Genomic DNA, 281,380 nt, shown 5'->3' on the forward strand with positions numbered 1-281,380 from the left:
GCAGGGCCTTAACCCCTCCTGCCTGCATTAAAGGGGTGCAGGATGAGGCTGGCCCCATTGGGCAGCTGCTGGTGCTGGAGTGAAGCTGGTTGTGGCGCTGGAAGAAGCCCCAGCAGTCAGCTATGGGGCAGAGGACAGGCACGGGCAAGGTTTCATTGTACTTCAGGATAGTGGGGTTGATGGGGACGGGTGCCCCCCCTCACTTCCCCCATGGCCAGATCTAGCACGAGCAGCTCCTCAGCCACAGGTCCCAGCCCATCCACTGCAAGGCAGTTACCAGCACCCCATGGACCAGCACACACCTACCCGCACTCCCCCAAAATGTGACCTCAGCAGTGGTGGCACCTGGCCCCTCACAGGGCTGATCCTGGGACTGAATCCTGCCTGGGGCCAGTAGGTTCCGGCACAACCCGCCTGAGCTGGCTGGGTGTTTGTATTGCCTGCTGCTGTGTTTGCACTGCACACAACCTGGCTGTTTGCTTGCATGGAGCCAAGCCTGGTGACGGCGGTGGCGGGCATGCTGCAGGCTCTGCTCTCCACTGGCAGCACCATGCTGGCTGTGCCATCTCCCTGTGCCCAGCAGGGTGGTGCGGCTGTGCCCACATCCTTCCTCCCCGCACATGCTGCAACATCCGCTCTCCTGCAACAGCCCATGTGGACACCCTCCACACACCAGGATGGCCACAGCCCTGACGTGCTCCTGGCCCTTGCCGTGAGACCTGCCACTGGCAGCCCCCTCTTGCCCCACTCTGGATTTCCGCAACAGTGACACATCCTTCCCCAGCACACACCCCTACATCCCCTTCCCTGGGAAGAGCTGCCATGGAGCTGTGCCACCCCTCTGCCACCCCTCCTGCCGTGGGCACAGGCACCCTGGCACAGGCACTAATGCTGCCACCATCTATCCAGGGTTGGCCTTGCCATCCCCTCACCAAAACCTTGTGTGGTGCGGGAGGGCTTGGGGACATGCTGATATTCCCCGAGACCACCAGTGCAGCTTTGTCCCCGTGGGTCACTAGAAGGCGGCAGGGGTGTCCCCTGGTCTCTGGCCCAGGTGGGCGGCTGGCGGTGACAGGAATCAGCCACACAACCCACGGGGCTAGTCCTGGTGTTTTGAGATCATTGTTTTGGGCTCAGCTCCCTTGTGTTGGTTTGTGACCAGTTTAAACTGGTTCACAGCTTTTATAAGGTGTGGGATGAGTGGCATCCTGTGAGTGCTGGCAGCTCCAGACGGGAGCCCACACCTGTAGCTGCCGGTGCTGGTGGCCAAGTGAGCCCACATGCCCTGGGCGCTCGGCGTTGTTCTCTGGGCAGCAGACACCCACTCACAGCCCAGACCAGAGGGGACCAACCCCGAAGCTCCCTACCAGGCTTTTGGCTGCAGTATCTTCCCCTGCAGCATGGCCCCAGCGGCCGAGCAAGCTGGTGCTGCCCTGCAGCAGGAGGAAAGAGGGGGTGCCACCTGCCCACTGCTCTTCATCCAGCTCAACCAGCTCCTCAGCACCCCGACAGGACTGGAGTGGAGAGAGACAGCCAGGTAGGCATGCCTGCAATCACCAAGCTGCCTGGTGATGCTTTGGGAAGCCCAGCCTTCAAAAGTCTGGCTCTGATGGAGCCCAACAGCATCTCCCAAGGCTGGTGGTTCCTCAACCTCAGCCCCAAAGCAGGGCTGCTTCCTGCCCTCTGCCACCGCCAGCACCTGCACTGTTTCTGCCTGGCTTAGGGTGTCTCGTTTCATGGCAGTGGGCGGGGTGTCAGGCAGGGCACAGGCGGTGACCCTGCATGGGCACAGCGCCCTTGCTTCTGCTCCTGCCTTTGCTGCCTCTCCAAGGCTCCAGTGGCTGCGCTGGGCCTAGGACGGTGCTTTGACATTCCCCAGATCTGGCTGCCTGGCACGTCTTAGGAGGTGACTGGAAGGGTAGGTCAGGGCAGGCTTGGCTGGGGTCGAAGGGGCCCAATAGAGGGGAGCTGGGGCCAGCTGGGTGCTGGTGTGCGGCAGAAGTATGGCTGGGATGTCCCCATGACCCACACTGCCCCTCCACAGCTCAGCAGGGGCACAGGGACGTGCCGGTCTGGGGGCAGCAATGGGTCTGCCCCGGGGGTTGGTCGGAGGGTCTAGGGGGGGGCAAAGCCACTGGGCTGTGGCTGTGATGGCTCTCCCCAGCACCCAGCCCTCTTCTCCCTTGCATGGCTGCCCATTGGCAGGAGCCTGTTCTTCCGGGGCACGCTCTCCCCGTGCAGCATGCTGAGCCACCCTGCAGCGGTGTGGCCACCCACGGGGACAAAGGGAAGCTCTGTCTGCACCTGGCATTAAAATATTTAGCATGGCCTGAGTGTAGAAAACAGCTCAAGACACTTCTGCTTTGACTCCAACAAGCGCTGCTTATAGCTGGGCAACCAGCAGTCCCAGCACAGCCTAGGGGCAGGTGGGTTGGTAGCAGCCCTGCGAAGGATTTGGGGGTACTGGTGGGTGACAAATGGGACATGAGCTGGCACTGTGCACTTGCAGCCCAGAAAGCCAAGCGTCACCTGGGCTACATCACTGGCAGCGTGGCCAGCAGGGCCAGGGAGGGGATTGTCCCCCTCTGCTCTGCTCTCCTGAGACACCCCTGGAGCACTGTGCCCAGCTCTGCGGTCCCCAGCACAAGACAGACATGGACCTGTGAGAGCAGGTCCAGAGAAGGCCACCAAAATGGTCCGAGTACTGGGACAGCTCTGCTATGAAGAGAGGCTGAGAGAGTCAGGGATGTTCAGCCTGGAGAAGAGAAGGCTCCAGGGAGACCGTACTGAGGCATTTCAGTATGTAAACGGGGCTTATAAGAAAGATGGAGAGAGACTTTTTACCAGGGCCTGTAGTGACAGGACAAGGGTTTTAGACTGCAGGAAGGTAGGGTTAGATTGGACATAAGGAAGAAATGTTTTACAATCAGGATGGTGAGACACTGGGACAGGTTGCCCAGGGAAGTTGTGGATGCCCCATCATCGGAAGTGTTCAAGGTTGGGTTGGACAGGGCTCTGAGCAACCTGATCTAGTGAAGATGTCCCTGCCCACGGTGGGGAGTTGGACTGGATGGTCTGTGAAGATCCTTCTGTTATCCCATGACTGATGAAATCCCCCTGATCAGGAGATCAGAGCAAGGTGTGGGTCAGCAGGAATGGGGATGTGACTGCTGAGGCTGTCCATCTGCCCCTGCTTTGTGAGCCCACTGCAGCCCTCTCTGAGTCCCCCAAACCCCTCCCTGCCTGTGCCAGCGCCATGCAAAGCTCAGAGATGGACCCAAGCTCCAGCTCCTGCTGCCTGGCACACGGCACAGGACTACCCTGCCGCTGACACCACACATCTCCCCGAGCAGGTGGATAAAGTTTGAGGAGAAGGTGGAGGATGGCGGGGAGCGCTGGAGTGCACCCCATGTCCCAGCCCTCCCCCTGCACAGCCTCTTCCAGCTGAGGATGTACCTGCAGAAGGGGACGATGCTCCTGGATCTGGATGCCCTCAGTTTCAAGGAAATAATCGGTACGTGGGGAATGCAAAGGTCACCTCCTGGGACAGGCTGATCACTAGAGGGACCAGGCCACACAGAGGTCCCTATATAAAAACACTGATGCATGATAGCTGGGTACCTGGGGTGGCTGACTGCTGCTCCAGCAAAGTGGGCTTTTCCCTGGGCAGGCCCCTACTGGGCAGCAAACCAGGGGGACTCAGGGCTGTCCCCACACTTGTTGCAGACAAGGCACTTTCCAGGCAGCCCGAGGAAGCAGAGCTGCAGCCTGAGCTGAGGGAGCGCCTGGCAGCCCTCCTGCTCTCCCAGCCACGGCACCAGCCCACCAAATCCCTGCTGCGGCCCCTCGCCAAGCTTGGCCTCTCTCCCTGCCGAGGTAGGCATGGCACCTGGCCATGGGTGGTGACATGGCTGTCCTACCGGGCATCCCTCTGCTGCCACCAGCCTGGGGCAATGCCCATGCTGGCTGTTTGCTTCCAGATGTATTTTGCGGCTTGCTCCCTTTCTTTGCAGGGAAGGCCAAAAGCTGGTCTGAGCCCAGAGCCCAGCTCTCTGAAACGCCTCTCAATGAGCAGGTAAGTCAGGACAGAGCTGGGCTGAGAGCAGCTGCTGCATCCCGAGTGCCCAGCTGCTGCATGCCTTTCCTTTCAGTTGAGAAACCCATTTAAGAAAAAGGTCCCACCGGGGGCTGAAGCAGCCCATGTTGCTGTTGGTGAAGTTGAATTCCTGGAGAAGCCCTTCACCACCTTCATCCGCCTCAGGCGAGGGGTAGCCCTCGGCTCACTGGCCGAAGTTGCTCTTCCCAGCAGGTAAACAGAGCACAGCTGATGGCCCTGCGCCCTGCTTTGTCCCTGTCTCCCTGCTCCCTCCCACACAGGACAAGGCTTTGCTTGGCAAAAGCAAAGGGTACAGCACCCAATGCCATGTGCAGTCCCAGAGCCCTGGCTCACTGCTTCCTCTCCTGCTTTTCCCAGCTCCTTAGGCGCATCCCGGGACGGGCTGAGAGTGGAGCATCTGTTGGGCAGCCTGGGAGGGACATCCCCTGGGTTATCCCCACCTGGGCTCTGCATTCACTCTCCTCCTTAGGAGGGTCTGGATGCTCTCCACTTACTGACCAGGAGCATGGGGGCTCATAGCTGGGAAGGGGCGCAGGTTTGCAGGAGCCTCTTGCCCTCCCACTGCCCACGATGGTCTCCTGAGTGGTTGGGTGCCTCTTGCAGCACTGTTGGTATACAGGGAAAGGAGCAGGGCAGGAGGTGTTTCTCCATGGCTGAGGAATGCATCATCTGAAGCAGTAAGGCAAAATGGTCAGTGTGCCCCTTGACTTCCTTAGGGAGCATGCGGAGGAAGCAGGCAGGGATCAGGAGGGACATTGCCACCTCCTGGTCACTCTGCCCAGAGCACCCGTCCTCCAGGAGCTGGGTGGAGCAGGATATCCATCCACCTCCTGCTCTTTCCTTGGTGGGAGATGGGGTGGCAGGTCCCTGGGGAGCCCCTGCAGGCCTTGAGGGGCTCACAACAACCCCTTACCCTGTATTTTCCTCCCCCAAACAGGAGGAGAAGAAGCAATTGTCCCTATCCATCCCTTTGCCCATAGTGCCATCCCCTCTGCCAGCCGCCCCAGGCTGTCCCACGGGTGCAGCCACTGTCTCAGGGCTATCTCCCACCCAGGTCCATCTCTAGGATCTTAAGGTTTTCCCATTGCCTTGATGAAGATGCCTGGGTGAAACCAATCCCAGGTGGCTACTGTCACCTCCCGAACCCTCGGAGCAGGCTCCGGGAGGCCTCCCACACTGATGCTCCATGTCAGGGCTGCAGCAGGTTCTGTCAAGCCACCTTCAGCCCCGCCTGTGCTCTTGGAGGAGTTTCCCTACCCCATCTCTAAAGGTTTGCTCAGGGTACGACCACTGGAACTGCTCTGCAGCCTCAGGGTACCAGGACTGTAACCATTTTTCCAGTTTTGGAAAGGAGTGGAGGGATTGGTTAAATATTTGGATGGGCTGTCCCTCTGGAGACTTTATTATTTTGCAGCACCCTCTGAGGTGTGGGATTTTAGCCATATTTCTTCAAGGACTCTAAGCCCTCTTTCCGGTCTCCTCCCGTGTCCCCATAGTCCTACCAAACCTGCTGCCTGTGTAGCTAGCAAGATCTCTTTCCTGAAGCTAACATTCCTGCATCCTGCTGGTGAGCAATATTCCCATGAGCATGACCCCACAGACAGTCCCAGTCAAGACCTTGACCCCACAGACAGCCCCATCCCAGAGCTCAACCCCACAAACATCCCAATCCCAGAGCCTGACCCCACAGACACCCCCAGCTGAGAACATGACCCCACAGACTTCCCCAGTTGAGAATGTCTCCTCTTCTGCCCCAAAGACCTCTGTCCGCCCAAGCCCGGGTTTCTGCAGACCCTGTGATCCAGCCGGGGTCCTGGTGCCCCACGGTCTCCTGTGGGGTTTCCATGCAGTGGGCAGCAGACACTCGTCTTGTTTTCTGCCCCCGACCCCCTTGCTTAGGGTGGTCACCCCTTAGGATAGCAGCAGCCACCCAAGCCTTCCCAGATGCCGTCCCCAGCAACCCCGCAGCACCATGGTCTCCTCCAGGAGAAGCATCCACTGGCAAGGAGAGGGCTGCTCAGGAGATGTGCTGTCTCACCCGCAGGTTCCTCTTCATTCTGCTGGGTCCCCGAGACAAAGTGAAAGCCTACCACGAGGTTGGCAGGGCCATGGCCACGCTGCTGACAGATGAGGTGAGCCTGGTGCAGCACCCATGGGTGGGATGGGCCTGGGATGACGCCTAGGCTGAGGACACCGGGGGTCCTCTCCTCTGCAGGTTGCAGCAGGGGAGGCAGAGGATGGGGCAAGCTAGTGGTCTCCCTTGCCCAGAAAAAGAAAATAAAGGTTTGGGGTGGATCTGTAGGATGTAGGGGCACCCGTTCCACTGAAGTGGATGCGTGCCTTTCTCAGTGATGGCTGCAGGCTGGGAGGAAGGCTCCAAGTGGCTGAACACAGGGATGTGGTGGCTAAACCACAGCATTTTCCTGCAGCTCTTCCAAAGGGTTGCCTGGCAGGCTGAGCACCGAGAGGACCTCATCACAGGGATGGAAGCATTCCTAGATGAGCTGACTGTGCTTCCTCCCAGGAAATGGGACCCCAGTGCCCGCATTCCTCCACCGAGCTGTCTGCCGTCTCCGCACAGGAGGTAGGCTGGAGTGAGGGTACCCGCAGCCTCTGCCAGCCCCTCTGCAGGGTCCCAGGTGGACACCTCTGCCTGTGACATTGAAATCTCCACCTCCATGGGGATGAAGCCACCCAGGAGCCAACCCTTGCCAGTGAGGTCCGCCCAGCCAAGCGCCTCCACAGCTTCAGCCAGTGACCACAGCTGTGGTCCCTGCTGCTGTTAGTCCTGGTATCCCACTTAGCAGGGGATGGCAAAACCACCCTGTGTGCCCTTCAGGCAGGAGCTGTTGGGAACGCCAGGTTTCAGCATTTGAATGTGAAATATCCTCCAAACAGGACACCTCCAGCTCTGCCCAGCTTCTCCACCAAAACCAGTCCTGATAGGGCTGGCTCCAGGGCTTGCTCAAGGAGATATGGTTGGGTTGGAAGGGACCTTCGAAGATCATCTAGTCCCACGCCCCCATCTTTCCTTATCCTCCTGATCTTTCTCTTCCTTCTCATTATCAGGGGATACCTGACGTCCCCCCAGCAACTGCTTGCACCCCGTCCCCTCTCCATCCTCTCTGTCCCCTCATAGCATCCCCTAGATGCAGCTGGGTCCTGAGGGCTCCAACCTGAAGCCTGTTGTCTCGGGCTCTGGTCTGCCACAGGACCACCATGCACCCACTGGATCAGCAGTCCCACAGCAATGGCGACATGGCAGCAGCTGGCAACAGAGCTGGCCTGGGGCACATGTGCTCCGGGGAGGAGCTGGAGAGGACAGGCAGGTGGGTTCCTGGAAGGACAAGGGTGGTAGGAGGTGCAGCAGGATGCTGAATTTGGGACAGGCTGCTGGCTCTCCCCAGCACATGGGGCCACCACATCCAAACCACTCTGGACTGGTGTCTCCCGGGGAAGGGACTGTCACCTGCCTTGCAGCTCTCTTAGGGGGTGATGGCTGGCTGGGGTGGTTGCTCTGAGGTCTCCCTCTGCTGCCCCAGGATTTTTGGGGGGCTGCTGCAAGACATCCGGAGGAAGGCACCATGGTATGGAAGTGACTTCTCCGATGCCCTGCACCCCCAGTGCCTCTCAGCAGTGCTCTACATCTACCTGGCAACAGTCACCAATGCCATCACCTTTGGGGGCATGCTGGGGGACGCGACCGCCAACATGCAGGTCGGTGCAGCTGCAGGGTGCCCCACACCAACACCACTTGGCCCAGCCCATGGGTCTCCCGGGTGCCCACCTCCCACTGGTGCCCGGGGAGCCAGTGGTGCCTCTGGGGCATCCTGAGCATCACCCAAATCCTGTGTCCTTCCCCAGCATCTGTGGTCCCCAAGCACTGATCCTGCACCTTGCAGTGTGCAGGGAGGTGCAGGCAGCTGCCTCAGCTGTGCCACTGGGGGGCACAGGCCCAGTACCCCCATCCCCACCAAATGCCTGGCACCTGGCACCACTCCCCTACATTTCAGGGGGTGCTGGAGAGCTTCCTGGGCACTGCCTTTGCCGGTTCCACCTTCTGCCTCTTTTCCGGCCAGCCCCTGACCATACTGAGCAGCACTGGCCCCATGCTGGTCTTCGAGCGCCTCCTCTTCTCCTTCAGCCAGTAAGTACCCTGCCAGGGATGGTTCCTTAGGCCAGTGTCCCCTGGGCAGGGCACAGGCCACCATCATGCCAGGTGGGTGGTGTTGTTGAGGCTTTGGGTCAACTTTCCCACCAGGGACCACAGCCTGGACTACCTGGAGTTTCGCCTCTGGATTGGGCTCTGGGTGGCCTTTTTTGGCATGGTCTTGGTGGCCACTGAGGCCAGTCACCTGGTGCAGTACTTCACCCGCTTCACCGAGGAAGGCTTCTGCGCCCTCATCAGCTTGATATTCATCTCTGACTCCCTGAAGAAGATGCTGAGCCTGGCGGATGCCTTCCCTATTAACTGGCAGTACCGTCTGGACAACATCACCTCCTACAGCTGTGTCTGCAACTTGTCCAGCCCCAGTGAGCCCAAGCAGCTGTGGGGCTGGTGGGGAGCAGGGGACTGCTACCCTGGAACCCCACTGGGACCCTGCTGCCTGGCTAGAAGGGGGAAGGTGCTGGAGGAGGAGGAGGCTGCTTAATCCCATCCTCACCTGCCTGACGACATTGGCACCTTCCTTCACTCCCCTCCAGGCTGTCTGTCCATCTGTCCCTGCCTCCTGGCACTGACCAGGCACTTAGGCAGGGCAACGCTGGGAGCAAGGAGAGCCTTGGTCCCGCTCCCATGGCTCTGCGATGAGGGATGCCAGGGGCTGGACATGGGTACCTGGGTGGGTTTGCACTACTGTTTCTAGCCTGGTCACCTCATCAGAGGGTGTTTCCTGGGGCCTGAAGATGTGTCCACACTGATCCTGCAAACAGGACCCGCACCGAGTACCAAAAGCATCATTGTTGGGCACAGCCTGGAGCTGATGGTGCCTCTGAGTGGCTGGTGCATCAGCCAAGACCTTTGCAGGGGCATCCCCCCTTGGTGCTCCCTGGGTACCAGCTGGTGCTGGGTCCTAAGGGGTCCCATGACACCCCATCCAGCACCCTGAGCCCTTGGGGAGAGCCTGGGGAGCGGCCCCGATGGCAGAGCAGCCCCAGTCATCCCTGATAGAGCATCCCCGTGGTGCTGGTACCCTGACCCCCCCATCCCCTTGCAGGTCACAGCTCCGCAAGGAATGACACAAAGCAGCCCTCACCCCTGGCCCCCCAGCAGGTACAGCCCCTCCTTCCGGGCAGGTGGGCGAGGGGCTGGGGTGGGCCCAAGGTGTCCATGTGTGACCCCTCCTTGCTGCCTGTCCTGTCCCCACAGCCTTCCGCCACCCTGGCCAGGCTGAGCAGGACCCAGTGCCTCGGTCAAGGCGGGCACCTGCTGGGGACCAGCTGCCAGTATGTGCCTGATGTCACCCTCATCTCCTTCCTGCTCTTCGGGGGCACCTTCCTCTCCTGCACTGCACTCAAACGCTTCAGGAGCAGCCGCTACTTCCCTGCAGGGGTGAGCATCCTTCGGCCACCCTGGTGGCATGGCCACCTGTCCCAGCGGTGTGGGGATGGCTCTGGCTGCTGCAACCCAGGGGTGGTCCTGGGGCAACCCCCAACCCCAGCCAGCCCAAGCCAAATCCTCTCCATCTGCAGGTGCGGAAGCTGGTGAGTGACTTTGCCATCATCCTGGCCACCCTAACCTCCTGCGCCATTGATGCCACTCTTGGCCTGGAGACCCCCAAGCTCCTCATCCCAAGCGAGCTGAAGGTGCCAGCGGGGTGGGCATGGCGATGTTCGGGAGTGGGTCTGTGCCCCCCACAGTGGCCATCCCACCATGCTGCTGCTGTCCTTCCCTTCTCCGGGTCCAGCCCTATAGCGATGCGGGCTGCACCCCAGCAAACAAGAAGGGGTTGAACTGCAGCCGATCCCACGCTCTGTAAATAACCTGGCTCAATCCTGGACTAACTACATGATGGTACAGCTCACACTGGAGTGAGAGCCACAAGCTCAAGTCCAAGCTTGGGCTCCCTGCCCTGGGTGTGGGGCAGTGCAGGCAGCAGCTCAGAGCAGCCCATGCTTCCTGCCACCCCCTTGGGCTTGCCATCATCAGTGCCCAATGCCACCTCTTCCACCTGCTCCCAGGAGCATGTGCCCGGCTCCTGGCTTGTGGTGCCCAGGAGCAACCCCCTGCTCTGCCACAGCTGGGGTGTCCTCAATAAGGGGCTGATGGGTCACACTGCCCAGGAGCATCACCAGGATGAGAGAGAATACTCTTCCTGTCCCCAGCTGGAGCATCCCTGGGTGCCAGCAGGGACACCTGGGGCTGGTCCCATCACCCAGCTGCACCACAGACCCCACAGGTGGGTGGCAGCTGCTGTGACTCTTCTGGTCTCCACAGCCCACGAACCCAGCGCGGGGCTGGGTTGTCTTCCCCTTCGGAGCCAACCCGTGGTGGGTCTGCCTGCTGTCTGCAGTGCCTGCTGTCTTCGTCACCATCCTCATTTTCATGGACCAGCAGATCACAGCTGTCATCCTAAACCGCAGGGAGTACAAGCTGCAGGTGAGCAGGGGACAGGGGGTGGGCAGGACCCAGCCAACGGGGAGGACCCAGGTCCTGGCTGGACCCCATGGGGAGAGTGGCACCCCAAACCAGCCGGCAAGGTGGGTAGACCCCACTGCTGTCCCTCTGATGCTGCTGCAGAGACAGCTCGCCCCCAGCCCTGCTGTCTTTCCCATTGCAGAAAGGAGCAGGATTTCACCTGGACCTCCTCTGTGTCTCCCTCCTGATGGTCATCACCTCTGCCACTGGCCTCCCCTGGTACGTCTCGGCCACCGTCATCTCCCTGGCGCACATGGAGAGCCTGAGGAAGGAGAGCGCAACCTCGGCCCCTGGCGAGCACCCCGAGTTCCTGGGCATCAGGTATGCAACAAGCCTGGACCCCACTCGCAGGGATCCCATGCCCATGGCTGTGGAGACAGGGACAGGGACGTGCCCACACTGGCCAGCAGACCTGGCTTTGGGGCTGCTTGTGTCTCTCCAAGGATGCTACCGGTCCCCATGGCCATCAAAACTGAAAAGAGCTGAGATCCTGGGGGCCAGGAGGGCAGGTGGGGGCTGCAGGCTCCTGAAGGACCCTGGAGCGCCCATGATACCTGTGCTGCTGCCCACAGGGAGCAGAGGCTGACCGGCCTGTCTGTCTTCATCCTGACGGGGGTCTCTGTCTTCATGGCACCCATTCTCAAGGTAGGGAGCCTGGCTGCTGGGTTTGTCCTCTTTAACAAGGCAGGGGCATGGCTGTATCCTGCAAGGCTGAGGGATTCCTAACCCTGCCATCCCTCGTCCCATCTATCTATCACAGGAAGCCTGGCTGGCAGGTAGGGAGCTGTGCGCTGCATGGGAAGGTGCTGGGCAAAGGGTTTGGCTTGAGTGCCACAGGTCAGCCAGCACACCAGCACACTGTTTCCCTGTGTCAGCTGGCCTCCCTGTGGGCATCAGGGTCCCCTGCAGTCCCCAAACACACCCTACCACTACCCTCTACACTGCCACATAAGGGGCTGAGCCTGGCTGGTGTTGGCTCTCACCTGCCACTGCTGCCACATTAGGCAGAGCCTCCCCCAGCATATCCTGACCACATCTGGATTATGTGGGGGCAGGGAGGAAGTGGAAACCAGTAACAAGTGGTGTCCCTTAAGGGTCCCTACTGGGATCCAGACGATTTAATATCTTCATCAACGACATAGACAGTGGGATCAAGTGAACCCTTTGCACATTTGCAGATGACACCAAGCTGAGTCATGCAGTTGACATGTCTGAGTGCTGGGATGCCATCCAGAGGGACCTTGGAAGACATGGGCCCATGTGAACCTCATGAGGTTCAACAAGGCCAGGTGCAAGGTCCTGCAGCTGAGTGGGTGCAACCCACAAGTATTTATACAGTATCAATACAGACTAGGGGATGAACAGATTGAGAGCAGCCCTGCGAAGGATTTGGGGGTACTGGTGGGTGACAAATGGAACATGAGCTGGCACTGTGCACTTGCAGCCCAGAAAGCCAAGCGTCACCTGGGCTACATCACTGGCAGCGTGGCCAGCAGGGCCAGGGAGGGGATTGTCCCCCTCTGCTCTGCTCTCCTGAGACACCCCTGGAGCACTGTGCCCAGCTCTGCGGTCCCCAGCACAAGACAGACATGGACCTGTGAGAGCAGGTCCAGAGAAGGCCACCAAAATGGTCCGAGTACTGGGACAGCTCTGCTATGAAGAGAGGCTGAGAGAGTCAGGGATGTTCAGCCTGGAGAAGAGAAGGCTCCAGGGAGACCGTACTGAGGCATTTCAGTATGTAAACGGGGCTTATAAGAAAGATGGAGAGAGACTTTTTACCAGGGCCTGTAGTGACAGGACAAGGGTTTTAGACTGCAGGAAGGTAGGGTTAGATTGGACATAAGGAAGAAATGTTTTACAATCAGGATGGTGAGACACTGGGACAGGTTGCCCAGGGAAGTTGTGGATGCCCCATCATCGGAAGTGTTCAAGGTTGGGTTGGACAGGGCTCTGAGCAACCTGATCTAGTGAAGATGTCCCTGCCCACGGTGGGGAGTTGGACTGGATGGTCTGTGAAGGTTGCTTCCAACCCAAACCCTTCTGTGACTTTGTGGTGGAGAAACCGGAGACCAAGCCTGCCTGGTCCTCCCTCTGCCTTTGCGGTGGGTGGCAAGATACAGGGCAGTAAGGGGTGTCTGTGGGCTTTGGAAGCCCCACACAGGGCAACTCTTCTTGCATCCCCAGCCCCAGGATGAGTCTGACTTGGTCCTTCAAGCAAGGACTCACCTCCCCCTATAATCCCCCCTGCCACACTTGCAGCAGCCCCAGGACTAGCGGTTACCTCCTGCCTCGGACATGTGGAGAATGCTTCCTTTCAAACAGCCCTTGTGTGATGCTGAGGAAGCCCACCCAGCCCCAGGCAGTCCCTGTGTTCCTGGGAGAATCCATGGGGAGCAGCAAGTGATGCCCATCTCCCTCCTTGCCTGCCCGGGCTTGGGAGAAAAACAAACCAAGCTGAGCAACACAGAGGGCAGGAGCCAGTTTACGGTTGCAGAGGAGGAGGTAAAAAGGAAAGTGGTGTGCTAGGGAGGCAGGACTCCCCCCAGCATTTATAGATCCTGAACCATAAGCCATAGCTCCAAGTAGCTTGGGTTGTATGCTCCATCTCCAGCCTGGATTGCTCCCACCATGTGCTGGAAAACAGGGCAAGGAACTCAGTGCATGTTTCCCCTCTCTGAAGACTGCAATGTCCCTGCACGAACAGGGTAGATGGGAGCACGTCTGGGCTTTAAAGCTCTCAAAGACATAAGATAAGCAAAAAGCCATGAAATTAAACTGAGCTGTTGGAAATGAAGGAAGCAAATGCTGCAGCCACGTGTGCACACTCAGTGAGCGCAGCCCCCTCAAGGAATCATACCTTGCTGACCCCTTGCCCCACTGTTTTGCAGCACATCCCGATGCCGGTGCTGTATGGGGTCTTTCTGCACATGGGGGTGGCAGCACTGAACAGCATCCAGGTGAGCGGGGACTGGGCCGGGGATGCTGGTAGGGGCTGTTTTGGGGATGACGGGGTTTGCTTGGTACCAGCCCTCACTACACAGCAGAGCCTGGATTTTAGCTCTGTGTGATGTGCAGCTTGGCATGGGTCTGTCCCCCGCCAGGCCCAGGACAAGGAGGGACAGAGGGACCTTTCTGGGGCAGAGGAAATGGAAAGGGAGGTGTCTGGGATGCTGAGGAGCATGAGCAGCTTCTACACTGATGGATCAGGTGGTTTGGGAGAAGTGGAGGGACCAGTGGATAACCCAGACTGGCTCTCAAAGCTGCAGGGACATCCCTACCTGGGAGCTGCAGGCAGAGCTGGGACCTGCTGATCCTTTGGTCCTGTCATTGCCACTGATGTGCCAGCTCTGTTTCTTTCCTGAGAAGCCCACAGAGGGGAAAAAAAATCCCCACTCTAGAAATATCTACCCATTTTTTCCTCTAAACAGTATATTTTCCTTGCAATTACCCTGCTCTGGATGACAGGCTGGGAAACCCCCTCCCTCCTTCCCTCTGCTTGGGGAATCAGGGGTTGTGGTCTGGAAAAGGCAGCAGCAGTCTCCTGCATGCAGGGAGGGGAATCAAGGGGTTGTTATCTCTCAACCATTTAAGAACAGCTTGAGTCCTTTCTAGATGTCTACCTGGAAAGCACTCCCCTGGCCTGGGGTGATAGCGGTACCAGGACCCCTGGTGGTACCAGGACTGCTGGTCTTGCAGACAAACTCACCTGCCCAGGCATCACCCTGGCGGCCAGTGCAGACAGCAGGAGGGCTAAACTGCAAAAACAATAGCGAAAACCCATCCTGCCAGCCCTTGTCCCAATAGGGAGGTGGGTAAGAGCTGCCTGAAAGCTGGTGTGTGACCCACAGGCTGTCCTCTCGCTACAGCTCACAGACCGCGTGCGGCTGCTCCTGATGCCAGCCAAGCACCAGCCAGACCTCGCCTACCTCCGCCACGTGCCCCTGCGCCGGGTGCACCTCTTCACCATCATCCAGCTGCTGTGCCTAGCCTTGCTCTGGGTCCTCAAGTCCACCATGGCCGCTATTATTTTCCCAGTGATGGTATGACATCCATTTTAATCGGGCAGCACTGCTTTGGTGCCGGACTGGGTGCTACACCATACATGCCCTGAGCATCGCTGGAGCCCTGGCGCTCACCTTGGGCTAGGGACACAGGTGCTGCCCTGGGTGGGGGTGCACCCCATGGCAGGTGGTGTATGTGAGTCCTCAGACCCCCAAGGGCCTACACGGTCCCTGCAGGGCCACAACATGGCTTTGCCACCAGCCTTTACCTCCTGGGTTGGGGATGGTGAGGCTGTCACTGCTTTGCGGATGTTGTGCAAGTATCATCCCTTGGGACCAAGCGAGGAGAGGTCATGTGCCACCTCCCTGGCATTTACGAGGGGGACAGAGGGGGCCTGACAGGGAGCCCCTAGCCCCTAGCCCCAAGCACTGTGTGATGCTGATCTGTGCTTCACCCTGGCCCCAGCTGCTGGCGCTGGTTGGAATCCGGAAGGGGCTGGAGCGTGTCTTCTCTCTGCATGACCTGAGCTGGCTGGATGGCCTCCTGCCAGAAATGGCCAGGAAGGAGGCAGAGGGGAAACAGCCCAGGAAGCAGAAGGAGGAAAGCAATGGCGAGGAGGTAGGTGACGTCATGGGCGCTATGCTCTTTTACAGCTGTCCCCAGGGATGCTTTGGTGCCGGGGCTGAGCCTGGCCTGAGCTAAGGCTAAGCTGGGCTGGGACTGAGCTGCTTGGTGAGGCTGTAGCTGGTGGCGTGGTAGGAGCAAGGGCTAGGAGCGCTGCCAGTCTCGTCCCCCTCTTACTTCTCCCTCCAGTCTGAACTGATGCATCGCCAAGGACCAGAGATCAACGTCTCCGTGAACTAGGATCACAGCCGGGATGCAGGGCAAAGCGAGAGGCAGAGGAGGCCAGGGCTGGGGCCAGCCTGTCCGCTCCTGTCCAGCTCCACATACGTGGGACTGGCGGAAGGCAGGCACCATGGAACCTCAGTGTGGTCTGGAAGGGACCTTCACAGAGCAGCCAGGCCAAGCCCCACCATGGGCAGAGAGATCTCCCACTAGGTCGGGTTGCTCAAGGCCCCGTCCAGCCTGGCCTTGAACAGCCCCAGGAATAGGGCACCCACAGCCCCTCGGGGCAGCCAGTCCCAGGGTCCCCCACCCTCACCCTACAATGCTTCTTCCCGTGTCCGACCCCACCCTGCCCTCTGGCAGGTTAAAGCCATCGCCCCTTGGCCTGTCACACCAGCCCGCGCCCCGTCGGTGCGTGTGGTAATAAACGGCGCCGTGCCCCCGCGGCGTGCCCCTCCCTCAGGTGCCCACGGACCCGGCCAGCAGCGCTGACAGAGGCCACGTGGCCGCGCCAGTGTCGTCACGGCGGGCGGAACGGCAAGGGGAGCAGAGTGATGGCACGCTCAGCCTATGGCGGCCCGCACTCGGGACGGGAGGGAGGGCAGGGAGGGGGCGGGCTGTTCGCCTCGATAGGCAGCGCCTGGCTCCAATCGCCGCTCGGGACAGGCGGGCGTGTGACGATCCCTCGCACTGACGGAGACCTTCAGAGCGGTACGAAGGGGAGGGGGGCCCAGGCCACGGCAGGAGCCAATCGAGCGGCGCCAGACGCCGTGTATTGCGAGTGATGTGCCTTCTGTCCAATCAGAATCTGCATATCCCGGATTCACTTTGACCGACGGCCCACTCGTCCCATCGGCGCCCGCAGCTCTGGCAAGGTACATGACTGATGTTCCAGACGACCAATCAGCTCTCGAGAAGTTCAGGAAGAGAGGCCGGGGGAACTAGGCGGGGCGACGGGTTCTAACCGCCTCGGCGTGCGCTCTCAGGGCAGCATGCTGGGAGAGCGTGACGCGACCCGGAGTGGCGGGCACCGCGCCCAATAGCACGCCGTCGTCGGCTGAGCGCGCCCAATGGGCGCGGGCGGAGCGGCGGGTGGGCGGTGCGGCGCCCGCGGCCGGGTAGGGTGTGAGAAGTTAGTGGCGCTGCTGTGGTGCCGTGAGGGGACGGAGACGGCTGGGCTCTGTGAGCGGCGGCGGCTCCGGATCAGCGCGATGCTCACGGACGGCACCGCCGCCCCCGTCGGCGACGAGGAGATCGACTCGGTTGCTCCCCGCGTGCCGCCCGCCGCCGAGCCGCCCGCTGCGGCCGGGCCCTCCCCACTGGGCTTGCGGGCCGTGCGCCTCTTCGGGGAGGCTGGGCCCGGCGGGCCGGGAGGCCCCGGCGCGCCCGCCGCCAGCGAGGCCGCCCTCGACTTCAAGCTGGCGGCCGCCGTGCTGCGGAGCGGAGGCGGCGGCGGCTCCGGCAGCGATGAGGACGAGGTGTCCGAGGTGAGCGATCCCGCCGGCGGGCCCGGCCCTCCCCTCCGCCGCTTCCTGACAGGCCCGGCCGCCGGCCGTGGCCCGTGCCCGCCCTCCCGCTCGCCGCGCTGGGCCCGCCGCCGCCAGCCGGGCGCTCGGCGCCGCCCCGACCGGGCATGGGGGTCGCGGGCCGTACCACGCCCCCTTCCACCCCGCGCCGGCCCGGGCCTCCCCGCCGCCATGGGCGTCAGCGACCGCACCGGAGCCGCGGGGGCGGGGTCCCGGCGGCCCCGCACAGGCAGGGTGGCCCAAGGGCTTTCTGCTGAGGCTCGCGGGGAGGGAGGGGGTAATGGCACCGTCGCGCCTGCCGGCGGGCTCCGGAAAAGGGGGCTGGGCGCCCCGCCTGCACCCTCCTGGGGCGGCCGGGCCCTCTGCTCGCCGCTGCCTCTGTGCGTGCGGAGGGTGGGGGAAAGATGTCTACCTTGCTGCAGCCTCCTGACCTCTAGGAGTGGTTTCCACTTTGAACTAGGTTTGGAGGGGGAGGCGAGATCCTCTATTCAGCGGAGAACAAAGTAAAGCCTCCGCCCCCCGGTATTGGTGCCCTGGACCCAGGAGAAAGAATATGAGATTCCCAGACTGCTAAATTCCTGAGAGAGAGAGATACACACTTTTATGCAATAGAAATATTTCTCACCCAAAAAAATGGAGGAGGGTAATGGAAGTGTCTTCCTTTGGTCTTCCAAACTTAAGGGAAGGGTGTGTGGAAGGGACTGGAGCCTCATCCCAACCCAAATGGAGAATTGTTGGGCCTGTAAACTTGCATCTAATACTGCTTTATGTAGCCTAGGGAGAGAAGATAAATGAAGGCTTTTATCTGTTGCTACTGCCCACTCAACCTACACCAAAGGGTGAATATTATTTCCTTAGTTACCTCTTTTAGAAAGAAGGCTTGAGATCACAGCCACCATCATAACCCTTATGTAGCCTTAGTGGAAAGCAGGAGAAAGTGGCTAGCACTTGCAAGCTTGTTGCGGTTCCAGTGTTTTGTACTTCTGTGTGCTTCTGCAGAAGGAAGAAGATGGTAGCCAAGGTGATACATACCATTTTTTATTTGTGGGTCAGGAGTGGGTACTTCAGTATGTGTCCAGATTTACTCTGGAGAAATGGAAGGAGGGGAGCCTGCATTCATCCTGCTGTGTCTAAATTTTTTGCCGTCCATTGATGATCCTCTTTTGTCCAGCCCCCTGAAACCTGAACTGACAGGTCTTTTCTGAATAAAAAAGTGTTTAAACTGATGCAGACACACATTTGCACTTTGCTTGTGACCACCTAACCTAAGTTAAAAATTGTGTTAACAGCAGGATGTTTAACTAAACTAAAAATCTAATGATCAGGCAGATGAGCACTTGCGAGTGAATGTTCCTTGTGTGATTGGTATCCTGAACATATGATGATATGGGATTACGTGTTCAGGAACATACCTGTTTTAGGGAGCTAGAAGGCCTACTGTAGATAGAATAGGACACAAGTAATTTATGAATTTCCACTCTCTGTTATGTGTTCTATGTCACATTTTAATGTATCTTTGAAGATACAAAGCAGTAGCTGCAGAACCTGGAAAATGATGGGAAATGGGCTGTATCAGAGTGTTTGTGGCTCTTCGCAAGATGAGCAGAGTTCTGCTTTGAAAGCTTATCCCTTTTGAACCCACCCCATTATTTAAAGTATGTAAGATTGAACAGCTAAGGTGTTTATTAAGCACTCCATTGGTCTTTTGACTAACAGTTAAGTATTAAGAAAGACAGCCTATTATAAATAATGTGTCTAGGAGGCTGGCATTAAGGTCAAAAAAATGAAGGTTCCCAAACAGCTGTTAAAGTAAAATTACTCTTTTGGAAAACCTGGGAAAAGCTTTCTTATTTAAAATATATAATAAAAAACAAAAGTTGGAATTAAAACACTTGGAGATTTCCAGAACACATGTAGAGGAGTTGGGCTAATCTTGAACCTGAAATTGCCTGGGGAATTCTTCTGCCTTGTGTTTCTGGTTGTGGAGAGTAACCTGGAGAAGAAGCATGGGTGGGAAGGATGTGCCTCACATCTGTGCCGCCTTGCTAGACTACAGGGTATGGCTGGGAGGACCAAGGGTAAATTCTTTGTTTTCAATTTTTTTCATCTGTGTGTATGAGAACTGAAGAAGCACCTGTTGGTGCTTTGTTTGTGTGGTGTGTGTGGGGGGTTTTTTTGTTTTGTTTTTTTTTTTTTTTTTGTTTTGTTTTTTTTTAACAAAGAAAAGTCAATTAAACTCCTGGGATGGAACATTGCAATTCTTGAACAGCACTGCTTTGAAAACCCAGTGACTGTTTGGACTGTGGTCTTGTGCCATGAGTCACTGATTTGGGTGTATGCCTTCAGCTACTACCAGTGAGTGGAATTAGTGAGAAGGGAGAAATAAAATAAATAGAGTGAGTGAGTGCCATGCTGCCTTGATCTGTACCCTTTTCTCTTATGAGAAGGTAATTTTGAAGTCATAAAAATAATGGTACAATATTCTGTAGGCTCTGCTGTGTGTCTGCAGTGGTATTTAGGTTTTGTATCCTTGTCCTGAGTTTAATATGCTAAAATAATTAAATTAGTCTTTTGACTAATTTGGCAAATTAGGTAGAAAAGAAAATCATCAGGGAAGTGCAGGATGAAGAGTGTAATCAAGTATTTATCTAGAGAATGAAAAGAGAAATATGTTTTAGCTTGACTTCTTTGAGAATATGTTGCATTTCTTACATCAGATCTTCAAGTACTTTACAGTGGGAGTACTGTACCCATTTTACAAGTGAAGACAGTGAAGAGAGTGTACTTCATTTATTCTGCCTTGCAGAACAAGGAGAAAAATCAAAGCTTTCTGGTTTCCTAGCTCAGTGCCTGCTTATGGTAGTCACCAGGCTGCTGGCTGGGAAACCAGGGACCGAAGTGGATCCCATACAAATGAGTTGTATCAAGTCTGCAAGGTGAAATTTAAATGCAGCTGTATAGAATATTTTCTAGAATTACCAGTTATCACATGCAAATAGAAACAATTGCAAGCTGAAGCACGCCTTTGGGCATGGAAGGATGAGGCCAGGAGGCTTTGTGCTATTTCTGTGTAAAACAGAGGGGAAGCCATGGTTCTTCTAGGTGTTTGAAGAAACTTTCACCGCTGGTTGCAGTCTGAGAGGTGAGGTGGTTTTGACCTTGGTGTAAATAGTTGCTTGGTTGCCTTCTAAGCTTGATCAGGGTTTGGATGCAGCCTGCAACTTGTTTAGAGTGAGATTTTGATGTAATTTTAAGTATATTACTACCACTCCTTGTGAATTTTGCTGGTACTTAAAGTGGTGCCAAAGGCATGAGTATTAAACAGCCTCCTCCATACTAGTTGTGAAGCCTGTAGATCAAGGTGAAGGCGTGCTGCCAGGGCAGTGATTAATAGTGCATGTATGTGAAGTCCATAGGGTCCTTGGTGGTTGAGGGCTTCTGGCCACAGAGCATGCAGGTTCTTATCAAAAACTGTCATGGCGGAAAACTGGGCTGTAGAAATACAGAGTAGAAGCAAGTGATAAAAATATGGCAGTGTTAGTGCTCACAGGATTGTGTGGTTTGCTGATCTGTTGTAAATGAAGTAGGAGAAGCCAGCTGTGCTGACAAAAGTACCAGAGGACCTTGGAGCTCAGTTCAGTAAGTGGCTTTTGGCGGTGAGCATATAAATGTAGAAAGTCTCTTGTATTCTGCAATTCAGGGGTTTGGAGGCCTTCAATGCCAACTGGAGCTCACCCACCCCTTGGCTATGGAGTCGGTTCAGCTCTCAGCTTCCCTCTCTAGAGCAGGCTGCCTGCCTCCACCAGCTTGCCTTACTTAAGCCTGTACCTATTGCATAAGCCTCTGGGGATATTTACATAAAGCGTAATTAAAAATCAGACATAACCTAACTCCTACAATGAGTAGAATTAATAGCCAAGTGGCATGCACTCCAGATCAGTTCAGTACATGGAGATTTGTCTGGGGCTTCCTAAATTTTTTTAATTTTTTTTTTTTTCCCCACAAATCTGAGGTCTCTTAATTATTGAACTGGGTTTTGAATTCAGAGTAAATACTTAGGCAGTTTGTTTTAAATTGGCAATGTAAGCTATTAAAGTCATTGCTATGTCAGTGAACCTTCTTAACATGGCACTGCTTCTTAAATGGTATACACGATATGTCTTTGACTTCTGACTTTAACACTTATACATTTTAGTTTCCTGTATTATCTTTGAAATAATGTAAATGGCAGCATTTTCTTGACCATAAGGAATAGAAATTCAAAAAGTTGATGCAAATTAAGGTATATAATATTAGGCAGAAAAGTCTTTTCTCTGAAAAAAAATTTCAGTTTAGCAGTTGATGTTTTTCTTATTTTGACTGGTGCTTTCAAAGTTGAGGAAGAAAGAGGTGGAACAAAATGGAACATTTTCTTCAAGAATTATTCACTGATTAGAAAACATTGAGGGATAAGGGGTTCAGGTTTCCAGAAGTATTGAGATGATGCTTAAGGATGCAAAGAGCTGTTTAGTACGGTGTTCATTCATGCCCAGCCTGATTAAGCATCTAATTCTTGGAAAAATCTTGGTAAGTATGTCAGTAACTTTGAAAGTCTGGCCTGTGGTAGCCAGAAACAATCTGTCTAGTTATGGTTAATACTCACTATTCAGTAACACTTTAAAATGAACTGATTTCTAAAGTTGCTCACAGAACTCTACTTTCCCTTCAGTGCAGCTTGACCCAGTTGAGTACATGACCTAAAATAAATGTCAGCAACTGTTTTCTAATGATAAGTATAGAAAGTAAAGATGTGAAATACTACTGTGTAATTATATAAATATGCAGTGCAACACCTTGGTGAGGAGAGATTTACCAAATTTAGCAGAACATCTATATTTAGTTACAAATTTGCATGTAGGCTTCACCAGTCAACTAGTTACATTGTGGAGGTGGGGAAGGGTTTGTTTGAGCATTAATGCAAGGCAAGACTACAGCTGGTAAATAATGAGTTCTTGTGTTCTGATTTAAATTGGGGCTACCCAGCTGCTTCCCTGTGGGCTTGGTATTGGGATGCTCTCCTCTGTCCTCATCTCAGAGGATCTTGAAATACAGCTGTAAGGGCAGCTGGATGATGCTCTTGCAGCATTGTTCTGTGCTTAGAGCTCAAACCATCCCTGTGACATTCACCTAAAAGAAGGGTGGGTGTGGAGGAAAGGGGAATATAAAGGCACTCCTTTTTCTGTGCACCTGTGTGGCCTGGCCTTTAAAACTGGGAGCAGCGACATTGTTGAATTGAGATCCTTGCTGAAGGAGTTCAAAACTGGGGTTTAGACCCTGCAGGTGAGGAGGCTGCATAGCTTTGATTGTGGGTCATTTTGAGTTCTTGTAACATATCTGAAGATACCTTGGAAGTATTAAGCTGTTGTTGGGGGTAAAAGTGACTCTCAGATTTAAAAGTGAGTCGAGTCTGATTTATATGAAAAAAGGAACCTTTCTTGGATTTGTTTCCCACTTAAAACTTAATGAAGCAAGAAAAATAACTTCTGTATCTTGTTTGAGGACTATTTGCAGAACTCGGTGTATAAGTTAAGCTCTGAAGCCTCAGTCTTCAGTAGGGTGCTTTCATTTTCCTTCTGTGGATGCTTTCTTTCCTAACAGCAGCTCATGTAGACCATGCAAATACCATCTGAAGTCCTCATGTAAAGCTTATCTCCCTGATGGGAATGTCCATGTGAGGAGTGGGGTACTGTAAGTAAAACTTCAGAAATCAGTAATTTGTTCAAGTACTTTTGTAAACTTAGGAAGTTTTTGAAAAGTGTCTGGCCTCAGGGGTTATCTTAAATAGAAACTTTCTCATTGATACCTGATAGGACCTTGGTCTTCTATGATAAACTGAAGATTAGTTTAACTTTCAAATTATATGTATCCTGTTTTTTGTAGCAACCTTGTTACTGCAGTCTATGTTATAAAACTATGCTGCCTCTGAATAAGGGGAAAAATGGGTACAGGTGAATTAATATTTGAATTTAAGGGTTCATTTAGTTAGGATGATATCCTTGTCTGAGCTCTAACCTTTTGGTATACCTCATCAATAGATAGTTTCTGTCCTGGTCCCCCAACCCTGTCCCGTGGCCCCCACCCCTCCCCACCCCTGACAACTAGCTCTCTGGTTTTTGTGAAGGTGCAGAGGTTTCATTTTGCATATTTTTGGAGGAATGCTGAGCAAGTGAAATTTATGGAAGTGCATCATATCAGAGGATAATGTCTTCCTTTTACTCTTTTGCAACTTATTTCCTTAGGTAACATTAATTATTTGAAAGTTTTCTAAAATACTAGGAAACGTTCTCAATTTTTGCAGTATTGTGCATCGTCTGTTCAAATGCATATAGAAAACACTACCATGAAACGTAAATACAAGAATTTGCCCTGTGCTGGATCCTGTTACTTAATTGCTTTTCATGGGATGAGACCACTTACTCATTTTTGTCTTTTTAAAGAGGGAGTCATGCAGATTTTTTTTTTTTTTCAAACTTCTTTTAATCTTTAGCTCTTCTAAAGCATCCCAGAATCTGAAGGAAAAGTGTCCTAGACTGAGAAGGGCTACTCATGGTTGAGTTACTCTGTTGTGTTTGTCAGAATACTGGTGGTGAGGAGGAAAGTGTGTGGCTGGCTCTTCTGACCAGGGGAGGTTTTGAAAGCTACCTAACAGTGTATCTGTCCTGCAGGAAAGATTATTCCCTGTCTGTCAAATAAAAAAAAAATGGATGTTTTACTGGCTGATGAACAGTGGGCCAACTGAAAAGCACCTCTGTGGTTGTTTTAACATTTCATGGGTGTTAAGTTTCAGCTAGGTCTGTAAGTTATTCTCATTTGCCTTCAGTAAAACATAAGAGATTACTCATTAACTAATTAAAATCCCTGACCCTGCTGAACTCTTCCCTTTCCAAAATCATGAATAAAACTAATGGTGTCATGTGGTGGGCAGGTAGTAAATCAGTCTTATTTCAAACCAAGGGAAAATAGGAGATCAGCTTTCAGGGCTGAATGGTCTACTTCCAAGCCATGTTCCTCAATCATGGTGGCTTCAGAGCATCACCTGTTCAGAGCATGTGTTCATCTGCAGTGTGACAAGGTAGCCAGGGAAAAAGAGAGTCTATGAAGTGGATGCTTAACATTTAGCATTTGTTAGGGTAAACTCAATACGTTAAATAAATGTACACCTTTTAATTGTTTTTCTAAAATAGTTATATTTTAAAGCCCTTTTACTGCTACATCTTGAGGTTTCAGTGGATCGTATTTTAGATAGGGATCTCTGCTGTCTTATTCATTCTCACAGTTTCTTTTAAATGGCTGACTGATGGATCAGAAGTTACATTATGTTTTTTGCTGGTTTTGCAGTATTAGAGCACACACAAACCTGTTTATACAGGCCTTGAAAAAATAGCTACCACTAGCCTCAGCTCTGAGAATAGTAGAAAACCCAGTATGATTTTCAGTTTGGTATAAGCCTCTAGATAACTTAATTAGTCACTTTAAATGTTGAGACTCCTCTCTGTCTGAAACATATAGGTTGTCCTGGGAACAGATTATTGAATTAGTAGACTGGGCTACATTCATTGGATCCACTTGTATGATTTTTTTGAGCACGGTGTCCCTTTGGATTGACAAGAAATCTTAAAAGGTCATTCCCAAGAAGGTGGCTTAGAATACTTGCCATCTTGGATGGATGTGTGCTTTTACATCAACAAACAAATGCATTTGTTCATCTTCTGTTTCAAAGTTTCCTTTACTTTTTTTTAATGCTTGGGATTTAACGCTTGAGCAAGGATCTCACCCTGAAAGCCCTGGCTAAAATGATGCAACAATACTGTTTTATATTCCAATAAATCAGAATATTGAGCTACACCTGCTGTTTCTTGGTTTGAGGTGAGAGAAGAAGAGAGGCTGTTTCTGCAGGATTATTAGATGGAAAAAACAGGGGGCAGGATGGAAATCTTAAAGCACGTGGACAAGATAGAGCACTGAAAACATGATTTAGAGTGGACTGAGGCAGAATACATGAAAATAAGGCGTGCTTAGTGTAAGTGATGCTTATTTTGGTAAGGTTTACTGGTCTCCATTCAATGGTTTTCTTCAGTATGAAGACTGTATGTCAAGAACAGGCACTTGATTTACTTCAGTTGTCAGTTCCAGTTCTGTAAATGGCAGCTCCTTGCTGCAAAAGATTCTCTTGTACATCAGGAAAACTTAGTCATAATTATTTTTGTTTATCAGACATTGAATATGTGGTGGCTGCTGGCTGTTTTTAACAGGCTTTTTTTTTTTTTCAGTAGTGACTGAATTGAGTAACGCTTTCTTTTCTGCTATACAGAGAAACTTTTTAATGTTGTCAGCCTCAGTTTTTTTGGAGGGTTATCTGGGGGTGCAGTTATATCTTGGGCTTATTGTTGTGGAACAGTGTTTTAATAAAAATAAATTGGAGATTTCTTGTTTGTGGAAGAACCATAAATCAGACAGCTCTGTCCAGAGGCATATGTTAAGGTGTAGTTTGTAGTATTCAAAACTACTTAAATTGGCGTAAGGATATCTAGTGTCGGTTGATTACTTAAGAGAGAAATTAGGTAAGTGGTTAAATTTACATGAACCATTTGACAGGCACTTGCTCATGAATACCCGCTTATGCGTTTAGTATTAGTGCAAGAAAATGGAAAACCCAGGATCAACAATCTCTGGCATGGAAGAATAGTACCATAAAACATTAATTCTGATATATTGTTTTATCTGCATGTTTCAAATACTAGCCATAATTTTGAGAATTGGCTAGTGACTTTGGGTGCCAGGCTTGAGATACTTTGATGGGGCCAGACTGAGCAGAGAGGAGCTGCCATACAAATTTCAGGCCTCTCTCCTAGCTAGTTGTCTCGCCCATCGTTTTAGTCAGCTTAAGTTAATGCTGAGATCAGTTTAAGTGTGTGCTAATGCATCAAGAACATACGGCACAATTTTATACATGAATGTCAGACTTCTGGACCACACTGTGTGTGTGAAAGACACTTTCCTTGTCTTCAGTGACAAAGCATATAATTGTGTCCATCTTGATTTACACTGTATCTATAGCAGCATTTGCAAAATGAACCCGTGTTCTGAAATGAACTTAGTATGACCGAGATCCTATACCTGCTTGTTTCACTATCTGATAATTGCTTAATATATATTGGAATAAAGGCTGTCCTTTAGATAATCCTGCCTCAAGTTAGTCAACTTCCTGTTGTAATTAGAGCTAAATAGATTTGCACCCCTTCTCTCCCCCACCCTCCCAGTCTAATTTACTGCCTACAAAACTGTTGTAGACTGTGAAGCTAAGGCAGTGTGCAAGTACTAACAGCTCTGCTTAAATGTGGGGGGCAGGCAGTCAGTTGGGTTTGTAGCCTCGCAGGGAGCTGAGCTGATCTAATGGCTTGCTATTCCCAGAAGAATAATGTTCCAGCTTAGCAGACCCCTTTGTAAGTCCATGAAATTCAGTAAAGTGGTAGAAAATTATTTTCTTCCCCCTGCTGCCAGGTTTTCTCCCTTTTTGATGTGTTAAATCAACACATGAGAGCCTCTGCTAGCTGCCTGACTTGCCACAAGATGAACAGTGACTGGAAATGATGCTTCAGATACTTTATGCTTTCTCTATTGAGGTGGGAGTGTCCCCAAGCACCCTGTAACTCCCCTGGGTTGTTCAGATGCTTTGTAATCAGAAGATCTGTAGGGCCAGCGCTGGAAGATAATCTCTTGGCAATTCACAGATCTTAGTGGTTTCTGTCTTCTTGGGCTGAAACTTTTTATTGAAGAAACTGTCTTCAGAAATTACAGTTCAAGCCTAACAGAGTGGGTATAGTCTTATGTCATAAATTATGCCTGAGTTATTATTTACATTGATTGTATATGGTTCCTATGTACTGACTCTGAAGTGCTTCTCTGAAATGTTTCTTTTCTTTCTCTAGCTTTGAAGTGCCAAGAAAAGCCAGTGTACCGAGATCTCACTGAAAGGTTTTGTGAAAATACCTGCATTTGTGTGTGGTTTTCCCTCTTCCTTTACCCCATCTCTTGAAACTGAAATAGTAATGCCAGGAGGATACCTTAAGTAGGTGCAAACATGTTTGACTGGCATGACTGGGTTGGGGGAGGGCAATGTTGAAAAGTACATCTTAAGGTAAACCGAAGCCAGGCCTTTTGCTGGTGTGAAGAGTCTACTCCAGGGGTGTAGTGGTGCACTTGCCACAGGAAGCTCCTAAGAGTGCCATATCAATGACAAAGTCCGTCACTTTATGTTCTCCTTGGAATGATTATTTTTAATAGTTTTGAAGCTGACATTCTTTATATGTGGAATTTAAAGGGGTTTGATGTAAAATTTGAAATACAAACTCATTTTCAGTCTTAACTTAGTGCTATGGTATCTGATGTCCTCTCAGTATTCCCCAAACTTTTAGAGCAGGATTACAAGTAATCAGATACTAGCATTCAGTGTGATAAAAAACATGACAACATAAACTGTTAGAAGTTGGGTTTATCAGACAAAACCACAGTATCTTTGTACTGTGATCCTAATACAGCATTGCACATCTTGTTAATTATGGAATTAAAACAGTTAAATGTAGATGATCTATTTCAACTTCGTAGGCATGAACTTTCAGCCTGATCTACAGGCCTGTATTATCCTTAAGGAAGCCAAAGTCCCTCTGCATATATTCAGATGTATTTAGACCTAAGTCCAAATTGAATTGCTATAGAAATAATTAGGAAGGGTTACCTAACACAAAAGAGAAAATCAGGTAGTCGTTTATTTGCATAATAAATAGGAGTTCAGCAGTCCCAGTCAAGGGCTCGGGTCCTCTTTTTTGTAGATGTTTCACAAACACAGAGCAAAGAGTATTGTTACCCCAGAAAAGTGTTCATAGCTGGGGGTGTATCTGGAAAATGCAAGTTCAAGGAAATGATTTAATAGCAGCTTTCACTTTCCTATCAACACTTTTTTGTGAAGATAGTCTTCCCAGAAGTACTAGTTTGGCACAAATGGAAGGAGAAGGTAGAATGAGCAGCGTCTGCTGCTGCCCTTGCCTGCAGTAGGAGGAGAGAATGGTGCTGGTACAGCTACAGTAGGAAGCTTTTTCCATCGTCTGTAGCCTGTCAGTAACGGGCTGTTTGTGAGCAGGCCCAGGCTATTCTGGGAAAAGTACTTTTTTTGCAGTAATGCAACATAGGAAGGATCAGTTTAGACTTAGTATTAGAAATGTGTTTCCACACCCTGTATGTCATTGCCCGTCTTGCAAGAATTGCTAGTGTTAGTTGTGATGTTAGTACTTGCAAAGTTGGCTTTACATACCCCTGACCTGAGGTAAACTCAATCGTGGTATTAACATATAAATACTGATGTAGTTGTGTCCAAATAGCTGTGAATGTAGCTGCTTTGGAGGGAGGAACCAGTGGTGTAACTGGATCTGCAGAGCTGTGAGGCTGCTACAGTCCTTGGCAGAACTTCAGGAAAGGTCCATCGTTGCTGTGGATGAGTGTAAAACACGATGGTGTAGTTAAGGAGGCTGATGTTCAGCACCCTGTCCTCAGGTCCCGTGCACCTAGCAGCTTTTTTGGTTTTTGATTGGGAATTACTCCTACTTGCAGTTGGTTTGGCAGTTAGAATAATGTCTTGAATCCATGTGTTCCTAATGAGCCTTACCAAGTAAGATGCTTATTAACTGCCCAAAGCAGCTCGCAAAATAATCCAAAAATAGCACAGTGACTGGTTACTCTATCGCTTTGCTACAGATCTGATTAGGATAGAGCAGAGTGCCTAAATTTTGCAACGTGAGCAGTGTATTAAGTCTTCCAGGAATGCTGACACGTAATCTGATGGCTTTTGTTTTGGTTTTTTGAAGTTTATTTTTTGTTTAAACAGAATTTGTTTGACATGTTTGGGGTAGTTTGTTTTTTGGGTTTTGGTGGGTTTTTTTTTTTTAATTATTGTGATCATTGCAGGTCACTTCAATTCACAAGAGACATCTGGTTGGTTAGGTAATTTCTTACTCTGCTATTAGTGATAAGGTATCCAACTGTTAATCCTCTCTAGCCTTATCTTAGTGTGTGAGAAACTGCATCAATTTACAGAAGGGTCAGATGTTCTGACTTGAAAATGCATTGAAACTTGTTCTGGGAGACTGGCAATGGTACAGCTATTTTAACATTTTGCATATGGATTTTCAGTATTTTCAAACTCAAATTATATTTGTATTGTGGGTATGTTATTAAGCTCTTACTAAAAATCAAAACAAAACCTAAAAATTCATACTCAACATGTGCAGAAATAATGAAAGCAGCTGCCTTTTCTTGCTGTGATACAAAAATAAGATGAAAATACTGTATATGAAGCAAGATTTTTGTGTGAGACTTTAAATGTGTGAGGTGTCTGGAAGTACAGTTGCAAACCTAAAGAAGAGCTGAAAGGCAAAAGGCAGTAGGAGTTAAAAAGAATGGTGAAAAGAACAGACTGCACCAGTACTACCTAGCTTGTACCCTAAGTAAAAGCTGTGTCTGTAATTTGCTTTAATAAGTAGTGTTAATAATCAGTGTTAAAAAGACAAACTTTTTTAGAGGTTCCTGTAAGCAAAATCTACTTTCTATTGCGGGGAGAGAGAATTCTTCACAAGTTGATAGAGTATTTGTGAATGGTGAATTAACACTGATTTATGTTCAAGACGTGTGTTGTTGTAGGTTATGTCCTATAAATATATACAAATGAACTTGGGGTGGCAGCAGTTGAGGAGAAAATGATCCATATCTTTTTATGAAGTGTCAAAAAATGAAGTTTTAAAACTTGCAGTGGGAAGCTTCTGGAAGGCTGATGCAAGGCTGATGTACTTACCTTTGGGTGTTGTCATGCTTTTCCTGAGGCTGAAAGTTAAGGCTTGCAAGAAGGCGCTTTGTTTCTTCATTATTTGTTGTTCATAAGTGCAGTTGCTTCAGTGGTGGGTAGCATTTTTACCCCTTTTGGTATGTCTTCAAAAGGGAGGACTGCTGTTAAATTTAGTGTTGTAATTGAAAAAGAAAAAAAAAAGGCTATTAGCATGTAATAAAATTTCTTGTATGTAGTTCTCAACTATACATAAGAATAGTCACTTATGCATACAGTGGGATTTTCTACTGGTCACCAGGTCACATAAACATTGTTGCAATAGGAATAATGTTTGTAATATATTGGTGAGGCAAAGTGCCTCGTGTAATCTTGAGGGAGGAAAAAAAACCCCTGAAGTACTCCTGTAGATAAGGGTGAATTTTTCCAGAAGTCAGTTTTGCATCAGAGCTTGAGTTCTGCAGAGGTGAATCTTACTGTAGGGATACATTTTGGTGTGAGTTTTAAATAAGTTTGTAGTAGTTGTGAGTTTTGTAGTAAAAATGTGTATCGCTGGTTTAGGTCACTAATTTTCTGCTTCTTTAATGCTTCGCTCTTTCTTGTAGTGACAGTTCTCTTATTTTAGGACCGTTGTCTGCACTAATCTAGAAATCTTGCTTCTTCAGCCCCTAAATCATAGTCTGCTGTCTTAGCGTTAATATTTGTGCCTTGGCACATAAGATACAGTACCTGAAAGCTAGCCAATATCATGCGTATCCACTGAGATGTGGAACTCATGTTCTGTGTTCCTAAAACCCATTCTTTCTCCCTGATGCCCATTGTATTCATATGTTAACACTGCATTTTACTGGCCACCCGCGGATTGGCTTGGACAAACTGGAATAGTATTAGAGAACACTTACGTGTATCAAAAAGGGGAAGAAATTAACACAAGTTGCTGTTGAATAGCAGTGCTTTATGTAGCTCTCCAGGCTCATGTTAACATTCTTCACACAATGGGGCACTTAATGGGTTTGCAGATGGCCTGATTTGATTTTTTTTGAAATATAAACTATCCCTTAAGGAGTTGTGGGGTGTTGTGTGATAGGGCTGAATATGATGATAGTTTACTGCTGGTGGGAGAAAGATGGGGGGAAGTATTAGGGGAAAACAGAGAAAGGAAGATGACACTGGGGCATGAAGTGGGAAAGGGCAGCAATGTTTGTATAATGAGCATGTCTTATTTATACGGCATATTTAAGGCACTGATAGTGTTGAACAGATAATGCCTAATTATGAAATAGTGGTTTTATCTTAAAATATTACTGAAAATAGAGGAAATTATGTCTGAACTTAGGACAGATTCTGAAATGTTCTGCTCTCATTAGAGTATGAGTCAGGTATCCTCCTTGTTTACTCTGGCAAGCTGTCATAAAACTACAGTGTGTTATGTTGAGTAATTCCATGAGCTTGTATTTGGAGATCATGTGGGCCACTAGTGGGACGGCATTATTGCTGCTCAGTTGGAATACCTGCTTGCTGAATTGTTCTACTCTATCTGTTCTTGTCTAGAAAACATTAATGAACCGGGGTAACACTAAGTGCCAGCTTGGAAACACATGTTTTGGCTTTGAATTTTAGTCAACTATTGTGTTTCTACTCAAAACAAACAAAATCTTTGTGCTACATTAGTTGAATTTAATTTTAAAATAGAACTGAAAGGCATCTTGGGAAACCAAACCTCAGATAGGTTCAGCTGTACCAAAGCCATTACTGATGGCTTTTTTTAATAACAAGATAGACAGACTTCTGGTGATAAAGGTGCTACAGCCTCTTGTGGCAGTCTGTTTTGGTGATTAACGGTCCAAACATGCATAACATTTTTTCAATATTTAATCTGAGTTGCCCTTGCTGTAGTTTAAGATCTTGTTAATTGTAATTTTTACAAAAAACAGTTTTTCATGTAGAGTTTTTTCTTTTGTGGTTTTAACTACATTTTCAGTGAGTTGACCAGATGATTTTTACGGTTGTGTCCTATAATCCATACAGTTAAAATATGATTGTGATAGTACAGTTAAATTATTTTGTGTTTTTTCTAATATTTTAGATCTAGTATAAAACTTCAAAAATGGTAAAATTATTTTTCTAACTTGACAAACAGGTTGAATCATTTATTTTGGACCAAGAAGATCTTGATAACCCAGTACTGAAAACCACATCGGAGTTATTCTTATCAAGTGCTGCAGAAGGTACAGACTTGAGAACTGTGGATCCAGAAACACAAGCAAGACTAGAAGCCTTACTGGAGGCAGCAGGTACTTTCTTTGTATAGTTTTTTTTCTGAACCTAACTTGCACACAGATCTGGCAACCTGTAAATTTTGACCCTGGTGAAATATTCACAAGTCTGGAAGTTTACCGTGATGATGGGGAGCAGAATGTGGAAAACAAGCTCATACAGGTGTTGAGGGTTACTTGGTCCACTCTTTCTGTACATATAAATTTAGAAAAGTTAATTTGAATTAGATGGTATTTCATTGACCAAATGATACTATGTGTTACCAGAGGGAGGATTAAAGGGGAGAGAATGGAAGGAAATAGACTTGCTAAAATGACATTTTTTTCTGCTGCTTTGGTTAATATATAATTATTAATTCATTACTCCAGAAATTTACAGGTGAAATACTTATTTCTCTGTTTTGACTTCCACAAAAATATTTTTCCATTCTGTAGTTCTGAGGTTGTTGGAAAATACATATTTAATATTCATGCTTCAGAACCAGACTAGATGAACATAGTGCTACTGCATTTGTTACTTTTATAGTGAAAGCTTGACTAATTAAAGTCTTTCTAAGGCTTGTGAGTCAGGTGTTTGCAATGGATTTGAAAATTATTTGTCAGTTTCAAAATTCTAAGGACAAAAAGATGTAAAAACTCTTTGAAACAAATCCTGTTTGATCATTATGGGTGCATACTCAGACTAGTAGTAGTGTGCTGAAATCAGAGTTTTCAGACTTTAGCTTTGAACACATGTAAGAGCTAGATAAAATAGCATTTATTTGCAGGTATTTAGATATAAAGCTATGTACAGTCTTAAAGGGGACCTTCATTCTGAGGAAGCAAAGGGGGCAAGGGATTCAGGCTTTGGGTTCTCTTTGCATTTTGAATTTGAAAAAAAATGCAACTTACAACATAGCGTAGCTTTTGTCAACAGAAAGTTGCAGCAGCCTAATTAAACGTGGTCCCCTAAAATTATTCTAACCTGATATAACTCTTGGGGACCAAACTTTGCTTTGCAGGGAAGATAGACTTTTTCTGGAATACTCTGGACACTAAGAGAAGTTGAATAATCTGATCCCTTTTAAAGCACTCTTTAAAATGAAAATCAGTTGCAGTTTTGCTTATGTACCTGATGACTGGTGTGTCCTAAAATGTATTGCTAGCTTTATAAATCAACAGTGGAGATGTCTGGTGGCTAGTGTTATGAGGGCAGTTAGTCTCCGAGGTGTGTGCTTACATCTAGGGTTGCAGTGTTCAAAATGATTTCTCGGTATTTAACAAATCTAGGAGATACCATTACTTCTTGTAATGCCTGTGAGAATGCTTTTGTTAGATTTCTTAGTAGTAGTTGGACACTTGTCCCCAGGATTAGATGATTTGTTTTTAATCGGAGGTTTACACGCTTTGATTCTCTCAGTGCTTGGAGTAGGGATGTAGAAAACAGGCAGAACAGAAGGAATCTGGAAAGAAGAGCAAATAAAAAAAAGAGTGCTTTTGTTTGGTGGCTCTATCTCCCTCTGTCAAACTATTGGACAAAATTAATGCCACTTGATGAATCTGTGAGGTCAAAAGACTGAAAACACTCTAGAGAAAGTCCTCTAGTTAAGCAGTACTTGTCTTTCCCACTGTGAATTTGAACACTAAAAATATCATTAGGCTAACCTAAAGGAGACACTGAGAATCTCTTAGTTTATTAATAAAAGCCATAATTTGAAAGTGATTGAAAGAGAAGCTAGTGTTTCTGGGAGATGTTCTAATATCTTCACTCGATTTCTCTGGCTGGTTTGGCTGAAAATACACTTTCTAACCTTAAGTGAGCTTCTAGGTTTTCATCATGGCAACAAAGTGGCCTAGTGTTGGGACTTCATATTGTTTTGCAGTTTGGCAAAAGCAAGTGATTTCTCCTTTTATTTTAGTCACATTTTAGTCCCCAGCATTAAGGTTAGCTTGCAAAAGTAGATGGCAGAACTGTTGCTCAAACAAGTAGTGTAGCTACGGCCTTGTCTGATGTGGTTTCCAGGGTAGCTTGGCCTTTGTTGTGATGATCGCCTCTCCTGTGGGAGGCTTGATTCTGACTTAGAACATAGAGGAAAATCGGTCTTGTGTTCAGTGTCTCAGATTTCTTAGGGTTTCTCACATGCAGGGTTCATGGCTGCGTTGTTAGGATCTTAATGAGTATGACTTGCAAAACTAGTTTTGCTCATTCTTCATGAATCCTTTAATGCTCAGATCTCGCATAGACATGGCATTTATTAATTCTGGAAGGTAACTACTAGCAGCTGCAGCCAGATGGGATGATGTTTTTCAAATTACTTATGCAGAAGTGGTTTTCAGCCATTGCATTCTTTAAGATTTGTGGGTGTTTTGGTTTTAAGTAGCTGTCTTGATTTGAGAGCCAATTAGGCCTGCATATCCAAGTGTAGAGGCCAGAGGTTAGTTGAACTGCTTAAAAATGTTTCTATACATTATATTTACCCATCATAAGAGTGCTGGATATTTTTTTGCAGTTCAGCTTGTTTATTGTGTTTCCAAGAGGACTTATAAAATATTTTATGGTTTTGAATGCTGAGGGTGACAGCCTTAAGTAGAATTTCTAGCAAGAGGGTTGTGCCTTACCCCCCCTAACATAACAGCAAGTATACACATACATACATGTACACGTGCACACAAACAGTGGTTATATTCCTTATGTTTACTTAGGTCCTCTGAAAACCTGGCTGATTAGCTTTAGTTTGGACAACCATACTTACTTCTGTGATCTGTTTAAGCAAAGCACAGGCACTTTGTTAGTGAACGACTCTCTTTAAACAACTGTCAGTGATTGTATTATTTCACAAAAAAAATAGTTTTACATTCTGAAGACTGAGACTTCACTGTTCTATGAATGTCATAAATATGAGTTGTTTTCATCTTCAGAAATTGAAGATAAATTAAAACAATTAAATCCTGTTCTTTGGGAAGGTATCCTAAACAAACCAAACCTTTTGTATACCTTCCTTCAGTTTAACTCCTAGTAGCAAAGAAGGGATTTATAGGTAAAATAACTTATGGAAAGAGAACCATACTGTTTGGAGATGTTTCCATTTTTCAGACTGTGATTAAACAGATTCTTAGTATTCTGACAGTGGATTCGTGTTCTGCACCAGAAACATTCGGCTCTACTGTTAATTAGGGTACTGTTGATTTCTTAAAATAATATTCCAGCTCTGAAGAATCATGGTTCTTTTTTGAATCTTCAGTAAGGTTGCCTGTTAAATTTCCTTTTTAGGGACTGTAGTTGACTGCTGGAGGATGAGAGCTCTTTGCTGCTGTGAATGAATGGTTATAGTGTTCAGAGCTCTTCTTGGCAGGTTACTCAGTGGGTTCCTCAACACATGTTCTTAAAAGGGCAAACTCGCCTCTAAAGAGTTGGGGAAAGTTTGACAGGTTAAAAAGCTGTTTCATTTTCTAGTACCATCTTTTGTAGGCATCAGGAAGGGAAAACGACTTGCTTATATAGTGCAGGCCTCTTTCTGCAGTACAGGTTGTTTCTTAAAGAGCATGGAGAAAGGTGTTGGTTGAAGTGTGTGGTCAAATAGAAATCCTGGGTGCCCGTTCAGGGTATTCTGCACCCAAAACACAGAATTCCACAGAAAGTTGCAAAATGTCAAAATGTTAGTCCCTGCAGTTAAAATACCCTGTTTGTAGTGTTTCAGCATGGTCTTCCTGAGTTTTCTAGGAAGTGATGTAGAACGTTACTGAACTGATTTTTAACTTGAGAAAGTAGCTTGGGTGCCTGTATCCTTAGCAGCAGATCTTTTGAGCATGTCCCTTCTCAATCTGAATGTTGACTCACTTTGACAACGAAGCATCAAAAAACAGATGCAGAAGAAAGTGGTAAAGAAGCTTTGTCTAGCATTGGAGCACTTGATACTCCCATTAAGTATCTACGCAGGGAGGAGTTTAGTTACCAGTGAGTGCTTCAGAAGTTCTACTGTTGTTTATAGGAGGCTTGTGAGGAAAATCAGAGTATTTTGGAGAGGAACCATGTTTAGCCAAGGGTTTACTTATTGAAACAGATGTGAGTAGTCCATCCTTTTGTTCAAACAGGGAGCAGAGTTATTTCAACAGAAAAGAAGAATGTATATAAAAGATTAAAGGTGACTAGAGACCCTCAAGTAGATGGTTTGGTGTATTTGAGACTCCAAAGTCTCAAATAATTAAATTTGATTTAATAAACACACTGGTTAAATGCAGTGTAAAAGGTGAAAGAGAAATCTAGTTTTAGTAACAAGTATCTGTTAATACCTGGTGAATTTCAGTAGTTGATTCAGGCATGAGAGCCTGGTACTGCTCTTTGGAAAGCTGGTAGGATGAAACTGGGGGGTAAACAGTTTGTGTGTTCTGGAACTGGGGAAGGCAAAAAGTGGAAGTAATCACCTACTTAGTGGAAATACAGAACACAGGTCAAAATATGAACAGGCCCAGATAAAATCTGCCTGCTTTAGGATAAACTGAAAGGATAGGGTGAGATTCAGCAATTGTAAAATTGAATGCTTCGCAGTATGTGTTTCTCTCTGTATTTACTCAGTTGCCAAGCTGTTGACCAGACCTGCTTTTTTTTTTTTTTTTTTTGGTGATGTGACCAAACCCATTCATTATTCACTAACAGCAAGGGGTTTTTTGATTAAAATAAAATAAATTATATTTGTTTCCCCAAACATTAGAGGGCTAGAATGTGACAAGATAGGCCTGTGATCTGGCACTACCGGGGAGTGAGCTGTGGTCTGAAACACCAGTTCAAAAGAGGCACAGCTTGCTTTCATCCTGCATCAGAGAGACCCCTTAGAAAGTGTCAGAGACTGGGCTAGATAAATTATTTGATCATGTTGTTTATGATCAATAAGATTTATGTGTGGACCTGGTGTTTCTTTTCTTAGGGTTGATGAGTAGCTTGTGATTTAAATGGAGGTGGGCATCTAATCCATTAGAAACTTAACCTCTGAAGGATTATCCAAGCTCCACTTCAAACTGTAGAAATTGAGGGCTGCAGAAAATGGACAATTCATGTTTGTCAATTTGGTGGCTGCGCCTCTGTGCTCATGGAATGTAACAAATACATTTCTGGATCTGTATTGGTATTTTTGAATAAAACAAGGAAAAACAGGGTCGTTATTGGGGGGAATCTGAGAGAGGATTGCTGGGATTTGAGCAAAGGTGGAACTTTATTGTAAAAATAAAGTGTCTAGCAGCCTTCAAAAGCCTTACCTTAGTCCAACTATTTTGACTGTTGTTTGTTTTTTTTTTTTTTCTTAAGAAAGAAAGGTGTTTCACCCTAGTTTGATCTAATGTGAAATACTTTGTTATATGGATGCAGTATATGGATCAAATAAGAGAAACAGTTTTCATTACGAAAGTTTGAACAGGCTTCATTCTAGGTGTTTGTTTAGAGACCAAAGTTGTGCTACTGCCAAAATCACCACTGTCTTGTTAACTGGGAAACTTTTGCATTTTGAGATACTGACACATTACAGTGACTTGCTCATTTCCTTTCTTTACTGTCTAAAGATTCAGAGTGGGAAGGAATATATGGTATGTGAAACACTGATGTGTTGTGCTTTTGAGTAAGTTGGATAAACTGTCTAAGTTTTGTGCATGTAATTGAATTATTAATATATTTCTCTGAGGTTTTGCATGATTAAAATATTTTTTTCTAATCTAGTAGGCCTTTAGATTAGAAAAAGTCTAGTCTAATCCTGCTCGTAGTCAAATTAACTTCCATACTTTGAAAGTGCATTGGATGTACCAGCATCATATTTTTTGGCTGTTTTTCCATTGGATTTTGCTGTGAAGAACAGTTTCATTGTAGTAACGCTTAAATTGATGCTTTTAGGTATCAGACAGCTAAGTTATCTTACCAGATCTGAACGCTATGCTTTTGGAATTCTTTGGCAAAGATGATTCTGAGATTGTAACTTTTCCTCAGCAGGGATGGGGAGTGGGAAGAGATGAGACCAAAAGTTACGAGTTTTAATTTGCGAAGTATTAAAATTGGCCAAGGTAGTCCTCAATCTCTTAAGTTGCCTGCATATTTATGTACATCTTTCTGTCTAATCTCAGAGGTCATTGTTAATCGGCCAGTGCTTTATGACCGTACCTTAAACAACTTGTGCAGTTCTCCTTTTAACATGATTTTTTCAAAGTCCTGGATATATTTTTTTATCAACTCTACTTCTCCTTTCTATTTTATTTCTGTCATATTTTATTTTTCATGCATGTTGGGTTCTTCTGCAAGATAAAAATCCCCTTTGTTCTCCTGTTCCATTATGGGGATATTCCTGGTTAAAAACTTTTTTCCATTCAGTATTGTTTTCAGGACTTCTTGTTATATTAGTGGTTGGAGTAGCCTCACCCAAAGAGGGAAAGTAGGGAGGGTTTGGGCAGGAGAAAAGCAGTGCTTTCTTGACAGTTCTGTGTAATGCCTGAATTGAGATGGAATTTAGCCTGTACCAAGAGGAGATCCTACTCTTTTTTTTTTTCACATGTATGCTTCCTTATCCATCAAAGTGAAAATAATCATGTTCAGGCTTTGCAGTGGGGTGCAGAAGCTTACACTGGGCTTTGTGCTACTGCTGGCAGTCAGCTTAGAGCTAGCTGTGTGGTACTGTGGTCTGTACCAGGGCGCTGGTACCCCTTATGGGATACAAGAGGTCTGTTGTGGGACAGCTACTAAGACTCTTGTTTGTTGACAGTACATTGAAGCAAGCTTTTGTTTTGGTTGTATGAGGTTTGTTCTAGAGTTGGTAAATAAAGATCTGGCATAGTGGTATTGCAGGTAAGCTAGTTATGTGGGTCTGCGATATTAATTGGGTACAGAAAAAAAATAGAACACTAGCTCAAACCACAGGTTGCTTAAAGCTAATATCTGCTAAATATTGCTGTTGACCCAAATGTCTCACCACAGAATATATTTTATTTGAGTGTGGTACAGTATTTTTGCTGTGTTCTTCTGTTTCATTCATGCATGTGCTTTCTTTCTCTAAACAGATGGCTACTGGTATGATTCTTTCTTTGTGATGCCTGTGTAAGAGGGGAGCATAGATGTTAACCTTGTGAAATGAAGCAGTTACTACACTTGCAAGTTTGAGTTCATCAAAATGTAACTCTTCTCCCTAAGTGCATCAGGAGAGTGAGGAATGAGTGAGGAGGGAGAAAAGCTTGTGTCTGTTGCTTGCATCTCCTGCAACAAGACTCTATTAATAGTTTATTTGAGAAACCTCAATTACATACACTTGGGTTTTAAGTTTGAATTCTTTATTGTTTTCTGCATTTGTCAGTCATGTAGTTTCCTTAGCAAATAATGATAAACCCAGAGTTTAGAAGTGTTCAGAACAGAGTTTAAGTGAATGCTTCATAGTGTGCAGAAAATCGGATCTGAATCTCCCCATTCAGATTCTAATTTTTTTGGTGTTCTGTAACTTAATGGTGAAGCATGGTGGCAGTAACTAGTGCTAGGCACTTGGCTCCATAGTAGACAGACTAGTAGATCAGGTTGGTAGTCTGAATGTGTAGCCACCCCTTCTGGGGCTGATTGGAAGTATACTGTGAGATGTGACGTAATTATATTGGAAGAAGGGCTGCTTTCTACCTGTTTATATAAGAGTAGCTTAAACTGTCTAGTTTGTGTGCTGTGATGGGTGTCTCAGGACATGTGAGAGGAATTAACTGAGCTCTTGTTGGCAGACCTATAATGCATTGTTCTATCAGTTTTATAATAGTATTAAATATTTGGGGTTTTTTTTTAAGTGTCAGAAGCAACAGATTATGCCGAGTCATTAACACTTTACAGTCTATGGTATAACAGGTGAATCTGCTTTTTTCAATTGGTAACTCACCTTTGACAAAATACTACTATTGTATATTTAGGAAGTAATTACAATAAACAAGTTTCTAGGAAAACAAATGGTAATATAGTATATGCATAGCATAAATGATGAAATTCTGCTTATTTCTAGAAAGTCAAGCTAGTTTTCATCAGATTAATGAAAAATAAAATTATGTAAAATATACTGCCACTCATCTTTGATTCTACTTATGGAAGCAAGTGGCTTTTGCAGTTGGGCATGAGCACCTTCATTGCCTGTTACAAATTATTTTATGCCTTTTTAAAGACCTTACTTTGAAAGCTAAGAAATGTGAAAGAACTTAAATGTCTTGATTTAAAACAAGCTGTAGTATATTAAGCTCCTTGCACAAAAATGGAGTTTATACTCTTTGTGAATATGAACTATTTAAATACTTGAGGATTTAACACATACTAGGAAACTGTAAAAAAAAAAAAAAAATCTTGCATTGCACAAATTTATCCTCATTGTATCCATCAAGAAAACACTTGCTGTGGGAACAAAAGGCACAGTGCAGTTCTGTAACAACTTTTTTCCCTGCGTAACAAGCATTATCTCTAAAATAGCAATTACTAACTTGTCACTTCGCCATCACCTTTTCCTCAAATTCTGTACAGCTTCTTAAAACTTTTTGAAAAATACCACTGAAAGAAATCTCATTAGATCTAGTTTTATCTCCTTCTCTTCCTTCTCCCCAGGCAAACTCAGCTGTGCTTGTGCCATTCTTGATGGGTGGCTTTAAGAACTGGTTAGACAAATTATGTCTAGTGCTGGAAGCTCCACAGCATGTCAAGCCAACTGGAGTCCTTAGGATGAGAAGGTTTTTCCGAGTATCAGTCCTCAGTGTTACATGATGAAATACATAACTTGTGGGCAAAGGGGGCACTAAGCTGCCTCCTGAAGAGCTTCACAAGGGAAGGAAGAAAGTTGTTGTAGTAAAGGAATTGGTGTTTTTTTTAGTGGGGTTGCTTTGGCTGCTTGTTTTGTGCATCATATCCAAGTTCAGTGTTCCCTTTTTCAATGTAGCCATCCTTAGAACCAACTTGCAGACTGTTATCTTCCTCAGTGTTCTCTTTTTTTTTTTTCTTTCTTTCTTTCTTTTAGGCTAAATAACATCAAATCTTTTTTTGCCCTTTACCCATGTTATTTAGACTTTCATCTGCTCTTGTTCTCTTCTGGAGTATGTGATCTCTGTTCTTCATAGCTTGTTGCCCCAAATTAGTCATATAACTCAACTTGAGCTCTATTGATGCATGGAGAGTAGAGTAGGAGTGTTATTTCATCTGTCCTGCAAGCTGTGCTTTTGTTTATACATCTCAGTTTGTTGTCTGCCTTTTGCAGGAGAAATGTTGGTTTACAAGTTGAATTTGACTTTAGATCTACCAATACTTTTCTGAAGAACTATTACCCGAACAAATTATTCCTCTGTGTGTGCAGTTGATTATTCTTGTGTGCATATATATATATATTTGCTGACACTTCTGTTTGGATATGTCCTTTTAAAAAGCTTCTTAAATCTGAATCACATGGCTTTTGAGTAATAGAGGAAGGCCACAGTGAGCAAGAATATTAGAACCAGCCTGGCCTGACTTCCAGTTGTCTTTGCCTTGTATTGCCAAAAACAAGCAAGCAGCATGTTTGGAAGTCTCTACAGGGAAAGGAGCATGTAGGAAGATTTAATAATGAAAAGAGGAGAAACTTGCAATGTGGCTGTGCTTTTGGCTATTAGCCTTCTCTTATAGTGAGCACACCTACTGCCTGATCTTCCTCGGCTGTAGAGACAAAATAAGAACAACTTTATGTTAGTCTTTACACAGATAAGAGCAAACACCTGGAGAGAAATAACAGAAGTTTGCTTTAGTAAAATCTTAATTGGCCATAGTTCTCCATACTTGCTATTTGAAGCAACTCCATCCAGAAGCTATCCATTGGATTAATGCTTGTTACAATTTCTCTCTGCATTGTGCTCCAAAGAAGCTCAGTAATACTTGTGCTCTGTGGTGCCATGTGTTGGATTCTGTGACCTCTGGTGGACAAAAACTCCATCTGAAGAAGCAGAGCTTCAGAGACACAGACCTGGTGAAAGTGCATCTCTTGATGCACCTGTGTCCTCTTCCATTTTTGTTTTTGAACTTTAGGAGGATGCCACAAGCAAAAAAAGATGTGATGATACTATCACAGTACCCTAGACTGTTCTTGTAGAGGGGTGGGTTTTTTTCTAATACATTAACAGTACATGGGTGTGTTCTTTCTTCAGGATGTATCATGGTAAAATAAACTCCTTATTTTCTTTCTTATTTTCTTTCTGAAGACTGTAGCATCCTGATTTTTGGTTGTTTCATACTCTGATACAGAGTACTGTGGCATTCCCAGAGATCTTATTTTCAGGATGTTTTGTTAGGCAGTGTGTATGTAATGACAGTACACTGAAAGGCTGTGGATCATCTTAGGTAGATGAGAGGTTTTATGAACAGTTTCTCAGACATTCAGTTTGAAACATGAATTTATACACAAGTCTGTGCTATACACCATTAGGGTGGTGATCTTTTCTTTTTTTTCTTTTTTTTCTTTTTTTCTTAAAGTGGCACATTTGGTCAGCCTCTGAAAACACTTGAGTATTTTGGCTTGCTTTGCCATCCTTAATTGGCATAAACTGGGGGCTAAAAGTCCATGGGCTTCTGGGTTAAGTCAATGATGTTACTGGCCCTCAGAGTTTACTCTTAGTTCTTTGCTTGAAAATGTAGAAGTATTTTCATTTTTTTTCCCCCCTCAGATAGTCACTGAGTACTGTACTGAGCCAGAGCCATTTTCTGATTCAGCAAAGCAATTACAGCCCATTTGGACTCAGTTTCCCACTGAATGCTAGAAATTTGGAGAAAAGAGTTCAAGTGGGATGTTTGCCTATAAATAGCATTGAAATGTTACTTGAGTTCTCTTCTTCCTGCATCTCTGTTATGTGTGGGGGTCATATCCTGCTGTTAGTCTCCCTAGGGGTGTGATACTTTTCCTCCATAAGCCTTAGATTACTCAAAAAGCAGAAAGTAATTTCACTCTTTTCTTCTACCACCAAATAGGTGAAAGTGTCTGTAATGTAACTTGTTTTCAAAGGTCAGAAGCCCTAAAGTAGATGAGTCTTAAAATATTTGGCTTAGTTAGAATGCTAGAAGTCAAGAATAGGAATTTTGTGCATCTTCTTCAGCGTGTATAAGTTTTTTTTATTTTTCTTTTGATGTTTCTCAGGGATATGTGGGGTTTTTCTTTGCTCCTTACCCTCTCACAGTGGAGGAGCACCATTTCCATGTTTCAGTAGCAGTCTTAGTTCTTTGAGGTGTATCTTTCAGATTCTTGGAGACAAGCAATTGTCAGACTTGAAATGAGGAAATACTAGTTTTTCTCTCTGATAAGGCATGAAAGGAAGAACCAGGAATTAAGGAATAATTGCCTATGTTATCCTTCATATTTTTCTGTAATGAAATAAACCTTGTAAATTTTTCTGTATTTGGGTGCATGAAGTAAAGAATTTATTTTTAAGCTCTCCTTGATTTCTGCTTCTGGATCCTTTACAAGTTGCTGTCTTTATAGTTGTATGGATAAATATTGTAAGCACTAAAATCTCAACTTAAATAAAATAAATACCCCAAGAGTGACTTGGGGTTTTAATACTACTTTGTGTAAGCAACCAGAAGCAATCTGCTTCCTTTTTCTTAGTCTCTAGCCTGGATCCTTCCTTGAAATACAGGAGTGTCAGAGCTGATGTCCAAAGCTCCGAATTTGGAGCCTAGCTCCTTTGGTTCTTGCTGGGGCACTCAGTAGATGACACCAATTTTTGCATGTTCATTTAGCACTGTGTACTGTCATGATCCAGTTGAGTGTGCTGGTATGTATGTGTGCCCTTGTGCTTCATTTGACAGGGTGCAAGCAGGTGACTGCCCATTTCTAGAGATGTGCTGAGTCTGCCATTTGAGCTTGTGTCCATTTGAAAGCTAAACAAAGCCAGACAAACAATTCAGCTTGTGGCTGAAGTTTTCCCTTAGCTGATCTGTAATAGTAATACTGGCAAGTGTGATACAACCAGAAGAGCATTTGTTTTAAGTGCATAAGGGTACTTGAATACTTGCTGGTGCTGTGACCCTGGAAAAGATGTTCCAGGAGGAGGTAAGCAAGGGAGTGAAAAGAAGGCTGACAATGGAAAAGGCAGCAGGCACCCGCGTAATTTACTGTGATATTGCTGCCATGACACATCTTTCTGCATGTGTATTGCTAGCTTTTATTTATGTTAAGGGTGAAAAAAAAACCCTAAAAAAAATCCCTGACTTGGTCATTCAAAAAAATTCAAAAATGAAGTGGTGATCTATTTAACTGCAATATACCTCCTATTTAGTCCTAGAGAAGCACCAAAACAAATTCACTTCCAGAGTAATGTAGGTGTTTATAAACTAGTGCTTAATCCCATCCTTGTCCTTTATAATTTGGATTGCAGTTAGCATTGTGTTTTGAGTATTCCTCTCAAATGCAAGACCATACATTCTTACAATCAAAAACGAGTTAGAAAAGGAGGACATAGTTGCCATGGGCAAGAGTGCTTTTTTTAATTTAAAAAAAAAACAAAACAAACAAAAAAAAACCCCAAATCAAACCAGAACAAACCCCAACAATTTACTGGAGCTGGTAGAATTAGCTGTTACTCTGTCACTTGTTTAATAACAATGCCTGAGTTACTGTCAGACCTTGTACAATACTGTACTAACAAGAACTAGCTCGTAGACTGAGGGAAGACAGGCAGGGTACTGTGACTTTTCAATATGATGCACAATTTCTTTTCTGAATATTCCAATACAGATGCCTAGTAGACATTAGATCTTTACAGACTGACAAAATCTGGAAAAAAAGTGGTTTGTGCTGTGGGGATCATCCCTGGCTTGACATGTGCCTTACAACGGTTGTAGTTACTGTTGCTACTGGGTTGCAAGTGTTGCTACTGTAGTTACTGGGTTGCAACTGTCCCAGGGTTAGAGCAATTTCTTGCTGAAAATTGTTTTGTCTGACTCTTTTCTATTGCAGCTGTTACCTAGTGATCCTTGTGGATGACAGTCAGGCTTTTGGTTTGGTTGGTTGGTTTTGGTGTGTGTTGGTTTGGTTGGTTGGGGTTTTTTTGGGTTGGTTTTTTTGGGTTTTTTTTTTTTTTTTTTTTTGGTTGGTTGGTTTGGGGATTTTGGTTTTGTGTGGGTGCCCGCCCCCCGGCTGGTCTGCTACCTTTGCTCTTAACTCATAATGAGTAAACAGAAGCTTTCTGCTCCTCCAAGGCCAAATTCGAATGTCTGTATTTGCATTTGATATGTCTTGTAAGCCAAAACACAGATAGTTTGAACAAACCTCTTTTGTAGGAATCTCTCTTGCCACTCATTGAAAAGATCTAGTTTAGCTTCATCTCTTTTGCCCTATACTTTTTCTTTTCTTTAAAAAAGCCAGGTTCCTTGAAGAAACTAAGCTGCTTTTTTCCGGTACAAAATCTCGGGGCTGAGGAAGATGCTCCTTTCTCCCCTCCCTTCTGTCTTACCTCTCCATCTTGTTGCCTCTTGAATATGCTAGCTGAGCAGATGCTCTAGCCAGCAGGGATGCCGTGGGATCAAAGATGAGATAAACTAGAAGTTACATGTTGATTGAAGCATAGCTGTTAGTGATAGATAGAGAGTAAGAACTTCAGCCCACGGGTTCATATGTGTAATAGCTTTCAGTGTGTACTAAGTAGTTTTTTGCCATGGTTGGTTGTAGTATTTCATAGGTGTGGGGAATGTACTCGCTAGGTTTTGGACCAAGGCTTAGTTCATCCAAAGATACTTCAAAATAAACAACCAAACAAACCCCAAAAAAGGAAAAGGAGAGAATGAGTGAACCAATCTAGAGAAGTTCAGCATTAATGTCTGTTCTGTTCATAACTGTGTTTAAATTTTTGCTTCTCTGCTAGAGGAATTATGAACGCTTTCTTGTACTTGAATATAATTCTTCAGGCTTTGTGTTGAACTACAAGCCCTCTCATATTCTCCCCTGAGCTTTAGTTTGCTTTGTTTAAAGCAATTCAGCCATTGAATTGCTGTTTAAATGACTGTGACAGAACTGGCATTTTGTTTTACTGTATTATTGCTTTTGTCCTACTTGTAGCTGCTTCTTTGAAGCATGAGGTAATCCAAGAGGCAGATATCTCTCCCAGATGCTTATCTGCAGTAAGATTGGTGAAAAAACTGTTTGCTGATGAAGTACATCTGTAACAATGATGCAGGATTAATTCATGATGCTTCCATGATGCTTCCATATTAACTACATGTAATATGTATGGGATCAAAGTGCATTTGGTTGAGTGATCAGCATGATTTTATGCACGTAAGTGATGAATGTGTCTGAAGGTCCTGGTTCCTGTAAGGAATTAGCAGTGTTGAGAACTGTACCTGGGAACTTGTCACCTTGTAGTGAGGCGAATGTTTCTTTGCTAGAGATTTAATAGAAACAAATCTTGAAAAATTGAAAGGTTGAGTTTCTTTATAAAGATATTTGACTAGGAAATGTAAAAATTTGGGCTTTCTGAGTAAGTGGCACAGGGGGAAGTTGTGTGAGGTGGCTGAGGTGGTTTGGTGGCTATTTGCTGTCACCATCAGGCAGGAGTCTTCTGTTTTGGGCTGCACAGTTTTCTCTCCTCTTGCCAGTCCTGGTGGTGGCTAGAAAGAACCTTTGTTCGTCAAATTAATCTTGCTGAGCTGATAGAAAGCTCCTCTTCTTTTCCCAACTGTGAGTGCAGTGGGGTTGGTGGGAGCACCTGGGGAAACCCAGGTAGAGGAGGAATACTGAGTCATCTTTCTGGCAGTGGCCAAATATTAGATCGGCACAGAAGAGCTCATGTTATTTCCTATTATTACCTTTAGAAAAGGTAACTCAATTTTCATATAGTGGGAGAAAATGGATGCCTAGTGAAAGCTTGGGGCGGAAAAAAAAATCAAACTAATAGAAAAATTTAGAGTTATGCTGTAGCAAAGTCTGTCATGGTCAGGAATTTAAATAAGATGCAGAGTATGAGCAGATAGTTATGGATAACTTTTCTGGTATTATTCTTTCCTGTTTGAACTCTTATATTTTATATGGTAATAAAAATCTGTCATAAGGTTTAAACCGATCTTTATTTTAGTATTTTAAGTTACAATATGTGGTATTTCTATTTCAACCTGGAGAAGAGGAGGCTGTGAGGAGACCTTATTGCAGCCTTCCAGTACTTAAAGGGGGCCTATAGGAAAGATGGGGGCAATCTTTTTAGCAAGGCCTGTTGTGACAGGCCAAGGAATAATGGATTTAAACTAAAGAAGAATAGATTTAGACTAAACATAAGGAAGAAATTTTTTACAATGAGGGTGGTGAAGCACTGGAACAGGTTGCCCAGAGAGGTAGTGGAGACCCCATCCCTAGAAACCTTCAAGGTGAGGTTGGATGGGGCTCTGAGCAACCTGATCTAGTTAAAGTTGTCCCTGGTGACTGCAGGGGGGTTGGGCTAGATAACCTGTAAAGGTCCCTTCCAACCCAAAGCATTCTATGATTCTGTTCCATATCTATCAAATATCTGTATTCTTTCTTGCATTCTGAAAACAAAGGAAATGGGTAGATTCGGTTGGTGGAGAGGAATTAGATGAAATTGCAGACTCTTTGGGGAGATTGGGATTTTGCTAGAAACATCTTTAAGTCTATGTAGAGATGGTTTTTCACTGCTGAATTTGCTTACGGGGCTTCCAAGCTTTACTAAAAGTGGAAGTTGCTGGCTAATATTGTGAATTACCTGACTAGGTAACCTGGTATTGAAGTAGTGTGAGACTAAATAGAAATCAATGGGGAAACTCTGAGATGAAATATAAATGTTAATGAGTATCAACTAGTTAAACAAGAATTCATGTTTGTGTTGAAGTATAGAAAATTAATTTTCAGATTTTGAAATATCTGAGCACACTGATATAAAATCAGATGATCCCAAAAAGGAACCCTTGTCATCAAAATGTAACCAAAACAATAGTAAGAACTAATTGTAGCTGGAGAAGTACTTCCTAGCTTTTGATTCTGAAAAAAGAAAGTCTTGCTGCTACAGGTTGCCATACTGGAAAGCAGAGGGAAATGTCATTGAGTTTTCTGGCTCCTGTTCTGACAACTACATTGAAATATACGTAAATGCAAATATAATATTAAGAGTTTGCAGTGTCAAGAAAGTGAAGAATTAGAATGTGGAATTAAGGGTAGTTTTCTTCAATGGCATGTGTATGTTGTGATGGCATTTCAGGTTTTTATTTCAGACATCCCCTTTCACTTGTGGATGTTGCTCAAGTGGGTGAGTTCCTATTATTTTTAGGAGTGGGGATTGCAAAGGAAGGGATCTTTTGAGGTTAAGACTATGAAATACAACACAAGAGAACAAAATTATATTTCTGCTTTTGCCATAAAATGCTTAGGAGATGATCTGAACATGATTTTCCAGATAGCATTGAAAATGTAATTTTGGGGCATGATGGTTTGCTGTCAGGAATCTGATTTGTAGAAGTTGAAAAGTTTTATGAAGGTGATATAAAATATTGTAAAATGCTAATTGCTCAACCTTCCCTTCTCCCCACCCCCAACCCCCAAGCTGTAGCTCTTAATTTCATGATAAAGGAGTTTTATTTAGCATGGGCAGATACTAATTGAGGAGAATAAAAATAAAGGCTAGTGAATTCTGTTTTTGCCATGTGCTTTGTGATACAGGGGAAAAAAAATACAGTTTTATAGAGAAAGTTTGATCAAATGTATATGAAAGGATAAATTCTTGTGTTCAGCATAGTTACAACAAGGATGTTAAGAGTACCGTAAGTTTTCAGTGCACTGGAGCTAAGATCAGACTATAGTTTTGATATTCAGTGGTAAAGATTACGAAGGTGCGTGCTTGACTTTGAAAAGACTGAAAGCTTCAATGTAGGGGTTTTTTTTAAGTGTTTTAGAAAACAAAGCTAAAATAAACCCTACCATATTGAATCTCTACTACTCCCTGCCTGGGATTAATAGTGTTGGAATGACCAGTTGAAAAATGGAGAAGCATTCTGGTTACTGCTTTTCTCAAAATCAGACTATAGGCTATACCTACACTAAAATGTCCTTGAAATGAGAAATTTCAAAGGACCAAACACAATTTTCAGGGAGATTTAGCTAAGCAAAAAATACCATTTTTGGGGGGAAGGAGAAGGTGAAACTTCTACAAGGTTTAGTTAGTTGTGGTCTAAATAGCTCGCCATTACATAATAAAAACATTTATTCTCTGTGGTTGCCATTGAGAGATGTTCTTGTCTTCCTTCCCCAGTCAAACCACATTTTTCCATTTTTCTATTTTTAGAAGCCTTTTGCTATCTTGAGGGCATGTTTCTGCTGTGCCAGGATTTTAAATAGTAGCACTGCCATTAATTGATTGTTTCATCCTTCTGGGTCTGAAGTTAGGCACAACATCAAGTTTCCTTTGCACAGTAATGAATGCTTTCTTTCTGCCACCAGTGTCAGCTCCTGGTGCCACATTAAGCCAGCAGAACTATTTGCAGGAGAATTCTTTTATTGTGATTTGGAAGATGGCAAAGGCTTACTCAAGGAGTTAAGCAGAGCCTTTCTGCTGTCAGATTGGCACCAAGTGCGTAAGCTACCCTGAGCTTATCATCCTCTGTTTGCTGGTACTGTCCATGGGGAAGACTATTCTTTCTCCTCTACAGGTGCTCTGCTTGGGTTAAGTTTGAAGTTTTTCTGTAGCTGTATGGGATTTCCAGGCATATGATAGGAGTTACTGGATTGAACAACTGTATGGTGTAGGCTGAGGAAGAACAGCTCTTCTAGCTAGACCTACTGCAGAGACCTTTTGCAGTAACTCTGCACTATGTGGCCACAGCCCTTCTCTGAGATATCTGATGGGCCAACTGGCCAGGCACAGTTGCTCAAATGCATCTCAAAAGTGCCAAATTTAGTTAACGCGCATGATCCAGTTCTGATGTACCTGAGTAATAGACATGACTTCCCTGAAGCAGAGGTTATACTGTGTGAAAATGCTTGAAGTTTTTGCCTGGATAGAGGTATGGCAGTGCTAATTACAGGGTTTGACTGCTGTGGAACAGCCTTTTGATATGGGTGAGTTTACTAAGAAATGCTGTTACTACTCTGCAAATACATTGGTATAAAGGGCTGAAGCATTAGGAAGGCTCATGGCTAACTTTAGCAGCACACATGAGGTGATCAGGTGATACCTCTGCATGATTTTTTTGCCTGTATATTTTGTTTGGAGGCACCTCGTGAGACAGTAACAGCTTTGTCTGTTCTAAATGGTTTCTGGAGTGAGATTTTTTTTTGAGTGTAACAGTGGTGGGCTGCTCATCCACCACGTCATGTCAGAAGGATGCTTAATTTACGTTACTGCATGATCTGTTCCCAGCAAAAGTGCTGAACTTTTTCCCAACACCTTCCTGAGATGAAAAACTTAAACCTTTAGATCTAGTTCTGTATGAAAGAATCTTTTCTAGGGGTTATGTTTTGTGGTGAGGAAATAAACATGACCTCTTGCTGAAGTCTCTTATATGAGTTCCCCTCAAAATCTGGCACTTGCAGGCAGGGAGGGAATAGCCAACAGAAGGCTTGGCACTTGTCAGAAGATTTTTGTCTTAACTGGAAGCTGGCATCTTACTGATGCATGATTTTGAGCTGTTAGGACTTTGGGGGAGGGGGAGAAGACGGATGACTATGTGTTTAAATATTTATTCATTTGATTTTTATCTTGGGGATTTTGGGGCAGAAGACAAGCTTTGTTTTTGACACATTACCTTGGTTTTACGTTTACCTGAACTTTCAGACTTTGATAGGTTTACCACTAAAACCAGCAGAAAATAGCCAAGGAAGAGAACCTCTGTGGCAATGAGTAGGCCAAGTAAACTTCAGGGTTACCATTTCAATCTGGGAATGTCATTGAGCTGAAATCTGGTAAATACAGCAGAATACAATTAGAAGGGACATTCTTGTACTCTGAGTTTTCTATTTGGTTTTATAAGGTGATAAATCATCTGCTGAGGGAGCTATCAAGCTGCAGCCTGCTCAGGCAAGCTGACCGTGCCATCCAAGGAGTTACTTGTGTTGTGAAAGTCATGGAGCAAGCCAGGGCAGTAGGTGTGGTCTGAAGCACTCTGGTGGCTGCACAGATCTCAAGCCCTGCTTCCCAGGGAATGGCACTGACTTTAGAGAGGCCCATTTTTAATCAGCATGGTAATGAACGATATTAGCCTTCCAGGAATGTTACTGGGTGACACTAGTCAGGGGTCAAAAACTTCAGAAGGTGCTGTTGTAGAGCCTTTAGAGATATGTACTTGTTGGAAAGGAAAAATCTTTCCGTTATGATATGGCTATTGGTAAGACAAATCACTTGGGTACCTTCTTTTGCCCTAGTAAAAAGGGGACTATAGGGACCACAGAAATTGGATCTGTAAACTCAGCATATATGCCATTTAGTCACCTTGAATAATCCAGCCCTGCTGTATTTGAGAGTGTGTTGTGAATTTTAGCGAGAAGTTTGGTAATGGTCAACTGAGTCATGCATATAGAAGCAATTGGTAAGAGGAGGTGTATAATTTTTTTTTTTTTTCTGCTACTATCTGGTGAAGACGGGCTGGGGAACTTGTTTAGTCTGAGGATTTCGAAGGCCTGCCTTTGAAAACCTGACTGATATGTGTCACCATAATTTTATCTCCTTTGATTTACATTCACATCTGTCCCTTGGGAATAACCCTTCCTGTTAAATAGGGATTAAGGTTTCCTATCTCTGAGTCTGAGTATCATACAGTGCAGAAAGACTGATTTAGGAAGAATGCAGAGCAGGAAGGGGGACCCAATCAAATTAGTTCATGACATTTTTCTTGTTGAAAATAATTATTGGTGTTTAAAGAGATTCATATTATCTATGAAATTGCATGCTTATTTAAGCACTAATGGGTAATCTCATACATAATGGCACAGTAATGTATGATAATCTGTTATGTAGTGATTAGAAAGGGTATTGCCAAGTGGCTTAGGTATCTTTTTGAGGATGTGCCAGACCATAATTAAAGTGTTCTTGGATTGGGATGATAGGGTAAGATTATAAGCAAGTTGTTGCAGCATGGAAGGATATGGCATTTTAAAGGTCAGGAGTGAGAATTCAAAAACTTCGAAAGAACATTTCTGTTCAAAGTTCATCTTTCTTCTGAATGATGTGAAAGTTGTAAAAAAAAATTATGGTAAAAGGGCATTTGCTACCAGTGTATTTATTAAGGGCAGGTGTGTCAGGAGAGGATTTGTGTGGTATGAAATTGATGTGAAAAATGTGGGTTTTTTTGAAAGGCAGAGTAGAATCAGCTGTTCCTGAACAGGGTTTATGTCATTATACAGTAATGCTAGCAATGAAATGTAGGCAGGTAAGGCAAAGTATAGTGTCTGAAGTAACTAGTCAGGGTTTTTTTGTGTATGGTGGTTTTTTTGCTTGGGTTTGGCTGGGGGTTTTTTTGTTGGTGGTTGGTTTTGTTGTTGTTGTGGGGCTTTTTTGTTTTGTTTTGGGTTGGGTTTGTTTGGTTTTTTTTTTGAGATATGGATATTCCAGATGCAAAATCTCTGCAGATTTCAGTGCAACTCTTCTTTGTGCATCCTCAGATTGCAAGCTCCTGAAGGTCTCCCTTCACAAATAGTCCTGGGTGCTGCATTAGATGTGAGTAGAGTCTGTAAATACTGTGTGAATTCTTCAAAGACTCACCAGAATCATACGGAAATTTAAGTATGGCATGCTTAACTTAATAAAGAGGGTTTTTAAACTTCTAATTGCTTTAATGAAGAAATTTGTTTTAAAGGCCAAATGGCTTACCCAAAAATCCCAGTGGCGTAGGTCAGTCTATACTCTGACTTAAAAATTATTTTCCTTACACAGCAGGTAAACCTTCTCTTGTAACTCTAATGTTCTTTAGCTTAGTGTGAATTACATTTTTTTAACAACATTTTGTCTTAAAGTTTTTAAAAGCATGTGAATTTTAGAAAGATGACTACACTCTAGTGAATTATTAGTATTTTTCTAATTACTGTATACAAAGAGCACTACACAATGTGTGTTTTCTTCCTTGAGAACTTCAGTCTGAACAATCATCATACAATAAAATGTATTTAAAATATATTGAAAAAAAGGTAAATATATCATGTCCCTCATTCTGATGTTGTAAATTAGATATCTTGGTGCAGAAACAGTGGAACTAGAAAATGGCTATTCCTTTTTATTTGCTTGGGTTTGGATTATTTTTTACAAGAAAACATAGAGCTAGCACAATTCACTCTCACTTTAGGTGGGCTGAAATAATTTGTGTTGCGTCCTTGCTGAAATATCTTTTGCAAGACTGAAGTCTGTCTGTCTGTCCATTGCTATGTGGTCATGTAATCAGCGGGGCCCAGCTCTTTTTTTTTTTTTTTTTTTTTTTTTTTTTGTAGCTGGGGTCTATTAGAAAACTGATGAGACAAAACTGTGTTCAGTGCTTCTGTGCCCATGTCTTTCTAACTGGCAGTGGGTGTGCTGGGAGCATCGTGCAGTTGTTGAAGCCTGACCTGGAGTGGAGTGGGCACAGGTCTGGCAATGAGTGTGCTCTTGGTGTCTGTGCTGTGCTTGCCAATTCCAGTTGCTTCACCACCTGGCTGCTAACTTCAGTTACTTGTTCAAGGCAACTAGAATTTTGCAAACCTCGCTTAGGCATTAAACATGGGCAGCAGGTTAGAGCTGACTTGGTGTTTTCCTGGGTTTGCCAGAAGATCAATGTGGGTCTTGGTGAGTGTGCTTGACAGTGCTATGCTTTGGTTTACTGGCTCTGAAAATGATGCAATATGAACCTAGTGTTTGGGAAAATATTTTGACATCAGAGAGGAGTGAAGTGCATGCTTTTTTGTTAGTTACATGGGGAATTAGAAAATCACTTTCTGTTAATGTACTCAAAGGAGGAAGTTATGACATCGCAGAGAGCAGCAGGCTGCTGTTTGGTAGGTGACTGATACCATCTCTGCTTGCTTCCACCACTGCTAGAATTTACAGAAAATAGTAGGTGGTGATTTTCTGTGGATGCTGCACTTCTCCTAAGTATTACCAGAAATAAACTTGTAACATGTGGATTAAAAGATCCTGAGAAATCTCTTTTCTTTAGGAAATCTTCCCTTAGGTTCTGCTCTTAACATGCCTGAACCGAATTCTTCTGATGTGCTGTTAGGGGAGCCATACCTGTGTTGAGAATTTGAGTTAAGCCACCTGAGACCTTACAGAACAGGGTATGCTCAGTCCTGCTTGTTGCCACCTTGTCTTGTGGTAGCACCTGTGTGATTAATACTTTCCTGGCAGAGTTACTGCTTGTTGGCACAAGACTGTAGCAGTTGCTTTTGACAGTCTAGAATATCTTGGTTCCTCTGAATGGGAATTCCAATAAAGAAACTCAAATAATGTCCCCTCTCTCCTTCCCTGAACCCTCTTCATCTTATTTGAGGTGCTACCTGTATGCTATGCTGATTAAAGAAGGTTCTTGACACACTGGTAAAAAAAAAAAAAAAGGCACATTTCCTGGCCACAATTCTCATTTCATTCTTCTTTTGGGCTTTTAAAGCTGTCCACATTTCCATCAAAACCTGTCTTTGGGGGACAAGTGATGTAAGACCTTAAGGAAACAGAGGATCCCTTAAGCTTCTGGGACCAGCAGATGATTCCATGTGAGCTGAAGTTGAGTTAGACTTTGAACATGAGATAATAAATTGGACACATTAGCAGGTGAATGGCCTCAAGTGTGTGTTAGAACATACGGTGTGCTGGAACTGACTGGGAAGGAACATAATCACCACTGAACCTGCGGGTTTTTGTGAGGATTATTGGATGTTACCTCTTACGCTTAGATATGTAGATCTCTTTGGAACAGTCTCCTTTGATGTTCAAAGCATATGTTGACACCAGTTGTGTGTGGTATGAGGGACTTAACTTTGGGCTCCATACCACAGTAATTTCTTCTTAAAGTATTTTAAGTGGTGATAATTGTGAGTTACTAGCTAGAAACTGCACAAGTATTTTCTTTATCCTTGATATGAACTTCATGCAGTTACAGAGGGTAGAGCAACTGATGTTCCTGTGAGAATGTTCTGTTTCTTGAAATAGAAGGGAAGGGAATGGTTGCTTGAGTGTGTGTATCTGACTTGTTCCTTTACTGTAGTGAACTTGAAATAACTTTGGCCTAGCTTATTCATGTTGGTTCTTTAAGATTTATTCATGGCTTTCAACTTCTGTGTTCAAATTGTGGAAAATATACAGACACGGTTTTCAGAGAATGTAATCTGCAATTCCTCGTGGCAAAATCACACCAGCGGTATAAGCTCCTGCCCATTCGGGTTTTTCAAAGATACAAACTTGGTTGTGTTCCAGTGTTTCTGAGGTGATATCTGTATCTGTGACTGGTTAAACTGAGGAAGATCACACTAAGAGGCTACCAGCTCATTTCAGGTTACCCTAAAACTCTAACCTTGGTAGTTATATGGTAGGAGTATCCTGATGAGTCTGAAAGTCAACAAGGAAGTCCATGCTTCAAATCGGAGTGCTGGTTATAGGTGCATAGGTGTGTATCTGATGAGCAAGCTTTTCGCTTGAAAGGTGGGCTTCTTGTTCTAATACACCTCTATAGTCCATTTCAGGCTGATTTAAATAGTTCAATATTTAAGTAATGTGGCATTACCTTGTGGAACATCTGGCATTATCTGCCACTAAGTTCAGCCATGCTGTGTACCATAGTAGCTTTATAAAAAAAAAAAAGTCATCTGCTCCAGACTCAACCTAGTTATATAGTAGACAGTTGTACTGGACACTTAACCTCTGTTAAACTGTTGAATAGTTGACTTGTTTCAACTGGTGGAAATAGCCTTTTCAGATGCAGCCTGAATCTGTGTACCATAGAATTGGTGGTTTGTGGCCCAGTGGAAGACTAATCTGCTTGCAGATCCTGGAATTCAGAACTATTTTCTTGGCATACTTTTCTTTCCAATTTAGAGATCTACAGTCTTTGTGTTGATGTGTTGGATGGGGAGGAGCTAGGTTATTATTTCCAGTCAGGGTAGACTGTAGAATCATAGAATGGTTTTTGGGATGGAAGTGACCTTTAAAAATCATCCAGTCCAACTCCCCTGCCATGGGCAGGGACATCTTGCACTAGATCAGGTTGATCAAAGCCCCGTCCAACCTGACCTTGAACACGTGCAGGGATGGGGCATCCACAACTCCTCTGGGCAGCCTATTCCCAGGAATGGTTAAAACCTCTCCTTTCAGTTGTTGGATAATGCTGCTGGCTTTGTCCCTGCCAGGGTTTGTGAACACGCTGGCACATGGCTCCAGCAGAAGGTGCTCAGCTAAAGAACTGCCCTGCAAAGGCAGACGGAAGGTGTGTCTACCTCCCTGTGCCCTGCAGTTGGCTAGCTGTGGACACTTGAGCGAAAAGCAGCAAGATCACAGTACAGGTGATAATCTCTTGTATCTCTATCCTTCCAGTAGTCTCTTGTTCAGGAATGTCCTTAAATAGTGACTGTAAGGGCCACTGTTCTTAGTATTACTGTAAAGCCTGTGCCAAAGAGTGGTCAAGCATTGGAACAGGCTGCCCAGAGAGGTGGTGGAGTCGCCATCCCTGGAGGTGTTCAAAAAACATGTAGACATGGCACTTCAGGACATGGCTTCGTAGGCATGGTGGTGTTGGGCTGATGGTTGGACTGGTGATGTTAGAGGTCCTTTCCAACCTTAACGATTCCTAGTTTTACTTCCATTAAAAATTAATCCAGCCACCAAGCCAGGAAACATGAAATTAATTATTACTCTACCCTTAACTGGTTTAGTGGTGGACTTGTTAGTGTTAGGTTAATGGTTGGACTGGATGATCTTAAAGGTCTTTTCTAACCTAAGCGATTCTATGATTCTGTTAACCTATCTAATCTATTTTTAAATTCACTTTTTTGGCCTTTGTGTGGCAGTTCATGTTGCATGGAAGTGCTTCCTTTTGGTTTGCTTGTGAACATACTCTTAATGATTTAAGTGGTAAGCTGTAACTTTGCATTGGGAACATCATCATCTCCATGTGGTTAATGACTGTAGACTGTTCTCAATAAAAAACAGACTGCAGTGGCTCCCATATTCTCATCATCATGAAAAGATGATGTTATACAGCCTCTGTGGTGGCTTGTATTCCTGAAAATGTGCCATTGCCCCACAGGAAGCACAGAATGTCAAACACTGGATTTCAGTTCAGGTAGTGTCAGATCAGTAATGAGTAACATGCTAGTGAGACTGTAATAATGTGAGAAATTGTGATCACTTGTGCAAGAGGGAGGAATCTGAGCAAATGTGGACAATGGTCTTGAGGATGATTTCAGTATTCATTGGATGAGAGGACACAAGAACAGTTTTAGTCCAGCACCTGCCTGTAGATCAGATTGTTGCTGTCCCTGCATGTATGAGGTGTCTTAAATACCTGGGAGAGTGACACAAGAGCAAATGGTTATGAAGTGGACACAAAAACAATTAAATTAGAGATTAAAAGATAAGTGAGCATTCTAGCAATAAGATTCTGACAGTCATCCTAAATCATAGTGAAGTAAAAACTGAGCAATTATTTAGATGGTACCGTAAACCTGCAATAGGGAAATAAATGAATGGGTGTCTGTGGTGGTAATTCTTATAGTCTGTCTCCCATTTACTCTGTCCAGCCTAAAAAAAAGTCTGCTCTGTCTTCTGTGGCTGTTGATTAGTTTTGGCATGTGCAATATACAAAAAGTATGAAACTAACAGCTGGGGATGGCACCTGGTTTGACCCCTAGCTAGTGAGGTAGATAAAAGGCATCTTTAGCTTACCCTCTGAATGTCCTTGGTGTGGTTATAACACCTTTTTTTGGAACAAAGTAGGAACCTGTAGTGAGCTGTCAGCATGCTTTTACCAGCTGGAAGGAAGAGACAGTGACCTGTGGTTGGTAAGTCCTCCAGGAGACCACCAGCAGTAATCCATGAAAAAGATACTTTGGAGCAGGAGCTCTGCAGTGGTTGAAGTTCGTTTGTCTTTACAGGACACAGGACTTAGATCAGTGATGTGACTTCTCTTCCCTTCAGAAATCCCATGTATGAATGTTTCAACAAGCAAACTTTAAAAATGGACAGAATAGTCAAGTGTAGGTTCTGCTTGTCTAGGTAAGCTGTCTGATCTACTACCTTAGTGATTTGAAGTGATTGGGATATCCAGTTTAGTTTCAGATAGCGGGGGGGAGGGGGTGGGGGTGGTTGAGTTTGGGGGTTTTTTTGACTGGGCTTTTTATTTCCCACTTCTTTTGCCAGCAATAGAGCTGTTTACCAGCTCTTTCATGAGACCCTTTTAAATGGAGGGAAGCTGCTGTTGTGCTGCTCCTTGTAAGCTAAATCTACTCCTTTTAGCCTTTGCTCAGGGGTCATTTTTCTAAATCCTGTGGATTTCTCTCAGGTACTTTTCCACTTTGCTTCCCATGGTGTTCAGCTTTGGTTGCAGTGATCCTAGATGAGGCCTCAGAGCTGAGTTGTGAAGACTTAATTCCTTTTCTTTCCTTAGGCAGTACTTTTATGTATGCTGCAAGCTAGTGTAAGCCAGCACTGCTACCAGAAATAGCTAGTATAAACATCTGTGTAGTTACTCTGTGAGTTGTCCTGGAGAAGCAGATCTGTGTAAAAACTATCGCTTTCTCTGTGTGTTTGGTACTAAATCGAGGCCCTGGTGCAGTTTTGCAGTGACTATTCCCCACTGTCCCACCTGCCGCAACTGCAGAGCCGACATCCCCTTTTAAACCAACAACAAATTCAGCTTACATTAATATGTGAGGTGTGAGCTGTGGTGTTTGAGGCTTGTTATTTACAGCCTCACTATATTTAACAGCAGTGGCTAGAAAGGTTATGACCTCAAGAGTTTGGAGGTGGAAGAGGGCATGTGGCCAGTAGCCTCTTCAAGTATGTGGAGTCAAGGGTCCTTGGCCCTACATTTCTCTGCTCTGATTGCTCTGCAGTGCATTAGACAGTCTTTGAAAACTAGATGGGTGTGGTGTGGACAGATCTAGTTATAATTTCTCATTTTATCGCGGAGTGGGTAATTTATTATAAATTGCTTTTTGTAGCCTCTTGACAGTGCTGAAGTGATCCAGAGGTAGGATGTTGGAGCCAGGAAGGTAGTGTGCTTGGATCTGACCAAGTATCTTAAGCAGCTCATCTCAACCTTCATAGCCCATGCTCAGTTTCAGTTGGCCAAGTAAAATTCTGCACCCCATTGTAGGTGTCTGCCTTGATGACAGGATAGGGACTCTTCGTCATTTCCAGCAACACTGAGTTTGAATACTGTAAGCCAACACTTACCAGCACTGTAGCAGTGATGTAGGGTAATGTAACAGTGTGCCTGGCATATGTTGGCCTAAATTGTTTTCAGGGTGGAGAAATTTGGTAAGTATTGATTCTTAAATTAATGAGAAGCAAATTGGATGCTCTCAAATTGGGGAAAGATATTGTCTGAAGACAACGTTCAAAACTTTCGAAGTATGATTTCAGTATTTATTCTATAATAGTTAAAAGCTGGGTTGTGGAAGACATGGTGTAAATCGATCTTGCAGAGATATGCATGTACCAGACAGCAAGTCTTCTGAGGTATAAGATGTGTTATTTTCAGAGGTTTATATCTAATTTGACCCTGTTTAACAGGTAAGGAATTGAAAAGTTACTGATTCATCACTGGTGAAGGTAGCTAATCTATAAATCAGTACCCATTTGCTTTTTGTAGCATGCAAAATTGACTTTTTTATGTGTCTGTGTACTACTCATCAGTGTATTTCTTTATACTATTTGCACATCTGTATATGCAAATAGAAGCAGAGGCAACTGTTCAGTGATGTTTGCATATGTAAAATAGGCTGTGCTCAAGGCTGTGATGAACTATATAGAGTAAAACCTGTGTGGATTAATACTACACAGCTGTACCATAGTTTTATATCAGTCAGGTAAATGAGTGGGATAAATACCTGCTTATGGTGCTGTTCTGTATTGGCTTTCAGTTTTAGTCTTGCAGCAAAGAAACTCTTTTTGAAAATGAAGCTCTTACAAAAGTTCCTTGAGTAAGCATTTCTACTGTGTAATGTTAGTGTAGAAGGGGCATTGATTTTAAGTATACTTAAAATATTTGAAATTTTGTTTCATAATTTTTGTGCCTGTAGCTAGAGATGTGCCGTTTAGAACACGAAGTTATTGGGAATTTAAGCTAATAACTTTTAAAAATTTTTTCCTACTCTTAAAAAAAAAAAAGGTATGTTAGGGCTGAGTCCGCTTCATTTTGGGTGGAGTTAGGTGGGGAAAGTGATAATAAGTTTACATTTTAAACTGGAAGATTCTTCACATTCAGAAAATATTAAACTAAGCCTGTGGAATAATACCTGTTTCCCAAACTTCTGGTTTTGGGACTGACCCCTGGACTTACCCTTATTCCTCTGAGATTTTGATTTTTTTCTTCAAAGGTATGAGTTGGGAATTTGGGACAGGTAATGAAGCTGCTAGTTGAAAAATAGTTTTCTTACTGCCATATTATAGTGAATTAAATGGCCCGGTCTTAGGCAAATGTTAACAGTTACTTTTAAGTAGCTGATTTTCTGGCATGTTTGCAAATGATTTTTAACTAATAGTGCACGTGGCTGAAATCTAAAATAGTGTTTTTGCATTTCTTTTGTGTGACTTTCATACTAACCTGACTGATGAACGAACATACACTGAAGGAATTGGTAAATTGTCCACTGCTGATGGTAAAGCCTTCGCAGATCCTGAGGTTCTCCGAAGACTGACGTCCTCTGTCAGCTGTGCGCTGGATGAAGCTGCCGCTGCATTGACACGAATGAGAGCAGAGAACAATCACAATGCAGGACAAGTGGACAAGTATGTATTAATTGCTCCCCACCCCCAGTTTCCCAACTATAGAATGTAAGTTTGTATTTTTAATTTCAAATTCAGTTAATTTTATAGTTAGTATTTGGTAATGTATCTCTCTACTACTAGCAGAAGCAAAGTGTGAAGGTGTAACTACTGTCCCATCAGGTTATTGGCTTCAAAGTGTAAGAGAAAAGTACAAAAAAATGTTACTTTCTAACCTGCTACTCTTTCTGTTTACTAGACAGTCGATTTCTTTTTCAAAAACGGGTTAAATTCTTAGCTGTAGAAGAGTTAGTGATAGTTCTCTAATTACTGCCTCAGCATATTTTCGATACTAATGAATCTAGTTCATTGTGTGAAAAGTTGGAAGAGAATACTAATACTTACAGGGCAGCGATCTGCCCCAGGATCTTGCTCAGGAACTTAGCGGAAAATGAAACTATATTATCTGATAACTTTTTGTAACTGATAATGAAGATGGCATTTAATTCCCATGATGACAGAACTGAGGATTAGCCTTACGTTGTCAAAACTTTTCTTCTACATTGGTAATTCCAAAGCATCTTCAGGGGTCCTGCAATATTTTCTACTCTGACAAGTGGTGCAAATAGTTCCTAAACTGCTGGGATGGTATGACTGCATATACTGCTGAACTTCAGATCTAGGGTCAAAATTTGAAAGTCTTAAGTTTCCATTCACATGGATGTCCTCTTGAAATTCTGAATTGGGATTTGCAAAACAAAGCGCTTAAAGTAAAGGCAGTATTCTTGAGTCATTGCTCAAAATGTAAATACAAATACATAACAAATATAGCTTCATTTCCTAACTAAGCTAGAGAAATTACTTGTGGATCAAAACATCGGGAGATGAAAATATGCTGGGGAAGCATGCTTGAACGTAAAAAGGAAGCATACAAGAGGTGGAGGCAGGCCATGTGGCCCACAGGGAATATAGAGACAATGTCCAAGCATATAGGTACATGATTAGGAAAGCCAGAGCCCACCTGGAGTTGAATCTGGCAAAGAGCATGAAAGGTAACAAGATAGACTAGTGTGATATATCAGCTGCAAAAGGAAGATGAGGAAAGATGCGGACCTGCCTTGGAATATGGCAGGGGACCTAGTGACGGGGACACAAAAGAGGAAGAGGTAGTGAATGCTGCCTTTGGCTTGGGCTTTACTGGTGAGACTTCCTTTCAGGAATCCCAAGGCCCTGAGATGAGCAGGAAGGTCGTACTTGGTTGGTATCAGGTCAGAGAGCATTTAAACAGGTTGGACATAGTCCAGTGGACCAGTTCATGGGACCTGATAGGATATACCCATGAGTACTGAAGGAGCTGGCTGATGTTACTGTGAGGCCAGTCTCAATTTATTTGAAAGGTCACGGAGAACAAGGGAGGTTCCTGAGAACTGGAAGAAAGCAAATGTTGTCCCTGTCCTCGAGAAGGGCAAGAAAGAGGATCAAAGGGACTTATAGGCAGGCCAGCCTCACCTCAGTCCCTGAAAAGGTGATGGAGCAAATCTTCCTGGAAGCCATTTCCTAACATAGTAAGTACAAAATGGTGATGGGAAGTAGTCAGCATGGTTTTATAAAGGAGAGATCAAAACTTCTACAATGAGATGGCTACATTGGTACATGAGAGGAGAGCAGTCAATGCTGTTTATCTTGACTTTAGCAAGTCTTTTCACACTGTATCCCACAGCATCCTGTGGGACAAGCTGATGAAGTACAGACCAGGAAGGTGGACAGTGAGGTGGATTGAAAACTGTCTGAACTACTAGGCTCAGAGTTGTTAGTAGCACAAAGTCCAGGTGAAGGCAAGTTGCTAGTGGTTTACTCCAGGGGATGATAAAGGGGCTAGTACTGTTTAATGTCTTCATCAATGACCCACATGATGGTACAGAGTGCATCCTCAGGAAGTTTGCGGATGATACAAAACTGAAAGGAGTGGCTGATGGACCAGATGGTTGTGCTGCCACTCAGAGGGACCTTGACAAGCTGGACAAAGGGGCCAGCAGGAATCTCATGAAATTCAACAAAGGGAAATGCAGAGTCTTGCACCTGGGGAGGAATAACTCTGTGCATTGGTATGGATGGGGAGGGCTGAATGGCTGGAAATCAACTTTGGAGAAAGACCTGAGTTTCCTGGTAGACAAGAAGTGGAACATGAGCCAGCAATGCACCTTTGGAGCAAAGGTTAACAGCATCCTGTGTTTCATTTGGAAGAGCATAGCAGTGTCATTCTTGCCACTTTTGCAAAATGTCTTGGAAATATCTCGAAAGTAACCTGAGCAGGGAGCAAGCTGGGAGACCTCTTGAAGTGCCTGGGTCAACTAGAATCAACTAGGAGTCTTGTTTGTAATAGCTTTTTCCCAGAGCATATTTGGTTTCACAGCAGTTCTGCATTATATGAGGTGGCTTAAGGTCATTTTCTGAGAATGATGGATCTGTTTCAGGTTTTTTCTCGCAGGTTATGGTTTTGGGTGGCTTCCATTTCTAAAGGCTAGACTATGCATGTGCAAAAGTGCATGAATCCCCGCCCTCTCCTCCCAGCTGAACGCAGGAACCTGAGCTGTAAATGCCTGGTTACGTGTGGGTTGCAGCAGGGCTCTTTGACAGCTTGTGCTGTGAGTACACAGCTGTCCCTTACTACCTCCCAGGAGAAGGTGGCAGGTTTGATAGTGTCCTGCAACCTTTTAGTGGGATCCCATTGTTTCAGTATATGGACTTGACTATGTAGCCAAATAATAAACTTTACCAAAACATCAGTTATTTTTCTTAAAATAATTAGTGATTACAGTGCAAATGTAAGTGATCAGATACTGGATATTCTCTTCAGGTCAGATCTCAGCTTTTATCTAGCAACTGCTAGCACAGTTTATTTCATTTTGGGGTATATAGCAAATGAGTTTCTTTTAAAATAGAGACTTAACATTGTTTAACCATTACAGTCTTTGAACAATTGAAAATTGAAACTTGTATGCTCTCCTGAGGGAACTTTGTGCTCAAGTAGATATTTTCTTCATTGTGAGTGAATTTCTTGAGTCAACTATCTTTTACAGAAGAAAAGTAGAAGTTTGAGGTTTTTATTCAGTCTGAGTGTACTAGTTTTTGTTTTAAGAAACAAACTTCCATATCTTGCAAATAAAATATACTGATAGGAATGCATCACATACAGTCCTCTACTGTTTATAACAGAAGGCTCTTCCTCCCTTCCCCCTCCCACCAGGGTGTTAACTGTTGTTTGGTTCCCAGTGGCTGAGGGACCATGATTTCTTGCACATATTTTCTAAATAAAATTGTATCATCAGTTGGAGAAGTGTAACTGAATTGGTACTGAGCATTACTTGCTCTTGTTTACACTTGTGTTTAGCAATGGTTTAACAGTTGTCTTTGTTAGATTCTTTTTTTGGTACCGAAAAAGATTTAAAGGACAGATGACTTGGTCTGAAGTAAACTGAAGCTCAGCTCACCTATTTTAAGATTTGTTTAGTGAACTTTTGTAGGTCTCAGGAGAAATAGCTATTCTCTCTGCTTCGGAGATTAATGATGGTTAAAGTAGTGATTATAGAAATCTGAGCCTTTAGATGCCAAGAACTTGGGGTTTGTCTTGTTTTTTCTTTCTAACACTGAGCTTGTAATTACCTCTTATAACACTTTTTTTAAGGATGAGTTAGTAGTGTTCCATGTAGGATTTCTGGTGAAATTGCTGGTTAAAAAACCCTGCAGTTTCAGTTGGCTTATTTCATCCATCTGAAAACTTCCTTAATATGCTTTTAAAGGTGCATGAAAGAAAACATAGTAAAATTCTGTAAGGCTCCGCTCCTTTCTTCCTTTAATATGTCATTAGGTAAGGTAAGGATTTTTCTTTGGAATGGCTGCTTCAATTAAGAAACTGGTGTTTTCAATTAAAAGAAGAAAGCTGTGGGCTAGGTCAGAGATGGAAGTAGTCCCACTACAGGAGAGAGAACGGTCAGAAGTTTGTCTTGTTGCAGTATTCAGTATTAGTGGTCTTTGATACTAAGCTGTTCACTCTTTGGCTTTATCTCTACTAGAAATTTGCCTTGGTATCTATAGTCAGTAGTTTGTCATGGTGATAGCCTCTGAGCATTCCACCAAAGTGTGAATAGCATCAGTGAGGTTTACTTATGTATCTTGTAAACACCACAAATTACCTAGTTTTGAGCACTCTTCTCTGCATCTAGTCTATATGAGAGCTTATGTGAGTTAGCAACTGATGAGGATAAGACCTAATTTAGGCATAAGCAAGGTCTTTACCTCAGTTTCACCTATGGAAATAATGTGTATATATACTTTTTCTTAAAAAATATCTGTAAAAGGTATATTTTCTAGTAAGGCTTAGTTCTAATGTCATGAGTCTTTAAGTAAAGACTTCTGCCTTGCATAGGAAAGCTACCCATCTATTGCAGGTTTATTTTGAGCTTATTCTATGGTAACTGATTTTCCAGTCGCAGTTTGGCAGAAGCATGCTCAGATGGGGATGTAAATGCTGTCCGGAAGCTGTTGGATGAAGGAAGAAGTGTAAATGAACATACTGAAGAAGGGGAGAGTCTCCTTTGCTTGGCCTGTTCAGCAGGATATTATGAATTGGCACAAGTAAGTAACAAATATAATCACAACTAAGCATTGTGAAGCATTGCCTAAGGGGCTTCTTTGATAGGTAAACATTTTAGCTATTCTGATTATAATTTTTCATAATCTGAACAGAATATCAGTCACTAGAGCTTATTGTGGGCTTCCAGTTATCATTTGTCTTTTTAATAGAAAATGCTGTCATATATGCCTTTAGGTTTAAGGGACTTGTCTGAGGAATGTATCTTGTGTTTTATGTTGTATCTACTTTTCTGGCATTGTTCTAGATGCAGTCAAGCTGTTCTGCCAAGCAGACATTGCAAGAGGATCTAAAATAGCAGCAAAATCAAACACTACAAGTGGTTACCTTCTAAAAACTTGTGTCTCAATCACTCAGTCCTTTTTTTTTTTTAATCACATCTGTATCAACAGTGCATTAAGTTGTGTTAATTTTTGGCTTTTATACTTGTGTATGTAAGGGCAGAATTTGTACTTCTTGGAAGATGTTTAGGTGATAGTTCTCAGAAAGTGGCCAGCTTCATGTCTGGGTGCCAGGCAAGAGTACAGGGAGAAAACTGTTTACCTATAAGCTTGACCCAATGTGTGCTGTGGTCATTAATGCAAGTTAGAGTTTCTCTGCTATTATTCTGGTTGGTTAATTGCCCTGTGACTTTTGAAAATGTCAGTATTGCACTGTAACTTAATGTTGATTTTAGTAGATATGAACAAATGTAGAAAACCAGCATTTCCTGAGGCAGTGCACACTGCAGGTAGTAATTATAAATGGTCCTGGGGAGTGCCATTGTGCTTCACCATTGGGGGTATTACTGCAAGGGGATGTCACAGCTGGCTGAGGAATCATTCTCACAAGCCCCACTGAACTAAAAGCAAAATGTTGGTGTTACAATTTATTCATTACAGTGAACTTTCTTCTATAGGTGCTACTAGCAATGCATGCAAACGTTGAAGATCGAGGGAATAAAGGAGACATAACTCCCTTAATGGCAGCTGCCAGCGGAGGCTATGTAGATATTGTTAAACTTCTCCTTGTTCATTGTGCAGATGTCAACGCACAGTCTTCAACAGGTAACTGGGAAGCAGGAACATGAAGAATTAATAAGACTGGCACATAAGATGTGCAGCTGTTGTGAACATCTGTGTCTTTCTGATAGTTTCATTCACAAGAAAACATGACAGGAACTATTAAGAATAGGCCAGATACAGAGCGGATGTGTTTAGAGTCTTAACTGGCCATTATTAAAGATTGTTTTTAGTATAAACTGTAATGGAAAGCGTTGTTCCTATGAAAACCACTGTGGTGGTAGATGACCAGAAAAATACATGAAGTTTAGTTTTTCTCATCTGAATAATCCAAAATTACCCAGTAAGAAGACGATGGGACATGTTTGGTCAAGACCAGTTATTTCAGTCTATGGCTTTTTACCAAAAAGGAGGTACAATTCCTTGAGCATTGAATATTGTCTACATTGCTGATGCTTGACCACAGCTTAACTAACCTCACTGAGAGTATTAACCTGCAGTTGGATTCTGCTAATATTAAGATAGAATTTAAACTTTTTCAAATTTTGAAAAAGTCCTGTGTCTGAACTATGAAATGTTCTTTTTATCTTGATGTTCAGCCATATTAAGCAGAGCTTACCTTAAAATCGCCTGTAGCGTTTAAAACATGAGCCGTATGTGATTGTCTGTCACTTACAGTACCAGAGTTTTAAATTATAAATTTATTTTCATCCAGCCAGTGGAAGTTTTTCAAGGGATTACAGGATACAGTTCTAGGCAAAAAAAACCCCAAACATGGCCCCCCCACCCAAACTCTACAGTGAGCATGAAAATTACTCATTGAACTCTTTGTGTGTGTATTTGATCTCTGTGTGCTTAAATAGGAAACATAATAATCAAAGAAAAAGAAATTCTGATTTGTAATATTGGCTTAGCATTAAAACTCTTTTACATTATAGTTGTGCTGGGATTTTATACCCAGCCTGAAGTTATAGGCTGGAGTAACATTGTTGTGAGGTAAAAGGCTGCTGCTAGTATTGTACTTGGTTTTGTTCAGAGCTGTTAAAACTAATTTCCTTTCCTGTATTAGGAGTGGGTGATGGAAGAGGCTTTCATGTAAACTACTTCTTCTCTGCAGGGAACACAGCTCTCACTTACGCATGTGCTGGGGGCTTTGTTGACATAGTGAAGGTGCTATTGAAAGCTGGTGCTAATATAGAAGACCACAATGAGAACGGGCATACCCCCTTAATGGAAGCAGCCAGTGCAGGTCATGTTGAGGTTGCAAGAGTATTACTGGAATATGGTGCAGGAATCAACACTCACTCCAATGAGTTCAAAGAAAGTGCACTTACACTTGCATGCTATAAAGGTATTGTATCTTGCCTTGTTTTGTGTTTTTGTTTAAATTTATTTGCTAGGATTTATCTAGCTAAAGCTTCCAGCTATACTTTGAATTTTGGAATACTGGATTTTGGTTTTAAACTTGATGTCAGGAAATGCTCATCCATGGTGTAGTGGTGTTAAGCCTGTCTGCTTGTGTCCAAATGTGGTAAACATGTATTCAACATGTTGCAGATGAAAACTTGTGACTGGTTGTGTCCAAACTTGTGCTTTGACATACCACCACCATTCTCCTCTTCCCTGGCTACCACATTCTGTACTTCATTCAGATTCCCCTCACCAACTATCTGCAAGTTCTGAGAAGATCTCTGTTAGTTGCTAGGAAAATATGAAGTTAGAACGAATGTTCCTGGAATACCTGATGGGGTGAAAATGCTAGTATTATCACTGGATGTGTTTCCTTCAGTGTAATTTTGGAGGATGTCTGTGAATTGTTATGTATTATGAACTTTTATGGACTTTTGACTTAATTTCTTTTGCTATTTAAAGTTTCTGTGTAAAGTAACTTAGTGCAGTGGTAATCCAATGTGCTTCCAAGTTTTTTTTTATCCTCCCAAAAACCTCCATAAAATTTCCAACAATTGTTTTTCTCCTAATATAAGCTTTAAGGATGCGGATTATTGTCAGAGTAACCTATGGATAAGGAATTGGTTGGATGGTCGAATCCAGAGGGTAGTGGTCAGTGGCTCAATGTCCAAATGGAGACCAGTGACAAGTGGTGTTCCTCAGGGGTCCATACTGGGACCAGTGCTGTTAGTGAGAGGGAGTGCACCCTCAGCAAGTTTGCAGATGACACCAAGCTGAGTGGTGCAGTTGACACACCACAAGGATGAGATGTCATCCAAAGAGACCTGGACAAGCTGGAGAGGTGGGCCTGTGTGAACTCATGAGGTTCAACAAGGCCAAGTGCAAGGTCCTGCACCTGGGACAGGGCAACCCTCGATATCAGTACAGGCTGGGGGATGAAAGGATTGAGAGCAGCCCTGCAGAGAAGGACTTGAGGGTACTGGTAGATGAAAAGCTGGACATGAGCTGGCAATATGCGCTTGCAACCCAGAAGGCCAACCGTATCCTGGGCCACATTAAAAGAAGTGTGGCCAGCAGGTCAAGGGAGGTGATGCTGCTGCTCTACTCTGCTCTGGTGAGACCCCACCTGGAGTACTTTGTCCTGCTCTGGAACCCTCAGCACAAGAAGGACATGGACCTGTTGGAGCAGGTCCAGAGGAGAGCCACAAAAATGATCAGATGGCTGGAACAACTCTCCTACGAGGACAGGCTGAGAGAGTTGGGGTTGTTCAGCCTGGAGAAGAGAAGGCTGCGGGAAGACCTTATTGTGGCCTTCCAGTACTTAAAGGGGGCCTATAGGAAAGATGGGGACAATCTTTTTAGTAAGGCCTGTTGTGACAGGACAAGGAGTAATGCTTTTAAACTAAAGGAGGGTAGATTTTGACTGGATATAAGGAAGAAATTTTTTACAATGAGGGTGGTCAAGCACTGGAACCAGTTGCCCAAAGAGGTAGTGGAGGCCCCATCCCTAGAAACCTTCAAGGTGAGGTTGGATGGGGCTCTGAGCAACCTGATCTAGTTAAAGCTGTCCCTGGTGACTGCAGGGGGGTTGGGCTAGATAACCTGTAAAGGTCCCTCCCAACCCAAAGCATTCTATGATTCTATTGTCATAGAGGTTTTGCTTCTGTGATTGGAATTGGAGGATACATACTATGTATAACCCATCTGAAAACCTGCATCTGGATTTGTCATGGATTTCCTGCAGCATATTGTAGTTCCTTACAGAGACATTTCAGTAATAGTACTCCTGGATATGTGGGAGGGGCATTCTTGTTTCTTGTGACCTAAAACTTCATAGAGTGATGTAATATAAGATCTTCATTGGCTAGAGATGTCCTGTATTATCTTTGGCAAGATGGCTGAGCTGCCTTGTTTTTCTATCAGTTTATGGTAAACTAAATCTTGTAGTGGAGGAGGATGCTCATTAAGATGAAATATCTAACTTGTAAGGGACAAATTCTAAAATGACAGAAGCCATAATAGAGTTGAAAACAAGTGTTGGTAAAGTTCAGTAGAAGCTTTTAAAAATAGTATGAGGTAACATATAATGACATAATATGTGTATCTTAGTTCTCAGCCATATGTCTGTGAATGCTATGGTATTAAAAAGGTTAAAATTAAGTTCAGATCTACATGGACCTATCTCTAAAAGATAATCCCCCCCAGTTGTATGCTGCCTTGGAACATTTAAATCATATGTCATTATACAGTTGAGTAAGGAATAAGCACAGTCTTTTATAGCTTGAAGTCACAAGGAAAGGTTCCTGTTGTGTAAACTTGAATTCGACAGGTCTGTCTTCATCTCATAGTTGGGCAGTATATTTGGGAAAGACTGTATAAAGTCTGGCTGTCCGTTTTGCACTGGTATTTTTTAGAGTACTTTTAAAAAGAGCAGGTTTGCAAATTATAACTTGTAAAAATTGAAATAGGAAAATATGAAAATCTAAATTATTTCATTAAGTGTGTGTCTGTACTACTAAAAATTTCCAATATTAAATACTTATTTATTTTGATCTGTTTCATTTGAAGGCCATTTAGATATGGTTCGTTTTTTGCTTGAAGCTGGAGCTGATCAAGAACATAAAACAGATGAGATGCACACGGCGCTAATGGAGGCCTGCATGGTAAATAGCCTTAATTTTATTGCTCCCTTTTCAATGAGAGAGGAATAAAAGTTGATGATAAAATGAGCCTTTGTTAACAAGCTGTTTTGGGTCTGCAAGTGTGTGTGTGTTACTTTTTATTGTAAGAAAGCCTTTACTATAGTTACCACAGGTGGCCAAGCTTCTCAGTCTAATTCGTTGTAGGGAAAAATTCTCTAATTTTGGGGGGTGTGATGTGTTGTTTTAAATGCTCCCTACGTGAGTGTAGGGGTAACTAATCTGCAATGCAGGAAAGTAGTAGGTTGAGCCCAAGTCACTGTTTCTTTTGCAGTGTTAAGAGTTAGTTTTCCACGTTTGTCTTTGATCATCTGAGAGACCTTATTGATAATAGCATGAGCCTTCCGGAAGTGCACTGAGCTGGATGACTAATGCATGACACTTGTCCTTTCACCACTGCTGGAAGTGTTTTGCATGTGGAGGTGGTTTGCTCTCTTCTAGGTTTCTGTAAATGGTGCTGTGAGGTTTTTGTTTTGAAAATAAAACAGTAGGTCAAAAGTAGTTGTTAGTTCTTGAGTAACTCATATAATTTCAAAGCAGCCGTTGAGGAAGAACTTCCCTTTCCAAGAGCTTCATCTCAATCAAGATTGTGTTATTGTGTCAAAGCATATCTGCAACCATTTTTGTCCAGACCTCAGGTGACCTTTTATCTATTCCTCAAGCTGGTCAACTTCTTTGAAGAAAGAATAGGAGGGACCCTGTTTTCATAGGAAGTACAGTGAACAGAGGAAAACTTAATTTGCTCCCAGTAGCCTATAATCGTTAGAAGATAGGCTGCAATGTTCCTCCAGTCTTCCGAGAGCTGGAGGATCAAGTGGTTTTTTAGTGCAGTTATAAGGTGATGATGCAAGTGTCCAAGGTCAGATTATAATGTCTCAGGCTGTGTGGAAGTCTTCTGATAGTGAGATGGTAATAGTATCCTTGAATAGTCTTCCCTGTATGAGAGCCTAGTGCCAATAAGGAATTCAGAAAGACACAGTTGCAGTGGGTGTATGCTGTCACCTAAAGGAGTTTGCAGCATGACTGCAAACTAAATGTTTTAATCAGGCCACTGTTCTGTTTAGGTTTTAGTAAATTTTTTTTTTTTTGCTTTCGTGGTGATACAGTGAACACTGGGTTGACTTGCAGGCTATGAAGTGTCTTGCTTGGGGAAGATAAAGTTGTGTGCGTTACCTGCACATTTTTTAGCTCTTGGATGTTTCAGACTAGTTTGCATTACAGAGTGTGTCTTGACCGTTCAAAGCAACAGAGAAGAAATTGATCCTTTGAAGTCCCAGGTTGAATGATGGAGTTCATTCATTGTTATCTTTTGTCTGCACTCTTGCAGAAGGGAACCATTGCACCAAATTGTTGTGACTTTTCCCAGCTTTCACTGTTTTGCAGCTAATGAATGCTGCAGATACAGGAAGCTGAGATGTCTGGTCTCTGATCACCAATTATATTTTAAGTGCCTCTGAGTTTTAGTACATTTTGGTCAAGACAGAATGCCACACCTAGGATAATGCCTTTAGTTACATGAGGTGGTTGTTGGCTTTTAGCCAGCTTCTCTGAGAACAACGGCCTGTCTTAAATTTACAGACATGATTGCTGTCAGTCTTGGGTTACTACCTGCTTTGTGGTCAACTTCAGACAAGTGTTGACAGGAGTTGTGTGTTTGATATCCCTATTGCCCCCTTTTCTGTAGCTTTGTGTTTGAGTAACTGGCTGACAATTCTGGTGAGATCAGAATGGGGAACTGGTAGTTCGCTTGAGGTGGTTGTTCTTAATACATAAGAATTAGTGGAATTCTTAGCTTTATAACTTCATAAATCACCCCTAGGTATCAGTGCCCTAGCCTGGACAGCTCTGGCTTGAACATTGGGCAGAGAGGTCTTCTAATGCTTCTTCCCCCCCCCCCCCCCCCCCCCTTTAGTATTGCCTAACTTTATTTAGATTTCCTTCCAAGGACACAGTATAAAAACATCTGCTATTTGCCACTGAAATTGGCCCTTTTTATGTCTTCCTCAGGAATAAATATTCTTTAGTTCTCTAGCAAAATCTATCAGCATGTGTTGGGGCTAATTCAAAGAATTAATCCAGCTTAACTGTCAAATGCCAGGGGGAACCACTGTGTCAGGACACAGGGCTCTAAATCGTCAAAGCTGGCTGACAGTTTACTCCATCTAGAAGAAATCTATATTTCTTTGGATGGCAAATGGAGTGACCAGGGTGATGCACCTAATACCTATGAACCTGCAGTGTGCAAGGCAGCAAGTGGTTTTCTCTCCACTGAGAGATACAAAGAGCATGCTTTGATTCAAGTCTTTTACTTGGAGTTCCCTTTCCATCCTTAAGTTATCCTATTAATTGTTTATGCTGAAGAAAGGTCTAACATGAAACGTTCTCTGATTAGACCCTCAGACCTTCTATATCTCACTGAGCACTCTTTGCATGACTTGAACCTTCCCCCTTCATTAGGTGTAGTCTGTAGTCTGTTTCTGTTTTCCAAGATCTCGAAATTGTTCCACAAGTTTGGGTCCCAGTTTCTTAAGTATGTGGGAGGGAGAAACCATGTGAGTGTTTCTTCTTTCCTAATGCCAAAACTTCTTTACATTTTCCCCTTTTCAGAGGTATTGTGATTCTCTACAAACCACACCTTAGGTGAAACATGGATTTTTGTACCTGGTCAAAGTAACTTTGAGGAGTTTAGTAATAGTTTCTTGAGAAGCTGACAGCTGCATTTATATGCTTTGATTGGCAAGGGCTCAAACAGACTGCTCTGGCAATCCTAATTCTCCTCCCTCTATGGCAAAGATTGCTTTACCTCAAGGCACTTTTCAGTTTCCTTTAAGACTTATTTGAGTGTTACCTACCTCACGGTAACCCACTTCAGTTTCTCTGCAGGTATCTTTCTCAGGATCTAGAAACCGCCCGTTGGAGCTTTTTCTGTCTGTAGAAGCCATGAATCAACTACAAAGAAAAAGAAGGTCTTTTTTCCCATGCTTGTTTTAGGGTTTAGTCATGGAGTGGGTTTATTGCTTATGGTACTTGTTTGCTATCTCTGTTACTTTTGTGTCCTAGGTATTTTGCTGCATATTTAAGAAAGTATTATCCCATAACAATTTCCCTACTCCTCCAAGAAAGAAAAAAAAGCCAACATACATCTAGCAATTTTTTCCTCATGCATTTCAACCTAACTTAGATGTAGGTGGAAACCTAAATGTCAGTTTAATCCAAGTATTACCATAACAATGTCATAAATTGAACCCTCATAAGTAAAAAAGACCCTGTCTTTTTAGGATCATTTTCAGACCTACTATGATAGTGGTTGCAACTACAGCATCAAGGGACTTCAGCTGTTTCTGATTTTTGTGTTCACCTTTGTTTTGTAGGATGGACATGTGGAAGTGGCACGCTTGCTTTTAGACAGTGGTGCTCAAGTGAATATGCCTGCAGATTCGTTTGAATCTCCACTCACTCTGGCTGCTTGTGGTGGACATGTGGAGTTAGCAGCTCTTCTGATCGAAAGGGGAGCTAACCTGGAGGAAGTTAATGATGAAGGTTATACTCCTCTAATGGAAGCTGCCCGGGAAGGCCATGAAGAGATGGTAGCCTTGCTACTGGCACAAGGTGAGATCACTGTCATTTCTTGTGTTTATTATGAAGAATGCAGTGTTGACCATTTGCCATTAGATCTTCTGTGCAAATTCCTCTGATGTAACGTGTGGCTGTCACTGCTCATTGCTGTAACTACAAAGCAAAGCTAAAACACACGAACTGTGGAGGTGATAAGCATTCACCTTCCTATCCTGTGTCTGGTCAGTTAAAATAACAGCTGTTTTGTTTTCTAGGGGCAAATATAAATGCACAGACAGAAGAAACGCAGGAAACGGCTCTTACTCTGGCATGTTGTGGAGGGTTTTCTGAAGTAGCCGACTTCCTTATTAAGGCAGGAGCTGATATAGAACTTGGTTGCTCAACACCTTTGATGGAAGCTGCTCAAGAAGGTCATCTTGAATTGGTGAAATACTTGCTGGCAGCAGGTATGTGTACAGTGCAAATGATCTAGCCCCACGGATGTTAATAGACTCGATGTTCTATATGATTTAGAAGATACCTGGGCTTGATGGTGGCAGTGTTGTAACAAGAAACTATTCTCAGATACTTTAGCAAAAAGAAAAAAGCATATGTTACACCTTAATATTGTTTGATACTGTTAACAGCGGAAAGTGCCTCATGGAGCACTGGATTCTGTTGCGTATCTAAAAACCCTCAATGTTCATTAGGAACATTGTTTCCAGCCAGCTGCATTTAGGACAAAAATGTTAATACAGATAATGCTTGGTTTTTATATGCTACTCCTGCTTTGCCTCAGCCTGATTATCTGCAGTCAGTCTCCCTGAATAACTGGTACTTTAGGAATTGTGTCCTGGGAAATAGTGTGCAAGACAGATTCTGGAATGCACTGAACTTCTGTGGTGAATGAGTTTTACTACTATATTATACAGTACTAAAAATTAAATCTTGCTGGAGTTGGGGGGGAAATGACAATTCAATGTTCATCTGTCAGTTTAAAGTTGGTAGAGACTGAAGTGTAGTAATACTGCTTAAAATGATAAATAAATAAAAAGGAGCGGCATTTTTGAAATCTTCCTTGTTATGGGAGGTGATTTATTTGTATGCTTTTTTCTAAGATTAAGCATAAAATTGTCTTGATTTGTAATTCTAGAAAATAATGCTCCCTGTTCATCGAGGGACAGTAACAACTGTGTCTCTTTGGGCAGTGATACCAGCATGTGACACCCATCACCAGCTCACTTGGAATGCTGCTTGCACTTCACTTCTGATAACGTAGAAAGTTAATTGAGGAACCTTGTTTTGGCATCAGGGAGTCTCTAAATATATCTCACACCTTGAAAATAAGAAAATGGCTAATCACATTGGCATTTTCTTTTTTTTTTTTTTGAAGAATAATACATTACATAGCAAGAATCATGCATAGTTTTCGTGTAACTGGCATAAATGAAGCTAGTCACATTATTTCAACAAAATGGTTTTGAAGGAAATGATTTTAAAGACCAGGGAAGAAATTAAATTTGTAGAACTGTATGGTCTTGTAGTATTAATAATAATTCAGTAACATGCATTTTGCCTGGTTTTCCTTGGCATGCAGCTCCCTGTCAAATGGATAGTGTAGACAACTGTCTGGATTCACTTTTATTTGTTGTAACAACTGAAATCTTCATTGCTGTAGAGGGAACATAGGAATAAGTGAGCATATAGGTTTAAGTGCTTAGGTTGCCAGTCATGCTTTTTCTAAGCCTTGGCTTATCCTCTCTCCTCAGAGTCCTTTTACTGAGAGCAATTTTTACCATGAGGGCAATGCCCTAGGGCTGTGGAAGCTTTCAGTAGGATATAGCTGTTGTCACAGATAAAGTGCCTTGATTTTTGTGTTTATCTGATATGAAATACTTGATAAGGAGACATCCGACAAGAAAAAACAAATGTTGTTTTTCTAGGAGCTAATGTGCATGCCACCACAGCGACAGGAGATACAGCTTTGACCTATGCCTGTGAAAATGGACATACTGATGTTGCAGATGTGTTGCTTCAAGCTGGTGCTGATTTGGTAAGACTTCTGATGCTTCTTGTGGGGAAAGTACTTTGGTTTCAGACCATACGCTAAAGCTTACATGCTTATAGAGCAGGAAGACAATTTTAGTGATTGGGATTCATAAATGGGTGTGAAAAGAGGCATGAAAAAAACATTTTAAAAAGCCTGCATATTCTGTTTGTTCTAAAAAAATAAAAATTTTTATTGGGTAACCTTTCATCCACTAAATGAACAGTTTTAGCTATAGCTTATGCTTGTGACAGTTGATTATCTTCATTTCAGTATAATCCATAAGTTTAATTGTTTAGCAGGATATATTTCTGTGTTGCCTTTTTTCATTATGCTACTTTATTATTCACAAACTCTTGTGGATTAGAGATTACTTGCTCCACTGCTCTGAATTGAAAATGTTATAGTATTAGGAGCTACTACTTCTTTATTTGAATGTTACTTTCTGAACACTGTGAGTCTCTTAACTTCTTAAAACTAGAACGCAAAAAAACCCTAACTAAGCAATGCCTTTTAAGTGACCAGCATAATATGATCTCTTTTCTTTGTTCCAGAACTCTTTCCTTTCTTGTAACTCTTGGGTTTAGCATATTGCTTTCACAGTGTTTATTTTCTGTAATGCATTTAATCATAACTCAGTTGTTTACACAATTGTCTTGACTTTTTTCATATTATGTAGCAGGAGACCTAAAACTGCCTCTTCATCAGCTAGGGGATATAATGTTTGGCTTTTAAGCAGTAAAAAGCAATTGATAAGTTAGTCTTTCGAAGGAATTTAGGAGCCTTATGTCTAATAAGGCATAAGCCAGGAAGATAGTTCTTTTGGTTGTCTCCTTGTTTTTTCCCCACTATTCTCCTTTCTTTTTCCACACTCTCTGCTTCTGGGTGGGGTGGTTTTTGGTTTGGGGAGGGAGTTGGGGTTTTGGTTGGATATTTTAGGCGGTTTTTTGTTCCTTTTAAATAATAAGAGTGCCAGAAAAGTTTATAGTTGAACCTGATGAATCAAAATCCTAATAAAGTTACTTAAAATTTCAGTCTTAAATGAAGTATTTTATTTTTGTAAGATTATACTTACAAATATAAATAAATGAATGCTGTAATTGTGAGTTAATAATACTTCCACTCTTCTTTGTGAATATACTTTTTTCAGGCCTTACTAATTCTGCTTCATATGTTCCTGTGAGGGAGGAAGGTCATGTTTAATGGGGGGTGGGGGTGGTGTCTGTGGGGTTTTTGGCACAGCTGCTGCACTTTGCTCAATTCAGTGTTGGGTACTGAGCATCAGCCACTTCAGTAGAGGCAGGATAGGTTTGGGGGGTTTTATTGGGTATTTGAAAAAAAATATTTAAGTACTTGGTTATTAAAAGGTATAATCCATGAAGTATGTTATAGTGAAGAGCAAAGCCTGAAACAAAAAAATATAAAATGCTATGCATAAACTGCAAGAGTTGCTGCTTAAATATCACTTCAAATTGTTGTGTAATTTTTATTTTTTTTTCCTCTTATCACTAAGGTTAGCAGTGCTTGTGGCCTTTAGGATCTAGTTCTGATCAGTATTGCTGAGAAAAATCTTATGCCTTTCTAAAGTTTTACTTTACTGTATTTTCTTGTGCTGCCTATCAAAATGGGAGCTGTCAAGAAAAATATAGTAAGTCAGCAAAGGAAAATTGCACATAAAAGGGAGACCTGCCAAAGAAATCTGCCAGTTTTGAATTCTGATTGTAAGTAAATGGGGAAATGCCTGCAGAAATGCAGCAATGCTTACAGCAGGTGCCTCCGGTTTGGAGCAGTTTCCTTTCAAACCTCTGTGTTGCTTTGCTTTATTGGAAGTTGTAAGCTGTTTTGAATAAATTTGTTATCTTTGTAATTATTCTGAGGAAGGTTTCTGAAGTGTGTTGCCTTACTGCTGGAGCATGAAAAAGCTTCGTTGGCAGTACTGTGGGAGATTATTCTTCTGAACTTCAATTTTCATTAATAATTTAAATGAGGTTAAATGATATCACCAAGTTGTCCCAGGAAGTCTGTAGTGGAGTAAGGGATTGAATGCAGATCTGGACTTAGACCTGTGGTCAGTCTATCTTCATTTGTCTAGTTAATTTTGCTCTCTGTCTGGTGTTCAGACACAGCAAATGAAAGTACATCTCCAATTGCTTTTCTTTCTTTCCTTTTTCATCCTGCAACTTCAGTCTTCCCTGGGATTGTTTTCACTGATGTTTCATTGTTTTCCAGAAACCTTTATACCTGAGTTTTATATCACAGTCACTGAGGAGCTGGACATACAACACCTTACCCTGTTGTGGAGTGGCACTTTTTGAGGAAAATACTGGTTATGTCTTAAACAGTAAAATAAAACAGGGCTGAGGGGCTGTTCTCTGATTGCAAGGACAAGTGGCACCCACTGAACCCATCCATGCTGTGCAGAACTGGGCCTGGCAGGTCATTGAGCCTGGGGCTGTGCCCCTGTGTCTGTAAGAATGTCAGTGGCTACACTTCAGCCCACCAAAGTGGTGTTTTCATAACCGCAATACCAGGAGTATGCATCGGACACCCCTGGGTTGTGGGATGAGGTCTTGAAGGGGTTCTTGAGGGTGCGAGGCCTCCGAGGTAAGCGGAGACTGACTTGATGTCACATTTTCCATGCCACCCACTGGGAACAGTCCCTGGTGACCTCCTCCCGTGCAATTCTTGACAGGGCCAGCACTGTACCAGGGAGGCTGCAAGGGAATAAGCAGTGTGAATGACCAGTGATCTCATGCCTAAGCTTGTCTCCTGGCCCTGTTTTATTTACCTGTAGAGATGTAGCCGCTGCTGGATTTTGCTGCTGTTACTTTATTGGTTTGTGAGCCACCTGCATCTTCTATTTTCTTCCAGACCAGGAAGACAAGGAGCATAGTTTTTGAAGATTTTTCTTCTCCCTGATTCTAGATTGAGGAAAGGAAGTTGATCTTTCTTCCCCAAATGCTTTTAAGTTAAAGGAACAATAAACACTGGCTGTCAAGATCTGTTGCGATCAGTTCTCCCACTTCTTCTCAATTCAGAGCCTTATTCCATGATTTGGAAAGCATATAATCTACTTTAAGACCTCAAATCTTTCTTGGCTTCTTAGGTGTCTCTTTGATTGCCAGGAGGTCAGGACTGAGTGGGATTTGAGGTGCAGGCTTTGAGACTGCAGGTGTGAAGAGGAGCCTCTTTCATGCTGGGTTAGCTAAATCAGCAGAGGGCAGGAGATGTTTCTGTCAGGGGGTTTCCTGTATCGTGATCATTGAAAACTGAAGTCTTCCAACTTTGCTGAAGTTACACAGCTCACTCTACTGAACTGATTCCTGTGTTGTTTGTGTCCACATGAGGTTTTCTCAATCTCAAAATAGAAACTTGAGCTAAAGTTTGAGCATGCTTTATGATGAGGGTGGTGAGATGCTGCAACATGTTGCCCAGAGGAGTTGTGGATCCACCATCCTTGGAAAAGTTCAAGATCAGGTTGGACAGGGCTTTGAGCAACCTGACCTAGTGGAATATGTCCCTGCCTGTAGCACGGAGGTTGGACTAGATGGTCTTTGACGGTCCCGTCCAACCCGAACTGTTCTATGATCATTATATGGTAAGTGATTCTAGTCCCTTTAGAGTTTTGTCTGAAATGGGAGCAATTATTACCGCCACATCTCAGCACAAAAAGGCTGTTCTTCTTGCAAGTAGAAAATGGGAACTCTTGCTTTTCAGGGACTGATCCTCTGGTCTAGATACCAAAAATATTCAGTTCAAGGACCGGTGAAGATCTTGAGAGCTCTGTTAGATTCATTAGGGAATGTGGCTTTATAAGAACCAGGAGAACTAAAACAAAATGATGGCCAAGATGAACTTTCTTCAGTTTGTGGTTAGTTTTTCCTTAAAACTCTGCAGTGGCAAGTTAAACTATAAATTAACAGTATCAGAGTACACATTCATCTGTCTCTGCCTGCTGGAGAGCTGTTCAGTTGTGTATGGTATTTTGATGAATTTGTATTTCCTTGTGACTAATTGTTTATGAAGTCTGGCTTGTTACCAATTATTCTGGTGGTTTTCCGATGCCCTTCTTTAAGGGGTCTGTCTTTTCCATGTCATTACAAGGGACAAAGTTGGCCTGTCAAAATCTGTAGCAAAACTAGCTTGGCAGGCCTACACCTTTCCTTGTTAATGTATGCATCTTGAAATCGGCTTGCTTTTGCCAAGTATATGAATGACTTAATATGAGGCACGTCTGAAGACTTCAGCCTGTGATCCCGTCTGTGCCTTAGTTGCATTCTAGTTCCTTTATCACCTGCAGGACTAGAAACTTTCAGGGTCTTCGTCTGAGCTCCTGCCACTGGACCAAATGTAAATTTTACTTGTTTACAAACTTCTTTATGGGGACAAAACACCTACTTTAGATTTTGTGATGAATAGGAGTAAAATTCTGGAGATTAGAACTCTGAAATACAATTTGATAGAAGCATTTTTTCTAAGCGGTGGTATGGTTTAATAGCTTCAGGAAAAAAAATGACCAGTACTTCAGTAATACAGTTATTTACCTGTGTGGCGAGGATTTGTCTAATCTTGAAGGTGAGAGGAGACTTTCGTTTTTCCTATATGAGTTCTCTCCCCACCCCCCCCACCCCCCTTCTTCTTTGTGTCTTTACTAGCAGTTGCTTTCATCTCAAAGCCTGTATAAGGTAAGACATGCGTGGTGCATGTATGTTCCCACAGGAACCAGGTTAAGGACTGTAAAACTGACAAAGAGTATTGGTGATATTCAATGAGAGGTAATATCCTGCTTTTAAGCTGCATACCTTTCTATAAACTAAAAGTGCCTGTTTGGATGCCTATTCCCTTTTAATGTAGAATCAGACCTGGATGAAATGCTGCACACTGGAGAGTCCAGTTTCCTTTTTGAAAGCAAGACTGCTCTTGACAAGATGGTTGCATCTTTGTGTGTTTCAGTGTAGCTGAAAACAAGAGAGAGATTGTTCTTTTTTTGGACAGTGAGAAGATCCCAGTTTTTCTCAGCTGGGAAGTATAGAAAAGAATTTTAAATTGGGGTTTTCTAATCTGGGCTGCCTTGCAGCTGTACATGAGGCTCTGCTGCACAGGGGAGTTGATTTAGTGGTGGAGTTCACCTTTCTGCTACAAGATATATGGGTGCTTTTATGCTGAAATTGAGAGATGGAAGAGAACCCCTGAGGGCAGCTTCATCCTTGCATTCTTCTCATTTTACACTGTCAAGCTCTCCCTAAAGCTCTTTATAGTTGTTAAAACTCCACACGTGGCTTTCCTTAAAAGACTAAAACCGGCTACCTGGCATCCACGTAAGTCCAGCTGGGGGGGGTGGTGGTGGGGGAACAGGCATTCCAAACTACCTCTTGATTCTTCCCCTATAACAAAATATTTTTACAGACAGATGTTTTTGTCATTGCAGGGATCATTGCTTTGCCTTCAGCTGATAACATCCCTCACACTAATGTGGATCCTTAATTAGAAACTCACTTTCCTTTATGTGTGACACACTATATGTTTGCAGCGTGCATAAGGCAGGATTTAAACGTCTACAAAAGTAGCCCATACTTTATGGATTTGAATGAAACCATGCTGGAGATAGCTATGTTGTCATTACAGTGAGGGATCTGAGAATCTGTCGTGTTTTTCCATACTGTTTCTTGAGCCATCAGGGGAAGGTCAGGGTTTTCAGGTCTTTTCAGATTTGGCCCTCAGTCTTCTACAAATAAAGCAAAAAGTTGTAGGACATGTGAAGCTAATTTTTGTAGTTAACACCTTTTGGATGTTGTGTTATAGTCTCTGGATGGTGCAGAGTACAATGAAATGCTCTCTTTTGCCAGTAGTGAACAAAAAGTCATCTTGTATTTAACGAGGTGCTGTGTATGACCTTTGTGCTTTCTTCATGAATCTGAATGGCTTGTGGTAGGAGTCTTAACTGGCAAAAGTTGCATTGCTTGGTTTTACCTTTGTGCTTGCTTGCCTAATTCCAGCAAAACAGTTTTCAGCTGGTGTATCTGATCCATCTGAGTTCACATTCCAGGTCTTCATGACCAAGAACAACATTTATTTGTAGAACAAGAGCCGTGAGTTCTCCTTTTTCCTTCCGCAGGACAAGCAGGAGGACTTAAAGAAGACTATTTTGGAGGGCATAGAGCCGGGCAAGCATCAGGTGAGGTTGGCCTTTGATGCTTGTAAGCTGCAGCCTCAGGATACATGCTAACAACAAGCATGGCTTCAAGGCATCTAAATTTCTTCAAAAACACAAAGACTCACTGTGTAGACTAGACATGTCATCTTTGTCCTGCATTTTCCCTTCTGTTGGGTTTTCTAAAACCCGATTTTTAAAAAATAGTATCTCAACTTTCACAAAGGCAGCAAGTTATCTCATTGAGTCTATTAGCACAAGTAGCTATGTTAAACCTCTTAGTACATATCTAGCTTCCTGTAAGGTCTTCCCTTTTCAGATATTTACTTTAAACTAGAGGCCTAGTTGAGTTTTTAGGTGCCTCTGAAATACTGGTTTGCTACACATCTCAGGAAGGTTATCTAGGACAATTCGGTTGCTGACTGCTATAATTCTGTATCTCTTGATAGGAGTTCAATCTTGAAAATGAGCAAAGTGGCGTAGTGTTAAGAAGTGTATTGTTTGGCTATTGTCTTGCATCCAAAACTTTGTCTAAATAATTTTGCTTAGAATAGCATTTAGATTTCCATTCAATATTCAGTGTTGTCATGCATGAGAGATGCTTGTTAAAGAATTGAAGAGAGCAGCTGGACCTTTACTTTGAAAATGCACATTTTTTTTTCTAGAACTTTTAAATAACATACAACACTGGAAACAAACTTGAAAAAAATATTCTAGTGAATAATACTTGCCAACCATGAATACTTGTGAACCAAGGAGAATAATGGAGGGGAAAGCCCTTGTGTAGCTGATCTTGGAATTGCCTAAAACAGAGAACTTGAAATCAAGAATAAAAAACCCTGATTGTTATAAGATGCTTCTGATGAAACTGCTTTTGCTCTGCTCTCTGAAGTACTGATTTGTCTAGAAAGGAAATAATTATTACTGACTGGATTTTCATCTCCTTTTTGAGTCCCAGAGGAAAAGGTACAGATAATGTAAACTCTTACCTGATTTGGGTAATACTCTTGCTTTCCCAAACATGCAGAAAATTCTTCTTAGGCGTTCTTTCTATTCAAGCGGAATTAGCAGGAGAGCACATCACGCAAGTGTTTAGAGATGGCTTTTCTAGTCAAAGCTGATGTAGGTGTTCTCTTTCTGATCATACTAACTGCAATATTTCTCAGGATTGGTGCAGTGAAGAGAGACAGAGTACTGTGGTGAGTCCTACAGTGCAGATAGCCGGGGAAATTGTCTTTGGAGATGAGTACTCCGTGCTAGTTTTTGTTCTTACAAGATATGCATTTGCATGTACTTCATATTAATAGAAGGAAGAAGCGCATTGGAAAGCTGATGGGGGATGCTTTTGGACAGCTTTCATGTCCTCTGTCCTGATTTTGATTATCTACTGCAGCTTTAAAAACAAACAAACAAACAAACAAACCACCCTTTGAAATTTATGACCATGCCAGGTAAAAGAAAGGATGCGAGTACACAAAGGCGCTGCACTGGCTCAGCTTCTTATTTTGGCTTGTACTAGATATTTTCTGTTAAAGCTTGAGTTGATGCTATCTGCTAGCCTTTATTAGGATTAAATAGAGTGCTGAAGAATTAATTTCATCTTAAAATATTTTCCAATGTGAAAAATACCATCAAAATGCAGTAACTTTTGGAGATCTACAGCAGGTGGGCACACAAATGGTTTACTTTGGCTGGACTGATGTGTATGGTACTGCAAGTATTTGAAGTGTATAACAGATGAGGATCAAGTTCTGCCTGCTTGATGAAGTGACAGTTGATTAAACTGGGCAGAATAACTGCATTGTATTTAAATGAGGAGGCCTCCTGACTTCCATGTTTAAGAATTCAACAGTGAAGTCTGTTAGGAATAGAGAATGTTGCAAATAATGATATCTCGCTGCTAGCTGTCTGAAATGCTACATTTGAATGCAGTATAGGATGGCTTTTCACTGTCTTGAATATAGCTAAGATGACTTAAAATAAATTTTGCTTCTTGCCATCTTTGCTGTTGCATCAAACGTGCATTAAACTGTCTGGGCAGTAATGTTCTGGTCCTGCTCAGCGAGTGAAGTGGTGTTCAATCGTTCTTTGCATCCATAGCTGCTTTGCGAGTGATTTGCCAGCAGTACCAGGGGTTTACTGTACATAAGGCAAACAGCAGCGTCTGGCTTTTTATGATCTATTGGCAGTGACTGAGGAAGGAAAAACTATGCCAAATACCAGAGTAAGCATCAGAGCTCAAGGGCATGCTACTAATTCTTGCACATCATAGGACCACATACTAACATAATTAGCTTTACATGTCCTGCAAATATTTCTGACCTGCAGACAATCCAAAAGCATGCATATATTTATCAACAGCTAAGCAGTCATTTGCCCTGGGAGTGGAATCTACCTATTAAAAAAAAAAAAAAAAGTTACTTCAGTAGTAAGGCTTCCTACCTGCCTGTGTGCAACTATGTATTATACTACCAAGCAAGCAAAGAAATAGGAGCACTAATGTGGAGTTTAAATGTGTGTTAAAGCAGTGTACAGTAATACAAAGTTCTTAGGAAGGCACAGGAGCAGAGCGCTGCTGCTCTTTCTGAAGCACACAGGAGAGGGGTAGTGTAACCCCTGTTACAGCAAAGGATTGGTTTCTATTTTCTGCACAGGGTCAGTCTCCAGTAGAAGATCCAGTCAAGAGATTTCTTCCTCGAGTGTATGAACAGAAAGCTAACTTAAGGTGCAACTTGCAACCAAAGCAAGCCATATGTCAAAGGACATATGCAGAGTTTTCAGGAATACTGAAACTATGGGAAGGAGTTGATTTGCTCTGTCAAATCTATTCTTGTCCTTTTATATTTGTAAACAGCAGTATCATCCACTGTCATTACTAAATATTAACTTTCACTGTCAGATATACGTGCAAATCCAGAAGTAAATAGTGAATTTAGAGCGTGCCTTCCCAGCTACTTAATTGAAAAAAAACCACACGGTCCTAGTATATTATTGATCAGACTGAATATTCAGAGCGCAAATACAAACACTCCCAGGAAGATGATGTTCTCTCCCCTTGTTGTTGTGGGAGGGTTGATTAGTCAGCATTCTTTGTGGTATTGATCATGTCTACATAAGCAGGCAAATTTTCTAGTTCTGTAACTTCTCTAATACAGTTATATTCAATCACATCTTTCCAGTATTCAGAAAATTTTTGAATTAGAAAATTGTTCTTGTTGCTCATTCCATTTTTGTTGGTTTGTATCATCCTTTTGTTGTCTTTCTGCTTTATTCTCCAATCCTCTTATTCAGAGACTTTTTGTGACATGCAGTGATTGGTCTCATTTTTATTGCTGATCCTCTTCAGCATGTTTTAAAAATGTTGTCTGCACTTCAGACATTATTGCAATTTTAAGGTCTGGCATGCAGCATGTGACAGCTGTCAGAACTGTTGCACCTCAGTTCACAGTTATTTGTATAATTCCTGTTGCTGGATGATATTTGTGTTAAGTAGTTGTTCCTTTTTGAGGAGGAAACAAGGTGTTACTGTTCTCAAGTATGTTATGTGTTTGAACACTAAAATAAAAAGGGGTATGTAAGTAGGGAAACTTCCTTGTGTGATAACGGTATGGATGTGGTCTTAATGCTATTTGACAGTGTGATTCAGTATTTAAGATAACATGAAAATTGATTCCAATCAGTTTATATTGATTGCAGTCAGCTTATAAGACAGATCTTCTTCTGAGACAGGCAATTCTGGTCCCATCATGAGATGGTTCGAAAGCTGAAACAGTGGTATAATTTTTGCCCGTTTATGCATCTGTTGTTTCTTTTCTACAATAGGAGCATGAATCTGAAGGTGGGAGAACCCCACTAATGAAGGCTGCACGAGCTGGTCATTTATGCACTGTGCAATTCCTTATTAGCAAAGGTAAAATACTAGTTTAAATAACCAATTTAAAAATGTAAAATGCCACTTTACAGTTCTGCATGTTTGTGATCCTTCTTCAACATTAATCTGGTTATGTGTGTGTGAGCATTTGTCAAACCATTAAGGATTTTTTGAATTTCATTTAGTTCATGATACAATGAATCACAAAATATTTTGCTAGTTACTTTTCCTACTCTGTTGTATAGATTAATAAGTAGATTTGAAGTACAGCAAATATTTTCAGTTTCTTAAAGCACTCCCTCCTTCAGGAAAAAACACATCCTCAAGTACTGTCTGAAACATTAAAAACTGTAGCATGTAGTGATAGTGTTTAAGTGCTTAGAATGAAAATTTAGAAGTTGTGCTTTGTACACCATAAGCGTTCCCTCTCTCTTACCACTCACGGGGCCCACTGTTACTGTTGTTACTGTCTTGTCTTTACAAGATGAGGAGGATTATGTGTAGAAGCCATCAGTTATTCAAAATCCCTTGCTTTTATCCTGGAATTGTGTACAAATTAGGAAGGTTAGAAGAGAAAAGTTTATCTCTATGCCAGAAAATACTGTACTTGTTGATACTTTCTTTCAGAAAGAATTTCCTTGTGTTTAATTCTGAGATCTTCTCTTTATAGGTGCCAATGTTAACAGGGCTACAGCTAATAATGACCACACGGTGGTGTCACTGGCATGTGCGGGAGGCCACCTGGCAGTTGTTGAGCTCCTTCTGGCTCATGGTGCAGATCCTACTCATCGGCTCAAGGTATTCACTTAAAGCTATACATTTATCATAAGTACTGAAAGAACCAATGTAGTTGATTTAATGGATTAGTAAATGTGCAATTTTAAATGGTCTAATTCGTATCTTATGTGCTACATCAGGTAGCAAAATTCATCTCCTGGCTTTTTATTTCCAAAATATCACTTCAGGATGGCTCAACAATGCTCATTGAAGCTGCCAAAGGAGGACATACAAATGTTGTTTCTTACTTGCTGGATTACCCAAACAATGTTTTGTCGGTTCCTGCAGCAGACTTGTCTCAGCTCACACCTCCATCTCAGGATCAGTCTCAGGTAAGGCATAAGGACTTTTTTTTAAAATATCATCATGAATATTGCAAAGAAGCACTTCCTTAGTAGTTAACTTCTGAAGCTAATTTAGATGTGAACATATACAGTGGAACAAATTAAAAAACGTCTAGGCATTTGAAAATGGGAGAGAGTGAGAAAGTTGATTGGTGTTGTCTGCAGTGTCCTGAAGAGTACATGAACTTTGTTCCCTTTTCTGCTCCTTAGACAGGATAGTCCCAAACCTAGTATCTCAAAAGAATATTATTTTCTTGGTTGCATTTACTCAGTATGTTGTTTCAACAGTTCTAAACCCTTGTGACAGTACCCCTCAAATGTTTTTGCTGATTTTTGTTGTTATATGAAAGAAAATATATGGTGTAAATTTAGAATTCTGCAGGCTGGAGAGGTAGCTGTCCAGTGCAGTTAGCTGATTAAAAGCCTAAAGATGTTAACAGTTTTCCAGCCTACACAGCCTGGAATTTTGTGAAGAGTAACATAGTTAACTTTGACATATTATGCACAATAAAATAGCATGGGACGGGTCATACCAAGAGGCAAGCATTAGAATACACAGTTTGGGAAGAGTGGAGGTCTGCTGTAGAAACATATCTTTGTATTAACACTTCAAGATCTGGTCCATTCAAAAGGTTTTTTTTTTTTATCTGAGTGTATGTCTGTGGCTTTGTTTTAAGGTTCCACGTGTACCGGTGCATACACTTGCTATGGTTGTACCTCCCCAGGAACCTGACAGAACCCCTCAAGAGAACTCACCACCTCTCTTGGGAGTGGTGAAAGGTTAGTATGTAGCCACTCAGAGAATATATGCAATTTGGAAACTGATAGGCTGGGGATAATTTTATTAGAGCCTATGCATAGATAGTCCACTCCGTCAATTCTTGAACACCTCTAATGAAGTATCACTTAAAAGTATTTTATGTAGTACATAGGTTTTGCTTATTTTCTTGTATTCTACAGTATAGTAACACTGGTTATTCTAATTTCATTAGGCTTACTCTAATTTTTTTGGAAGAAAATTATTGTGGTAACTGCCATAGTGCAGACTGATAAAAAACCCAGTAAACTCTAGGTGTGGTATTTACTTTTGAATATTGCACATTGGTCATCTGGAATAGTTGCAACTATTATCAATGAACTTGACGTACCAACTTTTTTCTGTTCCTACAGTAGCAATGCAAATGTGTTGGCACTGTAAAATGCCAATGCAGATCTACTTACAGGAGAATTTTTCTTCTATTAGTAATAGTACTCTTGTAAGTAATCATAACATGAGGGTTTTTGCTTTGAACATGATTGAACTGATTAGTTAAAACTATTTGCAGTCATTAAATGGCAAATTTAGCAGTTTGTTTCTAGCTATGGATTCTGTAACAAATTCTTCGTGTCTGCTAAGTCAGCTCAGAAGGAGAAACATATTCTCAAATGGAAAGTTACAAGCTGCAGCTCCTAGTGATTTACAGTTTTGGATGGGAATATTAAATATTATAGTATCCAAAGCTCTGTTAGCTAGCTTTACTTAATTCCTTTACTCTGGAAGTGCTCAGTGCTTCCCAAAACAAACAATAAAAAAAAAACCCAGGGGCACAAACGAAGAGAGAAAAAAAATTGCGTACCTAACGGTGTTTTTGTGCAGCCATGACTCTCTCCATGCATATATGCCATGTGTGTGACTTCTTCAATGCAGTTATTGTACCTTTTTCCTAGGATGTGCAACACTTGATATTTTGGATTTCATAAAAATGAGTACCAAACAAATGAAAAGAATATGCAACTTCTGGTTCAAAAAGCTATATACCAGCACGTGTGCCCTTACAATTAAAGAACTATTAGTATTGCAAAGTGGGTTAGTGTTCTGGAATTACATTTTGTGATGCATGGGAATCAATGAGAGATTAGTTGATACTGAGTCAGAACACTGAAGTTATAAGCTTAAAGTGTTATGCTATTTAAACAAATCATGAAAAGGAAATAGTTGATTGTAGTTTAAAAAATAGCTCTCAAAAAAAAACTTACTGCAAATGTCAGCACATATTTTAGGCATGTTTTTAGCAGTACTGTGTTGTTGGAACTGGCACAGATCTAGTTGTTCTCAGTGTTTCGGAACATGTTTCATGCGTGTCAGCGCAACTAAGGTGTGATGCGTTGCAAGAGATGTAGCAATCTGAAATGTGTCATTGGGCTGATGGAAGCATTCCTGAAAACTTTGTGTGCAGAGCTCTTGTGTATCTCAGATCCTTAGGAGAAAAATGGTATTTTTGTGATAAACACGGTGTGATCGTTGTAGTGATACCACTCTGCTACTTTAACTGTGAAGAGTTAGTGTTCTTTGCTGAACTTCCATTCTTAACTTGTTATACACATGTGGCTTTAATATACCAGACTTTCATCGTTAGGCTTCTTGGGAGATGAGGGGCAAAAGAGGGTGCGAATAAAGGGGTGTTCATTATTTCCAGGGGGGGAGCAGTCTTAAGTTCTTATGCAACAAAATTTTTTATCCTGGGGAACACAAATTTATCACCTACACAGTTAGAAGTAGCCCCCTCAATTTTTGTATAAACTCTTTAACTCCTTGCAGGAAGGAGAGGAGCATCTAGCCTTCCTAACCTCAGCACAGTCTGGTGTTTAAGGACCTGTATTAGTTTTGAAAGAAATGCAATAGTAACAGCTTTTTCCTGAATAGTTCTTGGCAAGTCAGGTGCAAAACTAGAATATGCTTGTATGTTACTTTATGATTCAAATATGGTGTGAGGTTTTTCAAGAGGAATTTATGGTCTAATTTTGAATTATATTATTATTCTTCAGTAAAGTAAGAAAGCGTGCAGAATAGTTGCGATTTGAATAATTATTTTGGCAAACAATTTAATATCAATGCTTAGCAACTGAAAAGAGAAACATTTCAGAGCTGACAGTGGATCTAGAGAGACTCAGGTAAAGGTGATACACAAAGATGGTAATGTCCTAAAGAGCTGAGGAAAAAACAGGTGAAAGAAGCAGCAGAATTAGTTCAACAGGACTGAACAGACCTCAACTCTTACATGCTTAGGAAGGATTGTTTTTACTGCACTACGTTTAGCATGTGTCCATCGTGTCCATGTAAAAGTGAAATCCAGTGAAGTTCAGCTTTTTGTGCTTTCATGGGGAGAGGCAGGAGATCCCTTCTTGGTGTTTTGTACTTGCTGCTGCCCTCACTTGAACACGGTCAGGATTGCTCAGCAGCCAGCAGCAATTCTGATGCAGCAGCTCAACATGGAGAGTCTTTTTGGCTAGAAAAAAAACAAATGTGCTATTTCTGCAGGACCAGAGGTCTCTCCTGCTTTACATTGCGAGGGGGTGTAAAGCACAGTGAGTATGATGCAGCTCCAAGTACCCCTGCCCGGGCAAGGAGGTCTCGGTGCCCAGCACATGAAATGGTCAAAAGGAATGCTGTTGGATTTCTTCAGGAAATCAGCTGGTGTAATAGTGTTGCCATTGATAATCTTGTCTAGTTTGTAAATGCAAGCTAATGTTTAATAAGAGTGGGATCTGAAGCCTCCAGTGGTGTTTTTGATTCTGCCTTAGTCTTTGGCAGAGCGTGCCTGGTGACCACAGTTGCTTGAACCCATGGCACCTTTTTAGAACATTATTGAAAAACAACATGCTAGTGCAACAAGGTGCTCAGGAATTCTGTGGGAAACAGCAGGATTGTTTTCTTAAACGAAATATTTGAACTATTAAGGTGTTTTTAAATGTGCCAAAACTTAAAGTAGTCTATTTTTGGAGGCTGAGATATCAGTTATTTTGTAAGTTTTTCTCCAGATTTGCTTTACTTCATAGCTAATCTGAAATTGTGCTTACAAATTAACTAATTGGCCTTAATTGAGTGCTTAATACCTATCAACATGCTGTCATTAGACTTCTCCACTGTCGTTTTTAAGTGGGCCGTAACTTGCAGCATTTCTCATTTGGGGCGCATGTTTTTTTAGAATTCCACAAGACTTAATATGCTTAAGTTATTCACATGAAAGCTGCCCCCATCTGCCTTTGATCCCTGGGAAGGAGACCTGAGTTCCCTTAAAACTGAGTAGGATTTTTGGAATCTGTAAGCTTTTTAAGTTAGACCTTCATTATACGGTATCCCCTGTATCCCCATGCTAAATCTAACAGTCTAATGGCTTGGAGAAAGGAAAGAAAAACAAACTCCACATAGGTTCAATAACTACAAATTTAATAAATATTTTTTACTCCAATATCTGACGTCTATGCCTAATACTGAGTTATATACTGGCAGGGATCTCGTACATTGTGTGATTTAATTGAAACGGGCAAATTGAACAGTAAAACTAAGAAGATTATATTGTTCTCATTGAGGTGAAGGCATTAAAAAAGCAAGCTGATAATTCTGACTCCTTTCAGACTTCTCTACTCCACAGTCCAGCTGTCTGTTTTTGTTTCATGTGCTTCAACATCTTCTGATTAACTCTTGCCATTTCCTATGTATTTTCTGCCTGGGTCAGCAGTTGACCCAGTTACCTGGGATGAATTACCAAGTGAAATGTAACAGTCCATGCCTCATGGCTTGCTAACTTCACTAATACTTTCTTAGTAGACTTAAAGACTTGTTACTCTTTATGCAAATCTTTAGCAGTCCAGGTAGATGATTTAAAAACAAGGCACGTGTAAGTCCCCAAGAGCACAAGCATGTAAAAATCTTTTCACCGTGGTTTGTGAAATTCCGTTCCTTTGGAGCTTCAGTCACCTGCTTGCCACCACTAATTTAATTGCATCTTAGCAATTTTCCAGTTAGATACTGTCAAGCCACCAGAGGAAACTTGGGAAGAAGACTAAGATTGGAAAGTAACTCAAATTTTTGAATGTCAGAAAATTGAGTTAAGTTTGGCTTGGTTTCAGCCATGTAACCATTGCCTGTTGCATATCATTGCACCTATTCCCTGCAAGTTTTCCGTAGAAACAGCTGCAGGAGTGATAAAGATTGGCAAAAATACTGCATGGTTCGTGGGAGGAACGTAGAGAAAATACACACTCATCTCATCTGATCATTCAGCCCTCCACAAATTGTCCTGTTCTTTATAAAGAAGAATTAAGTATGTATTAAAACCAATGTAGCCAATGAATTTACTTGGGAAAAGTAGCCTACTTTTTTGTTGCCCAACTAGCCAGATAATATAATATTGTACTTTGTATTTGTGTATGAATTGACAGATTGTTTCCCCAGATTTAGAGCTGAATTTCTTACTGATACGAATTACAGTTAAACACAGAATTTTCATGAAAATTCAATATTGAGCTCATCTTACTCCTGTTGATGAGGCTGTTGAATTTTAATTGCAGACTGCAAATCTAACTTTCGACTTCTGAATGAAATCAGATTTTTAAAAAACCCTACAGTGCAAGAAAAGTGGACAAGCAATTCTGTTAACAAAGCACAAAGATCTTAGTATGGATTTATGCTTCCTGACATCTACCTTCTGTGACATGAGGAACAGACTGAATCTGTATTTTTGGTTGGTTGTTTTTGTGCTGGGGTTTGGGGGGTGGTGGTGGTGGTTTTTTTGGTTTTTTGACTTTTGGTTTGGGTTGTGTTTTTTTTTTTTTTTAAGTTCTAGGTAATATTACCTATCAGGATGACATGGTGATTCATACAGATTTGTATACTAGGTATTGGTTCCAGCAGAGAAGATGTATTTGAATGTACAAATGTGTATCACACAGTTGACTTTCGTTGCTGTCATTTTTTTTTCATGCTGGAAAAATCTTTTGGAATTTAACTGTTTGATTTTTGGGTCAACTTTCCCCCCCCCTATTTAGCAACTCTAGAAATTAAGGAGCTGTCAACAAGTCCCAGAATTTCATCTAATAAAAAGTAAAGTATAATATAACTGTTTCAGGTGGTGGCCAAGATGAAAGCCAGTAAGCTGAAATGCAAGCTGTGTTGACAGAAACTTCCTGAAGAGTATAATGGATTCTGAAAACAAAATTTTGGTCATCTTAATTTTCTGAAAAGACCTTAAAAATAAAGTAGTGATTTTTCTTAAACTTCATTGCTTGCTCTAAAATACAGCAAATATCAGTCCTCACCAATTCATCACTTAGTGCTTTTAGGGTAAGATCTGAACTAGGCTTCATTTATGTAAGAAAATTACTTATCTACTTCATGTTTCTCAGACACTTCCTTGGAGTAAATATCTTGGTCCTCAGACTTGCAGAGGACAGTACAAGTACCTGCCTGTGCTGTAAAATACAAGGCTGTCATTTGGGTGTTAGCAAATGTGGATGGTACATCTAATAACAATGTCACTGGGGTCAATAGGCTAGTTTTAGGCAGGTTTATTTTGGACAGGTAGCATCTCAGCTGTGCTTCTCTATTCATTGTGAAAGGGCATATAAATTACTTCTTTCTTGGGAGAAGACATCCTATGGATTAGAAGTCAGGGCTAGAAGAGCAAGTTCCTCGAGAATCATAAGCACTCGGGAGGAATTATGGTATCGGAGTTGTTCATAGGCAGCAACCTTATAAAGAGTGAATGTGTTTTAAGCAAATTTAAGTTAGAAGAGTTTAATTGGTTAGGAGAGCCACCTGAGGGCTATAAATGTGAAAGCTGTTTTTCCAACTTCTTGCTCACAGTGTCTAGACCTTTAAATGTTATGAGTTTTTAATGCCTTCTGGCTGCAAGTGTTGGTGTCCTCCCTGCATGTTATTGGGTGCTCAAGAGACCAGGGATGGTGCCTGGGGCAGGCTTATCTGGGTGAATGGACTATTGCAACTCAGGTACTTAGGAGATTATCTACAGTGTACAGGAGATTCCTGTAGGAAAAATTTACCTCATTTCCTGGAGAGAATAAGAAGTCAGAGAAATGGATGGGAAGCTGTGTTCCAGAGTAGGTCTTACCCTCAGTTGTGTGTGTTGGTCAAAAAAACGGCTGAAGTCATGTGCGTGGTCTGCAGGAATGGTGATGAAGGCTGAGCTGGTCAGGTTAGGGACCAGAACCTGTGGGAACATGGAAATAAAAATAGAAGAGCAATTGGTGCTACTGTTCACAAAATGAATTGGCAGATGGTCATTTCCTTACTCTGTGGCTTTCCTGGCATGCCCATAACCACTCTGGGTTTTCTGTCAACTGAACAATTCTGTGTGCTGTAATCATGATTACCTGATGACAGGTGGTATTTATGTAGCAACATCTGGATTTCATTGATCCTCAGTCTTCATGTCATACTAAACAAGTCTTCTAAAAGTGGCCAACATTTGCTTTAGAGGCTAGATTAACTACTTAATATTGCTAGATTTAATTTTGTAGTAGGTTGGTTGTGTACAAGATTGATGCTCCACTAAAAAGATAAATGAACAAAATAAGAAGAAAAAAAAAAGTTAAAGTATTTATGATTTGGCCTATGATTGGATTTTTAAGTCTTACTGCACTTGGGTATTTCAAAAGTGAAAGTATAAAGTAGTGTCTTGTACCCGTTTTAGTAAATAATTATGAACAGTATTTTTCAGGATATTGTAATATAGAAGAGATTTGGATAAAACAGGAAATTGCTACTTCTAAATACTTCCAATATTATAATAATATAATGTTGGATTACAATACTTACATATCTGAAACTACCAACAGCACCTTCTTCACCTCTGGTTTGAACTGGCTGTTCAGGTGTGCATGTCAAGTTTAGCAGATCTTTCTTCCTACCCCTCGTCCTCTTCCAGGATCCCCAAGATTACAGGTTGCAACTATTTTCTGGCATGGAAAGGGTGATCTGGAACCTGGAAAGTGGCCCTGCTAACTAATTAGAAGCTGATTAAAAGAAATCTCTGCACCTCTTCTGGAACTTGAGAGCCCAGCTCTTGACTTGCTGGTTTCCTAATGCCTGTCTTCAGAAACTTTCTGTGGTCATTCCTGGTCTGAGCCGCTGCCTGGGGAGTGCTGCCTGCTTGAGACCAGCCTTGGCTCCTCTGCCCAGTCCAGGCCTCGATATGAGGCTGTACTTCTGCTCTTTGCTTTCTCTTGTGCTTGTAGAAAAGTCTTCCTATGACAGGCTTTTTTTTTTGTCCCCAGGTGGGACTTAATTGAGAGGTACAATATTGGTACTTTGTTATTTGGGGGTTCTTTGAACTGCAGCTTTTCTTTCCTGCAGAGTGATGGAAGCTGTCCAGACCTGCCAGGCTGTGGGAGTGCTTTGTGCTAGGATGGAAATGATAGATACAGTAACCTTAGGAACGACATTAAACAGAGCAGTGCAAAGGGTTCCCATCTTAGTTGCATCTTAAAGGCACAGTTAATTTGCAGTTACGTTACAATAATGTTTCTGCTACTTCAGCAGTGGAGCAGCTTAGTTTCAAAAGATCAAAAGACACCAGCTGACTTTTATTAGTTTCTAACAAAGATATAAAAAAGCATTTCAGAGATTTTTGGTGAGCATAAATGTATTTTTCAAGAGCAGTCTGCAAAACTTACATTTGAAAGTCACACTTTTAAAAATTAAAGGATAACTATACGAACCATCTACAAAGCCAAATAGCCAGCCAGCAGCTTATAGCAGGCTTGAGCTAAATATCCACCAGCCAGCACGAAGCCAGTTATTGCTAAACTTTAGACAAATTTTTTATTGTCTTCCAAGAAATTGTCTTGGGACTCGCTTTTGGTTCAGAGACAAAATAATGGTAGTGGTTGGAATAGGTACTCGGCTGGAACTACTGACCTGTACAAGGCAGCTGTGTAAAGTACTGAGCTGGACAGAGAGCTTACTGAAGGGTGTCTACAGTGTTTGTAGGATGCTGGGGTATTTCCTGGGGTTATTAAAATTTCTGTTGTTTCCCTTAAATTTAGATATGGTTTGCTTTCACTCCGGAGACTCTAGTGAAGGTATTCAGCACTGAGTTGGTTCAATTCTATTTTAATATTTGTTCTTTCTCTTTATAAGAGAAAAGTCTCATACATGTTTGCTTTTTCAATTAGTTCCTCAAAAAAAGATTAATTTCAGAGTGATGTGTATGTGACTTCTGTTTTGACAGCAATGCAAAATGAAGTCACTTGTGAATTAGTGTGGTGGTGAAGGAAGGCTCAGAGAGAAATAAATCGGTGTTTCAGGAAACTTAATCCTTCCAGAGCTAGTGGCTGATTTGGGACTTAGTTCTTCCATCCATATTTTCACTTTTAATGACTAATTGTATGAGTCTGCTTTGTAAATATTCAAGTTTTTTTTCTTCCCTTTCTCCCCCCCTTTCTCCCCCCCTTTCTCCCCCCCTTTCTCCCCCCCTTTCTCCCCCCCTTTCTCCCCCCCTTTCTCCCCCCCTTTCTCCCCCCCTTTCTCCCCCCCTTTCTCCCCCCCTTTCTCCCCCCCTTTCTCCCCCCCTTTCTCCCCCCCTTTCTCCCCCCCTTTCTCCCCCCCTTTCTCCCCCCCTTTCTCCCCCCCTTTCTCCCCCCCTTTCTCCCCCCCTTTCTCCCCCCCTTTCTCCCCCCCTTTCTTTTTTTTTCTTTTAAAAGCTGCATATATCAGTATTTGGGTATAGCAAATAAGTGTTAGTGCAACAAATTATTTGATCAGGCTAAAACCTTCCACATTTCTAATTAAAGTTTCTTACACTGAAGTCATAATTAAAATTTCAGCACTTAATAGATTCCGATTAGCAAGATCTGACTGGAGGTTTCACAGACATGGCTTTCAGGAAAGCAGCCTTGTGTTGCTTGAAGGCAGTGAGCACTCAGAAGCGCTGCCCTGGCTTGGTGTTTCTTGCTAGATTCATGTTGAAGATTATTTTTTAAGTCTTAATAGTGAGCAGAATTGTTTTGTTACTGGAGAGAGGGAGGCAAGCAAGCTGTTAATTTTGTCTCAAAACTTTTAAAAAGGTGCTAAAGCTTCAAAATATATTTGTATACATTAAGTCTTCACTGTCAGGATTCTGTTTGTAATGTGAAGGTGGAATGCTATAGTGTTTGGAGATCTTACTGTAGAGTTAGTCTTCTCTCAAATATAGACTACTTCTGCTTGTAACCTTGCTGTTGGAAGCTAGCCTCTGGAAAATAGTCTTAGTTTAATTGCTCTGCACACCAGAACAACTTTGGGAACTCAGTAAATTGTTTTAATTGCCTTGCTCTTCTGGCTGATTTCACTTCCCAGATGCATTGTCATGTATGTCAGAAACCATAAAGGTTCCATATTCCTTAAGATTAAAATAGCCATGTTCAAAGGGATATTAGGATCAATATTGAAAATTCCAGCTATATGCTTTGTCCTTTCTTGTCTTAACATGGAGTGTAGGGTTTACCTTTCTGTGGTTTGACAGATGTGCAGTGTTAGTTGTAAAGATTTTTTTTTTTTTTTTTTTTTTTTTTTTTTTTGGGTGGGTGAGAGGGGAGGTTTGGGGTATCTTTAGCATGGCATTTTTTCAAACATTTTTCATGTGCTTAGGTGCATCCAAGCAGAAGTCAAGTTCCCTGCAGGTAGCAGATAAGGACCTACTGCCACCTTTTCACCCATACCAGCCTTTGGAATGCATAGTAGAAGAGACTGAAGGCAAGCTGAATGAACTTGGACAGAGAATTAGTGCTATTGAAAAAGCACAACTTAAATCATTGGAATTAATTCAAGGTGAACCTTTAAATAAAGATAAGATTGAAGAACTTAAAAAGAACAGAGAAGAACAAGTACAGAAGAAGAAGAAAATATTGAAGGAGCTGCAGAAGGTGGAAAGGCAGTTGCAGATGAAAACCCAACAGCAGTTTACCAAAGAATATTTGGAGACCAAAAGTCAGACAGACACACCACTTCCCCTGCAGCAGCAGTGCCCACTTACAGGGGTCTTCCCAGAAGTAGAAGCTGATAAGGGTCTGCCAGAGGATAACTTTTCAGGGTTACCTCAGGTTGACACAATTTTGTCTAAAGATGATGAGCAACAACAGTCTCCACCACCTGCTGAACAAATAGAGTTTATCCCTATCCAGCCTTTGCCAGCACCGCAATGTAATTTTTCTGGTAATTTAGGCTATAATGGGACAGAGTCTCTTGAACTTCAGAAAGCATTAGGGAATCAGCAGAATGTAGGACAGCAGCAGCAAATTGCTGGGCAGGGGCTCTTAGTTCAAGAACCAGACGGATTAATGGTTGCCACTCCAGCACAGACGCTTACCGACACTCTTGATGACCTAATAGCAGGTGGGTTAAGAAATATACCTATTTTTGCATTAATCTGTGTGCTCAGTTTCCCTCTCTCTCCTTCCCTCCGAAAACATCTTGGGGTTTTCCAGTTTGTGAATACTTGCTTAAGAATAAGTTCCTGATTAGTGCTATTAATCCTAACAGTGACTTCCAGTTCTAACATGAGGCTTTTGAATATCTTTTTTCCAAAGTGCAAAACTGCCTGTACTGGAGACCTGTTTTAGCCCCTTTGGCCTCATCTTTTTCTGTGCTTCTTTAAAAAGCCTTGTCATGAGTGATTAGTAGTGCCCATTAGAAACCTGAAAGCGTGACAGTTTTATATCTTCTGTGGAATTTTCTATACAGGCTTATACTTCAGTTACTTTCTTCAGTGTAGTAGCCATCTCTAGAAAAAGCCAAATTATTGTCACTTGTATGGACAAATGTGTCCCTCTCCTTGCTGTTCAAGGTGTTGCTATGGTTTAAATACAACTTGAAATCCATGCACAACTGCTCAGTTCTGTAATGGCTTGTGCTTTCAGATTACCCTCTAAACCCTGGTTGTTGTACAGGATATCTGCTTGTTAGATAAAACATATGGCAAAAATGTGTCCTGTTATTTGGATGAAAAGCAAAAATCTAAACATCCTTCCATTTGTTGATAATGGTGTGAAGAGGAATGAAAGTTCCCACACATTGGGTTATGTGAGTCCCCTTGTGGAAAAAGAGGTATCCTTTTGGTTGACTTCATTTCATGGATTTGACTAGGATTGATGTTTGCTGCTGGAGGTATGTAGGATATAGCCAGTGTTGTTTGGTCTGTAATTTTCTTAATTTGGTGTTTTTCAATGTTTCTTTGCACCTTGTGTCTGTCCCTCAGCCTTTATTTTCCTGTCTCTCCCCGCCCCCCCGCCCTGGTAGTCCCATACCTGTAGTCCCATAGTCACTGCCCTGCCCTCTTAAGTTCATTTCAAGGTTGTAGAAATGTGTGGTAAGACCTTTTGCCAGCTATTCCTGTGAACTTTTAGAATGGTAATTGCATCAAGCTCATGCAAGTCGAGACTAGCTGCAACTCTACAACCTCCCATGGAAACTATAGTTGGTGGAATAGTGTGGTGTGTTGTACCAGCTCCTTTCAGCTATACAGTGTAATTCAAAGAAATCCTCTTGTCTTTAGAGAATCGGTCTTAGTTTCCCCTTTTCTGGCATGTCATGCCTCCCTCCCCAACTCTACAGTGCTCTTCAGAGTATTCAGCTGACATTAGAACAAAAATGCAATTGGATTATTCTTGGTTTTTATTACACAAGATTTAGTACTGGAGTGTGTGAGGAGGAAAATTTGAATGGTTACTGCAAAACATAATCCATAAGGGCTTAATCTTTGGAGTAGTTCCTGTTGCTGGCAGTTTAACATAGCTAGCACAAGACCATGTAGTATATACCTTTTCATGGTTAGCAGCTATATATTACATCCAAAATACTCAGTGCACCCAAAATGAAAAACTGCTGCAGTCAGCTGAGTGTGAGAACTGTACTGTTTGAAAAAAAGATTGCGAACAACCAGAAAAACTTTGTCTTAAAAATAATTTTAAAACCCTTGACTAGACATTGGTTCATTTTCTGAAACTCTTTACTGTTTTTGCTAATAAAGACATTTTTTCCTAAGAAATTAGATTTACTCATTTCAAAAATCGATACAAATAGCACACTCTTCTATAACTACTAGAAACTGTATTTACAGAAATGCACTTCACAGAAACTTTAGCTGTCCAATTCCAGAGGCTCCTGCAAAAATGTACTGATGTCGCTTTATTGAAATATATTTTCTTCTAAAATTCATAAATTTTACTTCCCTCCCCCCCAAAAAATTGTTGGAAGAGAATTAGATATTTTGCTCACTTCTTAAATCTAGACTGTGTGATCCTTGTGTAAATTATAATCCTCATATATTTGAGATATAGTTACATTTAAAAACAAACTGTAAATCTACCTACTCATACTCCAAATTCTTTGATCTGTATTTAAAATGCACTGGATCTTTTTCCACAACCTTGCCTATCAGTCCTTAATTTTGTAAAGAAATTTTGAGCAATAGAAACTGTTATGAGAACCGATTTTTTACATGTGTGCTACAGATGCCAGATAAAATTATTAAGGGGCTTGTGCCTGGCGCATAGGATGTCTGTCTCTTAGAGAAGTTGTGTCTTGCACTCAGGCATGCTGATGAAGTGTCTCCCTTGATCGTGGTACCACTGGTGGAGGTGCAGTAATGGTAGTGAATGACTCTTGGTTTAGAAGAGGTGTGACCATTTTTATTCCTGCTGAGTATTCCAGTTTTTATTTGGTCTACTTCAGAAAAACAAGAAATGTTAAACTGGCTTTTTGCCCTCTGCTCTGAAATACCTTTTACTGTTGCTCTTACCAGTGGTGATGTAAGAGGTAAATGTTTCAAAGCCTCAGTTGAGACTTAGTTGTAAGGGAGAACTTGCATTTCTACAAAGCTTCAAATCTTTATTTTGCTGACTGACTAAATTGTGACACCATACATAAATGGAGTATTTATCTTGCCAGTCTGCTGGCATAATTTGTCAGCTGGTAGGTGTTGAGATGATTGATACCAAAGTGCAAAGTGCTGGAAGTCTTGCTGGCAGTCAGTCACTAGTAGACATGTATCCGAGTCCCCTCTTTCATAAAACTACACAGAGTAACCTTTGGAAAGTCAAATAAAACCTAAAAAAGAAGCAGCTCTTTCCACTCCAGAACGTTTTGGTTGTAATGGAGATTATGTAGACGTGCTGAAGCAAAAATCTTGCAACTAATCCTATCTCTGAAGGTGTGACTTAGTACAGTCAAAATTTTAATTGGGTTTACAAAAGAGATATAGACATTATGCAGTTTAGAGCGGGAAAGCAGTACATTATTTTGGATCACATCTTCCGATAGAAGAGGATGGTTGGGATCTAATTTTTATTACTCAGTACACATTTGGTTCCTTGAAGTGTCTTGTCTTGCATAGTTAGTTTCATTTCAGTTCACATTATGCATTTACTGTAATAGATTTCTTAGTTGGCAGTATCTGAATTGAGGGGGGTTTTTGCTGTTTTAGGGTATTCAAGATGAGGAACTTTCTTTGTTGCTAGGTTTTGTCTCTAGTTGGAATATTTTTATTCCTGTTCTACTTGGCTGGTAATTTTAGTCAGGAGGTGGCACTTCTGTGTGCTTCTGTCTGACTCTCCTCCTGCGAGCTGCCATTTCTATACTGAAATTCCAGGTGTGTTTTGAGAAACTTTATTAACTGTTACTTGGTTCTGAAATTCTGGTTGTGGTCAGTTATGCAGAATTGTGACATTTTAAGGTAATGATTTGGAAGGTTACATCTAAGTTACTGTTTTTAGGATTGCTGTTTGGACTAAAACAGGTTACTAGGATAATGTGGAGTGAGAAATGGTGACTTGTAAAATGAAATGCAGTTACCAATGTGCAAAAGCCTCTGTGGAGTAACATGTTACTGAGAAGCTGCGTGGACAGGCTGAAAGACTGCTCGGTCATGAAAAAGGATTGTTTACTTTGTCCTGAAAATCCCAGTTCCTTTGAGGAAAGGGGAACTGAAATCCAAACCCAGTATTCATGAATGTCCATGCTCATGGCATGATAATGGTTAGGTAGATGCAGTTTCAGACTACAGCTGCAATCTCATCCAGAGCTGCTTGCTCAAGGTTCTGCCAATCCCTCCAGAGTGGTACTTACCAAGTTCTTGCTTCCTTTTGGTTTACTCATCATTCCTGTGATATTTTTTCATAACTTTGGAAAATAGTCATCCATGTCTTTGGAGACCTGTCTTTGACTTCACACTGATTCAAAGAAAGTCCCTTTGGAAAGTTGCAAGCCATTTTTAAAATGCTGGGAGCCTGGATTTTGTCATGTGTAGAATATTATTTTTTTAATACAAATCTTGAATATTGAAGTCTACAGAAACATCCAAAACCTATGTCACAAAATAGGTGTTTTATAAAGATCTGGGGTACACATTGTGAAAGTTGATTTTTATTTGGTTTTTTAATCAATGCCTGGGTATCACCTGTTTTATCAGTACTCTTCCCAATGAAAAGAAATACCTGTTCAGTTGGAAGCAATCTGCATGTTGGAAAGTTTTCCTCCTGTCTTCTCAGAGGGTGAAAGCTACTTGTTTTCCTAGTCCATTAAAATCCTGCAGCATGGCATGGAGATGCTGAAGGTGATCATCCCCCACGATTGGTTTTATGCCCTCCCAGCTAGCCTTTCCCCTTGGAGTCACGGGCAGTGCTAGGGCTGCTCTCCACTGCGGAGCTGCAGTGCTGCAGTTGTTCCTGCATTAATGCCAGTTACTGAGATGAAAGTCTGTAGTGGGTGTGGTGGTATTGCTCCTCAGGGAGACTGCACATTAGCTTCTGGCACTGTGACTATGACCTGACTAGTGATCAGCAAGAGGTCCTCAACTTTCGTGGGGCCAATGTCAGCCCGATGAAGCCATCCCTGAGGGCACAGCTGAGCTCCTCCTGGTAGTGGGAGGCAGAAGCAGAGAGGTGGCTCTCCTGTTGTGTCCTGTTGGTAGCATGACCTTGTCTCCCTGGATGGGGTTCGCAGGAGCAGTAGCTGTCCTGCCTCCCATGATCAATAATCCAGAAGTGGACTTGAGGAAATACAAGTTAACTCCAATTTCATGTGTATGCAAAGGGATGTTGGAACCATTGTTGCAAGGTCATCTTTGAGTTAAAAATCTATATGTTGTTGTGTAACTTCAGCTGAGCTAAACCAGCCTCATGAAACTGGAGGTAGAAGTTCTCAGACACGTTTTGCTCCGCAGAGCACGAATTACTTTGATGTTCCATTGGGTCAGCTTGCCAGCCACACTAAGGAAATAGAAAATTACATTTTAAAACAATCCTGCAGTTCTGTAAACTCAGTAGTTATAGAGGGGATAATTAACCAGTGGGTGTTGTAGGACTATTTGTTGTTAGATTTTATTTTAAACGAGTTTGGGGTATCAGTACAGGGTTTATCTGCGTTTCTACTGCCTTTAGTGTTCTCTCTCACATTTGACATCGTTGTTATTGTGCACATGAAATGCTTTGTCCACGCTCATATATTTCAAACACGATGAAAGTCTAAAGTATGCAAGAAATAGTTGGACATTTTCAGTCCTGGTTGTGAAATGTAGAGAATTTGTGGAACGTGTAGCAGCAACACTGAATATTAGGACCCTTAAACTGGCTCAAGTGGAGTCCCTCTGCGCACCCCTGCTTTGTATGCACAGCATATGCACATGTTTTTAGATATATGTATAGCTGCAAGATCTGAAAGCATTGAGCCAGTGTCTTTCATGAGGAAGGACCAATTTGATTTAATGTAAGTCCTTAACAGGGTGATTTGCTGTCTTGTATTTTGGAAGGAACAATCTTTAGAAATCTAATTAGTATCTTGCATTCCAGTGCATTGAGCAAGAAAACAATTGTGTTGCATTAATTAATGCTTACCTGCTGCTAAGTGGTAATCCATAGTAAGCAGATGAAGTGTGGGAGGTTTTATATTTGAAACTTTCAATACAAACCTGGTTTGCTCTTGAAGGTTGTAACGTGAGCAAAAGTCAACTCTGAATTCAGATACAATATTTTGTTGCTTAAGTGTGGTAACCAAATGTTAATGCTTTTTTTTGCCTGTGCACCAAGGAGAATGCTTTACTTAAATACAGTTGAAAACTGTCACCTCCCAAAATTTCAGTGACAAATGCCCCCCGTGTTTACAGAACCCAACTGAAGTGACCCATCTAAACTTGCTCCAGTCTGCTTCCTTTGTCATGCATATGCAGTCCTATAGGCTGAATTAGTGGTGTTAGTGGTCATGTTGAGGATTTTTCTAAGACTTTTCCATCTGCACCATTTTCCTGTGAGTAATTCCTGGTGTATAATTTCTCAGTGGAATCAGGAAGGTTGAGCTGGGAAAGGTTTGCAAAAATTTCTCTTTAAGTCACATGTAGGTTTGAGTTCATCCTTCATCTTCCCTTATTGCTTGAAACACACGGACAAAAACAAAATGCTGCTGCTTATTTCTTACCTGCAGTTGTTAGTGTTTTCCATCAGTTACTTGTTCCAAGAATACTACAAGACACTGTGTTTTGGAATAACAAGCTAAAAATGAAGCTGCACAGTATTGGCAATCTATCAGTGACACTACTTGTCAAATCCAGCTGCTATATTAGCATGGCTTACTGTAGTTTAAGTGCACACATAGCTAGTGGATAGGTTTGTTAGACCTTCCTGCCAAGTAATCTCAGCTGAGCCTTAGATTCGTTTGGGCTCCCCTCGGACTCTCATTTGGTTACAAAGGCAGGCAGAGGTCTTGGCCCCACAATATATATGTGCAGTGATATTCTCTGCTTGTTCTGGTAAAGCTTCATTTAAAACTAGTTGAATAAAATCTGATTCTCAATTACCAATTTTTTTTTTTTTTAAAAGGAAGATAAAGTTGCATTCCTTGTGTCCCTGAGATGCTCTAGATCTTCAGGATGAAATCTTTTACGGGCTGTGGATTGCTTGGAATAAACTTTAGGGCGCACAGTTTTCAGCTTCCTTATTTTTATTGACTGCCTCCTCCTGTCTGCTTCTCTTCCACCCTTCCTGGGTTGTTTTAACTCTGAGACATGGTTAGTGGTGTAAGGTGCTGTCAGTCATCTTGCTTTGAAAACCTTCTCTGGAGACTAGGTGTGCACTAACCTTTATGTGAAAAACTTTTGAATTCCAGAATGAGACTGTATTTCTGAACGCTAGGTTTGTGTTTTAGTGATAAATCATTTGCCTGCTTAGACTGAGCATATGATGAACTCTAACAGTGAAGACTACAATTTGAAAAGGATAGCTAATAATCTTCATGATTTATACTTGTAATGCATACAGACTAATTAATAAAATTATTTTGTAACTTAACACAGTTTGGAGATGATACTTACACTGTTTAACTGCTGGAAAGCTTCTTTGCTCAAGACACCAACTCATTTGTTTTTAAGAACACTTAATTTGTTTTCCCCCATTACTGTTTTTATATTAGACTGCTGCAGTTTTACGGGACTAAATATTTTTCATATAAAATGCGGCATTCCTAAGAGTGGATTAATAACACAGTGTTACTTTTCAGCTGTGAATAGCAGAGTGCCCAGTGGCTCCACCAGCTCCCTGCACACTACTGAATCCCCTACACCTGAGCCTTGTTCACAGGCATCGAGCAATGTGCCCTCGCAGTCAGTGCTCCCTATGTATCCTTCAGTTGACATCGATGCACATGTGAGTAATTGCAATTGATTTTGAGTGGATTTGCTTTCTGATAAGTCCTGAAAGGAAAAAAAATAATCTAGTACTGTCTTAAAAATTTTGAAGTTCTCTTAAAGTATTTTTAATTTCTGAATATCTGCTTCTTTTTCTTCCAAACCATGAAGACTGAAAGTAATCATGACACTGCTCTGACCCTTGCATGTGCGGGAGGTCATGAAGAACTTGTATCTGTACTGATAGCACGTGGTGCCAATATTGAACACAGAGACAAGAAGGGTAAGCTAAAACAGTAAAACAGTTTGACCGTGAACTATAACTCAAAACGGCAAATTTCAAATTGGAATTTGGGATTCTTTGCTTCAGAAAATTACGAAAGCTTGCAAAAATGTAGAATTGCATTCTTGCACTTCATACAGAAATATTGGCCATATAAAGCCAGTGACATTGCATGCCTTTGTATCTGTATTTTTGAAAGGAAGTGCATCTGAGTGGTATCTTAAGCAGATTTGCGAAATGTGAAGCACTTTTGTACTTAGAATTCACCTTCTACAAAAGACCTTAGCATACTAGATAGTGGCTAATGTGGGTAAATGTCAAATCTTGGCTGACAAAGCTAATGGGGATTAGTTGACAGTTTGTGTATCATATTGTTCCCAGTAACAGAGTTCAGCAAAATCTCAAATCTTTGAGCTGTGAGAACAAAGCCACCATGTCTCCTTCCTTGGTACTCACATTGACCACTGGAAATAAGCAACACTTGCAGTGCAGATGTGTTCACTTGTCGGAGCTTTATTAAATAGGAATTAAGTGGAAAGCCATGACTTCTCTGAAGAGATTTAGTTGCCTGGAACTTACCAGTACTTGCACTGATCAGTTTGGATTTAGATTTCTTTTGAAGAGCCTTAATTATATTTGGCTGGAATCAGAGCCTAGATGTGTCAGGGTCAGAAGAGGTTAGGAAGGGTTCTGAGATTGTGGCCTATACCAGGATACCCCGGTCTGAGGAAGACATATCTGATCAATAGAAGTCATTGTGAATTAACCCTTTTGTGCAGTTCTGCTCCTTAATAGTACTGTTGAGATTCTCAAGGTTGCTTTTAACATGGTCTCTTGTTACTAGGCTTTACGCCTTTGATTCTGGCTGCAACTGCTGGACATGTTGGTGTAGTGGAAATTCTTCTAGACAAAGGTGGGGATATAGAAGCACAGTCTGAGCGCACAAAGGATACTCCGCTTTCGTTGGCATGCTCTGGTGGACGCCAAGAGGTACAGACATATTTGTCCTCAATGGGTTTGAATTGGTTTTTGTACAGTGTTTTTCTTGTTGATGGTATAATAAATTATTCTTTTTCTGGAAGGTTTTTAACCTGTATAAGTGTAATTAATTTAAATCTTCTTCTTCCAAGAGGAAAGGGAATTTATTCTTTTCTCCCTTGGCTATTCCAGTTTTGTTAGCTAATGGTTGTTATAACTTGTGGTCATTCTTCTGTCGATGTGTCCCTGCAAGATAAGTACTTTTGTGAGGGAGGTAAAGACGTTTAATGAATAACTATTCACTGGACACCTTCCCTTTTACATCCTTCCCGCTCTCAAAACTAAAACAGCCCGTGCAGGCACACAAGGACAGAAACTGGAATTTTGTGTTGGCAGTACGTGGTTTTAGTGGTAAGTGCAGATGCAATGCAGGGCACGTTATAATAGTCTTTATAGTCTTTTAAGGATGTTTCAGTTTTCTCTCAGTCCTTTTTTTTTTTTTTTTTTTGAGAATGCAAAGGGCTCTGTGCCAGATACAGGAGTGGTAAGTTTTGAAACTTGTGAAGATTAAAACAGTTGGCCAAAATTGAAAAGTATCCACTTTGACTTTTGAATTGCAGATCATTAAGAGTAAAAGTGCTGCTCACAAATAAAAGGAGAGATCAGTGTGGTATGGGGTAGTGTTACTTATTGAACTACTTAAGTCTTTTGTTCTCCCTCTTCCACCCCCCCCCCCACCCCCACCCCCCTTATTCCAGAATTTATCTCCTATGTTTCTGGCTTAGCAACTTGTGAAGCAGCCTTTTTTCTGGCTTATTTGAAAATCACCTAGCTATGATAGTAGTAAAATGAGGCCCGCTAAAGTGCAGTACATCACCAGAATTGTTTTAATTTTTCCGCCTTTTATTTCTCTTAAGCAGCTTCTGGTAGCGAAGTCCTTCTTCATGCTTGTTCCATTAACATCAGTTGGTCTGATTTTTACCATGTGTTTTGTTGGAAAGACCATATAATACAGGTGGTTAAACTTGGCTCAGGTGTCATTTGAATTGAAGTTATGGGAGTTTCTGAAAGAGATGCTCAGTGTGAGACATAATGGGAGTGGGATAGATCTCTTCTTTGCAAACTTAAGATCACAGGAAGAGCTTCATTTTAAAGCCTTGCATTTTTTATTAGGTAAAATAATCTTTCTGAAAGGCAAGTGCTGCACTGCTACAACCCATGCAGCTGGAGGAGGACTTTTTAGAAGGGCATGTGGTGACAGGACAAGGGGTGATGGCTTTAAACGGAAAGAGGGCAGATTTAGGAAGACATTCTTCCCTATGAGGGTGGTGAGGCACTGGAACAGGTTGCCCAGAGAAGTTGTGGACGCTCCCTGGCAGCATTCAAGGCCAGGCTGGATGGGTCTTTGAGCAACCTGGTCCAGTGGAAGGTGTCCCTGCCCGTGGCAGTGGAGCTGGAACTAGATGATCTTTAAGGTCCCTTCCAACCCAAATCATTCTATGATTCTATGATTAGCTGATTTATTCATCAATTGCTAAGACTGTACAGTGCATATGTGAAAGTAAAGCAAAAGAGGATAGAGGTTTTCCTGTAGAATCTTGTCTATTGACAGTGGAAACTGGTAGCATACTGGAAGGTTTGAACGTGTGGTAACATCCTTTCACTTCCTGGATAATAGCAAAGGCCACAATATGTCTTCTAATATGCGTGGTGTCTTTTCAGGTTGTTGATTTGCTGTTGGCCCGGGGAGCAAATAAAGAACATAGGAATGTGTCTGATTATACTCCATTAAGCCTTGCTGCATCTGGTGGCTATGTTAATATCATCAAGATTCTTCTCAATGCTGGGGCAGAAATTAATTCAAGGTAATGTACTATGTAGACCAGATGAACTGCAGTATAACACAGACACTCCATTGTTAGCTATGTACTGAGGCATAGGTTGGAATCTCTAGTGCTTTCAGACCTCCTTGCAGCCTTTCTACACTGATGTTATCCTTTATGTTCACATTATCTTAGTGCTTTTAATTGTCTTTAACTATCACAAACTTAATCTCCATTATAGCTAAATTTTAAGGGATTATGATAGTTTGCAAACCTATTCCTTCCTTTTCCCTTTTCCGTCATTCAGTGATCTAGAAGTCAAACTGTTTCCCATAGAACCAGATAAAGGAACCAACCAAAGCACTCAGGGCAGCTCTATGTGTTTGAAGATGTCTTTTTTAATAAGAGAAACAAATTTACACAGCTATGTCTCTTAAGCCACCTGTTCACTCATTTTAAGAAAACTTACATATATTCTAGCGCTAGAGAAAATTAAAACTGCAGCTATGCTGGAAGCATTATTTTCTGGATGAATCAGATGCAGCCTTGATTTTTAGTATATGTAGTTATGCTTCAGCCATCTGAACATCTAAAAGCTGAAATGTATTTTTCTTGTTTACAAATTGTAATTGTCTATTGCATGTCATTACACTGATGGTTTCTCCTAATCAATTAAAAAATGCTAGTATTTTAGGTCAGTGTCTATATTTATGTATGTTCCTTTCTGGCTTACAACAAAAAATTTTGTTTGTCTTAGATACATTTCCCAGAGCTACACTTACATTTCCCAGAGCATTCCTCCAGTTCTGGGAACTGCAGTTTGTTTCTTTACCTTTAGGACCGGGAGTAAGCTAGGTATTTCTCCTCTGATGCTGGCTGCTATGAATGGCCATGTACCTGCCGTGAAACTGTTGCTTGATATGGGTTCTGATATTAACGCCCAAATTGAGACCAACCGGAATACAGCCCTCACCCTGGCCTGTTTCCAAGGCCGAGCAGAGGTGGTCAGTCTGCTTTTGGACAGGAAGGCCAACGTCGAGCACAGGGCAAAGGTAAGTATGTGAATTGCCTTTCCTTAGGACTTCTTTCTAACAGGTGATTTCTCTGAGTTCTCCAGTTTCTTCAAATTTTCCTGTTACTTTAAGCCTCTCTGGGCTCAGAGGACTTATTAAATCAGAGGACTTACTAAATGTTCTGAAATAAGTTTGGTTTTTAAAAATAAAAGCATCAACGATGATGAATTTTTTTGCATTATGGAAAAGCTGACTGGTCCTTCTGAGTTTGTAATGAAACTTAGATTGACTCTTCTGTAGTACTGAGAAACTTTTTCAGGTTTAAGCTTGATGTGATACTCATTAACAGAACAGATAGATATACATATTTTTACATATGAGTGAAGTCTAGGCAGGAAGAGAATAGTGTTGCTTATAGTGATTCTCATACAGAACAGATTTCTTGTCTACAACAGAAGTAGTGCTGTCAAACTTTGTAAAGCTTTTACATTGCTGTAGAACCTGTGGCTTCAGTACTGTGACTTTCTGTGCCTCTGAAATGCTCCACAGGTCCCATCCTTTGGTACTCTGGGACAGCTTTGTGTCTCCTGCCATAAAGCAAGCTTAAAGCTTGTGTAGACAGCCAGACTGATTTCCCCAGCACAAAGGAATTTTTGGTAACTCCTAAGGCTGCTGAAATAATTGCTGTGTCTGTCTACCCCGCCTGCTTCTGGAATGACTGTGGCTGGAGAAAAGGGGATATGGATAAAAGCCAGCTCTCAAATGGTCAGTTGGGCATGTTAGCAGCTGGTATAAGTTTATTTAACAGTCTAGTCTGGCAACTAAGTGGGGCCCAGATCAGTCTCAGTGCTAAGGGAGGCTAGAGAAAAGCTGTAAATCCAGTTTCTGAGCATTTTCATAGAAACACTTGTGTCTTCATTTGGATCTGTTCTAACCTCTGTTTTAGAGATTCTGTTGTAAACTTTGTTTTTGCTATTGAGACAGGTATTTGGTCGTACTTAGTCAACAGTTTGCCTGGGTTTGTATAAATCCAAGCCCAAGAGTATTTGGGTTTTGGTGTTTTTTTTGTTTTGTTTGGGTTTTGGGGTTTGTTTTTTGGTTTTTTGAGAAAGAGACTGCTGCAAGTTAGGCTCCTAAACTAAATATAAGCAGCTAAAGAAAAATCTGATTTCCCTGTGTAGAAATCATCTATGTTTTGTCCAGAGTATATTGTACAAATTTCACACTGCATAACTCCATTCTCTTTGCACAGACTGGCCTCACACCTCTGATGGAAGCAGCTTCAGGAGGATATGCAGAGGTTGGAAGGGTTCTCCTTGATAAAGGAGCAGATGTTAATGCTCCACCTGTGCCTTCCTCAAGAGATACAGCTTTAACAATTGCAGCAGATAAGGGTCACTACAAGTTCTGTGAGCTCCTAATTAATCGGTAAATTATTTCTTCTCATTAGCGGCACATTTGTTCTGTAGCTGTACTCCTCTGTGGCAAGGGTGTCCTTGTTTACATTGCCTCATGCAGCTGAGAGCAAAGGGAATGGGAAGGTTTGGAAGTAGGATGTTGTATCTGTTCCCTATTCTCCAGTGTTATCCTGGAGTATCCTGCTACTCCAGTATTAATGAAGCTAAGCAGGCAGCTGGGACCAGAGGTAAGCAAACAGTGTCTGGCTCGGCAGCTCTGTTGGCTGTGTGTTAATCTAGCAATTCCCACATAAGCGTTCCCCCGCTGTCACTTGCAGGGCAAAGCCTGGAAGTAGCTCTTGAGCTCTTCAAGCATAACCCTATGCACTGCTAAAAGCTCAAGGGGCTGCTTTGTCCTGTGGGTAGTCACCACATTGATGATAATTTAAAGGACCCGTGGTTGCTAGTTGCATAGCTGTCGTGCAGTAGGCTACATTAAGTGAGTTTTGTTTCTGTAGGGGAGGCTTAAATAATCTCCGTGTCACTACATTGCAACTTAAACAGCAGATTTCAGGGACAGAATTTCTCTAACTAGCCACTAGATTTCAGTAATTAAAGTTATATATCTAATTGTACTCTGATCTTTCATGATCTTACTTCCTGACTTCCACCTTTACTCATACCTTGTTTCACTCAATTGCACTTGTATTTTTTTAGAGGAGCGCATATTGATGTTCGTAACAAGAAAGGAAACACACCTCTGTGGTTGGCAGCTAATGGTGGTCACTATGATGTGGTTCAGTTGCTTGTGCAAGCAGGAGCAGATGTGGATGCTGCAGATAATCGGAAAATTACGCCTCTTATGTCAGCATTTCGCAAGGTAGGAGACCAACTTAATTTTACGTTTCAATGCTAAATGTTTTTTCAAAACAGAGTTTCTCATTTGGTCTTAAACCTGCATGCTTGATTTTGGAAGAATCAAATGTAACACAGCAAAATTACTATTTTGATAAAATGCCTGCTTTAAAGCAATCATAATCTGTGTACTTCACACAGATCTAATTTTTGAGAGGTGAAAAACTTTGTTCCATAAACTATGTGAACTTCATTATTTCTAGGTATACACAGTAACTGTTTGAGATTTCGCTGTCTTGAGATTACCTTAGTCCCCTCGAAATTTCTGCAGATTATACTGCTTGTTTCAATCCTGCTTTTGAGATGAACAAAACACCAGTCTGTTCTGATTCCTTTGTGCTTCTCCTGTTCCGTTCCTAATTTGTTGTTGAGTGGAACACTTTGTGTAGTTGGCTCTTTTGTCACCGCCTCTTTCTTCCTGGCAGGAAATCATTGCTTTGTGATGGTTTCCTCAGTTATGTTGTTGGATGCGAGGAGCACAGCTGTAGCAGAGGAATATATTAACTGTACCTGCTTTGCCTTTAACACAATATCAAATAAGCGTACAGCTTTTTTGACAAACAGCAATACCGAGCATGCCACTGCTGTCCCTCCATTGCTTTCAAATAGCTTGAGACAACAGTTGGATACTTGCTGTGTGGTTGCACAGTGTACCCCATCAATGAGTGGATCCAGCAGGAGAGGAATATGTTTGTCAGGATAATATTCAGGTGGCTCAGTTCCCTGATCAGACTTACCTTGTAATTGAACAACCTAAGTTAGCTCTGTGGTGTGAGTGGCAAGAGAGTGGGTTGGGTTGACAGGTGGGGTCTAAAGAGGGTGGTCTTGGCTATTAATAAAACATGAACAGCTGCTTCTGCACTTTGGTCCTGGTATTTTAAAATAAAAAATTACTTGTGGGAGACCTTGTCTTTGCCAGCATGATGTAGAACAGCAGACATGCTGTCAACACTGAGCAAACAGTACCTTTCTTCCCAAACAGCAACTTACCAGAAATGTTCTTGCTTATTTTTAGTCTTTTGCATTGGACTAAGAGATACCAAAATTGTATTTTGATGATGAATGTTGACAATTGTATACAAGAGATTACAATTTTCTTTCCTGTTCTAGGGGCATGTGAAAGTAGTTCAGTTCCTGGTGAAAGAAGTTAACCAGTTTCCTTCGGACATTGAATGCATGCGATACATAGCAACAATAACTGACAAGGTGAGTTTAACTTTGCGAAAAGACCCTGTCCCTTATTTACAGTGAAAATACACATGAGAAATTCTTAAGTATTCAAAAACTGAATGTACGTGTTGGCTCGTGTGCTTTTGATTCAGAGGTTTGTGCATGTATCCTTCATACAGAACTTAAAAAAATCAGTGTTTAGAGTTCTGTTCTGTTGAAATAGTTTGTATGATTATGAATACAGGAAAGCTAATCTCATGTTTGTAGAGCAAGCCTCGTTCCTCAATTTGTTTATTACAGAGGTAGTAAGACAGGTTTTCATTCCAGGACCTGTTGAAAAAGTGTCACCAGTGTGTGGAGACGATTGTGAAAGCTAAAGACCAGCAGGCTGCAGAAGCAAATAAGAATGCAACTATATTGCTGAAGGAGCTAGACCTGGAAAAAGTAAGTAGAGAATTGCTGTTGTGTAGCATAACAGTTTGAACTGTGTATTAAACTGTAGGCTGTATTTCCTGTTCATGTTTCTTGGGGCAATAATTCTTCATGCTGTGACTGTATGTGCTTTCCTTCCTTTAATATACAAAAAGTGAAGCGTATACTCAGGGTGGCAAATTAGAACTGAATTCTGCTTCAGCCACTCCATTGTCCTTTTTAGGAAAGCTTGGACTTGGCAATAGTTACCTTAGGTAGTAGCTCTCTTGCATTACTTCAGCACAGATGATGTGTGAATAAGGGACATCTTCAGTCTCGGTGGTGTGATACATGGTATGTTATATATTGTGTAAGATGTAGTCCATAAACGTTTTGTGGACTTCTACTTAGTGTTACAAAGGAGAGCCTACAAGCTGCCCAATGAGCTGTATGGAGTTGAGCAGATAGTGGGGAAAATCAACTTCTCCCTCCCTGAGAATACTGTGAAGTGTCCCAGAGTAATGCAGACACTTCTTAAGCACTCTTTAGTAGGCTGTCTTAATGGAGGCTCTTACAATTTTTGATGAGCAAATTCTGTATTAGTTTATTGAATTTTCCAGGTTGCTGACTTGTTAAACACCTGTTAGTTGCTGTGCAAAGCTACAGTATAGCATAGTTGACTTGGCTGATTCCATATATTAAAAAAAAAGTGGTTAAAACAATTTTAAAAAATTTTGTAAAATACTTTGGGAGATCTTTTTGAGTCAAAGATGTGAACATTGCTGAAAAGATATTAATAAATATTATTAAATCCTTTTTGAGAAAGGACTGAGATGATGAGAGATTTTGCTGGTTTTCCGGTAAAATTATGTTTTATAATACCTCTGTTTTTGTTGTCATTCCTTAGAAGCTTTGAGACCAGCTGGTCTTGTTGTTGCATAAGGTCTGCCCAGTTTCTGCATAATGATTCAGTACGTGACAGTCATTCTAGTTCATCGTGCTCTCTCCTTTCTCCCTCCCCCCAGATTTCTAGGGAAGATCTGAATTATAAGTATAATTTAGTCTGTGTGAAAATATTTAAATATGGATCCTTTTCTCCTACATAGTCAAGAGAGGAGAGCAGAAAACAAGCTCTTGCAGCTAAAAGGGAGAAAAGAAAAGAAAAGAGAAAGAAGAAGAAAGAGGAACAAAAAAGGAAACAAGAAGAAGATGAAGAAAACAAGCCTAAAGAAACTCTGGAACTGCAAGAAGATGACGATGAAGAAGAAAATGATGATGAAGGTAAAGAACAAGTGTTTCTATGAACAGTGTGGTGGTTCGGGTGCCTTTTTTTAACCATGTAGGTAAGCGAATCTGAAAGCTGACTTCTCTGGTGCTGTGACATTGTTGCATAGCTTCTGCCCTGGTTCTTCCCTCTGCAGTCAGAGTTCCTGGCGAAACTGCTTTGTTCATTCCCCACCCCCCCGCTTTGTTCCCTAAAGTCATTCACTGTTGGAGGATTTACAGCTGAACGCAGTGCAAATAGTCTGACAGCTCAGCAAGGAGCATAAGTTCAGCAGTAGTGTATTCAGTCAGGCACTGATTTCTATTTTGTGCGTTTTGATTGTATATCAACTGTTTTTCTTTCAGTGGAGCAAGAAGTTCCTATAGAGCCTCCTAGTGCAACTACTACAACTACAATTGGAATTTCTGCGACTTCAACTACTTTCACAAATGCCTTTGGGAAGAAGAGAGCTAATGTGGTGACTACCCCCAGCACAAATAGAAAAAATAAGAAAAATAAAACAAAAGAGACTCCTCAGAATATGCAGATAATTTTGCCAGATCAGCATATATCTCTAGCACAGCAAAAAGCAGATAAAAATAAAATAAATGGAGAGCCAAGAGGTGGTGGTGCAAGTGGGAATAGTGATTCAGATAACCTGGATAGCACAGATTGCAACAGTGAAAGTAGCAGTGGAGGTAAAAGCCAAGAGTTGAACTTCACAATGGATACAAATTCATCTGAGCGGCGCTATGCCTCATTGCTTATCCCTTCTCAGGAAGAAAAAACGAGCACCTCGGCTTCAAAAACACCAACAAGGTGAGACTGCTGTATTGCTTCCCTGTTGTTTCACAGGGTTTTACCTATGCTGATGTAAATTTTCTGTAGCTTAAGCTTTACACCAGCTGGTAATTCCCAAAGTCTTGAGAGACTGAGTTTGCTTTATTTGCATAGCTATTAAATAATACTGTCAAGTTTGTTGAACACAACCTCTTTAAAATGGTAAGGATAAGACTTTTTGGCATTGTTGGCTAGTTTTTAATACTGCTTTAGCAAAACAGCCAGTTTTCTCTCTGCACTATTTAAGCATCCATGTTGCATTGTCAACTTTATTAAAATAGATTTTAAAGTGAATATGCTGGGTATTTAAAAAGGAAGTGCCAGTTTTATTTATGATCTATTTACAGAAGTGGTTTCATTACATTTTGATTGTTTTATGGTTTCATCACTAACTCATTTGAATTGCAATCTCTTTGTTTTAAGGAGGGAAGAAGTTGATGACTCTGAGCATTTCACCTGCCAGGTTGATGGCCAGTTTGATTTAAACTTGTCGAGCCAGAGGTGAGAGTCAAAAGAACTCGGTGAATGTACAGGAGCCATATGAATGGTTTGGAAGATCATTCAGTTGCCAGAGAATGAGCTAATAACTTTATAGCACCAGTTTCTGAATAGGTCATTGGTCTGAATCAAAAGCTTAGATCCCATCTGAATCTGTAGTCTTTGCTTATTTTTTACATATAAGTAGTATGAGTCTGATCCTCTATAGTTTTCTTTTTTCTTTTCTTTTCCTGCATTAAGGGAGGGGAGAGGGTAGAGGGGTTGATCTACAGGACACCTGGCTGACTGAGAACCCGACTTCAATAAGAATGCAAACATTATGGGATCGAAAAGGGCAGCGAGGGGGCTGTTGCCAGACTGATTGACGTACTTTTCTGGGAGTGGGAAAAGAGTCAGGATTTTCTTTTTTCTTCCTTTCCCCAGATTAAAGTTAGGTGCAGAATGAGTGGATTTGTCAGCCCTTGTGGTTGGGGGGTGTGTTTTGGATTACCCTTAGGAATATTAGAAATTGGATTTTGTCTGTGTTCTGTTTTATGAACCTAAATTGTTTCTGCCTTGGACCTTTCATCCAAGGTCCCCTACAACAGCCTTGGAATCTTGTACAGTTCACTACAGAAGGACTAACTAAATGCATACTTCTAACTCTTTCTTAGAAGCAGTGCTTCTGTTAGATAAAGTATGCCTAAGAAACAAAACAGTGTATAAATATCAAAACAGGGCTAGTGTATTTTATTAACTTCTGCAGGTGCTCTTTGGCTCTTGCACTAGGCAGACTTTGAAAATAATTTCTAAATTTTCTCTTCCTGAGTTCCTATTCTCTTTAGTCACAGACATGCTGATGACAAGGCTACTGTAATTGAAACTTAAACTCAGACTTCATAATGATGCTTTTTTGAAAACGTACCTAGACATTTTCAGACAAAGCAGAAAAAAGCTTTTAAAGTCTACTCTGGAATCGATATTCCACAGTGGGCTCCGTTCTCTTCTTTCATATGCATTTTCTTGTTCTCTTTGCCTCAATCTTACAGTTCTATGAGGACAAGTGAAGTTCTCCATAGAACTTTCAATTGCCTTGAGCAACTGTATTATCAGAAAGCTAGAACTTACTAAGGTAAAGAGAGAAAATGCTGCCATTTTAAAAGGCATATTGTCTAAATGCTGCTTCTCATATAATGCGTACTCTTGGGTTGTTTAAATGTGGCTAGATCTCCGAGGTTTGTATAAACAAATAGTTTGTCTGCAGACACAATGAACATAAAATGTCATAAAGAACAGGGAATAAAACGGATAAATAAAAATTTGCATACAGTGAAGAGGAGGAGTGGTGCTTAGCAGGATAGCTGAAGCATGAGGTCCTTTGTAAATTTTCCAGCTATGCCATAGATTTGCTGGGTCGAATCACGTAAGACTAATTTTTCAATGACTTGTGAGGATTGCCGCCTGTGTTTCAGTGCTGCAGGTGAACTTGTGAGCTCCCAGTGCTACTTTTTTTCACCTCCACATAGATCAGTTAGTCTAACAAGAGATTGCCTGTTCTCTCTCTTTGTTTCTCTCTCACCAAACTTCGTGTTGTTTGTATCACTACACTATTGCTACAGCTGTATTAGTACAGGTAATGATATTTGGGCACCTCCTTCCAAATTGATGTCACTGGGACTTAAATATACTCAAATATCTGCCTCGGTTACCCATTCATAAAATGGGGGGAGAGGGGTAGAAGCACTTTCCAGGGAATCTGTAACAATGAGAGCTGAAAGACATTTTCAAGTACTTTGGTAATAATGTCTCTTTCTTACTAAGTACTTTTTCTTAAAAAGCCATTCAGAAAGCAGAACACAGTATAGACACATAGTCGGGATGTGCCGAAGTGCCTGTGTACCACCTGTTATAAGTTATTTTAATCTTAGTGCTTCTGGTATTACTTCATTCACTGTTTAGCACTCCGCTTTTTGGAGGAAGGGTTTAGGCTGTGGACTAAAAAGTAGAAAAAATTCCTATGAAGTCACCCAACAGTTGTTCCAGGTAGAAAATAAGAATGAAAATAGTTCATGCTAGTAGTTTTAAGCTGCAGAAATGCATACTGTAGTGCTGTCATTTTATTCTGTAATTTGTAGTCAACATATTTCTGTTCCCAGACTTGACGGTGAAGGTCATTCAAATTCTTTGTCAACTACTTATAAGCCTGTTTCCCTGCCTCTGACCTCTCCAAATGTAAAGCTGAACCTGACTAGTCCAAAAAGAGGCCAGAAAAGAGAAGAAGGCTGGAAAGAAGTGGTTAGAAGGTAAAGACTTTAATTCTATTTTTAAAAAGTGTCTGTGAGCTTTTTAGCTTGTAAATTATTCTCAAACATAGAATGTGCAGCAAGCTTATTTAATTGTATAATTAATTTATGAAATATCCCCCCCCCCCTTACTCTTACAGTGTTGTGAAAACAAATTGCAGTCCTAATTTGTAGTAACTCCTCATTAACTTAATGTCAATATGATTTGCATATTTTATTTGGCATGAGGGTTTACTTTGCCTGTGGAGTAAAGGACGTGGGGATAAGATAAAAGAGGGAGGGAACGGATGGCAGTGAAAAGCCCCTACAACAGATGATTGCTTGCACATGAACTGAAGGCAGGATTGATGTTAGTAGAGTAGAAGAGACGTGGATGATCTCTTCAAGGCTAAAATTCATTGTGCTTTGGGTGGTGACCTTGATTGCGGATTCCATGGAAAATTTTGTTACCTTAAAGTGAGTGCTAGAGGTGCTATTAGATTTAAAGATTTTCTGTAAAGCAAACTTTCCCTTTGAAAATGTAATGGGTTTTATTATATGGCCATTAACACCCCAGTATCTTTCCTGTAACCTTTATGATGGCTGCTACTTGTACTAGAAATTATCATCTGGCTTTTCTTTTTTTTGTTCTCTTTATCAAAAAGGAATACAGCATGAACATACAAGTGTCAGATGCTTTGGGTGCATTTACAGTGCCCTCCTGCTTTTGTGTTCTGCAATGGTAGTGACCAAATATTCTCGTTTTAGAGAATTTTAGGCTATGTGCAAATAGCGTAATTGTACAGAGGATTTAATGCATTCAGATTAGTGGAAGCCACAGACTGTTCTTAATAAAGTTTAAAAAGGCAGTTTAAGCTGAAAATTTAAGCATTTGAATCCTTAGAGAGTTGGTTTGGTCTCTGCCTTTTGTTGTGTTCACAAGTGGGGTTCTCCTCTGTGACATGGCATTAAATGAGAAACAGTCTGTGATTGCAGACTGCCTGCCACTTGGTGAGTCATGCAGGCAAGAAACCATTAAACAGGCAGCTGACTTTTCCAGGGCTGCACAGAGACCCCGCCATTGACCCTGGAGCTGCTCCATCTCTCCTCCTGGGTTTCTTGAGTCTCATAGGCTCAACTCAACTGCTTGGTTGGGTATTGTCTGCTCTTCTGCTGGAGATGGTAGGGTTCTAGAGATGGCATCCAAAACCCGACCTTCCCTTTCCTGGTCTCAGCAAGAGTTCTTCTCCTCTGCCCATGAGTCACCTCCTGGCTAGAAGAGATATCTATCAAAGTAGTAACCGATGAAAACATCCCTTCTGCCCTTGACAGGCAAGTAGGCAGAGTTTTGAAAGACCCTCCCCCTAGCAACACTCTGCAGCCAACACCAATTGAGCAATTTCAGCTGCAGAGAGGAGGGCGCTGCTGTTCAGGAGCAAAAAGGTACTGTTTTGGGCACGTCTCAAGGTAAAAACCATTGAGCTCGGTGGGTAGGGAAGAAAACGGCAGTGGGTGGTGGGTGGGTGGGGGCCTGGGCACTGGGGTGAGCTCTCCTGAAAGAGGAATGTCTCCATGGGTGGTGGCATGGGGTTCCTAGTAGGCTGAACTAGTGGAAGCAGACCAAGACATGGTTGGGAGATCTATGAGTAATGAGGGTATATCTTGAAAGTTAGGTGACGATGGAAGCTCTGGTTTGGGGAGGGAGTGACTGGGATGTCTAGCTTGAGAGAGGAGCCTTGGGTGTGGAGGGGGGAATAAAGCCCAAAGTGTGAAACAGCCTTGGGAGGAGAGCTGGGTGCATGCTCCGAGGGCCTGGTTTCTGGGGATGGGGGAGGGTTGTAGCATGCTCTCCTGCCAGGAGAGGGGGAAAGAAAAAACATCTTGGCAAGATGAGGTGATGCTTCAGAACATTTCCATGTATTTAGATGTGTTTAAAATAAAATGGGTTTCCTTTAAGTCCTATTAAGTGAGAAACAATTTCCTGAGAATCAAGTTACTTAAAAAGTTTCCAAGACTGGAATAGCTGTAGGTGAAGCTGGAAGCCTTGTCAGGGGGTGATCTGTATGGTGTTAGGAGTCACCTGCACTGTGATCACAGTGGTTTCTGAAACCCCTTTGAATCCCCTCTAATTATTCAGTGTTAAACTATTGCGTATCACTGGCAAGCTTGAAAGCAATGTATGGGCTTGAAAGGTCCAGCCTTCAAAGTCTGGAGACAATGGTGGCCCAAAGGGACCTTGGCTAGGGTCTGGATGCAAGCATAGCTCATGTTCAAAGACGTCGCAGTACTGTATGCCTGCACTGACCCACCAATACCATATGAATTAGAAAAATCCTAAATTGACTTATTTCGCTGAACACATGGGTTACAATGTTGTGGCCCGACAGTGAGCCTGCTTCTGAAAACGTGTGCTGCCTTCACAGTGGCTTCACGCAGCTCCTTAAATCATAGAACCGCAGAATTTAACTATCTGCCATACACTGTTGTATAGTGTCACCAGTAAACTTTCAGACCTCCAGCTCAGAGAGAGGTGGATACTAAAAGGGTGGTGAATGCAAGTGGTGTTACAGAGCTGATCAATAGGGAAACACTGGAAAACCACCTTCCTGCTATAAACCCTTGCTATAAATGATCAAAGTAGTGAAGCCATGGGCTTTTACATTTGAAGCAGCACTATTTATGTAAATTTAGATTGATAAACTAAAGATTTGTCTCACTTTGAAGGTACACAAGATAAAATCCAAAAGTGTGTCTGAAGCAGTGTGAGGCGCATACATCTGTGTTACAGCAGTGGTGGAATTAATGCTTCTGGAGAACCCTTGTCAGTTATGTAGGATGATGAATAATTTGAGTGGGGGAGTTCTAGAGAGGTTCCAAAGGGTGAAGAAAATACCAGCAGAAAACCACTTGCTGCCCTGAAACTTAAGAATTGCTTCAGCCACCTGTCAGACAGCAAGGGATTTTTGCATGCCTTTAAAGTTTGAATACATTTCACAGATTTGTGATCTTTGTGATATAGGTCAAAGAAATTATCTGTCCCAGCTTCTGTCGTATCTAGAATAATGGGAAGAGGTGGGTGCAACATCACAGCAATTCAAGATGTCACTGGTGCCCATATTGACGTTGATAAGCAAAAAGATAAGAACGGAGAGAGAATGATCACTATAAGGTACAGTATCTAGAAATGAAAGTCTTGAGTTAGTCCACAACGTCATTTATTAAGAAGTTTGATTGCTTTTTAAGACAGGGCATATTTAGCTTCTTGGTACTAGAATAGAACATCTATTACTGCTGCCAAGATATGCTGATGGTCTGCTTCTTCAAAGATAATCCTTAAGATATGCAAAAGTCAAGAAATAACTTATTGGAGTAAACATGCAATAGACTTGCAGATCAGTATAAAATTGACTCTATGGAATGTTGCACAAAGTGGGGTTTCCTTTTACAAAAGATAAATAAGCTTGTATTTAATCTAGGGGTGGTACAGAGTCAACACGATACGCAGTGCAACTCATCAATGCCCTTATTCAAGATCCTGCCAAGGAACTGGAAGACTTGATTCCTAAAACTCACATAAGAACACCTGCTTCAAGTACCAAATCAATCCACACAAACTTTTCATCTGGAGTCAGCACTGCGACTGCTTCAAACAAGAACTCCTTTCCTCTTGGAGCACCGTCCCTAGTCACATCGCAGTCATCAACACTATCTACTTTCCAGACTACTAACAAATTAAACAAGAATGTCCCAGCGAATGTGCGCTCATCTTTTCCGGTATCTCTTCCTCTAGCTTATTCTCACCCTCATTTTGCCTTGTTGGCTGCCCAAACTATGCAACAGATCCGTCACCCTCGCTTACCTATGGCCCAGTTTGGAGGAACTTTTTCACCTTCACCGAACACTTGGGGACCATTCCCAGTGAGACCAGTTAACCCTGGCAGCACAAACAGCTCTCCAAAGCATAATAGTTCGAGTCGTGTAGGTAGTCAGAATGGAAATATTTTACAGACGGAGTCTCCTGGATTAGCTACTTCTAGCTGTCCCATTACTGTCTCTTCTGTAGCTGCTTCCACCCAGCCGCTGTGTGTAACCAGTAATCGGACTCCCTCTTCAGTCAGAAAGCAGTTGTTTGCCTGTGTTCCCAAGACGAGTGCTGCAGCAACAGCAATCTCAACTGTGACGAGCACCTGTAGCACTCTGCCTTCAGCTTCCTCTGCCCCCCCAAACAATGGGCAAGTGCCCACAGCATTTCTGCCATCTAATGCTCCACAAACACAGCATTCTGCACTTAAAGCGGACGCTTTCTCGGCTGTCTCAGTGCCCAAAGAGAAGGTGCCAACACCAGACCAGCCTGCCGCAAATGTGTGCGCACCATCTTCGGTTGGAAGTAGCTGCAGTATATCAGGTAGCAGCAACTCGGGAGTCACTGAAACTCGCCCGTCAAGCAGCCCTGCACCGCTAAGTAATGTCCAAGATGAAATACTGCCAACCAGCATGTCAGAGATCAATCCTTCCATGTCGATGCCTTTTTCATCCAGCTCAGAAACTGCTCCTTTAAGCTTAACATCACCCAGGTCAGTTGTTGCAGATAATCAGGACAACAGTAACTTACCTCAAGTAGCTGTACCAGCACCTCGAGTTACTCACAGGATGCAGTCCAGAGGTTCTTTCTATTCAGTGGTACCAAATGCAAACCTCCATCAAGATCCTCAGTCTATTTTTGTTACAAATCAAGTTCCTTTAACACCTTCTCAAGGTCCACCTGCTGCAGTGCAGCTTTCATCAGCAATGAACGTTATGAACGGTTCTCAGATGCACATTAACCCAGCAAATAAATCATTGCCTCCTACCTTTGGGCCAGCAACACTCTTCAATCACTTTAGTAGTCTTTTTGATAGCAACCAGGTGCCAGCTAACCAAGGATGGGGAGACTGTCCACTCTCTACCCGAGCAGCAGCTGACCCATCTTTCACTGTTCAGTCTACCTTTCTGAATAACTCTGTGCTAGGACACATGGAAAATGTGCATCCTGACAGCTCCAAGGCTCCTGGTTTCAGGCCACCTTCCCAACGGGTTTCAACTAGTCCTGTAGGTAAGTCATTAAGATCACGCACTGGACAGAATTCTTTCTCTAACCATTACACTTTGATCATCTCAAACTGATTGAGAAGTAGTTTACAAACAACAGTTAGAGAATACTAATGTAATGAGGATGGCCTATTTTTTCCAAGTGCTCTTTAAAATGTTGATAATGAATTTTGTCCTCTTTTCTTCAGCTCTTCTAGGATGTTGGGTGTTGGGAACATTGCAAACGTTGCATTGCTTGTCCTCTGTAAGACATAGGAATGCTCCCACCTGGTTGTAGAGTTCAAAGTAGCATTGATTTTAACTTTGGGGTTGGAATGAAACATAGGGTTGGGTGATATGAAACCTGAAAAAGCGTGGCCAGGGGTCTTGACAGGTTCCAGCTGCAGGAGTGACTGCATGCAGTTGTTCAGTATTTTACCTGAAACTTCAGTTTGACTCAGTGAGGGTAAACTCTGTGTACTTTTTGTCTCTTGATATGGCTCTAGGGTTTTAATAAGCTTGTGTTGTGCTTTGGGAAATTGGTGTGCTACTGCATGGTGTGTTTTATTAGGAAGTTACTGTCCTGCTCTTAAGTATAGCATCCTTCTGCTGTTAAGTATAGCAGTTCAAGTTTATCTGCATTTATTTGAAATGGGTTAGGAACACTTACAGTGGGCTCCCTGCCCTTGCTGTGCTCTGTCTAAAGGATTATTATCATCTTAGTGTTCAAACTACGTTGCAGGCAGCCGGCTGCACCCATTTGGCTGGAAGGGACCCTCAAGAGATCTAGTCTGTGCCCCTCTGTTCTCCCTTTCATTCTTGCCATAATGGCTTTATGGTGCCTTGAAGCTGGGTAGCTAGAGAGCCTTGCTTTGAAGTTGTCTTTACCCCCGCAGTGTATGTTAGATATTTTGGCTAATGCTTCGGGACTTGAATGCTGGACTGGGACAAGTCAAGTAGTTTGACTTTCAGACTAAAGAGGAAGGGGGCATTTGGAAGACGTGGTGGTGAGGAGAGATGATTTCCAGCATTCCTATTCCTCTCGGTTGATTTACAAATGTGCAGGACTTCTGAAAACCAGAAGACTTCTCTCTGACTAGCTCTAACCACAGAACTGAGATGTTTACTATTACTGTAGCTTTCTTAATAGTTTAATTTGGGCTGTATAGCTCTGCAGAGTGAGTGAATATCTAGAGCTCTTCTGCCATGTCCAGTCCCAGCGCAGGGAGCAGAACCATATGTAACTAAGGCTGTGGAAGATAAATTAACTGGACCTTGTTCATCAGGTAGGTTGCTAATAAGAGAATTGCCAGACCCTCCTCAGCAGACTCCAGAAACACTTTACATTGGCTCAGCTTTTTCTCTGCAGTGCTCTAAACTGGGAGATGGCAGTTGCTGGAATAACCCCTGGGGAAGGAAACTTATGGCAAATGGGATCTGCTGATTTTTCTGATGATGCATATACAAAGACGGCTGACTGGTACTTCCCATAGCAGCAAAATTTTGCTGTTCCCTTATGCTAAGGTCATCTGTTTGTTATTGGGAAAAATTTCTTTGTCCTTTATATATCCTTAAATGACTGTAAGTATTTAAAAGGTAGTCCAAATCTGTTTCTTCCCTGAGTTAGGAAGGTTGGGTAGATACCTAAGGAGAGCTCACGTGGTTGACTTTGGGGAGTGACGGTCTTCTCAAGTGTGACGTTCTTCTCAACTGAAGCACAAAAGTACTTGGACAGAACACATTTTTTCTGAGCTGGAATTTGATTAGGATATTGCAAAGTGAAGAAAAACTGCAAATAGGTAGATGTGCTGCTAAAAATTTTGCCTGGCAGGAGATGACTGGTTAGTCAGGTCCTTAGTTGTTTCCTTTAATATCATTCTACTTAATACTGCTTTTGATTGCCTTTGTTTTAGAATCTAAATTGTCTGTTGCACAGGAGGAGGCGGAGGGGTTAAGGGAGCCTGGGGAGAATGGGGTGTTTTGAGGGTGTGATAGTGAGGAAAGGAGTGGGGATGGTAGGCTGAGGGACCTCTCTGATGCTTTCCCTTGGAGCATAAGTGTTGTCTTGCGGTCTGTCCACCCATCTCATTCACTGGCTCTTCCCAGGGGAACAGACCTTTCCACTCAGCCTTCAAGGTGGGTTGAACTGGCGACTACCTTGACTGTTTCCATAGGGTTCAGTGGCAGGCTTCATGAGATTTTGAGAAGGGGGAAAAGGGCCAGTCACTGCTGGCTTATGCTTTGGCCAACAGCAGTGCAATGGACAAGGAGCAGTCTGGGCCTTGCCTGGCAATTCAGTACGCTTTTGTGTGATGAGAGGGAGTGGTAATGGCCCTCAAAGCAGGTGGACACCAATCTTCTAGTCTCAACTGTGACTCTACATGTGATGGAGCAGAGGTTTTCTTTTGTGCCTGTCTTGCACAGTTGGGCTGCGGCAACTTTTTACCACAAATCAACATCTCTTGGTGATCACCTCTAAGCTGATTTGGTGGAGATTTAATATAATTTGATTGTGCACTAAACCAGCTTTTTTTAACAAGTTGTCAACCTCAAGGTGGAGTTTGGGTACTCTGCTTTTCCTATTCATGGGTAGCTCAGTTGCAGCTTGAGTTTTTCTCTGATTCACCAATTCCTCTGAGGCACAGACACATGTGCCTCACCAGCTGTGGATCTGTTCTGGAAATGGCCTTTTGTTTCACTTATGTCTTTAGATCTCTTGTCCTAGCAGCTTACAGATTGAGGGCAGACTTAGCCCAACCATCTGGGGAGGCTGTGGAGAAGACCAAAAGAAGTCTATTTGTTACTTCTTTCCTCTGCATTTTAAGAAGGGGTTTGAGACCTTCCTCATGTGGCATTAAAAGGTATCATAAACTTGAAATATGCCAGCTTAGGAAGCAGCACATGAATATGAAGCTGCATGAAATGGCTGGGCTCCCTGTTTTACACGGAGTGACCAAGTGTTGCGGCTGTTTCTCTAAAGGTGGAGGTAGTCCTTGCAGTTACCAGTTTCTGCAGAAGTGCCTGGGGGCTTTGATAAACTGAATTTTGAGCAGAGTTTGTGTGAGATTGATACACCAGTCTTGAAAGCTCAGTTATGCTTTCAGAGCATGATGAAGAGTTTGAATTCATGGACCAATAACTGCAGAGTATGGTATTGCAAAAGGTTTTAGTATTACAAGACCTGATTTTGTTGGTAAGAACATAAATAGGAAACTCATTACTGAAATCAGGACTCTGTAAGTCACTGTTCACAGAAGCCATTTTTAATATTGACCAAAGGTTTTCTTAATCTACTTTTATGAAAGGCAAGATAATGATAAAAAGTGTTCTTTACAACCTGAAAACTGACTACTCTGTTGAATTTGTGCATCTCTGGCTGTCACACTTCCTTCAACCTGTAGAAAATAACAGCAGTGCTGAGATGGTCTTGGCTGTACATCATTGCACTTTGAATGCTATGTACCCATCTTACCAAGCCTTCAAAAGGCACAGCTGGGCATCTCTGTTCTGCAGAAGAGCTACTTTTTTTCATCATAATCTCTGCCTTGTTCTCTGTTTAGGAAACCAGCAGTCCCCATGGGTGGCAGCAGCTCTGTTACGCCTTCTGCAGGGGCAAGGACTCAGAATCTTTGGTGGTTTGTCAGCCAGCTGGAAACTTGTTTTTGATGTGTGGTGGAATTGGTCACCATAGGGGCCTTTTGACTACTTTTGAGTTGACTTTTGTGGATGGAGGGTTAACAAGAGTGTCTCATTGGTAGCTCCATGGCAGATGCACAAGGAGGGCCCTCAGCTGGAGGTGCTGCAATCTGCTTATGGCTAGGCTCCGTGCTGGAGGCCAGTCTGCAGCTCTAGACAAACACAGATCAATCAAACTGCATTTACAGGCAGCCTGCCACAGGCATTAGCATCCTCCTCATAGCCATGGAGCCTTGCACTTTGTGCTGTGACAAACCCTGAAAGATTGTCCTCCCACGCTCAGGTTCCCTCCTCTGAGCACCCCATGTTCTGTTGGTGGTGATGATTTATTTCTCTTCTCTTTTTGAACCTTTGGGGTAGAGCAAGTGAGAAAAATACCTCCTTCCAATCCAGTGACTCATTTCTGTCAATGTGAGCCAGTTGGATCTGGCACTTCTGGAAGCAGTAAATCAGGTTGACTTGTTTGATAATATTGGGCGAAAAAGACCTGGCTTTCAGGAAAATATCCAGGCCATGAAAGGTGCACCTCTAGTCTGTGACCTGTATTGCCTGTCACCTGTGCTGTTTGCAGACTGCTGTGGTGTAAGTAGGTACAACCTTCAACCTTGCTCTGCAGCAATATTGGCTGGTCCTGGTTGTGGTCATTTTCAAATGTTTAAATGGTTTTGAAACTAGTCTTGTTTAATAGGCCCTTGAAACTAAACCCAAAACTCAGGTGAACATATGGCCATGCCCATTTCTGCTTTCAGGTAATAATGTGTGATAAGAGCTTTTACAACATTGTGGAAAAGTACTTAAAAGCTTTGGTGTATTAAAAAAATGTAATTCCCCCTTGCTAATAATTTTCATAGGACTGTGAACTTTCTCTCCATCTCTCCCTTCCTCTCATACATCCCTGTAGAAAGCAGCCCCCTCACCTGTTGTGCTGTGCATCGCCAGCCCTGTTTCTCTTGAAATGCTCTGACCTCTATATGTCAATGTACCTATAGGATGGCAAAAACCGTACTGCAGTGAACTACCTTCCTGGTGCTGGATTCCCCTGGGACTTTCACAGAGCCCTGTATCCCTGTTTGACTTGCGTGGCTTTTTTTTAAGCAAAGATCCTTGCCACTCCCAGCTTTCTTCCTTTGCCCTCCCTGCTAAGATCATTTCCTTTCAGTGACCAAAGGGATGGCTGTTTTTGTTAAAACTTCAGGCCAGGACAGGGAGCACACAGAAATACTTTCTGTTGGTTTCTAAGGGAGAATCATGCACCTGTAAAACGAACTTACCATGTGTGGATACCCCCAAAAGTGATGAGATGCTTTAATTATATTTGGAGCACTAGCTCTCTCTGGTGCTTTGAAGCAGGTTCCCAAAGAGACATATTTAATCAAATTTATGTTTATTTCAGGCTTACCCTCTCTAGATCCATCCAACAGCTCTACAACTTCTTCTTCAGGTCCTTTGACAGGCTTTTCAGCAAACATACAAGGAGCACGGGTTTACCTTCAAGGGCCAGCGCCTGTTGGGACTCCCAGCTTTAACAGACAGCATTTTTCACCACATCCTTGGACAAGCGCAACAAATTCATGTAGGAACTTCATGGGTCTGTCTTAGTTAACTATAAATTCATAGCTATTGTCTTTAGTAGATTTGTAACTTGAGGGGAAATTACCCAGTGATGTACAAAATGCTTTCCAATTGCTTTTAGCAGCTGTGAGGATGGCGTGCAAATCCCAAGCTGTACTGTTTTGTGGTTTTTTCCCCATGTAAAATGCCACTAGTTCTGGTAGTGTTACTAAAGGCATATTTGGGCAAAAGAATCAGTCATTGTAGGCTTGGAGAGGAGACGGCATGAAGCTGTGGGGGAGTGAAGGTGATTATAGCAAGCTAAAGATTCCCCTCTAAATAGTATGAGTGTAATATTAGGTGAAAATGTCATGTTTGCCATGGTTTGAAGTTATAATTGCCTTTTTTTCTTTTTTTTTTTTTTTTTTAATTGGGATTCTGGAATTACTTCATGTTACTTAAAATGTTCCAAAATCTTTAAGCATCATCCAAGGTAACAGTGGGTTTTCCTCCTAATGGGAAGAACATGGAAGTAGCTTTATAGAAAATGTGGGTCTTTGATTCAGAATCTTAAGGGAAGAGGCTTTTCATGTCACTGCATGAACTTCATTGCCACTCTGAGCTTAAGAACCAAAATGTTTAAATGAGTGCTCAAAGGAAGTTGGATTTCTCAAGAAGAGTCAGTGACACTTCTGAAGTTGGTGGGACTTACACTCTTATGTTACACGTGTGGCTTTGGGAAGCTGTCTAATTTCTCTTCTGCTGGAAGTGGTAGATACCAAAACCAGGCTGTTTAGATATTTATAGTATTTCGGCTGATGTTTACACCTCTTCCTGAAACTCTTCCATGTTTCTTATTCTTTCTTGTAATTAATCTAGATGTACTGCTATGTCATGAGAATATCGCATGATTCTGATGGCTGAAAGCATTTGTGTTATAATGTTGATTTTAGAGTTAAAATAAACTCTAAACAGAATTTCAGTGAAAGACTTGAAGAATGCTTGCCAAAAAAGCCTTTAAAACCTTTTTATCATTTGCTTCAAGGTAACATTGTGGGGATAGAACAGGTAGCATTTATTCTCTCTAGCTTGTGTGCTTTGTGTGTAATTAAGCAAGAGAAATACTCTTTTCAGCAGGTGAATCTCCTATTCCATCAGTTTCCTCAGGATCATCTTCACCCCTTTCAGCTGCTTCTGCACCTTCAAACTTGGGCCAGCCAAAAATGGGTAATGCCAATCAAGATCGAAAGGTACCCCCTCCCATCGGGACAGAAAGGCTTGCTAGAATTCGACAGGGAGGATCTGTCACTCCTACACCCTTAGGAACCAACTTCACAGCTCCTGTCGGTCATAGCGGTATTTGGTCCTTTGGAGTTAACAGTGTATCTGGTAAGTCTGTTGTACAGCCTGGGGTAGCCTAAAGAAACTTCTAGGGCCTTTCAGAAGTACTACATTTGAAAAGAAAGTTGGGGTGGAGGAATAAGTTCCATAGTTTGTAATAATTTTTGTGTAGTATATCCTGAAGGGAAAACTGGTATCAGTGGTGGGAGAGTGCATATCCATGGAGGCGCTGTGTTTTTCTCTCCTAATGCAGGTGGTTCTCACCCAACCTAGATTTTTCTGTCAGTGTATACTTGTAAACCCTGAGAACAGTTCAGAAATTTCATATTAAGTCTATTGAATGATACAGAATTTAAAAAGTAAACAACTTTTATCTTGGAAATGGGGGTCCATTTCCAAGTCTGACCCTTGGCCTAAAAGGACAACTGTGTCTGTCCAAGTTTCTACCTTGCTTTTCATTAAAATTTTAAAATGTTAGTTGTGGTGCAGTTAATGCATCCAGAAACAAATAGTTGTGGATGCTGATTTTTGCATTGATCTCCTCATGACTCTTGAATAGTATGGGGTAACTTCTGTTCCAGGCAGCCCCAGTTTCAAAAGAATGACTTTGAAACAGCTGAAGTTTTACGTTCAGTTTCCTGATATCTTGAGGTCCTTGTGAAAAGGAAGAGCTGCAGCATTTGAGGTGTAAATTGTTTCCATTGGTAACTTTAAAGACAAATGTTTTAATAGTTCTGTATTTGTTACATTTTTTCAGTGAAGCCCTCCATGCTTTGATTAACTTAGTGTCTCAGCATTGCTGTGTGTTTTCAAGAAAAGCTTGTATGTGCTCACAGGCAATACTTGGAGGTTTACTGGATCTTAGCTGTTCTGCTGTGGATGCCTGAAACTTGCAGTTACTAGTAGTCCCCATTATCTCCACATTTGTCTGGAGGATCAAGATGAATGTACATGTAGATGGCACGTGCCTGGCCAATCTTCCCTGGCCTCACCATTCTCTCTTCTTTCCCTATTTTTGCCCCTGTCATAAGTGTAACTTTTTTCTGTGCTCCTGTGGTACATGAGAGGAGGTGGGAGGTGGAGGGTGTCCTGGTTTCGGCTGGGATAGAGTTAATTTTCTTCCTAGTAGTAGGCATAGTGCTGTGTTTTGGATTTAGTAGGAGAAGAATGTTGATAACACCCTGATGTTTTTAATGGTTGCTAAGTACTGCTTATGCTAGTCAAGGACTTTTCAGCTTCCCATGCTCTGCCAGGTACACAAGAAACTGAGAGGGGGCACAGCCAGAATAGTTGATCCAAACTGACCAAAGGGCTATTCCATACCATATGATGTCATGCTCAGTATATAAAGTGGGGGGGGGGGGGGGTGGCTGGCTGGCTGGCTGGGGAGCAGCGATTGCTGCTTGGGAACTGTCTGGGTATCGGTCGGCGGGTGGTGAGCAATTGCATTGTGCATCACTTGCTTTGTATATTATTGTTATTATCATTATTATATTGTTATTATTATCATTACTATTTTACTTTATTTCAATTATTAAACTGTTCTTATCTCAACCCAGGAGTGTTTCTCACTCTTACTCCTCCGATTCTCTCCCCCATCCCATCGGGGTAGGGGGAGTGAGCGAGCGGCTGCATTGTGCTTAGTTGCTGGCTGGGGCTAAACTACGACAGAGGGAAAGAAAGTGTGTGTGCTTGTAGCCAGCCTTATATAGTGTTGCCTGCTGCAGCTTCTCTGTGAGGGGCCTTGATGCTACAGATAAGACTTGTATGTTTGCTTTGCCTGTAATGGGTTATTAGCCTAAAAACTGCAGGTATCTTCCTGCTTTTGCGTAGGCTGTGGAAGGTCTGCCTTTGCTCAGAGCAGAGCCCTAAGATAGCTCTGTGTCTGTGTGTTTTCAGGGAGCCTTTAGATGTATGTAGGTGTGTGCAGCTGCTGAATTCTACTCCAGAGTATCTTCAATGAATTGTAATCAGCCATTTTCAATCTCCTCCTTTCCAGAAGGCTTGTCAGGTTGGTCTCAGCCTGTCATGGGAAATCATCCGATGCATCAGCAGCTGTCAGACCCAGGCACGTTTTCTCAGCATCAGCCAATGGAGAGAGATGATTCTGGAATAGTGGCTCCCTCAAATATTTTCCACCAACCTATGCCAAATAGTTTTGTGGATTTTTCTAAAGTAAGTTACAGAGGGTTGGATTTAGTCTATAAAATGACAAAGGACTTTGTTATATCTCCTGTACTGCCTGTCTACACTGTACGTGTGTGCCTCTTCTACCACTGCTTGCTGCACCTAGTCCTGAACTTCATTTCATTCCAGTACTGACTAGAAAAGGTGCCCAAGCCTGGTGGCACATTTAAACAAAACCAGAATTGGTAGATTGCAGATGTTCTTTTGTCAAGTAGCTGAATGGCTCCATTGCTTTCTAGTATTTCATTTCTCAGAGGCTTAGTCACTCAGAAATGTTACATAAGCCTTGCTCAGCTCTTGAGGCTGAGTAAAGATTTCCTTAATGCTTTCAGTACAAATCATGCCTGTGAATACTACATGCCTTTCTGAAGGAAACAGCAGGATGAGAGGACCACTTGTAAGTCTGTGCCTTGTATGTTAACACTGGAAAGTTAGCAGTTAGGCAGACGGATGTAGCCAAGCCATAGTCAGCTCAGCCACCACTGGAGGAATGTCCAGGATGATGTGCTCAACAGCAGCATGTTTCAGAAGTAGCTGTAGCATGTGCTCTTGGTATCTTCTAAATTGCAGAGCAGGAATCATTCAAGCATGGGAAAGAAATCTCATAATTGCAAAATGCTGCAATTTAGATGGCCCTTAGTAATTTATAGAAAATCTTCAACTCAGTCTTGTAGGCTCAAGCTGTATACGGGCTTTGCTGAAGTGCAGCCCATATGCACCAAGGTTATCACGTGCTGCAGAGGTGAGAGGAGGGAGCACTGGGATCACTTTGTACAGCTGCTGTGTCTGGCTTTATGGGGTCATCTGAAAGTGCTGTGCAGAGGCTGCTGCATGCCGGCGAGGTATAATTTCAGGAAAATGAGTAAACTGACTTGAATCCCAAGCTCTGAAGAGTCACCATGTTCTATACTCTGCCTAGGTGTGCAGCGATGCCCTGTTTCCTTGCATTGCTGAGATATTTGCCAGTAGGTGAATGTTATGTATGGGTGTGAACTGCTTCTGTCATCTTGGCAAATGTGGTACTACGGTCATGCTTCACAACCACTGCCTTCACCGACAGTGCTTTCTCTTGTTCCCTCAGGGCCTACCAATCTCCATGTACGGTGGCACTCTAATACCCTCGCACCCTCAGCTAGCAGATGGCCCGGGAGGCCCCCTCTTTAATGGACTCCATACTCCAGATCCCGCCTGGAATCCCATGATCAAAGTTGTTCAGAACTCAACAGAATGTACTGATGCTCAGCAGGTAGTGTGGCTGCCTTTTTCCACCTTTGCTTACCTAGGGCTTTTATGGTGTTGTGCTTTGTTTTGGTTTTCTTCATTTTTGGATAGGTGACATTTTTTTCAGTTCTTTGATACTAGAATTTAGATTGTTTGCATGACTTTTCCCCTACAGTGTATGTGTGTTTTATAAAAAAATATATGGCGCTGTCTGTACCAACCCTTTCAGGTAAAATAAGCAGTATCTCAAGACTGTTCAGCCAGGTAACTGACTTTGTTATAAATGAGAGGGTTTATATCCATACTCTGCATCTTGCAGGTTGTCAGTCAAACCTTGGCCAAAGCTGAAGGTGGCTCCCAGCCTTTGGACAGTGTGGTTGTATGTTAAGGAGAAGCCTTAAGCTTGCCCTCTAGTGGTTAAACGCTTTGTTAAAGGAACCTGTTTTTGTTTTCATAATAGACTTGTCTTTTTATTTCTTGCTGTAGATTTGGCCTGGCACCTGGGCACCTCACATTGGAAACATGCATCTCAAGTACGTCAACTGATATAAAGGGGGGGCGGCGGGGAGTGTCTATCCTTTTCTAGCCTTGTTTGGGAATCTTTATGATCTTGAAGAACCCTGAGGATTTTTTAATGTGCCTAACTAAGCAATTTTCTGTTGGCTGTAACAATTGAAACTTGATTGCCCATTGTATACGAACAAATTGATTTACCTATACAAACTGATTCTGTTGTCCAGTTAGTTTAGCCATTTTGAACTTAAAAATCAGGTGAAACTAGTGCTTTTGGCTAAACACTACTGAATGTTCCTTGTATGCAGCAGAGCGCTAGCTGATTACATTATTTCAGCCTTTTAGGGTGGTAAATACATGTATAATTGTTTACATATTTAAAAGGAAAAGCTGAGTAAATTTCATGTCATATAGTTGCTCTACTTTACGTAGCCTTTATTAATGTGAAATATTTACCTGAATATTCAATAAAAGGCAAACAGTATTTATAGGTTGTGTGTGAGAATTTTGGAAGAGGCTGTATGCTGTTGTCATCAATAGCTGCTGCCATGCCCAGTGATGGATCTTTTCAATGTCACGTAATTAGGACGTGGATGCAGTCAGGGTTTGGGGGAGGGTTTTGATCCATGGTTGTCTGCGATATGAGGTCTGCTGAGTCCTTCCCCCTGCCAGTTGTTAGCCTTTTTTTTTTTGTGTGTGTGTTAGCACAATTATGCTTTTTTTTTTTTGCTTCTGGAATTAGTTCTGCTGCTTCTACACTCTTTTTCCAAGTGGGTTGCCTGAGACATCAGGTTTTGTTCAGGGGCTGGAAATAAGTAAGGGCTGAGTTGACAACATGGCAACTGATGGCACCTTAGTTTGCAGAAGGTAAATAGGTAGCTTGTAGGTAAATGCAGGGTTTCTTCACCTGACTCGCTGTGACCAGCTGCCTAGAAGCAGATCTTAGGAAAGCATGGACCACTTCCCACTAGAGAAAAACATAATATATTCAATTCTAAGCTTCTTGTAACCCTTTACATCTGGTAAGAGCTTCTCAAGTCCTTTCCATGAAGAAAAGGATTTTTGCATCCTGCTTAAGATGAATGTTCATTCTTTTCCCAGGTGCAGAAGTTCTCCACTTTCTGCACTTGGACCATGCTTATTTCTGCTTTTGCTCAGTGGCAATGCAGTAACTACACTGAATATTCAGTCCATTCCTCCAGCAGGTAACTGCAGTGCACATAGTGTCCAATCTAATGGACCACTTTCAGTGGTCTCTCAGACCAGATGGAGACTTCTCCACCTTCTCCAGACAAATCCTTACATGCAGCAGCAGACTTTCCTCAGGAAAAGCATGAGGAAGGAGTACTGAAAACCTAAAGTGCACAAACAGTATTCAAGTACTGTAGGCAAATAAACCTCAGAAATGCTACTGGATGATATATTCGGGTATTTTTCTGAGTATTTGAGGAAGAAATGCAAAAAACAATGAACTGCTGCTGCACACCTGATAGTGCAAATGCCAAAGGAGAAACACTTGTGTTAACAGTAATTATATTGAAAACAAATAGTATTGTAGTGCAACAGGTGTTTGCTCTTGGGGTGAGTTGCAGGGAAGGGCTGGGGGGGGGGGGGGCTAAGGCCCCTCCCCACCCATGTGGCCTCCAGCCATCTCTGCCTGCCCCATCCCAGAGAGCTACAGTCTTCTCATCCCAGAGGGCTACAGCTCCACACCCGGTGGCACTGTCTACTCCACTGTGCTAGGGGGCGCGGGGTAAGACCCAGCACAGGGATGGGGTTGTCCCCTGAAAAGAACAGTGGCCTCAGCCACCTCATCCCTGCCTAATTTAGGCAGCTCCTCCCTGAGTAGCTCTTCTCCTGGGCTCTCCACCTTGCAGCTTGGCCCTTAGGGGCATGGGTACCTGCTCTGGGCACCAAATCCAGGCAGGCCCATGGGGTGGTGGCTTCCCCGGCAGCCCAGAGCTGGAGTGGAAAAGGGAACCCCAAAGCTTTGTAGGAAGGTACTGGTAGAAGTTAGGGCCATCACTGCCCCATGGTACCGGGGTGAGCAGGCAGAGGCAGTGCCTGGTGCTCGCACTGCTGAGGAGCAGGCTTCTGGCAGTGCCTCTGGGGTGGTGGATGCAATGCTGGTCCTCAGGGGTAGGTCATGCCCGGGCATGGCTGGCTGCAGCTGGGGCAGGCGCAGGGGGCTAGCGCAAGTCTGCTCCCACCCAAGTTCACCAGCCCTGGGGGAAGGCACTGGGTGGCATGGCTCCCTCCAGGGGTACCCTAGCCCAGTCCTCTTGCCCCACTTCTAACCCCCCACCAAAGCCCCTGGTTCAGCTGTCAAGCAGGTCCTTTTCTTTGCTGTCTGTCCTCAGAGTAGTGTGTGCCCTGTCCCTGAGCTGGGCATGTTTCTGTTGAGGTGCAGGTGCCCACGCTGTGGGTGCTAGCTCCATTGTGTGCCTCTGGTAAGTTTATCTGGGGCTGGGAAGCCCAGCCCAGTGCTGGCAGGGCCACAGCAGGTGCAGGTTGCGTAACCATGTTTGTGGTGCCAGGAAGGGCCTGGCCTGTGCAGGAGCTCTGCTCCCTGCCACCCTGGGCTGTGCTCGCTGCCAGAGCCTGGCAGGGAAATGGTGCTCGGCTGCAGGGACAGCTGGGCAGGGGAAGGCAGGCCTGGACCAGGTGCAGGGCAGTAGACATGGCATGCAGGCTGGCATGACCTTGGGGATTGCTGGCAGGTGCTCGGGACATGGGGGGAGGCAATGCATGCCCTGGGTGGGCACTGCTCTGGGGCTGTACACCCAGCAGGCTGGTACATTGGAGGAGGTGTCCCATCAAACTCAGCATGTTGTCCTTGTGCAGGGCACAGCAGGGTGGCTCGCTGGCTGAGCTGATGGGAATGGGTCCCCAGGACACGTCCTCATGGTGCCAACCTGGGGGCACCCAGCCTTCACTGTTTGATAGCTGCAGGGAGACACCCCTGAGCCAGCCACCTCTGGGCAGGGTGTGCTGGGGACCTGCCTGCTACCTGGCTTGAGCTGTGTGCTGAGTGCCCCAGGGCTGGTCCTGCCTTCAGGCAGCACAGGGGTGGCTGCGGTGTCAGCTGCCATGGGGCACCCGTGTCAAGGCTGGACCCTCCTGCACTGTTCCCTGGCAGAGCTCCAGGAGCCTCAAGGGAAGGAACAATGTGGGGAAGAGCTGCTGGGCAGGACGGGTGTCACAGTCTGCCATGTGGAAAATCCCACAGTGGCTGTAGAACCAGCTGTGTTCCCTGTGGCCAAGCGCTGGGTCCCACCCCCTGCTCTGGGCTCAGGCCATGGTGCTTGGAGTTGGGGGTGGCCAGGGGCCAGCAGTACCTGACAGCCCCCTGCTTTTGGCAGGTACCCGCATCATCTACGACCGCAAGTTCCTGCTGGAGTGCAAGAATTCACCCGTGGCCAGGACCCTTCCCTGCTGCCTGCCCCAGATCCCCGGTGTCACATCCCTGGCCCAGTCCAGTCTCGTCAAGCTGGAGGAGCTCAAGGAGCAGAATGAGAATGAAGAAGCCATGCCAGGTGAGCAGCCCAGGCATGCAGTCCCTGCCTACACACTGCCTGGAGCATGAGGCTCCTGCCTGGCCGCAAGAACACGGGGAGATCCTGGCTCAGCCCCGGTTCCAGCTCCTTTGCCCCTTTTGCCTGCACATTTCTCCCAAGCCAGCCCCATCCTAATCCTGGCCCTGTATTCCTCCGTACCCTTGCAGATCAAGACCAGTTTGAGATGGACATCTGAGTTTCCAGCTCCCTGTCTCCAGGCCATGGCTGGGCCTGTTCCTGGGCCTCGTGGAGGTGCTGGCACCGTGACCAGGCTGCAGCCCTCTCTGATGCTGGGGATGGATGTGTGACACCTCAGGCTCTAGCACAAGTGGCTGGTGCAATTGCCTAGGAGCTCATGCTTGATCAATAAACACCATGAAACCCCTGTGCTGGCCTGGTGCATCTCTGTGTTGGGGCTCAGCTGGGTCCTCAGAGCCCTGGGGAAGGGAGCTAAGAGGAGCTGAGCAGCACCAGGAGCCCTTTGAGAGTGCAGAGGATCTCTCCCTCCTGCACTGGAGACCCTACAGGCTGGGGGTGGTGAACGCAGGCCCTCAGGGTCTGCTCCCAGGCTTGGTGCCACATGCAGCCTGTCCTAGTTGTGGGTGGGGCAGCTGATGAGGCCTTCCTGTGTGGGAGGGAGCAGCACAGTGCAGTCTGCTTGGGCTTATCTGACCTAGTAGGTATCACTAGCACTGTGATGTTTCTCCCTGGATCTCCCCGTCCCTGAGGCTACCCATGTCTCTCGGGTCCCAAACTTGGGTCTAAGCTGTGCTAGAACAGGCAGGAGCCCAGATGGGAGCATGGGCTGTAGCTGCAGCACAAACCCTGTCTGTGCCAGGCTGCTCTGGACTGGCAGTAGGTCAGCCTCTCCAGCCAGCCTAGAACTCCTCAGGGGCTGTCTCCTCCTGCAGAAGAGCTGGGCCATGTGCCTGCTGCTCTGGGTCCTCCCCCTTACTGCTGAAGGCAAGGCCAGAGGGGGCCAGGCTTTGCCAACTGGTGCAAGCAGGGAAATGCATTGCTGCCCACGTGACCTGGGGCTGCTGCCAGGGGCATTCCTTCTCTTCATGTCTTCTGGGCTGGGACCCACCCTGCCAGGGCAAGATCCCCTTGCCCAAGCCTGAAGCTGCTGTGGCCTCACCCAGCAGTCCTCTCTCCCGCTGCTTCTGGGAGAGAACCAGGAGCTGTCCCATGCCAGAACCCCAGGGCAGCCGGTAGCCAGGAGCAGGTTAGTGCTGTTTATTAAACATCATATAGCGAATCACCACTAAAATGTCACAATGACTAAAATACCCTTTTCCTGGGTGACAACTGGGAGGCAGAGGAGGTGCCCACACCCCCTCAGGGAGCAGAGGCCCTTCTTCTGCTAGTGGCCCTGGGTGGGCTGCCCTGCTCAGTCTGCAGCCTAGTCCCTGGCATCAGGGATTCTCCTGGCCAGGCCTGGTGTCAGTGTTGCCATCCATCACTGCAGCCAGCTCTGCAGCAGGCAGGCTCCTTGTCTCAGCGATCAGGCGCTTGACACCCACCAGCCACTGGCTCACTTCGTTCACGTGGTCCACCATGAGTGAGCGGTGGATCTCATCAGCTGCATCCCAGTGCTGTTGCTGGAGCTCTGCCAGGAAAGGGGAACCCATCGGTGGTGTGGGATCAGCCTTCCCATGGGTGCCCCCTGCCTGATGGCCTGGCGTTGGCCACTCACCTTGCACCAGGAGGCTCATTCTCTTCCTCACTGGGGCCGACAGCTTTCCCTGAGCCCACATATCCCCTAGAACTGTCAGCCGCCGCCCGATGTCGTTGCACACTTGTTTCTGGAAGCAGAGCTGAGCTGGAGGGGGGACCTGACCCCCACCAGCTCTGGGGAGCCCCCAGGGCAGGGGTGGCTCTTCTCACCCCACAGACATCTTGGGAACAGGCACCCTGTGGCTGCTGCCCCTCCTGTGCCCCTGCAGAGCGTGGGGCAGAGGTGGAGGAAGGGGCCAGGCCTCACCTGCACCGTGGGGCGGCAGGCATCGAGGGCCTCCTTCAGCGGGGCAAGGACCGTGTCGGCGGGCACGCCGCACTCCTCCGGGCACACCACAGTGCTTGGCCTCCTGCTCTCTGCCTGTGGGGCAGGGCTGATAGGCCCAAGAGGGGGTGGCCCCAGTGCTCGGGGGGGCAGTGCTGTGGAGGTAGCAGGGGCACTGGCCAGGTCTGAAGGAGCACCTGCAGGGAAGAGGCACCAGCACAGAGCCCTGTCAGCCCAGCCCCAGCTGCAGGGATGATAGCTGGGTGCTGGGAGCTGCACACCTGTCACCACCAAACAGGCCCAGCAGGAATGGGGGTGTTGCAGGCCCCCTGCCCATGCTGACCCTCTACCTGCACAGTGCTAGCACTGCTGTGCCAGCATTGTCCAGCCTCTGCACCCCCAGGGCTGGCAGCAAGGGCAGGTACCATCAGCTCCATTCCCCCACAGCCACCACGATAGAGCAGGGGGAGCCAAACCCAACGCCCAGGCCAAGCTGCAATTCCCACCGGATCCAAACAGGAAGAGGGACCCGGACCCACAAGGGAGAGGCCCCTGTGGCACCACCAGCCCAGGCACTGCACTGGGCCCTGGCTCCCCTGGAGCGGCCCCCAGCTGGGCAGGGATGAAGGAGGGTGGGTCAGGGGTTTCATGGGTGCTGACCTGGGGGGGGCCCCGCAGGCGGAGGAGGGGCCCGGCGGGTGAACGGAGTTTGCCTGGGACCCCTGGCCTGCGCCTGCAGCCCGTAGGAGAACTGGGGGGGGTCGTTCCAGCCACGCTCCTGATTCCCTGCGGCAGCAAAGGGCATGGTGAGACTCTATGGGGGACCAAGGGGACACCCCCGGACACGGGATCCCACGCTCCTGAGACAAGATGGGGCTCCCCTTCCCCAGACACAGCCTTCTCGGGGTTCCCCGCATCAGACACGGCCTCCCGGCCCCCCTCACCCGGACATGGGACCCCCCTCCAAGGCTCCCCCCACTGGGACACGGCACCTGCGGCGCTCCCCCAACAGCGGGACGGGGCCCCCCTCCCGAGGCACGGCGCCCCCCGGGCTGCACATCGGGCAAAGACCCGCAGGGCTCCACCCCGCCCCGGATACGGCTTCCCCGGGGCTCCCCACACCGGGACCTGGCACCTCCCGGGCAACCCCCTCCCAGACACAGGACCTCCCCACACACCGGGACACGTCCTTCCGGGACTCCCCACACCCAAACACGGCCCCCCCGAGCCCCTACACCGCCACGGCCCCCCCCCGCCGCTGGACCGGAAGTTCACCCCCCCCACGACCCGCTCCTACTCACCCGGCTTCACGTACAGCTCCGCCATCCCTCCACGTCACGCCCTGCCCCGCCCCTTCCGTCCGATGGGGCGAGGCGGGGCGGGGAGGGGCGGGGCTTCCCGCGTCCCCACCCCGCTGGGGAGACGGGGGCCGGGGCGGGGGCCGGGGGCCAGGGCCTCCGGCCCCGCCCCCGGCCCCCGCCCCGGCCCCCTATGGGGTGTGGAGGAGGGCTCGCCTGAGGCGGAAGGCCTCCAGGAAGGAGAAGAGGCCTCGCTTGCGGTCACCGGCCCCAGCCGCCCCTCCGCTGCCCCCGCTTGCCTTTGGCTGCCCGCTGGCAGCGTCCCCTGAGGCTGCCGGCCCGGCCCGGCCCCGGCCTGTCGCACCCTTCACCTTAGCCCCCGGTGCAGCGGCCACCAGGCACTTCTGGTACTGCACCTGCGGGGACATGAGGGAGAGAGCGTGGCCATGGAGTGGGGGAAGAGCATGGCATCACCATGGGGGTCACTCACAACGTGGCATGGCCGTGGGGTGGGACACGACATGGCATCACCATGGGGTTGGACACAACATGGTGTAGCTGTGGGCTCAGACACAAGGTGACATCACTGTGGGGTTGGACGCATCATGGTGTGGCCATGGGGTGGGACACAACACAGTGTGGCTGCGGGGTCACATTCAACACGGTGTGGTGATGGGGTGGGATGCAAGATGGCATTACAGTGGACACAGCATGACAGCGTGGCATCGGACACAACATGGCGTGCCTATGGGGTCAGACACAACATGGTCTGGCCATGGGGTGGGGCAAAACACAGCATCACTGTGGGGTTGGACACAACCCACCACAGCATGGCTGTGGGTTAGACATGACACCGTGGGGTTAACTCCCTCCTGCCCCTGCTGCCCTCCCCAGGGTTGGGCATCCCACCCAGGCCCCCAGCTTTGCCTTCCCCCATCCCCAGCCTTTGCCTCCTTCTCCAGGTCTCCCCGGAGGGCTGGGAAGCTGAGAGGATTGGGGGATGCCCCACTCCCGCTCACCATGCAGGCTGCCTGCACCGCCTCTGAGATGGTGCCGGCATCGGGCTCACACCAGAAAGCCGCACACTGGAAGCGTTGCCCTGTGTCCACGATGAGTGCGAAGGTGTGGGCATCCCGGCCCACACCCAGGAAGGTCACATACCGCACCTGGCACTCCCAGATGTGTGCTGCCTCCTCGTCCTCCTGCAGGGACCCGTGGGCCCATCAACCCCTGGCCACACTTCGGGCAGCCCTGCCACTGCCACCAGGTCCCCTTTGCTGGGAGGCTAGGCCCCCCATGGGGGTTGCTTGTTCCACCCTGGTGGCAGCAGGGTGCCTGCTTCAGCCGGAGCCTCCCATCCTCCTCCCCACCTGCGCAGGGTGCACCCTCATGGCTGTGTCGGACACACGGATGAGGGAGGGCTTCCAGCACTCCCGCCCGGGGCCCCTCGTCAGCTTCTCGATGGCCTCATTCAGCACATCCATCCCTGGGGAGCAGGAGACCCCATCCCATCGGCCCCCTGCCCCAGCTGCGGGCACAGTGCAGGCAGGGTGCTGCCAGCCAGGCCCACAGGCAGGGACTGTCCGGCACCAGGGCATGGCTGCTCAGCCACCCCATCACAGGGGGTTCTCAGGCATCCCCCAGCTGCAGCAGGGCCAGCGGCACTTACCCATGGCCCTGGGCACGGGCAGGCTGCCGATGTACAATGCCTCGTAGGTCTGCATTGACTGCCTCACTGCTTCCAGGATATCCACTGCCAGGACAGGAGAGGTGGGGGGGACCCTCCTGTGTCCCTCCGGTCCCCAAGGACCCTGGGGACACAGCTGGACAGGCTGAAGGGCTCTGGCCATTAGGCATCCCACTGCCCAAGGGCGGACTGTGGGCAGAGAGCAGCTGGCAGTGCCAGGGGAATGGTACCTTGCAGTGGCAGGTCTTCAGTGGAAACAGGCTCCAGTGTGGTAGCATGCAGCAGCCCGCTGCTTGCTACAGCTCGCTCAGCCATGATCTGCAAGACATGGGGGTCCCGGTGCCTCCCCTCACCCCTGAGACCCCCAGGCCATGCTCACACCTGCCAGGGCCCCTGCATCCCACCTTGGAGCACATCTCATGCAGGGCCTTGGCGATGCCCTTGGCAGGCACGTTGCAGTGGAAGACGTGACACTTGAGGATGCAGGTGTCCTTGTCACTGGCCACAAAGGCAAAGTCTCTGCAAGGCCACAAGCAAGCCAGTGAGACCCTGGCAGAGGCAGCCCCCCCCCCCACCACCACCACCCCCAGCCCTGTGCCCCCTTACCTGTCCCTGTGGCCGCAGTGGCAGTCAGGGTGGGAGGAGAAGGGACAGGTTACTGCTGGGGTGCCTTCCCCCACCAGCGGGCAGAGCCGTCCCCCAGTCCCTGGCTCTGCCGCAGCCCCTGGCACCTGCCATTGTTGCAGCCAACACCCCAGACACGGATGTTAAGGATGGGCTGGTGGTGGATGAGGCTGTGGTCGAGGGGGTCCACCAGGCTCATGGTGTCCTTCTTCAGGATCATCAGAAGGTCCTGACCCTGCAGAGGGTCAGCGGCTCCCTCAGCCTGGCAGACAGCCTGGGCATCCCCAGCACTCAGCCCACATGAAGGGACACCTCCATCCCCCCAGCCTACTCAGCCCAAAGTGTGGCAACAGCCCTGTTCAACCCCACAGTCCTTCCCAGGTACCATTCCCATGTGTGGGGATAGCCTACCCAGGCACCCCTGGCACCTTCCCCAAGGGACGGCCCTGTCAGAACCACCTGCTCCACCACATGGATGCCCTATGGAGAGAGAGTTGACTCTGCCACTGGCGTTGGTCCCTGTCCCCACCCAGGCACAGTCCCGATGATGGGGACAGCCAGCCTCAGCAGCAGCGGCCCCAGGGTGGGACCCTGCCTGGCAGCACCATCCCAGGCTCTCACCTCACCCTGGTTCTCTGCAGAACCCTGGCCCTTGCTGTTGGAGAGCTGCTGGATGCAGTTGTTGACGGCGATGCTGCTCTTGCCAGGTGTCAGGTCCTCCTCAGGGATCTCCACCCAGCCCAGTGAGCGCACAGCAAAGCACTGAGCAGAGACACATGGGGCTTCAGTGACTCGCCAGCACAGCCACCCCCATCCAGCACCCCTCATTGTGCCATCGTGGTCACCCTTGCTCTTGCTCCCATCCCTGTCCCTGTCAGCTGCTGCCTACCCCCTCTTCTGCCTGCTCCAGCCCACAATGCCGCAGTGAAGCCCCTGGGTGTGGTACCTTGGAGCCGGGCTCTGTGCTGTGCTGGAAGTCATCACCGTGCCAGGGCAGTGAGGTCCTGTGGAGGGATGGGGTGGTGAGGGGATGGCTCCTGCTCAGCAGCACAGACCTGGGGCACCCAGGGAAGCTCCAGGATGCCCTGGCACTGGCAGACCCCATGCCACCAGCTGGAAAGCATCCCATGGAGGTGACCAGTGTGGTCCTGCTGGCTCCAATGTGTGTGACTTCTCTGATGGGGGGGCACCAGAACCCAGCACCCAGCAGTGGTCAAGGGTCAGTGGTGTCCCACAAGCCAGCAGAGAGCATGGGCAGCCCTACCTCCGGGACAGCGAGGCCATGGGGCTGGGAATGGGCCTGTCCTTTGCCGAGTGCTTCACCGTGGGGGCCTGACATTCCTGGGAGAGAAGAGGGAAGGGGTGAAGGCAGAAAGAGAGGCTGTCAGGAGGCACCAGATAGGAGCCCTCCCTTCCAGGACAGCGGCACCTCAGCTCGTGGGCATCCCATATAGCCAGAATAAGGCCAACATGGGGCCTGCTGTAGCCTTTCAAGGGGCTTAACCCTGGCCAGGAATGGGCTGAGCAGGACTTTGGGCTGACAGAGACAGGTCTGCTCCAAGGGGATGCTGGACCAGCGATGCCCAGAGGGTCTTTCAGCAGGCTCCTGCTGGGGGCAGGATCCAACACCAGCAACACACACACGCACACCCCACCCCCCCCCACCTACATCCCCTACCATTCCCTGGAGTGCCTCCTCTCCATCAGCCTCCAGGCGCCCTCCTGGGCCAGTGGTGCGTGCAGGGTGCTGCCACTGCGTTGTGCCAGTTGGCACATGCCAGTAGTAGGTGCCCAGAGAGTCATGGATTTTCCTCCAGCCTGGGGGGAGGTCAGGGTCTGTCTCCAGGCTCTGGTCACTCCAGAGGTTGTCTGTGCAGAGGGAAGGTGTGAGGCAAGGGAGGGGAATGTCCCCCAGCTGCAGGGTGCCCTGAGAAATGAACAGCTTCACCCAGCAGTGAAAGGGTAGTGCAGTGGCCTCTGGGTGCATGGCTGGGCACATGGCCCAGGAGAGAAGCATGGTGAGGGAAGGCTTGGCATGATGCCAGAGAGGCTGTGGTAGTGGTGGACCCCAGGCAAGTGAGCAATGCAGGCAGCTGCCTCATTGGCACCCGGAGGGATGGGGTGAACCTGGCAGGGGCACAGAGAGTACAGGCAGCCTGAGCCTGCCAGGAGAGGCATCCTGCAGGGGTGCCCAGGCAGGGCCAAGACCTCCAGCCCAGAGCTCCCCCTGCCAGCATGCAGTCGCCAGCCCTCTGCCAACACCCCAGGATCCCCGAGACCAGCTTCTTCCCAGCTTGGCTGGGGAAAGGGATTGAGAGCAGACCCCCCTGGGGTCAGGGAAGAGGAAAGCACCCTTGGAGAGTTCCAGCTAGGAGGGGTAGATTAACCCCCTCCTCCCTGCACCCCAAGCCCTGGAGAGGTCATGGAAACGAGCCCGTGGTGCAGCACAGCAGCAAGCTCTACTCCTGGGAATGCAGCCCAAAATCCGCAGGGCTCGGCACACCCCTCGTGGATGCTTATCTACCGGGACCACGCTGTGCGGTGGTCCACCACGCCGCCTCCCGCGCCCCGTGGGACCCCCGACCCGCGGGAGGGTGGGGACGGGAGGGTGGGGTTGCCCCCGCGACCTTGGGAGGGGCGGGGTGGTGGCGCGCGCCGGGCCGCCGCGGGCCCCGTTCAGCACCGCGGACAGCGCCGGGGTGCGGCCGCCGCTCCAGCGCGGGGGCACCGGCAGCGGCCCGGCCCGGCCCTGGCCCCCGACCCCGACCCCGACCCGCACCGGCCCCGGCCCCCAGCCCCGGCCCCGGCCCCCGGAGCGCGGCCCCGCCCGCCGGCGCGGCTGACCGTCGCAGTTGACGAGGACGATGGCCAGCATGTAGTCCTTGCCGAGCATGGCTCCAGCGCCCGCCCCGGCGAGGCCCCCCCGGTCCGCCACCTCCCCAGGCCCGGACCCAGCGGCGGCTGCGGCTGCAGAGGCGGGGCCGGGGCGGGCTGCCGAGCAGACGGGCGGGCGGCAGGCGGGGAGAGGAGGGGCTGCCCGGCCGCGGGAAGCACCGAGGCGGGGGGGGGTGAGAGCCGGAGCCTTAGGGCGCGGGAGGGGACGTTTTGGCAGTGTTCGGGAAGGAAAGGGGATGTTTGGCTGCCCGACGGGGTTGCCGGAGCCCGGAGGGGCGGTGAGGTCCTTCGGGTGTTTCAGTGCAGAAAACGGGACACTGGAGTGGGGAAGGGGTATTTGGGGGCAGGAAAGGAGGTTTCTGAGTGCAGTAGCGGGTCCAGGTCAGCCCCTTGTGCCCTTAGTTTTGTTCCCTTCCCCTCCACGCACCCTCAGGTTTCCTCCATTCCCCTCCCTTTCCCCACAGTTCACCCTTATTCCTCTCCATCCATACTTATTCCATGTTCATTCTCTTGCACGCATGCTCAGGTCCTCCCATTTTCCTCTGCCTGCGGTCCAACCTCCTTCAGTCAATGAAGTGGTTGAAACAATTATGCAGAAATGTTATTGGAAATCTCGTAGAGCGGGGGTTCCTGAGCTGCTGTATCCAGCCACTTAAAATTAGTGCACATCACCTGACCCGCTCCTCTTTTCTAGGCCAGGTTACTCGTAGGTCTGGTCCCCTCAGGGACACACAGGTTGTGCCTGTGCAACAGGAGGCACAGTTTGGGGCCAGGATGGAGGGGCTGGCAGCAGGCAGAGCTTCCACCAAAGCTGTGAGCAGACCCCCAGGGCCTCGGGGAGAGCAGGACCCTTATCAGACAGAGGGGTTTAGAAACTGCTAAGGCACTGGCACCCATGCTAACAGCAGTAAGTCAGACACAGCATAGCCCAGGGCATGTGGCTTTGCCCCTGCGCTCCTGCCCTGGTTTTGGCTGGGATAGAGTTAATTTTCTTCCTAGTAGTAGGCATAGTGCTGTGTTTTGGATTTAGTATGAGAATAATGCTGAGAACACACTGATGTTTTACTTGTTGCAAAGTACTGCTTATGCTAGTCAAGGACTTTTCAGCTTCCCATGCTCTGCCAGGTACACAAGAAACTGGGAGGGGGCACAGCCAGAATAGTTGATCCAAACTGACCAAAGGGCTATTCCATACCATATGACATCATGCTCAGTATATAATCTGCGGGGGGGTTGGCTGGAGAGTAGCGATAGCTGTTCGGGAACTGTCTGGGTATTGGTTGGCGGGTGGTGAGCAATTGCATTGTGCATCACTTGCTTTGTATATTATTATTATTATCATTATTGTATAGTTATTATTATCATTACTATTTTACTTTATTTCAATTATTAAACTGTTCTTATCTCAACCCAGGAGTGTTTCTCACTCTTACTCTTCCAATTCTCTCCCTCATCTCACCGGGGCAGGGGGAGTGAGCGAGCGGCTGCGTGGTGCTTAGTTGCTGGCTGGGGTTAAACCACAACAGCTTTGAAGAGTCACTTCCCTCTTCATTTCCCCAAGATGCTGCACCCAGTGCAGATGCTCTGCACAAACAAGGGAGCGCTGGCTGGGAGGAAGGAACACATTCAAGCACAGAAGGGAACCTGCTGTTCATGCACAGACAAGAAAGAGGCTGTGGGAGCCCTGAGCAGCTCCAGCCCTGGTGTTTCTGCATGTCCACACATCAGGATCCGGCGCCTGACCGAGAATTGGCCCCTGCCACCAGCACTGTGGCTCAGGGGTACTGCAGTGCTGGGAAGATGCTGGCAGCCATGCAGGAGGTTGCCATTTGCTTATGTTGTGTCTTTTCCTCCTTCAGGGCACCTTTTGCACCTCCCCGTATCCAGCCACTGATTCTGGGGATGCCTCAAGGAAGGTAAATCCTGCAGAGCTCACCCCCATTGGTGGAATCAGCCAAGAGCTAAAGTTGCCTCATTTCCTTAGAAAACCAGGCTGAAATATAAAGAACATAACCCAAACAGCCAGCAGTCCCCTGCAGCCAGCGAGGATGTCTCTGACTGGGCTGGTTTCACCAGCAGGGATTGGGCATGATGCCTTCCATTGATGCTGGTTTGGGTTATATTTTTTCAGTGCTAACAATAAGATTGCAAAACAAAAATAGGATCTGTTTTATCACTTCCTCCCCTCCCACTTTCCTAAGTAGGTGGAGGGGCATGGAAAGGTCCATACAGTTTTAAATACCTGACTCAGGCTGAAAAAACAGCTAAAAAAGACTTTTCTATGATGACTTTTGTGACAAAGCCCCCTGCAAGGAACCTCAGGCCCTCGAGACTCATCAGCAGAGTTCCTGATGCTCAGAGAGTACCCCTTTGCCTGTTCCAGTCCTTTGGAGCTCACCGTGCTCCCAAACAATCCCCGCTGAGCCCCCTGTTGTTATGACGTGGGGGTACAGGCAGGTAGCCAGCACAGATGAATGTTTCTGCCCTGGTCTTTTCTTGGCAGAAAGAAGAGCAAGCACCTCCCTCAAGGACCTCCTCTGCCTGCCTTGTGCCCCAGGGCATTCAAGCACCTCTAGAGCATGAGCACAGGGCACCACAGAGACTGCAGGCTGGTCTGGAGGGACACTGGTCTGGAAATCCCCACTGCAGCTACCCACAGCATATGTCAAGGGGCCTGAGGACAAGAAAGCAGGAGGGACCCCGCCCCGCTCTTGACTGTTGAAAAAGTAGGACAGGTCTCCCAGGCTCTCCTGTGCTCCTTCCATCACTCTCAGCATCTCTCCAGTTCACTCTTGCCTAACCCTGCCCTCTCTTACTCCACCAATGTAATCCTCAGACTCAATAATGTCTCTGATTTAACTGCACCCCCTTTGAGCTGGGCCTGTCTGGTGTCTCACAGGACACTAATACTGCAGGCATGGAGTCACAAAGAGCAAAAGAAGGGCAGGGAAGAGGAAGACATTGCCCAGCCTGCAAATCTACCCCCTCAGCCCAGCTAAAACTGCCACTGCAGGCAGCTCAGGAGCCTCTTGGTGCTTGATGAGGCACTTGCACTCTCAGGCATCCCTAAGACAGACGACACACATCACCAGGGGATCTGGTGCTGGAGTCTGTGCAGGGCTGATGTGGCGGAGCGATGGTGTTACAATTGCCCTGTCCTCCCTGTATCTCCTATGCCTTCCTTAGTTGCACCATCACAACCGTCTGTGGGGCCACACTGAAGTGGAGTGGGTCTTGTACAAGGGCCAACAGCTGAGCTTTCACTTGGGACCAGCCCTGCTTCAGCTTGATGGGCTTTGAACCCACAGGGCAGCCCCTGCATGGAGTAGGGGAGCAGGGAGGAAGCACAGGGTCCCCTCCCACCTGCATTTCAGCAGCCTGTGTGCTGGCTGTGCCTTGTATCCTTCCTCCCGGTACTGCCACCTCCCATCGCAGAGCACCCTGGTGACACCAGCACGCTTCCCCCTTCACCTTTCTCACCACTCACAAGAGGCTGACCAGCTCCTTGCACCACTTCACAATGCCCTTTGCATGCACCCCTTCATCCCACTCCATGTCCAGGTGATGCTGCTGTAATCAGGCCAAGAGATTTAATTTTGTGAGCAAAACGTAATGCGATCAGGTTCACTAAAAATGTCTCGCTTGCAAGCCAGGCCAACAATCTCCAGTGTTTTTCCTTTCTCTGCTCATCTACCCCTTTTCTTGAAAATGTGTATCTGGCATGCACAGCCCTCTCTAACCCCAGTGGCACTTCCCACACTTGGCTCCACTTGTGTTGCTTTCATGTCTCGTGCACAGCGCCATTGAATTTGCTGGGTGGGAGAGACCATGGTTTCTTGCCATGCAGCACTGAATCCACTTTCCTCCCACTCTTACCAAAGGCTGCAGCTCCCTGTGACATCTCTCCAATAGAGCCATCTCCATACTCAGGCTTGGGATGTCTTGATTTCCAAAAGGCTTTCCTTGCTGCCTGTTGGCCAGGTCATGGTGGTTTTGCCAGGGACCTCAGCTGGATGGATGGGATCTTGTTGTCCAAACCTCCCCTCCAAGTTGTCTAAGGACATTAGTTTTACCTCTTGCTGCAGAGAAGACCCATGCACCAGGACTGCTTTTTCTTTGTGGCCTCTAGATCCTGCAGCAAAAAGGCTCTTGTGATTAAAGCCTTGATTACCCTGGGCCAGGATGAGGCTGTAGGGCTGGGGCAAGGCTCTGGCCACAGGGATGGTAACAGGAAGAAGGTTCCCCCCATGGTTGTGACTCCCCCCATCATTCTCTAGAGACAGACAGACTGCCCTGATAGCCTGGTCCCTATCCTCTCCAGTTGTCACGTGGCTCTTTACACCTCACTCTCCACCCATCCCATCAATCTGTCCCTCTTGCACTTTCTCATTTCACAGCTCTCAAACCCGGACACATTCCACCATTTTCCAAAACAAGCCCCTGGGCAGCGGTGCCCAGAGCTGGGTGCAGGACCTGGGCCATCGCACCATCATCCCTACAAGAGGCCATGCCAGGCACACTGCTCACCTTCCTCCAAGACCCTGGCAAGGAGACACCTCCCCATCATCCATCACAAGCCCTGTCCTGAGTGCCTGGAGGTGGCCACCCCATTCCCCAGGGGCTGAGACAGCCTATCTCTGGGTCACCCCACATCATTGCTGGCCCTGGCAGAGGGCAGGGTCCAGTTCCAGCAGTGCAGGGCCAGCTCCTGTCCTGTGCCAGGCCACCAGTGATGCACAATGCAGGCGGTGGCCATGGACTTCTTTGCCTGTCTTGCCCTCTCACCCCCTTGCTTGCCAGACTCACATGCACATGGGCTGCAGTGCCTCTCAGGCGCCCTTGCACCATGCCAAGGGAGCTTTTCTTATCTTCACAGGAAAGAAAACCTTTCCCAAATTGAAGTGCTTGTGCGGCTTTGAAGAGTTTCTTCTGGAGATGAAATAAGGCTGTTTGCAAGCATGAGTAATCACTGCTGAAGTGAGTGTCTGTGGGTCACTCCTGGTGGGACAGTGACTGGGCTGTTGGTGAGTGTTGGACAAGGTCAGTGGTCCTGGGGCTACCCCAAGCTGGGCACTTTGGTGACATCAGCAGACTTGAGGCCAAAGGAGCCATCCTCCAGGCTGAAACTTCCCCCCTCAGACAAAGCCCACCAACACAGAGCTTTTCTAATTCTTTTCTAACTAGCAATTGTGTGGCATGAAAGACAACCAACACAGGAACATTTTAGAGGTTTATGTGGAGATGCTATAAATGTTCAAAGGGCACCCTGTGCAATAAGGTGCTGCACAAATCCTCAAGTCCCCAGGACCCACAGGGCCCATCTGGAGGCGAAAAATAAATGCAAGGGCAAATGAGTCTGAAGAAAGCCTCACCTCCTGGAGGAAACTACCCCATACTGGGGTGTTCTGCTTTGAGATGCTGGATGAATGGTGGATGTGGAGGGACTAGAGACAAGCTTTGGGCTTGGGGACAGGCAGACATGCTTATGTGATCTGGGACTCACCAGCACAGGCTGTACCTGCCAGCATGCCCTGGGGATCAGAGAATGCCTGGGAAGCCAGCATGCATGTAGATTATTTGTTGTTTGATATTTTCCCTTTAGTGATTTTGTCCTAAAATAAATATACAAAAGTTCAGGGCCCTGCAGGTTGTGTCTGCTAGCAAGAAAAATGGATGACTGAGTCAGTTATTGCTTTGAAGCAATCAATGCTATTTGTTTATGAGGATGGGAAAAGTCTAGTCTCCCTGGACACAACTTGCTCACAGCTCCTCATGAACCTGCCCAAAGCTGTCTCGCCACCCTGCCCACACAGCCCTGCCACCTCTCCTCTGCCTCCTTGGCCTTCCTCCTTGTGGGGAGAGCACACTCACCTGTGTGGCACCAAGCAAACCATCTGACATGCTGCTGCATGGGCCAGGGGGCGTCTCCTGAGCTTTGGGGACAGAAGTATTTTGTCAAGGAGCAAGAGGGACGAAGGCCCACACTGGATCTCAGCCTGGGGCGGTGATGCTCAGGGGCAAGTGGAAGCAGGATGTGCTGTGCACTCTGTGTCAGTGATGTGTCCCTCATCCTGGCACCTGGGCACAAGCAGGGAGCGTAAAAGGTGAGGCCCGGTACAGAGCACAGCAATGCTCACCACAGGCATCCCATGCTGACTATGCCACCCACTGCATCCCAGGTCCAGCTGATCCCCACATCAGCACAGGCACCCTGGCACAGCCAGCATCCCTGTGTGCCCCAGCCCCACATGAAGATCCCAACACAAGGATCCCACACTCCAGACCTGCAAACCTCCTAGTTCAGGCTTATTCTCTTCCTAGGAATATGCCATTTCTGCATGGGGCTCGATCAGGCCCACTGGCCAGCCCTGCTGTGCAGGGCTCCCACTGCTGGGAACTGCATCCCTTGTGAGAGGATCTTGGTTAGACTTTTTCAGCAGAGTCCAGCTTGTTTGTCATTTGTTTAGCACTGCATTCCCTTGGAGTCTCACTCAAGTGTCTCTGGATTTTGCCCTGGAAGAGTGTTGGCTCTGGGATATTGCAGAGCAAACAAAGAGCAGAGATAAAGGGACAGCATGATCCCATCAGAGCAAACACAACTCTCCAACCTCCATCCCAGCAACTACAAAGGCCACGCACTGCCATCACCTCCCACCCCAGCCCCTCGCCGGTCCCAAGCCTCCGCTCCTGCCTGGTGGTGCAGGGAGGCCACATGCCAGCCCCAGCAGGCAGCACACTGACCTCCCACCAGATACCGCCCTCATGGCCTCAGTGCTTCTCTATCCCCAGCCCATGCTGCCCTGGTCCCCCCCACCCATGAGGTCCCAGTGCCAAGACTGCCTGTTCCTGCCACCCATGCCCACAGTAAACTTGTTTCTACCCTGCTGATGCTCATGGCACCTTCGGGTCCCTGCCTCCACCTCCCTTCTCCTCTGCTGTCTCCATCCACTAATCTTGTCTTGGGCCCCCACCTCTCAGTCTGCCCCTGCCATCTCCTGCTAAGCCCATGCTGTCCCTGAGCTCTCTATCTTCTGGTGTCCATGAACATGGTCAGTCTGCCCCTGCCATGGTCCCTGCCCCACAGTCGGTACCCAGCACTCTCCCTGCCATGATGCCTGCCCCTGATGCAACCCTGAGCTCTACAGAAGCACGCTTGACAACACAGCTGGCCAGGGCTCCCTGAGACATGTCAGCCCTGCCAGCAGCAGGGGTGAGGAGAGCCCAGCTTCGCCCTTTCACCACATGCAGAGCAGCTCCTCTCCTGCCCAACCCAGTCTCTGTGGGCAAGTCAGAGCATGAGCCAAGTTTCCTGCTGTTGTGTCTCCTGTGCCCTATGTAAGTCATGCCTGGCAGGTCTGATCTGTTCTCTTCTCCCTAGGTTTCCTTCTGCCTCCCTTAGGCTGCAGCCAAAAGGCAGGATCTTCTGGGGAGAGGTCACCGCTACCCCGACAGCTTACAGCTCCTGTTCTGAGGATGTGGAAACCTCCTTTCACGGATGCCTGCTCATAGAGAGTGTCTCCAGGGCTGGACTATCTCCCAGCAGCAGCTGGAGGCTGACTGGAGGTGGGCTTAAAAGCAGGAGACCATTGGACCCTAACAAAAGCAGGAAATGGGTGTAATTCTCCTTGTGGAGAAGGTATGAATAGAAGATCCTCCAGAGGAGGTGAGGCCAGCTTAGAAAGCAGCAGGGACATAATAGGTTCAGCTGATTCCTTGCAAAGCTGTGCTTCCCTCTTCCTGCTCATCTCCAGCATCTCCTTCCTTTGGGCCAGCTCTGCCAGACCCTCAGCAGCTCCCGCACTAGCAGGACATGAACCCACCAGTGTCCTGGCCAGGGCATGGCTGAGGGTGCCTCCTCCTAGACCTGCACCCTGCCAGGCCCAGGGGTGTAGGGCTGGGGAGGCAGCGAAGGGGGCCAAAGGACCCCCCACATCTCATGCATAGCACAGGTCACTGCTTCTTACCCAGGAGCCCTTGTGCTAAGCCCCATGAGCAAGAATTTGAGTCTGTAGGGGAATAAAGAGAGTGCCAGAGGCAGGGGATGGGAGGGAGGCCACCACAGCCCAAGTCCCTGGCATGGGCATGGTGCTGGGAACAGCAGGAGTGGCTCCTTGGGGGTGGCTCACAGCCCAGGGCAGCTGAGCATCCCCACAGGTTTCTGATTGTCTCTGGAAAGCTCCTCTCAAGTCTGAATTCCAAAATCAGATTAAGCTTTGAGCACCAAAGCTCAATTTGCCAGCAGGGTTTCATTTTTGGTGCTCTGCTGTTTCTATTTGAAGAGATCTCTTGTGCCACAGAGGATGGGTGGAGATTGAAGAAACCTTCCTGTTCTCTGCAGAAGTCCACCTGAACCCTGAAGCAAGATATTGATTAATCGTTGATTGAATAATTGCAGGGCACTGCAGACAATCTGTTCCCAAGGGCCTGTGAAGGGAAGGGATGAGGTGGACTATTGGGCACCTGAGAGGCCAGGGGAGGTTACTCACCCTGGTCCATTCGCATGTCAGCCTCAGAGTTGCTCAAGGAAGCTAGATTAAATAGTTTCTTTTTTAAAAAGAGATCTAATCTCTTTACAAAAGCTTGAGCAATGCTGTGAGCTCATCATCTCCCTGAGAAAAGCTCTTCCAACCTTCAAATGCTTTCACCACTAGGCCACTGGCTTTCAATTCAAGGCTGAATCTGCCTCTTTTCAGCTCCAGCCCAGCTCTTGTTACACCTTTCTGTGGGATTTAATGGTTCCCCACTATCTTTTCCATGTGGGAGGACATAGGCCAGGTCCTCAGATCACTCAACAACATACTTTTTTAACAGGTATCACACCATTAGGCCTGGCTTTCCAGCCTGCAGTCAGGTCTGCCATGCTCCTTCAAGCTCTCCTGGTATTTCCCTGCCTTCCTCTGAGTGTGGGTGCTAGACGTAGCGCTCCAGCAGTGAGCTATTTACTAGCACTCCCCTTTCAGACACCCACAGCAGGGCACACCAAGTCCATTTTGGGGTACCTATTCATGCTGATCCCTAATTCCTCTTCCATGGACAAATCTGCATCACTGGATGACGCATATACTGCTGGGAGGGCTTCAAATGAGCTCCCGTGGTTGCTGGTTAAAAGCCAGTGCTCTTATCTCCACCCTGCATAGGCATGCCTGGAGTCATTGCTTTCCAAGATCTAGCCTGCAGGCTTGACATGCAAGCTTCATTTCCAGGTATATTCCTGTGTTTACCTGTATTCAAATGCACCCTGACCATTTAACCAGGTGATTCAGCATGAAACTGTCCTCATGTTTGACTAAAGATGTTCCTTTCTATCAACATCACTGTTGGTGTCATTTTCAAGCTTTACCAGCAAAGATTTCATATCTTCACCTACATCATTTATAAAAATGTTTAATAGCAGTGGATGAAGAACAGGTCCCCAGGAGGAGGTAGGTAGAAATAGTGCTACTTACTGATATCTACCCATTAGCAACTACCTCCAAGATCTGCCAGGGAAGCATTTTTAATTCATCTAATATGTGCCCTGTTAATTCCTTATAATGCAAGTTTTAATCAAAATGTCAGGTGGAAGTAAGTCAAATGCCTTGGAGAGATCTGAGTGTACTATATCAACACAATTGCCTTTCTCAACCAGACTGGTAATCCTGTAAGAAAAAGACAACAGGTTTTTGTGACAAGCCCTGCCACCCGTGCCACCACACTGTCTGCAGATCCTGATTCTGGGGACCTCACATCATCATTTGTTCCTTGACCCAGGGATCTACATGTGGGCCAAAAACCCACCAGAGACCAGCAAAACACCCTGAGCAATACCCTCACTCCCTTCTCCCAGCTTATACCCATGTTTCCTCCTCATTTGCAGCAATATTTTGGGGACAGTGGTCTCTGAGGAAGGGGATGAGCATTCAAGGATAGGTAAGGAGGTCTGTTATGCTCATCCCCAAGAGTCCATCCCAGGAGGAGCTTCCAGGGTGGCAATGGTGTAGCCCGTGCGGCCCTGAGATGCAAAGTGGACTGAGCGCTGTGGGAGGACCAGAGTTCAGGGGCTTCCCTGGCTTGCAGGATCTTTCATCCTCCGTCACCATGAAGCTGGGCCAGATCTGCATTTGCAGCAGCCCACAGAAGCTGCCTCTGTTGTCTTATTTTTGTTGTTTTTGAGAGGATATTTTAGCGTTGAGCACATTCCCTCCTGTTGCCATGGCAGCAGTGACGGGGATATACTGTGAGAAAAATACCAGAATTAATGAGTGAGTGAAAGTGCAGCTGAGAGAAAAACAAGGTTAAAAAAAGAGTTAAACCAGTAGTAAAACCAATCTCCCAATAATTTGGCAGCAAGCGTCCCGCAGGCAAGACAGGCAGTGACCATCTGAGCCGTCCAGCCCCTTTGTCGATCCCGGTGCAGGGGTCAGCTGCCCACATCCCATGGCCAGTGCATCTCCAGGCTGTGCTTGCCAGTGCAGTGTGGTCCGAGGGATGTGCCTCTCCCACAGCATCCTGCTTATGCTCCAGATCAAGCTGAAACAGCCCAGCCCCTTCCCCCGCAAACCTGCAGCCCGTCATTATGCAGTAGGCGTGCAGAGAAGTTCTTTAATGTGCTCATTTCCTTGCATTTGGGTTTTGAGGATCTTTTTGTTTTCAACTGTAGAAACAAGAAAATTGTCAGAACATCTGTGTTATTAGCATTTGCTGCCCAAATTGGCGCTGGTGCTTCACCTGTGGAGCCTAGAGCTGATGAGAGAGAACAGAAGAGCCTTTGAACTCCTTGCAGCAGACGGCATCCAGGTTGCTGCAGGCATGTGTTGGGGAGGGGGTATTTATTCTCTTGTAAGGTTAATTTGCTCCCTGTTTCCCTTTCTTCTTGCTTTCCCAGAGATTTAGCTGGATGCTCTTCCCTTGCAGGCTTTGTTCTTCTGACAAGGCTCCACTGGCACCACGAAGCAGCTGTCTCTGCATGATGCCAGAGCATCCCAGCACAGGGTACCCACTGTGCAGGGCAAGCCAGTGCCTGCAGCAGCATCTCCAGGGTCAGTGACACGGCCAGCAGGTGGGTGGGCAGGATCCAGAGGGTCTCACGAAATAACTCTGCAGTCAAAGCTGCAGATGGTTTCCCGTTGCTTAGACTGGCCCTGCTTTCTAGGAAATGGCAAAGACAAGGTAAGGACTGGTGGCTCATATATAACGCCCAAGCAAAGGGAGGACAGGGAATGGCAATGCCAGCATCAGGCTTTCCTTGCTGTCAGAGGGCAAGGAGCATTCTGGCAGGAGCCTGGCCGCTTTCAAAGGCAGTGGGCAGAGGAGGAAGGTAGAGGCAGACCCCTGGGATGCCAGGCCCCCAGAGGTCTGGACATGGTGTCCCACCAGCTCCCCTGGCTATCAGGTGCTGCTGGCACTGCAGAGGGCTTTGCCAGGCAGCTCCTCTGGGCTGCAGAGAGGTGGCTTCTGAGGCTGGGACACTTTTCCCCCTCACACTCTTAGAGCCTGGACCTGCCTCTCAGAAAGGTGCCTCAGCAGAGGCTGAAGATGGCAGGCACTGGTCCCCCACAAATAGGCAGCATCTAAACCATGTACATGCATAGCTTCCCTGGCTGCTCCCTGCGCAGCCTGCCTATTGACTGTGCCTCTTGTGAAATGGAAACCTTTGGTCACCATTAATCTCTTAAGTTTGCCTTCACCACTCCACAGACAGCCTTGGATCCACAGGGTCACTTTCCTCAGTTCTTCCCTTTGCTACAGACCTCCAGCCCTCCAAGGAGGGCTGCCAGTGACTGGTAGATTAAATCTCATCTTGTCTCCAGAGAGTTTAATTCCCTCTCTCTGTCCAGATCCCCAGTTCACGCTGTATCAGCAGGGTGAACCCTGACAAACCCCACAGCTCCTTTCCCTGCCCTTCCATGGTGGGCTTTGACCTTCCCTGGGTTCTCACTTCACATCTTCTGCTTAAATTGGCTTAATGAGAACTGACACCCAGAACAAAAGAAAATTACACACAGATACGGAGAAACCAACATCTCTGCAGGAGCAGAGGTGGCCCTGCTACAGGAAACTCTCAGAGGAGAGTAGGGTTTTCCACCCAGAGGGGATGACTCTACAGCTCCTTTCTCCTGCCCAGCAGGAAGAAGCTCTGCCAGGGGCTGATCTTCCTTCTTGCAAGGGAAAAGCAGGGTGATTTGGGCTGATCTGGAGCCAGTGCTCCTCCGAGCAGGCTGGCGCAGCCTCTAGATGATGCAGTCATCACAGCCGAGCTGTGCATGTGTGCAGTGAAGGGAGCTGCGCAACAGGTTGGCGTAGGTCAGTGGGTAGCAATGCTCCCATCCTCATGCTGCGGTGAAGCAGAAGGGGCTTTCCAGCATCCTGACAAGAAATCTGCACAGCAACCAGCCGAGGAGGCGGGTGCTGCTTGGTGAGGGGTGCTGCAGCCCTGTGGGGTGAGCAGTCCTTGCAGGGTGCCGAGAGCCACCCCAGCATCTCCACCTGAGAGTGCTGAGGACTTTTGGCAGGGCCAGGCTGCAGATCCAGCCTGCTGGCAAGGAGCACTGGCTCTCCTGGCAGGAATACAGAGGCCAGTGGAGGCATCAAGGGAAGGTGAGGACCAGCAACAGCATTAAGCCCTTACACATATGGTGTGGGAGAAATCCCTCAACCTTTGTAATATTTCAGTGGGGCTGTGCCAAACCTGAGAGAGAAGAGAGAGAGAGTGAGTGTTGGGACAATATAGGAGGATAGGTTATGGCAGAGCCCCACTTTTTGTTGGGCTGTGAATGCTCAGCCAAGGGAAGGTGAGGACCAGCAACATTAACCCCTTACACCTATGGTGTGAGAGAAATCCCTCAATGTTTGTAATATTTCAGTAAGCCTGTGCTGATCCTGAGTGAAATAGAGAGAGTATTGGGACCATATAGGATGTATGGCCATGGCAGAGCCCCAGTTTTTGTGCAGGTGTGAAAGCTCGGGCAAGGGAAGGTGAGGACCAGCATCAGCATTAGGCCCTTATATCTATGGTGTGGGAGAAATCCCTCAATGCGTGTAATATTTCGGTGGGCTTGTGCCAACCCTGAGAGAGAGAGAGTGGGGGGACTATACAGGGGGTAATGCAATGGCAGAGTGCCAGTGTTTGTGGGTCTGTGCAAGCTCAGCCAAGGGAAGGTGAGGACCACCAACAGCATTAAGCCCTTACACCTCTGGTGTGGGAGAAATCCCTCAAAGTTTATAATATTTCAGTAGGGGCACCCCTGGAGCATGCTGTCCCCAGGCTCCCTGGGACTTGTACTTGCCCATCTCTGGTCCCATGGGGGCCAGCAGGCAAGTGAAGACCCAGCTGAGGTAGCACAGCTTGTGAAAGCATCGCAAGAGCAGCCAGGAGCTTGCAGGTGCTTTTGGGAGCCCGCAGATGCTCTCTGCTCTCAAGTCCCAACACCCTGCAATAAAAGCATGATTCATCATGGTGCGACAGGAGGAGACAGTTGCTTTTCCAGACCCCACTACCTCACTCGGGCAGGGCTGCTGGAGCCATTGCTTGCAACCTGCCAGGAGCCCTGCTTGGTTGGGGGGATCTGAGAAGGGGTGGGCACAGCCCCAGGGTGGGCTTGCACCCACGGAGAGGCCCTCCCCTTAGCACAGCGGGGTGCACTGCCAGCCGGGCCCCCTTTCCCCATGCAGCAGGGCTGCAGGGGTGTGAAGCGCTGGGTGGAAAAATAAATGAGTGAATAAATAAATAAGAGCACCAGGAGGGGAGCGAAAGGGGAGACACGTCCCACGCCCGTCACACGGGCGAGGAGTGGAGGGCTCCTCGGGGTGAGGGGGTCCCGGGGGGCTGGGGGGCCCCCTTCTCCACGGCCACGGGGCTTGGCGCAGTGCCCGCAGCCCGGAGCCGGGCGGTGCGCGGTGCGACGGGCGGGCGGCTCTGCCCGGTAGCCGATGCCCGTTCGTCCCGGCCCGGCTGGGCCGGGGATCTGATAAAGAGCCGGAGCTCCACCTCCCCGTGGTGGCGGCGAGACGCGGAGGCAGCGGGGAGGGGGAGAGAAGGGGTCGTGCCTGCGCTGCGTTTCCCTTGCACATCCTCACACACACCGAGGGACGGAGGTGGGCACGGACGGAGCTGCCCACCGGGGCTGCCGCCAGACCTGCCGCCGCCGCTCCGCCGGAGGAGCCGCAGCCCCGGGCCGGGGGAGGGGGGCGGTTCCCACGGGAGATTTTTTTTGCCCCCGCCTTTTTACTTTTTTTTTTTTTTTTTTAAATTGATTTTCATCCGTGGATAACGATCGAGAGGAGCCGGGGGGGTGGGGGGACCTCGGTCCCGGCGGGGAGGAGGCGATGCAGACGTCGCTGGATCAGCGCGCAAGGGGCCGGCACGGAGCGCAGCGCCGTCCGCATCCAAGTAAGAGCTGCGGCAGGGCCGGGAGCCCCCGCCCGCGGCCGCGGAGAGCTGCGGAACCGTGCGGGGCAGGGCGGGATGCCCCGGGCGGGAGCCCGCCGCTGTGCGGGAGCTCCGGGCCGGGCGGTGGCGGGAGCTGCGCTGGCGACCATCGCGCTCCCCTCCGCTCCTCTGCGCACCTCTCCGCGCCGGGGTGCGCGGGCGGCGGCACCGGGGCGCGGGACTCCGCGGGCAGCCGCGGTGGGAGGCTCCCGGTTACCCGTCCCGCCCGGCGCTGCCACTTGTTGTGCGGCGCGGAGCGGGGCCAGCCCCGGCCCGGGCAGGGTGGGTGGCGTGGGGTGGCTGTGGGTGTGCGGCTGTGCCGGGGTGAGCGCGTGGTTTTTGTTCCCGTCGGGGGTGGGTGTGGGCGTGTGTCCCCCATCCACCCCTGAGTGGGTGCGCCCGGGGTGTGAGCGCGGGTCGGGGTGCGCTGCTGCGTGGGAGCGAGAGAAGTTGCGGGTGAGCTGGGAGCCGGCTGGGAGCCGGGGCGAGCGCTGGGTGCTGGGAGCGCGGCCGTGCGTGCGTGTGCGTGTTCGTGTGTGTGTGTGCGAGAGGAGCGGGGTGAAGGGGTCGGGCAGGCGTGTGCGCCTGTGTCCGTGGCGGAGTGTCTCTGCGTGCGTGTGCCGCTGGGGTGTGGGTTACAGGAGCGGTGTGCGTGTCGACGAGCGGGCTGCGTGTGTGTGTGCGGGGAGCGGGGTGTGTGCTGGTGTGTGTTACAGAGGGGTGTGTGCGCGAGTGAGTGCGTCAGCGGGGCGTGCGTGCCTGCGCTTTAGAAAATCCCTGTTTCCCTGCCTGTACGCGAGGCTGAGTGTGAAGCCCGTGCCCGAAGAGCGGCTCCCGTGTGTTTTCCGCGGGTGTCTGCGTGTGTGCGTGGTGTGCAGTGTGTGTGCGCGGGGCTGGGGGGAGGCGCCCCGTTCATCCCCCGGGGCTCGCCGGGGAGCGGCAGAGCGCGGCGCTCCGCGCCCGGAGCCGGCGCTGCCGGGGCGCTGCCGGCTGCAGGAGTCTCATCCCGGGCAGCCCCGCCGGGGGCCGGGGAGCCTCGGCCGCAGCAGCCGAGGAGAGCAGCCCGGCCTCCATCCTCCCTCCCAGCCGGCGGGGGCGGGTGGGGGCCGGGAGCCGCGGCTCGCCGCGGCACCCTGCGAGGTAGGGGGTCCCCTATTCCCCCTCCCCAAGGCTCCCCCAACCCCTCCGGGCTGTGATCCTGGAGAAGAGCCGCTCTCGCTGCTGCCGTCTCCCTGCGGCCCTGCCGGGGTGTTTCAGGCCCCCGACATTTTTGCCTTACCCCAGACTCCCCTCCAGGCCGGGATGGCGAACTGGACGGTGGCGGGGGGAGAGGGGGGACAGGAGCCCGCAGGATCCCGGAGGCACTGTAGGGGACCCCCGGGGTGGGAGGATGGGGGCTGCCGCCCTGCAGAGGCTCTGACAGGTCTCTGCCTCACTGGCTGCTGGAGTTGGAAAGGATGTGGAGATGGAGGCAGGAGGAGGGAGGGCCCTGGGCTTTGCCCTCTTCTTATCACTGTGCAGCTTCTAAGAGATGATTTTGGGGTAAAGCTGTTCACAAGAAAGTGGGGTTCCTTGTCGTGGGGTGCTCCAGCTAGGAGTGCTTGGGCCCAGCCTCTATGAATGCTGAGAAGCTGCAGTGGCAGCCGCAGCTGAAGGAAACCATGGGACATGCCACAAAATGCCCAGGATTCAGCCCATCCGTGCCTTCTTCGATGCAGGACTGAATGTCAGTGGCTGTTTTTTGGACAATATGGTCTCAGCCCCTCGCAGAGAGTGGAGCCAGTGAAACCATGATTAGCATTTGCTGCTTGCTTGGATGTTGCTCCAGCTCCAAGCATCAGAGCAAAACTTTGGGGGTGGGGTGGGATTAGTACTTGTGTGTTCAGTGCAGGGTCTGGATAGACTTGTAAGCATGGCTCCGAGCCATGCAATCAGCCGTTGGGAGCAAAAAGAGGGTGGACTTCGGTGCCTGTTCCTGGAGCAGTGCTGCCTTCTGTGGAATGGGGCAAGGGGGCTGTGGGAATCACAGGGACCACAGGTTTGTTCAAGCAGTTGCTTAAATCCTTGGCACTTTACAACCTCTCTCTCATTAGGGCTTGTTTTTCTGCGGGGTGTATGGCTAAACCACGGCCTCTTGGAGAAGCCTATTTCTTGTCGTTAACTATGAGGGAACCAGCAGAGAGTAGCCTCGCAGCTCTGGCACAAGTCAGGCAATATGAAAACCACCTATGAGAAATGTCTCATACATCACTCTCCTGACCCCAGGAATGACATTACTAACTTATTCTATTATTATTATGAACTTATATTCTATTATTATTATGAACTTATGAAATTATAACTCACTTTATGCACATTCTGGTGTCATCCACTAAAGCTTTTGTTGTTGTTGTTTGGGTTTTTTACTGCCTTGTTTGATAACAGCAAATTGAACGGATGCTTTGTGATTCTATTCTCTTGGGAATAGATTTTATACACTTTGAATTTTTGCCTTGTTGTATCCCTCTCCACCTAAAAAACAAAAAACCAGCACTCAAAACCAGAGAAGACTCAGTTAAAACTTCCTTGCTTCTTCCTATATTTTTAGTGGCTTTACTTAAGAGGGTTACTTTTCTATGGTGCACATTGTTTAAAGTACTTTATTCTGGGCGGGTTTTTTTAATTCATATGAATACAATTACACCATTAATTTACTTGTCTGCATAGTGCAGACAAGTGCACTGTGGGAATCACAGGGACCACAGGTTTGTTCAAGCAGTTGCTTAAATCCTTGGCACTTTACAACCTCTCTCTCATTAGGGCTTGTTTTTCTGTGGGGTGTATGGCTGAATTCTGTAGGATTTTGCATGTCGGTGTCCTCCAAGAGCTTCCCAGTTATGCATTAAGCAGTGTGACTAATGTCTCTCTCATGTGGTTCAGCCACTCTCACACTCCTCCCGTAGGGAGAATTGTGTGTGTGGAGGAATAGTTGTTTTGGGAGGGGTTTTTATTTTTAAGTGCTCTGTGCTCTGCTAGCAGATTGGAAAAAGGTGCCTGGCACTGGAGAAGAAGGTGTGGGATGGTCCTTAGATCCCATGGGAAAATAGCCTGATGCCCCTGGGAAGTGTCTGTCTCCTGCACAGACATGCTTGTTCCCAGTGGTGGAGGCTTCCGCCTTCTCCTCCTCATGCCCAGTTCTGGGCTCTCACATCTGTGTTGTGTCATTCGCACCCCTAGGTGCCAAGCAGGATTCCTTACCCCAGCGAACCCGGGGCCCCTCACACCTGGCAGCAGTCCCTTGCAGGGCAATGGTCCCACTCAGTTTTCCAGCCCCTCTCTTCCTCCAGCCTCCCTGCTTTGGAGGTTTCCTTCACCTATGGGAACAGGGCTTGGGTTCAGGCTCCAGCCCCTTTCTTGGAGCAGAAAGCATGGGTGCTGGGCACCCTTGGGTGACTCCCTTCCTCCTTCAGGCTGGCACAGGGCTCCTGGTGTTTCCAGGTCCTGGGCCCCACCCCCTCCCAGCTCAGTCAGGGCCATGTGAGGCATCGCCCCACGTTGTTTACCTGCAATCTTCCACCTCACATCAAGGCTTAGTCAGAATGGCACTATGTCATCAGCAGTTGTGGCCCAGCCTAGTGCAAACAGGCTTGTGCAAACAGTCTGGTGGCAGGCACAGGTGCCTCTCCTGGCCAGGGTATCCTTCCAGGAGCACCTTCCCAGTGGCTGGGACTTGCCAGTCCTGCTTGCAGGACATGAGAGCAGACTCAAACTAGGCTTCAGAACCATAGTTTTGTCTCCAGAAACAGAGATGTATTTTCACCTGTGGAGGGAGAGCTCCTCTCTCCCATGCCACTGATGAGGCACTTGTCCATGGGGAAGTGGAGGGGTAGAGGGACTGGGAACTGCTGGCTTGCAGGAATTACCAGGGTGGACAGTGTAGGATGCTCCACTTGTTGAGGAATGATGCTGGGGTAACCAGGAATTAGGCACTTGCTAAGTGGCACCACAGAGGGGAGACGGTGGAGGAGTGCTCACCCATCCCAGAGGCTGGCTGCAGAGTATGGAGAGAGCGAGTGATGGGAGTGGTGGGAGAGGATTGCTGCTGTGGGGCCATGAGAGATGCTTGTGGCTGTTGATTTTAGGGCATCCAACCACTGGGCTTTCTGGGTGCTGGTGAGCTGGTCTGCATCCCTTCACGCTCACGGCTCAGCAGAAGCTGTGTGGGTGTGCCTGGACCCTGGATGAAGGTGTGTTCCCAGAACGGAAAGTGGGGGGACAGGAAAGCTGGTGGCCAGGCACAGCACTAGGCAGAGGCTTGGTGACAGGGCATGTGGCTTGGCACAGAAGGAGACAGTCTCCATGGGGCTGGCGGTGCGCCTGGCACTGCCTCTGCAGTGTGTGCACATTAGGAGGATGTTTCCAGTGGTTGGGCGCCTGCAGTGCAGTGTGTGCAGTGTGTGTCTCTGCAATGCAGGGAGGCAGTGCTTCTGTCACTGCCTCTGCAGTGGGTGGGGTGGACATTGGCACTGGGTGGGCAGTGCAGGGCTGTCCCTGCGGGGCAGGATAGGCACCCAGTGTGTACATGCAGTGTCCCAGTCTGGAGTGGGAGGGAATGGGAAGGAACAGTGTGTCTGCAGTGAGTGAAGGGAACAGTATTTGCTGGCGCAGGGTGTGGGGTTGCCTAGTGACTGCAGCAGAGGGGGGATGCTGTGCCTAACATTGCAGTGTGCTGGGGCTGTGCAGTGCTGCTGCTTTTCGGGGAGGCATGTGGTCTGTCCTGTAGGGTATGTCTGCACTGCAGCGCAGGGTGGGGAGTGAGTCTGTGTCCCTCTAATACAGTGGTGGGCAGTGCTCCTCTTTCTGCGAGGGTTGCAGATGGATGTCAGTGCTCTGCATGCAGTGCAGGATGGATGATGCACAGGGCTCCTGCATCCCTGCAGTGCTGGATGGGCGGTGCCTTCATATCTTGCAGTGCAAGGCTGGCAGGGCTGCTGTGTTGGCAGTGCAGGGAGGGCAGTGCTGCTCTCTCCCTGCAGTGACAGTGCTGCCCTGTGTCCCTGCCAGGATGGATAGGTGGTATTCCTGCAGTGCAGGCAGTGCCCTGAATCCCTGTCATGATGGATGGGAGGTAGCTCTGTATCCTGGCAGTGCCCCATATCCCTGCAGTGCTGTGTGGGTGGCAGCCCTGCATCCCTGCAGAGCAGGCAGAGCCCCTGCCCCCACTTTTGGTGCTCCTGTTTCTGCAGGGCTGGCAGACGTGTAGTACCTCTGTGCATGGCAAACAATGCTCCTGTGTTTCTCTGGTGAGAAGCTGTCTCTGAGCCTGCCTGGCTCCCATTGGATTGCTGGCAGCAGGCTGCATGCAGTCCACCCTGTTAGTGTGCCTCGTTGGGTCTAATTATGGTTTGCGTGGTGACAAAGAGGGTGGACAGTGGCAGGAGTGGCTTCCTGCAAGTGACAGGAAGCCAGGACTGAGGTTTCAATGACTGGATTGCTCACTCGAGCAGGGCGTTGCAGGAACTTTGCAAACCAGGACCGGTTCTCCCAGGGACTTGCTTGTGGAGGCTGCCAGGAGACCACAGCTGGGGCCAGCTCTGCCAGGCAAGCCCCTGCAGCCCCTTCCCTTTGGGGGGCTGCTTTGGGACCATGTGCAGTCCTGCATGACACAAGGGGTGCACCCAAAAGGATATGCCACAGATGTGGGCTGGGGCGGCACGGTCCAAGGGGCCTAACATTGCCTAACCTCCAGTGTCTGCGTCTTCTTCCAGCTCCCCTGCAGGGCAGGATGAAACTGCTGGCATCCTGCCTGGGCCTGTGGCTCCTCTTCCAGCTCCCTGCCCTGGTCTCTGGGATGCATGTGGTCTACAAAGTGCAGGAGGAACAACCCCCCCAACACCCTCATAGGGAACCTGGCCCCCGACTATGGCTTCCCGGACGTAGGGCACCTCTACAAGCTGGAAGTGGGGGCCCTGTACCTATGTGTGGATGGCAAGACTGGGGACATCTACACCACAGAGACCTCCATTGACCAGAAGAGCTTGTGTGAGTGCCAGCACTCTCTGCCCGGACAGCCCTGCTTCCTGGAGTTTGAAGTGTCCATCACTGACCTGATCTTGAGCAACAGCCCACACTTGCTTGAGGGGCAGATAGAGGTTCTCGATATCAATGACAACACCCCCAACTTTGCCTCGCCCATTCTCACCCTCTCCATCCCTGAAAACACTGACATTGGGACACTCTTCCCCATCTCCCTGGCCATGGACCGGGACTCAGGCCCCAACGGTGTTGCCTCCTGTGAGCTGATGGCTGGTCCGGAGGTGCAGGAGCTCTTTGGCCTGCAGATGGCAGAAGATCAGGATGAGAAGCAGCCACAGCTGATCGTCGTGGTGAACCTGGACGGGGAGCAGCAGGACTCCTATGATGTGACCATCAAGGTGCAGGATGGAGGCAACATGCCATGGATGAGCAGCGCCCTGCTTCGCATCACCATCCTGGACATGAATGACAATGCGCCCAAGTTTGAGAAGGCCTTGTACGAGGTGGAGCTCTCCAAAAACAGCCCTGTGGGGCACTCTGTCCTCCAGGTGAGTGTGGGGGCTTTCTTCTCCCCAGCTTCTCCTGCCTGGCTGCAGCAGGGATAATCCAGGGAGCATTTTTATTGCTGCTTGCTGCCACAGTTCCTCAAGGGAGGAGGCAGCCTAGAAAGGTTGCAAGCCATACAAGCCCACAGTGTCACCCAGGGCCAGCAGCAGGCAGGTCCCTGGGATGTCACATCTGCTAAAATGAGGTTGGAAAGGCTGCACAGGAAGGTGCAGCCAGAGTGGGGGCTGCAGGACACAACTGAGGGGCAGCAGCAGGGCTGGTGGGTATTCAGGAGCAAGGCTCTGGGTTACGGGGGGCACTGGGACCCAAGGTCCACGGCGAGTCTGGCTTCATGCCAGACCAGTCTCAATGCTGCCTGCAGAGAAGACACAGACCCTTTCATAAGTTGCATTCCCTTGGCTGTTCCATGAAAACTCAGGCTCGCACAGGAGATGGGGGGCAGGCAGCATCCATGCTGCCTGTCTCGGGGGGCTGCCCATGGCTCTGGGGGTGCCTTGCTGTCTGCAGGGACCAGGGGCTCTGCCCCATCTCAGGCAGTGGTGCAAAGTGGCCTGGTGAGCCTGAGGGGGTGGGTCTTGGTGGATTTGGCTTGGAGGGGGCATTGAGATGATAGTAGCTGACATCTGTTTACCTGCAGCTGCCATCTTCATAAGCAGAGCGTGGCCATCTCTCATCTGCTTACTAATTCTGATGTGAATTTTTTAAGAATTAATTTTTCAGTGTTAGGAGAACAGAAGTTGGAAGCAGATAAGGGAGTCGCACGGCCGGGAGGAGAATAAGGCTGAGATGCCTCCGCTGCCATTGCTTAGCTTTTATCTTTCAGGGGGAAAATTACTTCCACCTCTTTTGTGAGTGGAGGTAAAAGGTGGAATTTACATTTAACAACTTTCGTTCTCCATCCAAATCTGCTGAGCAAGATAACAGCAGAGCAGCAAATGGTGCAGAGAAGAGGCTGCTCGGAGAGCCAATTAGGGAGGCAAATATTAGACAAACCTCATCTTCATTAGAAAGCAAATAATAGGCATAGAAGCAGGTTTATGTGAATGCAGAGCTCCTGACGGGCAGGCAGGGATGGCTGGTGCCATGCAGAGCTTAAGCAGCTTGGCTGCATCCCTGAATGCCAGGATGGAGTTGCTGCGGCTCTGCACATCCTCACCTCCCTCCTCATCCTCACCTTGAGCCCCTATTTAGGGAGGGTTTTGCAGAGCAGGTGCAGCCAGAACTGTCCCTCCACGCTGCTGCCTGGATCATGGCGGTGAATGTTCCCAGAGGATTCCCTGCATGCCGAAGCTGGCCAAGAGGGGAGTGCAGCCGACTGGCCCAGCCGGTTTCACAGGAAGAGCAAGGAAAAGTCTCTGTGCTGGAGGGCCGCTCCCAGCCACTCTGCCTGTCCCAGGCTCTTTGCCCCCCAGAAGAGGAAATCCTGGGTTTTCCCCACCAGCCATCCCCAAAGGAGGCCACAGAGGGCAGCATGGTAGTTTGTGGAGGGGCTTGCGCCACCTTGCCCTCCTGATCACTCTTCCTTCCTCCATCCTGCAGGTGAAAGCCAATGACTCAGACCAGGGCACCAATGCTGAAATCGATTACTCCTTCCACCAAGCCTCAGACATGGTGCGCCGGCTGCTGCATCTGGACTGCGCCATGGGACTTATCACCGTGCAGCAGCGCATCAACACGAGGATGTCAACATCCTCAAGTTCTCTGTCATGGCCAAGGACAAGGGGGCCAACCCCAAGAGCGCCTGCACCCAGGTGGTGGTCACCAGTAAGGACATGAATGACAATGTGCCCTCCATAGAGATTCGGGGCATTGGGCTCATGACCCACCAGGAAGGTGCATCTGGAGTCCTCAAAGAGCTAAAAACCAGTTGACTAAGCTCTTAGCAATAACACACAAATTCACATCCTCCAACTATTGGACCAGGAACAGTAAATGCTGGGCCTACACTTTAAAGAAGGTCCCGGGATGCTAGGCGTTGCAAACCAATAAGCTTTTCTTCAGCACAAGGAAGTGGTTGGCATGGGAAAATAGAAAGGCAGAAAAGGGTTCGGTGGCATGTAAGCAGTGGTAGGTATGCTTGCCTGTCTGAGCATCTTGTTTCATCACTGCAGTCTGTACTATACTCTTAAATCACATTTTTTCTGTGCGACTGTGCTCCCCATTCTGAGCCTGTGTTTTTGACCAGTTGGTGAGCCTCAGAGTGGACCAGCTGCTCAGTAGGACTGATCTGGATGTGGCAAAGCCATGTAGGGTCCGAGGGACCTGAAGGTCTGGGTGCTGGCCACCAGAGACCCACACTCAGAGTCTGTAAGTGTGCAAGCACACATGCGTGGGTGGTTGGCCATCTCCCAGATGGACCAGCCACTGCACAGGACAGGCAAGAAGACCTTGGACAAGGTTTCCCCAGGTGTGTCTCTGCAGAACCAGGGATCAGCCATGCCCTGGTTCCTACAGCTCACCAAACTCAGCTACCTCAAAGGTAAAACCCCTTCAACCATGGTTTAAATTGATGGTCTGCTGCCTGAGTTGTTTGCCATGTGATATGTCCAGATTTTTTTAATGTCTGTGGGTAAGCCTATGATTGGGGTCTCCATTTTAGAGGTCTGTAGCGTTACTTCAATGTCTGGGCTTGGAGTGGGCTGGAGAGTTTGAGGGGAAGGATATGATTCTCTGTCTAATAAGAAACCCATTCCCAACCCCAAACAAAGAAGAGGCAAGACCTCAGCATTGGAAAAGTAAATGTCAGTGTAGTGGAAAAGAGGGCTGCTGTCTCTGAGGAATCCTAGCAAGTCGGTGAAGTGGGGCATTACGCAGCTGATGTACCTCCTTGGGAATATGGCAAATGAGGCCAAACGAGCAGGGTAGCCTTTCCATCAGCTTGAAGGTAAACAATACCTTAAGAAGCTTTCTCTTTCATCACTAATGATTTTGATGTCTTGCTGAACTCTTTTTCTGCTCTTTGGGTGCCTCCTTTTATATTCAGCCACAGGGCTGAGATTTGGCTAGGAGCTGTTTGCAGCTGCATGCAGACCCACATGTACAGGGTAGGGATGTGCAGGTGATGGAAGTGTGTGCCTGCGGTTCTGTGCCCACATTGCACAGCACACCCCAGCACCAGCCTCACAACTGGTTTCTCACAGCCCCCATTTCTCACAGGCCACCAAGCCAAATTAGCCTGGCTTGGTGATGGGACTCACTGTGCTGGCTGCAGACCTATATCAACCCCAGCAGTGGTGCTGTGCCGGGAGCTGAGCCAGGGAGTGGCATGGATAGGGGATTGCTCTGCCTCTGCTTCTTCTGGGTATCATCTGATAATGCCTTTGGGTCTTGCAAGTGGGAATCTGAAGCAGGACTCACTCTACTGGTATTTTGCCTGATCTCAGCTCTGCAAAGCCCGGATTCTTCACAGTCACCTTTATTTCCGTTTTCTCTCTGGAGTGTTTGTTTACCTCTTCAAGCAGGCATTGATCCCCTACACTAACATTGTTTTGTCTGTCTTCAGGCAGCAGGCAATGCTGTGTGGCTCTGGGGCTGACAAACGTGGAATGCCAGCTGCCTGGGAGAGCTTGGGGAAGCTTTTGCTTAGTTCATAGGTGGTAGTATAAGGAAAGCCCTTATACTCCTCAGGGAAAGGTATGAGACATCTAGTAAGTCTACAGCTCTCATAATTGTCTGGTGTTGGCCCTTAAGATAGAGAGAGATCTGGGTTTGGTTTTATTTGGTTTGAATTGTGCTTGAAGAAGAAATAGGGTGGCAGGTGTCATTTTTGGTGCTGGGCTAGAGACTAGAACTCTTTTTCTGGCCTGAAAAATGAAATTCTGGAGAAGGGGCATAAGATTTCTCCTTGACTTGACTCACAATTTTATCTTCCTAGGGCAATTATCAGCTAGATCTCTTCACAGTATAAGGGGGATCTCTCAGCACTTCTCTAAATGAGAGGTAGGAACAAGTGTGGTCTTCCCTTGCTCTCAGTTGTTTCTTGCTATTCGGATGGAGAGGAAAAAACAACTTATGCATATAGCATTTATTCCTTAAATGCATATAGCAGGCCCTAGCTAAGGCTGATAGGAGCCCTCTCTAGCTTGTGCATCTGTCCTAGGGTGTCTGCATGGCAGCTCTGTATTGCACACTCCTCTACAAGATGCAAGAGTTGGTTTGGTTTTCCTTTTTAACTGCAGTCCCTTTTTATCCAGAGCCTGAGGTTATTACTGCCCCTTCATAGCACTGACTACAGGGCAGATTGCCTGTTTCTTCCAAGGGTGCAGGCAGTATGACAAACTCTCCAAGGCTGGCTAGTGGGAGGGTTCTGTGTAAGGTCAGTAAAGACAGTCTTCTGCTGTAGAAAAGCAGGAGTGAGTGTGCTCCCTGCTAGACTCTTGGGTGGGAGTAAGCAACAGCAAAAACAACCTACACAAACAGGCTGATAATCAGAGGGAAAAAGAAAAAGCAAAAGCACGTGACATTTTTCTTGTGGGTAGTTTGTCATTGACATGATTTTTGCAGCATGTTTTCACTAATAAAGTGACACTCAGTGAGACTTATTAAGGCTCCTGCTCTCTGCAAGGGACAGGTGCTTTCTCTTTTCCTGCTTGGGCTGTTGTCACCACTCCTCAGTGAGGTTCTGGGCCCTTTCTGCTCTCCCTGCCATGTGTAGCCAACCTGAGACACCATTGCCTGGTCTCTCTTAGACATTGGGGAGCACAGGGTCTTGGCATCTCTGAGGGATGAGGTTCTCAAATTCAACAAGTACCATCTTGCCTGTTGTTAGGGGGGTAATGACCCTTGATTTATGACAGTGCAATTTTGTCAGACCTCAGAAATTACATTGCCACAGCTACTTTTGGAGTAAAACAAGTAAACAACAGCTGCGTGAAAGTCCCTGTCAATTGATTTCTTCCCTTAGTAAATTAAATACAGCTTTTGCAGTGGCTGGGTTGAGTCACCCCTGCTGGCAGCTGCCTAAGGCCTGATGAGTAAGGTTGTCTATGGGCGGCCCTCATGTTCCTGGTAGACGGAATTAAAAGCATTTTCAGTTTGTTACCAGACCCCATTGAAGACAAGAGGGAAAAATGTTTTTCTGCTGTTCCCCTTCCACCTCCCATTCAGGGCACTAGGAACAAGGTGATGTGCTCCCAGCAGCATCTGACTGAATGAAACTTGTGTCCTTGTTGTGGTGGGGGGAAGAGTTGCTGGAGCAGAGCAGATCAGTTTTCAGTTCAGCCAAAATAAGTGATGGGCCAGTTGTTAGGGGAAACGCAAGCTGTAAGTGACTGTACAACTGGTCAATATTTGCCACCAAGAGAATCAATACAGCTTGTTGTATGGAGTCTGGCTGGGATGGAGTTAATTTTTGTCATAGCAGCTGGCATGGTGCTGTGGTTTAGATTTGTGACCAAAACAGTGCTGATAACACAGCTATGGCTGAGCAGTGCTTGCACAGCATCATGGCCTTTTCTGCTCCTTACACCATCCCACCAGTGAGCAGGCTGGGGCTGCACAAGAAGCTGGGAAGGGACACTGCAAGACCTCACTACAAGAAAGACACTGAGGTGCTGGAGTGTTCCCAGAGAAGAGCAACGAAGCTGGTGAAAGGTCTAGAGAACAAGTATTATGAGGAGCAGCTGAGAGAACTGGGGTTGTTTAGTTTGGAGAAAAGGAGGCTTAGGGGAGACCTTATCGCTGTGTACAGCTAGCTGAAAGGAGGTTGTAGTGAGGTGGGTGTCAGTCTCTTTTCCCAAGTAGCAAGTGATAGGACGAGAGGAAACAGCCTCAAGTTGCACCAGAGGAGGTTTAGATTGGATATTAGGAAATATCTTCACCAAAAGGGTTATCAAGCATTGGAACAGGCTGCCCAGGGAAGTGGTTGAGTCATCATCCCTGGAGGTATTTAAAAGATGTGTAGACCTGGTGCTTAGGGACATGGTTTAGTGGTGGACTCGGCAGTGTTAGGTTGACGATTGTACTTGATGGTCTTAGGGGTTTTCTCCAAACTCAGTGATTCTATGATTCTATGACACAGCTGGGGCAGCTGACCCCAACCAACCAAAGGGATATTCCATACCATATGATGTCATGCTCAGCAATATAAAAGCTGGGGGAAGAAGGAAGAGAGGGTGTTCAGTTATGGTGGGTTTTTTTTCCCAAGTCACCATTACATGTGATGGAGCCCTGCTTTCCTGGCAAAGGCTGAACACCTGCCTGCTGATGGAAAGTAGTGAATGAATTAATTGTTTTGCTTTGCTTGAATATGCAGCTTTTGCTTTACCTGTTAAACTACCTTTATCTCAACCCACGAGTTTTCTTACTTTTACCCTTCCAGTTGTCTCCCCCCATCCTGCTGAGGGGGAGTGAGTGAGTGGCTGGTGGTCCTTAGTTGCCAGCTGGGGTCAAACGACAGCACATCCATATTTCAGTCAGGCAAAACAGGCTTTAATAGGTGTAATTGGTGTGCTCAGTTAGTTTGCTTCATGAACCTTTTCCCCTGTAATCATGTGTTTTAGGCCATGGAGGGAGTGACCATTGCTGCATTTCATAAAGGCAAGCCAGATGAAATCATGAGCAGTGCCTTCAAATGCCACTGCATGTGTGAGGGCATCTGCAGATGCTGGTTTAATGGTAAAGCTTTGCTGGTTTAGTGGTGACATAAAACTTGCTGCAGCACAGCGGTGTTCTTATTGAGAATATATTTTAAAATATTCCTTGACTGCATATGGAATTTTTGTTTTCCTGAGGGGGCTACATGGCAGAAGGCGGACCAGTGGTGTGGCTCTCTTCAAACAGGACCTCATCTTGAGATGTAGGTGAATTATAACAACAGTTACAAGTGGAAGAGGCTTGAGTGCAATAAATAGAAAGAGGGGACCTTATTGAGGTGGCTTAACGTATATGGAGACTCCTTGTTTTCTCTAGATCCTATGCTGGGGCCACCTGCTGTCCTCAGGTTGATAGGGGTCTGCCTGTGGGACAGGGGGCATGGCGATGCAACCCTGTGCCGGAGGGGGAATGTTGATGGCGATGGTTCCTTTATGGATGCCAGCAGCTATTTCTTTGTTCTTCCCCCTGAAAACGGGGTCCCCAGCTCCAGGCCTGCAGCTCTGTCACTGATCCCTCAGGAGATGTTTCGGCCTGGGGGGGTCTCTGGTCCGCATTGCTTGTCACCACTGACCTCAACGCACCCTCTGCTCTCCCACAGCGCCCCAACAGCTTCTCCCAGGCAGGACCATGACCTGCTGCTGTGTTGGTGTAAAAACCAGGGTTGCACAACCCAGAGCTACTGTGACAGCTGAATCCGGTGAAAGTCCCACCAAGATACATCCCAGCAGAACAAGCCTGAGCAGCCCCAGCCACAGACCTGGCAAACTCAGTGCATAGCCTGTCACCTGCTAACAGCAATGGTGGTGCTGTGGTCCTGGGCCATGAAGCTTGTGGGTTTAGTGGAGGCACCCCACCAGGTCCCCACTGGCATGGGGACAGGGGATCAGGTGAGACTTGGCTCCAGGGAGGAGCAGAGGCACAATCTCGTCTGCTTCCACCCTGCTACCAAAGTGTGGGAATGCCTTGCACCAAACACTTCTTTAGGGGATGCTCAGGGTGACCTGGGTATGTTACAAGTGCTTTGGGGAGGACTGTGTGGGGCAGTGGCATGGATGCCCTTTGCAGCACACAGAGAGAGCACTGCTCTTCAGGGACATGGCAAGGGTTTCCGAATTCATGACAGCTTGTTGAGATTGCAATGCTATGAATCCATGCTGTCCTCTCATCTTTCCAAAACAGGGGTGAAGTGGGGCTGGGAGAAGAGCTCTACTGTTTGCTTCTCTTTGGCTTCGTTTTTCAAAACCATTGCCTGCAGCCAGAAATTACGTGCTTGGGGGGCTTGTTCTGACCTGACAGCAGAAAAAAACAGCACAGTTTATGAACACACTGGAGGTTGCTTTTGTTGGTAGGGTGGGCAAAGCCTTTGAGAAAAAGCAAACAAGCCAAAAAACAAGAAGAGTGAGAAAAAGAAACCCAAAGACAACTACAGTTACACCCCACAAAGGACTCAGCCCTGCCCTCGCAGGGTGAGTGCTCCATTCTGGCCATCCCAGTGCCCTCCCCGAGCCCCTCTGGTCTGTCAACATGTCTCCTGTTGGAGGCCCAAATGGGATGCGGTGCCTAGAGGAGGCCTGATGGGCACTGGGCAGAGGGGATCCCCCTGTCCTCCCTGGCTCCCTGGCTGGTGCCCTTGCTGCTTGCCAGCCCTGCCAGCCCAGACAAGAGCTGCACCAGCACAGTGACGAAGTCAGGTGTGGAGAAGGTTCAAGGTTCAGGATGAGAAAAAAAAGCAGAGCAAAGATCCAAAACCATAAAATCAGTTGCAGTTGCTGCAATACAAGAGAGAATAGAAGTGGGATTAGGTACTACAGGAAAGTTTGGTAAAACAGCAGCATTAACTGCATGGGAATCCTGGATGAAATGGTAGGTGTTCTTCCCTATTTTTTTAACAGGTAAAATGGGAGTGTTACAATGGCTGTGAATACAAGCAATGATGCCTTGCTGCAAAAGGAAATCAATCACCTCAGCTTCCTTTGAGATAGAATACCGAGGAACACACGGGAGAGGCTTCTGATTTAAAGTAATTTGGACAGGTTCAGCACTTTACCAGACCCTTTACCAGCTTCGTTGCCCTTCTCTGGACACACTCCAGCACCTCAATGTCTTTCTTGTATTGAACTGGACACAGACTGAAAGAGTTAATTTCTCAAACATTGTGGTGAGGCAAGTTAAGGTCTGCACAGAGACAAGTTAAGGTCTCCATGGTGACAAACTGGGGTCTGCATAGCACCACAGGTGAGAAGCCTGCTTGGTGCCTTGGTCCAAAGCTGGGAGGCATGCTGGAGGATGCACAGTTCTGCCTTCTGATGGCTGAAGGTCATGCAGAGTTCATTTGAGGAAGGGGCTCACAACCACCTGAAAGACTCCTTGCAACCACACACAACCCTCCCCAGTGGCACCTGTGCAGAAGATGAAGAACATTTTGGAACAAGCCTCAAGGGGGGCGAGACTAGAGGCCAAGACTAGCCTATAAAAGACACAACTTCAAGGAGCCTCGTGCATTCCCCCACCACTGGAGGACTCCATGCTGCTGCTGCTCCAGACCTGCCTCCCCAACCCGGTGCCGGCACTGCTCTGCACTCCAAGAGCAGCGTGCCCACCGTGGGAGGACTGCTGCATTTACCATAGACACCATGGGATCCAAGGGTGGTGATATCTCTCTCTCCTCTTTCTTCCTTTTCCTTTCCTCTTACAAGTATTTGAATTAGACCCCACGTTACCTATTGTTGCGCTTTCCTGGCTTGGGTTACCTACCATTATGCTTTCCAAGTTCAGGTTGGTGTTTACCATCAGTAAAGTGTTTAATCGATTGTTTGGTAACATTTCACCTTAATTTAGCGCAAGGGAATTACAGAACCTCCATGATCCTCTCTGGGCAGCCCAGTTTGGGTCATGACACAAGCTAAGCTTGTGTGAGCAGCCCTGCTCTTTGCAATCCTTTTCCCCAGTGCTTTCCTCTGCAGCATTAATGCCTTATAGTGGCATTTTGCCTTACATTACCACTTAGTCAAGTGGTTTCAGCCTCTGTTAGAGTCTGTTGAGAGGTTAACATATCTAGGAAGTAAAGCCATCATTTTGGCATTGGCTGTGAAGTGAAAAGAGATTTGGATAATCCATAAAATCAAGCAATCCTAAATTTCCACATGCAATGTCCATCTCTCTCTCCCTTTAGTTCCCAAAGCCATAGCCCTCCCTCTCCTGAGGTCCACACGCAACTGCGCTCCCTGTTCCCCAGTTCCCACAGTCAAATCTCTCCCTCTCCCCAGAGCCTTGGGCCATATCCCTCCCTCTCTCCCAAGTCCTGGGTCATGTCCCTCCCTGTTCCCAGTTCCCAGAACCATATCCCATCCTCCACTCCCAGTTCCCATAGCCATTGGTTGACGAGTCCAGACAGATAAGAGGTGGGATGTAGGTGGGCTGTGATGATAGGTTAACGAGTCCAGATGGAGCAGAGATGGGGTCTGCTGGTTGGTTAACTAGTCCAGATGGAGTAGTGGTGGGGTGTGATGGTTGGTTCATGAGTCCCAATAGCCCTTCTGGGACTCAGCAATAAAACACAGCAGTCAAGTCAGAGAATGTGGACCTTCCCAAGCCCGTTGGCTGGTCCAAGTCACTCATCCGAAGAAGCCATGTCCTGCTTCCTGCCAGCCTGATAACCATGTTTATCTAAGTTTTTGCACACCCTGATATTAATCTGAGCCCAGTATTAGTGATTGACTGGATTTATTGTCATTTCAACCCAGATAATTGTGCTGCTGATCTGCCTTTGTTGTGTAGTTCTGGGATCAGTTTTTCATGGTGCTGGAGCGTGTCCAGAGAAGGGCAACAAAGCTGGTAAAGGGTCTGGAGCACAGGCCTTATGAGGAACAGCTGAGGGAACTGGGATTGTTCCATCTGGAGAAGAGGAGGCTGAGGGGAGACCTTATCGCTCTCTACAGCTACCTGAAAGGAGGTTGTAGTGAGGTGGGTGTTGGTCTCTTCTCCCAAGTAGTTAGCAATAGGACGAGAGGAAATGGGCTTAAGCTGCGCCAGGGGAGGTTTAGGTTGGAAATTAGGAAAACTTTCTTTACGGAAAGGGTGGTCAAGCATTGGAAGAGGCTGCCCAGAGAGGTGGTGGAGTCACCATCCCTGGAAGTGTTTAAAAAACGGGTAGATGTGGCACTTCGGGACATGGTTTATTCTAGTCTACCCTTGACTGGCTTAGAGTAGACTTGGTAGTGTAGGTTAATGGTTGGACTGGATGATCTTAAAGGTCTTTTCCAACCTAAACAATTCTATGATTCTATAAATTAATGTAATTAAAATAGCAGCATACTTGTAATTCTGAGTACAGAAGCAACAGCAAAGGCATTAGAATTCTGCAACTCAGTTACATTTTTGCCTTGAGCAAGTAATTTAACCTCTCTCTTCTTAGTTTTCCTATTGGTAAAATAGGAATAACTTACTTCAAAAACACTTCAAGAAGAAATTTTATCACAATTACTGAGGTAGGTAAGATGTTGTCAGTATATAGTAAAACATCCTCACAGTGGGGCGTTCTGTGACAACCTGGCAATCATGAAATGGAGGCTTCAGCACTGTTAATATAGTGCGATTGGAAAGGTCATAGCACTGCAAGCTGTCATGTTTTCATATCTGTCATTAGGAAAGATTGCCTGCACAGCATGTTTGCCTACATGAGTATTGATTTGACTTCTCTGATTACAAATGGAACCTGCAATACTCGAAGTGTCCTGTTCCATTCACCAGAATAGAGCAATATTTCTCAGCAGGTTGGGAGAGCTCTTCTGAGAAAGTCTACCAGGGACTGGACCTTCCCTACACTTGCTTGTGCCCATATGTTCCTAGCTACAAGGCTAGGAAAGGTCTCTTGTCCAGCCTTCCACCTGCTTTGGGGTTGACTACACACTTGGAGAACATGGGGCATGAATCCTCTCATTCCCAAAGCACAGAAAGGAAATAAGACACAAGTACAGAAGAGGTAGGAGGCATCTTTTGCATGTCCAGTTGCCTCCAAATTCCTGGATAATCATGTTTGTTTACAGGAAATTTGCTCTTCTTACATCAACTTTGGCAGCAGTTGAGATAATGGAAAGACATCAAAAAGAATATAAGTGAAATTAGGATCTGGAAAGTTGCTGCTGTTTTATTAGCAATTGTACTTTCTTACACAGCACTGTGAGTTTATGCCATGCATTAGAGAGCATGGCATAAACCATGCCATTAGCATCAGCTCTTACTGTTCTGGTTGCTGGACTTAACAGCTATGTTAATGAATACTTTTATTTGCTATATAACACAACAGGTGAGGATAACTTCACACACATGCAAACACACCCACTCCCTCTTTTTATCCAACTGCCACAATCCAGTGTTGCAAGACACTGTCCTTGCATTGTATCCAAGGTCTGCTCTTGCCAGTTTACTGCTTTTGTTGATCTGCCACCATAGTCAGCATAAATCCTCTCTTCATTTGAGAAGAACCATCATCAAAGGGTTAATTCTGTCACACATCATTCTCATGAATTGGTAAGAGTGAGGCTTGTGCATGTCAGACTGCATAGGTTCCTGCAAGATGCAGATGAAGTGAATACTCTAGTTAAGATAGTACCACAAAAACTCTTTCCTAACAAGCCTCCCCTTGGGAACTGCAACCCCATTTAAACTTGCAGAGACTTGTCATCAAGTATGAGACTACAAAATCTTGTAAAAAATTAACCTAGAAATAATACCTCAAAAGTCAGTAATGTGAGAGATGTGAAGCAGGCAGAAATCAAGCTATTATAATACCAGGATAATTATCAATCCTTTCTGAAAGTCTTTAAATTAATAGAATAGAATAGAATAGAATAGAATAGAATAGAATAGAATAGAATAGAATAGAATAGAATAGAATAGAATAGAAGTAGAGTAGAACAGAACAAAATAGACTAGGCTAGAATAATTGCAGTTGGAAGGGACCTATAATGATCATCTAGTCCAACTGCCTGACCAATTCAGGGCTGACCAAAAGTTAAAGCATGTTGTTGTTGTTGTTGTTGTTAAGGGCATTATCCAAATGCCTCTTAACACTGACAGGCTTGGGGCATTGACCACCTCTCAAGGAAGCCTGTTCCAGTGTTTGACCACCCTCTTGGTAAAGAAATGCTTCCTAGTGTCCAGTCTAAACTTCCCCTGGTGCATCTTTGAACCATTCCCATGCATCCTATCACTGGATCCCAGGGAGAAGAGATCGTCACTTCCCTCTCCACTTCCCCCTCCACTTCCCCTCCTCAGGAAGCTGTAGACAGCAATGAGGTCACCCCTCAGCCTCCTTTTCTCCAAACTAGATAAGCCCAAAGCCCTCAGCCACTCCTCATAGGACATGCCTTCCAGCCCTTTCACCAAGCTTTGTTGCCCTCCTCTGGACACACTCAAGGACCTTCACATCCTTCTGAAATTGTGGGGTCCAGATCTGCACACAGTACTCAAGGTGAGGCCACACCAATGCTGAATACAATGGGATAATCGCCTCTTTTGGCCGGCTGGTTATACTGTGTTTTATACACCCCAGGAGGCAGTTTGCCCTCTTGGCTGCCAGGGCACACTGCTGACTCATATTGAGCCTGCTGTGAACCATCACCCCCAGATCCCTTTCTGCAGGGCTGCTCTCCAGCCACTCCTCTCCTGATTTATACTTGTGCCCTGCATTACTCCATCCTAGATGCAGGATCCGGCATTTGGACTCGTTAAATTTCATCCTATTAACCGTTGGCCAATGCTCCAATCTATCCAGAACCCTCTGCAAGGCCTCTTGTCCCTCAAGAGTCAACAGCACCTCCCAGTTTGCTATCATCAGCAAGCTTGCTAATGGTGCATTCAACTCCTGCATCCAGATCATTGATAAATGTATTGAACAGAACTGGCCCTAGAATTGAGCCCTAAGAAACACCACTGATGACTGGTCACCAGCCAGATGTAGCCCCCCCATTCACTACAACTCTTTGAGCTCTGCCCTACCAGTTCATCCAGCACACCATGAACCTGCTCATCCCACAGTTGGTTAACTTGTCCAGAAGGATGCTGTGAGGGTCAGTATCAAAAGCCTTACTAAAATTCAGAACTACATCCACCGCCTTCCCTTCATCCACTAGATGGGTGACCTTATCATAGAAGGATATCAAATTGTTAAACAGGATTTTCCCTTTGTGAACCCATGTTGACTTTGCCTGATGACTGCATTATTCTTTAAATACCTTTCAGTAGTAGCCAGTATAATCTTCTCCATAATTTTTCCAGGAACTGAGGTTAGACTAACAGGTCTGCAGTTTCCTGGGTCTTCCCTCAGGCCCTTCTTGTATACTGGAATAACCTTGGCTAGCTTCCAGTCAGCAGGGACCTCCCCAGACTCCCAAGACCTGTGGTAAATAAGAGAGGGGTCCTGCCATAACATCTGCTAGCTCCTTCAATATGCTGGGATGAATCCCATCAGGCCCCATGGACTTGTGAACATTCAGCTGATACAGCTGGTCCCTTACAATTTCACTGTCCACAAATGGAAAGTCACTGCTCCCACACTCATGGTCCTCTGACTCAGGAGACTGGGCAGCCCAAGGTCTATCTGTATTATTAAAGACAGGCAAAAAAAGCATTGAATGCCTCCGCTTCTTCTTCATTGCTATTAGTCAGATGATCATCTTCAACAAGTATCAGTCCAATGTTTTCTTTAGACCTCCTCTTGCTATTAAAGTACTTGAAAAAGCCCTTCTTGTTATCTGACAAAAGCGCTTATTATCTGACGCAACACTGGCCAGTTTCAACTCTAATTGAGCTTTGGCCTTTCATGTCTTCTCCCTGCATGTACAAACCATAGCTTTGTAATCTTCTTGTGAAGCCTGACCTTGCTTCCAGAGATCATACAATTTCTCCAGCAGAGCTCTTTTTCTTTTTTTGTTACTATCTTCCTTGAATTGCCCTAAAATATCAAATAAAGACTCTGTTTCATTTATGGGGATTAAAAATCTCTTTATTAATGGTACTGTAGCGGTTTTGCAATAAATGTAACACTGTGTTGCCCAGGAATAAAAGCCAGAACCTCATTCACACTCCCAGTGAGAGTTACCATTGACCAGTCTGATGGCTAAAAGGTAAAGTGATGAACTCCTTTACTGAACACATGAAGCAGGGGTCAAACCGATTAGCAGATAAGCTTTTATTCAAAAGGAAAGTTTAAAGGTTCTCATGAAAGGGAAGAGAAAGCTTTTTCTGTCAGTTATTGCAGTCTGTCTGAGAGAGGTTTCATCAACTGGAACGCTGCACTGAGGCTGAGTGGTGCATACTGCCAGTTTCTACCCCTGCTCACACAAAAAAGGATTTGTTTCTTTATGGAGTCACATGTGTCTGCCAGGCCACTCACCACAGCCCTGAAGGGCCTGAATATTACTGGTAGCATTCTGGTAACAGGACAGAGTAAGACTGAGAAAACAAGACACAGAAAACAAACACAATGGTTGGAAACTTATCAGAGATAACAGGAATGTGGATAGAAACACAAAACTGTCCTTTATAAAAAAGCATAAACCCTGTGCTGTCGTGAAACATCCACTGGAGGGTGTGTGTACACATAGTATTCAATTCATGCTTCCTACCCAGGAGGAGAGCATTGTTGAGAAAGGTGCAAGGAAAGTTTTGTTTGTAATAAATACAACAACATATTTAGTATTGGAAAAAAAAATCATCGAGCACATTCAGCAGCCATGCAATCAAAACTTGAACACGGATAACCTACCTGAAAACCACAGTTACCAACCAAGAACCTTGTGGTCAGCATTTACTACAGGCCACCCGATCAAGGGGGGTCTATTGACAAAGCCTTTGTACTCCACCAACAAGGAGGCATTGTGCTTGCCGGCTCTCATCCTGCTGGGGGACTTCAACCACCCCGACACTGGCTGGAAAAGTAGCACAGGGAGCTGTAGGCAGTCCAAAAGACTCCTGGAGCGCATCGAGGATAACTTCTTAGGACAGCCCTACCAGAGGGGATGCATTACTGGACCTGTTGGTCACCAACGCAAGTGAGCTAATCAGAGTGAGCATGTCAAGACTGAAGGCAGCCTGGGCTGCAATGATCATGCACTGGTGGAGTTTGCAGTCCTGAGGGATATGGGCCAGGCAAAGACTAAAGTCAAGACCCTGAATTTTAGGAAAGCAAATGTCCAGTTTGTGGTGGGTTGACCTTGGCTGGATGCCAGGTGCCACCAAGCCGCTCTATCACTCCTTTCCTCAGCAGGACAGAGGGTGGAGGGGGAGAAAATGAGATAGAAGCAAACCTCGTGGGTCAAGATAAAAGCAGTGTAATAAAAGCAAAAGCAAAGGTTGTGCGCGGAAGCAAAAGGAAAACAAATATTTTATTCTTTACTTCCCATCAGCAGGCGATGTTCAGCCGCTTCCCGGGAAGCAGAGCTTCAGTATGCATAGTGGTTGCTCCGGAACACAAATGTTGTTAAATAACAAATGCCCCCCTTCCTCTTCCTTTCTCTTAGCTTTTATTGCTGAGTGGACATCATATGGTATGGAATATCCCTTTGGTCAGTTTGGGTCAGCTGTCCTGGCTATGTCCCCTCCCATGATGCTGCCCCCGCCCGCCCCCACCAGCCTACTGGTGAGGGGGGGAAATGTTGGAAAGACAGCCTTGATGCTGTGCGAGCATTGCTCAGCAGTAGCCAAAACACACCTTTCTAGCTACCAATACAAAGCACAGCACTATGAGGGCTCCTATGGGGCAAATTAACTCCATCTCAGCCAGAGCCAAAACACAGTTGTTCAAGGAGTTAGTCAATGGGACCCCCTGGGAAACTGCCCCAAGGCACAAGGGAGCAGAACAGAGCTAGCAGATCTTTAAGGATGCTTTCCACAGAGCGCAAAAGCTCTCGATCCCTAGGTGTAAGAAATCAGGCAAGGAAGGCAAAGAGACTGGCATGGATGAGTCAAGACATGCCAGTCAAACTAAAGAGCAAGAATGAAATGAACAGGCAGTGGAAGCAGGGACAGGTATCCTGGGAAGACTATAGGGACACTGCCTGGGTGTGCACAGATGGGATCAGGAAGGCCAAAGCACAGCTGGAGCTGAACTTGGCAAGGGATGCAAAAAATAATAATAAGGGCTTCTACAGGTATGTCAGTCAGAAAAGGAAGGTCAAAGAAAGTGTACCCTGTCAATGAACATGACTGGCAAACTGGTAACAACAGATAAGGAGAAGGCTGGGGTACTCAACAACTGGCAAGCTCTCTTCCCACACCTCTTGAGTGGATGGACCGCAAGATGGGGACTGAGGGAGCAAAGTCCCTCCCACTGTAAGAGACAATCAGGTTCATGACCAGCTGAGGAACCTGAACATACATAAGACTATGGGACCTCACAAGATGCATCCCAGAGTCCTGAGGTAATTAGCTGATGGAGTTGCCAAGCTATTCTCCATGATATTTGAAAAGTCATGACAGTCAGGTGAAGTCCCTGGTGACTGGAAAAAGGGAAACATTGCACCCATTTTTAAAAAGGGTAGAAAGGAGGACCCTGGGAACTACCAACCTGTCAGCCTCACCTCTGTGCCTGGGAAGATCATGGAACAGATCCTCCTAGGAGCTATGCTAAGGCACATGGAGGACAGGGAGGTGATTCACAACAGCCAGCATGGCTTCACCAAGGCCAAGTCTTGCCTGACCAACCTAGTGGCTTTCTATGATGGAGTGACTACATCAGTGGACAAGGGAAGAGCTGCGGATATCATCTCTCTGGACTTCTATAAGGTCTTTGACATGGTCCCCCACAACATCCTTCTCTCTCAATTGGAGAGATGTAGATTTAACGGATGGACTATTTGGTGGGTAAGGAATTGGCTGGATGGTCATATCCAGAGAGTAGTGGTCAACAGCTCAACGTCCGGATGGAGATCAGTGACAAGTCATGTCCCTCAGGGGTCTGTATTAGGCCCAGTAGTGTTTAATATCTTCATCAATGACACAGACAGTGGGATCAAGTGCACCCTCAGCATATTTGCAGACAACACCAAGCTGAGTGGTGCGGTTGACATGCCTGAGGGATGGGATGCCATTCAGAGGGATCTGGACAAGCTTGACAAGTGGGTCCATGTGAACCTCATGAGGTTCAACAAGGCCAAGTGCAAGGTCCTGCACCTGGGACGGGGCAATCCCAAACATGGATACAGGCTCTGGGGCGAAGGGGTTGAGAGCAGCCCTGTGGAGAAGGACTTGGGGTGGATGAAAAACTGGACATGAGCTGGCAATGTGTGCTCGCAGCCCAGAAAGCCAACCATATCCTGGGCTGCATCAAAAGAAGCATGGCCAGCAGGTTGAAGGAGGTGATTCTGCCCCTTTACTCTGCTCTGGTGAGACACAACCTGGAGTACTGCATCCAACTCTGGAGCCCTCAGCACAGGAAAGATATGGACCTGTTGGAGCGGGTCCAGAGGAGGGCCAAAAAAATGATCAGATGGCTGGAACACCTCTCCTACGAGGAAAGGCTGAGACAGTTGGGGTTTTTTAGCCTGGAGAAGAGAAGGCTCCAGAGAGACTTTATTGTGGCCTTTCAATACTTAAAGGAGGCTTATAGGAAGGATGAGGACAGGCCTTTTAGTAGGGCATGTAGCGATAGGACAAGGGGTAATTGTTTTAAACTAAAAGAGGGTAGACTAGATACAAGGAAGAAATTTTTTACAATGAGGGTGGTGAAACACTGGAACAGGTTGCCCAGAAAGGTTGTAGATGCCCCATCCCTGGAAACATTTAAGGTCAGGTTGCATGGGGCTCTGAAGAACCTGATCTAGTTGAAGATGTCCCTGCTTATTGCAGGTGGGTTGGACTAGATGACCTCTTATGGTCCCTTCCAACCCAAACCATTCTACAGAACATAGGCAAGTTCTAATCCTCTTGAAAATGGGGATTTAGCAGCCTAAAAAAAACACAGCATAAAGAAACTGTATACCAGTTCAGCAATTTCAGAGTCACATTCAAAGGGATTACACAGAAGAGCTGAATTCTACTTATGCTTAAGTGCTTTTAGAACCAGATCACAAAACTTTCCCTTTCATATTTCTGCAAAGAGCTTGATCTGTACTCAAGCTTTGGCTCCTAGAAGCTCTTTCCAGGCTTGCTCTTAGAATGACTATTCTTTTTCTGTGGATAAAATAGTCTGAGTTTCATAGGCTAATGTGTGACTTTTAAGAGGAAAACACAAGACATACTGTATGTGGTTTAAATGCCATTTTTTACATACCAGTGTCTTCTGTCTATTCAGTGTAAGCATTCACACTTCAACATGCACCAGCTCCAGAGTGAACCAACTCTCTTCTTCCTATTAAGAGACCCAGAACAATGGGTTAGTGATCATCCTGAACCCTGACAAGAAATAGTTTACATCTATTTCACAATTTAGTAAATAGTTATTTCAAAATTATTTTGATTGCATCTTTAACCTTTTATGACAGAGAAGGACTGTCCTGGTTTTGGCTAGAATAGAGTTAATTTTCTTCCTAGTAGCTGGCATAGTGCTGTGTTTTGGATTTAGTATGAGAATAATGCTGAGAACACACTGATGTTTTAGTTGTTGCTAAATACTGCTCATGCTAGTCAAGGACTTTTCAGCTTCCCATGCTCTGCCAGGTACACAAGAAACTGGGAGGGGGCACAGCCAGAATAGTTGATCCAAACTGACCAAAGGGCTATTCCATACCATATGACATCATGCTCAGTATATAATCTGCGGGGGGGTTGGCCCCCTGGCAGTGATCGCTACTCGGGAACTGTCTGGGTATCGGTCGGCGGGTGGTGAGCAATTGCATTGTGCATCACTTCCTTTGTATATTATTATTATTATCATTATTGTACAGTTATTATTATCATTACTATTTTACTTTATTTCAATTATTAAACTGTTCTTATCTCAACCCAGGAGTGTTTCTCACACTTACTCCTCCAATTCTCTCCCCCATCCCATCGGGGCAGGAGGAGTGAGCGAGCAGCTCCGTGGTGCTTAGTTGCTGGCTGGGGCTAAACCATGACAGTCCTTTTTGGTGCCCAACGTGGGGCCTCTGGCAGAAAGCACCAGGGGAGACTCCAGGTAGACCCCTAGGGTTTTGGAGTCGGGGATACAGAGGATCCAAAGCCCCCTATACTCCAACTGAGGAAGAGATATTGGCAGCATATGAAGGGGTTCGAGCTGCTTTGGAAGTGGTTGGTACTGAAGCACAGCTCCTGCTGGCACCCCAACTGCTGGTGCTGGGCTGGATGTTCAAAGGGAGGGTCCCCTCTACACATCATGCAACTGATGCTACGTGGAGTAAGTGGGCCGCATTGATCACACAACGGGCTCGAATAGGAAGCCCCAGTCACCCAGGAATCTTGGAAGTGATCATGGACTGGCCAGAAGGCAAAAACTTCAGAATATCACCAGAGGAGGAGGTGACACGTGCTGAAGACGCCCCACTGTATAACAAATTGCCAGAAAATGAAAAGCAATATGCCCTGTTCACTGATGGGTCCTGTTGTCTTGTGGGAAAGCATCAGAGGTGGAAAGCTGCTGTATAGAGTCCTATACAACAAGTCGCAGGAACTGCTGAAGGAGAAGGGGAGTCGAGTCAGTTTGCAGAGGTGAAAGCCATCCAGCTGGCTTTAGGTATTGCTGAACGAGAAAAGTGGCCGGTCCTTTATCTCTGTACTGACTCATGGATGGTGGCAAATGTCCTGTGGGGGTGGTTGCAGCAATGGAAGCAGAGCAACTGGCAGCGCAGAGGCAAACCCATCTGGGCTGCCACATTATGGCAAGATATTACTGCCCGGGTAGAGAACCTGGTTGTAAAAGTACGTCACGTAGATGCTCACGTACCAAAGAGTCGGGCTACTGAAGAACATCAAAACAACCAGCAGGTGGATCAGGCCGCTAAGATTGAAGTGGCTCAGGTGGATCTGCACTGGCAACATAAGGGTGAATTATTCATAGCTCAGTGGGCCCATGACACCTCAGGCCATCAAGGAAGAGATGCAACATATAGATGGGCTTGTGACCGAGGGGTGGACTTAACTATGGACGGTATTGCACAGGTTATTCATGAATGTGAAACATGCACTGCAGTCAAGCAAGCCAAGCGGTTCAAGCCCCTTGGGTAAAGTGAACGATGGCTGAAATATAAATATGGGGAGGCCTGGCAGATTGATTATATCACACTCCCACAAACCCGCCAAGGCAAGCGCTATGTGCTCACCATGGTGGAAGCAACCACCGGATGGCTGGAAACCTATCCTGTGCCCCATGCCACCGCCCGGAACACCAACCTGGGCCTTGAAAAGCAAGTCCTGTGGCGACATAGCACCCCAGAAAGAATTGAGTCAGACAACGGGACTCATTTCCGAAACAACCTCATAGATACCTAGGCCAAAGAGCACGGCATTGAGTGGGTATATCACATCCCTTACCATGCACCAGCCTCGGGGAAAATTGAGCGATACAAGGGACTGTTAAAGACTACCCTGAGAGCAATGGGTGGTGGGACATTCAAACATTGGGATACGCATTTAGCAAAAGCCACCTGGTTAGTCAACACCAAGGGATCTGCCAATCGAGCTGGCCCTGCCCAATCAAAACTTTTACGTACTGTAGAAGGAGATAAAGTCCCTATAGTGCACATAAAAAATATGCTGGGGAAGAGAGTCTGGGTTACTCCCCCCTCTGGCAAAGGCAAACCCATTCGTAGGATTGCTTTTGCTCAAGGACCTGGGTGCACTTGGTGGGTGATGCGAAAGGATGGGGAAGCCCAATGTATACCTCAAGGGAATTTGATTTTGGGTGAAAATAGCCAATGAACTGAATTGTATGATATTAATTGCTTTATAATACTGCATGTTATCTCTTAACTGTATGGTTTTTCTCCTTTAAAAAAAAGTCTCTCCTCCATGATCCACCTGAGACTCCTCCCAGGCATCTACTGGAGTCTTTTGACCTCTGCTTTTGGGACCTGAGATCCAGGGAAGCAGCCTCAGACTCCTCCGAGGAAGCTACCCAGAATGTTTATTCTCCCTTCAAGGAAACTCCCTCCTTTTGGATCTGCGCGAGACTCCTCCCATGCATCTTCTGGAGTCTTTTGACCTCTGCTTTCGGAACCTGAAATCCCACGTAGCACCCCAGACTCCCACAAGGAAGCTTCCCGTGATTTTTTTTCTCCTTTAAAGGAAAAACCCTCCTCCGGGATCCTCCCAGGACTACTCCGAGCCATGTCCCAGAGTCTTCTGACCTCTTCTTTATGGACCTGAGATCCCGGGTAGCAGCCCCAGACCCATCCAAGGAAGTTACCCGAAATGTTTTTTCTCCCTTGGAGGAAACTCTTCTCTACGGTATCCACCTGAGACTCCTCCCAGATATGTCCTAGAGTCTTTTGACTTCTGCTTTGGTGACCTGACCTCCCAGGTAGCAGCCCCAGGGGAGTGGTGGGGAGGGGAGGGGAAAGATGCGGGGAGAGTTGGCAAGATGTGGCGCCGGCGGTTGGCACAGGGGTGCAGCGGAGTGCAGCTTGGCTTGGCCGGCCTCGGCTCAGCTCAACTGGGCGCGATCAGCACGTCTTGCGTGAGCTCGGTTTGGCTCGGCTTGCCCCAAGTGGGGCGGTGAGGCCAGAAGCAAGGGCAGGGGGAGGCAGAGGAGGGGAGGGAAGAGAGGTGCGACCTGAATTGGGGATGCAGCTGAGGAGTGCTCCCCTCCTGTGGTGCCCCGAGATCCCAGCCTTGGTGCCCCGGCCGTCCTGAGGCAGTTGCTCGGTGTCCCTCGTGTCCCCATTGTCCTGGCAGGGTGCGCTGGTGCCCTGGCAGGGCATCAGGAGAGCCCCAGGGCTGGGCTGGGGGCCGACTGTGTCCTGACAGTGACCCCCCTTTCGTGGGGCAGCCTGACGAGGGGGCACGGGACGACCCCCTTTTGTCTGCCCCAGGGCACTGTGACTGCACTGCCCTCACAGTGGGTGACAGTGGTGTCAGGCACAAAGCCCTGGGGAGCTGCCCCGGAGGAGAGAGTTGCACCCCCACCAGGCGCTGGGGGACCCTTTACCACCCCTTCCCCAGGCAGAAGAAACCCAACACCCTCCTGCTGTCCTCCTCGGCCAGGGGCCAGACCCAAAAGGCTCCCCGGCCGGCTGGGGGGTCGACACCATGACTGGGGGTCCCTTGCCTCTCCTGAGACACACAGGCTTCCTTCTCTGAACCTCTCTGCTGCATTACAGATTGCCACCAATGCCACAAAATCCCCACTAGCATGTATGCCCGGGATTAAAAAAGCAACTGTATATATCTATATCTAATCTGTATCTCTATCTCAAACCAGTACAAATAATTATCAACAATCAATAACAGCAACAATCAACAACAGCAACAATCAACAATGGCAGCAATCAATAACAGGAGCATCAAGTATCTATAGAGTATTACAGGTTAATACAAGTTTATCTCTAATAAAGTAAATGTATCAACGATAGAACAGCAGATATACTTGGGATAGGTTACATATATGTCTACATATGGTAGCCAGTGCATATGGTAGACAGATCCCAGAAGGCAACCCAACCATCCCAGAGACAGGGGCGACAAGCTGAACCACCCCCAGCAGTGGCCTCAGAGGGGGGCCAAGGAAGGGACAGACAGAGTTTCACATCTTACTCTGCTGTGCACGAAAACTGAGTCGTCTTATAGAATAATAGAATCATAGAATCGTTTAGGTTGGAAAAGACCTTTAAGATCATCCAGTCCAACCATTAACCTAACATGACCAAGTCCACCACTAAACCAATTAGGGGTAGAGTAGCAAGTTCATGTTTCCTGGCCTGGTGGCTGGATTATTTTTAATGAAAGTAAAAACTAGGAATCATTAAGATTGGAAAGGACCTCTAAGATCATCAGTCCAATCATCAACCCAACACCACCATGCCCAATAAACCATGTCCCAAAGTGCCATGTCTACCCGTTTTTTAAACACTTCCAGGGATGGTGACTCCACCACCTCTCTGGGCAGCCTCTTCCAATGCTTGACTACCCTTTCCATGAAGAAATTTTTCCTAATATCCAATCTAAATCTCCCCTGACACAGCTTGAGGCCATTTCCTCTCATCCTATCGCTAACTACTTGGGAGAAGAGACCAACACCCACCTCACTACAACCTCCTTTCAGGTAGACAATTGTAGAGAGCGATAAGGTCTCCCCTCAGCCTCCTCTTCTCCAGACTAAACAATCCCAGTTCCCTTAGCTGTTCCTCATAAGGCCTGTGCTCCAGACCCTTTACCAGCTTCATTGCCATTCTCTGGACACACTCCAGCACCTCCATGTCTTTCTTGTATTGAGGGGCCCAAAACTGGCCACAGTATTCCAGGTGCGGCCTCACCAGTGCCGAGTACAAGGGGACAATCACCTCCCTGCTCCTGCTGGCCACACTATTCCTGATACAAGCCAGGATGCTGTTGGCCTTCTTGGCCACCTGGGCACACTGCTGGCTCATCTTCAGCCGTCTTTCTACCAACACTCCCAGGTCCTTTTCTGCCAGGCAGCTTTCCAGCCACTCTTCCCCAAGCCTGTAGCATTGCATGGGGTTGTTGTGCCCAAAGTGCAGGACCCAGTACTTGGCCTTGTTGAACCTCATACAGTTGGCCTCAGCCCTTCAGTCCAGCTTGTCCAGGTCCCTCTGCAGGGCCATCCTACCCTCGAGCAGATCGACACTCACATGCAGTTTGGTGTCATCTGCAAACTTCCTGAGGGTGCACTCAATCCCCTCATCCAGATCGTTAATAAAGATATTAAACAAGACTGGCCCCAAAACAGAGCCCTGGGGAACACCGCTCAAGTCCAGCCGCCAACTGGACTTAACTCCTTTCACCACAACTCTCTGGGTTCGGCCACCCAGCCAGTCTTTTACCCAGTGAAGAGTACGCCCATCCAAGCTGTGAGCCACCGGCTTCCTTAAGAGAATGCTGTGGGGGGACGGTGTCAAAGGCTTTGCTGAAGTCCAGCTAGATGACATCCACAGCCTTTCCTTCACCTGCTAGGTGGGTCACCAGGTCATAGAAGGAGATCAGGTTGGTCAAGCAGGACCTGCCTTTCATGAACCCATGCTGGCTGGGCCCGATCCCCTGGTTGACCTGCACATGCCTGTTGAGCGCACTCAATATGAACTGCTCCACAATCTTTCACAGCACTGAGGTCAGGCTGATGGGCCTGTAGTTCCCCAGATCCTCCTTCCGGCCCTTCTTGTAGATGGGCATCACATTGGCAAGCCTCCAGTCATCAGGGACCTCCCCTGTTAACCAGGACTGGTGATAGATGATGGAAAGTGGCTTGGCAAGCTCCTCTGCCGGCTCCCTCAGTACTCTCGGATGGATCCCATCCAGCCCCATAGACTTGTGAGCATCCAGGTGGCGTGGCAAGTCATCAACTGCTTCCTCCTGGACTATGGGGGCTCCATTCTGCTCCCCATCACTGTCTTCCAGCTCAGGGGGCTGAAAACCCTGGGGATAACTGGTCTGGCTATTAAAGACAGAGGCAAATAAGGCATTATGTACCTCAGCCTTTTCCTCATCCTTGGTGACAGTGTTCCCCCCAACATCCAGCAAAGGATGGAGATTCTCCTTGGCTCTCCTTTTATTGTTGATGTACTTATAAAAACATTTTTTTATTATCACTTACAACAGTGGCCAGATTGAGTTCTAGCTGGGCTTTTGCTTTTCTAATTTCCTCCCTGTATGACCTAACAAGATCCCTGTACTCTTCCTGAGTTGCCTACCCCTTCTTCCAAAGGTGGTAGACTATCCTTTTTTTTATTGAGTCCCAGCAAAATCTCCCTGTTCAGCCAGGCCTGTTGTCTTCCCCACCTATTGGTCTTACAGCACATGGGGACAGCCCGCTCCTGTGCCCTTAAGACTTCCTTCTTGAAGAAGGCCCAGCCTTCCTGGACACCTTTGCCCTTCAGGACTGCCTCCCAAGGGACTTTCCCAACCAGCATCCTGAACAGGCCAAAGTCTGCCCTCCAGAAGTCCATGGTAACAATTTTGCTGCCCCTCCTCCTTACATCACCAAGAATCGAAAACTCTATCATATCATGGTCACTAAGGCCGAGACAGCCTCTGACCATGACATCTCCCACAGGTCCTTCTCTGTTTGTAAACGGCAGGTCAAGCGAGGCACCTCCCCTGGTAGGCTCACTTACCAGCTGCATCAGGAAGTTATCCTCCGCACACTCTAGGAACTTCCTAGACTGTTGCCTCTCTGCTGTGTTGTATTTCCAGCATATGTCCGGCAAGTTGAAGTCCCCCACGAGAACAAGGGCTAGCGATTGTGAGACTTCTGCCAGCCACTTGCAGAACACTTCACCTGTCTCTACATCCTGGTTGGGTGGTCTGTAGCAGACTCCCAACAGGACATCTGCCAACAAGGTATGGTCTCCCAAACCATAGCTGTATGGGCTTAATGCTGTTGCTGGTCCTCACCTTCCTTGAGCTGAACATTCAGTGCCCCTCCAACACAGGCTCTCTGCTATTGCCTTGCCTCTTGGCACTGCAGTGATAGCTCGGTCTCACTTTTGGCAGAGCCCTGGTAGAAAATTGCAAACGTCCAGCGATTTCTCCTGCACCGTAGCTGTTAGCGCTTAATGCTCTTGCCAGTCCACACCGCTCCTTGCCTGCACTTTCACAGCCCCACTGACACTGGTGCTCTGCATTGCCCTGCGCGTACTGAGTTGAACAATAGCTCTCACACTCGGCAGAGCCCTGCTCCAAAAGCACAAACGTCCAGTGATTTCTCCCACACCATAGCTGTAAAGGCTTAATGCTGTTGCTGGTCCTCACCTTCCTTGAGCTGAACATCCAGTGCCACTCCAACACAGGCTCTCTGCTATTGCCTTGCCTCGCTCCACTGTAGTGATAGCTTGGCCTCACTCTTGGCAGAACCCTGATAGAAAATTGCAAATGTCCAGCAATTTCTCCCACACCATAGCTGTAAGGGCTTAATGCTATTGCTGGTCCTCACCTTCCTTGAGCTGAACATTCAGTGCCGTTCTAACACAGGCTCTATACTATTGCCTTGACTCTCTCCAATATAGTGATAGCTCAGCCAAGGGAAGGTGAGGACCAGCAACAGCATTAGGCCCTTACACCTATGGTGTGTTAGAAAAGGCTCAATGTTTGCAACATTTCAGTAGCGTTTATCTGATCGTGAGAGAGAAAAAGAGAGAGAGAGTTGGGACCACATAGGAGGTAATGCAATGGCAGAGCCCCAGTTTTTGTACAGCTTTGAAAGATCAGCCAAGGGAAGGTGATGAACACCAAGGCCATTAAGCCCTTACACCTATGGTGTGGCAGATATGCCTCAACATTTGTAATATTTCAGTAGGGCTGTGCCGATCCTGAGAGAAATAGAGAGTGTTGGGACCCTATAACAGGTAAGTTAATGGTAGAACCCCAGTGTTTGTGGGGCAGTGAAAGCTCAGCCAAAGGAAGGTGGGGACCAGCAACAGCATTGAGACCTTACAGCTACGGTGTGAGAGAAATCCCTCAACGTTTCTAACTTTTAAATATTTCTCTGCTAATCGGGGGGGGGGGGGGGTGGGGTGGGATGGGGAGAGAGAGAGGTTTGGGACCCTATAGGAGGATAGGCCATGGCAGAGCCCCATCTTTTGTGCAGCTATGAAAGCTCAGCCAAGGGAAAATGAGGACCAGCAACAGCATTAATCCATTAAAGCTACACTAACGGAGAAATCCTTCAATGTCTGTAATATTTCAGTAGGCCTGTGCTGATCCTGAGAGAAATACAGAGAGTGTTGGGACGTTTAGAAGGTAAAACAATGCCAGAGCCCCAGTGATTGTGGGACTGTGAAAGCTCAGCCAAGGGAATGTAAGGACCAGCAACAGCATTAAACATTTACACCTATGGTGTGGGAGAAATCCCTCCACGTTTGCAACATTTCAATAGGGCTCTGCCGACCCTAAGAGAGACAGTGAATGTTGGGACCATATAGTAGGTTAGGCCATGGCAGAGCACCACTTTTTGTGCATGTGTGAAAGTGCAACCAAGGGAAGGTGAGGACCAGCAACAGCATTAACCCCTTTACACCTATTTTGTGGGAGAAATGCCCCAATATTTGTAATATTTCAGTAGGCCTGTGCCGATCATGAGAGAGATACAGAGAGAGAGTGTTGGGACCCTGTACATATTAAGGCAATGGCAGAGTCCCAGTGTTTGTGGGCCTCTGAAAGCTCAGCCAAGGGAAGGTGAGGACCAGAAACAGCATTAAGCCTTTAGACCTATGATGTAGGAAAAATCCCTCAACACATGCAACATTTCAATAGGACTCTGCCACTCGGAGTGGATTGGGGAGGGGGAGACAGAGAAAGATTAGATACCCTATATGATGTAAAGCTATGTGAGAGCCCCACTGTTTATGGGCTGTGAAAGCTCAGACAAGGGAAGGTGAGGACCTGCCACAGCATTAATCCCTTACACCTATGCTGTGGGTGTAATCCCTCAACATTTGTAATATTTCAGTAGGCCTGTGCCGATCATGATAGAGAGAGAGACAAAGAGAGAGAGTGTTGGGACCACATAAAATGTAAGGAAATGGCAGGGCCCCAACTTTTATGCAGCTGTGAAAGCTCAGCCAAGGAAAGTTGAGGACCAGCAATAGCATTAAGCCCTTTTACCTATTGTGTGGGAAAAACCGCTCAACGTTCGTAATATTTCAGTAGGGCTGTGCCGACCCTAAGAGAGTGTCCTGGTTTAGCCCCAACCAGCAACTAAGCACCATGCAGCCAATCGCTCACTTCCGCTACCCTGATGGGATGGGGGAGAGAATCAGAGGACTAAGAGTGAGAAAAATTCCTGGGTTGAGATAAGAACAGTTTAATAATTGAAATAAAGTAAAATAGTAATGATAATAATAACTGTACAATAATGATAATAATAATAATAGTATACAAAGCAAGTGATGCACAGTGCAATTTCTCACCACCCGCCGACCAATACCCAGACAGTTCCCGAGCAGCAATCGCTGCTCCCCGGCCACCCCCCCCAGTTTATATACCGAGCATGATGTCTTATGGTATGGAATAGCCCTTTGGTCAGTTTGGATCAACTATTCTGGCTGTGCCCCCTCCCAGTTTCTTGTGTACCTGGCAGAGCACGGGAAGCTGAAAAGTCCTTGACTAGCATAAGCATTACTTAGCAACAACTAAAACATCAGTGTGTTATGAACATTGTTCTCATACTAAATCCAAAACACAGCACTATGCCAGCTACTAGGAAGAAAATTAACTCTATCCCGGCTGAAACCAGATAGTGAGAGAGTTTTGGGACCCTATATAACATAAGGCAATGGCAGAGCCCCAATGTTTGTTGGGCTGTGAAAGCTCAGCCAAGGGCAGGTGAGGACCTGCAACAGCATTAAGCCCTTACAACTATGGTGTGGGAGAAATCCCTCAACATTTGTAATATTTCAATATGTGTCTGCAGCTCCGGGCAGGGGGGCGGAGACAGAGAGAGAGGGTTGGGACTCTATAAGAGCTAAGGCAATCGCAGAGCCCCAGTGTTCGTTGGGCTGTGCAAGCTCAGCCAAGGGAAGGTGAGGACCCGCAACAGCACTGGTCTGTTACACCTATGGTGTGGGAGAAATCCCTCAACATGTGTAATATTTCAGTAGGGCTGTGCCGATACAGAGAGATACAGAGACAGAGTGTTGGGACCCTGTACAACTTAAGGCAATGGCAGAGCCCCAGTGTTTGTGGGTCTGTGCAAGCTCAGCCAAGGGAAGGTGAGGACCAGCAACAGCATTAAGCCCTTACACTTCTGTTGTGGGAGAAATCCCTCAATATTTGTGATATTTCAATAGGGTATATCAATCCTGAGACAGAGACAGTGTTGTGACCATATAGGAGGTTAAGCCATGGCAGAGCCCCACTTTTTGTGCAGCTGTGACAGCTCAGCCAAGGGAAGGTGAGGACCAGAAATATCATTAAGCCCTTACACCTCTGGTGTGGGAGAAATCCCTCAATGTTTGCAATATTTCAGTAGGGCTGTGCCAAACCTGAGAGAGAGAGAGAGTGTTGGGATCATACAGGAGGTAAGGCACTGGCAGATCCTCCGTTTTTGTGGACCTGTGTAAGCTGAGGCAAGGGAATGTGAGCACCTGCAACAGCATTAAACCCTTACACGTATGGTGTGGGAGCAATCCCTCAATGTTGGTAAAATTTCAATAGGGCCCTGACGCCCAAAGTGGCTTAAGGATTCAGAGAGAGTTAGAGAGGGTGGGGACCCTATAGGACGTAAAGGAGAGTGAGTGCCCCAGTGTTTGTGGGTCTGTGCAAGCTCAGCCAAGGGAATATGAGGACCAGCAACAGCATTATTCCCTTACCCCTCTACTGTGGGAGAAATCCCTCAATGTCAATAACGTTTCAGTAGGGCTATGGCGATAATAAGAGAAACAGAATCCAATCCTCAGGGAAATAAAGAAAGTACAGAAACTATGCACCTATTGTGTGGGAGTAACCCCTCAACATTTGTAATGTTTGAGTAGTCCCGTGCCGATCATGAGAGAGAAAAAGAGACAGAGAGAATGAGTTTTGGGACTGTATAGGAGGTTAGGCAATGGCAGTGCCCCACTTTTTGTGCAGGTGGGAAAGCTAGACCAAGGGAAGGTGAGGACCTGCAAGAGCATTAAGCCCTTACACCTCTGGTGTGGGAGAAATCCCTCAATGTTTGTAATATTTCACTAGGACTGTGGCGATCATGAGACAAATATATAGAGAGAGTGCTGGGACCCTATAAAAGGTATGGCAATGACAGAGCCCCAGTATTTGTGGGTCTGTGCAAGCTCAGCCAAGGGAAGGTGAAAAGAAGCAACAGCATTAAGCCCTTACACCTCTGCTGTGGGAGAAATCCCTCAACATTTGTAATATTTGAGTAGGCCTTTGGCGATCATAAGAGAGAGACAGACAGAGAAAGAGTGTCGGGACCATACAGGAGGTAAGGCAATGGCAAGGCCCCACTTTTTGTGCAGCTGTGACAGCTCAGCCAAAGGAAGGTGAGGACCAACAAGAGCATTAAGCCCTTACAACTATGGTGTGGTAGAAATCCCTCAACATTTGTAATATTTCAATATGGCTCTGCAGCTCTGGGCTGGGGGGGAGAGACGGATAGAGTGATAGGATGCTCTACAAATTAAGGCAATGTGAGTGCCCTAGTGTTTGTGGGTCTGTGCAAGCTCAGCCAAGTGAGGGTGAGGACCAGCAACAGCATTAAGCCCTTACACCTATGGTGTGGGAGAAATCCCTCAACATTTGTAAAATTTCAGGAGGGCTGTGCTGACCCTAAGAGAGAGAGAGAGAGAGAGAGAGACTTTGGGGACACTGTATAGTGGAAGGCAATGGCAGAGCACCAGTGTTTGTGGGTCTGTGAGATCTCAGCCAAGGGAAGGTGAGCACCAGCAAGAGGATTAGGCCCTTACACCTGCGGTGTGTTAGAAACCCCTCAACGTTTGTAAAATTTGAGTAGGCCTGTGCCAATCCTGAGAGAAATACAGAGATGGTTGGAACCTTATAAGACGCAAGGCGATCGCAGTGCCACTGTTTTGCCACAGCTCCACAAAAAATGGGACTCTGCCATGGCCTTACCTCCTATATGGTCCCAACACTCTCTCTCTCCATTTCTCTCATGATCGGCATAGACCTACTGAAATACTGCAAATGTTGAGGAATATCTGCCACACCATAGGTGTAAGGGCTTAATGCTGCTGCTGGTCCTCAACTTCCCCTGTCTGATTTGTCACAGCTGCGCAAAAAGTGTGTCTCTGCCATGGCCTAACCACCTATACGGTCACAACACTCTCTCTCTCTCAGGAACATCATAGCCATATTGAAATATTACAAATGTTGAGGCATATCTGCCACACCATTGGTGCAAGGGATTAACGCTGTTGCTGGTTAAGGGAAGGTGAGGACCAGCAGGAGCTTTCCATGCTCGTTCATTTGCTGTGAGAGAAATCGCTGGGCATTTGCCATGGCCTAACCTCCTATATGGTCCCAACACTATTTTTCTCTCAGGATCAGCACAGGCCTACTGAAATATCAAAAACGTTGAGAGATTTCTCCCACACCATAGGTTTAAGGGCTTAATGCTGTTGCTGGTGCTCACCTTCCATTGGTCTAACTTTCCTACCACAAAAAATATGGGGAACTGCTATGGCCTATCCTCCTATATGGTCCCAACACTCTTTTTCTCTCAGGATCAGCATAGCCCTACTGAAATATTATAAATGTTGAGGCATATCTCCCACACCACAGTTGTAAGGTGTTAATGCTGTCGCTGGTCATCATGTTCCCTTGGTTGAGCTTGAACAGACACACAAACAGTGGGGTTCTGCCATATGGCCTTACTTTTTATAAGGTCCCAACAATCTCTCTATTTCTCTCAGGGTCAGCAGAGGTGTACTGAAATATTGCAAACACTGAGGGATTTCTCCCACACCATAGGTGTAAAGGATTAATGCTGTTGCTGGGCCTCACCTTCCTTTGGCCTAGCTTTCCCACCTGCACAACAACGGGGGCTCTGCATTGGCCTATCCTCCTATATAGTCCCAACACTCCCTCTCTCTCAGCATCAGCAGAGCCCAATTGAAATAGCACAAATGTTGAGGCATGTCTTCCACACCATAGTTGTAAGGGCTAAATGCTGTTGCTGGTCCTCATCTTCCCTTGGCTGAGCTATCAAAGCCAAAAAAACCTTGGGGCCCTGCCATTGCCTTACCTCCTATAGGTTCCCAAAATTTTCTCTCTCTCTCTCTTTCTCTCTCACGATTGGCACAGGACAACTGAATTATTAGAAAAGTTGTGGGATTTATCCCACACCATAGGTGTAAGGGCATATTGCTCTTGCTGGTCCTCACCTTCCCTTGGCTGAGCTTTCAAAGCCAAAAAAAAAGTGGGGGTCTGCGATTCCCTAACCTCCTATATTGTCCAAACACTCTCTCTCTCTCAGATTGGCATAGCCCTACTGAAATATTATAAATATTGAGGGATATCTGCCACACTATAGGTAATGAATTAATGCTCTTGATGGTCCTCACCTTCCCTTGGCTGAGTTTGCACAGATCCACAAACACAGCGGCTCTGCCGTTACCTTACTTTTTATAGGGTCCCAACAATCTCTCTCTCTACATCTCTCAGGGTCTGCAGAGGCATACTCAAATATTGCAAATGCTGAGGCATTTCTTCCACAGCAGATGTGTAACTGCTTAATGCTCTTGTTGGACCTCACCTTCCATTGGCCTAGATTTCACACCTACAGAAAAAGTGGGACACTGCCATGGCCTAACCTCCTATATGGTCCCAACATTCCCTCTCTCTCAGGATCAGCATAGCCCTATTGAAACAGTACAAATGTTGAAGCATATCTGCAACATCATAGTTGTAATGGACTAATGCTGTTGCTGGTCTTCACCTTCCATTGGCTGAGCTTACACAGACCCACAAACACTGGGGCTGTCACATTGCTTTACATCCTATAGGGTACCCACTCTCTCTCTCTCTCTCTCACTGCCAAAGACAATCCGAGAGGCAGAGCCCTATTGAAGTGTTGCAAATGTTGAGGGATTTCTCCCACACCGTAGGTGTAAGGTCTTAATGCTGTTGCTGGTCCTCACCTTCCCTTGGCTGAGCTTTCACACCTGCACAAAAACTGGGGTTCTGCCATGGCCTAGCCTCCTATATGCTCCCAACACTCTCTCTTACTCAGGATCAGCATAGACCTACTCAATATATTGCAAACGTTGATGAATTTCTCCCACACCATAGCTTAAAGGGATTAATGCTGCTGCAGGTCTTCACCTTCACCCGGCTGAGCAATCACAACCCTACAAACACTGGTGCTCTGCCATTGCCTTATGTCTTATAGGGTACCAAAACTCTCATCTGTATTTCTCTCAGGATCAGCACAGCCCTACTCAACTATTACAAATGTTGAGGGTTTTCTCCCACACCATAGGTGTAAGGGCTTAATGCTGTTGCTGGTCCTCACCTTCCCTTGGCTGAGCTTTCACACCTGCACAAAAAGTGGGGCTCTGCCATGGCCTAGCCTCCTATATGCTCTCAACACTCTCTCTTACTCAGGATCAGCATAGACCTACTCAAATATTGCAAACATTGAGGGATTTCTCTCCACAACAAATGTGTAAGGGCTTATTGCTCTTGCTGGTTCTCACCTTCCCTTGGCTGAGCTTGCACAGACCCAAAAACACTGGGGCTCTAACTTTGCTTTACATCATATAGTGTAGCCATTCTCTCTCTCTCTGTCTCCCCCTGAGACACTCCGAGCAGCAGAGCCCTACTGAAGTGTTGCAAATGTTGAGGGATTTCTTCCACACCATAGGTGTAAGGGCTTAATGCTGTTGCTGGTCCTCAACTTGCCTTGGCCTAGCTTTCACACCTGCACAAAAATGGGGACTCTGCCATGGCCTAACCTCCTATACGGTCCCTAAACTCTCTCCATTTCTCTTATGATCAGCACAGGCCTACTGAAATATTACAAACATTGAGGGATTTCTCCAAGAACAAATGTGTAAGGGCAAATGTGTGTTGGTCGTCCCCACCTTCCTTGGCTGTGCTTTCACAGCCCCAAAAACACTGGTGCTCTGCCTTTGCCTCACCTCTTACAGGGTCCAACACCCTCATATGTATTTCTCGCATGATCAGCACAGGCCTACTGAAATATTGCAAACGTTGAGGCATTTCTCCCACACCATAGAGTGCTGGCAGGGTTTGGAGCTGGGCAACCATGCAGCTGCAGTGTGTGTTTGGCTGTGAAAACAGTGGCAACAGAAGGTGAGGAGCATAAACAGCACTAAGCCCTTAGAGCTGTGGTGTGGGAGACATTGCTACACGTTTGCAATTTGGGAGCTGGTCTGTGCCGAGAATGAAAAAGAGCTTCAGAATGCGTATTCGAAGTACTTGGCGGAAAGGCAAGTGCAGTTCACCATTGTGTGTTATGCTGCGCAAGCACTGGCAAGGCAAGGTGAGGAGCAGCAAGAACTTTCAGTGCTGGTGCTATTGGTGTGGGACAATTCGCTGGAAATTTGCAGTGTCGCAGCAGGGCTCTGCCAATCATGACAAGGACACAGAGTGTTCGTATTAGGACGAGGCGGGCAAGCACGGAACGCCAGTGCGGTTTTGGCTGTGAAAATGGTGGCAACGGAAGGTGAGGAGCATAAACAGCACTAAGCCCTTAGAGCTGTGGTGTGGGAGACATCGCTGCACGTTTGCACTTTGGGAGCTGGTCTGTGCCGAGAGTGAGAGTGATCTTGAGAGTGTGTACTCAGAGTGCCCGGAGGAAAGGCGAGCGCAGTTCACCATAGTGTGTTTCGCTGGCAAGGGAAGGAGAGGAGAAACAAGAGCTTTGAGTGCTGGCAACTTTGCTGTGGGAGAAAAGACTGGAGCTTTGTTGTATCGGAGCTGGGTTCTTCCGATCGCACACAACGGCGCTCTGGGGTTTGCTTATCTCCTAACACTGCCATCGCTCCCTGTCACTGTCCGAATCGACAGAGCGGTGCTCCGACAGCGCAACCGTCCAGCGATTTCTCCTACAGCAAATGTGCGCGCATGTAAAGCCCTTTCCGCTCCTCACCTGCCCTTGTGTGTTGTTTCACAGCCAAACATACGGTGGCGCTCCGTGCTTGCTTGTTTCCTAAAATTGCAGGAACTCTGCGTCACTGTAACGACAGGCAGAGCCTTGCTCTGACACTGCAAACGTCCACCGATTCCTCCCACAGTAAAGATGGTAGCACGGAAAGCTCCTGCTGCACCTCACCTTCCCTTGCCACAGCTTTCACACCCAAAGTTTTACACACTGGGGCTCCATGTTTACCCAAGCTCTGAACACTGTGACAGTCTTTCTGATTCTCACGGTCGGCACAGCCCTGCTCTGACACGGCACACGTCCAGCGATTTCTCCCACAGCAAAGGAGACAGCACACGGAAAGCTGCCGCTCCTCACCACCGCTTTCGCAGCCAAACACACGCTGCGGCTGCGTGCGTGCCCGCCCAGCCCCGAACCCTGCCCAGCGCTCTGTCGTCACTGTCCCGACGGGCAGAGCCCTGCTGCCACCCTGCAGGCGTCCGGCGGGTTGTTCTGCCACGGCAAAGGCGAAAGCCCTTGCTGCCCTCGGGCTTCGCTTGCCACTTCAGTGACAGCCAAATACACGCTGGGGCTCCGAGCTTGCCCAGCTCCTACAACTGCCAGCACTCTGTCTCCCTGTCCCCCATCGGCGGAGCCCTGCCGCGGCACCGCCACCGTGCGGCGCTTCCTCCCACAGCGAAGGCGCGCGCGCTGAAAGCTCTTGCTGCTCCCTCGCCGCCCCGTGCCGGCGCTTTGGCAGAACTAAGGCATGAGAAGAAGGGCTGGCAGAAACTGCCCAACGTTTTCGCTTGGGCAGCTAGTCTGCGCCGAGAGTGCAAGTGAGCTGGAGAGCGTGTCTTGGGCGTGCTGGGGGGCAAGGCAAGGGCAAGATTCCCCAGCGCGCGTTCAGCTGCGAAAGCGCTGCGAAGGGAAGGGGAGGGACGGCAGGAGCGCCAAGCCTGTACGCCTATCGTGCGGCGAAGTCGCCGGTCGTCTGCACTCGGGGAGCCGCTCGCTGCCAAGGGTGGGGGCGCGCTTCATTCGGCAGGTGTACTCGAAGTGCCTGGAGGAAAGGCAAGTGCAGTTCACCGTTGCGCGTTGCGCTGCGAAAGCGCTGGCAAGGCAAGGTGAAGGAGCAGCCAGAACTGTCCGGTGCCGGCGCTGTTGGCGTGGGAGAAGGAGCTGGACGTTTGCAGCGTCGGAGCAGGGCTCTGCCGGTCGCGCACAGCGGCGCTCCGTCCTTGCTCAACTGCGAACGCTGCCAGCGCTCGCTCTCACCACCGGCAGAGCCCTGCTCCGACGCTGCAGGCCTCCAGCTCGTTCTCCCACAGCGAAGGTACCAGCACGGAAAGCTCGCGCTCTTCCTCACCTTCCTTTGCCAGCGCTTTCCTAGCGACACACGCGCGCACAGAGGTGAAGCGCGCTTGCTCCTCCTCCGCGCACTCTGAACACGCAGTCTCGGGCTCACTCAACTCACGGCACGCCTCGGCTCCCAAAGGGCCAACGTCCGAGCCGCTTCTCCCACAGCAAAGGAGACAGCACACGGAAAGCTGCCGCTCCTCACCACCGCTTTCGCAGCCAAACACACGCTGCGGCTGCGTGCGTGCCCGCCCAGCCCCGAACCCTGCCCAGCGCTCTGTCGTCACTGTCCCGACGGGCAGAGCCCTGCTGCCACCCTGCAGGCGTCCGGCGGGTTGTTCTGCCACGGCAAAGGCGAAAGCCCTTGCTGCCCTCGGGCTTCGCTTGCCACTTCAGTGACAGCCAAATACACGCTGGGGCTCCCAGCTTGCCCAGCTCCTACAACTGCCAGCACTCTGTCTCCCTGTCCCCCATCGGCGGAGCCCTGCCGCGGCACCGCCACCGTGCGGCGCTTCCTCCCACAGCGAAGGCGCGCGCGCTGAAAGCTCTTGCTGCTCCCTCGCCGCCCCGTGCCGGCGCTTTGGCAGAACTAAGGCATGAGAAGAAGGGCTGGCAGAAACTGCCCGACGTTTTCGCTTGGGCAGCTAGTCTGCGCCGAGAGTGCGAGTGAGCTGGAGAGCGTGTCTTGGGCGTGCTGGGGGGCAAGGCAAGGGCAAGATTCCCCAGCGCGCGTTCAGCCGCGAAAGCGCTGCGAAGGGAAGGGGAGGGACGGCAGGAGCGCCAAGCCTGTACGCCTATCGTGCGGCGAAGTCGCCGGTCGTCTGCACTCGGGGAGCCGCTCGCTGCCGAGGGTGGGGGCGCGCTTCATTCGGAAGGTGTACTCGAAGTGCCTGGAGGAAAGGCAAGTGCAGTTCACCGTTGCGCGTTGCGCTGCGAAAGCGCTGGCAAGGCAAGGTGAAGGAGCAGCCAGAACTGTCCGGTGCCGGCGCTGTTGGCGTGGGAGAAGGAGCTGGACGTTTGCAGCGTCGGAGCAGGGCTCTGCCGGTCGCGCACAGCGGCGCTCCGTCCTTGCTCAACTGCGAACGCTGCCAGCGCTCGCTCTCACCACCGGCAGAGCCCTGCTCCGACGCTGCAGGCCTCCAGCTCGTTCTCCCACAGCGAAGGTACCAGCACGGAAAGCTCGCGCTCTTCCTCACCTTCCTTTGCCAGCGCTTTCCTAGCGACACACGCGCGCACAGAGGTGAAGCGCGCTTGCTCCTCCTCCGCGCACTCTGAACACGCAGTCTCGGGCTCACTCAACTCACGGCACGCCTCGGCTCCCAAAGGGCCAACGTCCGAGCCGCTTCTCCCACAGCAAAGGAGACAGCACACGGAAAGCTGCCGCTCCTCACCACCGCTTTCGCAGCCAAACACACGCTGCGGCTGCGTGCGTGCCCGCCCAGCCCCGAACCCTGCCCAGCGCTCTGTCGTCACTGTCCCGACGGGCAGAGCCCTGCTGCCACCCTGCAGGCGTCCGGCGGGTTGTTCTGCCACGGCAAAGGCGAAAGCCCTTGCTGCCCTCGGGCTTCGCTTGCCACTTCAGTGACAGCCAAATACACGCTGGGGCTCCCAGCTTGCCCAGCTCCTACAACTGCCAGCACTCTGTCTCCCTGTCCCCCATCGGCGGAGCCCTGCCGCGGCACCGCCACCGTGCGGCGCTTCCTCCCACAGCGAAGGCGCGCGCGCTGAAAGCTCTTGCTGCTCCCTCGCCGCCCCGTGCCGGCGCTTTGGCAGAACTAAGGCATGAGAAGAAGGGCTGGCAGAAACTGCCCGACGTTTTCGCTTGGGCAGCTAGTCTGCGCCGAGAGTGCGAGTGAGCTGGAGAGCGTGTCTTGGGCGTGCTGGGGGGCAAGGCAAGGGCAAGATTCCCCAGCGCGCGTTCAGCCGCGAAAGCGCTGCGAAGGGAAGGGGAGGGACGGCAGGAGCGCCAAGCCTGTACGCCTATCGTGCGGCGAAGTCGCCGGTCGTCTGCACTCGGGGAGCCGCTCGCTGCTGAGGGTGGGGGCGCGCTTCATTCGGAAGGTGTACTCGAAGTGCCTGGAGGAAAGGCAAGTGCAGTTCACCGTTGCGCGTTGCGCTGCGAAAGCGCTGGCAAGGCAAGGTGAAGGAGCAGCCAGAACTGTCCGGTGCCGGCGCTGTTGGCGTGGGAGAAGGAGCTGGACGTTTGCGGCGTCGGAGCAGGGCTCTGCCGGTCGCGCACAGCGGCGCTCCGTCCTTGCTCAACTGCGAACGCTGCCAGCGCTCGCTCTCACCACCGGCAGAGCCCTGCTCCGACGCTGCAGGCCTCCAGCTCGTTCTCCCACAGCGAAGGTACCAGCACGGAAAGCTCGCGCTCTTCCTCACCTTCCTTTGCCAGCGCTTTCCTAGCGACACACGCGCGCACAGAGGTGAAGCGCGCTTGCTCCTCCTCCGCGCACTCTGAACACGCAGTCTCGGGCTCACTCAACTCACGGCACGCCTCGGCTCCCAAAGGGCCAACGTCCGAGCCGCTTCTCCCACCGCAAAGGAGACAGCACACGGAAAGCTGCCGCTCCTCACCACCGCTTTCGCAGCCAAACACACGCTGCGGCTGCGTGCGTGCCCGCCCAGCCCCGAACCCTGCCCAGCGCTCTGTCGTCACTGTCCCGACGGGCAGAGCCCTGCTGCCACCCTGCAGGCGTCCGGCGGGTTGTTCTGCCACGGCAAAGGCGAAAGCCCTTGCTGCCCTCGGGCTTCGCTTGCCACTTCAGTGACAGCCAAATACACGCTGGGGCTCCCAGCTTGCCCAGCTCCTACAACTGCCAGCACTCTGTCTCCCTGTCCCCCATCGGCGGAGCCCTGCCGCGGCACCGCCACCGTGCGGCGCTTCCTCCCACAGCGAAGGCGCGCGCGCTGAAAGCTCTTGCTGCTCCCTCGCCGCCCCGTGCCGGCGCTTTGGCAGAACTAAGGCATGAGAAGAAGGGCTGGCAGAAACTGCCCGACGTTTTCGCTTGGGCAGCTAGTCTGCGCCGAGAGTGCGAGTGAGCTGGAGAGCGTGTCTTGGGCGTGCTGGGGGGCAAGGCAAGGGCAAGATTCCCCAGCGCGCGTTCAGCCGCGAAAGCGCTGCGAAGGGAAGGGGAGGGACGGCAGGAGCGCCAAGCCTGTACGCCTATCGTGCGGCGAAGTCGCCGGTCGTCTGCACTCGGGGAGCCGCTCGCTGCCGAGGGTGGGGGCGCGCTTCATTCGGAAGGTGTACTCGAAGTGCCTGGAGGAAAGGCAAGTGCAGTTCACCGTTGCGCGTTGCGCTGCGAAAGCGCTGGCAAGGCAAGGTGAAGGAGCAGCCAGAACTGTCCGGTGCCGGCGCTGTTGGCGTGGGAGAAGGAGCTGGACGTTTGCAGCGTCGGAGCAGGGCTCTGCCGGTCGCGCACAGCGGCGCTCCGTCCTTGCTCAACTGCGAACGCTGCCAGCGCTCGCTCTCACCACCGGCAGAGCCCTGCTCCGACGCTGCAGGCCTCCAGCTCGTTCTCCCACAGCGAAGGTACCAGCACGGAAAGCTCGCGCTCTTCCTCACCTTCCTTTGCCAGCGCTTTCCTAGCGACACACGCGCGCACAGAGGTGAAGCGCGCTTGCTCCTCCTCCGCGCACTCTGAACACGCAGTCTCGGGCTCACTCAACTCACGGCACGCCTCGGCTCCCAAAGGGCCAACGTCCGAGCCGCTTCTCCCACAGCAAAGGAGACAGCACACGGAAAGCTGCCGCTCCTCACCACCGCTTTCGCAGCCAAACACACGCTGCGGCTGCGTGCGTGCCCGCCCAGCCCCGAACCCTGCCCAGCGCTCTGTCGTCACTGTCCCGACGGGCAGAGCCCTGCTGCCACCCTGCAGGCGTCCGGCGGGTTGTTCTGCCACGGCAAAGGCGAAAGCCCTTGCTGCCCTCGGGCTTCGCTTGCCACTTCAGTGACAGCCAAATACACGCTGGGGCTCCCAGCTTGCCCAGCTCCTACAACTGCCAGCACTCTGTCTCCCTGTCCCCCATCGGCGGAGCCCTGCCGCGGCACCGCCACCGTGCGGCGCTTCCTCCCACAGCGAAGGCGCGCGCGCTGAAAGCTCTTGCTGCTCCCTCGCCGCCCCGTGCCGGCGCTTTGGCAGAACTAAGGCATGAGAAGAAGGGCTGGCAGAAACTGCCCGACGTTTTCGCTTGGGCAGCTAGTCTGCGCCGAGAGTGCGAGTGAGCTGGAGAGCGTGTCTTGGGCGTGCTGGGGGGCAAGGCAAGGGCAAGATTCCCCAGCGCGCGTTCAGCCGCGAAAGCGCTGCGAAGGGAAGGGGAGGGACGGCAGGAGCGCCAAGCCTGTACGCCTATCGTGCGGCGAAGTCGCCGGTCGTCTGCACTCGGGGAGCCGCTCGCTGCCGAGGGTGGGGGCGCGCTTCATTCGGAAGGTGTACTCGAAGTGCCTGGAGGAAAGGCAAGTGCAGTTCACCGTTGCGCGTTGCGCTGCGAAAGCGCTGGCAAGGCAAGGTGAAGGAGCAGCCAGAGCTGTCCGGTGCCGGCGCTGTTGGCGTGGGAGAAGGAGCTGGACGTTTGCAGCGTCGGAGCAGGGCTCTGCCGGTCGCGCACAGCGGCGCTCCGTCCTTGCTCAACTGCGAACGCTGCCAGCGCTCGCTCTCACCACCGGCAGAGCCCTGCTCCGACGCTGCAGGCCTCCAGCTCGTTCTCCCACAGCGAAGGTACCAGCACGGAAAGCTCGCGCTCTTCCTCACCTTCCTTTGCCAGCGCTTTCCTAGCGACACACGCGCGCACAGAGGTGAAGCGCGCTTGCTCCTCCTCCGCGCACTCTGAACACGCAGTCTCGGGCTCACTCAACTCACGGCACGCCTCGGCTCCCAAAGGGCCAACGTCCGAGCCGCTTCTCCCACAGCAAAGGAGACAGCACACGGAAAGCTGCCGCTCCTCACCACCGCTTTCGCAGCCAAACACACGCTGCGGCTGCGTGCGTGCCCGCCCAGCCCCGAACCCTGCCCAGCGCTCTGTCGTCACTGTCCCGACGGGCAGAGCCCTGCTGCCACCCTGCAGGCGTCCGGCGGGTTGTTCTGCCACGGCAAAGGCGAAAGCCCTTGCTGCCCTCGGGCTTCGCTTGCCACTTCAGTGACAGCCAAATACACGCTGGGGCTCCCAGCTTGCCCAGCTCCTACAACTGCCAGCACTCTGTCTCCCTGTCCCCCATCGGCGGAGCCCTGCCGCGGCACCGCCACCGTGCGGCGCTTCCTCCCACAGCGAAGGCGCGCGCGCTGAAAGCTCTTGCTGCTCCCTCGCCGCCCCGTGCCGGCGCTTTGGCAGAACTAAGGCATGAGAAGAAGGGCTGGCAGAAACTGCCCGACGTTTTCGCTTGGGCAGCTAGTCTGCGCCGAGAGTGCGAGTGAGCTGGAGAGCGTGTCTTGGGCGTGCTGGGGGGCAAGGCAAGGGCAAGATTCCCCAGCGCGCGTTCAGCCGCGAAAGCGCTGCGAAGGGAAGGGGAGGGACGGCAGGAGCGCCAAGCCTGTACGCCTATCGTGCGGCGAAGTCGCCGGTCGTCTGCACTCGGGGAGCCGCTCGCTGCCGAGGGTGGGGGCGCGCTTCATTCGGAAGGTGTACTCGAAGTGCCTGGAGGAAAGGCAAGTGCAGTTCACCGTTGCGCGTTGCGCTGCGAAAGCGCTGGCAAGGCAAGGTGAAGGAGCAGCCAGAACTGTCCGGTGCCGGCGCTGTTGGCGTGGGAGAAGGAGCTGGACGTTTGCAGCGTCGGAGCAGGGCTCTGCCGGTCGCGCACAGCGGCGCTCCGTCCTTGCTCAACTGCGAACGCTGCCAGCGCTCGCTCTCACCACCGGCAGAGCCCTGCTCCGACGCTGCAGGCCTCCAGCTCGTTCTCCCACAGCGAAGGTACCAGCACGGAAAGCTCGCGCTCTTCCTCACCTTCCTTTGCCAGCGCTTTCCTAGCGACACACGCGCGCACAGAGGTGAAGCGCGCTTGCTCCTCCTCCGCGCACTCTGAACACTCAGTCTCGGGCTCACTCAACTCACGGCACGCCTCGGCTCCCAAAGGGCCAACGTCCGAGCCGCTTCTCCCACAGCAAAGGAGACAGCACACGGAAAGCTGCCGCTCCTCACCACCGCTTTCGCAGCCAAACACACGCTGCGGCTGCGTGCGTGCCCGCCCAGCCCCGAACCCTGCCCAGCGCTCTGTCGTCACTGTCCCGACGGGCAGAGCCCTGCTGCCACCCTGCAGGCGTCCGGCGGGTTGTTCTGCCACGGCAAAGGCGAAAGCCCTTGCTGCCCTCGGGCTTCGCTTGCCACTTCAGTGACAGCCAAATACACGCTGGGGCTCCCAGCTTGCCCAGCTCCTACAACTGCCAGCACTCTGTCTCCCTGTCCCCCATCGGCGGAGCCCTGCCGCGGCACCGCCACCGTGCGGCGCTTCCTCCCACAGCGAAGGCGCGCGCGCTGAAAGCTCTTGCTGCTCCCTCGCCGCCCCGTGCCGGCGCTTTGGCAGAACTAAGGCATGAGAAGAAGGGCTGGCAGAAACTGCCCGACGTTTTCGCTTGGGCAGCTAGTCTGCGCCGAGAGTGCGAGTGAGCTGGAGAGCGTGTCTTGGGCGTGCTGGGGGGCAAGGCAAGGGCAAGATTCCCCAGCGCGCGTTCAGCCGCGAAAGCGCTGCGAAGGGAAGGGGAGGGACGGCAGGAGCGCCAAGCCTGTACGCCTATCGTGCGGCGAAGTCGCCGGTCGTCTGCACTCGGGGAGCCGCTCGCTGCCGAGGGTGGGGGCGCGCTTCATTCGGAAGGTGTACTCGAAGTGCCTGGAGGAAAGGCAAGTGCAGTTCACCGTTGCGCGTTGCGCTGCGAAAGCGCTGGCAAGGCAAGGTGAAGGAGCAGCCAGAGCTGTCCGGTGCCGGCGCTGTTGGCGTGGGAGAAGGAGCTGGACGTTTGCAGCGTCGGAGCAGGGCTCTGCCGGTCGCGCACAGCGGCGCTCCGTCCTTGCTCAACTGCGAACGCTGCCAGCGCTCGCTCTCACCACCGGCAGAGCCCTGCTCCGACGCTGCAGGCCTCCAGCTCGTTCTCCCACAGCGAAGGTACCAGCACGGAAAGCTCGCGCTCTTCCTCACCTTCCTTTGCCAGCGCTTTCCTAGCGACACACGCGCGCACAGAGGTGAAGCGCGCTTGCTCCTCCTCCGCGCACTCTGAACACGCAGTCTCGGGCTCACTCAACTCACGGCACGCCTCGGCTCCCAAAGGGCCAACGTCCGAGCCGCTTCTCCCACAGCAAAGGAGACAGCACACGGAAAGCTGCCGCTCCTCACCACCGCTTTCGCAGCCAAACACACGCTGCGGCTGCGTGCGTGCCCGCCCAGCCCCGAACCCTGCCCAGCGCTCTGTCGTCACTGTCCCGACCGGCAGAGCCCTGCTGCCACCCTGCAGGCGTCCGGCGGGTTGTTCTGCCACGGCAAAGGCGAAAGCCCTTGCTGCCCTCGGGCTTCGCTTGCCACTTCAGTGACAGCCAAATACACGCTGGGGCTCCCAGCTTGCCCAGCTCCTACAACTGCCAGCACTCTGTCTCCCTGTCCCCCATCGGCGGAGCCCTGCCGCGGCACCGCCACCGTGCGGCGCTTCCTCCCACAGCGAAGGCGCGCGCGCTGAAAGCTCTTGCTGCTCCCTCGCCGCCCCGTGCCGGCGCTTTGGCAGAACTAAGGCATGAGAAGAAGGGCTGGCAGAAACTGCCCGACGTTTTCGCTTGGGCAGCTAGTCTGCGCCGAGAGTGCGAGTGAGCTGGAGAGCGTGTCTTGGGCGTGCTGGGGGGCAAGGCAAGGGCAAGATTCCCCAGCGCGCGTTCAGCCGCGAAAGCGCTGCGAAGGGAAGGGGAGGGACGGCAGGAGCGCCAAGCCTGTACGCCTATCGTGCGGCGAAGTCGCCGGTCGTCTGCACTCGGGGAGCCGCTCGCTGCCGAGGGTGGGGGCGCGCTTCATTCGGAAGGTGTACTCGAAGTGCCTGGAGGAAAGGCAAGTGCAGTTCACCGTTGCGCGTTGCGCTGCGAAAGCGCTGGCAAGGCAAGGTGAAGGAGCAGCCAGAACTGTCCGGTGCCGGCGCTGTTGGCGTGGGAGAAGGAGCTGGACGTTTGCAGCGTCGGAGCAGGGCTCTGCCGGTCGCGCACAGCGGCGCTCCGTCCTTGCTCAACTGCGAACGCTGCCAGCGCTCGCTCTCACCACCGGCAGAGCCCTGCTCCGACGCTGCAGGCCTCCAGCTCGTTCTCCCACAGCGAAGGTACCAGCACGGAAAGCTCGCGCTCTTCCTCACCTTCCTTTGCCAGCGCTTTCCTAGCGACACACGCGCGCACAGAGGTGAAGCGCGCTTGCTCCTCCTCCGCGCACTCTGAACACTCAGTCTCGGGCTCACTCAACTCACGGCACGCCTCGGCTCCCAAAGGGCCAACGTCCGAGCCGCTTCTCCCACAGCAAAGGAGACAGCACACGGAAAGCTGCCGCTCCTCACCACCGCTTTCGCAGCCAAACACACGCTGCGGCTGCGTGCGTGCCCGCCCAGCCCCGAACCCTGCCCAGCGCTCTGTCGTCACTGTCCCGACGGGCAGAGCCCTGCTGCCACCCTGCAGGCGTCCGGCGGGTTGTTCTGCCACGGCAAAGGCGAAAGCCCTTGCTGCCCTCGGGCTTCGCTTGCCACTTCAGTGACAGCCAAATACACGCTGGGGCTCCCAGCTTGCCCAGCTCCTACAACTGCCAGCACTCTGTCTCCCTGTCCCCCATCGGCGGAGCCCTGCCGCGGCACCGCCACCGTGCGGCGCTTCCTCCCACAGCGAAGGCGCGCGCGCTGAAAGCTCTTGCTGCTCCCTCGCCGCCCCGTGCCGGCGCTTTGGCAGAACTAAGGCATGAGAAGAAGGGCTGGCAGAAACTGCCCGACGTTTTCGCTTGGGCAGCTAGTCTGCGCCGAGAGTGCGAGTGAGCTGGAGAGCGTGTCTTGGGCGTGCTGGGGGGCAAGGCAAGGGCAAGATTCCCCAGCGCGCGTTCAGCCGCGAAAGCGCTGCGAAGGGAAGGGGAGGGACGGCAGGAGCGCCAAGCCTGTACGCCTATCGTGCGGCGAAGTCGCCGGTCGTCTGCACTCGGGGAGCCGCTCGCTGCCGAGGGTGGGGGCGCGCTTCATTCGGAAGGTGTACTCGAAGTGCCTGGAGGAAAGGCAAGTGCAGTTCACCGTTGCGCGTTGCGCTGCGAAAGCGCTGGCAAGGCAAGGTGAAGGAGCAGCCAGAACTGTCCGGTGCCGGCGCTGTTGGCGTGGGAGAAGGAGCTGGACGTTTGCAGCGTCGGAGCAGGGCTCTGCCGGTCGCGCACAGCGGCGCTCCGTCCTTGCTCAACTGCGAACGCTGCCAGCGCTCGCTCTCACCACCGGCAGAGCCCTGCTCCGACGCTGCAGGCCTCCAGCTCGTTCTCCCACAGCGAAGGTACCAGCACGGAAAGCTCGCGCTCTTCCTCACCTTCCTTTGCCAGCGCTTTCCTAGCGACACACGCGCGCACAGAGGTGAAGCGCGCTTGCTCCTCCTCCGCGCACTCTGAACACGCAGTCTCGGGCTCACTCAACTCACGGCACGCCTCGGCTCCCAAAGGGCCAACGTCCGAGCCGCTTCTCCCACAGCAAAGGAGACAGCACACGGAAAGCTGCCGCTCCTCACCACCGCTTTCGCAGCCAAACACACGCTGCGGCTGCGTGCGTGCCCGCCCAGCCCCGAACCCTGCCCAGCGCTCTGTCGTCACTGTCCCGACGGGCAGAGCCCTGCTGCCACCCTGCAGGCGTCCGGCGGGTTGTTCTGCCACGGCAAAGGCGAAAGCCCTTGCTGCCCTCGGGCTTCGCTTGCCACTTCAGTGACAGCCAAATACACGCTGGGGCTCCCAGCTTGCCCAGCTCCTACAACTGCCAGCACTCTGTCTCCCTGTCCCCCATCGGCGGAGCCCTGCCGCGGCACCGCCACCGTGCGGCGCTTCCTCCCACAGCGAAGGCGCGCGCGCTGAAAGCTCTTGCTGCTCCCTCGCCGCCCCGTGCCGGCGCTTTGGCAGAACTAAGGCATGAGAAGAAGGGCTGGCAGAAACTGCCCGACGTTTTCGCTTGGGCAGCTAGTCTGCACCGAGAGTGCGAGTGAGCTGGAGAGCGTGTCTTGGGCGTGCTGGGGGGCAAGGCAAGGGCAAGATTCCCCAGCGCGCGTTCAGCCGCGAAAGCGCTGCGAAGGGAAGGGGAGGGACGGCAGGAGCGCCAAGCCTGTACGCCTATCGTGCGGCGAAGTCGCCGGTCGTCTGCACTCGGGGAGCCGCTCGCTGCCGAGGGTGGGGGCGCGCTTCATTCGGAAGGTGTACTCGAAGTGCCTGGAGGAAAGGCAAGTGCAGTTCACCGTTGCGCGTTGCGCTGCGAAAGCGCTGGCAAGGCAAGGTGAAGGAGCAGCCAGAACTGTCCGGTGCCGGCGCTGTTGGCGTGGGAGAAGGAGCTGGACGTTTGCAGCGTCGGAGCAGGGCTCTGCCGGTCGCGCACAGCGGCGCTCCGTCCTTGCTCAACTGCGAACGCTGCCAGCGCTCGCTCTCACCACCGGCAGAGCCCTGCTCCGACGCTGCAGGCCTCCAGCTCGTTCTCCCACAGCGAAGGTACCAGCACGGAAAGCTCGCGCTCTTCCTCACCTTCCTTTGCCAGCGCTTTCCTAGCGACACACGCGCGCACAGAGGTGAAGCGCGCTTGCTCCTCCTCCGCGCACTCTGAACACGCAGTCTCGGGCTCACTCAACTCACGGCACGCCTCGGCTCCCAAAGGGCCAACGTCCGAGCCGCTTCTCCCACAGCAAAGGAGACAGCACACGGAAAGCTGCCGCTCCTCACCACCGCTTTCGCAGCCAAGCACACGCTGCGGCTGCGTGCGTGCCCGCCCAGCCCCGAACCCTGCCCAGCGCTCTGTCGTCACTGTCCCGACCGGCAGAGCCCTGCTGCCACCCTGCAGGCGTCCGGCGGGTTGTTCTGCCACGGCAAAGGCGAAAGCCCTTGCTGCCCTCGGGCTTCGCTTGCCACTTCAGTGACAGCCAAATACACGCTGGGGCTCCGAGCTTGCCCAGCTCCTACAACTGCCAGCACTCTGTCTCCCTGTCCCCCATCGGCGGAGCCCTGCCGCGGCACCGCCACCGTGCGGCGCTTCCTCCCACAGCGAAGGCGCGCGCGCTGAAAGCTCTTGCTGCTCCCTCGCCGCCCCGTGCCGGCGCTTTGGCAGAACTAAGGCATGAGAAGAAGGGCTGGCAGAAACTGCCCGACGTTTTCGCTTGGGCAGCTAGTCTGCGCCGAGAGTGCGAGTGAGCTGGAGAGCGTGTCTTGGGCGTGCTGGGGGGCAAGGCAAGGGCAAGATTCCCCAGCGCGCGTTCAGCCGCGAAAGCGCTGCGAAGGGAAGGGGAGGGACGGCAGGAGCGCCAAGCCTGTACGCCTATCGTGCGGCGAAGTCGCCGGTCGTCTGCACTCGGGGAGCCGCTCGCTGCCGAGGGTGGGGGCGCGCTTCATTCGGAAGGTGTACTCGAAGTGCCTGGAGGAAAGGCAAGTGCAGTTCACCGTTGCGCGTTGCGCTGCGAAAGCGCTGGCAAGGCAAGGTGAAGGAGCAGCCAGAACTGTCCGGTGCCGGCGCTGTTGGCGTGGGAGAAGGAGCTGGACGTTTGCGGCGTCGGAGCAGGGCTCTGCCGGTCGCGCACAGCGGCGCTCCGTCCTTGCTCAACTGCGAACGCTGCCAGCGCTCGCTCTCACCACCGGCAGAGCCCTGCTCCGACGCTGCAGGCCTCCAGCTCGTTCTCCCACAGCGAAGGTACCAGCACGGAAAGCTCGCGCTCTTCCTCACCTTCCTTTGCCAGCGCTTTCCTAGCGACACACGCGCGCACAGAGGTGAAGCGCGCTTGCTCCTCCTCCGCGCACTCTGAACACTCAGTCTCGGGCTCACTCAACTCACGGCACGCCTCGGCTCCCAAAGGGCCAACGTCCGAGCCGCTTCTCCCACCGCAAAGGAGACAGCACACGGAAAGCTGCCGCTCCTCACCACCGCTTTCGCAGCCAAACACACGCTGCGGCTGCGTGCGTGCCCGCCCAGCCCCGAACCCTGCCCAGCGCTCTGTCGTCACTGTCCCGACGGGCAGAGCCCTGCTGCCACCCTGCAGGCGTCCGGCGGGTTGTTCTGCCACGGCAAAGGCGAAAGCCCTTGCTGCCCTCGGGCTTCGCTTGCCACTTCAGTGACAGCCAAATACACGCTGGGGCTCCCAGCTTGCCCAGCTCCTACAACTGCCAGCACTCTGTCTCCCTGTCCCCCATCGGCGGAGCCCTGCCGCGGCACCGCCACCGTGCGGCGCTTCCTCCCACAGCGAAGGCGCGCGCGCTGAAAGCTCTTGCTGCTCCCTCGCCGCCCCGTGCCGGCGCTTTGGCAGAACTAAGGCATGAGAAGAAGGGCTGGCAGAAACTGCCCGACGTTTTCGCTTGGGCAGCTAGTCTGCGCCGAGAGTGCGAGTGAGCTGGAGAGCGTGTCTTGGGCGTGCTGGGGGGCAAGGCAAGGGCAAGATTCCCCAGCGCGCGTTCAGCCGCGAAAGCGCTGCGAAGGGAAGGGGAGGGACGGCAGGAGCGCCAAGCCTGTACGCCTATCGTGCGGCGAAGTCGCCGGTCGTCTGCACTCGGGGAGCCGCTCGCTGCCGAGGGTGGGGGCGCGCTTCATTCGGAAGGTGTACTCGAAGTGCCTGGAGGAAAGGCAAGTGCAGTTCACCGTTGCGCGTTGCGCTGCGAAAGCGCTGGCAAGGCAAGGTGAAGGAGCAGCCAGAACTGTCCGGTGCCGGCGCTGTTGGCGTGGGAGAAGGAGCTGGACGTTTGCAGCGTCGGAGCAGGGCTCTGCCGGTCGCGCACAGCGGCGCTCCGTCCTTGCTCAACTGCGAACGCTGCCAGCGCTCGCTCTCACCACCGGCAGAGCCCTGCTCCGACGCTGCAGGCCTCCAGCTCGTTCTCCCACAGCGAAGGTACCAGCACGGAAAGCTCGCGCTCTTCCTCACCTTCCTTTGCCAGCGCTTTCCTAGCGACACACGCGCGCACAGAGGTGAAGCGCGCTTGCTCCTCCTCCGCGCACTCTGAACACGCAGTCTCGGGCTCACTCAACTCACGGCACGCCTCGGCTCCCAAAGGGCCAACGTCCGAGCCGCTTCTCCCACCGCAAAGGAGACAGCACACGGAAAGCTGCCGCTCCTCACCACCGCTTTCGCAGCCAAACACACGCTGCGGCTGCGTGCGTGCCCGCCCAGCCCCGAACCCTGCCCAGCGCTCTGTCGTCACTGTCCCGACGGGCAGAGCCCTGCTGCCACCCTGCAGGCGTCCGGCGGGTTGTTCTGCCACGGCAAAGGCGAAAGCCCTTGCTGCCCTCGGGCTTCGCTTGCCACTTCAGTGACAGCCAAATACACGCTGGGGCTCCCAGCTTGCCCAGCTCCTACAACTGCCAGCACTCTGTCTCCCTGTCCCCCATCGGCGGAGCCCTGCCGCGGCACCGCCACCGTGCGGCGCTTCCTCCCACAGCGAAGGCGCGCGCGCTGAAAGCTCTTGCTGCTCCCTCGCCGCCCCGTGCCGGCGCTTTGGCAGAACTAAGGCATGAGAAGAAGGGCTGGCAGAAACTGCCCGACGTTTTCGCTTGGGCAGCTAGTCTGCGCCGAGAGTGCGAGTGAGCTGGAGAGCGTGTCTTGGGCGTGCTGGGGGGCAAGGCAAGGGCAAGATTCCCCAGCGCGCGTTCAGCCGCGAAAGCGCTGCGAAGGGAAGGGGAGGGACGGCAGGAGCGCCAAGCCTGTACGCCTATCGTGCGGCGAAGTCGCCGGTCGTCTGCACTCGGGGAGCCGCTCGCTGCCGAGGGTGGGGGCGCGCTTCATTCGGAAGGTGTACTCGAAGTGCCTGGAGGAAAGGCAAGTGCAGTTCACCGTTGCGCGTTGCGCTGCGAAAGCGCTGGCAAGGCAAGGTGAAGGAGCAGCCAGAACTGTCCGGTGCCGGCGCTGTTGGCGTGGGAGAAGGAGCTGGACGTTTGCAGCGTCGGAGCAGGGCTCTGCCGGTCGCGCACAGCGGCGCTCCGTCCTTGCTCAACTGCGAACGCTGCCAGCGCTCGCTCTCACCACCGGCAGAGCCCTGCTCCGACGCTGCAGGCCTCCAGCTCGTTCTCCCACAGCGAAGGTACCAGCACGGAAAGCTCGCGCTCTTCCTCACCTTCCTTTGCCAGCGCTTTCCTAGCGACACACGCGCGCACAGAGGTGAAGCGCGCTTGCTCCTCCTCCGCGCACTCTGAACACGCAGTCTCGGGCTCACTCAACTCACGGCACGCCTCGGCTCCCAAAGGGCCAACGTCCGAGCCGCTTCTCCCACAGCAAAGGAGACAGCACACGGAAAGCTGCCGCTCCTCACCACCGCTTTCGCAGCCAAACACACGCTGCGGCTGCGTGCGTGCCCGCCCAGCCCCGAACCCTGCCCAGCGCTCTGTCTTCACTGTCCCGACCGGCAGAGCCCTGCTGCCACCCTGCAGGCGTCCGGCGGGTTGTTCTGCCACGGCAAAGGCGAAAGCCCTTGCTGCCCTCGGGCTTCGCTTGCCACTTCAGTGACAGCCAAATACACGCTGGGGCTCCCAGCTTGCCCAGCTCCTACAACTGCCAGCACTCTGTCTCCCTGTCCCCCATCGGCGGAGCCCTGCCGCGGCACCGCCACCGTGCGGCGCTTCCTCCCACAGCGAAGGCGCGCGCGCTGAAAGCTCTTGCTGCTCCCTCGCCGCCCCGTGCCGGCGCTTTGGCAGAACTAAGGCATGAGAAGAAGGGCTGGCAGAAACTGCCCGACGTTTTCGCTTGGGCAGCTAGTCTGCGCCGAGAGTGCGAGTGAGCTGGAGAGCGTGTCTTGGGCGTGCTGGGGGGCAAGGCAAGGGCAAGATTCCCCAGCGCGCGTTCAGCCGCGAAAGCGCTGCGAAGGGAAGGGGAGGGACGGCAGGAGCGCCAAGCCTGTACGCCTATCGTGCGGCGAAGTCGCCGGTCGTCTGCACTCGGGGAGCCGCTCGCTGCCGAGGGTGGGGGCGCGCTTCATTCGGAAGGTGTACTCGAAGTGCCTGGAGGAAAGGCAAGTGCAGTTCACCGTTGCGCGTTGCGCTGCGAAAGCGCTGGCAAGGCAAGGTGAAGGAGCAGCCAGAACTGTCCGGTGCCGGCGCTGTTGGCGTGGGAGAAGGAGCTGGACGTTTGCAGCGTCGGAGCAGGGCTCTGCCGGTCGCGCACAGCGGCGCTCCGTCCTTGCTCAACTGCGAACGCTGCCAGCGCTCGCTCTCACCACCGGCAGAGCCCTGCTCCGACGCTGCAGGCCTCCAGCTCGTTCTCCCACAGCGAAGGTACCAGCACGGAAAGCTCGCGCTCTTCCTCACCTTCCTTTGCCAGCGCTTTCCTAGCGACACACGCGCGCACAGAGGTGAAGCGCGCTTGCTCCTCCTCCGCGCACTCTGAACACGCAGTCTCGGGCTCACTCAACTCACGGCACGCCTCGGCTCCCAAAGGGCCAACGTCCGAGCCGCTTCTCCCACCGCAAAGGAGACAGCACACGGAAAGCTGCCGCTCCTCACCACCGCTTTCGCAGCCAAACACACGCTGCGGCTGCGTGCGTGCCCGCCCAGCCCCGAACCCTGCCCAGCGCTCTGTCGTCACTGTCCCGACGGGCAGAGCCCTGCTGCCACCCTGCAGGCGTCCGGCGGGTTGTTCTGCCACGGCAAAGGCGAAAGCCCTTGCTGCCCTCGGGCTTCGCTTGCCACTTCAGTGACAGCCAAATACACGCTGGGGCTCCCAGCTTGCCCAGCTCCTACAACTGCCAGCACTCTGTCTCCCTGTCCCCCATCGGCGGAGCCCTGCCGCGGCACCGCCACCGTGCGGCGCTTCCTCCCACAGCGAAGGCGCGCGCGCTGAAAGCTCTTGCTGCTCCCTCGCCGCCCCGTGCCGGCGCTTTGGCAGAACTAAGGCATGAGAAGAAGGGCTGGCAGAAACTGCCCGACGTTTTCGCTTGGGCAGCTAGTCTGCGCCGAGAGTGCGAGTGAGCTGGAGAGCGTGTCTTGGGCGTGCTGGGGGGCAAGGCAAGGGCAAGATTCCCCAGCGCGCGTTCAGCCGCGAAAGCGCTGCGAAGGGAAGGGGAGGGACGGCAGGAGCGCCAAGCCTGTACGCCTATCGTGCGGCGAAGTCGCCGGTCGTCTGCACTCGGGGAGCCGCTCGCTGCCGAGGGTGGGGGCGCGCTTCATTCGGAAGGTGTACTCGAAGTGCCTGGAGGAAAGGCAAGTGCAGTTCACCGTTGCGCGTTGCGCTGCGAAAGCGCTGGCAAGGCAAGGTGAAGGAGCAGCCAGAACTGTCCGGTGCCGGCGCTGTTGGCGTGGGAGAAGGAGCTGGACGTTTGCAGCGTCGGAGCAGGGCTCTGCCGGTCGCGCACAGCGGCGCTCCGTCCTTGCTCAACTGCGAACGCTGCCAGCGCTCGCTCTCACCACCGGCAGAGCCCTGCTCCGACGCTGCAGGCCTCCAGCTCGTTCTCCCACAGCGAAGGTACCAGCACGGAAAGCTCGCGCTCTTCCTCACCTTCCTTTGCCAGCGCTTTCCTAGCGACACACGCGCGCACAGAGGTGAAGCGCGCTTGCTCCTCCTCCGCGCACTCTGAACACGCAGTCTCGGGCTCACTCAACTCACGGCACGCCTCGGCTCCCAAAGGGCCAACGTCCGAGCCGCTTCTCCCACAGCAAAGGAGACAGCACACGGAAAGCTGCCGCTCCTCACCACCGCTTTCGCAGCCAAACACACGCTGCGGCTGCGTGCGTGCCCGCCCAGCCCCGAACCCTGCCCAGCGCTCTGTCTTCACTGTCCCGACCGGCAGAGCCCTGCTGCCACCCTGCAGGCGTCCGGCGGGTTGTTCTGCCACGGCAAAGGCGAAAGCCCTTGCTGCCCTCGGGCTTCGCTTGCCACTTCAGTGACAGCCAAATACACGCTGGGGCTCCCAGCTTGCCCAGCTCCTACAACTGCCAGCACTCTGTCTCCCTGTCCCCCATCGGCGGAGCCCTGCCGCGGCACCGCCACCGTGCGGCGCTTCCTCCCACAGCGAAGGCGCGCGCGCTGAAAGCTCTTGCTGCTCCCTCGCCGCCCCGTGCCGGCGCTTTGGCAGAACTAAGGCATGAGAAGAAGGGCTGGCAGAAACTGCCCGACGTTTTCGCTTGGGCAGCTAGTCTGCGCCGAGAGTGCGAGTGAGCTGGAGAGCGTGTCTTGGGCGTGCTGGGGGGCAAGGCAAGGGCAAGATTCCCCAGCGCGCGTTCAGCCGCGAAAGCGCTGCGAAGGGAAGGGGAGGGACGGCAGGAGCGCCAAGCCTGTACGCCTATCGTGCGGCGAAGTCGCCGGTCGTCTGCACTCGGGGAGCCGCTCGCTGCCGAGGGTGGGGGCGCGCTTCATTCGGAAGGTGTACTCGAAGTGCCTGGAGGAAAGGCAAGTGCAGTTCACCGTTGCGCGTTGCGCTGCGAAAGCGCTGGCAAGGCAAGGTGAAGGAGCAGCCAGAACTGTCCGGTGCCGGCGCTGTTGGCGTGGGAGAAGGAGCTGGACGTTTGCAGCGTCGGAGCAGGGCTCTGCCGGTCGCGCACAGCGGCGCTCCGTCCTTGCTCAACTGCGAACGCTGCCAGCGCTCGCTCTCACCACCGGCAGAGCCCTGCTCCGACGCTGCAGGCCTCCAGCTCGTTCTCCCACAGCGAAGGTACCAGCACGGAAAGCTCGCGCTCTTCCTCACCTTCCTTTGCCAGCGCTTTCCTAGCGACACACGCGCGCACAGAGGTGAAGCGCGCTTGCTCCTCCTCCGCGCACTCTGAACACGCAGTCTCGGGCTCACTCAACTCACGGCACGCCTCGGCTCCCAAAGGGCCAACGTCCGAGCCGCTTCTCCCACAGCAAAGGAGACAGCACACGGAAAGCTGCCGCTCCTCACCACCGCTTTCGCAGCCAAACACACGCTGCGGCTGCGTGCGTGCCCGCCCAGCCCCGAACCCTGCCCAGCGCTCTGTCTTCACTGTCCCGACCGGCAGAGCCCTGCTGCCACCCTGCAGGCGTCCGGCGGGTTGTTCTGCCACGGCAAAGGCGAAAGCCCTTGCTGCCCTCGGGCTTCGCTTGCCACTTCAGTGACAGCCAAATACACGCTGGGGCTCCCAGCTTGCCCAGCTCCTACAACTGCCAGCACTCTGTCTCCCTGTCCCCCATCGGCGGAGCCCTGCCGCGGCACCGCCACCGTGCGGCGCTTCCTCCCACAGCGAAGGCGCGCGCGCTGAAAGCTCTTGCTGCTCCCTCGCCGCCCCGTGCCGGCGCTTTGGCAGAACTAAGGCATGAGAAGAAGGGCTGGCAGAAACTGCCCGACGTTTTCGCTTGGGCAGCTAGTCTGCGCCGAGAGTGCGAGTGAGCTGGAGAGCGTGTCTTGGGCGTGCTGGGGGGCAAGGCAAGGGCAAGATTCCCCAGCGCGCGTTCAGCCGCGAAAGCGCTGCGAAGGGAAGGGGAGGGACGGCAGGAGCGCCAAGCCTGTACGCCTATCGTGCGGCGAAGTCGCCGGTCGTCTGCACTCGGGGAGCCGCTCGCTGCCGAGGGTGGGGGCGCGCTTCATTCGGAAGGTGTACTCGAAGTGCCTGGAGGAAAGGCAAGTGCAGTTCACCGTTGCGCGTTGCGCTGCGAAAGCGCTGGCAAGGCAAGGTGAAGGAGCAGCCAGAACTGTCCGGTGCCGGCGCTGTTGGCGTGGGAGAAGGAGCTGGACGTTTGCAGCGTCGGAGCAGGGCTCTGCCGGTCGCGCACAGCGGCGCTCCGTCCTTGCTCAACTGCGAACGCTGCCAGCGCTCGCTCTCACCACCGGCAGAGCCCTGCTCCGACGCTGCAGGCCTCCAGCTCGTTCTCCCACAGCGAAGGTACCAGCACGGAAAGCTCGCGCTCTTCCTCACCTTCCTTTGCCAGCGCTTTCCTAGCGACACACGCGCGCACAGAGGTGAAGCGCGCTTGCTCCTCCTCCGCGCACTCTGAACACGCAGTCTCGGGCTCACTCAACTCACGGCACGCCTCGGCTCCCAAAGGGCCAACGTCCGAGCCGCTTCTCCCACCGCAAAGGAGACAGCACACGGAAAGCTGCCGCTCCTCACCACCGCTTTCGCAGCCAAACACACGCTGCGGCTGCGTGCGTGCCCGCCCAGCCCCGAACCCTGCCCAGCGCTCTGTCGTCACTGTCCCGACGGGCAGAGCCCTGCTGCCACCCTGCAGGCGTCCGGCGGGTTGTTCTGCCACGGCAAAGGCGAAAGCCCTTGCTGCCCTCGGGCTTCGCTTGCCACTTCAGTGACAGCCAAATACACGCTGGGGCTCCCAGCTTGCCCAGCTCCTACAACTGCCAGCACTCTGTCTCCCTGTCCCCCATCGGCGGAGCCCTGCCGCGGCACCGCCACCGTGCGGCGCTTCCTCCCACAGCGAAGGCGCGCGCGCTGAAAGCTCTTGCTGCTCCCTCGCCGCCCCGTGCCGGCGCTTTGGCAGAACTAAGGCATGAGAAGAAGGGCTGGCAGAAACTGCCCGACGTTTTCGCTTGGGCAGCTAGTCTGCGCCGAGAGTGCGAGTGAGCTGGAGAGCGTGTCTTGGGCGTGCTGGGGGGCAAGGCAAGGGCAAGATTCCCCAGCGCGCGTTCAGCCGCGAAAGCGCTGCGAAGGGAAGGGGAGGGACGGCAGGAGCGCCAAGCCTGTACGCCTATCGTGCGGCGAAGTCGCCGGTCGTCTGCACTCGGGGAGCCGCTCGCTGCCGAGGGTGGGGGCGCGCTTCATTCGGAAGGTGTACTCGAAGTGCCTGGAGGAAAGGCAAGTGCAGTTCACCGTTGCGCGTTGCGCTGCGAAAGCGCTGGCAAGGCAAGGTGAAGGAGCAGCCAGAACTGTCCGGTGCCGGCGCTGTTGGCGTGGGAGAAGGAGCTGGACGTTTGCAGCGTCGGAGCAGGGCTCTGCCGGTCGCGCACAGCGGCGCTCCGTCCTTGCTCAACTGCGAACGCTGCCAGCGCTCGCTCTCACCACCGGCAGAGCCCTGCTCCGACGCTGCAGGCCTCCAGCTCGTTCTCCCACAGCGAAGGTACCAGCACGGAAAGCTCGCGCTCTTCCTCACCTTCCTTTGCCAGCGCTTTCCTAGCGACACACGCGCGCACAGAGGTGAAGCGCGCTTGCTCCTCCTCCGCGCACTCTGAACACGCAGTCTCGGGCTCACTCAACTCACGGCACGCCTCGGCTCCCAAAGGGCCAACGTCCGAGCCGCTTCTCCCACAGCAAAGGAGACAGCACACGGAAAGCTGCCGCTCCTCACCACCGCTTTCGCAGCCAAACACACGCTGCGGCTGCGTGCGTGCCCGCCCAGCCCCGAACCCTGCCCAGCGCTCTGTCTTCACTGTCCCGACCGGCAGAGCCCTGCTGCCACCCTGCAGGCGTCCGGCGGGTTGTTCTGCCACGGCAAAGGCGAAAGCCCTTGCTGCCCTCGGGCTTCGCTTGCCACTTCAGTGACAGCCAAATACACGCTGGGGCTCCCAGCTTGCCCAGCTCCTACAACTGCCAGCACTCTGTCTCCCTGTCCCCCATCGGCGGAGCCCTGCCGCGGCACCGCCACCGTGCGGCGCTTCCTCCCACAGCGAAGGCGCGCGCGCTGAAAGCTCTTGCTGCTCCCTCGCCGCCCCGTGCCGGCGCTTTGGCAGAACTAAGGCATGAGAAGAAGGGCTGGCAGAAACTGCCCGACGTTTTCGCTTGGGCAGCTAGTCTGCGCCGAGAGTGCGAGTGAGCTGGAGAGCGTGTCTTGGGCGTGCTGGGGGGCAAGGCAAGGGCAAGATTCCCCAGCGCGCGTTCAGCCGCGAAAGCGCTGCGAAGGGAAGGGGAGGGACGGCAGGAGCGCCAAGCCTGTACGCCTATCGTGCGGCGAAGTCGCCGGTCGTCTGCACTCGGGGAGCCGCTCGCTGCCGAGGGTGGGGGCGCGCTTCATTCGGAAGGTGTACTCGAAGTGCCTGGAGGAAAGGCAAGTGCAGTTCACCGTTGCGCGTTGCGCTGCGAAAGCGCTGGCAAGGCAAGGTGAAGGAGCAGCCAGAACTGTCCGGTGCCGGCGCTGTTGGCGTGGGAGAAGGAGCTGGACGTTTGCAGCGTCGGAGCAGGGCTCTGCCGGTCGCGCACAGCGGCGCTCCGTCCTTGCTCAACTGCGAACGCTGCCAGCGCTCGCTCTCACCACCGGCAGAGCCCTGCTCCGACGCTGCAGGCCTCCAGCTCGTTCTCCCACAGCGAAGGTACCAGCACGGAAAGCTCGCGCTCTTCCTCACCTTCCTTTGCCAGCGCTTTCCTAGCGACACACGCGCGCACAGAGGTGAAGCGCGCTTGCTCCTCCTCCGCGCACTCTGAACACGCAGTCTCGGGCTCACTCAACTCACGGCACGCCTCGGCTCCCAAAGGGCCAACGTCCGAGCCGCTTCTCCCACAGCAAAGGAGACAGCACACGGAAAGCTGCCGCTCCTCACCACCGCTTTCGCAGCCAAACACACGCTGCGGCTGCGTGCGTGCCCGCCCAGCCCCGAACCCTGCCCAGCGCTCTGTCGTCACTGTCCCGACGGGCAGAGCCCTGCTGCCACCCTGCAGGCGTCCGGCGGGTTGTTCTGCCACGGCAAAGGCGAAAGCCCTTGCTGCCCTCGGGCTTCGCTTGCCACTTCAGTGACAGCCAAATACACGCTGGGGCTCCCAGCTTGCCCAGCTCCTACAACTGCCAGCACTCTGTCTCCCTGTCCCCCATCGGCGGAGCCCTGCCGCGGCACCGCCACCGTGCGGCGCTTCCTCCCACAGCGAAGGCGCGCGCGCTGAAAGCTCTTGCTGCTCCCTCGCCGCCCCGTGCCGGCGCTTTGGCAGAACTAAGGCATGAGAAGAAGGGCTGGCAGAAACTGCCCGACGTTTTCGCTTGGGCAGCTAGTCTGCGCCGAGAGTGCGAGTGAGCTGGAGAGCGTGTCTTGGGCGTGCTGGGGGGCAAGGCAAGGGCAAGATTCCCCAGCGCGCGTTCAGCCGCGAAAGCGCTGCGAAGGGAAGGGGAGGGACGGCAGGAGCGCCAAGCCTGTACGCCTATCGTGCGGCGAAGTCGCCGGTCGTCTGCACTCGGGGAGCCGCTCGCTGCCGAGGGTGGGGGCGCGCTTCATTCGGAAGGTGTACTCGAAGTGCCTGGAGGAAAGGCAAGTGCAGTTCACCGTTGCGCGTTGCGCTGCGAAAGCGCTGGCAAGGCAAGGTGAAGGAGCAGCCAGAACTGTCCGGTGCCGGCGCTGTTGGCGTGGGAGAAGGAGCTGGACGTTTGCAGCGTCGGAGCAGGGCTCTGCCGGTCGCGCACAGCGGCGCTCCGTCCTTGCTCAACTGCGAACGCTGCCAGCGCTCGCTCTCACCACCGGCAGAGCCCTGCTCCGACGCTGCAGGCCTCCAGCTCGTTCTCCCACAGCGAAGGTACCAGCACGGAAAGCTCGCGCTCTTCCTCACCTTCCTTTGCCAGCGCTTTCCTAGCGACACACGCGCGCACAGAGGTGAAGCGCGCTTGCTCCTCCTCCGCGCACTCTGAACACGCAGTCTCGGGCTCACTCAACTCACGGCACGCCTCGGCTCCCAAAGGGCCAACGTCCGAGCCGCTTCTCCCACAGCAAAGGAGACAGCACACGGAAAGCTGCCGCTCCTCACCACCGCTTTCGCAGCCAAGCACACGCTGCGGCTGCGTGCGTGCCCGCCCAGCCCCGAACCCTGCCCAGCGCTCTGTCGTCACTGTCCCGACGGGCAGAGCCCTGCTGCCACCCTGCAGGCGTCCGGCGGGTTGTTCTGCCACGGCAAAGGCGAAAGCCCTTGCTGCCCTCGGGCTTCGCTTGCCACTTCAGTGACAGCCAAATACACGCTGGGGCTCCCAGCTTGCCCAGCTCCTACAACTGCCAGCACTCTGTCTCCCTGTCCCCCATCGGCGGAGCCCTGCCGCGGCACCGCCACCGTGCGGCGCTTCCTCCCACAGCGAAGGCGCGCGCGCTGAAAGCTCTTGCTGCTCCCTCGCCGCCCCGTGCCGGCGCTTTGGCAGAACTAAGGCATGAGAAGAAGGGCTGGCAGAAACTGCCCGACGTTTTCGCTTGGGCAGCTAGTCTGCGCCGAGAGTGCGAGTGAGCTGGAGAGCGTGTCTTGGGCGTGCTGGGGGGCAAGGCAAGGGCAAGATTCCCCAGCGCGCGTTCAGCCGCGAAAGCGCTGCGAAGGGAAGGGGAGGGACGGCAGGAGCGCCAAGCCTGTACGCCTATCGTGCGGCGAAGTCGCCGGTCGTCTGCACTCGGGGAGCCGCTCGCTGCCGAGGGTGGGGGCGCGCTTCATTCGGAAGGTGTACTCGAAGTGCCTGGAGGAAAGGCAAGTGCAGTTCACCGTTGCGCGTTGCGCTGCGAAAGCGCTGGCAAGGCAAGGTGAAGGAGCAGCCAGAACTGTCCGGTGCCGGCGCTGTTGGCGTGGGAGAAGGAGCTGGACGTTTGCAGCGTCGGAGCAGGGCTCTGCCGGTCGCGCACAGCGGCGCTCCGTCCTTGCTCAACTGCGAACGCTGCCAGCGCTCGCTCTCACCACCGGCAGAGCCCTGCTCCGACGCTGCAGGCCTCCAGCTCGTTCTCCCACAGCGAAGGTACCAGCACGGAAAGCTCGCGCTCTTCCTCACCTTCCTTTGCCAGCGCTTTCCTAGCGACACACGCGCGCACAGAGGTGAAGCGCGCTTGCTCCTCCTCCGCGCACTCTGAACACGCAGTCTCGGGCTCACTCAACTCACGGCACGCCTCGGCTCCCAAAGGGCCAACGTCCGAGCCGCTTCTCCCACAGCAAAGGAGACAGCACACGGAAAGCTGCCGCTCCTCACCACCGCTTTCGCAGCCAAGCACACGCTGCGGCTGCGTGCGTGCCCGCCCAGCCCCGAACCCTGCCCAGCGCTCTGTCGTCACTGTCCCGACGGGCAGAGCCCTGCTGCCACCCTGCAGGCGTCCGGCGGGTTGTTCTGCCACGGCAAAGGCGAAAGCCCTTGCTGCCCTCGGGCTTCGCTTGCCACTTCAGTGACAGCCAAATACACGCTGGGGCTCCCAGCTTGCCCAGCTCCTACAACTGCCAGCACTCTGTCTCCCTGTCCCCCATCGGCGGAGCCCTGCCGCGGCACCGCCACCGTGCGGCGCTTCCTCCCACAGCGAAGGCGCGCGCGCTGAAAGCTCTTGCTGCTCCCTCGCCGCCCCGTGCCGGCGCTTTGGCAGAACTAAGGCATGAGAAGAAGGGCTGGCAGAAACTGCCCGACGTTTTCGCTTGGGCAGCTAGTCTGCGCCGAGAGTGCGAGTGAGCTGGAGAGCGTGTCTTGGGCGTGCTGGGGGGCAAGGCAAGGGCAAGATTCCCCAGCGCGCGTTCAGCCGCGAAAGCGCTGCGAAGGGAAGGGGAGGGACGGCAGGAGCGCCAAGCCTGTACGCCTATCGTGCGGCGAAGTCGCCGGTCGTCTGCACTCGGGGAGCCGCTCGCTGCCGAGGGTGGGGGCGCGCTTCATTCGGAAGGTGTACTCGAAGTGCCTGGAGGAAAGGCAAGTGCAGTTCACCGTTGCGCGTTGCGCTGCGAAAGCGCTGGCAAGGCAAGGTGAAGGAGCAGCCAGAGCTGTCCGGTGCCGGCGCTGTTGGCGTGGGAGAAGGAGCTGGACGTTTGCAGCGTCGGAGCAGGGCTCTGCCGGTCGCGCACAGCGGCGCTCCGTCCTTGCTCAACTGCGAACGCTGCCAGCGCTCGCTCTCACCACCGGCAGAGCCCTGCTCCGACGCTGCAGGCCTCCAGCTCGTTCTCCCACAGCGAAGGTACCAGCACGGAAAGCTCGCGCTCTTCCTCACCTTCCTTTGCCAGCGCTTTCCTAGCGACACACGCGCGCACAGAGGTGAAGCGCGCTTGCTCCTCCTCCGCGCACTCTGAACACGCAGTCTCGGGCTCACTCAACTCACGGCACGCCTCGGCTCCCAAAGGGCCAACGTCCGAGCCGCTTCTCCCACAGCAAAGGAGACAGCACACGGAAAGCTGCCGCTCCTCACCACCGCTTTCGCAGCCAAACACACGCTGCGGCTGCGTGCGTGCCCGCCCAGCCCCGAACCCTGCCCAGCGCTCTGTCGTCACTGTCCCGACGGGCAGAGCCCTGCTGCCACCCTGCAGGCGTCCGGCGGGTTGTTCTGCCACGGCAAAGGCGAAAGCCCTTGCTGCCCTCGGGCTTCGCTTGCCACTTCAGTGACAGCCAAATACACGCTGGGGCTCCCAGCTTGCCCAGCTCCTACAACTGCCAGCACTCTGTCTCCCTGTCCCCCATCGGCGGAGCCCTGCCGCGGCACCGCCACCGTGCGGCGCTTCCTCCCACAGCGAAGGCGCGCGCGCTGAAAGCTCTTGCTGCTCCCTCGCCGCCCCGTGCCGGCGCTTTGGCAGAACTAAGGCATGAGAAGAAGGGCTGGCAGAAACTGCCCGACGTTTTCGCTTGGGCAGCTAGTCTGCGCCGAGAGTGCGAGTGAGCTGGAGAGCGTGTCTTGGGCGTGCTGGGGGGCAAGGCAAGGGCAAGATTCCCCAGCGCGCGTTCAGCCGCGAAAGCGCTGCGAAGGGAAGGGGAGGGACGGCAGGAGCGCCAAGCCTGTACGCCTATCGTGCGGCGAAGTCGCCGGTCGTCTGCACTCGGGGAGCCGCTCGCTGCCGAGGGTGGGGGCGCGCTTCATTCGGAAGGTGTACTCGAAGTGCCTGGAGGAAAGGCAAGTGCAGTTCACCGTTGCGCGTTGCGCTGCGAAAGCGCTGGCAAGGCAAGGTGAAGGAGCAGCCAGAACTGTCCGGTGCCGGCGCTGTTGGCGTGGGAGAAGGAGCTGGACGTTTGCAGCGTCGGAGCAGGGCTCTGCCGGTCGCGCACAGCGGCGCTCCGTCCTTGCTCAACTGCGAACGCTGCCAGCGCTCGCTCTCACCACCGGCAGAGCCCTGCTCCGACGCTGCAGGCCTCCAGCTCGTTCTCCCACAGCGAAGGTACCAGCACGGAAAGCTCGCGCTCTTCCTCACCTTCCTTTGCCAGCGCTTTCCTAGCGACACACGCGCGCACAGAGGTGAAGCGCGCTTGCTCCTCCTCCGCGCACTCTGAACACGCAGTCTCGGGCTCACTCAACTCACGGCACGCCTCGGCTCCCAAAGGGCCAACGTCCGAGCCGCTTCTCCCACAGCAAAGGAGACAGCACACGGAAAGCTGCCGCTCCTCACCACCGCTTTCGCAGCCAAACACACGCTGCGGCTGCGTGCGTGCCCGCCCAGCCCCGAACCCTGCCCAGCGCTCTGTCGTCACTGTCCCGACGGGCAGAGCCCTGCTGCCACCCTGCAGGCGTCCGGCGGGTTGTTCTGCCACGGCAAAGGCGAAAGCCCTTGCTGCCCTCGGGCTTCGCTTGCCACTTCAGTGACAGCCAAATACACGCTGGGGCTCCCAGCTTGCCCAGCTCCTACAACTGCCAGCACTCTGTCTCCCTGTCCCCCATCGGCGGAGCCCTGCCGCGGCACCGCCACCGTGCGGCGCTTCCTCCCACAGCGAAGGCGCGCGCGCTGAAAGCTCTTGCTGCTCCCTCGCCGCCCCGTGCCGGCGCTTTGGCAGAACTAAGGCATGAGAAGAAGGGCTGGCAGAAACTGCCCGACGTTTTCGCTTGGGCAGCTAGTCTGCGCCGAGAGTGCGAGTGAGCTGGAGAGCGTGTCTTGGGCGTGCTGGGGGGCAAGGCAAGGGCAAGATTCCCCAGCGCGCGTTCAGCCGCGAAAGCGCTGCGAAGGGAAGGGGAGGGACGGCAGGAGCGCCAAGCCTGTACGCCTATCGTGCGGCGAAGTCGCCGGTCGTCTGCACTCGGGGAGCCGCTCGCTGCCGAGGGTGGGGGCGCGCTTCATTCGGAAGGTGTACTCGAAGTGCCTGGAGGAAAGGCAAGTGCAGTTCACCGTTGCGCGTTGCGCTGCGAAAGCGCTGGCAAGGCAAGGTGAAGGAGCAGCCAGAACTGTCCGGTGCCGGCGCTGTTGGCGTGGGAGAAGGAGCTGGACGTTTGCAGCGTCGGAGCAGGGCTCTGCCGGTCGCGCACAGCGGCGCTCCGTCCTTGCTCAACTGCGAACGCTGCCAGCGCTCGCTCTCACCACCGGCAGAGCCCTGCTCCGACGCTGCAGGCCTCCAGCTCGTTCTCCCACAGCGAAGGTACCAGCACGGAAAGCTCGCGCTCTTCCTCACCTTCCTTTGCCAGCGCTTTCCTAGCGACACACGCGCGCACAGAGGTGAAGCGCGCTTGCTCCTCCTCCGCGCACTCTGAACACGCAGTCTCGGGCTCACTCAACTCACGGCACGCCTCGGCTCCCAAAGGGCCAACGTCCGAGCCGCTTCTCCCACAGCAAAGGAGACAGCACACGGAAAGCTGCCGCTCCTCACCACCGCTTTCGCAGCCAAACACACGCTGCGGCTGCGTGCGTGCCCGCCCAGCCCCGAACCCTGCCCAGCGCTCTGTCGTCACTGTCCCGACGGGCAGAGCCCTGCTGCCACCCTGCAGGCGTCCGGCGGGTTGTTCTGCCACGGCAAAGGCGAAAGCCCTTGCTGCCCTCGGGCTTCGCTTGCCACTTCAGTGACAGCCAAATACACGCTGGGGCTCCCAGCTTGCCCAGCTCCTACAACTGCCAGCACTCTGTCTCCCTGTCCCCCATCGGCGGAGCCCTGCCGCGGCACCGCCACCGTGCGGCGCTTCCTCCCACAGCGAAGGCGCGCGCGCTGAAAGCTCTTGCTGCTCCCTCGCCGCCCCGTGCCGGCGCTTTGGCAGAACTAAGGCATGAGAAGAAGGGCTGGCAGAAACTGCCCGACGTTTTCGCTTGGGCAGCTAGTCTGCGCCGAGAGTGCGAGTGAGCTGGAGAGCGTGTCTTGGGCGTGCTGGGGGGCAAGGCAAGGGCAAGATTCCCCAGCGCGCGTTCAGCCGCGAAAGCGCTGCGAAGGGAAGGGGAGGGACGGCAGGAGCGCCAAGCCTGTACGCCTATCGTGCGGCGAAGTCGCCGGTCGTCTGCACTCGGGGAGCCGCTCGCTGCCGAGGGTGGGGGCGCGCTTCATTCGGAAGGTGTACTCGAAGTGCCTGGAGGAAAGGCAAGTGCAGTTCACCGTTGCGCGTTGCGCTGCGAAAGCGCTGGCAAGGCAAGGTGAAGGAGCAGCCAGAACTGTCCGGTGCCGGCGCTGTTGGCGTGGGAGAAGGAGCTGGACGTTTGCAGCGTCGGAGCAGGGCTCTGCCGGTCGCGCACAGCGGCGCTCCGTCCTTGCTCAACTGCGAACGCTGCCAGCGCTCGCTCTCACCACCGGCAGAGCCCTGCTCCGACGCTGCAGGCCTCCAGCTCGTTCTCCCACAGCGAAGGTACCAGCACGGAAAGCTCGCGCTCTTCCTCACCTTCCTTTGCCAGCGCTTTCCTAGCGACACACGCGCGCACAGAGGTGAAGCGCGCTTGCTCCTCCTCCGCGCACTCTGAACACGCAGTCTCGGGCTCACTCAACTCACGGCACGCCTCGGCTCCCAAAGGGCCAACGTCCGAGCCGCTTCTCCCACAGCAAAGGAGACAGCACACGGAAAGCTGCCGCTCCTCACCACCGCTTTCGCAGCCAAGCACACGCTGCGGCTGCGTGCGTGCCCGCCCAGCCCCGAACCCTGCCCAGCGCTCTGTCGTCACTGTCCCGACGGGCAGAGCCCTGCTGCCACCCTGCAGGCGTCCGGCGGGTTGTTCTGCCACGGCAAAGGCGAAAGCCCTTGCTGCCCTCGGGCTTCGCTTGCCACTTCAGTGACAGCCAAATACACGCTGGGGCTCCCAGCTTGCCCAGCTCCTACAACTGCCAGCACTCTGTCTCCCTGTCCCCCATCGGCGGAGCCCTGCCGCGGCACCGCCACCGTGCGGCGCTTCCTCCCACAGCGAAGGCGCGCGCGCTGAAAGCTCTTGCTGCTCCCTCGCCGCCCCGTGCCGGCGCTTTGGCAGAACTAAGGCATGAGAAGAAGGGCTGGCAGAAACTGCCCGACGTTTTCGCTTGGGCAGCTAGTCTGCGCCGAGAGTGCGAGTGAGCTGGAGAGCGTGTCTTGGGCGTGCTGGGGGGCAAGGCAAGGGCAAGATTCCCCAGCGCGCGTTCAGCCGCGAAAGCGCTGCGAAGGGAAGGGGAGGGACGGCAGGAGCGCCAAGCCTGTACGCCTATCGTGCGGCGAAGTCGCCGGTCGTCTGCACTCGGGGAGCCGCTCGCTGCCGAGGGTGGGGGCGCGCTTCATTCGGAAGGTGTACTCGAAGTGCCTGGAGGAAAGGCAAGTGCAGTTCACCGTTGCGCGTTGCGCTGCGAAAGCGCTGGCAAGGCAAGGTGAAGGAGCAGCCAGAACTGTCCGGTGCCGGCGCTGTTGGCGTGGGAGAAGGAGCTGGACGTTTGCAGCGTCGGAGCAGGGCTCTGCCGGTCGCGCACAGCGGCGCTCCGTCCTTGCTCAACTGCGAACGCTGCCAGCGCTCGCTCTCACCACCGGCAGAGCCCTGCTCCGACGCTGCAGGCCTCCAGCTCGTTCTCCCACAGCGAAGGTACCAGCACGGAAAGCTCGCGCTCTTCCTCACCTTCCTTTGCCAGCGCTTTCCTAGCGACACACGCGCGCACAGAGGTGAAGCGCGCTTGCTCCTCCTCCGCGCACTCTGAACACGCAGTCTCGGGCTCACTCAACTCACGGCACGCCTCGGCTCCCAAAGGGCCAACGTCCGAGCCGCTTCTCCCACAGCAAAGGAGACAGCACACGGAAAGCTGCCGCTCCTCACCACCGCTTTCGCAGCCAAGCACACGCTGCGGCTGCGTGCGTGCCCGCCCAGCCCCGAACCCTGCCCAGCGCTCTGTCGTCACTGTCCCGACGGGCAGAGCCCTGCTGCCACCCTGCAGGCGTCCGGCGGGTTGTTCTGCCACGGCAAAGGCGAAAGCCCTTGCTGCCCTCGGGCTTCGCTTGCCACTTCAGTGACAGCCAAATACACGCTGGGGCTCCCAGCTTGCCCAGCTCCTACAACTGCCAGCACTCTGTCTCCCTGTCCCCCATCGGCGGAGCCCTGCCGCGGCACCGCCACCGTGCGGCGCTTCCTCCCACAGCGAAGGCGCGCGCGCTGAAAGCTCTTGCTGCTCCCTCGCCGCCCCGTGCCGGCGCTTTGGCAGAACTAAGGCATGAGAAGAAGGGCTGGCAGAAACTGCCCGACGTTTTCGCTTGGGCAGCTAGTCTGCGCCGAGAGTGCGAGTGAGCTGGAGAGCGTGTCTTGGGCGTGCTGGGGGGCAAGGCAAGGGCAAGATTCCCCAGCGCGCGTTCAGCCGCGAAAGCGCTGCGAAGGGAAGGGGAGGGACGGCAGGAGCGCCAAGCCTGTACGCCTATCGTGCGGCGAAGTCGCCGGTCGTCTGCACTCGGGGAGCCGCTCGCTGCCGAGGGTGGGGGCGCGCTTCATTCGGAAGGTGTACTCGAAGTGCCTGGAGGAAAGGCAAGTGCAGTTCACCGTTGCGCGTTGCGCTGCGAAAGCGCTGGCAAGGCAAGGTGAAGGAGCAGCCAGAGCTGTCCGGTGCCGGCGCTGTTGGCGTGGGAGAAGGAGCTGGACGTTTGCAGCGTCGGAGCAGGGCTCTGCCGGTCGCGCACAGCGGCGCTCCGTCCTTGCTCAACTGCGAACGCTGCCAGCGCTCGCTCTCACCACCGGCAGAGCCCTGCTCCGACGCTGCAGGCCTCCAGCTCGTTCTCCCACAGCGAAGGTACCAGCACGGAAAGCTCGCGCTCTTCCTCACCTTCCTTTGCCAGCGCTTTCCTAGCGACACACGCGCGCACAGAGGTGAAGCGCGCTTGCTCCTCCTCCGCGCACTCTGAACACGCAGTCTCGGGCTCACTCAACTCACGGCACGCCTCGGCTCCCAAAGGGCCAACGTCCGAGCCGCTTCTCCCACAGCAAAGGAGACAGCACACGGAAAGCTGCCGCTCCTCACCACCGCTTTCGCAGCCAAGCACACGCTGCGGCTGCGTGCGTGCCCGCCCAGCCCCGAACCCTGCCCAGCGCTCTGTCGTCACTGTCCCGACGGGCAGAGCCCTGCTGCCACCCTGCAGGCGTCCGGCGGGTTGTTCTGCCACGGCAAAGGCGAAAGCCCTTGCTGCCCTCGGGCTTCGCTTGCCACTTCAGTGACAGCCAAATACACGCTGGGGCTCCCAGCTTGCCCAGCTCCTACAACTGCCAGCACTCTGTCTCCCTGTCCCCCATCGGCGGAGCCCTGCCGCGGCACCGCCACCGTGCGGCGCTTCCTCCCACAGCGAAGGCGCGCGCGCTGAAAGCTCTTGCTGCTCCCTCGCCGCCCCGTGCCGGCGCTTTGGCAGAACTAAGGCATGAGAAGAAGGGCTGGCAGAAACTGCCCGACGTTTTCGCTTGGGCAGCTAGTCTGCGCCGAGAGTGCGAGTGAGCTGGAGAGCGTGTCTTGGGCGTGCTGGGGGGCAAGGCAAGGGCAAGATTCCCCAGCGCGCGTTCAGCCGCGAAAGCGCTGCGAAGGGAAGGGGAGGGACGGCAGGAGCGCCAAGCCTGTACGCCTATCGTGCGGCGAAGTCGCCGGTCGTCTGCACTCGGGGAGCCGCTCGCTGCCGAGGGTGGGGGCGCGCTTCATTCGGAAGGTGTACTCGAAGTGCCTGGAGGAAAGGCAAGTGCAGTTCACCGTTGCGCGTTGCGCTGCGAAAGCGCTGGCAAGGCAAGGTGAAGGAGCAGCCAGAACTGTCCGGTGCCGGCGCTGTTGGCGTGGGAGAAGGAGCTGGACGTTTGCAGCGTCGGAGCAGGGCTCTGCCGGTCGCGCACAGCGGCGCTCCGTCCTTGCTCAACTGCGAACGCTGCCAGCGCTCGCTCTCACCACCGGCAGAGCCCTGCTCCGACGCTGCAGGCCTCCAGCTCGTTCTCCCACAGCGAAGGTACCAGCACGGAAAGCTCGCGCTCTTCCTCACCTTCCTTTGCCAGCGCTTTCCTAGCGACACACGCGCGCACAGAGGTGAAGCGCGCTTGCTCCTCCTCCGCGCACTCTGAACACGCAGTCTCGGGCTCACTCAACTCACGGCACGCCTCGGCTCCCAAAGGGCCAACGTCCGAGCCGCTTCTCCCACAGCAAAGGAGACAGCACACGGAAAGCTGCCGCTCCTCACCACCGCTTTCGCAGCCAAGCACACGCTGCGGCTGCGTGCGTGCCCGCCCAGCCCCGAACCCTGCCCAGCGCTCTGTCGTCACTGTCCCGACGGGCAGAGCCCTGCTGCCACCCTGCAGGCGTCCGGCGGGTTGTTCTGCCACGGCAAAGGCGAAAGCCCTTGCTGCCCTCGGGCTTCGCTTGCCACTTCAGTGACAGCCAAATACACGCTGGGGCTCCCAGCTTGCCCAGCTCCTACAACTGCCAGCACTCTGTCTCCCTGTCCCCCATCGGCGGAGCCCTGCCGCGGCACCGCCACCGTGCGGCGCTTCCTCCCACAGCGAAGGCGCGCGCGCTGAAAGCTCTTGCTGCTCCCTCGCCGCCCCGTGCCGGCGCTTTGGCAGAACTAAGGCATGAGAAGAAGGGCTGGCAGAAACTGCCCGACGTTTTCGCTTGGGCAGCTAGTCTGCGCCGAGAGTGCGAGTGAGCTGGAGAGCGTGTCTTGGGCGTGCTGGGGGGCAAGGCAAGGGCAAGATTCCCCAGCGCGCGTTCAGCCGCGAAAGCGCTGCGAAGGGAAGGGGAGGGACGGCAGGAGCGCCAAGCCTGTACGCCTATCGTGCGGCGAAGTCGCCGGTCGTCTGCACTCGGGGAGCCGCTCGCTGCCGAGGGTGGGGGCGCGCTTCATTCGGAAGGTGTACTCGAAGTGCCTGGAGGAAAGGCAAGTGCAGTTCACCGTTGCGCGTTGCGCTGCGAAAGCGCTGGCAAGGCAAGGTGAAGGAGCAGCCAGAACTGTCCGGTGCCGGCGCTGTTGGCGTGGGAGAAGGAGCTGGACGTTTGCAGCGTCGGAGCAGGGCTCTGCCGGTCGCGCACAGCGGCGCTCCGTCCTTGCTCAACTGCGAACGCTGCCAGCGCTCGCTCTCACCACCGGCAGAGCCCTGCTCCGACGCTGCAGGCCTCCAGCTCGTTCTCCCACAGCGAAGGTACCAGCACGGAAAGCTCGCGCTCTTCCTCACCTTCCTTTGCCAGCGCTTTCCTAGCGACACACGCGCGCACAGAGGTGAAGCGCGCTTGCTCCTCCTCCGCGCACTCTGAACACGCAGTCTCGGGCTCACTCAACTCACGGCACGCCTCGGCTCCCAAAGGGCCAACGTCCGAGCCGCTTCTCCCACCGCAAAGGAGACAGCACACGGAAAGCTGCCGCTCCTCACCACCGCTTTCGCAGCCAAACACACGCTGCGGCTGCGTGCGTGCCCGCCCAGCCCCGAACCCTGCCCAGCGCTCTGTCGTCACTGTCCCGACGGGCAGAGCCCTGCTGCCACCCTGCAGGCGTCCGGCGGGTTGTTCTGCCACGGCAAAGGCGAAAGCCCTTGCTGCCCTCGGGCTTCGCTTGCCACTTCAGTGACAGCCAAATACACGCTGGGGCTCCCAGCTTGCCCAGCTCCTACAACTGCCAGCACTCTGTCTCCCTGTCCCCCATCGGCGGAGCCCTGCCGCGGCACCGCCACCGTGCGGCGCTTCCTCCCACAGCGAAGGCGCGCGCGCTGAAAGCTCTTGCTGCTCCCTCGCCGCCCCGTGCCGGCGCTTTGGCAGAACTAAGGCATGAGAAGAAGGGCTGGCAGAAACTGCCCGACGTTTTCGCTTGGGCAGCTAGTCTGCGCCGAGAGTGCGAGTGAGCTGGAGAGCGTGTCTTGGGCGTGCTGGGGGGCAAGGCAAGGGCAAGATTCCCCAGCGCGCGTTCAGCCGCGAAAGCGCTGCGAAGGGAAGGGGAGGGACGGCAGGAGCGCCAAGCCTGTACGCCTATCGTGCGGCGAAGTCGCCGGTCGTCTGCACTCGGGGAGCCGCTCGCTGCCGAGGGTGGGGGCGCGCTTCATTCGGAAGGTGTACTCGAAGTGCCTGGAGGAAAGGCAAGTGCAGTTCACCGTTGCGCGTTGCGCTGCGAAAGCGCTGGCAAGGCAAGGTGAAGGAGCAGCCAGAACTGTCCGGTGCCGGCGCTGTTGGCGTGGGAGAAGGAGCTGGACGTTTGCAGCGTCGGAGCAGGGCTCTGCCGGTCGCGCACAGCGGCGCTCCGTCCTTGCTCAACTGCGAACGCTGCCAGCGCTCGCTCTCACCACCGGCAGAGCCCTGCTCCGACGCTGCAGGCCTCCAGCTCGTTCTCCCACAGCGAAGGTACCAGCACGGAAAGCTCGCGCTCTTCCTCACCTTCCTTTGCCAGCGCTTTCCTAGCGACACACGCGCGCACAGAGGTGAAGCGCGCTTGCTCCTCCTCCGCGCACTCTGAACACGCAGTCTCGGGCTCACTCAACTCACGGCACGCCTCGGCTCCCAAAGGGCCAACGTCCGAGCCGCTTCTCCCACAGCAAAGGAGACAGCACACGGAAAGCTGCCGCTCCTCACCACCGCTTTCGCAGCCAAGCACACGCTGCGGCTGCGTGCGTGCCCGCCCAGCCCCGAACCCTGCCCAGCGCTCTGTCTTCACTGTCCCGACCGGCAGAGCCCTGCTGCCACCCTGCAGGCGTCCGGCGGGTTGTTCTGCCACGGCAAAGGCGAAAGCCCTTGCTGCCCTCGGGCTTCGCTTGCCACTTCAGTGACAGCCAAATACACGCTGGGGCTCCCAGCTTGCCCAGCTCCTACAACTGCCAGCACTCTGTCTCCCTGTCCCCCATCGGCGGAGCCCTGCCGCGGCACCGCCACCGTGCGGCGCTTCCTCCCACAGCGAAGGCGCGCGCGCTGAAAGCTCTTGCTGCTCCCTCGCCGCCCCGTGCCGGCGCTTTGGCAGAACTAAGGCATGAGAAGAAGGGCTGGCAGAAACTGCCCGACATTTTCGCTTGGGCAGCTAGTCTGCGCCGAGAGTGCGAGTGAGCTGGAGAGCGTGTCTTGGGCGTGCTGGGGGGCAAGGCAAGGGCAAGATTCCCCAGCGCGCGTTCAGCCGCGAAAGCGCTGCGAAGGGAAGGGGAGGGACGGCAGGAGCGCCAAGCCTGTACGCCTATCGTGCGGCGAAGTCGCCGGTCGTCTGCACTCGGGGAGCCGCTCGCTGCCGAGGGTGGGGGCGCGCTTCATTCGGAAGGTGTACTCGAAGTGCCTGGAGGAAAGGCAAGTGCAGTTCACCGTTGCGCGTTGCGCTGCGAAAGCGCTGGCAAGGCAAGGTGAAGGAGCAGCCAGAACTGTCCGGTGCCGGCGCTGTTGGCGTGGGAGAAGGAGCTGGACGTTTGCAGCGTCGGAGCAGGGCTCTGCCGGTCGCGCACAGCGGCGCTCCGTCCTTGCTCAACTGCGAACGCTGCCAGCGCTCGCTCTCACCACCGGCAGAGCCCTGCTCCGACGCTGCAGGCCTCCAGCTCGTTCTCCCACAGCGAAGGTACCAGCACGGAAAGCTCGCGCTCTTCCTCACCTTCCTTTGCCAGCGCTTTCCTAGCGACACACGCGCGCACAGAGGTGAAGCGCGCTTGCTCCTCCTCCGCGCACTCTGAACACGCAGTCTCGGGCTCACTCAACTCACGGCACGCCTCGGCTCCCAAAGGGCCAACATCCGAGCCGCTTCTCCCACCGCAAAGGAGACAGCACACGGAAAGCTGCCGCTCCTCACCACCGCTTTCGCAGCCAAACACACGCTGCGGCTGCGTGCGTGCCCGCCCAGCCCCGAACCCTGCCCAGCGCTCTGTCGTCACTGTCCCGACGGGCAGAGCCCTGCTGCCACCCTGCAGGCGTCCGGCGGGTTGTTCTGCCACGGCAAAGGCGAAAGCCCTTGCTGCCCTCGGGCTTCGCTTGCCACTTCAGTGACAGCCAAATACACGCTGGGGCTCCCAGCTTGCCCAGCTCCTACAACTGCCAGCACTCTGTCTCCCTGTCCCCCATCGGCGGAGCCCTGCCGCGGCACCGCCACCGTGCGGCGCTTCCTCCCACAGCGAAGGCGCGCGCGCTGAAAGCTCTTGCTGCTCCCTCGCCGCCCCGTGCCGGCGCTTTGGCAGAACTAAGGCATGAGAAGAAGGGCTGGCAGAAACTGCCCGACGTTTTCGCTTGGGCAGCTAGTCTGCGCCGAGAGTGCGAGTGAGCTGGAGAGCGTGTCTTGGGCGTGCTGGGGGGCAAGGCAAGGGCAAGATTCCCCAGCGCGCGTTCAGCCGCGAAAGCGCTGCGAAGGGAAGGGGAGGGACGGCAGGAGCGCCAAGCCTGTACGCCTATCGTGCGGCGAAGTCGCCGGTCGTCTGCACTCGGGGAGCCGCTCGCTGCCGAGGGTGGGGGCGCGCTTCATTCGGAAGGTGTACTCGAAGTGCCTGGAGGAAAGGCAAGTGCAGTTCACCGTTGCGCGTTGCGCTGCGAAAGCGCTGGCAAGGCAAGGTGAAGGAGCAGCCAGAACTGTCCGGTGCCGGCGCTGTTGGCGTGGGAGAAGGAGCTGGACGTTTGCAGCGTCGGAGCAGGGCTCTGCCGGTCGCGCACAGCGGCGCTCCGTCCTTGCTCAACTGCGAACGCTGCCAGCGCTCGCTCTCACCACCGGCAGAGCCCTGCTCCGACGCTGCAGGCCTCCAGCTCGTTCTCCCACAGCGAAGGTACCAGCACGGAAAGCTCGCGCTCTTCCTCACCTTCCTTTGCCAGCGCTTTCCTAGCGACACACGCGCGCACAGAGGTGAAGCGCGCTTGCTCCTCCTCCGCGCACTCTGAACACGCAGTCTCGGGCTCACTCAACTCACGGCACGCCTCGGCTCCCAAAGGGCCAACGTCCGAGCCGCTTCTCCCACAGCAAAGGAGACAGCACACGGAAAGCTGCCGCTCCTCACCACCGCTTTCGCAGCCAAACACACGCTGCGGCTGCGTGCGTGCCCCGCCCAGCCCCGAACCCTGCCCAGCGCTCTGTCGTCACTGTCCCGACGGGCAGAGCCCTGCTGCCACCCTGCAGGCGTCCGGCGGGTTGTTCTGCCACGGCAAAGGCGAAAGCCCTTGCTGCCCTCGGGCTTCGCTTGCCACTTCAGTGACAGCCAAATACACGCTGGGGCTCCCAGCTTGCCCAGCTCCTACAACTGCCAGCACTCTGTCTCCCTGTCCCCCATCGGCGGAGCCCTGCCGCGGCACCGCCACCGTGCGGCGCTTCCTCCCACAGCGAAGGCGCGCGCGCTGAAAGCTCTTGCTGCTCCCTCGCCGCCCCGTGCCGGCGCTTTGGCAGAACTAAGGCATGAGAAGAAGGGCTGGCAGAAACTGCCCGACGTTTTCGCTTGGGCAGCTAGTCTGCGCCGAGAGTGCGAGTGAGCTGGAGAGCGTGTCTTGGGCGTGCTGGGGGGCAAGGCAAGGGCAAGATTCCCCAGCGCGCGTTCAGCCGCGAAAGCGCTGCGAAGGGAAGGGGAGGGACGGCAGGAGCGCCAAGCCTGTACGCCTATCGTGCGGCGAAGTCGCCGGTCGTCTGCACTCGGGGAGCCGCTCGCTGCCGAGGGTGGGGGCGCGCTTCATTCGGAAGGTGTACTCGAAGTGCCTGGAGGAAAGGCAAGTGCAGTTCACCGTTGCGCGTTGCGCTGCGAAAGCGCTGGCAAGGCAAGGTGAAGGAGCAGCCAGAACTGTCCGGTGCCGGCGCTGTTGGCGTGGGAGAAGGAGCTGGACGTTTGCAGCGTCGGAGCAGGGCTCTGCCGGTCGCGCACAGCGGCGCTCCGTCCTTGCTCAACTGCGAACGCTGCCAGCGCTCGCTCTCACCACCGGCAGAGCCCTGCTCCGACGCTGCAGGCCTCCAGCTCGTTCTCCCACAGCGAAGGTACCAGCACGGAAAGCTCGCGCTCTTCCTCACCTTCCTTTGCCAGCGCTTTCCTAGCGACACACGCGCGCACAGAGGTGAAGCGCGCTTGCTCCTCCTCCGCGCACTCTGAACACGCAGTCTCGGGCTCACTCAACTCACGGCACGCCTCGGCTCCCAAAGGGCCAACGTCCGAGCCGCTTCTCCCACAGCAAAGGAGACAGCACACGGAAAGCTGCCGCTCCTCACCACCGCTTTCGCAGCCAAGCACACGCTGCGGCTGCGTGCGTGCCCGCCCAGCCCCGAACCCTGCCCAGCGCTCTGTCTTCACTGTCCCGACCGGCAGAGCCCTGCTGCCACCCTGCAGGCGTCCGGCGGGTTGTTCTGCCACGGCAAAGGCGAAAGCCCTTGCTGCCCTCGGGCTTCGCTTGCCACTTCAGTGACAGCCAAATACACGCTGGGGCTCCCAGCTTGCCCAGCTCCTACAACTGCCAGCACTCTGTCTCCCTGTCCCCCATCGGCGGAGCCCTGCCGCGGCACCGCCACCGTGCGGCGCTTCCTCCCACAGCGAAGGCGCGCGCGCTGAAAGCTCTTGCTGCTCCCTCGCCGCCCCGTGCCGGCGCTTTGGCAGAACTAAGGCATGAGAAGAAGGGCTGGCAGAAACTGCCCGACATTTTCGCTTGGGCAGCTAGTCTGCGCCGAGAGTGCGAGTGAGCTGGAGAGCGTGTCTTGGGCGTGCTGGGGGGCAAGGCAAGGGCAAGATTCCCCAGCGCGCGTTCAGCCGCGAAAGCGCTGCGAAGGGAAGGGGAGGGACGGCAGGAGCGCCAAGCCTGTACGCCTATCGTGCGGCGAAGTCGCCGGTCGTCTGCACTCGGGGAGCCGCTCGCTGCCGAGGGTGGGGGCGCGCTTCATTCGGAAGGTGTACTCGAAGTGCCTGGAGGAAAGGCAAGTGCAGTTCACCGTTGCGCGTTGCGCTGCGAAAGCGCTGGCAAGGCAAGGTGAAGGAGCAGCCAGAACTGTCCGGTGCCGGCGCTGTTGGCGTGGGAGAAGGAGCTGGACGTTTGCAGCGTCGGAGCAGGGCTCTGCCGGTCGCGCACAGCGGCGCTCCGTCCTTGCTCAACTGCGAACGCTGCCAGCGCTCGCTCTCACCACCGGCAGAGCCCTGCTCCGACGCTGCAGGCCTCCAGCTCGTTCTCCCACAGCGAAGGTACCAGCACGGAAAGCTCGCGCTCTTCCTCACCTTCCTTTGCCAGCGCTTTCCTAGCGACACACGCGCGCACAGAGGTGAAGCGCGCTTGCTCCTCCTCCGCGCACTCTGAACACGCAGTCTCGGGCTCACTCAACTCACGGCACGCCTCGGCTCCCAAAGGGCCAACATCCGAGCCGCTTCTCCCACCGCAAAGGAGACAGCACACGGAAAGCTGCCGCTCCTCACCACCGCTTTCGCAGCCAAACACACGCTGCGGCTGCGTGCGTGCCCGCCCAGCCCCGAACCCTGCCCAGCGCTCTGTCGTCACTGTCCCGACGGGCAGAGCCCTGCTGCCACCCTGCAGGCGTCCGGCGGGTTGTTCTGCCACGGCAAAGGCGAAAGCCCTTGCTGCCCTCGGGCTTCGCTTGCCACTTCAGTGACAGCCAAATACACGCTGGGGCTCCCAGCTTGCCCAGCTCCTACAACTGCCAGCACTCTGTCTCCCTGTCCCCCATCGGCGGAGCCCTGCCGCGGCACCGCCACCGTGCGGCGCTTCCTCCCACAGCGAAGGCGCGCGCGCTGAAAGCTCTTGCTGCTCCCTCGCCGCCCCGTGCCGGCGCTTTGGCAGAACTAAGGCATGAGAAGAAGGGCTGGCAGAAACTGCCCGACGTTTTCGCTTGGGCAGCTAGTCTGCGCCGAGAGTGCGAGTGAGCTGGAGAGCGTGTCTTGGGCGTGCTGGGGGGCAAGGCAAGGGCAAGATTCCCCAGCGCGCGTTCAGCCGCGAAAGCGCTGCGAAGGGAAGGGGAGGGACGGCAGGAGCGCCAAGCCTGTACGCCTATCGTGCGGCGAAGTCGCCGGTCGTCTGCACTCGGGGAGCCGCTCGCTGCCGAGGGTGGGGGCGCGCTTCATTCGGAAGGTGTACTCGAAGTGCCTGGAGGAAAGGCAAGTGCAGTTCACCGTTGCGCGTTGCGCTGCGAAAGCGCTGGCAAGGCAAGGTGAAGGAGCAGCCAGAACTGTCCGGTGCCGGCGCTGTTGGCGTGGGAGAAGGAGCTGGACGTTTGCAGCGTCGGAGCAGGGCTCTGCCGGTCGCGCACAGCGGCGCTCCGTCCTTGCTCAACTGCGAACGCTGCCAGCGCTCGCTCTCACCACCGGCAGAGCCCTGCTCCGACGCTGCAGGCCTCCAGCTCGTTCTCCCACAGCGAAGGTACCAGCACGGAAAGCTCGCGCTCTTCCTCACCTTCCTTTGCCAGCGCTTTCCTAGCGACACACGCGCGCACAGAGGTGAAGCGCGCTTGCTCCTCCTCCGCGCACTCTGAACACGCAGTCTCGGGCTCACTCAACTCACGGCACGCCTCGGCTCCCAAAGGGCCAACGTCCGAGCCGCTTCTCCCACAGCAAAGGAGACAGCACACGGAAAGCTGCCGCTCCTCACCACCGCTTTCGCAGCCAAACACACGCTGCGGCTGCGTGCGTGCCCGCCCAGCCCCGAACCCTGCCCAGCGCTCTGTCGTCACTGTCCCGACGGGCAGAGCCCTGCTGCCACCCTGCAGGCGTCCGGCGGGTTGTTCTGCCACGGCAAAGGCGAAAGCCCTTGCTGCCCTCGGGCTTCGCTTGCCACTTCAGTGACAGCCAAATACACGCTGGGGCTCCCAGCTTGCCCAGCTCCTACAACTGCCAGCACTCTGTCTCCCTGTCCCCCATCGGCGGAGCCCTGCCGCGGCACCGCCACCGTGCGGCGCTTCCTCCCACAGCGAAGGCGCGCGCGCTGAAAGCTCTTGCTGCTCCCTCGCCGCCCCGTGCCGGCGCTTTGGCAGAACTAAGGCATGAGAAGAAGGGCTGGCAGAAACTGCCCGACGTTTTCGCTTGGGCAGCTAGTCTGCGCCGAGAGTGCGAGTGAGCTGGAGAGCGTGTCTTGGGCGTGCTGGGGGGCAAGGCAAGGGCAAGATTCCCCAGCGCGCGTTCAGCCGCGAAAGCGCTGCGAAGGGAAGGGGAGGGACGGCAGGAGCGCCAAGCCTGTACGCCTATCGTGCGGCGAAGTCGCCGGTCGTCTGCACTCGGGGAGCCGCTCGCTGCCGAGGGTGGGGGCGCGCTTCATTCGGAAGGTGTACTCGAAGTGCCTGGAGGAAAGGCAAGTGCAGTTCACCGTTGCGCGTTGCGCTGCGAAAGCGCTGGCAAGGCAAGGTGAAGGAGCAGCCAGAACTGTCCGGTGCCGGCGCTGTTGGCGTGGGAGAAGGAGCTGGACGTTTGCAGCGTCGGAGCAGGGCTCTGCCGGTCGCGCACAGCGGCGCTCCGTCCTTGCTCAACTGCGAACGCTGCCAGCGCTCGCTCTCACCACCGGCAGAGCCCTGCTCCGACGCTGCAGGCCTCCAGCTCGTTCTCCCACAGCGAAGGTACCAGCACGGAAAGCTCGCGCTCTTCCTCACCTTCCTTTGCCAGCGCTTTCCTAGCGACACACGCGCGCACAGAGGTGAAGCGCGCTTGCTCCTCCTCCGCGCACTCTGAACACGCAGTCTCGGGCTCACTCAACTCACGGCACGCCTCGGCTCCCAAAGGGCCAACGTCCGAGCCGCTTCTCCCACCGCAAAGGAGACAGCACACGGAAAGCTGCCGCTCCTCACCACCGCTTTCGCAGCCAAACACACGCTGCGGCTGCGTGCGTGCCCGCCCAGCCCCGAACCCTGCCCAGCGCTCTGTCGTCACTGTCCCGACGGGCAGAGCCCTGCTGCCACCCTGCAGGCGTCCGGCGGGTTGTTCTGCCACGGCAAAGGCGAAAGCCCTTGCTGCCCTCGGGCTTCGCTTGCCACTTCAGTGACAGCCAAATACACGCTGGGGCTCCCAGCTTGCCCAGCTCCTACAACTGCCAGCACTCTGTCTCCCTGTCCCCCATCGGCGGAGCCCTGCCGCGGCACCGCCACCGTGCGGCGCTTCCTCCCACAGCGAAGGCGCGCGCGCTGAAAGCTCTTGCTGCTCCCTCGCCGCCCCGTGCCGGCGCTTTGGCAGAACTAAGGCATGAGAAGAAGGGCTGGCAGAAACTGCCCGACGTTTTCGCTTGGGCAGCTAGTCTGCGCCGAGAGTGCGAGTGAGCTGGAGAGCGTGTCTTGGGCGTGCTGGGGGGCAAGGCAAGGGCAAGATTCCCCAGCGCGCGTTCAGCCGCGAAAGCGCTGCGAAGGGAAGGGGAGGGACGGCAGGAGCGCCAAGCCTGTACGCCTATCGTGCGGCGAAGTCGCCGGTCGTCTGCACTCGGGGAGCCGCTCGCTGCCGAGGGTGGGGGCGCGCTTCATTCGGAAGGTGTACTCGAAGTGCCTGGAGGAAAGGCAAGTGCAGTTCACCGTTGCGCGTTGCGCTGCGAAAGCGCTGGCAAGGCAAGGTGAAGGAGCAGCCAGAACTGTCCGGTGCCGGCGCTGTTGGCGTGGGAGAAGGAGCTGGACGTTTGCAGCGTCGGAGCAGGGCTCTGCCGGTCGCGCACAGCGGCGCTCCGTCCTTGCTCAACTGCGAACGCTGCCAGCGCTCGCTCTCACCACCGGCAGAGCCCTGCTCCGACGCTGCAGGCCTCCAGCTCGTTCTCCCACAGCGAAGGTACCAGCACGGAAAGCTCGCGCTCTTCCTCACCTTCCTTTGCCAGCGCTTTCCTAGCGACACACGCGCGCACAGAGGTGAAGCGCGCTTGCTCCTCCTCCGCGCACTCTGAACACGCAGTCTCGGGCTCACTCAACTCACGGCACGCCTCGGCTCCCAAAGGGCCAACGTCCGAGCCGCTTCTCCCACCGCAAAGGAGACAGCACACGGAAAGCTGCCGCTCCTCACCACCGCTTTCGCAGCCAAACACACGCTGCGGCTGCGTGCGTGCCCGCCCAGCCCCGAACCCTGCCCAGCGCTCTGTCGTCACTGTCCCGACGGGCAGAGCCCTGCTGCCACCCTGCAGGCGTCCGGCGGGTTGTTCTGCCACGGCAAAGGCGAAAGCCCTTGCTGCCCTCGGGCTTCGCTTGCCACTTCAGTGACAGCCAAATACACGCTGGGGCTCCCAGCTTGCCCAGCTCCTACAACTGCCAGCACTCTGTCTCCCTGTCCCCCATCGGCGGAGCCCTGCCGCGGCACCGCCACCGTGCGGCGCTTCCTCCCACAGCGAAGGCGCGCGCGCTGAAAGCTCTTGCTGCTCCCTCGCCGCCCCGTGCCGGCGCTTTGGCAGAACTAAGGCATGAGAAGAAGGGCTGGCAGAAACTGCCCGACGTTTTCGCTTGGGCAGCTAGTCTGCGCCGAGAGTGCGAGTGAGCTGGAGAGCGTGTCTTGGGCGTGCTGGGGGGCAAGGCAAGGGCAAGATTCCCCAGCGCGCGTTCAGCCGCGAAAGCGCTGCGAAGGGAAGGGGAGGGACGGCAGGAGCGCCAAGCCTGTACGCCTATCGTGCGGCGAAGTCGCCGGTCGTCTGCACTCGGGGAGCCGCTCGCTGCCGAGGGTGGGGGCGCGCTTCATTCGGAAGGTGTACTCGAAGTGCCTGGAGGAAAGGCAAGTGCAGTTCACCGTTGCGCGTTGCGCTGCGAAAGCGCTGGCAAGGCAAGGTGAAGGAGCAGCCAGAACTGTCCGGTGCCGGCGCTGTTGGCGTGGGAGAAGGAGCTGGACGTTTGCAGCGTCGGAGCAGGGCTCTGCCGGTCGCGCACAGCGGCGCTCCGTCCTTGCTCAACTGCGAACGCTGCCAGCGCTCGCTCTCACCACCGGCAGAGCCCTGCTCCGACGCTGCAGGCCTCCAGCTCGTTCTCCCACAGCGAAGGTACCAGCACGGAAAGCTCGCGCTCTTCCTCACCTTCCTTTGCCAGCGCTTTCCTAGCGACACACGCGCGCACAGAGGTGAAGCGCGCTTGCTCCTCCTCCGCGCACTCTGAACACGCAGTCTCGGGCTCACTCAACTCACGGCACGCCTCGGCTCCCAAAGGGCCAACGTCCGAGCCGCTTCTCCCACAGCAAAGGAGACAGCACACGGAAAGCTGCCGCTCCTCACCACCGCTTTCGCAGCCAAGCACACGCTGCGGCTGCGTGCGTGCCCGCCCAGCCCCGAACCCTGCCCAGCGCTCTGTCGTCACTGTCCCGACGGGCAGAGCCCTGCTGCCACCCTGCAGGCGTCCGGCGGGTTGTTCTGCCACGGCAAAGGCGAAAGCCCTTGCTGCCCTCGGGCTTCGCTTGCCACTTCAGTGACAGCCAAATACACGCTGGGGCTCCCAGCTTGCCCAGCTCCTACAACTGCCAGCACTCTGTCTCCCTGTCCCCCATCGGCGGAGCCCTGCCGCGGCACCGCCACCGTGCGGCGCTTCCTCCCACAGCGAAGGCGCGCGCGCTGAAAGCTCTTGCTGCTCCCTCGCCGCCCCGTGCCGGCGCTTTGGCAGAACTAAGGCATGAGAAGAAGGGCTGGCAGAAACTGCCCGACGTTTTCGCTTGGGCAGCTAGTCTGCGCCGAGAGTGCGAGTGAGCTGGAGAGCGTGTCTTGGGCGTGCTGGGGGGCAAGGCAAGGGCAAGATTCCCCAGCGCGCGTTCAGCCGCGAAAGCGCTGCGAAGGGAAGGGGAGGGACGGCAGGAGCGCCAAGCCTGTACGCCTATCGTGCGGCGAAGTCGCCGGTCGTCTGCACTCGGGGAGCCGCTCGCTGCCGAGGGTGGGGGCGCGCTTCATTCGGAAGGTGTACTCGAAGTGCCTGGAGGAAAGGCAAGTGCAGTTCACCGTTGCGCGTTGCTCTGCGAAAGCGCTGGCAAGGCAAGGTGAAGGAGCAGCCAGAACTGTCCGGTGCCGGCGCTGTTGGCGTGGGAGAAGGAGCTGGACGTTTGCAGCGTCGGAGCAGGGCTCTGCCGGTCGCGCACAGCGGCGCTCCGTCCTTGCTCAACTGCGAACGCTGCCAGCGCTCGCTCTCACCACCGGCAGAGCCCTGCTCCGACGCTGCAGGCCTCCAGCTCGTTCTCCCACAGCGAAGGTACCAGCACGGAAAGCTCGCGCTCTTCCTCACCTTCCTTTGCCAGCGCTTTCCTAGCGACACACGCGCGCACAGAGGTGAAGCGCGCTTGCTCCTCCTCCGCGCACTCTGAACACGCAGTCTCGGGCTCACTCAACTCACGGCACGCCTCGGCTCCCAAAGGGCCAACGTCCGAGCCGCTTCTCCCACAGCAAAGGAGACAGCACACGGAAAGCTGCCGCTCCTCACCACCGCTTTCGCAGCCAAGCACACGCTGCGGCTGCGTGCGTGCCCGCCCAGCCCCGAACCCTGCCCAGCGCTCTGTCGTCACTGTCCCGACGGGCAGAGCCCTGCTGCCACCCTGCAGGCGTCCGGCGGGTTGTTCTGCCACGGCAAAGGCGAAAGCCCTTGCTGCCCTCGGGCTTCGCTTGCCACTTCAGTGACAGCCAAATACACGCTGGGGCTCCCAGCTTGCCCAGCTCCTACAACTGCCAGCACTCTGTCTCCCTGTCCCCCATCGGCGGAGCCCTGCCGCGGCACCGCCACCGTGCGGCGCTTCCTCCCACAGCGAAGGCGCGTGCGCTGAAAGCTCTTGCTGCTCCCTCGCCGCCCCGTGCCGGCGCTTTGGCAGAACTAAGGCATGAGAAGAAGGGCTGGCAGAAACTGCCCGACGTTTTCGCTTGGGCAGCTAGTCTGCGCCGAGAGTGCGAGTGAGCTGGAGAGCGTGTCTTGGGCGTGCTGGGGGGCAAGGCAAGGGCAAGATTCCCCAGCGCGCGTTCAGCCGCGAAAGCGCTGCGAAGGGAAGGGGAGGGACGGCAGGAGCGCCAAGCCTGTACGCCTATCGTGCGGCGAAGTCGCCGGTCGTCTGCACTCGGGGAGCCGCTCGCTGCCGAGGGTGGGGGCGCGCTTCATTCGGAAGGTGTACTCGAAGTGCCTGGAGGAAAGGCAAGTGCAGTTCACCGTTGCGCGTTGCGCTGCGAAAGCGCTGGCAAGGCAAGGTGAAGGAGCAGCCAGAACTGTCCGGTGCCGGCGCTGTTGGCGTGGGAGAAGGAGCTGGACGTTTGCAGCGTCGGAGCAGGGCTCTGCCGGTCGCGCACAGCGGCGCTCCGTCCTTGCTCAACTGCGAACGCTGCCAGCGCTCGCTCTCACCACCGGCAGAGCCCTGCTCCGACGCTGCAGGCCTCCAGCTCGTTCTCCCACAGCGAAGGTACCAGCACGGAAAGCTCGCGCTCTTCCTCACCTTCCTTTGCCAGCGCTTTCCTAGCGACACACGCGCGCACAGAGGTGAAGCGCGCTTGCTCCTCCTCCGCGCACTCTGAACACGCAGTCTCGGGCTCACTCAACTCACGGCACGCCTCGGCTCCCAAAGGGCCAACGTCCGAGCCGCTTCTCCCACAGCAAAGGAGACAGCACACGGAAAGCTGCCGCTCCTCACCACCGCTTTCGCAGCCAAGCACACGCTGCGGCTGCGTGCGTGCCCGCCCAGCCCCGAACCCTGCCCAGCGCTCTGTCGTCACTGTCCCGACGGGCAGAGCCCTGCTGCCACCCTGCAGGCGTCCGGCGGGTTGTTCTGCCACGGCAAAGGCGAAAGCCCTTGCTGCCCTCGGGCTTCGCTTGCCACTTCAGTGACAGCCAAATACACGCTGGGGCTCCCAGCTTGCCCAGCTCCTACAACTGCCAGCACTCTGTCTCCCTGTCCCCCATCGGCGGAGCCCTGCCGCGGCACCGCCACCGTGCGGCGCTTCCTCCCACAGCGAAGGCGCGCGCGCTGAAAGCTCTTGCTGCTCCCTCGCCGCCCCGTGCCGGCGCTTTGGCAGAACTAAGGCATGAGAAGAAGGGCTGGCAGAAACTGCCCGACGTTTTCGCTTGGGCAGCTAGTCTGCGCCGAGAGTGCGAGTGAGCTGGAGAGCGTGTCTTGGGCGTGCTGGGGGGCAAGGCAAGGGCAAGATTCCCCAGCGCGCGTTCAGCCGCGAAAGCGCTGCGAAGGGAAGGGGAGGGACGGCAGGAGCGCCAAGCCTGTACGCCTATCGTGCGGCGAAGTCGCCGGTCGTCTGCACTCGGGGAGCCGCTCGCTGCCGAGGGTGGGGGCGCGCTTCATTCGGAAGGTGTACTCGAAGTGCCTGGAGGAAAGGCAAGTGCAGTTCACCGTTGCGCGTTGCGCTGCGAAAGCGCTGGCAAGGCAAGGTGAAGGAGCAGCCAGAACTGTCCGGTGCCGGCGCTGTTGGCGTGGGAGAAGGAGCTGGACGTTTGCGGCGTCGGAGCAGGGCTCTGCCGGTCGCGCACAGCGGCGCTCCGTCCTTGCTCAACTGCGAACGCTGCCAGCGCTCGCTCTCACCACCGGCAGAGCCCTGCTCCGACGCTGCAGGCCTCCAGCTCGTTCTCCCACAGCGAAGGTACCAGCACGGAAAGCTCGCGCTCTTCCTCACCTTCCTTTGCCAGCGCTTTCCTAGCGACACACGCGCGCACAGAGGTGAAGCGCGCTTGCTCCTCCTCCGCGCACTCTGAACACGCAGTCTCGGGCTCACTCAACTCACGGCACGCCTCGGCTCCCAAAGGGCCAACGTCCGAGCCGCTTCTCCCACAGCAAAGGAGACAGCACACGGAAAGCTGCCGCTCCTCACCACCGCTTTCGCAGCCAAGCACACGCTGCGGCTGCGTGCGTGCCCGCCCAGCCCCGAACCCTGCCCAGCGCTCTGTCGTCACTGTCCCGACGGGCAGAGCCCTGCTGCCACCCTGCAGGCGTCCGGCGGGTTGTTCTGCCACGGCAAAGGCGAAAGCCCTTGCTGCCCTCGGGCTTCGCTTGCCACTTCAGTGACAGCCAAATACACGCTGGGGCTCCCAGCTTGCCCAGCTCCTACAACTGCCAGCACTCTGTCTCCCTGTCCCCCATCGGCGGAGCCCTGCCGCGGCACCGCCACCGTGCGGCGCTTCCTCCCACAGCGAAGGCGCGCGCGCTGAAAGCTCTTGCTGCTCCCTCGCCGCCCCGTGCCGGCGCTTTGGCAGAACTAAGGCATGAGAAGAAGGGCTGGCAGAAACTGCCCGACGTTTTCGCTTGGGCAGCTAGTCTGCGCCGAGAGTGCGAGTGAGCTGGAGAGCGTGTCTTGGGCGTGCTGGGGGGCAAGGCAAGGGCAAGATTCCCCAGCGCGCGTTCAGCCGCGAAAGCGCTGCGAAGGGAAGGGGAGGGACGGCAGGAGCGCCAAGCCTGTACGCCTATCGTGCGGCGAAGTCGCCGGTCGTCTGCACTCGGGGAGCCGCTCGCTGCCGAGGGTGGGGGCGCGCTTCATTCGGAAGGTGTACTCGAAGTGCCTGGAGGAAAGGCAAGTGCAGTTCACCGTTGCGCGTTGCGCTGCGAAAGCGCTGGCAAGGCAAGGTGAAGGAGCAGCCAGAGCTGTCCGGTGCCGGCGCTGTTGGCGTGGGAGAAGGAGCTGGACGTTTGCAGCGTCGGAGCAGGGCTCTGCCGGTCGCGCACAGCGGCGCTCCGTCCTTGCTCAACTGCGAACGCTGCCAGCGCTCGCTCTCACCACCGGCAGAGCCCTGCTCCGACGCTGCAGGCCTCCAGCTCGTTCTCCCACAGCGAAGGTACCAGCACGGAAAGCTCGCGCTCTTCCTCACCTTCCTTTGCCAGCGCTTTCCTAGCGACACACGCGCGCACAGAGGTGAAGCGCGCTTGCTCCTCCTCCGCGCACTCTGAACACGCAGTCTCGGGCTCACTCAACTCACGGCACGCCTCGGCTCCCAAAGGGCCAACGTCCGAGCCGCTTCTCCCACAGCAAAGGAGACAGCACACGGAAAGCTGCCGCTCCTCACCACCGCTTTCGCAGCCAAACACACGCTGCGGCTGCGTGCGTGCCCGCCCAGCCCCGAACCCTGCCCAGCGCTCTGTCGTCACTGTCCCGACGGGCAGAGCCCTGCTGCCACCCTGCAGGCGTCCGGCGGGTTGTTCTGCCACGGCAAAGGCGAAAGCCCTTGCTGCCCTCGGGCTTCGCTTGCCACTTCAGTGACAGCCAAATACACGCTGGGGCTCCCAGCTTGCCCAGCTCCTACAACTGCCAGCACTCTGTCTCCCTGTCCCCCATCGGCGGAGCCCTGCCGCGGCACCGCCACCGTGCGGCGCTTCCTCCCACAGCGAAGGCGCGCGCGCTGAAAGCTCTTGCTGCTCCCTCGCCGCCCCGTGCCGGCGCTTTGGCAGAACTAAGGCATGAGAAGAAGGGCTGGCAGAAACTGCCCGACGTTTTCGCTTGGGCAGCTAGTCTGCGCCGAGAGTGCGAGTGAGCTGGAGAGCGTGTCTTGGGCGTGCTGGGGGGCAAGGCAAGGGCAAGATTCCCCAGCGCGCGTTCAGCCGCGAAAGCGCTGCGAAGGGAAGGGGAGGGACGGCAGGAGCGCCAAGCCTGTACGCCTATCGTGCGGCGAAGTCGCCGGTCGTCTGCACTCGGGGAGCCGCTCGCTGCCGAGGGTGGGGGCGCGCTTCATTCGGAAGGTGTACTCGAAGTGCCTGGAGGAAAGGCAAGTGCAGTTCACCGTTGCGCGTTGCGCTGCGAAAGCGCTGGCAAGGCAAGGTGAAGGAGCAGCCAGAACTGTCCGGTGCCGGCGCTGTTGGCGTGGGAGAAGGAGCTGGACGTTTGCAGCGTCGGAGCAGGGCTCTGCCGGTCGCGCACAGCGGCGCTCCGTCCTTGCTCAACTGCGAACGCTGCCAGCGCTCGCTCTCACCACCGGCAGAGCCCTGCTCCGACGCTGCAGGCCTCCAGCTCGTTCTCCCACAGCGAAGGTACCAGCACGGAAAGCTCGCGCTCTTCCTCACCTTCCTTTGCCAGCGCTTTCCTAGCGACACACGCGCGCACAGAGGTGAAGCGCGCTTGCTCCTCCTCCGCGCACTCTGAACACGCAGTCTCGGGCTCACTCAACTCACGGCACGCCTCGGCTCCCAAAGGGCCAACGTCCGAGCCGCTTCTCCCACAGCAAAGGAGACAGCACACGGAAAGCTGCCGCTCCTCACCACCGCTTTCGCAGCCAAGCACACGCTGCGGCTGCGTGCGTGCCCGCCCAGCCCCGAACCCTGCCCAGCGCTCTGTCGTCACTGTCCCGACGGGCAGAGCCCTGCTGCCACCCTGCAGGCGTCCGGCGGGTTGTTCTGCCACGGCAAAGGCGAAAGCCCTTGCTGCCCTCGGGCTTCGCTTGCCACTTCAGTGACAGCCAAATACACGCTGGGGCTCCCAGCTTGCCCAGCTCCTACAACTGCCAGCACTCTGTCTCCCTGTCCCCCATCGGCGGAGCCCTGCCGCGGCACCGCCACCGTGCGGCGCTTCCTCCCACAGCGAAGGCGCGCGCGCTGAAAGCTCTTGCTGCTCCCTCGCCGCCCCGTGCCGGCGCTTTGGCAGAACTAAGGCATGAGAAGAAGGGCTGGCAGAAACTGCCCGACGTTTTCGCTTGGGCAGCTAGTCTGCGCCGAGAGTGCGAGTGAGCTGGAGAGCGTGTCTTGGGCGTGCTGGGGGGCAAGGCAAGGGCAAGATTCCCCAGCGCGCGTTCAGCCGCGAAAGCGCTGCGAAGGGAAGGGGAGGGACGGCAGGAGCGCCAAGCCTGTACGCCTATCGTGCGGCGAAGTCGCCGGTCGTCTGCACTCGGGGAGCCGCTCGCTGCCGAGGGTGGGGGCGCGCTTCATTCGGAAGGTGTACTCGAAGTGCCTGGAGGAAAGGCAAGTGCAGTTCACCGTTGCGCGTTGCGCTGCGAAAGCGCTGGCAAGGCAAGGTGAAGGAGCAGCCAGAACTGTCCGGTGCCGGCGCTGTTGGCGTGGGAGAAGGAGCTGGACGTTTGCAGCGTCGGAGCAGGGCTCTGCCGGTCGCGCACAGCGGCGCTCCGTCCTTGCTCAACTGCGAACGCTGCCAGCGCTCGCTCTCACCACCGGCAGAGCCCTGCTCCGACGCTGCAGGCCTCCAGCTCGTTCTCCCACAGCGAAGGTACCAGCACGGAAAGCTCGCGCTCTTCCTCACCTTCCTTTGCCAGCGCTTTCCTAGCGACACACGCGCGCACAGAGGTGAAGCGCGCTTGCTCCTCCTCCGCGCACTCTGAACACGCAGTCTCGGGCTCACTCAACTCACGGCACGCCTCGGCTCCCAAAGGGCCAACGTCCGAGCCGCTTCTCCCACAGCAAAGGAGACAGCACACGGAAAGCTGCCGCTCCTCACCACCGCTTTCGCAGCCAAACACACGCTGCGGCTGCGTGCGTGCCCGCCCAGCCCCGAACCCTGCCCAGCGCTCTGTCGTCACTGTCCCGACGGGCAGAGCCCTGCTGCCACCCTGCAGGCGTCCGGCGGGTTGTTCTGCCACGGCAAAGGCGAAAGCCCTTGCTGCCCTCGGGCTTCGCTTGCCACTTCAGTGACAGCCAAATACACGCTGGGGCTCCCAGCTTGCCCAGCTCCTACAACTGCCAGCACTCTGTCTCCCTGTCCCCCATCGGCGGAGCCCTGCCGCGGCACCGCCACCGTGCGGCGCTTCCTCCCACAGCGAAGGCGCGCGCGCTGAAAGCTCTTGCTGCTCCCTCGCCGCCCCGTGCCGGCGCTTTGGCAGAACTAAGGCATGAGAAGAAGGGCTGGCAGAAACTGCCCGACGTTTTCGCTTGGGCAGCTAGTCTGCGCCGAGAGTGCGAGTGAGCTGGAGAGCGTGTCTTGGGCGTGCTGGGGGGCAAGGCAAGGGCAAGATTCCCCAGCGCGCGTTCAGCCGCGAAAGCGCTGCGAAGGGAAGGGGAGGGACGGCAGGAGCGCCAAGCCTGTACGCCTATCGTGCGGCGAAGTCGCCGGTCGTCTGCACTCGGGGAGCCGCTCGCTGCCGAGGGTGGGGGCGCGCTTCATTCGGAAGGTGTACTCGAAGTGCCTGGAGGAAAGGCAAGTGCAGTTCACCGTTGCGCGTTGCGCTGCGAAAGCGCTGGCAAGGCAAGGTGAAGGAGCAGCCAGAACTGTCCGGTGCCGGCGCTGTTGGCGTGGGAGAAGGAGCTGGACGTTTGCAGCGTCGGAGCAGGGCTCTGCCGGTCGCGCACAGCGGCGCTCCGTCCTTGCTCAACTGCGAACGCTGCCAGCGCTCGCTCTCACCACCGGCAGAGCCCTGCTCCGACGCTGCAGGCCTCCAGCTCGTTCTCCCACAGCGAAGGTACCAGCACGGAAAGCTCGCGCTCTTCCTCACCTTCCTTTGCCAGCGCTTTCCTAGCGACACACGCGCGCACAGAGGTGAAGCGCGCTTGCTCCTCCTCCGCGCACTCTGAACACGCAGTCTCGGGCTCACTCAACTCACGGCACGCCTCGGCTCCCAAAGGGCCAACGTCCGAGCCGCTTCTCCCACAGCAAAGGAGACAGCACACGGAAAGCTGCCGCTCCTCACCACCGCTTTCGCAGCCAAGCACACGCTGCGGCTGCGTGCGTGCCCGCCCAGCCCCGAACCCTGCCCAGCGCTCTGTCGTCACTGTCCCGACGGGCAGAGCCCTGCTGCCACCCTGCAGGCGTCCGGCGGGTTGTTCTGCCACGGCAAAGGCGAAAGCCCTTGCTGCCCTCGGGCTTCGCTTGCCACTTCAGTGACAGCCAAATACACGCTGGGGCTCCCAGCTTGCCCAGCTCCTACAACTGCCAGCACTCTGTCTCCCTGTCCCCCATCGGCGGAGCCCTGCCGCGGCACCGCCACCGTGCGGCGCTTCCTCCCACAGCGAAGGCGCGCGCGCTGAAAGCTCTTGCTGCTCCCTCGCCGCCCCGTGCCGGCGCTTTGGCAGAACTAAGGCATGAGAAGAAGGGCTGGCAGAAACTGCCCGACGTTTTCGCTTGGGCAGCTAGTCTGCGCCGAGAGTGCGAGTGAGCTGGAGAGCGTGTCTTGGGCGTGCTGGGGGGCAAGGCAAGGGCAAGATTCCCCAGCGCGCGTTCAGCCGCGAAAGCGCTGCGAAGGGAAGGGGAGGGACGGCAGGAGCGCCAAGCCTGTACGCCTATCGTGCGGCGAAGTCGCCGGTCGTCTGCACTCGGGGAGCCGCTCGCTGCCGAGGGTGGGGGCGCGCTTCATTCGGAAGGTGTACTCGAAGTGCCTGGAGGAAAGGCAAGTGCAGTTCACCGTTGCGCGTTGCGCTGCAAAAGCGCTGGCAAGGCAAGGTGAAGGAGCAGCCAGAACTGTCCGGTGCCGGCGCTGTTGGCGTGGGAGAAGGAGCTGGACGTTTGCAGCGTCGGAGCAGGGCTCTGCCGGTCGCGCACAGCGGCGCTCCGTCCTTGCTCAACTGCGAACGCTGCCAGCGCTCGCTCTCACCACCGGCAGAGCCCTGCTCCGACGCTGCAGGCCTCCAGCTCGTTCTCCCACAGCGAAGGTACCAGCACGGAAAGCTCGCGCTCTTCCTCACCTTCCTTTGCCAGCGCTTTCCTAGCGACACACGCGCGCACAGAGGTGAAGCGCGCTTGCTCCTCCTCCGCGCACTCTGAACACGCAGTCTCGGGCTCACTCAACTCACGGCACGCCTCGGCTCCCAAAGGGCCAACGTCCGAGCCGCTTCTCCCACAGCAAAGGAGACAGCACACGGAAAGCTGCCGCTCCTCACCACCGCTTTCGCAGCCAAACACACGCTGCGGCTGCGTGCGTGCCCGCCCAGCCCCGAACCCTGCCCAGCGCTCTGTCGTCACTGTCCCGACGGGCAGAGCCCTGCTGCCACCCTGCAGGCGTCCGGCGGGTTGTTCTGCCACGGCAAAGGCGAAAGCCCTTGCTGCCCTCGGGCTTCGCTTGCCACTTCAGTGACAGCCAAATACACGCTGGGGCTCCCAGCTTGCCCAGCTCCTACAACTGCCAGCACTCTGTCTCCCTGTCCCCCATCGGCGGAGCCCTGCCGCGGCACCGCCACCGTGCGGCGCTTCCTCCCACAGCGAAGGCGCGCGCGCTGAAAGCTCTTGCTGCTCCCTCGCCGCCCCGTGCCGGCGCTTTGGCAGAACTAAGGCATGAGAAGAAGGGCTGGCAGAAACTGCCCGACGTTTTCGCTTGGGCAGCTAGTCTGCGCCGAGAGTGCGAGTGAGCTGGAGAGCGTGTCTTGGGCGTGCTGGGGGGCAAGGCAAGGGCAAGATTCCCCAGCGCGCGTTCAGCCGCGAAAGCGCTGCGAAGGGAAGGGGAGGGACGGCAGGAGCGCCAAGCCTGTACGCCTATCGTGCGGCGAAGTCGCCGGTCGTCTGCACTCGGGGAGCCGCTCGCTGCCGAGGGTGGGGGCGCGCTTCATTCGGAAGGTGTACTCGAAGTGCCTGGAGGAAAGGCAAGTGCAGTTCACCGTTGCGCGTTGCGCTGCGAAAGCGCTGGCAAGGCAAGGTGAAGGAGCAGCCAGAACTGTCCGGTGCCGGCGCTGTTGGCGTGGGAGAAGGAGCTGGACGTTTGCAGCGTCGGAGCAGGGCTCTGCCGGTCGCGCACAGCGGCGCTCCGTCCTTGCTCAACTGCGAACGCTGCCAGCGCTCGCTCTCACCACCGGCAGAGCCCTGCTCCGACGCTGCAGGCCTCCAGCTCGTTCTCCCACAGCGAAGGTACCAGCACGGAAAGCTCGCGCTCTTCCTCACCTTCCTTTGCCAGCGCTTTCCTAGCGACACACGCGCGCACAGAGGTGAAGCGCGCTTGCTCCTCCTCCGCGCACTCTGAACACGCAGTCTCGGGCTCACTCAACTCACGGCACGCCTCGGCTCCCAAAGGGCCAACGTCCGAGCCGCTTCTCCCACAGCAAAGGAGACAGCACACGGAAAGCTGCCGCTCCTCACCACCGCTTTCGCAGCCAAGCACACGCTGCGGCTGCGTGCGTGCCCGCCCAGCCCCGAACCCTGCCCAGCGCTCTGTCGTCACTGTCCCGACGGGCAGAGCCCTGCTGCCACCCTGCAGGCGTCCGGCGGGTTGTTCTGCCACGGCAAAGGCGAAAGCCCTTGCTGCCCTCGGGCTTCGCTTGCCACTTCAGTGACAGCCAAATACACGCTGGGGCTCCCAGCTTGCCCAGCTCCTACAACTGCCAGCACTCTGTCTCCCTGTCCCCCATCGGCGGAGCCCTGCCGCGGCACCGCCACCGTGCGGCGCTTCCTCCCACAGCGAAGGCGCGCGCGCTGAAAGCTCTTGCTGCTCCCTCGCCGCCCCGTGCCGGCGCTTTGGCAGAACTAAGGCATGAGAAGAAGGGCTGGCAGAAACTGCCCGACGTTTTCGCTTGGGCAGCTAGTCTGCGCCGAGAGTGCGAGTGAGCTGGAGAGCGTGTCTTGGGCGTGCTGGGGGGCAAGGCAAGGGCAAGATTCCCCAGCGCGCGTTCAGCCGCGAAAGCGCTGCGAAGGGAAGGGGAGGGACGGCAGGAGCGCCAAGCCTGTACGCCTATCGTGCGGCGAAGTCGCCGGTCGTCTGCACTCGGGGAGCCGCTCGCTGCCGAGGGTGGGGGCGCGCTTCATTCGGAAGGTGTACTCGAAGTGCCTGGAGGAAAGGCAAGTGCAGTTCACCGTTGCGCGTTGCGCTGCAAAAGCGCTGGCAAGGCAAGGTGAAGGAGCAGCCAGAACTGTCCGGTGCCGGCGCTGTTGGCGTGGGAGAAGGAGCTGGACGTTTGCAGCGTCGGAGCAGGGCTCTGCCGGTCGCGCACAGCGGCGCTCCGTCCTTGCTCAACTGCGAACGCTGCCAGCGCTCGCTCTCACCACCGGCAGAGCCCTGCTCCGACGCTGCAGGCCTCCAGCTCGTTCTCCCACAGCGAAGGTACCAGCACGGAAAGCTCGCGCTCTTCCTCACCTTCCTTTGCCAGCGCTTTCCTAGCGACACACGCGCGCACAGAGGTGAAGCGCGCTTGCTCCTCCTCCGCGCACTCTGAACACGCAGTCTCGGGCTCACTCAACTCACGGCACGCCTCGGCTCCCAAAGGGCCAACGTCCGAGCCGCTTCTCCCACAGCAAAGGAGACAGCACACGGAAAGCTGCCGCTCCTCACCACCGCTTTCGCAGCCAAACACACGCTGCGGCTGCGTGCGTGCCCGCCCAGCCCCGAACCCTGCCCAGCGCTCTGTCGTCACTGTCCCGACGGGCAGAGCCCTGCTGCCACCCTGCAGGCGTCCGGCGGGTTGTTCTGCCACGGCAAAGGCGAAAGCCCTTGCTGCCCTCGGGCTTCGCTTGCCACTTCAGTGACAGCCAAATACACGCTGGGGCTCCCAGCTTGCCCAGCTCCTACAACTGCCAGCACTCTGTCTCCCTGTCCCCCATCGGCGGAGCCCTGCCGCGGCACCGCCACCGTGCGGCGCTTCCTCCCACAGCGAAGGCGCGCGCGCTGAAAGCTCTTGCTGCTCCCTCGCCGCCCCGTGCCGGCGCTTTGGCAGAACTAAGGCATGAGAAGAAGGGCTGGCAGAAACTGCCCGACGTTTTCGCTTGGGCAGCTAGTCTGCGCCGAGAGTGCGAGTGAGCTGGAGAGCGTGTCTTGGGCGTGCTGGGGGGCAAGGCAAGGGCAAGATTCCCCAGCGCGCGTTCAGCCGCGAAAGCGCTGCGAAGGGAAGGGGAGGGACGGCAGGAGCGCCAAGCCTGTACGCCTATCGTGCGGCGAAGTCGCCGGTCGTCTGCACTCGGGGAGCCGCTCGCTGCCGAGGGTGGGGGCGCGCTTCATTCGGAAGGTGTACTCGAAGTGCCTGGAGGAAAGGCAAGTGCAGTTCACCGTTGCGCGTTGCGCTGCGAAAGCGCTGGCAAGGCAAGGTGAAGGAGCAGCCAGAACTGTCCGGTGCCGGCGCTGTTGGCGTGGGAGAAGGAGCTGGACGTTTGCAGCGTCGGAGCAGGGCTCTGCCGGTCGCGCACAGCGGCGCTCCGTCCTTGCTCAACTGCGAACGCTGCCAGCGCTCGCTCTCACCACCGGCAGAGCCCTGCTCCGACGCTGCAGGCCTCCAGCTCGTTCTCCCACAGCGAAGGTACCAGCACGGAAAGCTCGCGCTCTTCCTCACCTTCCTTTGCCAGCGCTTTCCTAGCGACACACGCGCGCACAGAGGTGAAGCGCGCTTGCTCCTCCTCCGCGCACTCTGAACACGCAGTCTCGGGCTCACTCAACTCACGGCACGCCTCGGCTCCCAAAGGGCCAACGTCCGAGCCGCTTCTCCCACAGCAAAGGAGACAGCACACGGAAAGCTGCCGCTCCTCACCACCGCTTTCGCAGCCAAGCACACGCTGCGGCTGCGTGCGTGCCCGCCCAGCCCCGAACCCTGCCCAGCGCTCTGTCGTCACTGTCCCGACGGGCAGAGCCCTGCTGCCACCCTGCAGGCGTCCGGCGGGTTGTTCTGCCACGGCAAAGGCGAAAGCCCTTGCTGCCCTCGGGCTTCGCTTGCCACTTCAGTGACAGCCAAATACACGCTGGGGCTCCGAGCTTGCCCAGCTCCTACAACTGCCAGCACTCTGTCTCCCTGTCCCCCATCGGCGGAGCCCTGCCGCGGCACCGCCACCGTGCGGCGCTTCCTCCCACAGCGAAGGCGCGCGCGCTGAAAGCTCTTGCTGCTCCCTCGCCGCCCCGTGCCGGCGCTTTGGCAGAACTAAGGCATGAGAAGAAGGGCTGGCAGAAACTGCCCGACGTTTTCGCTTGGGCAGCTAGTCTGCGCCGAGAGTGCGAGTGAGCTGGAGAGCGTGTCTTGGGCGTGCTGGGGGGCAAGGCAAGGGCAAGATTCCCCAGCGCGCGTTCAGCCGCGAAAGCGCTGCGAAGGGAAGGGGAGGGACGGCAGGAGCGCCAAGCCTGTACGCCTATCGTGCGGCGAAGTCGCCGGTCGTCTGCACTCGGGGAGCCGCTCGCTGCCGAGGGTGGGGGCGCGCTTCATTCGGAAGGTGTACTCGAAGTGCCTGGAGGAAAGGCAAGTGCAGTTCACCGTTGCGCGTTGCGCTGCGAAAGCGCTGGCAAGGCAAGGTGAAGGAGCAGCCAGAACTGTCCGGTGCCGGCGCTGTTGGCGTGGGAGAAGGAGCTGGACGTTTGCAGCGTCGGAGCAGGGCTCTGCCGGTCGCGCACAGCGGCGCTCCGTCCTTGCTCAACTGCGAACGCTGCCAGCGCTCGCTCTCACCACCGGCAGAGCCCTGCTCCGACGCTGCAGGCCTCCAGCTCGTTCTCCCACAGCGAAGGTACCAGCACGGAAAGCTCGCGCTCTTCCTCACCTTCCTTTGCCAGCGCTTTCCTAGCGACACACGCGCGCACAGAGGTGAAGCGCGCTTGCTCCTCCTCCGCGCACTCTGAACACGCAGTCTCGGGCTCACTCAACTCACGGCACGCCTCGGCTCCCAAAGGGCCAACGTCCGAGCCGCTTCTCCCACAGCAAAGGAGACAGCACACGGAAAGCTGCCGCTCCTCACCACCGCTTTCGCAGCCAAACACACGCTGCGGCTGCGTGCGTGCCCGCCCAGCCCCGAACCCTGCCCAGCGCTCTGTCGTCACTGTCCCGACGGGCAGAGCCCTGCTGCCACCCTGCAGGCGTCCGGCGGGTTGTTCTGCCACGGCAAAGGCGAAAGCCCTTGCTGCCCTCGGGCTTCGCTTGCCACTTCAGTGACAGCCAAATACACGCTGGGGCTCCCAGCTTGCCCAGCTCCTACAACTGCCAGCACTCTGTCTCCCTGTCCCCCATCGGCGGAGCCCTGCCGCGGCACCGCCACCGTGCGGCGCTTCCTCCCACAGCGAAGGCGCGCGCGCTGAAAGCTCTTGCTGCTCCCTCGCCGCCCCGTGCCGGCGCTTTGGCAGAACTAAGGCATGAGAAGAAGGGCTGGCAGAAACTGCCCGACGTTTTCGCTTGGGCAGCTAGTCTGCGCCGAGAGTGCGAGTGAGCTGGAGAGCGTGTCTTGGGCGTGCTGGGGGGCAAGGCAAGGGCAAGATTCCCCAGCGCGCGTTCAGCCGCGAAAGCGCTGCGAAGGGAAGGGGAGGGACGGCAGGAGCGCCAAGCCTGTACGCCTATCGTGCGGCGAAGTCGCCGGTCGTCTGCACTCGGGGAGCCGCTCGCTGCCGAGGGTGGGGGCGCGCTTCATTCGGAAGGTGTACTCGAAGTGCCTGGAGGAAAGGCAAGTGCAGTTCACCGTTGCGCGTTGCGCTGCGAAAGCGCTGGCAAGGCAAGGTGAAGGAGCAGCCAGAACTGTCCGGTGCCGGCGCTGTTGGCGTGGGAGAAGGAGCTGGACGTTTGCAGCGTCGGAGCAGGGCTCTGCCGGTCGCGCACAGCGGCGCTCCGTCCTTGCTCAACTGCGAACGCTGCCAGCGCTCGCTCTCACCACCGGCAGAGCCCTGCTCCGACGCTGCAGGCCTCCAGCTCGTTCTCCCACAGCGAAGGTACCAGCACGGAAAGCTCGCGCTCTTCCTCACCTTCCTTTGCCAGCGCTTTCCTAGCGACACACGCGCGCACAGAGGTGAAGCGCGCTTGCTCCTCCTCCGCGCACTCTGAACACGCAGTCTCGGGCTCACTCAACTCACGGCACGCCTCGGCTCCCAAAGGGCCAACGTCCGAGCCGCTTCTCCCACAGCAAAGGAGACAGCACACGGAAAGCTGCCGCTCCTCACCACCGCTTTCGCAGCCAAACACACGCTGCGGCTGCGTGCGTGCCCGCCCAGCCCCGAACCCTGCCCAGCGCTCTGTCGTCACTGTCCCGACGGGCAGAGCCCTGCTGCCACCCTGCAGGCGTCCGGCGGGTTGTTCTGCCACGGCAAAGGCGAAAGCCCTTGCTGCCCTCGGGCTTCGCTTGCCACTTCAGTGACAGCCAAATACACGCTGGGGCTCCCAGCTTGCCCAGCTCCTACAACTGCCAGCACTCTGTCTCCCTGTCCCCCATCGGCGGAGCCCTGCCGCGGCACCGCCACCGTGCGGCGCTTCCTCCCACAGCGAAGGCGCGCGCGCTGAAAGCTCTTGCTGCTCCCTCGCCGCCCCGTGCCGGCGCTTTGGCAGAACTAAGGCATGAGAAGAAGGGCTGGCAGAAACTGCCCGACGTTTTCGCTTGGGCAGCTAGTCTGCGCCGAGAGTGCGAGTGAGCTGGAGAGCGTGTCTTGGGCGTGCTGGGGGGCAAGGCAAGGGCAAGATTCCCCAGCGCGCGTTCAGCCGCGAAAGCGCTGCGAAGGGAAGGGGAGGGACGGCAGGAGCGCCAAGCCTGTACGCCTATCGTGCGGCGAAGTCGCCGGTCGTCTGCACTCGGGGAGCCGCTCGCTGCCGAGGGTGGGGGCGCGCTTCATTCGGAAGGTGTACTCGAAGTGCCTGGAGGAAAGGCAAGTGCAGTTCACCGTTGCGCGTTGCGCTGCGAAAGCGCTGGCAAGGCAAGGTGAAGGAGCAGCCAGAACTGTCCGGTGCCGGCGCTGTTGGCGTGGGAGAAGGAGCTGGACGTTTGCAGCGTCGGAGCAGGGCTCTGCCGGTCGCGCACAGCGGCGCTCCGTCCTTGCTCAACTGCGAACGCTGCCAGCGCTCGCTCTCACCACCGGCAGAGCCCTGCTCCGACGCTGCAGGCCTCCAGCTCGTTCTCCCACAGCGAAGGTACCAGCACGGAAAGCTCGCGCTCTTCCTCACCTTCCTTTGCCAGCGCTTTCCTAGCGACACACGCGCGCACAGAGGTGAAGCGCGCTTGCTCCTCCTCCGCGCACTCTGAACACGCAGTCTCGGGCTCACTCAACTCACGGCACGCCTCGGCTCCCAAAGGGCCAACGTCCGAGCCGCTTCTCCCACAGCAAAGGAGACAGCACACGGAAAGCTGCCGCTCCTCACCACCGCTTTCGCAGCCAAACACACGCTGCGGCTGCGTGCGTGCCCGCCCAGCCCCGAACCCTGCCCAGCGCTCTGTCGTCACTGTCCCGACGGGCAGAGCCCTGCTGCCACCCTGCAGGCGTCCGGCGGGTTGTTCTGCCACGGCAAAGGCGAAAGCCCTTGCTGCCCTCGGGCTTCGCTTGCCACTTCAGTGACAGCCAAATACACGCTGGGGCTCCCAGCTTGCCCAGCTCCTACAACTGCCAGCACTCTGTCTCCCTGTCCCCCATCGGCGGAGCCCTGCCGCGGCACCGCCACCGTGCGGCGCTTCCTCCCACAGCGAAGGCGCGCGCGCTGAAAGCTCTTGCTGCTCCCTCGCCGCCCCGTGCCGGCGCTTTGGCAGAACTAAGGCATGAGAAGAAGGGCTGGCAGAAACTGCCCGACGTTTTCGCTTGGGCAGCTAGTCTGCGCCGAGAGTGCGAGTGAGCTGGAGAGCGTGTCTTGGGCGTGCTGGGGGGCAAGGCAAGGGCAAGATTCCCCAGCGCGCGTTCAGCCGCGAAAGCGCTGCGAAGGGAAGGGGAGGGACGGCAGGAGCGCCAAGCCTGTACGCCTATCGTGCGGCGAAGTCGCCGGTCGTCTGCACTCGGGGAGCCGCTCGCTGCCGAGGGTGGGGGCGCGCTTCATTCGGAAGGTGTACTCGAAGTGCCTGGAGGAAAGGCAAGTGCAGTTCACCGTTGCGCGTTGCGCTGCGAAAGCGCTGGCAAGGCAAGGTGAAGGAGCAGCCAGAACTGTCCGGTGCCGGCGCTGTTGGCGTGGGAGAAGGAGCTGGACGTTTGCAGCGTCGGAGCAGGGCTCTGCCGGTCGCGCACAGCGGCGCTCCGTCCTTGCTCAACTGCGAACGCTGCCAGCGCTCGCTCTCACCACCGGCAGAGCCCTGCTCCGACGCTGCAGGCCTCCAGCTCGTTCTCCCACAGCGAAGGTACCAGCACGGAAAGCTCGCGCTCTTCCTCACCTTCCTTTGCCAGCGCTTTCCTAGCGACACACGCGCGCACAGAGGTGAAGCGCGCTTGCTCCTCCTCCGCGCACTCTGAACACGCAGTCTCGGGCTCACTCAACTCACGGCACGCCTCGGCTCCCAAAGGGCCAACGTCCGAGCCGCTTCTCCCACAGCAAAGGAGACAGCACACGGAAAGCTGCCGCTCCTCACCACCGCTTTCGCAGCCAAACACACGCTGCGGCTGCGTGCGTGCCCGCCCAGCCCCGAACCCTGCCCAGCGCTCTGTCGTCACTGTCCCGACGGGCAGAGCCCTGCTGCCACCCTGCAGGCGTCCGGCGGGTTGTTCTGCCACGGCAAAGGCGAAAGCCCTTGCTGCCCTCGGGCTTCGCTTGCCACTTCAGTGACAGCCAAATACACGCTGGGGCTCCCAGCTTGCCCAGCTCCTACAACTGCCAGCACTCTGTCTCCCTGTCCCCCATCGGCGGAGCCCTGCCGCGGCACCGCCACCGTGCGGCGCTTCCTCCCACAGCGAAGGCGCGCGCGCTGAAAGCTCTTGCTGCTCCCTCGCCGCCCCGTGCCGGCGCTTTGGCAGAACTAAGGCATGAGAAGAAGGGCTGGCAGAAACTGCCCGACGTTTTCGCTTGGGCAGCTAGTCTGCGCCGAGAGTGCGAGTGAGCTGGAGAGCGTGTCTTGGGCGTGCTGGGGGGCAAGGCAAGGGCAAGATTCCCCAGCGCGCGTTCAGCCGCGAAAGCGCTGCGAAGGGAAGGGGAGGGACGGCAGGAGCGCCAAGCCTGTACGCCTATCGTGCGGCGAAGTCGCCGGTCGTCTGCACTCGGGGAGCCGCTCGCTGCCGAGGGTGGGGGCGCGCTTCATTCGGAAGGTGTACTCGAAGTGCCTGGAGGAAAGGCAAGTGCAGTTCACCGTTGCGCGTTGCGCTGCGAAAGCGCTGGCAAGGCAAGGTGAAGGAGCAGCCAGAACTGTCCGGTGCCGGCGCTGTTGGCGTGGGAGAAGGAGCTGGACGTTTGCAGCGTCGGAGCAGGGCTCTGCCGGTCGCGCACAGCGGCGCTCCGTCCTTGCTCAACTGCGAACGCTGCCAGCGCTCGCTCTCACCACCGGCAGAGCCCTGCTCCGACGCTGCAGGCCTCCAGCTCGTTCTCCCACAGCGAAGGTACCAGCACGGAAAGCTCGCGCTCTTCCTCACCTTCCTTTGCCAGCGCTTTCCTAGCGACACACGCGCGCACAGAGGTGAAGCGCGCTTGCTCCTCCTCCGCGCACTCTGAACACGCAGTCTCGGGCTCACTCAACTCACGGCACGCCTCGGCTCCCAAAGGGCCAACGTCCGAGCCGCTTCTCCCACAGCAAAGGAGACAGCACACGGAAAGCTGCCGCTCCTCACCACCGCTTTCGCAGCCAAACACACGCTGCGGCTGCGTGCGTGCCCGCCCAGCCCCGAACCCTGCCCAGCGCTCTGTCGTCACTGTCCCGACGGGCAGAGCCCTGCTGCCACCCTGCAGGCGTCCGGCGGGTTGTTCTGCCACGGCAAAGGCGAAAGCCCTTGCTGCCCTCGGGCTTCGCTTGCCACTTCAGTGACAGCCAAATACACGCTGGGGCTCCCAGCTTGCCCAGCTCCTACAACTGCCAGCACTCTGTCTCCCTGTCCCCCATCGGCGGAGCCCTGCCGCGGCACCGCCACCGTGCGGCGCTTCCTCCCACAGCGAAGGCGCGCGCGCTGAAAGCTCTTGCTGCTCCCTCGCCGCCCCGTGCCGGCGCTTTGGCAGAACTAAGGCATGAGAAGAAGGGCTGGCAGAAACTGCCCGACGTTTTCGCTTGGGCAGCTAGTCTGCGCCGAGAGTGCGAGTGAGCTGGAGAGCGTGTCTTGGGCGTGCTGGGGGGCAAGGCAAGGGCAAGATTCCCCAGCGCGCGTTCAGCCGCGAAAGCGCTGCGAAGGGAAGGGGAGGGACGGCAGGAGCGCCAAGCCTGTACGCCTATCGTGCGGCGAAGTCGCCGGTCGTCTGCACTCGGGGAGCCGCTCGCTGCCGAGGGTGGGGGCGCGCTTCATTCGGAAGGTGTACTCGAAGTGCCTGGAGGAAAGGCAAGTGCAGTTCACCGTTGCGCGTTGCGCTGCGAAAGCGCTGGCAAGGCAAGGTGAAGGAGCAGCCAGAACTGTCCGGTGCCGGCGCTGTTGGCGTGGGAGAAGGAGCTGGACGTTTGCAGCGTCGGAGCAGGGCTCTGCCGGTCGCGCACAGCGGCGCTCCGTCCTTGCTCAACTGCGAACGCTGCCAGCGCTCGCTCTCACCACCGGCAGAGCCCTGCTCCGACGCTGCAGGCCTCCAGCTCGTTCTCCCACAGCGAAGGTACCAGCACGGAAAGCTCGCGCTCTTCCTCACCTTCCTTTGCCAGCGCTTTCCTAGCGACACACGCGCGCACAGAGGTGAAGCGCGCTTGCTCCTCCTCCGCGCACTCTGAACACGCAGTCTCGGGCTCACTCAACTCACGGCACGCCTCGGCTCCCAAAGGGCCAACGTCCGAGCCGCTTCTCCCACAGCAAAGGAGACAGCACACGGAAAGCTGCCGCTCCTCACCACCGCTTTCGCAGCCAAGCACACGCTGCGGCTGCGTGCGTGCCCGCCCAGCCCCGAACCCTGCCCAGCGCTCTGTCGTCACTGTCCCGACGGGCAGAGCCCTGCTGCCACCCTGCAGGCGTCCGGCGGGTTGTTCTGCCACGGCAAAGGCGAAAGCCCTTGCTGCCCTCGGGCTTCGCTTGCCACTTCAGTGACAGCCAAATACACGCTGGGGCTCCCAGCTTGCCCAGCTCCTACAACTGCCAGCACTCTGTCTCCCTGTCCCCCATCGGCGGAGCCCTGCCGCGGCACCGCCACCGTGCGGCGCTTCCTCCCACAGCGAAGGCGCGCGCGCTGAAAGCTCTTGCTGCTCCCTCGCCGCCCCGTGCCGGCGCTTTGGCAGAACTAAGGCATGAGAAGAAGGGCTGGCAGAAACTGCCCGACGTTTTCGCTTGGGCAGCTAGTCTGCGCCGAGAGTGCGAGTGAGCTGGAGAGCGTGTCTTGGGCGTGCTGGGGGGCAAGGCAAGGGCAAGATTCCCCAGCGCGCGTTCAGCCGCGAAAGCGCTGCGAAGGGAAGGGGAGGGACGGCAGGAGCGCCAAGCCTGTACGCCTATCGTGCGGCGAAGTCGCCGGTCGTCTGCACTCGGGGAGCCGCTCGCTGCCGAGGGTGGGGGCGCGCTTCATTCGGAAGGTGTACTCGAAGTGCCTGGAGGAAAGGCAAGTGCAGTTCACCGTTGCGCGTTGCGCTGCGAAAGCGCTGGCAAGGCAAGGTGAAGGAGCAGCCAGAACTGTCCGGTGCCGGCGCTGTTGGCGTGGGAGAAGGAGCTGGACGTTTGCAGCGTCGGAGCAGGGCTCTGCCGGTCGCGCACAGCGGCGCTCCGTCCTTGCTCAACTGCGAACGCTGCCAGCGCTCGCTCTCACCACCGGCAGAGCCCTGCTCCGACGCTGCAGGCCTCCAGCTCGTTCTCCCACAGCGAAGGTACCAGCACGGAAAGCTCGCGCTCTTCCTCACCTTCCTTTGCCAGCGCTTTCCTAGCGACACACGCGCGCACAGAGGTGAAGCGCGCTTGCTCCTCCTCCGCGCACTCTGAACACGCAGTCTCGGGCTCACTCAACTCACGGCACGCCTCGGCTCCCAAAGGGCCAACGTCCGAGCCGCTTCTCCCACAGCAAAGGAGACAGCACACGGAAAGCTGCCGCTCCTCACCACCGCTTTCGCAGCCAAGCACACGCTGCGGCTGCGTGCGTGCCCGCCCAGCCCCGAACCCTGCCCAGCGCTCTGTCGTCACTGTCCCGACGGGCAGAGCCCTGCTGCCACCCTGCAGGCGTCCGGCGGGTTGTTCTGCCACGGCAAAGGCGAAAGCCCTTGCTGCCCTCGGGCTTCGCTTGCCACTTCAGTGACAGCCAAATACACGCTGGGGCTCCCAGCTTGCCCAGCTCCTACAACTGCCAGCACTCTGTCTCCCTGTCCCCCATCGGCGGAGCCCTGCCGCGGCACCGCCACCGTGCGGCGCTTCCTCCCACAGCGAAGGCGCGCGCGCTGAAAGCTCTTGCTGCTCCCTCGCCGCCCCGTGCCGGCGCTTTGGCAGAACTAAGGCATGAGAAGAAGGGCTGGCAGAAACTGCCCGACGTTTTCGCTTGGGCAGCTAGTCTGCGCCGAGAGTGCGAGTGAGCTGGAGAGCGTGTCTTGGGCGTGCTGGGGGGCAAGGCAAGGGCAAGATTCCCCAGCGCGCGTTCAGCCGCGAAAGCGCTGCGAAGGGAAGGGGAGGGACGGCAGGAGCGCCAAGCCTGTACGCCTATCGTGCGGCGAAGTCGCCGGTCGTCTGCACTCGGGGAGCCGCTCGCTGCCGAGGGTGGGGGCGCGCTTCATTCGGAAGGTGTACTCGAAGTGCCTGGAGGAAAGGCAAGTGCAGTTCACCGTTGCGCGTTGCGCTGCAAAAGCGCTGGCAAGGCAAGGTGAAGGAGCAGCCAGAACTGTCCGGTGCCGGCGCTGTTGGCGTGGGAGAAGGAGCTGGACGTTTGCAGCGTCGGAGCAGGGCTCTGCCGGTCGCGCACAGCGGCGCTCCGTCCTTGCTCAACTGCGAACGCTGCCAGCGCTCGCTCTCACCACCGGCAGAGCCCTGCTCCGACGCTGCAGGCCTCCAGCTCGTTCTCCCACAGCGAAGGTACCAGCACGGAAAGCTCGCGCTCTTCCTCACCTTCCTTTGCCAGCGCTTTCCTAGCGACACACGCGCGCACAGAGGTGAAGCGCGCTTGCTCCTCCTCCGCGCACTCTGAACACGCAGTCTCGGGCTCACTCAACTCATGGCACGCCTCGGCTCCCAAAGGGCCAACGTCCGAGCCGCTTCTCCCACAGCAAAGGAGACAGCACACGGAAAGCTGCCGCTCCTCACCACCGCTTTCGCAGCCAAACACACGCTGCGGCTGCGTGCGTGCCCGCCCAGCCCCGAACCCTGCCCAGCGCTCTGTCGTCACTGTCCCGACGGGCAGAGCCCTGCTGCCACCCTGCAGGCGTCCGGCGGGTTGTTCTGCCACGGCAAAGGCGAAAGCCCTTGCTGCCCTCGGGCTTCGCTTGCCACTTCAGTGACAGCCAAATACACGCTGGGGCTCCCAGCTTGCCCAGCTCCTACAACTGCCAGCACTCTGTCTCCCTGTCCCCCATCGGCGGAGCCCTGCCGCGGCACCGCCACCGTGCGGCGCTTCCTCCCACAGCGAAGGCGCGCGCGCTGAAAGCTCTTGCTGCTCCCTCGCCGCCCCGTGCCGGCGCTTTGGCAGAACTAAGGCATGAGAAGAAGGGCTGGCAGAAACTGCCCGACGTTTTCGCTTGGGCAGCTAGTCTGCGCCGAGAGTGCGAGTGAGCTGGAGAGCGTGTCTTGGGCGTGCTGGGGGGCAAGGCAAGGGCAAGATTCCCCAGCGCGCGTTCAGCCGCGAAAGCGCTGCGAAGGGAAGGGGAGGGACGGCAGGAGCGCCAAGCCTGTACGCCTATCGTGCGGCGAAGTCGCCGGTCGTCTGCACTCGGGGAGCCGCTCGCTGCCGAGGGTGGGGGCGCGCTTCATTCGGAAGGTGTACTCGAAGTGCCTGGAGGAAAGGCAAGTGCAGTTCACCGTTGCGCGTTGCGCTGCGAAAGCGCTGGCAAGGCAAGGTGAAGGAGCAGCCAGAACTGTCCGGTGCCGGCGCTGTTGGCGTGGGAGAAGGAGCTGGACGTTTGCAGCGTCGGAGCAGGGCTCTGCCGGTCGCGCACAGCGGCGCTCCGTCCTTGCTCAACTGCGAACGCTGCCAGCGCTCGCTCTCACCACCGGCAGAGCCCTGCTCCGACGCTGCAGGCCTCCAGCTCGTTCTCCCACAGCGAAGGTACCAGCACGGAAAGCTCGCGCTCTTCCTCACCTTCCTTTGCCAGCGCTTTCCTAGCGACACACGCGCGCACAGAGGTGAAGCGCGCTTGCTCCTCCTCCGCGCACTCTGAACACGCAGTCTCGGGCTCACTCAACTCACGGCACGCCTCGGCTCCCAAAGGGCCAACGTCCGAGCCGCTTCTCCCACAGCAAAGGAGACAGCACACGGAAAGCTGCCGCTCCTCACCACCGCTTTCGCAGCCAAACACACGCTGCGGCTGCGTGCGTGCCCGCCCAGCCCCGAACCCTGCCCAGCGCTCTGTCGTCACTGTCCCGACGGGCAGAGCCCTGCTGCCACCCTGCAGGCGTCCGGCGGGTTGTTCTGCCACGGCAAAGGCGAAAGCCCTTGCTGCCCTCGGGCTTCGCTTGCCACTTCAGTGACAGCCAAATACACGCTGGGGCTCCGAGCTTGCCCAGCTCCTACAACTGCCAGCACTCTGTCTCCCTGTCCCCCATCGGCGGAGCCCTGCCGCGGCACCGCCACCGTGCGGCGCTTCCTCCCACAGCGAAGGCGCGCGCGCTGAAAGCTCTTGCTGCTCCCTCGCCGCCCCGTGCCGGCGCTTTGGCAGAACTAAGGCATGAGAAGAAGGGCTGGCAGAAACTGCCCGACGTTTTCGCTTGGGCAGCTAGTCTGCGCCGAGAGTGCGAGTGAGCTGGAGAGCGTGTCTTGGGCGTGCTGGGGGGCAAGGCAAGGGCAAGATTCCCCAGCGCGCGTTCAGCCGCGAAAGCGCTGCGAAGGGAAGGGGAGGGACGGCAGGAGCGCCAAGCCTGTACGCCTATCGTGCGGCGAAGTCGCCGGTCGTCTGCACTCGGGGAGCCGCTCGCTGCCGAGGGTGGGGGCGCGCTTCATTCGGAAGGTGTACTCGAAGTGCCTGGAGGAAAGGCAAGTGCAGTTCACCGTTGCGCGTTGCGCTGCGAAAGCGCTGGCAAGGCAAGGTGAAGGAGCAGCCAGAACTGTCCGGTGCCGGCGCTGTTGGCGTGGGAGAAGGAGCTGGACGTTTGCGGCGTCGGAGCAGGGCTCTGCCGGTCGCGCACAGCGGCGCTCCGTCCTTGCTCAACTGCGAACGCTGCCAGCGCTCGCTCTCACCACCGGCAGAGCCCTGCTCCGACGCTGCAGGCCTCCAGCTCGTTCTCCCACAGCGAAGGTACCAGCACGGAAAGCTCGCGCTCTTCCTCACCTTCCTTTGCCAGCGCTTTCCTAGCGACACACGCGCGCACAGAGATGAAGCGCGCTTGCTCCTCCTCCGCGCACTCTGAACACGCAGTCTCGGGCTCACTCAACTCACGGCACGCCTCGGCTCCCAAAGGGCCAACGTCCGAGCCGCTTCTCCCACAGCAAAGGAGACAGCACACGGAAAGCTGCCGCTCCTCACCACCGCTTTCGCAGCCAAACACACGCTGCGGCTGCGTGCGTGCCCGCCCAGCCCCGAACCCTGCCCAGCGCTCTGTCGTCACTGTCCCGACGGGCAGAGCCCTGCTGCCACCCTGCAGGCGTCCGGCGGGTTGTTCTGCCACGGCAAAGGCGAAAGCCCTTGCTGCCCTCGGGCTTCGCTTGCCACTTCAGTGACAGCCAAATACACGCTGGGGCTCCGAGCTTGCCCAGCTCCTACAACTGCCAGCACTCTGTCTCCCTGTCCCCCATCGGCGGAGCCCTGCCGCGGCACCGCCACCGTGCGGCGCTTCCTCCCACAGCGAAGGCGCGCGCGCTGAAAGCTCTTGCTGCTCCCTCGCCGCCCCGTGCCGGCGCTTTGGCAGAACTAAGGCATGAGAAGAAGGGCTGGCAGAAACTGCCCGACGTTTTCGCTTGGGCAGCTAGTCTGCGCCGAGAGTGCGAGTGAGCTGGAGAGCGTGTCTTGGGCGTGCTGGGGGGCAAGGCAAGGGCAAGATTCCCCAGCGCGCGTTCAGCCGCGAAAGCGCTGCGAAGGGAAGGGGAGGGACGGCAGGAGCGCCAAGCCTGTACGCCTATCGTGCGGCGAAGTCGCCGGTCGTCTGCACTCGGGGAGCCGCTCGCTGCCGAGGGTGGGGGCGCGCTTCATTCGGAAGGTGTACTCGAAGTGCCTGGAGGAAAGGCAAGTGCAGTTCACCGTTGCGCGTTGCGCTGCAAAAGCGCTGGCAAGGCAAGGTGAAGGAGCAGCCAGAACTGTCCGGTGCCGGCGCTGTTGGCGTGGGAGAAGGAGCTGGACGTTTGCAGCGTCGGAGCAGGGCTCTGCCGGTCGCGCACAGCGGCGCTCCGTCCTTGCTCAACTGCGAACGCTGCCAGCGCTCGCTCTCACCACCGGCAGAGCCCTGCTCCGACGCTGCAGGCCTCCAGCTCGTTCTCCCACAGCGAAGGTACCAGCACGGAAAGCTCGCGCTCTTCCTCACCTTCCTTTGCCAGCGCTTTCCTAGCGACACACGCGCGCACAGAGGTGAAGCGCGCTTGCTCCTCCTCCGCGCACTCTGAACACGCAGTCTCGGGCTCACTCAACTCACGGCACGCCTCGGCTCCCAAAGGGCCAACGTCCGAGCCGCTTCTCCCACAGCAAAGGAGACAGCACACGGAAAGCTGCCGCTCCTCACCACCGCTTTCGCAGCCAAACACACGCTGCGGCTGCGTGCGTGCCCGCCCAGCCCCGAACCCTGCCCAGCGCTCTGTCGTCACTGTCCCGACGGGCAGAGCCCTGCTGCCACCCTGCAGGCGTCCGGCGGGTTGTTCTGCCACGGCAAAGGCGAAAGCCCTTGCTGCCCTCGGGCTTCGCTTGCCACTTCAGTGACAGCCAAATACACGCTGGGGCTCCCAGCTTGCCCAGCTCCTACAACTGCCAGCACTCTGTCTCCCTGTCCCCCATCGGCGGAGCCCTGCCGCGGCACCGCCACCGTGCGGCGCTTCCTCCCACAGCGAAGGCGCGCGCGCTGAAAGCTCTTGCTGCTCCCTCGCCGCCCCGTGCCGGCGCTTTGGCAGAACTAAGGCATGAGAAGAAGGGCTGGCAGAAACTGCCCGACGTTTTCGCTTGGGCAGCTAGTCTGCGCCGAGAGTGCGAGTGAGCTGGAGAGCGTGTCTTGGGCGTGCTGGGGGGCAAGGCAAGGGCAAGATTCCCCAGCGCGCGTTCAGCCGCGAAAGCGCTGCGAAGGGAAGGGGAGGGACGGCAGGAGCGCCAAGCCTGTACGCCTATCGTGTGGCGAAGTCGCCGGTCGTCTGCACTCGGGGAGCCGCTCGCTGCCGAGGGTGGGGGCGCGCTTCATTCGGAAGGTGTACTCGAAGTGCCTGGAGGAAAGGCAAGTGCAGTTCACCGTTGCGCGTTGCGCTGCGAAAGCGCTGGCAAGGCAAGGTGAAGGAGCAGCCAGAGCTGTCCGGTGCCGGCGCTGTTGGCGTGGGAGAAGGAGCTGGACGTTTGCAGCGTCGGAGCAGGGCTCTGCCGGTCGCGCACAGCGGCGCTCCGTCCTTGCTCAACTGCGAACGCTGCCAGCGCTCGCTCTCACCACCGGCAGAGCCCTGCTCCGACGCTGCAGGCCTCCAGCTCGTTCTCCCACAGCGAAGGTACCAGCACGGAAAGCTCGCGCTCTTCCTCACCTTCCTTTGCCAGCGCTTTCCTAGCGACACACGCGCGCACAGAGGTGAAGCGCGCTTGCTCCTCCTCCGCGCACTCTGAACACGCAGTCTCGGGCTCACTCAACTCACGGCACGCCTCGGCTCCCAAAGGGCCAACGTCCGAGCCGCTTCTCCCACAGCAAAGGAGACAGCACACGGAAAGCTGCCGCTCCTCACCACCGCTTTCGCAGCCAAACACACGCTGCGGCTGCGTGCGTGCCCGCCCAGCCCCGAACCCTGCCCAGCGCTCTGTCGTCACTGTCCCGACGGGCAGAGCCCTGCTGCCACCCTGCAGGCGTCCGGCGGGTTGTTCTGCCACGGCAAAGGCGAAAGCCCTTGCTGCCCTCGGGCTTCGCTTGCCACTTCAGTGACAGCCAAATACACGCTGGGGCTCCCAGCTTGCCCAGCTCCTACAACTGCCAGCACTCTGTCTCCCTGTCCCCCATCGGCGGAGCCCTGCCGCGGCACCGCCACCGTGCGGCGCTTCCTCCCACAGCGAAGGCGCGCGCGCTGAAAGCTCTTGCTGCTCCCTCGCCGCCCCGTGCCGGCGCTTTGGCAGAACTAAGGCATGAGAAGAAGGGCTGGCAGAAACTGCCCGACGTTTTCGCTTGGGCAGCTAGTCTGCGCCGAGAGTGCGAGTGAGCTGGAGAGCGTGTCTTGGGCGTGCTGGGGGGCAAGGCAAGGGCAAGATTCCCCAGCGCGCGTTCAGCCGCGAAAGCGCTGCGAAGGGAAGGGGAGGGACGGCAGGAGCGCCAAGCCTGTACGCCTATCGTGCGGCGAAGTCGCCGGTCGTCTGCACTCGGGGAGCCGCTCGCTGCCGAGGGTGGGGGCGCGCTTCATTCGGAAGGTGTACTCGAAGTGCCTGGAGGAAAGGCAAGTGCAGTTCACCGTTGCGCGTTGCGCTGCGAAAGCGCTGGCAAGGCAAGGTGAAGGAGCAGCCAGAACTGTCCGGTGCCGGCGCTGTTGGCGTGGGAGAAGGAGCTGGACGTTTGCGGCGTCGGAGCAGGGCTCTGCCGGTCGCGCACAGCGGCGCTCCGTCCTTGCTCAACTGCGAACGCTGCCAGCGCTCGCTCTCACCACCGGCAGAGCCCTGCTCCGACGCTGCAGGCCTCCAGCTCGTTCTCCCACAGCGAAGGTACCAGCACGGAAAGCTCGCGCTCTTCCTCACCTTCCTTTGCCAGCGCTTTCCTAGCGACACACGCGCGCACAGAGATGAAGCGCGCTTGCTCCTCCTCCGCGCACTCTGAACACGCAGTCTCGGGCTCACTCAACTCACGGCACGCCTCGGCTCCCAAAGGGCCAACGTCCGAGCCGCTTCTCCCACAGCAAAGGAGACAGCACACGGAAAGCTGCCGCTCCTCACCACCGCTTTCGCAGCCAAACACACGCTGCGGCTGCGTGCGTGCCCGCCCAGCCCCGAACCCTGCCCAGCGCTCTGTCGTCACTGTCCCGACGGGCAGAGCCCTGCTGCCACCCTGCAGGCGTCCGGCGGGTTGTTCTGCCACGGCAAAGGCGAAAGCCCTTGCTGCCCTCGGGCTTCGCTTGCCACTTCAGTGACAGCCAAATACACGCTGGGGCTCCGAGCTTGCCCAGCTCCTACAACTGCCAGCACTCTGTCTCCCTGTCCCCCATCGGCGGAGCCCTGCCGCGGCACCGCCACCGTGCGGCGCTTCCTCCCACAGCGAAGGCGCGCGCGCTGAAAGCTCTTGCTGCTCCCTCGCCGCCCCGTGCCGGCGCTTTGGCAGAACTAAGGCATGAGAAGAAGGGCTGGCAGAAACTGCCCGACGTTTTCGCTTGGGCAGCTAGTCTGCGCCGAGAGTGCGAGTGAGCTGGAGAGCGTGTCTTGGGCGTGCTGGGGGGCAAGGCAAGGGCAAGATTCCCCAGCGCGCGTTCAGCCGCGAAAGCGCTGCGAAGGGAAGGGGAGGGACGGCAGGAGCGCCAAGCCTGTACGCCTATCGTGCGGCGAAGTCGCCGGTCGTCTGCACTCGGGGAGCCGCTCGCTGCCGAGGGTGGGGGCGCGCTTCATTCGGAAGGTGTACTCGAAGTGCCTGGAGGAAAGGCAAGTGCAGTTCACCGTTGCGCGTTGCGCTGCAAAAGCGCTGGCAAGGCAAGGTGAAGGAGCAGCCAGAACTGTCCGGTGCCGGCGCTGTTGGCGTGGGAGAAGGAGCTGGACGTTTGCAGCGTCGGAGCAGGGCTCTGCCGGTCGCGCACAGCGGCGCTCCGTCCTTGCTCAACTGCGAACGCTGCCAGCGCTCGCTCTCACCACCGGCAGAGCCCTGCTCCGACGCTGCAGGCCTCCAGCTCGTTCTCCCACAGCGAAGGTACCAGCACGGAAAGCTCGCGCTCTTCCTCACCTTCCTTTGCCAGCGCTTTCCTAGCGACACACGCGCGCACAGAGGTGAAGCGCGCTTGCTCCTCCTCCGCGCACTCTGAACACGCAGTCTCGGGCTCACTCAACTCACGGCACGCCTCGGCTCCCAAAGGGCCAACGTCCGAGCCGCTTCTCCCACAGCAAAGGAGACAGCACACGGAAAGCTGCCGCTCCTCACCACCGCTTTCGCAGCCAAACACACGCTGCGGCTGCGTGCGTGCCCGCCCAGCCCCGAACCCTGCCCAGCGCTCTGTCGTCACTGTCCCGACGGGCAGAGCCCTGCTGCCACCCTGCAGGCGTCCGGCGGGTTGTTCTGCCACGGCAAAGGCGAAAGCCCTTGCTGCCCTCGGGCTTCGCTTGCCACTTCAGTGACAGCCAAATACACGCTGGGGCTCCCAGCTTGCCCAGCTCCTACAACTGCCAGCACTCTGTCTCCCTGTCCCCCATCGGCGGAGCCCTGCCGCGGCACCGCCACCGTGCGGCGCTTCCTCCCACAGCGAAGGCGCGCGCGCTGAAAGCTCTTGCTGCTCCCTCGCCGCCCCGTGCCGGCGCTTTGGCAGAACTAAGGCATGAGAAGAAGGGCTGGCAGAAACTGCCCGACGTTTTCGCTTGGGCAGCTAGTCTGCGCCGAGAGTGCGAGTGAGCTGGAGAGCGTGTCTTGGGCGTGCTGGGGGGCAAGGCAAGGGCAAGATTCCCCAGCGCGCGTTCAGCCGCGAAAGCGCTGCGAAGGGAAGGGGAGGGACGGCAGGAGCGCCAAGCCTGTACGCCTATCGTGCGGCGAAGTCGCCGGTCGTCTGCACTCGGGGAGCCGCTCGCTGCCGAGGGTGGGGGCGCGCTTCATTCGGAAGGTGTACTCGAAGTGCCTGGAGGAAAGGCAAGTGCAGTTCACCGTTGCGCGTTGCGCTGCGAAAGCGCTGGCAAGGCAAGGTGAAGGAGCAGCCAGAGCTGTCCGGTGCCGGCGCTGTTGGCGTGGGAGAAGGAGCTGGACGTTTGCAGCGTCGGAGCAGGGCTCTGCCGGTCGCGCACAGCGGCGCTCCGTCCTTGCTCAACTGCGAACGCTGCCAGCGCTCGCTCTCACCACCGGCAGAGCCCTGCTCCGACGCTGCAGGCCTCCAGCTCGTTCTCCCACAGCGAAGGTACCAGCACGGAAAGCTCGCGCTCTTCCTCACCTTCCTTTGCCAGCGCTTTCCTAGCGACACACGCGCGCACAGAGGTGAAGCGCGCTTGCTCCTCCTCCGCGCACTCTGAACACGCAGTCTCGGGCTCACTCAACTCACGGCACGCCTCGGCTCCCAAAGGGCCAACGTCCGAGCCGCTTCTCCCACAGCAAAGGAGACAGCACACGGAAAGCTGCCGCTCCTCACCACCGCTTTCGCAGCCAAACACACGCTGCGGCTGCGTGCGTGCCCGCCCAGCCCCGAACCCTGCCCAGCGCTCTGTCGTCACTGTCCCGACGGGCAGAGCCCTGCTGCCACCCTGCAGGCGTCCGGCGGGTTGTTCTGCCACGGCAAAGGCGAAAGCCCTTGCTGCCCTCGGGCTTCGCTTGCCACTTCAGTGACAGCCAAATACACGCTGGGGCTCCCAGCTTGCCCAGCTCCTACAACTGCCAGCACTCTGTCTCCCTGTCCCCCATCGGCGGAGCCCTGCCGCGGCACCGCCACCGTGCGGCGCTTCCTCCCACAGCGAAGGCGCGCGCGCTGAAAGCTCTTGCTGCTCCCTCGCCGCCCCGTGCCGGCGCTTTGGCAGAACTAAGGCATGAGAAGAAGGGCTGGCAGAAACTGCCCGACGTTTTCGCTTGGGCAGCTAGTCTGCGCCGAGAGTGCGAGTGAGCTGGAGAGCGTGTCTTGGGCGTGCTGGGGGGCAAGGCAAGGGCAAGATTCCCCAGCGCGCGTTCAGCCGCGAAAGCGCTGCGAAGGGAAGGGGAGGGACGGCAGGAGCGCCAAGCCTGTACGCCTATCGTGCGGCGAAGTCGCCGGTCGTCTGCACTCGGGGAGCCGCTCGCTGCCGAGGGTGGGGGCGCGCTTCATTCGGAAGGTGTACTCGAAGTGCCTGGAGGAAAGGCAAGTGCAGTTCACCGTTGCGCGTTGCGCTGCAAAAGCGCTGGCAAGGCAAGGTGAAGGAGCAGCCAGAACTGTCCGGTGCCGGCGCTGTTGGCGTGGGAGAAGGAGCTGGACGTTTGCAGCGTCGGAGCAGGGCTCTGCCGGTCGCGCACAGCGGCGCTCCGTCCTTGCTCAACTGCGAACGCTGCCAGCGCTCGCTCTCACCACCGGCAGAGCCCTGCTCCGACGCTGCAGGCCTCCAGCTCGTTCTCCCACAGCGAAGGTACCAGCACGGAAAGCTCGCGCTCTTCCTCACCTTCCTTTGCCAGCGCTTTCCTAGCGACACACGCACGCACAGAGGTGAAGCACGCTTGCTCCTCCTCCGCGCACTCTGAACACGCAGTCTCGGGCTCACTCAACTCACGGCACGCCTCGGCTCCCAAAGGGCCAACGTCCGAGCCGCTTCTCCCACAGCAAAGGAGACAGCACACGGAAAGCTGCCGCTCCTCACCACCGCTTTCGCAGCCAAACACACGCTGCGGCTGCGTGCGTGCCCGCCCAGCCCCGAACCCTGCCCAGCGCTCTGTCGTCACTGTCCCGACGGGCAGAGCCCTGCTGCCACCCTGCAGGCGTCCGGCGGGTTGTTCTGCCACGGCAAAGGCGAAAGCCCTTGCTGCCCTCGGGCTTCGCTTGCCACTTCAGTGACAGCCAAATACACGCTGGGGCTCCCAGCTTGCCCAGCTCCTACAACTGCCAGCACTCTGTCTCCCTGTCCCCCATCGGCGGAGCCCTGCCGCGGCACCGCCACCGTGCGGCGCTTCCTCCCACAGCGAAGGCGCGCGCGCTGAAAGCTCTTGCTGCTCCCTCGCCGCCCCGTGCCGGCGCTTTGGCAGAACTAAGGCATGAGAAGAAGGGCTGGCAGAAACTGCCCGACGTTTTCGCTTGGGCAGCTAGTCTGCGCCGAGAGTGCGAGTGAGCTGGAGAGCGTGTCTTGGGCGTGCTGGGGGGCAAGGCAAGGGCAAGATTCCCCAGCGCGCGTTCAGCCGCGAAAGCGCTGCGAAGGGAAGGGGAGGGACGGCAGGAGCGCCAAGCCTGTACGCCTATCGTGCGGCGAAGTCGCCGGTCGTCTGCACTCGGGGAGCCGCTCGCTGCCGAGGGTGGGGGCGCGCTTCATTCGGAAGGTGTACTCGAAGTGCCTGGAGGAAAGGCAAGTGCAGTTCACCGTTGCGCGTTGCGCTGCGAAAGCGCTGGCAAGGCAAGGTGAAGGAGCAGCCAGAACTGTCCGGTGCCGGCGCTGTTGGCGTGGGAGAAGGAGCTGGACGTTTGCGGCGTCGGAGCAGGGCTCTGCCGGTCGCGCACAGCGGCGCTCCGTCCTTGCTCAACTGCGAACGCTGCCAGCGCTCGCTCTCACCACCGGCAGAGCCCTGCTCCGACGCTGCAGGCCTCCAGCTCGTTCTCCCACAGCGAAGGTACCAGCACGGAAAGCTCGCGCTCTTCCTCACCTTCCTTTGCCAGCGCTTTCCTAGCGACACACGCGCGCACAGAGGTGAAGCGCGCTTGCTCCTCCTCCGCGCACTCTGAACACGCAGTCTCGGGCTCACTCAACTCACGGCACGCCTCGGCTCCCAAAGGG

The 281,380-nt window shown here is 51.6% G+C and overlaps 4 protein-coding genes across 4 annotated transcripts; 2 read left to right on the plus strand and 2 right to left on the minus strand.

Moving 5' to 3' along the window:
- The first annotated feature begins 1,280 nt into the window (after positions 1-1,280).
- On the plus strand, positions 1,281-15,458 carry SLC4A9 (solute carrier family 4 member 9). Its single transcript, XM_075715701.1, has 20 exons — positions 1,281-1,537; positions 3,354-3,514; positions 3,727-3,876; positions 4,014-4,075; positions 4,152-4,309; positions 6,162-6,249; positions 6,547-6,701; positions 7,330-7,446; positions 7,660-7,834; positions 8,131-8,264; positions 8,379-8,650; positions 9,334-9,389; positions 9,486-9,668; positions 9,809-9,922; positions 10,554-10,715; positions 10,897-11,075; positions 11,327-11,399; positions 13,643-13,711; positions 14,621-14,794; positions 15,222-15,458. The coding sequence occupies exons 1-20, from the start codon at positions 1,281-1,283 to the stop codon at positions 15,456-15,458; spliced, it is 2,976 nt and encodes a 991-aa protein (XP_075571816.1).
- A 1,355-nt stretch (positions 15,459-16,813) lies between these two features.
- On the plus strand, positions 16,814-134,510 carry ANKHD1 (ankyrin repeat and KH domain containing 1). Its single transcript, XM_075715769.1, has 34 exons — positions 16,814-17,089; positions 32,137-32,290; positions 60,982-61,138; positions 65,602-65,749; positions 66,664-66,811; positions 67,884-68,117; positions 70,745-70,839; positions 74,247-74,484; positions 74,706-74,897; positions 76,374-76,483; positions 86,451-86,538; positions 87,170-87,297; positions 87,465-87,608; positions 88,298-88,400; positions 98,029-98,772; positions 105,922-106,067; positions 106,220-106,331; positions 107,176-107,321; positions 109,032-109,174; positions 109,971-110,184; positions 111,398-111,573; positions 112,260-112,422; positions 113,568-113,663; positions 113,955-114,071; positions 115,145-115,319; positions 115,668-116,121; positions 118,776-118,922; positions 121,921-122,070; positions 122,378-123,993; positions 129,058-129,237; positions 130,350-130,604; positions 132,556-132,731; positions 133,825-133,989; positions 134,451-134,510. Exons 1-34 carry the CDS (start codon positions 16,814-16,816, stop codon positions 134,508-134,510), a joined length of 7,650 nt encoding a protein of 2,549 aa, XP_075571884.1.
- Positions 134,511-139,449: 4,939 nt separating this feature from the next.
- On the minus strand, positions 139,450-141,362 carry SRA1 (steroid receptor RNA activator 1). Its single transcript, XM_075715764.1, has 5 exons — positions 141,338-141,362; positions 140,697-140,822; positions 140,019-140,233; positions 139,731-139,839; positions 139,450-139,643 (listed from the first exon to the last, which is right to left on the minus strand). The coding sequence occupies exons 1-5, from the start codon at positions 141,360-141,362 to the stop codon at positions 139,450-139,452; spliced, it is 669 nt and encodes a 222-aa protein (XP_075571879.1).
- Positions 141,363-141,525: 163 nt separating this feature from the next.
- Positions 141,526-146,538, minus strand: APBB3 (amyloid beta precursor protein binding family B member 3). Its single transcript, XM_075715411.1, has 13 exons — positions 146,490-146,538; positions 145,324-145,514; positions 144,910-144,986; positions 144,592-144,649; positions 144,267-144,407; positions 143,753-143,880; positions 143,628-143,633; positions 143,426-143,540; positions 143,252-143,339; positions 143,004-143,087; positions 142,705-142,820; positions 142,354-142,533; positions 141,526-141,750 (listed from the first exon to the last, which is right to left on the minus strand). The coding sequence occupies exons 1-13, from the start codon at positions 146,536-146,538 to the stop codon at positions 141,526-141,528; spliced, it is 1,458 nt and encodes a 485-aa protein (XP_075571526.1).
- Between the last annotated feature and the right edge of the window lie 134,842 nt (positions 146,539-281,380).

The sequence above is a fragment of the Pelecanus crispus genome, chromosome 8, assembly GCF_030463565.1.
Source record: "Pelecanus crispus isolate bPelCri1 chromosome 8, bPelCri1.pri, whole genome shotgun sequence".
NCBI classification, from domain to species: domain Eukaryota; kingdom Metazoa; phylum Chordata; class Aves; order Pelecaniformes; family Pelecanidae; genus Pelecanus; species Pelecanus crispus.

Bases quoted from the DNA above. Each gene is read 5' to 3' on its own strand.
- APBB3 (XM_075715411.1), bottom strand. From the start codon at position 146,538: ATGCTCGGCAAGGACTACATGCTGGCCATCGTCCTCGTCAACTGCGAC. The intron at 142,821-143,003 runs GTAAGTGCCGCT...CCTGCTCCCCAG, and splicing joins GCCCGTGCCCAGGGCCATGG to GGATGGATGTGCTGAATGAG. The intron at 142,534-142,704 runs GTGGGGAGGAGG...TCCCTGCAGGAG, and splicing joins TGAGGGTGCACCCTGCGCAG to GACGAGGAGGCAGCACACAT.
- ANKHD1 (XM_075715769.1), top strand. From the start codon at position 16,814: ATGCTCACGGACGGCACCGCCGCCCCCGTCGGCGACGAGGAGATCGAC. The intron at 87,298-87,464 runs GTATTCACTTAA...ATATCACTTCAG, and splicing joins ATCCTACTCATCGGCTCAAG to GATGGCTCAACAATGCTCAT. The intron at 106,068-106,219 runs GTGAGTAATTGC...CAAACCATGAAG, and splicing joins CAGTTGACATCGATGCACAT to ACTGAAAGTAATCATGACAC.
- SRA1 (XM_075715764.1), bottom strand. From the start codon at position 141,362: ATGGCGGAGCTGTACGTGAAGCCGG. The intron at 140,234-140,696 runs GTCAGCACCCAT...TCTTCCCTGCAG, and splicing joins GCCTGCGGGGCCCCCCCCAG to GTGCTCCTTCAGACCTGGCC. The intron at 139,840-140,018 runs GTGAGGCCTGGC...CTCTGCTTCCAG, and splicing joins CCTGCCGCCCCACGGTGCAG to AAACAAGTGTGCAACGACAT.
- SLC4A9 (XM_075715701.1), top strand. From the start codon at position 1,281: ATGCCCTGGGCGCTCGGCGTTGTTCTCTGGGCAGCAGACACCCACTCA. The intron at 3,515-3,726 runs GTACGTGGGGAA...CACTTGTTGCAG, and splicing joins CAGTTTCAAGGAAATAATCG to ACAAGGCACTTTCCAGGCAG. The intron at 11,076-11,326 runs GTATGCAACAAG...TGCTGCCCACAG, and splicing joins CCCGAGTTCCTGGGCATCAG to GGAGCAGAGGCTGACCGGCC.